Source organism: Macaca nemestrina, chromosome 7 (assembly GCF_043159975.1).
Source record: "Macaca nemestrina isolate mMacNem1 chromosome 7, mMacNem.hap1, whole genome shotgun sequence".
In the NCBI taxonomy this organism is placed as follows: Eukaryota; Metazoa; Chordata; class Mammalia; order Primates; family Cercopithecidae; genus Macaca; species Macaca nemestrina.
In genome coordinates, this window is record NC_092131.1 from 160,966,412 (window position 1) to 161,226,333 (window position 259,922).

The 259,922-nt window shown below is 47.2% G+C and overlaps 5 protein-coding genes and 4 long non-coding RNA genes across 10 annotated transcripts; 3 read left to right on the plus strand and 6 right to left on the minus strand.

The window, feature by feature from the left end:
- Positions 1-624: 624 nt before the first annotated feature.
- On the plus strand, positions 625-139,027 carry LOC105492045 (INO80 complex ATPase subunit). Of its 2 annotated transcripts, none has more exons than XM_011758894.3 (36): positions 625-956; positions 20,267-20,452; positions 20,694-20,863; positions 21,010-21,077; positions 24,788-24,943; positions 29,320-29,440; positions 31,720-31,934; positions 36,064-36,117; positions 37,246-37,449; positions 43,163-43,358; positions 44,220-44,287; positions 45,611-45,820; positions 47,112-47,192; positions 47,982-48,077; positions 58,712-58,771; positions 59,831-59,973; positions 62,227-62,311; positions 63,588-63,705; positions 64,918-65,003; positions 68,541-68,708; positions 69,230-69,363; positions 70,378-70,442; positions 71,148-71,241; positions 74,187-74,358; positions 91,393-91,533; positions 97,956-98,181; positions 102,855-102,982; positions 113,578-113,672; positions 122,494-122,566; positions 129,279-129,437; positions 130,077-130,179; positions 132,143-132,231; positions 133,254-133,409; positions 133,685-133,844; positions 134,513-134,728; positions 137,455-139,027. In XM_011758894.3, exons 2-36 carry the CDS (start codon positions 20,310-20,312, stop codon positions 137,670-137,672), a joined length of 4,671 nt encoding a protein of 1,556 aa, XP_011757196.2. In that variant the 5' UTR covers positions 625-956; positions 20,267-20,309; the 3' UTR covers positions 137,673-139,027. The 2 variants fall into 2 exon arrangements, with proteins under 2 accessions (XP_011757196.2, XP_024651731.2); XM_024795963.2 differs by having other exon boundaries at positions 814-956; positions 133,257-133,409; positions 137,455-137,672.
- On the minus strand, positions 132,109-137,459 carry LOC139355460 (uncharacterized). Its single transcript, XR_011606139.1, has 2 exons — positions 136,355-137,459; positions 132,109-133,541 (listed from the first exon to the last, which is right to left on the minus strand). It is a non-coding gene; the product is annotated as an uncharacterized lncRNA (long non-coding RNA).
- A 10,339-nt stretch (positions 139,028-149,366) lies between the features above and the next one.
- LOC105492051 (uncharacterized) lies at positions 149,367-157,867 on the minus strand. The gene is made up of 3 exons (XR_011606140.1): positions 155,207-157,867; positions 154,785-154,852; positions 149,367-154,226 (listed from the first exon to the last, which is right to left on the minus strand). It is a non-coding gene; the product is annotated as an uncharacterized lncRNA (long non-coding RNA).
- A 2,997-nt stretch (positions 157,868-160,864) lies between these two features.
- Positions 160,865-163,972, minus strand: LOC105492056 (ChaC glutathione specific gamma-glutamylcyclotransferase 1). The gene is made up of 3 exons (XM_011758915.3): positions 163,595-163,972; positions 163,150-163,185; positions 160,865-161,997 (listed from the first exon to the last, which is right to left on the minus strand). The coding sequence occupies exons 1-3, from the start codon at positions 163,949-163,951 to the stop codon at positions 161,596-161,598; spliced, it is 795 nt and encodes a 264-aa protein (XP_011757217.2). The 5' UTR covers positions 163,952-163,972; the 3' UTR covers positions 160,865-161,595.
- A 14,475-nt stretch (positions 163,973-178,447) lies between these two features.
- Positions 178,448-188,676, minus strand: LOC105492061 (delta like canonical Notch ligand 4). The gene is made up of 11 exons (XM_011758926.3): positions 188,273-188,676; positions 187,891-188,160; positions 187,320-187,377; positions 186,236-186,499; positions 185,761-185,821; positions 185,545-185,675; positions 183,241-183,410; positions 182,843-183,062; positions 181,031-181,733; positions 180,424-180,532; positions 178,448-179,886 (listed from the first exon to the last, which is right to left on the minus strand). The coding sequence occupies exons 1-11, from the start codon at positions 188,336-188,338 to the stop codon at positions 179,881-179,883; spliced, it is 2,058 nt and encodes a 685-aa protein (XP_011757228.1). The 5' UTR covers positions 188,339-188,676; the 3' UTR covers positions 178,448-179,880.
- Positions 188,677-194,030: 5,354 nt separating this feature from the next.
- LOC105492067 (uncharacterized) lies at positions 194,031-201,768 on the plus strand. The gene is made up of 3 exons (XR_011625428.1): positions 194,031-195,437; positions 196,883-196,956; positions 201,183-201,768. It is a non-coding gene; the product is annotated as an uncharacterized lncRNA (long non-coding RNA).
- Positions 201,769-209,460: 7,692 nt separating this feature from the next.
- Positions 209,461-211,249, minus strand: LOC139355461 (uncharacterized). Its single transcript, XR_011606141.1, has 2 exons — positions 210,295-211,249; positions 209,461-209,568 (listed from the first exon to the last, which is right to left on the minus strand). It is a non-coding gene; the product is annotated as an uncharacterized lncRNA (long non-coding RNA).
- A 2,733-nt stretch (positions 211,250-213,982) lies between these two features.
- On the minus strand, positions 213,983-223,065 carry LOC105492070 (VPS18 core subunit of CORVET and HOPS complexes). The gene is made up of 5 exons (XM_011758947.2): positions 222,649-223,065; positions 221,430-221,571; positions 218,988-219,079; positions 216,972-218,842; positions 213,983-215,334 (listed from the first exon to the last, which is right to left on the minus strand). The coding sequence occupies exons 1-5, from the start codon at positions 222,737-222,739 to the stop codon at positions 214,609-214,611; spliced, it is 2,922 nt and encodes a 973-aa protein (XP_011757249.1). The 5' UTR covers positions 222,740-223,065; the 3' UTR covers positions 213,983-214,608.
- Positions 223,066-243,253: 20,188 nt separating this feature from the next.
- On the plus strand, positions 243,254-245,538 carry LOC105492074 (ras homolog family member V). The gene is made up of 3 exons (XM_011758959.3): positions 243,254-243,799; positions 243,988-244,046; positions 244,235-245,538. Exons 1-3 carry the CDS (start codon positions 243,592-243,594, stop codon positions 244,676-244,678), a joined length of 711 nt encoding a protein of 236 aa, XP_011757261.1. The 5' UTR covers positions 243,254-243,591; the 3' UTR covers positions 244,679-245,538.
- Positions 245,539-259,922: the final 14,384 nt, after the last annotated feature.

Below are 259,922 nucleotides of genomic sequence, written 5' to 3' on the forward strand. Positions count from 1 at the left end.
TATCCTACAACCTTCACATAGACATCTAACTATGCTGTCTTACCTAACCTCTAGGGCTCTTGGTCCCAGAGTCTAAATGGGAGCCCCAAACTAATCACTGTATGGTAGTCGAACTTCCCGGCACTTCCCCGACAATCTACAACCCCATCCAAAGGGGTCAGAAACTGGTAATAAAATACCAGCTATGAGCTTCTCCTTCCCCTCAAGAGATCTACCAATTCGGCTGCACCTTCCCACCTCTAGCCTGCGGGAACAAATATCCCAGGATCCCGGGCGGTTTCGATTGACGTTACTTCCGGGAAAAGTAACCTTGCTTCGGCGGTTGCGGGCCTGAAAAGCTCTCGCGACATTTCCTCCCGCGAGATCTGCTTGCTCACTGTAGCGATGACATCCTCCTCCTCCTCCCCGCCGCCTTTCGGCAATCTTCGCCAGTCCCAGCCCCGACCAATCTGTACTCAGATGGCATGGATCAGGGTCTCCCCTCGAACCCCGGTTCGCACGGGGCGTCAGGTGGCAGCGGCGGGGTGCGAGCTGCGCGAGGCCGACGGCAGCGGCACTGCGGGTGGCCACGGGCAGGCGACGAGCAGTGAGTGTGGGCGGGGCGGGGGTAAGCCACCCGTGTAGCGGCTCGATTGTTCTGGCCTGGCTATGGCGCCTCTCCTCCCCCCCGCCATGGCTCCCCGTGTCCCTGCTCCGCTCCTCTCAGTGAGTGAAAGTGGCCGCCGCCGCCGCCGGCCCAGCGCCCGCAGCCGCCTCAGCGCCGCCGCCATCTTGGGGTCCCAGGAGCCGCGGAGGGAGCGAGCTAGGAGCGTCCACGCCCAACGCAGTCACCGTCCCACGGCCTCAGAGAGCGAACCGCGGCTCCACCGTCGGCGGGGCGACCCCCCCCTCCGGACCCCGCCCGCACCCCGCCCCCCCTCCGCCGCCGTCGCGGCGGCGGGGCCAGGCGGCCCGAGGTGAGGCGACTAGACGTGGGCGGGCGAACGGAGAGGGGGTTGTGTAGGTCTTGTTGCGCCCCTCTCTGCGGGCGACAACTGGGCCGCGTCTTAAAGGGGCCGTCGCCCCCGGCCCTTGCATTTGTTGGGGTTAGTATGGAGGATGGGTGTGGACACTCCCCGCAGGGTTGGGACCTCGGTGACTAGGGCCTCGTCCTTCCCGTCTCATATCTCTGGAGACCGGGGGTCATGCGGTGACCTCAGCTACCTGAGGAAGCCCGTGGGGCGCCCACACGTGGGGAGTGTGTTAGACCAGGTGCACGTGGGACCCGGTGGGGCGGTGTCGGGCTAACACGTGTGTAGGTTTGGGGGTGGGCAGGGGCAGGGCGGAGGCTGGAAGGCCTTGAGTGGGAACCCCGTGAGGGTTGTATATCTGTCATTTTAAACAAATGAGATCTAAGGACTTGTTAGTGTAAGTGTCAATTTGTAAGGGGCAAGTTAAGATGTGGTTGAATGGTGCACGCTGCTGGCTGGTGTTGGGTTAGGGCAGGCTGACACCTGCATAGACTTAGGAGTGTCTAGATGACACCCCTTCTGGTTTTTTAGGTTTTTGCAGAGCGACTAGGAAAGTGTCATCCTATTTTGACACTTCTTTTTGAGCTTGCTAATGAAAAGTACTACTTCCGTAATCTCCGAGGCTGGAAGCCCCCTACAGTTTAGGAGTGACAGAGCCTAGGAAGCCACTTACTATTCTAGTTAACAGCCAACTGTGCCTGGAATTCTTTGATTCACACACTGTCTCTAGTTTGATGTACTTGTTAGAAATGGGGGAAGGAATTTGGAGGTTGACCTGGCTAACGTCACAGGTTAGTTTTCCAGTCAGTGACTTTCATTATTTCCTTCACAAAATTATTGTGGCTTTTCACTGGCAATTTAAATTAAATAATAGCTTTATTGAAATATGATTCAAATACCAAAAGATTCAGGTTTCTAAAGTGTATAATTCAGTGATTTTCTAAAACTATATTTATTAAGTTCTGTATCTATCAACCACTATTTTAATCACCCTAAAATTAATCACCCTAAAAAAGAATCTCTGGAAGCCATTTAGCAGTCACTCCCCATTCCCTCTCTCTCCAGCCTCAGGTAACCACTAATATATTTTCTGCCTAGATTGCCTAAAAAAAGAAACATACAACATCTATCTTTCTTTGCCTGGTTTGTTTCACTTAACATGGTGTTTTCAGGGTTCATCCATGTTGTAGCATATATCGGGACTTAATTCTTTTTTTTTTTTTTTTTTTTTTTTGAGAATGAGTCTCACTCTGTTGCCCAGGCTGAAGTGCGATGGGGCAGTCCCGACTCACTGCAACCTCTGCCTCCCAGGTTCAAGCGCTTCTCGTGCGTCAGCCGAGTAGCTGGGATTACAGGCGGCCACCACCACACCCGGCCAATTTTTGTATTTTTAGAAGAGACGTGGTTTCACCATGTTGACCAGACCTGTCTCGAACTCCTGACCTCAAGTGATCGGCCTGCCTTGGCCTCCCAGAGTGCTGGGATTACAGGCATGAGCCACCGCACATGGCCTCATTCGCTTTTAATGCCTAATAATATTCTGTTGCAGTTGCATTTTATGTTTGAAATTTCCAAGCTGCTCCTCCTGTAAAACAATTTGAAATCATTATGTGTGGTAAAAGTTGCATACCTTCTAGACTTTAAAATGAATTTTGTTTTTAAGGGATTAAATTCCATCGTTTTTGTTTACTGTGTTCTTTTCCTCTACATTTTATTTCAGTAGAAACTGAATCAATTTTTGAAAGTCTGTAAATTGTGATAGGAAATAATTGTAGTGAGCACAAATGTGATTAGAAAAGTTTATGACTAATAAAAACATTTTGAGTACATCAAGGTGGAAATGTGATTAAGCCAAAGCAACAAATCAAGAGCTATGATGCTGGGTATGGTGTCTCAAGCCTGTAGTCCGTTACTCAGGAGGCAAGAGGATCACTTGAGTCCCTTGTGAGCTATGATTGTGCCAGTGCACTCAAGCCTGGGCGGAGAGCGAGACCCTGTCTCTAGAAACAAAACAAAACAAATTAAAAGCTGTGGTATTAGAAGTTCACTTAATGAAAGTTTGTTGGCTGGGTGCGGTGGCTCATGCCTGTAATCCCTGCACTTTGGGAGACTGAGGCGGGTGGATCACCTGAGGTCAGGAGTTCGAAAACAGCCTGGCCAACATGATGAAACTCTGTCTCTACCAAAAATACAAAAAATTAGCTGGGCGTGGTGGCACACACCTGTAATCCCAGCTAGTCAGGAGGCTGAGGCAGGAGAATCGCTTAAACCTGGGAGGTGGCGGTTGCAGTGAGCCGAGATCACACCACTGCACTCCAGCCTGGGCAACAAGAGCAAACTCCATCTCGACAAAACAAAACAAAACAAACAAACAAAAAAACTGGCTAGGGGATTTTATATGTCAGCCTACAAATTCACATTAAATAGGCTAGGCTTGGTGGCTCACACCTGTAATCCCAGCACTTTGGGAGGCCCAGGCAGGCGGATTGCTTGAGCTCAGGAGTTTGAAATCAGCATGGACAACATGGCAAAATCCTGTCTCTACAGAAAGTACAAAAATTAGCTAAGCATGGTGATGTGCACCTGTAGTCCCAACTACTTGGGAGGCTGAGGTGGGAGGATGGCTTGAGCCCAGGAGGTGGAGATTGCAGTGAGCCGAGATCGAGCCACTGCACTCCAGCCTGGACGACAAGAGCCCAAGCTGGCTCGACAACAACAACGACAAAATACACATGAAATGTAAATGCTAGGACGCAGTGGATTTTAGAGTGGACAGAGTGGGTTAGTGTTAATAGGAGACCGAGTTTTTGTAGGAAAACAGTTGAAAAGTTTCTATTTTTTTTTTTGAGATGGAGTCTCGCCCTGTCACCAGGCTAGAGTGCAGTCGCACGATCTAGGCTCACTGCGGCCTCTGCCTCCTGGGTTCGAGAAATTCTCCTGCTTCTGTCTCCCAAGCAGCATATGCCACCACGCCTGGCTAATTTTTGTATTTTTAATAGAGACGGGGTTTCACTGTGTTGGCCAGGCTGGTCTCGATGTCTTGATCTTATGATCTTCCTGCCTCGGCCTCCCAAAGTGCTGGTATTACAGGTGTGAGCCACTGTGCCCGGCCAACAGTTGAAAAGTTTTAAAGTTGGATCTTAAGTATCAAAATCTTGATATGATAGGCTATAGCATGTAGAGAATGAGAAGGGCATACTAATATCAGACAATACTAATATCAGATACTGATATCAGATAATATCAATACTAGTATCACATACTAATATCAGATACTAATATCAGACAACTTTTGTGACTCAGTATGGTAGATACCTTATATATTATCATTTTAGTTCTCATGAAACTTGCTGGTAGTTATCCTCATTTTACAGATGAGAAAATTGAAACCAACTTAAATCACATAGCCAGTAAATGACAGAATCAGTATTCTGTTTTTGTTACAGTCCTTCTGCCTTCCCCATAAATATTTTGAAGAGTATTTTCGGCCAGGCCTAGTGGTTTACACCTGTAATTCCAGCACTTTGGGAGGCAGAGGAGGGAGGATTACATGAGTTTGAGGAGCTTGAGACCAGCCTGGTCAACATAGTGAGACCTCATCTCTACAGAAAATAAAATTTTTGGACTAGGGTGATGTGTACCTGTAGTTCAACTACTTGGAAAGCTGAGATGGGAGGTTTGCTTGAGCCCGGGAAGTTGAGGCTACAGTGAACCCTGATTGTGCCACTGCACTCCAGCCTGGGCAACAGAGCTATTCTCCAGCCTGGGCAACAGAGCTATTCCCTCCAGAGCAGGGTTCTTAACATTTTTTAATGTATCTTGGACCCCTTTGTAGTCTGAAGACACCTATTCTGTTGGGCAAGAGGTATTTTTTCCCCCTCCCGGCGAAGAGGTTTTTTTTTTTTTTTTGAGACAGAGTTTTGCTCTTGTAGCTCAGGCTGGAGTGCAGTGGTGTGATTTCGGCTTACTGCAACCTCCACCTCCCAGGTTCAAGGGATTCTCCTGCCTCAGCCTCCCGAGTAGCTAGGATTTTGCACCACCACACCCGGCTAATTTTTGTATTTTTGGTAGAAACGGGGTTTCACCATGTTAGCTAGGCTGGTCTCAAACTCCTGACGTCATGATCGATCCACCCACCTTGACCTCCCAAAGTGCTGGGATTATAGATGTGAACCACTGTGCCTGGCCTGTTTTTGAAACTTCTTAGTGAATAAGATTGTTAAGGCTTAAGAACAGGCCAGACCATTTAAAAAAAAATCATTTTTTTTGAGGCGGAGTCTCGCTCTTTTGCCAGGCTGGAGTGCAGTGGTGCGATCTTGGCTCACTGCAACCTCTGCCTCCCGGGTTCAAGCAATTCTCCTGCCTCAGCCTCCTGAGTAGCTGGGACTACAGGCATGTGCCATCATGCCCAGCTAATTTTTGTATGCTTAGTAGAGATGGGGTTTCACCATATTGACCAGGCTGGTCTGGAACTCCTGACCTCAGGTGATCTGCCTGCCTCTACCTCCCAAAGTGCTAGGATTATAGGCGTGAACCACTGTGGCTGGTCTATTTTATTTTTTAAGCGTTAACTGTTCCTTATTTGATATTACACATAAACCACACCCTAAAGTGCTTTTCAGTAAGTAAAAGGAACCATTTTAGTTACAAGGAATTCTAATTAGCTTGGCATAGTTAAGGCCAAAAGTGTAGACATGGTTGCCTTATCATCAGCCCTTTCCTCTAAGAGGCAAATAAAAACAAAACACAGGTGAATTGTGCTTGGTTCTGAGACAATGAAGGAATTTTGCCAGTGTTTACGTGTGCTAATGTAACCAGTTATATAAATCTAAATATAAAGCCAATCTTCTGTAGGTTTTAAGATGGCATTCACCATCTTGATGAAAAGTTGAACATTACTAATGAAGTTCAGTCATATCTTTAGAAGGGGAAAACAGTGGTATCATTTACTTAATTGGAATTACTGTTAAAATAAAAACCAAGACCTTCACGGTAGCTCACACCTGTAATCTCAGCACTTTGGGAGACCGAGGCAGGCAAATCACTTGAGTCTAGGAGTTTGAGACCAGCCTGGGCAATATGCCAAAACCCCATCTCCAGAAAAAAATTAGCTGGGCATGGTGGTGCATGCCTGTAGTCCCAGCTACTCTGGAGGCTGGCTAAAATGGGAGGATCACCTGAGCTCAGCAGGTCAAGGCTACAGTGAGCTGTGATCCTGCCACTGCATTCCAGCCTGGATGACAAGCGAGACCCTGTCTAAAAAATAAAAGAGGCCGGGTGCTGTGGCTTAAATTTGTAATCTCAGCACTTTTGGAGGCCGAGGCGGGTGTATCATGAGGTCAAGCGATCGAGACCATCCTGGCCAACATGGTGAAATCTCATCTTTACTAAAAACACAAAAATTAGCTGGGCGTGCTGGCGCGTGCCTGTAGTCCCAGCTACTTGGGAGGCTGAGGCAGTAGAATCGCTTGAACCCTGGAGGTGGAGGTTGCAGTGAGCCAAGATTGCGTCCCTGCACTCCAGCCTGGCGACAGAGGGAAACTCCGTCTCAAAATAAAAATAAAAATAAAATCCAAAAAACCAACTATATTCGTTTAACCACAGCCAGTTTTCTTTTTTTTCTTCTTTTTTTTTTTTTTTTGAGACGGAGTTTTGCTTGTCGCCTAGGTTGGTGTGCAGTAGCATGATCTCAGCTCACTGCAACCTCTGCCTCCCAGATTCAAGCAATTCTCCTGCCTCAGCCTCCCCAGTAGCTGGGATTACAGGCACTCGCCACCATGCCTGGCCATTTTTTTTTTCTTTTTGAGATGGAGTCTCACTCTGTTGTCCAGGCTGGAGTGCAGTGGTACTATCTCGGTTCACTGCAACCTCCACCCCTAGGTTCAAGTGATTCTTCTGCCTCAGCCTCCTACGTAGCTAGGACTACAGGTGCTTGCCACCACACCTGGCTAATTTTTGTATTTTTAGTAGAGATGGGGTTTTAGCATGTAGACCAGGCTGATCTCAAACTCCTGACCTCAGGTGATCCATCCGCCTCAGCCTCCCAAAGTGCTGGGATTATAGGTATGAGCCACTGTGCCTGGCGTAATTTTTGTATTTTTAGTAGAGACGGGGTTTCACCATGTGGCCAAGCTGATCTTGAACTCTTGACCTTAGGTGATCCACCTGCCTCAGCCTCCCAAAGTGCTAGGGTTACAGCCATGAGCCACTGTGCCTGGCCAGACATTTCTATTTTGTAATAAATATGGCAGTGATCAATTACTCATTAGTACATTTTTTTTTTTTTTTTTTGAGGTGTCTTACTCTTTCACCCAGGCTATAGTGCAGTGGGGCAATCTCGGCTCACTGCAACCTCTGCCTCCCGGGTTCAAACAGTTCTCCTGCCTCAGCCTCCCTAGTAGCTGGAATTACAGGTGCCCACCACCATGCCAAGCTAATTTTTGTATTTTTAGTAGAGATGGGGTTTCACCATGTTGGCCAGGCTGGTCTCGAGCTCCTGACCTCAAGTGATCTGCCCGCCTCGGCCTCCCAAAGTGCTGGGATTACAGGCGTGAGCCACTGTGCCTAGCCATTAGTAGCTTTTTTGAGGTAAGCTGTCAGATCTGTCCTTTTCTGCCTTATTAATGCTGGCAAAGATCATTTTTGTTCCAGGAATGTACTTCTTAGGATTCTCCAAATACTATATCAGTGTATCCTCCTCCTAGGCGATGCTTTTTTTCTTACTGGCATCTGTGTAAGTGAATCCAATAGCCTGACCTGTCTTCTTTCCAAAGAGACTGTGGAGATTTGGCCCAGTCTTTTGCTGGCCTCCCTTTTCCATGGTGTGGCACTGGGTGTGCTTCTGATCCCACATATTCTTGCGTTTTTCAACATCACCCTTATTTAATTTTCTGTTTTGTACAAAGGTTCCTGTTCTGAGGGTGGATGTCCTGCTGTCTCAGTGTCTACTTAATAGTGTTGTTAGATATAAATGAGGCAATCCATGTGATGTGCTTAGCACCATTGCTGATACATAATGTTTAATAAATGCTATATATTGTTAGTTGAATTGAACCCCCATTTAACAGTGGAACTATTGAGACCCAGAGTGGGTAGCTGCCAGTCCTCGTCGATTTGTGGCTTTTCAATGGATTCACCTCACAGCTCTTGACTTAATCATCTTTCTTCCTTACCATGCTGTTTCCACTGAAAGTTGTATTGTTTAATTCAGTTAAAATTACTGCTTGATAAAAGTATTCTGTTTGATACTGTAATGGTAGACACGTGGCATTATGCATTTGTCATAACCCATAGAACTTTACAGCACAAAGAGTAAAGCTTGTTTGTTTATTTATTTATTTATTTTTTGAGACACAGTCTTGCTCTGTTGCCAAGGCTGGAGTGCAGTGATGCGATCTTGGCTCACCACGACCTCTGCCTCCTGAGTTCAAGCGATTTTCCTGCCTCAGCCTCCCTAGTAGCTGGGATTACAGGCGTGCACCACCATGCCCAGCTAATTTTTGTATTTTTAGTAGGGACAGGGTTTCACCACGTTGATCAGGCTGGTCTCACACTTCTGACCTCGTGATCCACACGCCTCGGCCTCCCAAAGTGCTGGGATTACAGGCATGAGCCACCATGCCCGGCCTATTATTTATTTATTGAGACATAGTCTCGCTCTGTTGCCCAGACTGGAGTGCAGTGGCACGATCTCAGCTCACTGCCACCTCTGTTTTCCAGGCTCAAGCGATTCTCCTGTCTCAGCCTCCTGAGTAGCTGGGATTACAGGTGCCCACCAGGGCACCCAGCTAATTTTTGTACTTTTAGTAGTGACGGGGTTTCACCATGTTGGCCAGGCTGGCCTCGAACTCCTGACCTTAAATGATCCACCCGCCTTGGCCTCCCAAAGTGCCGGGATTATAGGCATGAGCCACCACGCCCGGCCTAGGTAGTTATTTTTTAATGACAGAGTCTTCTACTGTCACCCATACTGGAGTGCAGTGTCACGATCATGGCTCACTGCAACCTTCACCTCCTGGGTTCAAGCAATTCTCCTGCCTCAGCCTCCGAAGTAGCTGGGATTACAGGTGTGTGCCACAATGCCTGGCTAATTTTTGTATTTTTAGTAGAGATAGGGTTTCACCGTGTTGGCCAGGCTGGTCTCAAACTCCTGGTCTTGAACTCCTGGCCTCAAGTGATCGCCTGCCTTGGCCTCCTGAAGTGCTAGGATTACAGGTGTGATCTGCTGTTCTGGGCTAAGAGTAAGCTTCAATGTATGCAAGTTAAAAAAATTTCTTTTAGAGGTCAAGGCCTCTGAGGCATGCAAACCTTGGCAGGAGAAACTATCACAAATGTGTGAAACAATCTTGCTAATTGGGAGGAAGGTGCTGTTTTAAGTAACTTGGGAAATGAGTGGACTCTGTAAGACAAAAGGAACTGTACATAAGCCTTGTACTTTAATTGATAAAGTTACATCCCAAAGGGGTAGAGGTTAACAATTCTGATACTGGTTTAAATGAAAATGTGTTACTGATTATGTATGTAACTACAATTGAACAGTTAAGTAAATGGATGGCAGGAGGCAGGCTTTTCACTGTTGGAGTGGAATTTACAGATAAGCAAGGTGAGGAGGCTAGAATAATCTTTGTGGTAATGGATTCAAATTGGAGATACCAGTGCAAAATAGTTCCATGTTTATATGTAGAAATATTTGTAGATATATGTACATACTTGAGTTAATATACACAGATATATTTCCATTCTTTGTCAGCTGAGAAAGTTGAAAGAAACAACACCTAGGAGTGCACCTAGTGCCCAGATCTTGGTTTCTTTTCTTCCTTGAGACATGGATCTTGACCTGTCACCCAGGCTGGAGTGCAGTGGCATGCTCACTGCAACCATGACCTTCCAGACTCAAGCTATCCTCCCACCTCAGCCTCCCAAATAGCTGGGGCTGGGACCACAGGTGTATGCCACTATGCCCAGCTAATCTAATTTTTTTCTTTTTTTATTTCCTTTTTTTTTTTTTTTTTTGAGACAGGGTCTGGCCCTTTCACCCAGGCTGGGTTTTGGTGGTGCAATCTCAGTTTACAGCAACCTCTGTCTCTCGGGCTTAAGCCATCCTCGCATCCCAGCCTCCCAGGTAGCTGGGATTATAGGTGCTTGCCACCACGTGTGGCTAATTTTTGTATTTTTCATAGAGATGGGATTTTGCTATGTTGCCCAGACTGGTCTCAAACTCCAGAGCTCAAGTGATCGGCCTCCCAAAATGCTGGTATTACAGGCGTGAGTCACTATGATCAGTCAAAGTTTTCTATTTTTATAGAGAGGTGGGTCTCCCTATGTTACCCAGGCTGGTCTTGAACTGGTGGGCTCAAGCAGTCCTCCTGCCTCATCCTCCCAAATCGTTGGGATTACAGGTGTGAGCCAGCACACCTGGCCCCGGATCTTAGTTTCTAATACTATTCTCCAGTAAAAGAAACTAGGGCTCCTTGGAGAAATGGTTGATTCTGTGATTGGGGCAGGAAATATATATAAGATGAACCTTGAGTATCTTGTGCCAAAAAATAAGAAGGTGCTCTAAAAACAACAAAATTTCACATTAATGGGGTTATGTCAAAGGAGCAAAGGAACCAACTGAAAGTTTCCGGTGACCAAAGCTGGAACAATTTGAGTAGCAAAATCAAAGTAGAATTGGATTATGACCCATATTATAAAATAAAGTTTTATATTGATATAAACAGATGATTGAATGATTGAATAAATTAAAATACTCTTTGAAATACTCCAGTGGCATAGTTTTATGTCCTGGGAGCCTCTAATTTGCTGCAAGTACTTCAGACTTGGAGTACTTAATCTTGTGGGGCTTTGAAGTCACACTTCTTGGATTCCCATCTTGGCGCACTTCTGTTTGTATGATCTTGGGTGAGTTAGTTAAGCTCAGTTTCTTTGTAAAATGATGGTTGTAATAATGTCGACATCATATAAGGTTTAAATGAAAATGCAAACACATATGAAACATTTGGCACATGAATCTCAGTAGAATGGGTGTGTATGTAGCCTCCTTACTAAGTATTTGAGAAAATAGAGAATTTTGGATCCCCACTTGGAATTCTTTATAATGGAGGTACTCCCCAACCCCCAAGCTTCTTGCATAAAGGAAAATGTCTAACATTTGAAGAAATATTTATCAACCACCTGGTTTGATGTAAACATATCTCCTTGTTGATTGTTAGACCACATAGTTAATAGAGTGAAAGTAATAACATTTACTCTTTATATAATCATCACAGATATGACTGACTGAAATATCTACAGTTTGAAAAGCAGGATCCAGTTAGTGTACAGTTCAACTCATGCTTATTTGCAGATGGTTTGTCTTTGGGATGAATTACCTTGACTTTGATTTTCAGTCTTCTTTGAGGAACACAGTTCTGCGTAACTTCTCTGTTACTACCCAGACTGGTTAAGTGTGTCCACTCCCATAATGAACACTGACTTTTAGCGTAATAAAATTAAGTATAAAAGTGAATTTTGTACAGAATATGTAATTCTGTACAATATAAATACTGATAAGAAGTTGGCCGGGTATGGTAGCTCATACCTGTAATCCCAGCACTTTGGGAGGCCGAGGCAGACAAATCACTTGAGGTCAGGAGTTTGAGACCAGCCTGGCCAACGTGGTGAAACCTCATCTCTACTAAAATACAAAAAAAATTAGCTGGGCGTGGTGGCTCACGCCTGTAATCCCAGCTACTCAGAAGGCTGAGGCAGGAGAATCCCTTGAATCTGGGAGGCGGAGGTTGCAGTGAGCCGAGATTGGACCGCTGCACTCCAGACTGGGAGAAAGAGCAAGACTCCCCATTAAAAAAAAAAAAGAAAAGATAAGATAAGAAATAAGGGCCTAGTAGTAACTAGAGAGTATGAAGCAATCAGCCCAGAATTACTCATGAACACAGCTCAGGAAGTCTGATATATGAGAGTATGATTCTGAAGCATACAGTTTACCATTAACATGAAGCTGTTGGCAGGGCAGCCGAAGTATGATCAGAGTTCGCATTCAGGATAATGAAGAGCCAGAGTTCAGGGTGTGGAACAGGCCATTCAGTGATGAATTGTTCCGAAAACATACTGAATAGTTCTTTCATCCTTAGCAATACAGTATGAGCGTGTGGTCAGATGAATTTTATTTTACTTTATTACTTTTTTTTTTTTTTTTTTTGAGACGGAGTTTTGTTCTTACTGCCCAGATTGGAGTGCAGTGGCCACAACCTCCGCCTCTCGGGTTCAAGCGATTCTACTGCCTCCACCTCCCAAGTAGGTGGGATTACAGGCATGCGCCACCATGCCTAGCTAATTTTGTTGTGTTTTTAGTAGAGACGAGGTTTCTCCATGTTGGTCAGGCTGGTCTCGAAACTCCTGACCTCAGGTGATCAGCCTGCCTTGGCCTCCCAAAATGCTGGAATTATAGGTGTGAGCCAGCATGCCTGGCGGTGAGATGAATTTTAAAGAGCCTTTTTGCTCGAAGTGAGACAGGTCTAATAGGAAGTTAAGAGACATTTTAAAGGAACTCTTAATTTGGCTGGAATGTGGGGAAGTCGTAAAAGATTAAATTGAAAAAGTAACTCAAAACCAGATGATAAAGGTCTTTAAATTTCAGGCTGAAGAATTTAGATTTTATTGAGTTTTGGAAAACTATTGAGGAACTAATGACATAATCAGAATGATGAATTTGGGCTGGGTGCGGTAGCTTACACCTGTAATCCCAGTGCTTTGGGAGGCTGAGGCAGGTGGATCACTTGAGGTCAAGAGTTTGAGATCAGCCTGACCAACATGGTGAAACCCCTTCTCTACTGAAAATAGGAAAAATTAGCCGGGCGTAGTGATGGGCACCTGTAATCCCAGCTACCTGCGAGGCTGAGGCAGGAAAATTGCTTGAGCCAGGGAGATGGAGGTTGCAGTGAGCTGAGATCGCGCCACTGGACTCCAGCTGGGGTGACAAAGCGAGACTGTGTCTCAAAAAAATATAAAACAAGAGTGATGATTTGGGAATACTGATCTGGAAGTATCTGTGAGGATGAATTAGAGTGATAAGAACCTGGAGGTGGGAAACTCAAATTAGGAAGCAGTAGTCTAGGTGTGAGGCTAAGAAGCTAAATGAAAACACTGATAATAGGAAGAAACTGACATATTCCAGACATTATTCCCAAAGAGGAATTAACTACACATTGGGGCTCAGTGTATGTCAGGAGAGAAGTAGAAGGGGGTGTAAAAAATGATTCATAGATTTTGAGTCTGAATAATTGTTATATAAATAGGAAAGACAGATGAACTAGCTTCTGTGGAGCCATATGAGTAGTTTGGGTTTGTAGGGACTAGAAAGCATCTAGAAAGCATTTCTAGAAGCATCTAGAAATGTGGATTGTATGCTGTGCAAGTTGAGAGCTAGAGGGTCAGTCATACAACAGTGTTAATTGAATTCCTGGTAGAAGATGAGATTTTCTAAGGGGTAGGAATAGATGACAGAACTTTGGTGTACTCCACATTTAGAATAAAGTTTCAGTCAAGGAGTTAAAGAAGGAATAGTCCAAGTTTTCAAAGATTATACAGTAGAGTATCCAAAAGCAAGAGTCGCTCAGCAATATTGACTTCATTCGTTCTGATAAACAGTGGTTATCAGAGAGCATGGTTCTCAACTGTATCAGACCCAACTCTCCTTTTTTATTACAAATATTTTATAATACACCCCCCCTTTTTTTTTCCTTTGAGACGGAGTCTCGATCTGTTTCCCAGGCTGGAGTACAGTGGCATGATCTTGGCTCACTGTAACCTCCACCTCCTGAGTTCAAGCAATTCTCCTGCCTCAGCCTCCCAAGTAGCTGGGACTACAAGCACCCACCACCATGCCCAGCTAATTTTTGTATTTTTAGTAGAGATGGGGTTTCACCATATTGGTTAGGCTGGTCTCAAACTCCTGACCTCAGGTGATCCGCCTGCCTCGGCCTCCCAAAGAGCTAGGATTACAGACGTGAGCCACCGCGCCTGGCCTAATATGCCCTTTTTAAAATCCTAAAATGAAATCTATAGGTAATATAACATGTAATTTTAAAAAGCAGTATGGTGCCCTAATTGTAATATATTGGGGAAACATAAATAAAGTAACTTACAGTTACACAGTATGTATTTTAAAATGCAAATGCATGGGCACAAACCCATAATAGGTGACATAAGAAATAGTCATATCTTCTTTTTTGAGGTGTAGTCTTGCTCTGTCACCCAGGCTGGAGTTCAGTGACACAATCTTGGCTCACTGCAACCTCCACCTCCCGGGTTCAAATAATTCTCCTGCCTCAGCCTCCTGAGTAGCTGGGACTACAGGTGCATGCCACCAAGCCCAGCTAATTTTTTGTAATTTTTTTTCTTTTTTTCTTTTTCTTTTTTTTTTTTTTTTGAGACGGAGTCTCGCTCTGTCGCCCAGGCTGGAGTGCAGTGGCGCAATCTTGGCTCACTGCAAGCTCCGCCTCCTGGGTTCATGCCATTCTCCTGCCTCAGCCTCCCGAGTAGCTGGGACTACAGGCTCCTGTCACTATGCCCGGCTAATTTTTTGTATTTTTAGTAGAGATGGGTTTTCACCGTGTTTGCCAGGATGGTCTTGCTCTCCTGACCTCATGATCCGCCCGCCTTGGCCTCCCAAAGTGCTGAGATTACAGGCGTTAGCCACCGTGCCCGGCCAATTTTTTGTATTTTTAGTAAAGACAGGATTTCACCGTGTTAGCCAGGTTGGTCTCAAACTCCTGACCTTGTGATCTGTCCGCCTCAGCCTCCCAGAGTGCTGGGATTACAGACACGAGCCACTGTGCCCGGCAAGAAATAGGCATATCTTTTGTACGAGTATGGAGAATCACCTTGACTAAGAGTTACAAATAAAGTTTATTTGTGTTGGTGACTCAAATAACACAACAAGTAAGAGGAAACTATTGAGCTAAGGTGAAATAAAAGAGGATGGAATGATTTGTTTCTCAGGCTCTTCCAAGATAAGTGGGGAATGACTTCAGAATTTTGAGGAAGAGGGAAAAAAGATTTGAAGTAATCTTGGTAGAGAATGAGAAACAATTGATAGAAGGTGGGTAAAAGGGTTATTGAGAATTATCAAGTGTTTTGCTGAAGCTGGACAGTAACAGATGGGTCAGGGTGATGGCCATGCAGTTTTCTTGTAGGGAATGAGAGACAAATAGAGGAGATGAAAGTGGTTATTATAGCAGCAGCTTTTAACATGCTAATCAAGACTAGGCTGAATTGGGAGGCCAGCAATCTTAAAAGGTGACTAAAAAATAATTGTCAGCCCAGTGGGTGGCTGATGCCTATAATCTCAGTACTTTGGGAGGCTGAGGTGGGTGGATCACTTGAGGCCAGGAGTTTGAGACCAGCCTGGCCAACATGGTAAAACTCCATCTCTACTAGAAATACAAAAATTAGCCAGGCGTGGTGGCATGTGCCTATAGTCCCAGCTACTTGGGAGGCTGGAGGTGAGAGAATTACTTGAACCCAGGAGGCGGAGATTGTGGTGAGCCAAGATAGCCCCATTGTGCTCCAGCCTGGGCGACAGAGGGAGACTCTGTCTCAAAAAAAAAAAAAGAAAAAAAAAAAAAAGAAAAAATTGCGGATGGTAGGTAGTAATGGTTGTACAACAATGTGAAAGTATATAATGCCACTGAAGTGTACACTTAAAAATGGTTAAAGTGGTAAGTTTTAATGTTATGTATATTTTGCCACCATAAAGAAAAAAATTGAACACTTAAAAAATGATATAACTTGGTTCTCCAGATGTCATCATAAGACTACTTGTGGAGATATGTGGAGAATTTCGTGCTTGCAGCACCTTTTTTTCGTGGTATTGTGGACATAAGGGATTGCATTGTACCTGTCATTTCAGCCATCAGTGGTGATGTGCTGCAAAGATGATTTCTGGGATGAATCAATTGATAGGATTGATGTATACGGGGCGTCAAAAGGGAGTGTATATTGAGCATTGTAAGACTAGAAGTAACTGTGGTCTTTCTTCAACAAATTGTTTTTGATTTCATATTCACATAGGTACTGAGGAATAAGTTTTGAAAATATTCCATTCCTTTTGAATCACTCAGTATTACTTGGTAGTCATACCTCCTTAATTAGTGTCATTTTTGTTATCAGGTAAAATAAGTAGAGCATGGATTAATTGTTCCGTAATAAAAGCTTGGGGTGGAGCCAAGCAGAGTACTTTTACTGATTTATACATGCATCAAGATAAATTATTTGCTGTTCTCTAATTAAGGGAATTTTGTTGTATTTTTTTTTTTTTTGAGACGGAGTCTCACTCTGTCGCCGGGCCTGGAGTACAGTGGCCGGATCTCAGCTCACTGCAAGCTCCGCCTCCCGGGTTTACGCCATTCTCCTGCCTCAGCCTCCCGAGTAGCTGGGACTACAGGCGCCCGCCACCTCGCCCGGCTAGTTTTTTGTATTTTTTTAGTAGAGACGGGGTTTCACTGTGTTAGCCAGGATGGTCTCGATCTCCTGGCCTCGTAATCCGCCCGTCTCGGCCTCCCAAAGTGCTGGGATTACAGGCTTGAGCCACCGCGCCCGGCCAATTTTGTTGTATTTTAAAAACCGACGTCTTTGAAATCTTCTGGAGTGGGTATGTTAGGTCTCACTTTGAAAAGGTGAAATTTAAAGGTTTTTTTTTTTTTTTTTTTTTTTTTTTGGATAGTCTCACTCTGTTACACAGGCTAGAGTACAGTGGTGCATTCATGACTTACTGAGGTCTCAGCCAAGAGGCATCAAACCATCCTCCCTCCTCAGCCTCCTGAATAGCTGGGATTACAGGTGCATGCCACCACACTCAGCTAATTTTTAAATTTATTTTGTAGAAACAAGGTCTTGCTATGTTACTCAGGCTGGTCTTGAACTCTTGGACTCAAGCTGTCCTCCTGCCTTACCTCCCAAAGTGCTGGGATTACAAGCTTCAGCCACTGTACCTGGCCAAAATTATTTTTTAGCATTCTTTTTTCTTCATGTTACCAAGACTGACAATTTACATACTATGAAATTCACATAATTTAAATAAAATACACAGTTCAGCATATTTTGAATATATTTTTGGTAGATTTGCAGAATTGTGCAACTGTCGCCACAATGGGAGTTTGGAACATTTTTTTTTTTTCTTTTCTTGTTCTTTCCCTTTCTCTCACTCTCTTGTGTGGTTTTTTTTTGAGACAGGGTCTTACTCCAGGCTAGAGTGCAGTGGCACAATGATAGCTTACTGCAGCCTGGACTTCCTGGGCTCAAGCAATCCTCTTGACTCAGCCTCTTGAGTAGCTGGCACTACAGGTATGCATCACCATACTTGGCTAATTTTAAAATTTTTTGTAGAGACAGGGTCCTGCTATGTTGCCCAGGCGGGTCTCAAACTCCTGGGCTCAGTGGATCCACCCACTTCAGCCTCCTAAATGTTGGGATTATAGGTGTGAGCCACTGTGTCTAGCCTATCTTTTTTATTATTCTAGTGGGTATAAAGTAGTATGTTGCTGTAATTTTATTTTTAATTTATTGATATTCAGCATTTTTTCATGTATCCATTAGGTAGTCATACATCTTTGCTGGTAAAATGTCTGTTCAAAATCGTTTGCCCATTTTTAAATTGGGTTATTTATCTTATAGAGTTGTAAGTTTTATGTGTACACACTGACAAACAACTGTGTAAAAAAAGGAGTTGTTCATGTGAATACAAGACCTTTATCAGATAGATGACTTGCAAATATCTTCTAGTCTGTGGCTTGTCTTCATTTTCTTTTTTCTTTTTCTTTTTTTTTCTTTTTGTGTCACCCAGGCTGGAGTGCAGTTGCAAGATCATGGCTCACTGTAGCCTCAGCCTCCTGGGCTGTAAATGATCCTCCCACTTCAGCCTCCCTAATAGTTTGTCCAGAGGCGTGTGCCACCATGCCCAGCTAATTTTAAATTCTTTTGAAGAGATGGGATCTCACTGTGTTGCCCAGGTTGATCTTGTCTTCCTGGGCTCAAGTGATCCTTCCGCTTCAGTCTCCCAGAGTGTTGGGATTACAGGCATGGGCTGCTGTGCCTAGTTTGTCTTCATTTTCTTGATGTATTTTAAAGTGTAAACATTTTTAATTTGCGTGGTCTCATTTTTGATCTTTCTTGCTTTTGATTGCGTATCTAGAACTTTTTATGGTCAGTCATGAAGATTTTCTCCTGGTTTTTCTAGAAGTTATACTGTTTTAGATAGAAAGGTTATATTAGAAAACTGTAAAAAAAAAAAAAAAAAAAAGAAGACAACTCAAAGATATATGATTGCCTTTAAAGCTTGTCACTTAGTTGGCCAGGTGTGGGGGCCCACGCCTGTAATCCCAGCACTTTGGGAGGCCGAGGCAGGCAGATCACAAGGTCAGAAGACCATGCTGGCTAACACGGTGAAACTCCATCTCTACTAAAAATACAAAGAAACAACAAAAAAACTTATCACTTAGTTTTTTTGTTTTTGTTTTTTGAGATGGGGTTTTGCTGTCATTGCCCAGGCTGGAGTGCAATGGCACAGTCTCGGCTCACTGCAACTTCTGCCTCCCAGGTTCAAGTGATTCTCCTGCCTCAGTCTCCTGAGTAGATGGGATTACAGGTGCCCGCCACCACACCCAGCTAATTTTTGTATTTTTAGTAGAGACGGGGTTTTACCATGTTGGCTATGCTGGTCTCAAACTCCTGACTTCTAATGATCCACCCACCTCAGCCTCCCAAAGTGCTGGGATTACAGGCGTGAGCCACCGTGCCCAGCCTCACTTAGTTTGTTTTAGGAACTTTTAATAAAATAATTTATGGGACGGGGCGCAGTGGCTCATGCCTGTAATCCTAGCACTTTGGAAGGCTGGGATGGGTGGATCACCTGAGGTCAGGAGTTCGAGACCAGCCCGGCCAACATGGTGAAACCCTGTCTGTACTGAAAATACAAAAAATTAACCGGGCGTGGTGGCGGACACCTGCAATCCCAGCTACTTGGGAGCCTGAGGCAGGAGAATCCCTTGAACCTATGAGGCAGAGGTTGCCCTGAGCTGACATCACCGCACTGCAAGAGTGAAACTCTGTCTGAAAGAAATAATAATCTATGGCTTATTGAGTATTTACGTCATTTGGTGGGCTTATTAGTCTAAATTAAGTCATTATTTAATCCTACCGTAACCGTTTAAGTATTTAGAGATAACCAGGTATAAGGCAGAAGTTACTGTTTGAAAGTGGTGGGAGAAGGCTGGGCGCAGTGGCTCACGCCTGTAATCCCAACACTGTGGGAGGCTGAGGTGGGTGGATTGCTTGAGATCAGGAGTTCAAGACCAGCCTGACCAACGTGGTGAAACCCCATCTCCACTAAAAATGCAAAAATTAGCTGGGCGTGGTGATGGGCTCCTGTAGTCCCAGCTAGTCGGGAGGCTGAGGCAGGAGAATTGCTTGAACTCCAGCCTGGGCGACAGAGTGAGACTCCATCTCAAAAAACAAAAAAACAAACAAGAAAGTGGTGGGAGAAAAGTTGTTATACTGATTGTGTGATTATGTCTCTAGTGAAGATGTTCTGACCCTAACGTTGTCTTTAACATTGTAAGGTAGCAAAGACAATGCTTAGGCTATACCTGTGTTTCTCACCCTCACTTTTATTCTTTTTGCTCCAATTTTCTAAATCATTTCTAAATTTTACTCATTACAGCATTTTTACAAAGGATAGTAAAATACTCTGCCAATACATCTATTCCCTTATAAATAAGATACCTTACATATACGTACGAATATGAATTCAAAATGAAGAGGGGGGCACCCATTTGAAGGTAATGCTGAGAACAAGTGCTCCTCTAGTACTTTCCTTTCTGAGGTGCACAACAGTGAGCTTGGGGTGTAGATTTGGATAGTTGTTTATTCATAGTTTTGGGCAATTTTTTATTGAAAGGGATAAAGGAAGTGGGTATACATTTTAAGATACTATTTTGAAAAAGTATAATATGAATTTTCATTGTGAAATGTAACCGTGTTGCTTTATTTTTATATTCTTCATATCCTTTTAACTTCTGCCTTTGCTTTAGGAGGCAGTGTCTAACAAGAGCTTTATCATGATCTTTCTGCACACTCCTATCTTCTTAGTGTCTTGTGTTCTAGAAGGTCTGATTTCTCTTCATATTGGGAGCAAGCAGGCAAGAGAAGGGGAGAATGGATAGTAATTTCACCTTTCACTTCTTATCTCTGTTCTGCAGCCGTGCAGTCGGAGGTCCTTGTGCATGAAGACAGATTTGTTCTATGGCCTCGGAGTTGGGTGCCAGGGATGATGGCGGCTGCACCGAGCTGGCAAAGCCCCTCTATCTTCAGTACTTGGAGAGGGCCCTCCGGTTGGACCATTTCCTGCGACAAACGTCAGCCATCTTCAATAGAAATATTTCTAGGTATGTTATCTTTGCAATATATTTTACCAAATTCCTGATTTCCATCATCCTTATAGATTTTATAGGATTAAAGTATCTTATGATTTTTATATTTGATATTTTCTTTTGCCTCTTTCAAATAAAAACAGTCAATTTATTTCAGAGGATCAGTTTCTTCTGTAAAGTGTCCAGTTCTACTAACTTTAAATTATCATGTTTTATTGAGTCAGCTGTAATTGTGGATTCATTCTTCAATTTATAGTGATGACAGTGAAGATGGACTGGATGACAGTAATCCCTTATTGCCCCAGTCTGGGGATCCCTTAATACAAGTTAAGGAAGAACCTCCAAATTCATTGCTTGGAGAAACTTCTGGAGCAGGCAGTTCTGGAATGTTGAACACATATTCTCTGAATGGAGTTCTACAGTCAGGTCAGTGTGGTGTGACATCCCCGTTTGGACTATCAGTTATCTTGAGGCAGTCATCCTCAGTGTGGTGTGACATCCCCCTTTGGACTATCAGTTATCTTGAGGCAGTCATCCTTTAATTTTTTTATTCTTTGTGTTTCTTTGTACAGAATCAAAATGTGATAAGGGGAATTTATATAATTTCTCTAAGCTGAAGAAAAGCAGAAAGTGGCTAAAGGTAAGAGATAAAGCAGAATGTTTACAATGCATATAGTCTACTAAAGTTACTAATAGATGGGAAAGTTATCAACTCATTTTGGCAGATTGACAGAGTTTTTCAAATATGAGTCCTTTATACTGGATGTGTTTTTTTGAAGAGATTATTGAGAAAATCTGGAGGATTCAATGAAGTCATTTAGCAAACATGAATTGAGTACAGGTTGAGTATTGCTAATCTGAAATGTTTGAGACCAGACGTGTTTCAGATTTTGTTTGTTTCTTTGTTTTTGAGTTGGCGTGTCGCTCTTGTTGCCCAAGCTTGAGTGCAATGGCGTGATCTCAGCTCACTGCAACCTCCGCCTCCCGGGTTCAAGCAATTCTTCTGCCTCACCCTCCCGAGTAGCTGGGATTACAGGCACGCATCACCATGCCCGGCTAATTTTTTTGTATTTTTAGTAGAAACAGGGTTTCACCATGTTAGCTAGGTTGGTCTTGAACTCCTGACCTCAGGTGATCCGCCCACCTCGGCCTCCCATAGTGCTGGGATTATAGGCATGAGCCACCACACCCAGCCTCAGATTTTTTTTTTTTTTTTTTAATATTTGCAATACGAAATGAGATATCTTGGAGATGGGACCCAAGTTAATAAACACGAAATTCATTTATGTTTTATATACACATTATACACATTGCCTGATGGTATATTTTTCCCTTGGGGATGCTGAATAAACTCTGTGTTGTATACCTGTGTTTTTACTGTGACTTGTCACATGAGGTCAGGTGTGGAATTTTCCCCTTGTGGCATCTTATTGGTGCCCAAAACCTTTGAGATTTTGGGGTGTTTTGGGTTTTTGGAATAGGGATGCTCAACCTGTTATAATGTACTGAGGGGAAAGAGGAAGTACAAAAATTTATCAGATGAAGTCCTTGCATTCATTGGGTCACATAATCAGGAATATTAATTCTATAACTTTCATAAGTTCCTGAGTAGCTTATTCATTGAACAGATGTTGATTTAGTGCATCCATGTGCATGTGCCAGGTACTGTTATGGTTGCGCAAGTTTCCTGCCCAGTAGTGCTTACATTCTAAAGGAGGCAAGCAGTTAGTAAGCCTGTAAACAAGTAAATAAACATGGCTTCTTTAAAGTGGTAACATTTCAACTGATTCTGAACGATCACAGAGAACCATCTTGTATCTAGGGTAACAGCATTTCAGTCAGAAGGAACAACCATAAAAGTCCTGAGAAAAGAAACAGCTTAGTATGCTTGGCGGAAGAAGTAGTCTAGTATGGCTAGAGCACAGTGAATGAGGAGGATGGTGGAAGATGAAGTTACAAGGCTATGATCACATAGGCCTTGTATACTATGTTAAGGAATTTGTGTTTTACTGTTGTTGTAGTCTTAAGCCATTGGAGTGTTTACAAGCAGAGAGGTTGTTAATCTCATTTACACTCTTACAAGATTACTGTCAGTGGCCAAACTGAATTAAGGATAGTATTTCTTTTTTTTTTTTGAGACGGAGTCTCGCTCTGTCCCCCAGGCTGGAGTGCAGTGGTGTGATCTGGGCTCACTGCAAGCTCTGTTTCCTGGGTTCATGCCATTCTCCTGCCTCAGCCTCCTGAGTAGCTGGGACTACAGGCGCCCGCCACCGCGCCCGGCTAATTTTTTTTTGTATTTTTAGTAGAGATGGGGTTTCACCGTGGTCTCAATCTCCTGACCTTGTGATCCGCCCACCTCGGCCTCCCAAAGTGCTGGGATTACAGGCGTGAGCCACCGCGCCCGGCCAAGGATAGTACTTCTTTTACTGAAACTAATTATTTCTCTTTTCTACTTTTCCTATGAAGTACTCAAAAGCAATTAAAAGCCTTCAGTATTATCACTAGGTCCTTCAAAAGGCTCATATGTAAAAGGTCCAATTTCGTCAATATCAGTGACGCTTTAGGCTGTTGGAAATGCAGAAATTATTATGCTTAGCTGTCATATTTTGAAAAATTGAGTTATAATTCATTGCCATAAAATTCACCTTTTCATTTTATTTTATTTTTATTTATTTATTTTTGAGACAGGGTCTCACTTTTTCACCCTGGAGGGAGTGCAGTGGTGCAATCTCAGCTTAGTGCAGCTTCGACCTCCTGGGCTCTAGTGATCCTCCAGTCTCACACCTGTGAAGTAGGACTACAGGCCCGCACCACCACGTTCAGCTAATTTTTGGGGGTTTCGCCATGTTGCCCAGGCTGGTCTCGAACTCCTGAGCTCAAGCAATCTGCCTGCCTCAGCCTCTCAAAGTGCTGGGATTACAGGTGTGAGCCACCGTGCCTGGCCAAATTCACCCTTTTAAAGGTTAAAATTTAGTAGTTTTTCATGTATTTACAAAGTTGTATACCCATGATTACAATGTAATCTTAGAAAATTTTTAACATTCTAAAATGAACCTTGTACCCGTTAGCAGTCACTCTCCATTTTCTTTTTTCTTTTTTTTTTGAGATGGAGTCTTTCTCTGTCGCCCAGGCTGTAGTGCAGTGGTGCGATCTCAGCTCACTGCAGCCTCTGCCTCCTGGGTTCAAGCGATTCTCCTGCCTCCACCTCCCAAGTAGCTGGAACTACAGGCACTCGCCACCACGCCCAGCTAATTTTTGTATTTTTAGGAGAGACAGGGTTTCACCATGTTGGCCAGACTGTTCTCAAACTCCTGACCTTGTGATCCCTCTGCCTCGGCCTCCCAAAGTGCTGGGATTACAGATGTGAGCCACTGCGCCCGGCCAGCAGTCACTCTCCATTTTCTATTTCCTCTCTCCCTTGGCAGCTGCTAGTCTGCTTTTTGTCTGTATTGATGTGCCTCTTCTGGAATTTTTGGTTTTGTTTTTGTTTTCTTTTTAAGAGATAGGCTCTTGCTCTGTTTCCTAGGTTGGAGTGCAGTGGTGCAGCCATAGCTCACTGCACCCTCAAACTTCTGGGGTCAAGCAGTCCTCCCTCCTCTGTCTCCCAAGTAGCTGGGACTATAGGCACATGCCTTTTTCTGTACAGAAGAGATCTGATTAGGTTGCCCAAGTTGGTCTCGAACTCTTGGCCTCAAGCAATCCTCCTGCCTGGGCCTGCCAAAGTGTTGGGATTACGGGTGTGAGCCACCACTCCCAGGCTAGACATTTCGTATAAATTGAATCCTATGGTAACATGTGACCTTTTATGACTGGCTTCTTTAATTTAGCATAATATTTTCAAGATTCTTCATATTGTAGCACCTACTAATGTGTTATTCCTTTTCATGGCTGAATTACATCTCATCTGGATATTCCACATTTTATATATCCATTTATCAATAAATGGATATTTGGGATATTTCTCCTTTTGGGCCATTACAGATTGCTTTCTGTATTTCTTTATACCCTATAGGTAGTTGTGTTTTTTGCCTTCGTGTTTGGCATGTATGTATAGTTTGTATGTATAGGATAGTTATGTATTGTTTCTACTTTTGTAAGTATTCAGAGGAATTTTTAGCCTTGTTGCTGATAGCATGTCCCATGTTTTATTGCATTTTAATTTGTATTCCCTAAGTTTAATTAGTATCCTTAATGTTTTTCAGTTGAATTTGTAAAGCATATCATAAGGGGAACTGGAGTGACTGTCTTCCTGCTGTTTTTGTCATTGTTTTGTATCTGGGAAAAAATGCTTGGATTATTAATGGAATTGCTTCACAGCAAAAGATACATTTCTATTTTCATCCTTTTCAGAGCATTTTGCTAAGTGATGAATCCAGCGAGGCTGATTCTCAGAGTGAAGACGATGATGAAGAAGAACTCAATCTCAGCAGAGAAGAACTTCACAACATGCTTCGGCTACACAAATATAAGAAACTTCACCAAAATAAGTATAGTAAAGACAAGGAGGTAAGAGTTTCAGGAGAAACACTTCAGACTGAGTATTCACCCTCTGCTTTATAGTCATTAAAGATACATCATTTTGGCTGGGCGTGGTGGTTCACACCTGTAATCCCAGTACTTTGGGAGGCTGAGGCAGGCGGATCACGAGGTCGAGAGATTGAAAGCATCCCGCCCAACATGGTGAAACCCCCTCTCTACTGAAAATACAAAAATTAGCTGGGTGTGGTGGCATGCGCCTGTACCAGCTACTCAGGAGGCTGAGGCTGGAGAATTGCTTGAACCCAGAGGCGGAGGTTGCAGTGAGCCGGGATCACACCACTGCATTCCAGCCTGGTGACAGAGCAAGACTCCATATCAAGATACATCATTTTATGGAGCTGGAAATTATCCTCAGCAGTAAGTGTAAGTGGGAGCTGAACAGTGAGAACACGTGGACACAAGGAGGGGAACAAGACACACTGGGGCCTGGGCAGGTGGGTGCAGGAGGAGGGAGAGCATCAGGAAAAATAGGTAATGCATACTGGGCTCAATACTTAGGTGATGGGTTGATAGGTGCAGCAGACCACATGGCACATGTTTACCCGTGTAACAAACATGCACATCTTGCACATGTACCCCGGAACTTAAAGAAAATTCCTGACTGGGTGCGGTGGCTCACGCCTGTAATCCCAGCACTTTGGGAGGCTGAAGGGGGCTGATCACTTGAGGTCAGGAGTTTGAGACCAACCCAGCCAACTTGGTGAAACTACATCTCTACTAAAAATACGAAAACTTGGCTGGGCGCGGCGACTCAACGCCTGTGATCCCAGCACTTTGGGAGGCCCAGGCAGGTGAATCACCTGAGGTCTGGAGTTCGAGACCAGCCTGACCAGCATGGAGAAACCCTGTCTCTACTATAAATACAAAATTAGCTGGGCATGGTGGCGCATGCCTGTAATCCCAGCTACTCAGGAGGCTGAGGCAGGAGAATCGCTGGAACCCAGGAGGTGGAGGTTGCAGTGTGCTGAGATCATGCCACTGCACTCCTGCCTGGGTAACAGAGCGAGACTTCATCTCAAAAAAAGAAATTTTTTTTTTCTAAAATTCCCTGATATCAATGAAATTAAACTACTAATACTTCAAATGTACTGGACTAAAAGATATGTTCTTCAAAAAAAGAGATACGTCATTTTTTTTTTTTTTTGAGACGGAGTCTCGCTGTGTCTCCCAGGCTGGAATGCAGTGGCGTGATCTCGGCTCACTGCAAGCTCCGCCTCCCGGGTTCACGCCATTCTCCCGCCTCAGCCTCCCAAGTAGCTGAGACTACAGGCGCCCGCCACCACGCCCAGCTAGTTTTTTGTATTTTTAGTAGAGACGGGGTTTCACCATGTTAGCCAGGATAGTCTCGATCTCCTGACCTCGTGATCCACCCGCCTCGGCCTCCCGAAGTGCTGGGATTACAGGCTTGAGCCACCGCGCCCGGCCGAGATACGTCATTTTAACTTTATGTTTAGGTAGTGATAGAGCAGCTTTATTGAGATGTGATTCATATAACAAAACTTTAGCCTTATGTAGTGTGCAATTCAGTATTTTTTTAATATATTCATAGAGTTGTGTTACTATCATTACTGCCTATTTCCAGAATATTTACATCACCTCATAAAGAAACTGCGTGCCCCTTAGCTATTGCCCCTCATTTTATCTATCCCTCAGCCCAGACAACCACCAATCCACTCTATTCTCTTTTTTTTTTTTTTTTTTTGAGACAGTCTCGCTCTGTTGCCCAGGCTGGAGTGCAGTGGCACGATCTTGGCTCACTGCAACCTCTGCCTCCCAGGTTCAAGTGAGTCTCCTGCTCAGCCTACCGAGTAGCTGGGATTACAAGCGTGCGCCACCACGCCTGGCTTATTTTTTCATTTTCAGTAAAGACAAGTTTTCACCATGTTGGCCAGGTTGGTCTCTTGGTCTCGAACTCCTGACTCCAGGTGATCCTCCTGCCTTGGCCTCCCAAAGTGCTGGGATTATAGGCGTGAGCCACCATCCCCAGCCCAATCCACTCTGTTTCTATAAATGTGCCTATTCTAGACATTTTATACAAATGGAATCATGCAACATGTGGCTGTGTCCAGCTTCTCTCACTTAGTGTCATATTTTCAAGATTGATTAATGTTGTAGCATGTATCAGCATTTTATTTCTTTTTATTGCAAATATTTGTTGTATTTATACCTTACTTTATATATGCATTGTCCAGTTCATGAACTATGGTTAACATATTTCTACTTTTTGGCTATTTTGAATAATGCTGCTATGAAAATTTGTGTACAGGTTTTATGTGGATGTGTTTTCATTTCTCTTCATTATGTACTTAACAGAGAAATTGCTGGGTCGTATGGAAACTCCTTGCTTAGCCTTTTGAGGAATTACTGGAATGCTTACATTCTAGTGTTGCTTATTCATGCACTTGCTCTTTGGGAGTAGTGTTTCTCTCTTGGAAAGCTCTTCATACACTAACATTAAAATGATGATAGTTTTGAGTGACAGCTATTTGAACGTTGTTACCAAAGCCTTCTAACTCTTTTCTTTTCTTTCTTTCTTTCTTTTTTCTCTTTCTTTCTTTTTCTCTCTCTTTCTTTCTTTCTTCCTTTCTTTCTTTTCTCTTTCTTTCTGTCCCTCCCTCCCTCCCTCCCTCCCTCCCTCCCTTCCTTCCTTCCTTCTCCTTCTCCTTCTCCTTCTCCCTCCTTCTCTTTCTCTTTCTCCTTCTCCTTCTCTTTCTTTCTCTTTCTTTCTTTCATTTTGCTGTTGTTGCCCAGGCTCGAGCGCAATGGCGTGATACTTGCTCACTGCCACCTCTACCTTCTGGGTAAAAGCGATACTCCTGCTTCAGTCACCTGAGTAGCTGGGGTTACAGGCATGCGCCACCATGCCCAGCTAATTTTGTATTTTTAGTAGAGACAGGGTTTTTCAGTGTTCGTCAGGCTGGTCTCAAACTCAGGTGATTCGCCTGCCTCAGCCTCTCAAAGTGCTGGGATTACAGGGGTGAGCCATCCTGCCTGGCCGGGTTCTGAGTATTTCTACAAGTGTGGAACATTGTACATAATGAGCAATAGTATATTTGAAGACCTAAGAATTTTCTAGCAATTAGTTAAGGTCCAAAATTAGTTCAGAGAGATTGGAATAATATTCTGAACCTTATAAACCTGTAGAAGTGGTAAACAGAATATCTGACCAATTTGATGTAAAAAGTTCCTTCCTTCTTAAACTCCAGCACTAAGGGACTTGGCGCTCCATGCTAATTTAATTTTGATTTTTAACAGAGGACATTGTATTAGTTCCCCATGTTAATCTTTCAGTCTTATTTCAATCCTTGGACAATTTATTTGGCTATAATCCAGGAAAGAGATTTAACAGTGGGCTACCTAATTTTAATTTATATTTATGCATTAGTAATATGTAAGACAAAATTAATATGAGATTTGGGGATTAAGTGAAATATTTAAAAGCGTTTACTTATCACTTCCTGGATGGAAAGAATTACGTTATTCGTATGTTAGAATTCTGGCAATGTAGGCACTATCTAAATGATAGCAGACTCTCTTAGTGGGAGATGAAGAGAGAAAAGACTTGAAAGATTCAAGAATTGGGATGACTGGTGACTATTTGAAGCAGACATATGACTAATAGAAAAGCAAGCATGAAGGGCCAGTTGCAGTGGCTCACACTTGTAATCCCAGCACTTTGGGAGGCTGAGGTGGACTGACGCCGAGATGGGCTGACCACGAGGTCAGGAGATCAAGATCATCCTGGCCAACGTGGTAAAACCGCATCTCTACTAAAAGTACAAAAATCAGCTGGGTATAGTGGTGTGTGCTTGTAATCCTAGCTACTTGGGAGGCTGAGGCATGAGAATCGCTTGAACCAAGGGGTGGAGGTTGCAGTGAGCCAAGATCACACCACTGCACTCCAGCCTGGCAACAGAGCAAGACTCTGTCTCAAAAAAAAAAGAAAAAAAAGGAAAGCAAGCAGCATTAGGAACCTTAGTAAAGCTGAGGACCTGCTGGTAATAGAAATATGGTTTATTTCTTGGTGGTGAGTTTCCAAGGGGAGACATTTCTGCAAGGAATTAATTTCATATCTCAGTATATGTCAGGTTTAAGTAAGTATTCTGGTAGAAATTCAGAAGCATGAAGAGTTTTGCTTTCTTACATTATTTTCAGTGACCTGTTACATGTATAGGAGCTGAACTCATTTGAAGTTAAGGAAGTGATTCTCTTTGATATACTAAATGTTACTGATCTCTTTGTGGGAAGAATACTGTATTTAGAAGCTATGATTTCCTCTGGCTTAGTTTTCTGTAGTAAAGATAATTAGAAAACAGGCCCATCATGGTCTCTGCCTGCTTCAGTTGCAGCAATATCAGTACTACAGTGCAGGCCTGCTCTCCACATACGACCCTTTCTATGAGCAGCAACGGCACCTACTTGGACCCAAGAAAAAGAAATTTAAGGAGGAAAAGAAACTTAAAGGTGAGCATGTTGAACTGCCTTCCACATATATTCATTCTTAGTTTCAGAATTGCATGTGGCCTACTGGTGCATTTGGACTTTATATATAGTCCATATGGTAGAAATTTGCTGGCCGGGCGCGGTGGCTCACGCCTGTAATCCTAGCACTTTGGGAGGCTGAGGCGGGCGGATCACAAGGTCAGGAGATTGAGACCACGGTGAAACCCCGTCTCTACTAAAAATACAAAAAATTAGCCGGGCGCGGTTGTGGGTGCCTGTAGTCCCAGCTACTCGGGAGGCTGAGGCAGGAGAATGGCGTGAACCCGGGAGGCGGAGCTTGCAGTGAGCCGAGATCGCGCCACTGCACTCCAGCCTGGGCGACAGAGCGAGACTCCGTCTCAAAAAAAAAAAAAAAAGAAATTTGCTTTATTTGAAAAACTCTCTTTCTATTTAGTAGCAAGTACAATTTTCCCCTTGGTATCCATGGGTGATTGGATTCTGGACCCCCAGCAGATACCAAAATCCAGAGATGCTCAAGTTCTTTATATAAAATGGTATAGTATTTGCATATGAGCTGTGCACATCCTCTCATATACTTTAAGTCATCTCTGGATTACTTATAATACCTAATGCAATGTAAATGCTATATAAATACTTGTAATCCTATATTGTTTAGGGAATAACAATCAAAAAAAGTTTGTACGTATTCAGTACAGCTGCTGCAACCATTCTCTTTTTTTTTTCCCCTGAATATTTTTGATCCTCAGTTGGTTGAATCCATGATGTAGAACCCACAGATAGGAAGGGTAGACTATATTATTAACCTTTATTCGTATTTGGCTTGTAGTCTTTAGTTCTACAATTGGAAAGACGGATTCCTAGCTAAAGGTTTAGGCAAAATTAGTTTATTCCATTTTTCTTATACACACTCTGCAAATATTGCAAATGTTCTGGGATAGGAAGTTGGTTATGCACAGAGAAGTAAGAAAAGTAACCCAAAGTGTTTGGAATAAGTTATCATTGTTGCTGTCTGAGGTGATTTAAAATAGATCACCTCCTGATGATCTTCTGTAGTGTTTGTTTGCATGTTTGACAGGAAGTGTCCTTTCCTCTCTTATTGAGCTCTCAGCAGCTGGATGTCAGGAAGGAAACTGAAAGAGAAAGTTTTAAACTATCTTTGTAAGGCAAATTTTATTCCTGTGAAAGTATTAATTCTTTTTTTTTTTTGAGATGGAGTCTTGCTGTGTCACCCAGGCTGGAGTGCAGTGGCACTATCTCAGCTCACTGCAACCTCCACTTCCTGAGTTCAAGCAGTTCTCATGCGTCAGCCTCCCGAGTAGCTGGGATTACAGGTGCACGCCACTACACCTGGCTAATTTTTGTATTTTTAGTAGAGATGGAGTGTCACCATGTTGGCCAGGCTGGTCTCAAACTCCTAAACTCAGGTGATCCGCCTGTCTTGGCCTCTCAAAAGTGCTGGGATTACGGGTGTGAGCCACCGCACCAGGCTTGACGGTATGAATTCTACTCAAAAAGGCTCCTTTTAGCCTTCCCTTCTTTTTCCATCATCTTGATTAGTGTTTTCTCACCCTCCACACCCTTTCTCCAACCTGAATTAAGGTTTTGTTTCATGTATTTTTGTCTTGCAAGTCTTAGTGACATATTAGTGTGTTTTTTTCTTCTCTTTTATTTTTCTTTATCCGCCTTATAGGTATACTTTTTTCTTATTTTCCCCACACTGCATAGATGTATAGCCACCTTATATTGCCACCAAGTAGAAATAAGTTTCCTTCCTTTGACTATTCGTTGAATCTGTGATACCTCAGACACTTGCTTACCTATTAGGTTCAAAATAAATTTGGTTCTTGCCATGCGCCTGTAGTCCCAGCTACTCAGGAGGCTGAGGCGGAAGAATCACTTGAACCTGGGAAACAGAGGTTGCAGTGAGCCGAGATTGCGCCATTGCACTCCTGCCTGGGCGACAGGGTGAGACTCTGTCTCTGGGGAAAAAAAAAAAGAAAGAAATTTGGTTCTCGGGTTTTATTCTGTATTTCACTTTCATGTAAACAGAGTGAGTATCCAGTGTTCTTTTCCAGGTTAGTGAGATATCAATCAGTATGTTTCTTCTTCTCTTATTTTTCTTCCTCTAGGAATATTCATGGGTCTGAGTAGATAAAGGGATATATGTTGTCAGTGTCAAGTGGAATAAGGAAAGAACCTTGCATTCTTTAAGTTGTGAGGTTGCTTTGTGACCATCTTTTGTGGAAGTGCAACCCTGTTAGCTTCTGTTTCTTTTGCAGCTAAGTTGAAAAAAGTGAAGAAAAAAAGACGAAGAGATGAAGAACTTTCCTCTGAAGAATCCCCTCGTCGCCATCACCACCAGACCAAAGTCTTTGCCAAGTTTTCTCATGATGCACCTCCCCCTGGCACTAAGAAAAAGCACTTATCCATTGAGCAGTTGAATGCTCGTCGCAGGAAAGTATGGCTCAGCATTGTGAAAAAGGAACTACCAAAGGTAAGTGAATGCCTCCAGGACATGGAGATTGGGAGAATGTATTCTCTTCCCACCCACTAAAGAGGAACTCTGAGAGCTAGATACTTTCACAGATAGGAGTTCCGCAAGGAAATTAATCTGTTGGAATCAAGGGAATGCTGAGTAGTACTCTTCAGTTAACAGTTTCTTCTAGAATGTGGTCAGAATTCACAGGACAATTAGTTATTGTGTCATGCTCCTTGGTCAAAAAATTCGAGAGCAACTTCTTCGAGGAAAGAATGTAGTTTTCTTAAATATAGCGGTAGATACTTGACAGCTAACTTATAGGTGATATTAGAAAAAATTAAAAAGAGGCCAGGCATGGTAGGTCACACCTGTAATCCCAGCACTTTGGGCGGCTGAGGTGGGTGGATCGCTTGAACCCAGGAGTTTGAGACCAGTCTGGACAACATGGGGAAACCCCATCTCTACAAAAACGAGCTGGGTGTAGTGGCACATGTTTGTAGCCCTACCTATGCAAGTGGCTGAGGCAGGAGGATAGTTTAAGCCCAGGAGGTTGAGGCTGCAGCGAGCTGAGATCGCACCACTGCATGCTAGCTTGTGTAACAGAATGTGTAACATAATAAATATTTATTTTATCTCAAAAATTAAAATAAAAAGGAGTTGATATGTTTCTTAGAGAATTTACAAATGTTTGAATGTTGCTGGATAATCACAGGCACTAGAATAAGATGTGAACGATTTAAAAGAAACATGTATAAGCATTTTTCCTCTCTTAATTCATTTGGTTTTGATAACATTTTATTTTATTATTATTATTTTTGAGACGGAGTCTTTCTCTGTCACCTGGGCTGGATTGCAGTGTCATGATCTCGGCTCACTGCAAACTCTACTTCCCAGGTTCAAACAATTCTCTTGCCTTAGCCTTCCAAGTAGCTAGGGCTACAGGCAGATGCCACCACCCCTGGCTAATTTTTGTATTTTAGTAGAGATGGGGTTTCACCATGTTGGCCAGGCTGGTCTCGAACTCCTGACCCCAGATGATCTGCCTGGCTCGGCCTCATACAGTGCTGGGATTACAGGCGTGAGCCACCGTGCCCAGCCAATAACATGTTATTTTGATATAATTTCAAAATTAACAGTTGCAAGCCAGATGCCATATGCAGCGGTTTTTTTTGTTTTTGTTTTTAAAGAAGTTGCAATTATAGTCCAAGGAATGTCTATTTACCCTTAAGTGAGATGCGCCAGTTGTTAACATACTGCTCTTAAGGATGAATTGAGTGCAGTCCTAATAGAAACAGGATATTTCATTATAAATTGGATTTTTTTTAGAAACAGGGTATTTTATGAATTGAGAAAAGTTGATACTAAGTCAGAATGTAGGAGTAGCTAGGGAAGAATTGGAAAATCCCTACTAAACATTAGAACACACTACAAAACCTCTACAGTTAAAAAAGTGTGGTACTGGCACATGAATAGGCAAATAGACAAGTAGAATAAACCAGTGAACTTATAAATTAGTAATACTGGGACAACTGGGTAGCAATTTTGAAAAAGATAAAACTAGATCTGCATCTTACTGCAACCTCTGCCTCCTGGGTTCAAGCAGTTCTCCCACTTCAGCCTCCCAAGTAGCTGAGTAGCTGGGACTACAGGTGTGCGCCATCACGCCCAGCTAATTTTTGTATTTTTAGTAGAGATGAGGTTTTTCCATGTCAGCCGGGCTGGTCTTGAACACCTGACCTCAAGTGATCTGCTCACCTCGGCTTTCCAAAGTGCTGGAATTATAGGCGTGAGCCACCATGCCCAGCCTGTTTTAATGTTTTGAGGATATTGCATTTGATCCCTTGGTATGGTGGTGTTTTGCTACTGTAAAATAAAAATTTTTTTTTCTATAGCAGTTAATAAGTATTTCTGGAGACATAGTTTATGCTTGAGCATTCTTTTTTTGTTGAGACGGAGTCTCGCTCTGTTGCCCAGGCTGGAGTGCAGTGGTGCAATCAGTGCTGTGATCTCGACTCACTGCAACCTCCACCTCCCAGGTTCACACCATTCTCCTGCCTCAGCCTCCTGAGTAGCTGGGACTACAGGCGCCTGCCAGGACACCCGGCTAATTTTTTTTGTGTTTTTAGTAGATACAGGGTTTTACCGTGTTAGCCAGGCTGGTCTCGATCTTCTCACCTCATGATCTGCCCGTCTCGGCCTCCCAAAGTGCTGGGATTACAGACGTGAACCACCACACCTGGCCTATGCTTGAGCATTCTTGATGGGAAAGTTATGGGAAAACCTGCTTAGTACCTGATGAAGAGGCCTCACATGGTGCCCTTTCAATGAAAGAAATGAGTTTTCGTTTTTTTGAGATGGGGTCTTGTTCTCTTGCCCAGGCTGGAGTGCAGTGGACTGATCTTGTTTCACTTCACCGTTGATCTCCCAGGCTTAAGTAATCTCACCTCAGGCTCCTGAGTACCTGGGGCTATAGGTGTGTGCTACCATGCTGAGCTAATTCTGTTTATTTTATTTAATTTTAATTTTTTTTTTGGAGACGGAGTTTCGCTTTTGTCACCCAGGTTGGAGTACCATGGCACGATCTCGACTCACTGCAATCCCCACCTCCCGGGTTCAAGCGATTCTCCTGCCTCAGCCTCCCGAGTAGCTGTGATTACAGATGCCTGTCACCACAGTCAGCTAATTTTTGTATTTTTAGTATAGACAGGATTTCACCAGGTTGACCAGGCTGATCTTGAAGTCCTGACCTCAGGGGAACCAACCACCTCGGCCTCCCAAAGTGCTGGGATTACAGGCATGAGCCACCATGTCCGGCCCAATTCTGTTTATTTTTTCTAGAGACGAGGTCTCACTATGTTGCCCAGGCTAGTCTCGAACTCCTGGACTCAAGTGATCCTCCTGCCTCAGCCTCCACCAAATACCGGGATTGCAGGTGTAAGCTGCTGTGCGTGGCCAAGAAATGGCTTTTTTTTTTTTTAATTTTTTTGAGACGGAGTTTCGCTCGTGTCTCCCAGGCTGGAGTGTAGTGGTGCGATCTCGGCTTACTGCAGCCTCCACCTCCTGAGTTCAAGTGATTCTTCTGCCTCAACCTCCCAAGTAGCTAGGATTACAGGCATGTGCCACCATGCCCGGCTAAGTTTTCTATTTTTAGTAGAGATGGGATTTCACCATGTTGGCCACTCTGGTCTCAAACTCATGACCTCAAGTGGTCCACCTGCCTCGGCCTCCCAAAGTGCTGGGATTACAGGCGTGAACCACCACACCTGGCCAAGAAATGACTTTTTAGTGGGAATATTTGAGGTTCCTGGCTTCAGAGTGACAATAGCTCTTTAATTAGTAAGAGTTTTTTATATTCCTTTAAATTTGCTGTCTTATATGCAAACTTTAGAGAAATGGCTTTTAGACCTTCTTTGTCACTTTGAACCCATTGTTTCTTTAGCATCAAGGAGAGTGCTCTTCAGTAATGAAAGAGCCACCCAGCTCTGCCTCTTCAGTGTGTTCTTCCATGTCAGATAGACATCGTGGGGAGTCAGATGTCTACTGACTTTTTTCCCCCCTTGGCTAGAGTGGAAAACACAAATAGCTGGATACTGGGTTGTGGGCTGCTGGGTCATTTTGTGTTAGGTCTTCCTTGGAGTTTAGTTTTAGAGAAGATTAGGCTTATGTGGTGGCAGAAACTGAGTAGTAGTGACATCAGGTTTGCCTAGGCTGGAGGTGGGGCTAGAATCACAACTTGGGAGACTAGTTTATCGTTTTCCTAATGATTCCTGTATCTGGGTGCCCTGTTCTCTCAGCTTTGCAGATTGGCCCTGGTAAGCAACATGTTTTTAATCAGGATGGTACTAAGGTTTAGGTATTTTAACATTTTGCTAGTCCACTTCAAGCCTTACATATAACTTAATGTCTTCCTAAAAGTATACAGAAGACTATTTAAGGCATCCACAACACTGATTCTTCTTGATGCTTTTTTAATAGTTTTATGTATGGTGTTGGACAGTACATCTGGATGACTTACAGAAGTAATGTATCTTGCTCGGCTTGACATTTTCTGATCCTCTAGGAATTGATTAAAAGACTGTTCATTCTACATAGTCTTAGTTCAAAAATGAATCCTAAATGAAATACTGTTTTTTAAATATTTTAGGCAAATAAGCAGAAAGCTTCAGCTCGTAACCTGTTTCTCACCAATAGCCGAAAGGTAAAATTGTAGTTTTGTATTTTCCATTTCATGTTTTGCTGGAATATATTCTTCTTCTTTGGGTCCATCTTGCTGCTCTTGTCTGTTGTAACCTGTTGATCATGAATCTAATAGTTCCTAAGAGTTTCTGAATGTTCTCAATCTGTTTATTTATTTATTTTTTGAGACGAAGTCTCAGCCGCCCAGGCTGGAGTGCAGTGGTGTGATCTCGGCTCACTACAACCACTGTCTCCCCAGTTCAAGCAATTCTCCCATCTCACCCTCCCAAGTAGCTGGGATTACAGGCACCCACCGTCATGCCCTATAATTTTTGTATTTTAGTAGAGACAGGGTTTCACCATGTTGGCCAGGCTGGTCTTGAACTCCTGACCTCAGGTGATCTGCCCGCCTCGGCCTCCCAAAGTGCTAGGATTACAGGCATGAGCCACCGTGCCTGGCCTCAATCTGTTTATTAAATAAAATTATTCTTCCTCACATTTCTGGTATTTGAACCTTTTTGGATAAGACCATAGCCCACCCTGATTGCTTGAGCAGATCATGGAATCTTCCTGTCTTCAGTCTCGTCGTCTAAGAAATAATGATGTGAATACCTTCCCTTAGAGGAAACTAAAACAACTTCCTTTCAGAATTGTGAGGATCAGATTGGGCCATGTTATTAGTTATGTTTCTCTGGGGTAGTCATTCAACTTCTCTGTTTCCTCATTTATAAGGTGGATGATGGTAAATGAGGGTGATGCTAATGCCAATTTCGTAGGATTTGAAGAGTAGATTAGTTTAATATATTTTTCAGTGGTGCTAAAGATATAATAAGCAGTGATAGCTGTTATTAATGTGTGTGATAACATTTTGTAACTTCCAAGCACATCCCAGGTCCTTCTTAGTCATTATAATTTTTCATCTTCTAAGTTGATAGAAATCAGATAGATTTCTTATCCCTGATATTACCACGGGATCTGGACCTATGTTACAGTACTATACAAGGACATTAATCAAGTTGCAGGAGAAAGAGATGTGGTCAAGGATGACAGTTTGTATTCAACAGATTGAGGAATGATGTGGTTTAGAATCCAGGAAGAACCAGCCTCTGGTATGGGGTCCTTTCTGCTGTAATGCTGTTGTTGTTTTCAGCTTGCTCACCAGTGCATGAAGGAGGTGCGTCGTGCTGCCTTGCAGGCCCAGAAGAACTGTAAGGAAACCTTGCCTCGTGCCCGCCGCCTCACCAAGGAGATGCTCCTGTACTGGAAGAAATATGAGAAAGTGGAGAAGGAGCACCGCAAGAGAGCAGAGAAGGAAGCTTTGGAGCAGCGGAAGTTGGATGAGGAAATGCGGGAGGTAGGGCAAAAGCATACCATTTTGAAAACCCTAATTATTACAGCCATTTGAAGAGATCGGTTTGCATTTTGAAAATTGTACGTCTAACCAATGACACTGTCAGTTATTTTTTTTTTTTTTGGTAGAGATGCAGTTTCGCCATGTTGCCCAGGCTGGTCTCAAACTCCTGAGCTTCGAGTGATCCGCTTGCCTTGGTCTCCCACAGTCAGAAATATTTTTTTTTTTTTTTTTTTTTGAGGCGGAGTCTCGCTCTGTCGCCCAGGCTGGAGTGCAGTAGCCCAATCTTGGCTCACTGCAAGCTCCGCCTCCTGGGTTTACGCCATTCTCCTGCCTCAGCCTCCCGAGTAGCTGGGACTATAGGCGCCCGCCACCATGCCCAGCTAATTTTTTTTATTTTTAGTAGAGACAGGGTTTCACCGTGTTCGCCAGGATGGTCTTGATCTCCTGACCTCGTGATCCGCCTGCCTCGGCCTCCCAATGTGTTGGGATTACGGGCGTGAGCCACCGTGCCCGGCCCAGAAATTTTTTTAAAGACTTAATTTTGAGGATGGTGATTTTAGACTAGTAAACCAATTCTGCTTTTAGTCTTTTGGTATGGCCCTCCTCAGGCCTTTTTCTCATTTTCAAAAAAAAACGAATGAGCAAAAGAGAAAGAAAGTAGCTTTTAATTCATCTTGGTTTGTTTGTAGGTGCTGACTGCAGTTTTGCTTTTTTTGGACAATAAGAAATAGGTGCCAAATTCAGGGCCAGTTAGGGACAGTGGACAATGAGCCCAGTTTTCTAAGACTTACCCTTCACCCACTGTACTGTTTTATTTATTTAGTTTTTTTTTTTGTTGTTTTTTTTTTTTTTTTTTTTTTTTTGAGACGGAGTCTCGCTCTGTCGCCCAGCCCAGGCTGGAGTGCAGTGGCGCGATCTCGGCTCACTGCAAGCTCCGCCTCCCGGGTTCACGCCATTCTCCTGCCTCAGCCTCCCGAGTAGCTGGGACTACAGGCGCCCACAACCGCGCCTGGCTAATTTTTTGTAATTTTTAGTAGAGACGGGGTTTCACCGTGGTCTCGATCTCCTGACCTTGTGATCCGCCCGCCTCGGCCTCCCAAAGTGCTGGGATTACAGGCGTGAGCCACCGCGCCCGGCCATTTATTTAGTTTTTGAGATGAAGTTTCACTGTTGTCGCCCAGGCTGGAGTGCAGTAATCTTGGTTCATTGCAACCTCTGCCTCCCAGATTCAAGCAATTCTTCTGCCTCAGCCTTCCGAGTAGCTGGGACTATAGGCACCCACCACCACGCCCGGCTAAGTTTTTGTATTTTTAGTAGAGATGGGGTTTCACTGTGTTGGCCAGGCTGGTTTCAAATTCCTGAGCTCAGATGATATGCCTTCCTCGGCCTCCCAAAGTGCTGAGATTACAGGCATGAACCACCATGCCCAGCCTACTTATATTGTTTTAACTTGCAGCAAGTACTGTTGTTAAACTTGATGCCAGCTGTTGTAGGCTGTGTATATTGCTGAGGGAAGCAAGAGGTGAGAATAAGAAGGCAAAGTCATTGTATTGCCATTGATAAACCAACTGAGATGAATGGAAGGAGAGTTGAGATTTGAAGAAAGAAGGGAATTAGTGGATTGGATGATGTTTTCTTTCGGGTATATGTAGTAACTCATGTCAAAGTGAAGCTTTGGAGCCTCTTCTGAGCTCTTGATCTTCCCTCATTTTATCATGACTTCGAGAATGAAGATGGATTTTGCTCAGTTCTCTTTAGTCTCCTGGTTAATTTGCATATTTGTGTATTTGCATGCAAGGTAATCATATTATCAAGTTAGTAAACATTTGATGCTTTTGGGAATTCTTAACTCACAGAATTTAAAGTCATTTGAGAGTTAGCCACAGATCTTGAAGTTTTGCAGGCAACTTGGCCTGTATTCTGGATTTGTGAGACCTAGATTCTTAGTTATGTTGATAGCTAACTGATGCTTATGCTGACTTATGCATCTTTTCCTTTGAACTTTTGAAATAAATCTTTGATGTATCCTTTCTGTTTTCTTAATCTACTTTGTTCATTTAATCATGTGGTAGTTAACTTCTTTAAAGTTAAAGATGTTATTCTTGGCCGGGTGCGGTGGCTCACGTCTATAAACTTAGCACTTTGGGAGGCAGAGGCGGAGGCGGGTGGATCATGAGGTCAGGAGTTCAAGACCAGCCTGGCCAACATGGTGAAACCCCGTCTCTACTAAACATACAAAAATTAGCCGGGCGTGGTGGCGGGTGCCTGTAATCCCAGGTACTCGGGAGACTGAGGCAGAGAATTGCCTGAACCCGGGAGGTGGAAGTTGTAGTGAGCCGAGATCATACCACTACACTCCAACCTGGGTGACAGAGGAAGAATCCATCACACACACACAGACACACTATATATATATATATATATATATATATATGTTATTCTTTTTCTTAATTGTTTTACTTTGGGAAGTTTTCCTTAGGCTGAGTGTATTGGCTCATGTCCGTAATCCCAGCAGAAAGGCAGAGGCAGGAGGATCTCTGGAATCCAGGAGTTCAAGACCAGTCTGGGCAACATAGTGATACTTCGTATCCATAAACAGTACAAAAATCAGACAGGTGTAGTGGCAAGTGCCTATAGTCCCAGTTACTCTGGAGGCTGAGGTGGGAGTATTGCTTGAATCTGGGATGTTGAGGCTGCAGTGAGCTGTGTTCTTGCCACTGCCTCCAGCCTGGGTGACAGAGTGAGATACCATCTCTTCAGAAGAAAACAAAGATTTTCGTGATAGCACTTTAGGTTTGAAACATGAACATTCATTATGACAGAGACTTAATTTTCTCTCACTCTCTTTCTCAAGTGTTCTTCTATTTTGGATCTTGCTCAGGTGCTATAATGCTTTAAAGAGATAGGATAATTTTACATAGATTACTGCTTTATAAAATATACTTTCAACCTTTTGGATTTTTTTTTTTCTGTATTCCTTATTTTATTGTTTTCCTTTTGGGAGAGTGGATCAAGGATAAAGTATATTTTATGAATTTTGTTACGAAATAATTCAAAATAATGACTCTTGGACCAATAATGCTCTTTTTTGGGGAAAAAAAAATAAAGCAAACAAGGCTGGCTCACGCTGTGAGCTCACGCCTGTAATCCCAGCACTTTGAGAGGCTGAGGTGGGCAGATCAAGAGGTCGGTAGATCAAGACCATCCTGGCTAACATGGTGAAACCCCGTCTACTAAAGATACAAAAAATCAGCTGGGTGTGGTAGCATATGCCTGTAGTCCCAGCTACTCAGGAGGCTGAGACAGGAGAATCGCTTGAACTGGGGAAGTGGAGGTTGCAGTGAGCCGAGATTGCACCACTGCACTCCAGCCAGGGCGACAGAGTGAGACTCCATCTCAAAACAAAACAAAACAAAACAAATGGCTCTTTAATATGCTACTTATACTGTATTCTGTGTTCCATATAATTTAGTATTTTGGATTATGTTTTCATTTTATTATTTATCTTAGGAATGATTTTATTTATTGACACATTGATTATTTTTCTTACCTGGTTGTTTTAGAGTAGAGGCACTTAAAAAAAAAAAAAAAAGGGGTATCTTACTCTGTCACCCGGGCTGGAGTGCAGTGGCATGATCTTGGCTCAGCGCAGTGTCTATCTCTTGGGCTTAAGCAATCCTTCCGCCTCAACCTTCAGTGTAGCTGGGACTGCAGGTACATGCCACCATGCCTGGCAAATTTTTGTATTTTTTGTAGAAACAAGATTTTGCCATGTCTAGTCTCAAACTCCTGAGGTCAAGCAGTCCACCTGAAAGGCACTTTTAGCCTTCTCACATTAAAAAATACATGTATGTTTGCATGTGTGCGTGTATTCAGTCTATATTCGTTTTTTGTAGCTATTATTATCACAAATGAAGTACAGATTGTTGGGTTTTGTTTCATTTTGTTTGAGGTAGAGTCTTGCTCTGTCACCCAGTCTGAAGTGCAGTGGCACGACCTTGGCTCACTGCAACCTTTCCTCCTGGGTTCAAGTGATTCTCCTGCCTCAGCCTCCAGAGTAGCTGGGATTACAGGCGCCCGCCACCACACCCAGCTAATTTTTGTATTTTTTATCAGAGACAGGGTTTCTCCATGTTGACCAGGCTGATCTCAAACTCCTGGCCTCCAGTGATCCGCCAGCCTTGGCCTCCCAAAATGCCGGGATTACAGGCATGAGCCACCATGCCTGGCCAAAAAATACAGATTGTGTTGGGGAGTATTTTGTTCCTTCCTATAGATCGTTTTGGGGAGTATTTTCTTCCTTCCATTAGCCTTTTAATTTCATATACCTATTGTATTGGCTTTCAGAATAACTTATAGCTTTTTGTCAGTTATTTTGACTTTTGGTGGTAAAGAAGAGTTTTGGGACCGGTGTGGTGGCTGACCGGGCGCACTGGTCACGCTTGTAATCCCAGCACTTTGTGAGGCTGAAAGTGGGCCGATCACCTGAGGTCAGCAGTTTGAGACCAGCCTGGTCAATATGGTGAAACCTGTCTCTACTAAAAAAATACAAAAATACATGCCAGGCGCAGTGGCTTACACCTTTAATCCCAGCACTTTGGGAGGCCGAGGCAGGCGGATCACGAGGTCAGGAGATTGAGACCATTCTGGCTAACGCAGTGGAACCCTATCTCTACTAAAAATACAAAAAATCAGCCGGGTGTGGTGGCGGGCGCCTGTAGTCCCAGCTACTCTGTAGGCTGAGGCAGGAGAATGACATGAACCCAGGAGGCAGAGCTTGCAGTGAGCCAAGATTACGCCACTGCACTCCAGCCTGGGCAACAGAGGGAGACTCTGTCCCAAGAAAAAAAAAAAAAAAATTAGCCAGGCATCGTGGTGTATGCCTGTAATCCCAGTTACTTGGGAGGCTGAGGCAGTAGAATCACTTGAACCTGGGAGGCAGAGGTTGTGGTGAGGCTGCTATCGTGCCATTGCACTCCAGCCTGGCCAACACAGTTAGACTCTTGTCTCAAAAAAAAAAAAAAAAGTTTCTGACCTGTACATTTTCAAAACTAATAAAGCTATATAGACATGTATCCACCATCCAGGTTGTAAAATGGAATATATTGTTTGAATTTAGTTGTCTCAGTACTACCATAGAAAAGTCATGTAAGAAAGAAACATTTTAGTCAGAAGCCTAATGGAGAAAAGATTCACAGTATAAAGAAGAGCAAAACACTCGTTACTAGTAGATTATGAATGAAAGTTATTCATTGTGGCTCACACCTTAATCCTAACACTTTGAGATGCTGAGGCTGGTGGATTGCCTGAGTTCGAGACCAGCCTGGCCAACATGGTGAAACCCTGTCTTTACTAGTAATACAAAAATTAGCCGAGGTTAGTGGTGCTCACCTGTAATCCCAGCTACTCTGGAGGCTGAGGTACGAGACTAGCTTGAACCTGGGAGGTGGAGGTTGCAGTGAACCGAGATTGCGCCACTGTACTCCAGGCCATGCGACCAATTGAGACTTTGTCTGAAAAAGGAAAATAAATTCATTCATTGCTTTTAGTGCCACTGACTTGGCTAAAATAAAATTGTTTATCAGCAATGTTTACATTTTTAAAAGTAAAGAATTGGTAAAGGATTTGAATGCAAATATAAGTGGCGAATTCTCCACTACTTCTTGGATATCATTAATAATTGGGCTCTGTTTTCACCTTTTTCCCTCTTTAGGCCAAGAGGCAACAGCGAAAACTCAACTTCTTAATTACCCAGACAGAGTTGTATGCCCATTTCATGAGTCGCAAACGAGACATGGGTCATGATGGTATCCAGGAAGAAATCCTAAGGAAACTGGAAGACAGTTCTACCCAGAGACAAATCGATATAGGTGGAGGAGTGGTAGTTAACATCACACAGGAGGATTATGGTGAGTCTTCAATCAGGACTTAGAGGAAGGCTACCTCTTAATTTTTATATCTAAAGGTTATATACATTAATTCCTGCAAATTTTTTTATTGATTCATAGGTAATTTACCAGAAAAGAGAGATTTATTGTACTGGAGTAGGGAAAGTGTGTTTGTAATACAGAAGTATAAGACCATTTATTAAAGAATTTGAATAGGAAAGATTGTGGTTATATGATCTTGCAAGTTTGGGAATATTTTTGTTGTGATTTGTTAGTAGAAATAACCGGTATTGTAATCAGAGTTCAAAGAACTGAACTGCGTTTCAGGAGAGGAAAACATCTCTCACATAATAAGATTCTTGGTTATTTAAGCACGAGAAAGCAGCTGTTCAGTTGTCTTTGTGTGATCACAAGGAGAGGGAGGAATTGGGATGAAGTTTGAGAGGAATTTCACAGAGAATACTGATTAAGATTGTGTTGAGCTAGAAATAGTAGAGATTGTAACTGCTTTATCATATTTTGGGGATTACATATGTCGTATTTCTCTAGCATAAATATATTAAAATTTTGAATCCTGGTTGTCTTGATTGTTGTAGCTTGGTATCATTTGGTAGAAGAAACCCTAATACTGAGAGGCGGTGGATGCCAGTGCCGTGGTTTTTGTGAGCTTTCTTTGGCTACTGGAGACCGAGGCAGCCCTCCACCTCCATTGCATTTCCAGCTTCTTACCTCTGAGAATTTAGCCTTTCTCTTCCGCCACCCTCTGTGAACCCAGGGATAAGTAGAATGAGGGAATCAGGGATCCACATATATTGGTGTTAATTGCATCATAGAACAAGATCAGTTGATAAAGTGTGATAATCCATAAATTTTCCTTTTCAGATAGTAACCACTTTAAAGCCCAGGCCCTGAAGAATGCTGAAAATGCTTACCATATTCACCAAGCTCGGGTGAGTCTTCAGATAGAAAGGTTTACTGTAATTGGCCCTGGAAATACCCTACAAGGTTTTACTTAGGTGGTCTTCCTTTAGTCTTAATCACATTTTCGATTAAAAGCATAGACTAGCTTGTGTATATGTGTGTGAGTAATTGTGTGTAGGGTGGGGGGCTGGGTCTCTTTCACTTTAGCATAGTAGGGATACTAGAGGAAAGGCAGAAAAACAAATATTCAGTTTTTTAGCTTTAGCAGTGTTTTAATTTCAAATTAGAACAGTTTGTGTGTTTTTTTTTTTCTTTCTGAGTAATCATGGGCAATATAGTATGAAATGCATCATAGATGTTTAATGGAAAAAAACATACTCTTGGCTTGTTAAGAGAGCCATATCATAGTTTCAAAAAACTGCTACATTATTTAACGCCTTCTTTCACCTAAGTAATAACTTGCTCTTTGTTATTTATTTTATTTTATTTTATTTTTGAGACAGAGTTTCGCTCTGTCGCCCAGGCTGGAGTGCAGTGGCGTGATCTTGGCTTACTGCAAGCTCCGCCTCCCGGGTTCACACCATTCTCCTGCCTCAGCCTCCTAAGTAGCTGGGACTACAGGTGCCCGCCACCACGCCCAGCTAATTTTTTGTATTTTTAGTAGAGATGGGGTTTCACTGTGTTCGCCAGGATGGTCTTGATCTCCTGACCTCGTGATCCACCCACCTCAGCCTCCCAAAGTGCTGGGATTACAGGCATGAGCTACCGTGCCCGGCCCTTTTTTTTTTTTTTTTTTTTTTTTTTGAGATGGAGTCTTGCTTTGTCAGCCTCCCGAGTAGCTGGGACTACAGGTGCACAACACCATGCCCAGCTAATTTTTTTTATTTTAGTAGAGATTGGGTTTTACCATGTTGGCCAGGATGGTCTCTATCTCCTGACCTCGTGATCCACCCGCCTTGGCCTCCCAAAGTCCTGGGATTATAGGCATGAGCCACTGCGCCCGGCCAAAGCTCTTTGTTATTTATGATATAGTGATGTTTGACAACATCAGAAAGAAATTATAATCAAGTTGAATTAAGTAAAAAACTTGCTGTTTTTAATATACTGCATAGGAGCCTCTATTTAACATTGACAGAGCGGAAGTCAAGGATAGACGAATGTGACCTTCCCCAATTTCTAATATAATTGTTACATTAAATAATATCATATACTACATTATATTATCAGATTATGAGAAATCTTGTTCCAATTATTTTTCTTAGCACAGGGTAGATATATTGTTATCTTGAGTTTTATTTGCATTTAATATTTTTCCTATTTTTTTTTCTAATTTTTTTTTTTTAACTTTCCAGACAAGGTCATTTGATGAAGATGCAAAAGAAAGTCGAGCAGCTGCCCTGCGGGCAGCAAACAAGTCTGGCACTGGGTTTGGGGAGAGTTATAGCCTGGCTAACCCATCTATCCGGGCTGGTGAGGATATTCCACAGCCCACAATTTTTAATGGCAAATTGAAAGGTTATCAACTGAAAGGCATGAATTGGTTGGCCAATCTCTATGAACAGGTGAATTTTAGAACTCTTTTCTAAAATTCTCTTTTATTAACTCTTTTCCTAAAGTCATTTGTTCAGTGTGATTGTGAAATGAGTACAAGATCTGGCTGGGCGCGATGGCTCACGCCTGTAATTCCAGCACTTTGGGAGGCTGAGGCAGGCGGATCACCTGAGGTCAGGAGTTTGAGACCAGCCTGACCAACATGGTGAAACCCCGTCTCTACTAAAAAAATAAAAATAAAAAATTAGCCGGGCGTGGTAGCACATGCCTGTGATCCCAGCTACTTGGAAGGCTGAAGCAGGAGAATCACTTGAACCTGGGAGGCAGAGATTGCGTTGAGCCAAGATGGCGTCATTGCGCTCCAGCCTGGGCAACAAGAGCAGAACTCTGTCTCAAAAAATAAATAAATAAGTACAAGATCATGTTTTAGAATTCACACTTTTGAAAAGCTGTATCCTGGGGAGGGATTGCATTAGGAGAAATACCTAATGTAAATGACTAGTTAATGGGTGCAGCACACCAACATGGCACATGTATACATATGTAACAAACCTGCACGTTGTGCACATGTACCCTAGAACTTAAAGTATAATAAAAAAAAAATGTAGATTTATAAAAAAAATAAAAAGCTATATCCTTTGACAAGAGGCAGAAAGTTGTCTCTGTTTCTCTTTGTTTTTGAGACAGGATCTTACTCTGTCACCCAGTCTGAAGTGCAGTGGTGTGTTTATGGCTCACTGTAGCCTTAAACTCCTGGACTCAAGTGATCCTCCTGCCTCAGCCCCCAGAATAGCTGGGACTACAGACACATGCCACCATGCCTGGCTAATTTTTGTATTTTTTGTAGAAATGGGGTGTCTCTGGGTTGCCCAAGCTGGTCTCAAACTCCCAGGCTCATGCGATGTGCCTGACTTGGCCTCCCAAAGTGCCAAGACAGGCGTGAGCCACTGCACCCAGCTGATGTCTTTTTTTTTTTTTTTCTAACCTGGAGAGCCTACTAGAGAATATTTGTATATTTCTTATGGTTTGTCTTATATGGACTTGGTAAATCTAATTGTTGTTGTGTCTGGGTTGTATTAGCTAACAAACTGGCCTTGCCCTGTCTTGTGTACCATGGTTCATAGTTGTAGCTGTAGCATTGGCAAAAGCAATTACTATAGCAGTGGATAAAAGTGTTGAGGCTGAGTATCTCTAGTCACTTCTCTTTAAACAAGCCTGTTATCTTGGTCATTTTTTTTGGTAATAGGTCAAACTTTATTTGATGAAATGTATGAGGTGTTGACCATGTATTTTTTCCCCCAGGGTATTAATGGCATTCTTGCTGATGAAATGGGCCTTGGTAAAACAGTACAGAGCATTGCCCTTCTGGCCCATCTGGCTGAGGTGGGTAGATATAATCTTTCTATCTTAATTTCTCTAGAATTTAGAGTAATTTCTGTTGAAAATCAGCCACTTAAAAGCACTATGCTAAGCTCTGTAGCATTCCAAGATAGGGGGACTTGATTCTTGCCTGCGAGCTTTATAAGGGGACAGTATTGTGTAACTTTTTGGTTTTTAAGAGGTCTAGGACAGTTTTTGAGCATGTGATTTTGAGACATTCCCTTCCACTCTGCATTGATTACCACCAGTGTAGTGGCAAGGGCAATATAGTTAGATCAGAACACCTTGCCTAACATTTCAACTCTACTCTTATTACCAGTGTAAACATGGGCAATTTAGCCTCTTTTCAACTTAAGTCTCTGAGGCTTAGTTTCCTCTTCTATGGAGACATCATCTACTTTATGGGAATTTTATAAGAATTAAATTTTAAAAATGTGTAAAAATACTGGAAAAAAAGCAGAAGCTGTATACCTATTAAATAACTATAAGATTGTCATGATGACTAGTATAGTAGAAAACAATACATACAAGTCAGTGTGTCATAAGTGCTCTGTGGCTGCGACCTATAAGAGGTCAGAAGAGGGAATAATTGCTTGCCACTTTTTTCTCAAGGTGTGTCTTTATGTTCTTATTATTAACATAGGATATTATTTTTGAATGTGCAGATTTGGGATTTACTCAGTATTTCTCTTGTTGTTTCCTATTCTTAGATTGTTCTTGTCATTAATTATAATTTTGAATTAAATACCTTCCCTTTTCCTATAGTTGGCTGACTGGGTTTTTCTGTTGCAGAGAGAGAACATTTGGGGACCTTTCTTAATAATTTCACCTGCATCTACACTTAACAATTGGCACCAGGAGTTTACTAGATTTGTTCCTAAATTTAAGGTAAATATCAGTCCAAGCAAAACATTTATTGCTTTTGATTCTCCTTTTCTTGTCTTATTTAATTACTCATAATAGTTTTAAATTTTGTCCAGGCTTGGTGGCTCATGCTTGTAATCCCAGCATTTTGGGAGATCGAGGTGGGTGGATCACAAGGTCAGAAGGTCAAGACCATCCTGGCTAACATGGTGAAACCCTGTCTCTACTAAAAATACAAAAAATAAAAATAAAAATAAAAATTAGCCAGGTGTGGTGCCATGCGCCTGTAGTCCCAGCTACTCAGGAGGCTGAGGCAGGAGAATCGCTTGAACGGGGCGGAGCGGGAGTGGGGGAGGTTGCAGTGAGCCAAGAACACGCTGCTGCACTGCAGCCTGGGCGACAGAACAAGACTCCTTCCGTCTCAAAAACAAAAATATCTCATACATTGTTCCAGAATAACTTGCATACAATCACTATAAAACTTACTGCTGGGAACAATGAGTGCATATTGCATTTAGCCTGATGATTGATACTCCTCGTCAAACTGCCATAATAGAAAACATCTACTTTGTTTGGTTTAACATAGATTTTGACAAATCATACGGTTAGTACACATCCTGTCATTTATGGCATTGCTCTTTTCATTCAAATCTATTGTAAATAATTTGTATCTTTTTTTAAATACATGTCTTGCTTTTGTTTTTGTTTTTGTTTTGAGACGGAGTCTCGCTCCATTGCCCAGGCTAGAGTGCAGTGGTGTGATCTTGGCTCACTGCAACCTCCGCCTCCCAGGTTCAAGCAATTCTCCTGCCTCAGCCTGCTGAGTAAGTGGGATTACAGGTGTCTGCCACCTTGCCCAGCTAATTGTTTTGTATTTTTAGTAGCGACTGGGTTTCACCACATTGGCCAGACTGGTCTCAAACTCTTGACCTCAGGTAATCCACGTGCCTCAGCCTCCAAAAGTGCTGGGATTACAGGCGTGAGCCACCGCACCCAGCCGGTTTTTTTTTTTTTTTTTTTGAGTCAGAGTTTTGCTTTTGTTGCCCAGTCTGGAGTGCAATGGTGCGGTCTCTGCTCACTGCAACCTTTGCCTCCAGGGTTGAAGCGATTCTCCTGCCCCAGCCTCCCGAGTAGCTGGGATTACAGGCATAGGCCACCATGCCCAGCTAATTTTGTATTTTTAGTAGAGATGGGGTTTCTCCATGTTGGTCAGGCAAGTCTCAAACTCCAGACCTCAGGTGATCCGCCCGCCTCAGCCTCCTGAAGTGCTGGTATTACAGGCATGAGCCACTGCGCCCAGCCCATTTTGCTTTTTTAATAGAGGCAGATTTCACTATGTTGCCCAGGCTGGTCTTGAACTCCTGGCCTCCAGTGATCCTTCCACCTCAGCCTCCCAAAGTCTTGAAATTACAGGCATGAGCCACCAAACCCAGCCAGTTCATTTTCTTAATACTCTGAAGTCTGATCTCTAGTCTTAGTCCAGCTTGTAATGTCTAAGGTAGATAATGTGAACATTGATTTAATTAATTCAGAGGAAAAGAATTCAGGTTGAGGTAGGAGGTGATCAGCAGGGAGGTATTTGGCATTCATTGGGTAAGACATTGATTAGATTTAAGCAGCTGCTTAGTTATGAAAAGTTGGAGGAATTTAAGAAAGAATGAGTAGGGGCCGGGCGCGGTGGCTCAAGCCTGTAATCCCAGCACTTTGGGAGGCCGAGACGGGCGGATCACGAGGTCAGGAGATCGAGACCATCCTGGCTAACACGGTGAAACCCCGTCTCTACTAAAAAATACAAAAAACTAGCCGGGCGAGGTGGCGAGCGCCTGTAGTCCCAGCTACTCGGGAGGCTGAGGCAGGAGAATGGCGTAAACCCGGGAGGCGGAGCTTGCAGTGAGCTGAGATTCGGCCACTGCACTCCAGCCTGGGCGGCAGAGCGAGACTCCGTCTCAAAAAAAAAAAAAAAAAAAAAAAAAGAAAGAATGAGTAGGATTTATTATGTTGTTTGCAATTTAAAAGGATTGAAAATGAGTAAACTGTGTTCTGACCCCAGGAATATGATAATGAAGTTGCACAGTTAGGATAGTATTTTGGAGGTTATATATCAAAATATGTTGACATGATCTCTGTGATTTTTGGTCTCTGTAGTAGTGATGGGTTTCATGTAGTTTGAGGAGCATGGGATAGGGTGGAAATGTGAGGCAGGTGTTTTTCTGGCCTATGCTTTGTATGGAATAGGAAATTGTCTGGGATTTCCCACTTTGAGGCAGCTTTATGGCTGTGGTCCCATTTTGTGGCTAAATTGTAGATACAGAAACCGTACAAGGAGTATTAGGATATATAGCTTTTAACTTGACTGACTCATTTTCATCTTTCTGAGATGATGATGAGATCATTCTTATGCAATTTGTTGAGTATTGTCTCTTGAATTATTTGTCTTGTGGAATGGTGATCACCATCTTTTTCTGCCTTTTTTTTTTTTCATGTAATGTTCCATATATATTGAACAATGCAGATGTTGAAAAATAAAAGGTCTAGGCCAGGCACGGTGGCTCACGCCTGTAAAACCAGCACTTTGGGAGGCCAAGGCGGGTGGATCACGAGGTCAGGAGTTCAAGACCAGCCTGGCCAAGATGGTGAAACCGTCTCTACTAAAAATACAAAAATTAGCCGGGTGTTGTGGTGGGGGCCTGTAATCCCAGCTACTTGGGAGGTTGAGGCAGGAGAATCGCTTGAACCCGGGGTGGGGCAGAGGTTGCAGTGAGCCAAGATCGTGCCACTGTACTCCAGCCTGGGCGACAGAGTGAGAATCCGTCTCAGAAAAAAACAAAACAAAACAGAAAAGGTCTTAAAATTTTTTCACCAAACCACTTAAGTTTTCAATAGCTCTTCCACTGGCTGATAGATGGCCATGTGATATTACTAATGTCATTGATACCTTTCCTTTGACTTTATAAGTATGCCTGAAACAGACCTATCATTTGCATGTTGAACTTTCTGTTGATATTCTAATTTAGGGTAATATGCCCGTGGGTGTTGCCACCTCTTTTGATTTTTTTTCTTTGCTTTTTTTTTTTTTTCTTAGATACATTTTCTCCTTCTGTCTTCCAAGGTGGAGTGCAGAGTTGTGATCATAGCTCACTGCAGCTCTGAACTCCGTCTCAAGCCATTTTCCCACATCAGCCTCCCAAGTAGCTAGGACTACAGGCATGCACCACAACACCCAGCTGATTTTTAAAAAATTTTTTGTGGAGACGAGGTCTTGTTATGTTGCCAAGGCTGATGTCTAACTCATGTTCACACAATCATCCCACCTCGGCCTCTTAAAATGCTGGGATTATAGACATGAGCCACTGCATTTGGCCTGATTTTGTTTTTTTCCTAGTGCCCCAATATATGTTTTATTGTGACAAAATACTAGAGCATAGTATTTACCATTTTAACTATTAAAAATGGACTGGTAGGCCGGGCGCGGTGGCTCAAGCCTGTAATCCCAGCACTTTGGGAGGCCGAGACGGGCGGATCACGAGGTCAGGAGATCGAGACCATCCTGGCTAACACGGTGAAACCCCGTCTCTACTAAAAAATACAAAAAACTAGCCAGGCGCGGTGGCGGGCGCCTGTAGTCCCAACTACTCAGGAGGCTGAGGCAGGAGAATGGTGTGAACCCGGGAGGCGGAGCTTGCAGTGAGCTGAGATCCGGCCACTGCACTCCAGCCTGGGCGGCAGAGCGAGACTCCGTCTCAAAAAAAAAAAAAAAATGGACTGGGCCTGGTGGGTTATGCCTGTAATCCCAGTACTTTAGGAGGTTGAGGTGGGAAGATCACTTGAGTCCAGGAGTTCAAGAATAGCCTTGCCAACACAGACCTTATCTCTACAAAAAATTTAAAAATTAGTTGGACATGGTAGCGCATGCCTACAGACCAAGCATATGAAAAAATTGGCTGGGTGTGGTGGCTCACGCCTGTAATCCCAGCACTTCGGGAGGCTGAGACGGGTGGATCACCTGAGGTCGGGAGTTCAAAACCAGCCTAACCAACAGGAGAAACCCCATCTCTAGTAAAAATAAAAAATTAGCTGGGTGTGGTGGCACATGCCTGTAATCCCAGCTGCTCGGGAGGCTGAGGTGGGAGAATCACTTGAACCCGGGAGGCAGAGGTTGTGGTGAGCCGAGATTGTGCCATTGCACTCCAGCCTGGGGAACAAGAGTGAAACTCTGTCTCAAAAAAAAAAAAAAAAAAAAAGTACGATGTAGTAGCATTAGGTACATTCACAGTGTTGTGTAACCATCACTGCTATCTAGTTTCATAACTTTTTCATCACCCCAAACAGAAGGCCCTTACCCACTAGGCAATCACTTTCTATTCACCTTGTGCTATAGCCTCTGGCAACCACAAATTCGCCTCCTGTGGCTGGATTTGCTTATTCTGAACACTTCGTGAATGCCGTTTCTGTCTGGCTTCTTTTACTGAGTATAAAGTTTTCAAGCTTCATCCCTATTATATCATGTATCAGTGCTTTATTCCTTTATATGGCTGACTAATATTCCATTGTGTATATATATCACATTGTGGTCATCCATTCATCGTTGATGAATATTTGGGTTGTTTCCACCTTTTGGCTGTTGTGAACAGTACTGCTGTGAACATTCCTGTGCAGGTTTTTGTTTGAACACTTTTACTGTTTTCACTTCTTTTGGGTATATACCTATGAGTAGAATTGTTAGGTCATATGGTAATTCTCCTTATTAAGGAATCTACCACCTGGTTTTTTTTGTTTGTTTTTTTTTTGACACAGAGTCTTGCTTTGTTGCCCAGGCTGGAGTGCAGTGGTGCGATCTTGGCTCACTGCAACTTCCACCTCCCACGTTCAAGCAATTCTGCTGCCTCAGCCTCCCAAGTAGCTGCAACTACAGGGGTGTACCACCACACCCAGCTAATTTTTGTATTTTTGGTAGAGACGGGGTTTCACCATATTAGCCGGTCTGGTCTTGAACTCCTGACCTCAGGTGATCTGCCTGCCTCGGCCTCCCAGAGTGCTAGGATTACAGGCATGAGTCACTGCGCCTGACCTGCCACCTGTTTTTGAATGACTGTAAGCTAAGAATAGTTTTTACATTTTAAAATTACTGATAAAAAAAAACTTTCATAGAATGTGACATATGAAATTTAAAGTCATACATATTGGAACATAGCCCCACACTGCACTCTTTGTCTACTTTTTTTTTTTGAGGCAGTGTCTCGCTCTGTTTCCCAGGCTGGAGTGCAGTGACATGATCTTGGCTCACTGCAACCTCTGCCTCCCCCGGGTTCAAGCGATTCTCCTGCCTCAAGCTCCCGAGGAACTGGAGCAGGAACAGGAGCCTGCCACCATGCCCAGCGAATTTTTGTATTTTTAGTAGAGGCTGAGTTTCCCCATGTTGGCCAGGCTGGTCTCGAATTCCTGAGCTCAAGCGATGCTCCTTGGTCTCTCAAACTGCTGGAATTACAGATGTTAGCTGCCCCCGGCCAGCTTTTTTCTTTATCTGATGTCTTGAGATGGAGCTTAGAGTATTCATTTTCAGCTTCTAATATATGTACATTTAAGGATATTCATTGCTTTCTGAGCATGACTTTAGCCATCCAAAGGTTTGATGTGTCATATATACATTATCTTTGAGTTCATCATAATCTCTTAACTTCCATTGCAAGTTCATTTTTGATCCATGGGTTATTTAAAAGTGTATTTCTAGGTGGGATGATAACTTGAGCCCTGGAGTTCAAGGCTACAGTGAGCTATGATCACACCACTGTACTCCAGCCTAGGCAACAGGGTGAGACCCTATCTCTTTTAAAAAATAAGAAGTGTAGGCCGGGCGCGGTGGCTCAAGCCTGTAATCCCAGCACTTTGGGAGGCCGAGACGGTCGGATCACGAGGTCAGGAGATCGAGACCATCCTGGCTAACACGGTGAAACCCCGTCTCTACTAAAAAATACAAAAAACTAGCCGGGCGAGGTGGCGGGCGCCTGTAGTCCCAGCTACTCGGGAGGCTGAGGCAGGAGAATGGCGTAAACCCGGGAGGCGGAGCTTGCAGTGAGCTGAGATCGCGCCACTGCACTCCAGCCTGGGTGACAGAGCCAGACTCCGTCTCAAAAAAAAAAAAAAAAAAAAAAGAAGTGTAATTTATAATTTTCAAACAGTAGAGGATTGTCTAGATGTCTTGTTTTTTATTAATTGATACCTTAAATTCACACTGGTAAAATAAACTTTTTATGACTTCAATGCTTTGAAATTTGAATCCTCGTTTTTATGGCTCAGCATATTGTCAGTTTTTATATGTCCTCTGTGTATTGGAAAATTATAGGTGTTCTGCCTTTATTCATTGCAGTGTTGCATATATGTTGATTTAGGTCAAAGTTTGTTAACTTGTCCAGCTCTTTCATGTCTTTGCTGATTTGCCTGCCTATTCTGTCACTGACTGAGAGGGGTATATTAAAATATACCATGATTATGGATTTGTCCATTTCTCTTCTGTCCATTTTTGCTTTATATATTTTGAGGCTGTAAGACATATACAAATTTATAATTTTATCTTTCTGGTGAACTGAACCTTTTATTATGAAATTTTCCTTTTAAAGACTTTTTGACTGAAAGTCTGTATTTTCTGATACCTGTTTTTCTTTGGTTAATTTTTTTCTGAATACAGGATATGAGAACATCTTTGCTTAATTTTTACATGGCATTTTTTCTTCCTTTTATTTTTAATCATTTTACATCATTTATGGTGTAATTCTTTTTTTGAGTCGGAGTCTTCGTCTGTCACCAGGCTGGAGTGCAGTGGCACGATCTCAGCTTACTGCAACCTCCGTCTCCAGGGTTCAAACAGTTCTCCTGTCTCAGCCTCCCTAGTAGCTGGGATTACAGGCGCATGCCACCATGCGCAGCTAATTTTTGTATTTTTAGTAGAGATGGAGTTTCACCATGTTGGCCAGACTGGTCTCTAACTCCTGACCTCAAGTGATTCGCCCGCCTCAGCTTCCCAAAGTGCTGGGATTATAGGCGTGAGCCACCGTACCTGACCTTAGGTGTATTTCTTGCCTCTTATTGGGAATATTTGTGCTGTTAATGTAAATGCTGATAAATACTGAGTTTAAGTCTGCCATACTAATTGTTTTTCTACTTGTGGCACCTGTTTAATTTTTCTTTTTTCCGTATTTTTAAATTAAAAAAAAAATTTTTTTTTTTTTGAAATGGAGTCTGGCTTTGTCGCCCAGGCTGGAGTGCAGTGGCGTGATCTCAGCTCACTCTGCCTCCCAGGTTCAAGCAATTCTCCTGCCTCAGCCTCCTGAGTAGCTAGAATAACAGGCGCCCACCACCACGCCCAGCTAATTTTGGTATTTTTAGTAGACACAGGGTTTTCACCATGTTGGCCAGGCTGATCTTGAACTCCTGACCTCAGGTCATCTGCCCACCTTGGCTTCCCAAAGTGCTGGGATTACAGGCATGAGCCACCATGCCCTAATTTAAAAACAGTTTTTGGCCCATGACAGCACTCAGGAGATCCTGAGAAATATGTCCCAGTTTTTCGGTTCTCTCCTTTCTTACGTCCTTTTGGACTGATTAAATGTTATTGCTCTCCCTCCCTGTCTTAGCTTATTATTTGTCTTAGTTTGTTTTGCGCTGCTATAACAAAACACAGAAAACTGGGTAATTTATAAAGAAAAGAGATTTATTTCTTACAATTCCAGAGGGCCTGAGAAGTTAAAAAGTGAGGAGTCCTCATCTCACAAGGGCCTTCTTGTTACATCACCCCAGATTGGAAAGCAGAGGAGCAGAAGAGCCCAGGGGTGAGGGGAACTCCTGTGATAATGGCATTAATTCATTCATGTGGGCAAAGCCCCCATGATCCCCCTGAAAGGTCCCACCTCTCACTATTGTTGCATTGAGGATTAAGTTTCCAATACATAAACCTCCAGAGAGATGTTCAAACCACAGCACTAGTCATGTATTTATTCTTTTTGGTTTTTTATTGGAGACAAACTCTCGCTCTGTCCCCCACATTTCAGTGCAGTGGTGTGATCTCCACTCACTGCACCCTCTGTGCCCAGCTAATTTTTGTATTTTTACTAGAGACAGAGTTGGCCCGGCTGGTCTTGAACTCTTGGCCTCAAGTGATCCATCTGCCTCAGCCTCCCAAAGTGCTGAGATTGCAGGCATGAGCCACCACACTTGGCCTATTTTATTCTCTAGTAGATAATCTGGGGGAGAAACTTGCTTTCTTGACTTAAGAAATACATATAAATTAAGAGTTACTACTTTCTGGATAATATAAAGACTTCGGTATACTTGAACTACCTCCCTTGTGTCTAGACTTACATGCTCTAGGTTTTATATACTTTTAGTATTTTAAACCCCATGAGACATTTTATTATTGCTTATATATTTTATGTTTAGATATTTTCATATTATATATTCAGTTTTTATTAATCTTCATTTCTTCCTGCATACTTCTGCTTCCATTTGGCTGAAATTTTTCAAAACAATAAAAAATAGCAGTCTGCAGATTAAAGAAGCCCTATGAGGTCCAGGGATAAAGAGAAAGAAAACCACATCTAGAAACATCACAGAAAAAGTGCTGAATCTTGCATTCTTTGGTTTCTTTGTGCTTTAATCTGGATATTATCTTCTGACTTGTCATCTAGTTCACTAATTTTCTCTTCAGCTGCATCTAATCTGTCATTAGATCCATCCATTAATTTCTAGATTTTAGTTTTATTTTTCAGTTCTAAAAATTCACTTTGATTATTTTATAATTTACAGCATACCACTGAAATTCTGTCTTGTTTTTCATTAACAAATTAGCATTTTTAAAAGTATTTTTTATTTTTATTTTTAAATTTTTAAATTTTATTTGGTTTTTTGAGACACAGTCTCACTCTGTCACCCAGGCTGGAGTGTGGTAACATGATCTCAGCTCACTGCAACTTCCACCTCCCAGGTTCAAGCGATTCTCCTGCCTCAGCCTCCCGTATAGTTGGGACTACAGGTGCATGCCACCACTCCCAGCTAATTTATTTTTTTTATTTATTTTTTAATTTTTAGTAGAGACGGTGTTTCACCGTGTTGGCCAGGATGGTCTCGATCTCCTGAGCTCGTGATCCACCCGCTTTGGCCTCCCAAAGTGTTAGGATTACAGGTGTGAGCCACCACGCCTGGCCTAAACTTTTATTTATTTATTTATTTTTTTTTGAGGCAAAGTCTTGCTCTGTTGCCCAGGCTGTAGTACAGTGGCACAATCTTGGCTCACTGCAACCTCTCCCAGGCTCAAGCAATTCTGCCTTAGACTCATGAGTTCCTGGGACTGCAGGCGCGTGTCACCACACCTAGCTAACTTTTGTATTTTTTGTAGAAGCAGGGTTTCACCACGTTGCCCAGGCTGGTCTGAAACTCCCGAGCTCAGGTGATCTGCCAGCCTCAGTCACCCAAAATGCTGGGATTACAGACATGAGCCACCACACCCAGCCAAAAGTCTGTTTTTAACATTTTTATTATTTTAATTTCCTCTGTATACATTATCTTTCTTTCATGTAGGCTTTCAGTCGTGTGGTATGGTCTTTCTATATGTCTGATTATTTTCTAATGCTATGCCAGACATTGTATAGGAAAAACTATAGAGATAAGTGTGGGCTCTCACTACTGTTTCCTTCTAGAGAGGATTTATATGTTAGAGAGGATTTATATGTTTTTCTGCCACTAGTAGTTTTTTGGGGGTTGGTAGGGATGCAAATTATTCAAATCCTTCTTAATCTGGTCAGGAATTCAGATGTTCTGAGGCTGGGAGTTGGTATCTATTCAGGCAAGTCTATGTATGGTTTACTATAACTACTACCTTGTAGCCTTTGAATTCCAATTTAAAGCCAGGGATGTGGCTGGTTGCAAGAGTCTTTTTCCTTGAACTACAATTTTTGTTCTCTATGTCTTACATCTTTTTTTTTTTTTTTTTTTTTTTTTTTTTAAAACAAAGCCTTGCTCTTGTCCCCCCTGCCTGGAGTGCAATGGCATCATTTCTGTTCACTGCAACTGCCTCCCAGGTTCAAGCGATTCTCCTGCCTCAGCCTCCCTAGTAGCTGGGATTACAGGCACATGCCACCACACCTGGCTGATTTTTGTATTTTTAGTAGAGACGGGGTCTGACCGTGTTGGCCAGGCTAGTCTCCAACTCCTGACCTCAGGTGATCCACCCGCCTCGACCTTCCAAAGTGCTGGGATTATAGGCGTGAGCCACCATGCCCAGCCTGTCTTACATCTCTTTAGAAAATGTGTCCTCAGTTTCTTACCCTCTCAACTAGAACTTTTGTATTGCAATGGTACCATCAGTGAGAAAGTATGCCACATACTAGGCTGACCTCTCTGGGCTTCCATTCTTTTCTTATTTGGGCCTCTGTAATTGCCCACTATCTCAGTAGCTGTATTATGCCTTCAGACAAATGAATTGTGTGTGTGTGTGTGTGTGTTTATTTGGACAACAGGGTTGGTTAAACCACTTATTCCACCATTGGCAGGAGAGGACTTCCTATACTCATTTTATTAGTTTCTTTTTAAATCGTTCCGAATTATATATTTGTTGTGATACTTTTAAGATCATCAATAGAAAGTAATGTATATATCGGCCCTTTTTCTAGGTGCTACCATATTGGGGAAATCCTCATGATAGAAAAGTCATCAGAAGGTTCTGGAGTCAGGTAACATTCTACTTAAACTGCATACATACATACCGTGCATGCAGTCATTATTTCTCTAATCGATGTGGATAATTTCTTTTAGACAAAATCTTATTTATTATATATTTCTGGACACTGATCAAGTTTCCATTTTTCTCATACAGTACTTTTCCTATTGTAGGCAGTCAACTGGACTTGATTTCCAGGATTAATTAAGAATCTTTTTTTTTTGAGACAAGGTCTTACTCTGTTGCCCAGGCTGGAGTGCAGTGGCATGATCACAGTTCACTGTAGCCGTGACACCCTGGCTCAAGCAATCCTCCCACCTCAACCTCCCGAACTACAAGCAGGAGACAGCACACCCTATGGGCTTGCTACACCACGCCTGGCTGATTTTTGTATTTTTTGTAGAGATGTGGTTTCAACCTGTTGCACAAAGTGGTCTCAAACTCCTGGGCTTAAGTGATCCTCCTGCCTCAGCCTCCCAAAGTGCTGGGATTACAGGTGTGAGCCACCACACCTGGCCAGAACTTTTTTCTTTAATAAACTGAAGACTAGTTTTCAGCCTAGTTTGTGGTAAACGTGACTGCCTTAAAAACAGTAGTGACCGGGAATGGTGGCTCTTGCTTGTAATCCCAGTATTTTGGGAGGCTGAGGCAGGAGGATCACTTGAGTCCAGGAGTTTGAGACCAGCCTGGGTAACATAGTGAGACCCCATCTCTACGTAAAATAAAATAAAATAAATTAGCCAGGCATGGTGGTGCATGCCTGTAGTCCCAGCTATTTGGGAGACTAAGGCAGGAGGATCACTAGAGCCCAGGAGGTTATGTTTGCAGTGAACCATGTTCACACTGCTGTACTCTAACGTGGGTAATGGAGTGAGACCCTATCTTAACAATAGTAAAACAAACGAAACCCCACAGTATGGTTCACTTCACTGCACATCTCCCTACCATATGGGAGAAGCACATCTTCAGGGCTATCTTAAACATTTCGGCACTAGAAAACCAGTCCATACATCAGTTCCTTATTATGAATTATTAGGTTTCTCTTTTCACCCTTCCCCTTTTATATTTACAGAAGACCCTCTACACTCAGGATGCCCCCTTCCATGTGGTTATTACCAGCTATCAGCTGGTGGTGCAGGATGTAAAGTATTTCCAGCGGGTCAAGTGGCAATACATGGTACTGGATGAGGCTCAGGCGCTCAAGAGTAGTTCCAGGTAACATGAGTAGCAGAAACCAAACTCAATGCATTGGGTTAAGTATACACACACACATAGACACAGACACAGACACACACACACACACACACACACACACACAGACTTGTGTATATGAATGAAGATATGAGAAGTTTTATTTTATTTTTTTTGTAGAGACAAGGTCTCGCTTTGCTGCCCAGGCTAGTCTTGAACTCCTGGCTTCAAGCGATCCTCTTGCATCGGCCTCTCCAAGTGTTGGGATTACAGGGATGAGCCACCCGTCTAATATATGAGAGGTTTTAAATCAGACGTGACATGATCTCTGCATCAGTCATGTACCTGATCAGAAGACAGAAATTCCCTTTTTTTATTTTTTCATGGAGCACAAATGTTAATGCCAAGAATACGAAGACTTTTCTCAACTTTTATCTCCCTATTCAAGAAGGTGACATTTTTACAGGTCATCTCTTCAGGGAAAATTTCTGTAGAGGAGGGAGTCTCTGCCCTTGCTTTAAGGTATTATTTTAGACAGGAGTTCTAAGTAGGAAGTAGAATGTTAGGTTATGTGGATTGGATGCTCTGTTTGTTTTATGTAGATTATCTGAGTCCCTGGATGGTTTTCAGATCTCCCAGAATCCTTTTATTTTAAGTCATGTGTTTAAAATATTCCAATACCTTTGAAGTCCCAAAGTAAAAAAAAAAGTGTTATTTGGTGATATTAAACCTTGGCTTTGATGTATTTTTTATTAACTCTTGGTGAGTCCTTAGAACTTTATTAGAGGTCTGTGTTAACTGGCTGGATGATATTTTCTGCAGAACTTTCTTTTTTCTTTTCTTTCTTTCTTTTTTTTTTTTTGAGACGTAGTTTCGCTCTTGTTACCCACACTGGAGTGCAGTGGCGCAGTCTCGGCTCACTGCAACCTCCACCTCCCAGATTCAAGCAATTCTCCTGCCCCAGCCTCCTGAGTAGCTGGGATTACAAGTGCTTGCCACCATGCTCTGCTAATTTTTGTTATTTTTAGTAGAGACGGGGTTTTGCCATTTTGGGTCTCGAACTCCTGACCTCAGGTTATCCACCTGCCTCTGCCTCCCAAAGTGCTGGGATTACAGGCATGAGCCACTGTACCTGCCCTTCTGTGGAACTTTCTATCCTTGGAAAGGTGTTACTTCCTACAGCAATCTTTTTTTTTTTTTTTTTGAGACAGGGAACAGGGTCTTGCTCTGTTGCCCAGGATGGAGTGGTACAATGGCACAGTTGGGGCTCACTGCAGCTTCGACCTCCCTGTCTCAAATGATCCTCTCATCTCAGTCTCAGGGCTGGGACTATAGGCGGGTGCCACCATGCTGAGCTGATTTTTTGTATTTATAGTAGAGACGGGGTTTATCCATGCTGCACAGGTTGGTCTTGAACTTCTGGACCCAAGCCTCCCAAAGTGCTGGGAGTACAGACATGAGCTGCCATGCCTGGCATACCGCAGTTGTTTGAAGGAGCATATGCCTTTGGCCATGAGCAACGAAGACTCATTTTATGTTTTCTTCTCTTTTTTTTTTTTTTTTGAGACGGAGTCTTGCTCTGTCGCCCAAGCTGGAGTGCAGTGGCCGGATCTCAGCTCACTGCAAGCTCCGCCTCCCGGGTTCACGCCATTCTCCTGCCTCAGCCTCCTGAGTAGCTGGGACTACAGGCGCCCGCCACCTCGCCCGGCTAGTTTTTTGTATTTTTTAGTGGAGATGGGGTTTCACCATGTTAGCCCATGTTGGGATGGTCTCGATCTCCTGACCTCGTGATCCACCCGTCTCGGCCTCCCAAAGTGCTGGGATTACAGGCTTGAGCCACCGCGCCCGGCCCCATTTTCTTCTCACACAACACTCCTCATAACTGCTCCCTCCAAACTCATACTGGAAGTGTACAGATTAATAATTTTAACACTTTATACTACAGATATGTACTTTCTAATTAGATGACTTATATCAGCAAAACTGACTAAAGATAATGGAAGAGTTTATAAAGCCAGAAATGATCCAACTCTGCCTATTTGAGGCTATTTTTTCTGAATCCAAATACCATGTTTTCAGTAGAGAGGAGTCATTTCCCTTGGAAGTTTCCTGTTTTCAGCTTTGTTGAATGATGTTTTTCAGTTGAATACATGATAAGAGTACTTGATTCTGAATGTTAGTTTTTTGGAAGGCATTTTTGTCAATATGGGGTCTCAGTAGGATAATTAAAGAATGATTTGTTGCTAACATGAATTTGTAACTTATTTTATTAAACAGCGTTCGTTGGAAGATCCTCTTACAGTTCCAGTGTCGGAATCGTCTTTTGCTAACCGGGACCCCAATTCAGAACACCATGGCAGAGGTAGGCACTAGTCCAGGTCCCAGGTTTTATATCTTCATAAAACAGAAGGATTCCAGCAGAGCATAGAATTCTTTACCCATTCCCCTGCAGTGCTACTGCTTTGTGTAAATTATAGTCCCCACATAAAAGACTTGCCCCAACTCATCTTTCAGGCATAGGCATCATTCCAGTTTTCTTATTCTCTGGCATAAGGCCAATGAGTTACTGTATTCTTTTGCATTTATGTAAGGAATACTGACCACATTAGAAAATGTAAACATTTAACGCAGAGACGTGTTTTTGCTAGAGTTGAAATGTAGTATTTGTTGACGCAGAGGGGAGCTAAAATTTTTGGGGGGAGTTAATTGATCATCTAGAATAAGGGTCAGAAATCTTTATAGAGGCTGAGTGCAGTGGCTCATGCCGGTAATCCTAACAACTTGGGAGGTCGAAGTGGGAGGATGCCTTGAACCCAGCAGTTCAAGACCAGCCTGGGCAACATGGGGAAACCCCGACTCTACAAAAAAAAAAATCAAAAAATTGGCCAAGCATAGTGGTGCACACCTGTAGTCCCAGCTACTTAGGAGGCTGAGTTGGGGTGATTGCTTGAATCCTCAGGTCGAAGTTGCAATGAGCCAAGATCATGCCACCGTACTCCAGCCTGAGCAACAGAGTGAGACTCCATCTCAAAAAAAACAAAAACAAAAAAAAGAAGAAAACTTCATAGAAACTGGCAGATAGTACATGTTTTATAGAGTTTGCAGGCCATACAACCGTGGTTGCAGCTACTCAACTTTGCTTGTTTAGTATAGTAGCCATATACAATACATACAAGTGAATGGCCATGGCTATGTTTCAATAAAACTTGATTTAAAATAGTGGTAGACCAGACTTGGCCCAACAGGCCATGTTTTTCTAACCCCTAATCTAGGATTATTAGTAGCAAGTTATCATACCTTAGGTTGTGTTGAATTATGGGATAGATTTTTATAAGAAGATCGTTAAAACTATTCCATTGCAAAATCTGAGCATGACTTTCACTTTCAAACTTTTAGTTTGAAATTAATTGAAAAATAATCACACTTTGCTACAGCACCTAATAAAATTAGGGTTGGTTGATGAGGCAAGCATGTAGTTGAATTCATTCATTCTCTGTCTTTCACTCACATATACACATGGATCTAGGCACTTACACACGAATACACCTGCAGTTATCTCTTTCTGTCTACCCTAATACATCCTTACACACTGTCATTTTGTTGCTTTATAGCTATTTCATTTGTGTCTTTGTTTACAGCTTTGGGCTCTGCTGCATTTCATTATGCCAACATTATTTGATTCACATGAAGAATTTAATGAATGGTTTTCCAAGGACATTGAGAGCCATGCCGAAAACAAATCCGCTATTGATGAGAGTGAGTACTATTATGAACTGGCTTTCTTTCTGTCTACCTATCAGTATAGGCAACCACATAATTGCATATTTTATTTTATTTGAAGAATTTTTCTTTCAGTATACATAGACAAATCAGGGAAACAAAACCACATATTTTGCTTATAAAATGCTTACATTTTTTGTATGTATTTAACAGTCAAAAAAGAATTAATTTAGATGATTACTACTACAGTCTTGTCTAATCAAGGCAGATCAGGCTTGATTCATAAAGTACTATATTTTAGCTTGCAGAATTCACGTTTCCCATTTAGATCTTGGAAAATTCATATTGGCCAGGCATGGTGGCTCACACCAGTAATCCCAGCACTTTGGGAGGCTGAGGTGGGCAGATCACCTTAGGTCAGGAGTTTAAAACCAGCCCGGCCAACATGGTAAAACCCTATCTCTACAAAAATACAAAAATTAGCCGGGCATGATGATGGCAGGTGCCTGTAATCCCAGCTACACGGGAGGCTGAGGTAGGTGAATCGCTTGAACCTGGGAGCGGTGGAGGTTGCAGTGAGCCGAGATTGCATCATTGCACTCCAGCCTGGGTGACAGAGCAAGACTCCATCTCAAAAGAAAAATTCGTATTTAATTGTTTGTGTAATGGGTCAAGGCTTTTTTCCTATGATAAAAACAGCAAATATTAGAAGGGTCATTTTGTTATTTTTCTCTCTGTCTTAGAATTTGTTTCCGTTGTGAGTATTTTTAGCCTTATCAATACTTTTGATCTTGTTGAATAATATCTCTCTGATTTTAAGAGCATTCTGGAGTGTTTATTACACAGACATGAGCTTGCTCACTATTAGAAAAGTCCTTATGTGGTTTTACACTACAAGTTGTTAATTTACTGACATCTCTTGGAAGGTAATTTTTGGGGAACACTGACAGTCCCAGGTAATTTTTATTATACTTATAACCCTGTTATTGGTAAAGTGTCCCTAAAACGTAAAAATGAATTCTAATGAAAATAGAGCCTAATACATTTACCCTGTTGACTATAGCAAGATGGTACAGAAAGTTAAAATTCCTTGCTTTCCTACTTGGGGAAAAGTTTCAGTCTACTTTTAGAGAATCATTGAGCCAAAGGATTTTTGAAGAGTTCAGTGAGAGATGAATGTGGTATTTGTTCCTGTTGTTTTTGTGAAATCAGTATAATGTATTATTTGGGGGCCTCCTGGCATTTCAGATCAACTTTCTCGCTTACACATGATTTTGAAGCCATTTATGCTGAGGAGAATCAAGAAAGATGTGGAAAATGAATTATCTGACAAGGTGAGTGAAGAAGACCTCATGTGTCTAAGCATCATTAGGCACCAACTTAAGATTCCAGGGGAGAAATTTGTTGGTATATGTTTAGTTGGAAAGTTTGCTTGAAGGAAGAGGTTTAAATTTGCATGGATCAAAGAGAACTTAAAATGAGGCAAATAATTGAGGAAAATAACATCTTTTTTTCTTTTTCTTTTAATGCTTTTTACTAGAGAATTTGAAACATTACAAAAGTAGAAAGATAGTGTAATGAATCCCCTTGACCCATTGTTCCATTACAATAATCATTAACTCTACCTCTCTCTTATTCAAAAGCAAATCCCGGATGTTTTATAAATGATTATTTGTTTATAAAGTGTTTTCATGTGTATTTCTAAAAGATTCAGTTTTTTAAAATACTGCCTAACTGCATGCCATTATCACACCCATTTCAAAAGACCAATTCCATGATAGCATCACATATCTAGTCAGTGTTCAGATATCTCCAGTTGTCTTTGTGTGTCTGTCTCTCTTCTTCAAAGAATTAATTTTGTAGCCAGGTGCAGTGGCTCACGCCTGTAATCCCAGCACTTTGGGAGGCCGAGGAGGGCGGATCATGAGGTCAGGAAATCGAGACCATCCTGGTTAACATGGTGAAACCCTGTCTCTACTAAAAATACAAAAAATTAGCCAGTCGTGGTGGCAGGAGCTTGTAGTCTCAGCTTCTCGAGAGGCTGAGACAGGAGAATGGCATGAACCCAGGAGGCGGAGCTTGCAGTGAGCCAAAATCACGCCACTGCACTCCAGCCTGTGCGACAGAACGAGACTCTATCTTTAAAAAAAAAAAAAAAAAAGAATTTGTCAGAATAAGGATACAAGCAAGGTCCACACATAGCATTTGGATGGTCTGTCTCTCAGTATCTGGTTTGTTGTTTCTTTTGAGGCACGGTCTTACTCCTTCACCCACACTGGAGTGCAGTGGCACAATCTTGGTTTACTGTTGCCTTGACCACCTGGGCTCCAGTGATCCTCCCCTGTCAGCCTCCCAGGTAGCTGGGACTACAGGTGTGTGCCACAACACCTGGCTAATTTTTGTATTTTTTTAAATTTTTTGTAGTGACCAGTTTTGTCATGTTGCCCATGCTGGTCTCAAACTCCTGAGTTCAAGGGATTCACCTGCCTGGGCCTCTGAAAGTGCTGGGATTATAGGTGTGAGCTACTGTGCCCGACCTCTTAGTATCTTTTAATCCCTCCCTTCTTTTTTCCCCCTTGTAATTTTTTTTTTTTTTTGTAAGACAAGGGCTCGCTCTGTCACCCATGGTGGACTGCAGTGGTGCAATCATGGCTCACTTCAGCCTTGACCTCCTTGGCTCAAGCAATCCTCCCACCTCAGCCTCCCTAGTAGCTGGGTCTACAGGTGTACACCACCACACCTGGCTAATTTTTCATTTTTTTATAGAGACAGGATCTTGCTATGTTGCCTAAGCTAGTCTGGACTCCAGCAATCCTCCCACCTCAACCTCCCAGAGTGCTAGGACTATAAGCATGAGCCACCGTGCTGGACTTAAAAAATCAGGGATTGTATGTATATACACTTCAAAGAGAGGAGTGGAACTGTACCTTTTCAGCCTCCCTAGTAGATGGTACTATAGGTACACACCACCATGCCTGGCTAATTATTTATTTATTTATTAGTTTTTTGAGACTGAGTCTTGCTCTGTCAACCAGGCTGGAGTGCAGTGGCACGATCTCGGCTCACTGCAACCTCCGTCTGCCTGGTTCAAGCAACTCTCCTGCCTCAGCCTCCCAAGTAGCTGGGACTACAGGTGTGCACCACTGTGCCCAGCTAATTTTTGTATTTTTGGTGGAGATGGTGTTTCACCATGTTGGTTGGCCAGGATGGTCTCGATCTCTTGACCTCATGATCCACCCGCCTCCGCCTCCCGAAGTGCTGGGATTATAGGCATGAACCACCACATCCGGCCCTGATTTTTTATTTTTCAATTTTTGTAGAGTCAGGGTCTTCACTGTGTTGCCCAGGCTGGTCTCAGAACTCCTTGGCTCAAGTGATTCTCCTGCCTTGGCCTCCCAAAGTGCTGGGATTACAGGTGTGAGTCACTGCACCCAGCTAGTTCATAATTGTTGTTTAGTGCTACATAGGGAGGTGATCTGAAGATCTAGTATGGTGCTTAACCACTGTGTATAGTATGTGTTTCTTCAACATCATTTAGTGTTTTCTATCTTCTTATAGTTTTGTTAGGGAAAGTTAGAGAGGGCATTAAAGCAAAGATGACATGTGAGCCAAGTTTCAAATGATGAGTTGGCATTTACTAGGAAAATATGGTGGGAATGGGGGGCTAGGCAACAAGGGCAGCATGAGCAAAGATAGAGTAACATTCAAATATGCAGCCTGTTTTGGCTAACTTTCAGATAATTGTGGTTAAGTGACTAAGTGGTATGTGAGGAGGTTATGATGACGAGAAACTCAGACAGTAAGGTAGGTAGGTTAGATTATGGGAGAACTTTCTTTTTTTTTTTTTTGGAGATGGAGCCTCGCTCTGTTGCCCAGGCTGGAGTGCAATGGTGCAATCTTGGCTCACTGCAACCTCTGCCTCCCGGGTTCAAGTGATTCTCCTGCCTCAGCCTCCTGGGTAGCTAGGATTACAGGCTCATGCTACCACACCCGACTAATTTTTGTATTTAGTAGAGACAGAGTTTCACTGTGTTGGCCAGGCTGGTCTTGAACTCCTAACCTGTGATCTGCCCACCTCAGCCTCCCAAAGTGCTGGGATTACAGGTGTGAGCCACTGCACCCGGCCTGATTATTGGCGGCTTTCTTTGCCGAGATGAGAAGTTTCAACATTTTACTATAGGCAGAAATGCACATTGAAGATTTTTTAGCAGTTGAATTCCTTTATGAGCTATATGTGGAATGTATATCACAACCAGAAGAAACTGGAGGCAGGAAGACCGCAAAATATTATCAGTCTATACTATATCAGATGAGGGCCAGCAGCAGGCAATGGGTGTGATTAGAAAGGGTGGTAGATTTCCAAGCTGAATTGAAGGATTTAGGAAATACTAGAACACGGGGTGTCAGAGAGCATTCAGAAGTGAATTAAGTTTGTGTTTCCCAACTGATGGAATGGTAATGCTATTCACCAATTTAGTAAATTGTGGAAAAAAGAACTGTTTTTCTGACACATCACGTGTGCAATTGCTGCAGACTGAGTGGTACTCTTAGAGTTAGTAGTTGCAGGTACTGCCTGGGTATGTTTGGGAATATATTTTTGTATGTTACTGTGATGACTGCTAGTTGGCACTGTTAGAAGTGGAAGAAATTGCCCAGGGAAAGCAAATGGAATGAGTGGTGAAGAGAAGAGGGCTGAGGAATATACATGTTTTCTGAATGGTTGTCCAATTCACAGGTTTATAGAGATACTGAGTTCACATATGTTTATTCTCAATCATAATAATGGTTTGTGTGTGTTTTCAACTTTAAGCTGATGCTGAATTTTCTTAGAAACTACTTTTCCAAATATAAATGTTCTTATTGATTTTTAGATTGAGATTCTAATGTATTGCCAACTGACCAGCCGACAGAAACTGTTATATCAGGCATTAAAGAACAAAATTTCCATTGAGGATTTATTGCAGTCTTCTATGGGCTCTACCCAACAAGCACAGAACACCACCAGCAGCCTCATGAATCTGGTCATGCAGTTTAGGAAGGTAAGAGCTTAGGTCAGTTGCCTTGAAAAGGTTTTGTTTTTTTGTTTTTTGGGGTTTTTTGAGATAGAGTCGTCTAGCTCTGTCGCCCAGGCTGGAGTGCAATGGCACGATCTTGGCTCACTGCAACCTCTGGCTCCCAGGTTCAGGTGATTCTTCTGCCTCAGCCTCCCAAGGAGCTGAAACTATAGGAGCCTGCCACCATGCCTGGCTAATTTTTGTATTTTTAGTAGAGATGAGGCTTCCCCATGTTGGTCTCAAACTCTTGGCCTCAAGTGATCCACCCACCTCGGCCTCTCGAAGTGCTGGGTGAGCCACTGCGCCTGGCCTTGAAGTTGTCTTTATAACCCACTTCAAGAAAAACAGTCTATCCTTGATGTCAGATAAACAAAGGCTGTTAATGAGATGAAAATGGGAAAGTATCCATTCCCAAAGGTAAACATTTGGGATTTGGGATCCCCTATCATTACGTATAAAGATGTCTGCATGTGGTAATATTGTCTTACCATTTACCTTCCTTTTAGGTGTGTAATCACCCAGAGTTATTTGAACGACAAGAAACTTGGTCTCCATTTCATATTTCCCTAAAGCCATACCACATTTCAAAGTTTATCTACCGTCATGGACAGATCAGGGTCTTCAATCATTCACGAGACAGGTAGGGAAGTATTACTATCTGTTCGCTCTTAGTGTTTTATAATTTACAGTTTTATTGCTTAGCAGATAAATATAATGGAGAGTATATGAGATCTCCAACAATGAGGCATTTAAGTAAAGGGTGGACAACTATTTGTTGAGGGATCTTATGGAAGGAATTTGAGCACTGTTAAATCTTCAACTAGGTAGCCTTAAAGGCACTAGTCACTTCTGGTTCTTCTTTGAATCAGGAATGTGCACGGATTTGTAAATAATATACTTGCAGCCAGCATGCATATCTATGCCCCATTGCTGAAATTGGTTTGTGATGGCTTACTTTACATTTGGAATTGCACTTGTGGGTGAACTGATTGTATTGTAAGTTAATCATATTTACCTTTTTCTCAGAGTCGGCAATGATAAATTTAATAAAGTTTAAAGTGGTTGTTAAGGTGATACACTAGAGACGACTTCCATTCGGAAAATAGATGTGTGGTCCATTCCACACCTGTGAGTTATTATGGCCCTGGCTTCTGAATTTTTAAACAAGTTCCCAGTGTTTTTTTCTGCATATCAACATTTGAGAACCATGGATTTAGAAAGCTCTTTTGTAGAGAAACTCATCACCAGTATTTAGTTTAATGAAACTGAAATTGAAACATATTTCTTGGATTTTACTTTATGAGTTATTTGTAGCTCCAGGTTAATATTTAACTTGAGCAGGGGGAAACAGGCCAGAGCTATATTGCTTTTTTGTTTAATATAGTATACGATGCATTAGGGCACTAGAATTGTGATTCTCTGAAATAAATTGAGACTACTTTTAACTTGTATTATCTTCTTACACTGTCGTTAAATACTTTGTATTTTTTGACATGTATGCTATGATTTTTGCTTGGTAATGTTGCAAGAAACTTCTTAAAAGTGAAAATAATTCCAAAACTAAAAGGTTTTACTTGGTATGGAGCCTCTAGTCTAGTTAACTTTCCATTATTTATATTTGGGTTTGGCTTTATTTTATTTACTTACTTTGCAGGTGGTTAAGGGTTCTTTCTCCATTTGCACCAGACTATATCCAACAGTCTCTCTTTCATAGAAAAGGTACGTGTTTTGATCTTTGGGAAAGGAGGTTTGTCAGGGTTTTACCAGGATGCTCTTTGTTTTGCTGAGAGACTGATTTAGAACGAGTATTAGTTTTGCCTATATGGTAGGCCTTTATTTATAAAATCTTGGTAAGATTTAATTAAGGAAATTAGTTATCTTTATAGGCTCTCTGATTTGTAGCTATGAGAGGAAGAAGTAGAAAATAGTATTATTGACTTTCTGTCTTTATTTTATACCTGCCTTTCAAGAATTTCTTGCCCTTGAAACTTGACAAAGTCAGTGCTGGAGTCTCTCATTAATGAGACTTCCATCCGTCTTAGCCTAAGGAAAAGAAGCTACTCAACTTTGCGCGTTGTCCAAAATATTAAGGCCAAGGTTCAGGACCTTTCACCTCTGTCCTGTCCTTATCTTTTTCCTGGCGTTGGACAAAGAGAAGCCATTTAGGCAAGCATCCAAAAATCCCAAAGGTAACGTAGGAGCCATCTCTAGTCTGGTCCATATATGCCGTATCTCATAGGCCTGCCTCCCTTATCTATAATTGTAGTATAAAGGTGTGGCACCCTAACTTCCACCAAAGTGGCTAGATCAGAACCTTTAGAATAGTGTTTTATTCTTAAGTCAGAACTCAGCAGTTGAGCAGGCTTTAACTGAGCATCGTCTCTTGGTTTGCTGTTGGGTTTCAAATTGTCTTTTCTATTTCAGGTATTAATGAAGAAAGCTGTTTCTCTTTCCTTCGCTTTATTGATATATCTCCGGCAGAAATGGCAAACCTTATGCTTCAGGGACTTTTGGCCAGGTGAGAGGTTTGCTTATTGTTTGATAAGAGAGCAGTTAGGAATAAATGGGATAGATATTGAATACTGTGGAATTAAATATTTAATATTAAATCATCTTAGGGAACTTGTCGTTAATTTTCTTTTGTTAAGAATGAAGTTTGGGCCGGGCGCGGTGGCTCAAGCCTGTAATCCCAGCACTTTGGGAGGCCGAGACAGGCGGATCACAAGGTCAGGAGATCGAGACCATCCTGGCTAACATGGTGAAACCCCGTCTCTACTAAAAATACAAAAAACTAGCCGGGCGAGGTGGCGGGCGCCTGTAGTCCCAGCTACTCCGGAGGCTGAGGCAGGAGAATGGCGTGAACCCGGGAGGCGGAGCTTGCAGTGAGCTGAGACCCGGCCACTGCACTCCAGCCTGGGCGACAGAGCGAGACTCCGTCTCAAAAAAAAAAAAAAAAAAAAGAATGAAGTTTGTAGGCCAGGCACGGTGGCTCATGCCTGTAATCCCAGCCCTTTGGGAGACCGAGGTGGTTGGATCACCCGAGGTTGGCAGTTCGAGACCAGCCTGACCAACATGGAGAAACCCCATCTCTAAAAAATACAAAATTAACTGGACATGGTGGTGCATATCTGTAATCCCAGCTACTCAGGAGGCTGAGGCAGGAGAATTGCTTGAACCTGGGAGGTAGAGGTTGCCGTGAGCTGAGATTGTACCATTGCACTCCAGCCTGGATCAGTTGAGGCCAGCCAGGATCAGTTGAGGCAACAAGAGCAAAATTCCGTATAAAAAAAAAAGAATAAAGTTTGTTCGCCAGGCCCAGGTGCAGTGGCTCACACTTGTAATCCCAGCACTTTGGGGGGCCAAGGCGGGTGGATCACTTAAGGTCAGGAGTTCAAGACTAGCCTGGCTAACATGGTGAAACCCCATCTCTACCAAAAATACAAAAATTAGCTGGGTGTGGTCGTACACCCTTGTAGTCCCAGCTACTCGGGAGGCTGAGGCAAGAGAATTGCTTGAACCCGGGAGGCGAAGGTTGCAGTGAGTCAAGATCGCTCCACTGCACTCCAGCCTGGACAACAGAGCGAGACTCCATCTCAGAACAAAGCAAAACAAACAAACAGACTAATTTGTTATTCATAAGTGAATTGTACCTTTCTTTTGCTCATTTAATAATTGTATGATGCTTCATAATATACCTTAAATAGGCCAGGCGCAGTGGTCATGCCTGTAATCCAGCACTATGGGAGGCTGAGGCAGGTGGTTTGAGAGCAGCCTGGCCAACATGGTGAAACCCTGTCTGTAATAAAAATATAAAAATTAGCCAGTCATGGTGCCAATGGCCTGTTCTAGCTACTCAGGAGGCTGAGGGGGGAGAATCGCTTGAACCCAGGAAGCGGAGGTTGCGGTGAGCCTAAATCATGCCACTGCACCCCAGCCCAGGCAACAGAATGAGAATACACACACACACACACACACACATATACACCACACACCACACACATATGTATACACACACACACACACACCCCTTAAATATAAACTGTTTAGGCTTTTCTCCCGTAATTTCTAGTAAGTCTTGTTTTACTTATTTCTACAGGGCGAATGGAAGCTGGTGATTCATTTAGTTAGTGGTGATTGCAGCATAGCCTGCCTCAAGTGTTATGGGAAGTTTAATTCTCTGTTCTTTGGTATAATGGTTCTCACTGATTTTATTACTTTTGATTTATGTAATTAGAAATGGTTATCTCCTTAATATGAAGGGTTTTTTTTTCTTTTTTGGAGACGAAGTCTCGCTCAGTTGCCTAGGCTGGAGTGCAGTGACTCAATTTTGGCTCACTGCAACCTCCACTTCCTGGGTTCAAGTTACTCTCCTGCCTCAGCCTCCCAAGTAGCTGGGATTATAGGTGTGCACAACCATGCCTGGCTAATTTTTGTATTCTTAGTAGAGATGGTGTTTTGCCATGTTGGCCAGGCCAGTCTCGAACTCCTGACCTCAGTTGATCCACCCACTTCGGCCCGCCAAAGTGCTGGGATTACAGACCTGAGCCACTGTGCCTGGCTGAAGACATTTTTATGATACGACTTTTTGTGCTAGAGGTGAATGTTTCTTTTTTCTTTTTCTTTTCTTTCATTTTGGAGACAGGATCTCACTGTGTTACCCAGGCTGGAGTGCAGTGGCGCGATCTCGGCTCACTGAAACTTTTACCTTTGAGGTTCAAGTGATTCTCCTGCTTCAGCCTCCCAAGTAGCTGCACCACCTCTACTTTTGTAGAGGTGAGGTTTCACCATGTTGGCCAGGCTGTTCCCAAATTCCTGGCCTCAATTGATCTACCTGTCTCATTCTCCCAAAATGCTGGGATTAAAGGCGTGAGCCACCGCACTCGGCCAAGGTGAATTTGTTTTTGTTTGTTTGTTTTTGTTTGTTTGAGACAGAGTCTTGCTCTGTTGCCCAGGCCGGAGTGCAATGGGGCGATCTCAGCTCACTACAATCTCCACCTCCCGGGTTCAAGCGATTCTCATGCCTCAGCCTCCCAAGTAGCTGGGGTTACAGGCACGCACCACCATGCCCAGCTAATTTTTTTTTTTTTTTTTTTTTTTTTAAGTGGAGACCGGGTTTTGCCATGTTGGTCAGCCTGGTCTCAAACTCCTGACCTGAGATAATCCACCTGCCTTGGCCTCCCAAAGTGTTTGAATTACAGGCATGAGCCACTGCACCTGGCAAATTTTTTTTAATATTGATAGGAGCTTTGCGGAGGATTTTAGTTTTCATGGTAGCAAACCATGTAATGTGAAAGAATTTATCTGAAAGTAGGAAAGTAGGAAAGAACTGTTTCTAAAATGATAAAGATTTACAAAAGAGTTATGTTAATGAGAGACAATCCTTGGATCATTCCTTGCTGCTATGAACGACCCTCAAACCTCCATGGAGCACTGAATAAGTGTGTCTGCTGTGGTTTGTTTCAGATGGTTAGCTCTTTTCCTGTCTCTGAAAGCCTCCTACAGGCTCTATCAGCTACGCTCCTGGGGAGAGCCAGAAGGGGAGAGCCATCAGAGATACCTGAGAAACAAGGATTTCCTTCTTGGGGTTAATTTTCCACTCTCCTTTCCAAACCTTTGCAGCTGCCCTTTGTTAAAGGTAAGCACTTATTTGAGCGTACATTACCTCCTTAGTATCTTCTTTCCTTTTCCTTGAATCAGTAAAAATAATAGTAAAGTAAATGAAGGCCTGACAGAACCAAAAAGTTCCCAGAGGAGTGGGTGGTGCAGCGTATTGAGTTCTAACTTAATTTACACTTTGTATATATATTTTTGAGTGCATTTATATTTTCAAAATGTTTATTTTTTACATTACTGTGAAGTACACAGATCTTAAGTGTACAGCTCTGTGAATTTATATATGTGTATACTCTTGTGTAACAACCATCTAGGTTAATATATAGAACACTTCCAACTCCCTCATGCTCCTTTCTGTTTAATACCTCTAGTTTAGAAAAGACAAACCAACAATTAAAGGTAATTGCCATTCTACTTCTGTCACCATAGATTATTTTTGCTTGTTTTGGAACTTTATATAAATGGAATTATCTTGTATGTACACTTTTGTAACTGGGATTTTTCACTCAGTATTATTTACGAGTTTTGTCCATGTCATATATAGCATTATTTTTTTATGGCTATGAAGTATTACATTGTCTGAATGGACTACAATTTATTAGTCTGTTCTACTGTGGTAGATATTTTGGTTGTTTCCAGTTCTAGGTTATTATGAATGAAACCCCTATGCACATTTGTGTACATGTTATTTGATGAATGCAAACATTATTTTCTTTGGTGTTTACATCCAGGAATGGAATTGCTATACTGTCAAGTATAACTCTGTTTAGGTTTAGTAGCTTTTGCCAAACGTTTTTCCAAAATGGTTTTATAAATTTACATTTGCACCTACGGTATGTTATTCAGCATTCTCCACTACACCTGGGAATGGCAATCTGTTTTATTTTGTTTTGTTGTGTGACTCCTTATGAATAATCATTCCTTACAGTTATAATTATTTTAAGTAATTATTTTGAGTATTATATTTAAATATTAATTATTATGTAGTGGCATCTCATTGTAATCTTAAATTGTATTTCCATGGAAAGTAATGATGATGTGTACAGTTTCATACAATTCTTGGCCCTTACAGAGTAGTAGGTGACAAAGAAGGTGAAATAAGGTGACAGGAACTGAAGTTATAGATGTAGGTCCAGATCATATGCAACCTCATAAGAATTGCCAAGGGTTTGGAATTTATTCTGAGTGAAATGAGTAATACTAGAGAGTTTTGAGAAGAGGAGTGACAGTTCGTTTGTTAAAGTCCTTCAGCTAGATTGAAGTTTAGAAACTAGGTCATTTTCCTTGTATTCTATAGAAAATGTTATGGGGTAGTTTGACAGTTACTGTTGTGGAATGAAGGACATTCTTTGGCTAGGTCGTCCAGTATTTGTACCCTGTACACTGAAAAGCTCACATGATTTCCTTCTCTTCTGTTTTCCCAGTTGGTTTCTTAAGCATTGCTCCATGTAATTTTTGGACTTTGGAGAGGGAGTCAGTAATGCAAATTAATGTAACTGGATTCCAGCCTTTTTGGAATAATGCAGTCAGTGGTGGCAGGGTGATTTCCTGCTGGTGAAATATTCCTAGTACGTCTACTGGGAACACTGGTATGTCTGAAGAGTTGCTTAACCTTCTGTAAAAGATTAATTCCTTCTCTCAACCCCTAAATTTGGTAATATATGTTACTACTGTAATACATTTTTATCAATTCTGCTTTTTATACAAAAAGCACCATTCTTCCAAGAGATTGTTGTTCCCTGTTATGTAGACACCTGCATTTTTCTTAACACTAGAGATATGCATCATTCATTTGTATTCTCTGTTTTCTGAAAATATTATAGTATGTTCCAGAGCGTCTGCTTAGTGAGGTCCTTATGTCAGTTAGAATTGCCTGAGAAAGGCAGATGTGGGTAGTATGCTTTATGGGAAACTGGTCATAAAATATGTTTACCCAATTGAAAGATTCACTTATATTTACTCATTTTAATTTTATCCCATGTTGTGGATAGACATTTGCTCTTGTAGTGGTTTAGAGTATATACTGAATTAATGAGCTAATGGGCCACGGGGAACTGAAAGCTTATCATATATGTGTGGAGACACTGTTCTGCTTTCAGTCTCATCCTTATCTCCAACATATGTATGTATATTGAAATACCAACCAAGTAGTGTATTTTGCTAGAGCTTATTGTTCTCATAATTAATGATAAGACTGTCAGCCGGGTGTAGTGGCTCACACCTGTAATCCCAGCACTTTTTGAGGCTGAGGCAGGAGTTCAAGACCAGCCTGGCCAAAGTAGTGAAACCACCGCATCTACTAAAAATACAAAAATTAGCTGGGTATGGTATGGTGGCACGTGCCTGTAATCCCAGCTACTTGGGAGGCTGAGGCACGAGAATTGCTTAAACATGGGAGGCTGAGGTTACAGTTAGCAGAGATCACACCACTGCACTCCAGCCTGGGCGAGAGAGCAAGACTCTGTCTCAAAAAAAAAAAAAAAAAAAAAAAAAAAAAATTAAAAATTAGCCAAGCATGGTGGTGGGTGCCTGTAGTCCTAGCTACTCAGTAGTCTGAGGCAGGAGAATCCCTTGAACCCAGGATGTCAAGGCTGCAGCGAACCCTGATTACACCACTGTACTCCAGCCTCGGTGACAGAGCGGGACCCTGTCTCAAAAAAAAAAAAAAAAAAAACTCAAAAAAGAAATCTTTGTTTTTCAGCCAAGCAAAATGATCATTAGATATTACCCACTCTTAAAGGTTAGCCTAGGTTCTGAATATAGAACCAGAAGCCAGCTGGGTGTGGTGGCTCATGCCTGTTAATCCCAGTACTTTGGGAGGCCGAGGCAGGTGGATCACCTGAGGTCAGCAGTTCAAGACCAGCCTGGCCAACATAGTGAAACCCCGTCTCTACTAAAAAAAAAAATACAAAAATTAGCCAGGCATGGTGGTGGGCGCCTGTAATCCCAGCTACTAGGGAGGATGAGGCAGGAGAATCACTTGAATCCGGGAGGTGGAGGTTGCAATGAGTCAAGATCGTGCCATTGCACTCCAGCCTGCGGAACAGGAGCAAAACTCCGTCTCAAAAAAAAAAAAAAAAAGAACTAGGAGCTCCAGATGTAACAATTAACAACAATGTAGAGGCTAGGCATGGTGGCTCATGCCTGTAATTCCATAATTCCAGCACTTTGGGAGGCTGAGGCGGGATGATCGCTTGAGCCCAGGAGTTAGAGACCAGCCAGGCCAACATGACAAAACCCCGTCTCTACCAAAAGAATACAAAAATTAACCAAACCTGATGCCATGTACCTGTAGTTCCACCTACTTGGGAGGCTGAGGTGGGAGGTTCGCCTGAACCCAGGAGGTTGAGGCTAAAATAAACAGTGATCTCACCACTGCACTCTGGGCCTCTGAGGGTGACAGAGTGAGGCGCTCTACGTCTTTGCAAGAATGTGGTATTGTCTGTCTCTTCATTTAAACTTTGTTGGGTAGTGGTGTCTTATTGTGTCTTTAGTTAAATTTCTCTTGTGAAAATGATATTGAATACCTTTTCTGGTGTTTATTGGCCATTTGGATAATTGCCTTTATGAAATGTTTGTTCAAAACTCTTGCTTATTTTTCTATTGGGCTGACTATTTTTCTTATGATTTGTAGTTCTTTGTGTATTATAAATATCTTCTTCTCTGTAACTTTCTCATTTTCAGTGGTACCCTCCCCTGCCGACCCTTTTTTTTGAAACAGGGTCTGGCTTGTTCTATTTCCCAGGCTGGAGTACACTGATGCAGTCATAGCTCAGGATTAGAGTTAGGTTAGGGTTAGGTTTACTGTGTTGTTCAGGCTGGCCTTGAACTCTGGCCTCAAACAATTCTCCAGCCTCAGCCTCCCAAAGCCCTGGAACTTAAGCGTGACCTATTGCACCCAGCCTCAGTGTTGTCTTCTGACGAATAGTTAATAATTTTTGTGTCCTGCTGAAGAATTCTTTGCCTCCAACAAATTCGTGAAGATAATTCTGTTTCTCTCCATATCCCATCTGTTGAAAAGACCATTCTTACTGGACTGTAGCATCACTTGTCAAGCAGGTGTCCATATATGTGTTGGTCAGTTTCTGAACTCTGTTCTCTTCCATGAACCCATTTGACTATCCTTGAACCAGTGCTACTCTATCTTAATAAGTACAGCTTCACAGTAAGTCTTGATAACTGGTGCACAGGTCCTCTGACTTTGCATTTCTTCTGTATTGTGTTGGCTGTTCTTAGCCCTTTGTGTATTCATGTAAATTTTAGAATTGGCATATAAATCTTATTTTATCATATCCTCTTTCCTTTTTTTTGGTAGCAGCAGGGTCTCACTATGTTGTATCCAGGCTAGTCTTGAACTCCTAGGCTTAAGCAGTTCTTCCACCTTGGCCTCCCAAGGTGCTGGGTTTACAGTTGTGAGCCCATGTGCTCAGCTAAATCTTTAATCTCACCTCTTTTTAGCAGTCTAGGTAGTATAGGTCAGAAGTCCCCAAATGTTTTGATTATGTACCCCTGTAATAACAACATTCTTAATCTGTTTCTCCAATGTCTGTATGCTATTTTGTTTTAAATTGTGTACATGTACTAACATATTAATATTTACGTTGTGAAGTTTGCGTGTGCCTACTTTGGAAACCACTGATGGGAACATTTTATTTGAATAGGGAATGGTGGTAGAGGGGAGACTCAGTGTTTACTATAGAAGATATTCCTGTGTTTTACATGCTGTACATTGTTTTTCAAACTATTTTAAATTATTTGACCTCAAAGGTCCATGGGGGGCATTGATTGGTATATCGTAAGTGCCTATCGATTGAATGAATATCCAGTGTAGAATGTGATCTTTGGGAATTGTCTGGTGCTGCTTTTTTCATTGCTCTAGGCTACCTTCAGAACAGCCTCTTCCCAGTGTTAGTCCAGTCCAGCAAGGAGAAACATGTAATTAATGTTGTTTACAAACGTATTATTGCATACCACAGTAGGCAAAGTGTGTTCACAGTCATTATCCCTGTGCTGTATTTGGAAGAGTCACTCGTGCACATATTGAAAATATACACTCACGCTTTAAAAAACACACACACACTTAATGTGGTCCAAGATAAGACTTTAAATACGGCCGGGCGCGGTGGCTCAAGCCTGTAATCCCAGCACTTTGGGAGGCCGAGACGGGCGGATCACGAGGTCAGGAGATCGAGACCATCCTGGCGAACACGGTGAAACCCCGTCTCTACTAAAAAAATACAAAAAACTAGCCGGGCGAGGTGGCGGGCGCCTGTAGTCCCAGCTACACAGGAGGCTGAGGCAGGAGAATGGCGTAAACCCGGGAGGCGGAGCTTGCAGTGAGCTGAGATCCGGCCACTGCACTCCAGCCCCGGCGACAGAGCGAGACTCCGTCTCAAAAAAAAAAAAAAAAAAAAGACTTTAAATACTACACAATTAACTGCCTGATTAATGGTAGAGTTCAGAATGGGAGAAGATTACTTGATAGAAATAGTATTGTGAAGTTGCATGTAGGCTGGGTGTGGTGTTGGCTCGTGCCTTTAATCCCAGTACTTTAGGAGGCTGAGGTGGGAGGATTGCTTGGAGCCAGGAGGCAAGACCAGCCTGGACAACATAGTGAGACTGTGTCTCTAATTTTGAAAAAGTTAGATTTTGAGTGGTAGAGATTTGGATAGGCGGAACATAATTCCAAGTTAAGGATTTGAGCCAAAATAAAGGACAGTAATGACAGAACAGTCTAGAAGGGTAAGTTTGGAAAGTCTTTGAATGCCAGCCTATGTGGGTTTAGATAATAAGCCTGTTGTCCCAGCCCTATTTGTCTTACTTTCTTCAACAAATACTAACAGTTGTATTCCTGGGGTCAAAGTGTTGGTAGCCGCTGTGAAGCCATGAGGAGGAGTATTCTGGTAGCGAGTTCAAGTGAGGCTGCTAAATCACCAGTGTCATTATATCAAACCAGTTGGGGATCTTTGTTATTTGTATTTTATGAAAATTAACCTCAGAGTGTGATATTAGGAAGAATGGAGGCAGCAATCCATGTTAAGGAAGATCTTAAGCAAAAGTTTGAAGTGTCAGGTACTAAAGACCCGATAGCAATGGTTGTAACAGAAAGATTATAGAAAAGGGATCAAGGGACTTTGATCGGTTTGGATATGGATGGGCACTGGAGATGGGAAAATTACTTCGAAAAGCCAGAGTTCAAGAGAGGATCCAGAGGGAATCTTAAGTTCCATATCAAGTTTAAAGCAAAAATGAAAGAGTGAGATTAAGAACTCTTTGTGAGTACAGATAGAAAAGAGAAGGCAGAACCCCGGTTGTAAGGATTTATAGGGAGAAAGATCCTGGTTAGGAGGGGGTAGATAATGAGTATTGAAGCGTGACAGTTAAAAAGAAAAAGTAAGGTATTTCAGGAGGGGAGTTTGGTTTAAGTGAAAGTTGACTTTTTTTTTTTTTTTTTTTTTTTTTGAGACGGGGTCTTGCTCTGTCGCCCAGGCTGGAGTGCAGTGGCCGGATCTCAGCTCACTGCAAGCTCCGCCTCCCGGGTTCACGCCATTCTCCTGCCTCAGCCTCCCGAGTAGCTGGGACTACAGGCGCCCGCCACCTCGCCCGGCTAGTTTTTTGTATTTTTTAGTAGAGATGGGGTTTCACCGTGTTTGCCAGGATGGTCTCGATCTCCTGACCTTGTGATCTGCCCGTCTCGGCCTCCCAAAGTGCTGGGATTACAGGCTTGAGCCACCGCGCCCGGCTACTTTTTTTTTTTTTTTTTAAGAGAAAAGAGCCTTGCAGATTTCACAATGAAAAGGAAAGAAGAGGTCGGGTGCAGTAGCTCACGCCTGTAATCCCAGCACTTTGAGAGGCTGAGGTGGGCGGATCACCTGAGGTCAGGAGTTGGAGACCAGCCTGGCAAACATGGCGAAACCCTGTCTACTAAATATAAAAAAAACTAGCCAGGCGTAGTGGCCTGTACCTGTAATCCCAGCTACAGGAGAATCACTTGAAAACGGGAGACAAAGTTTGCGGTGAGCTGAGATCATGCCATTGCATTCCAGCCTGGGCAACAAAGCAAGACTCCATCGCCAAAAAAAAAAAAAAAAAAAGGGAAGAGGAAGACAGTAAAGAGGGCAATTGAACGTGCAACAGAGACATTTTGTGGGGGTGCACAAGTAGGTTATCTATACTTTTTTTTTGAGACGGAGTCTTACTCTGTCACCCAGGCTAGAGTACAGTGGCACAACCTTGGCTTACTGCATCCTCTGCCTCCTAGGTACAAGTGATTCTCCTGCCTCGGCCTCCCAAGTAGCTGGGACTACAGGCATGCACCACCAGTCCGGGCTATTTTTTGTATTTTTAGTAGAAGGGGGGTTTCGCCACGTGGGCCAGGCTGGTCTTGAACTCCTGGTCTCGAGTGATCCTCTCGCTTCGGCCTTGCAAAGTACTGGGATTATAGGCGTGAGCCACCGCACCTGGCCCAACTATACTTTTTAATAGGATGAAAAACTCTTGTGAATACTGGCAGGCTGTATGATTAACAGAAAGATACTTCTCTGCCACAAAGAGTGTTTTACAATGTCCAGAACAACTAACACTAAGCTTAACATTATATTATTTTATTTTATTTTATTTTTTTGAGATGGAGTCTTGCTCCGTTGCCCAGGCTGGAGTGCGGTGGCACAATATTGGCTCACTGCAACCTCTGCCTCCTGGGTTCAAACTATTCTCCTGCCTCAGCCTCCCAAGTAGTTGAGACTACAGACATGTGCCACCACGCCCAGCTAATTTTTGTATTTTTAGTAGAGATGGGGTTTCACCATGTTAGCCAGGCTGGTCTCGAACTCCTGACCTCAGGCAGTTTCGCCCGCCTGAGCTTCCCAGAGTGCTGGGATTATAGGCTTGAGCCACCGTTCCCGGCCTTAAGCTTAACATTAAAAAAAAAAAAAAAAAAAAAAAAAAAAAGTCCTATTAAGTGGTTCTCTTTCTCTCTCTTTTTTGTTCTTTTTCCTTCAAGGTAGAAATCAATCTATTTTTAGGTTTGTTTTTTTTTTTTTGAGACAGTCTTGCTCTGTCACCCAGGCTGGAGTGCAGCGGAGTGACCTCAGCTCACTGCAACCTCCACCTCCCAGGTTTAAGCGATTCTCTTGCCTCAGCCTCCCGAGTAGCTGGGATTACAGGCTCCTGCCACCACACCTGGCTAATTTTTGTATTTTTAGTAGAGAGGTGGGGTTTTGCCATGTGGGCTAGACTGATCTCAAACTCCTGACCTAAAGTAACCTGCCTGCCTCAGCCTCCCAAAGTTCTGGGACTACAGTCGTGAGCCACCATGCCTGGCTAAAATCAATTTAAATGTTTGGACATTTTATATAATTCATCTTGCCTGTGTGGTCTGGTTATTTTGGGCACTTTTAAGGTTAAATAAGTGTTTGCTGAATGACCTAGTGAATAATGGCACATTATGTTAATGAACCAATATTAATATTAATACCAATATTGGTGCATTGGTACTAATCTTTGGAACATGGTATGTATTAATCTGAGGGAATGTCTTCTAGCCTAAAATTACAAGTACAATTTTACTCTTAATATTTTAAATAGAATTTTGTGAAGAGCACTAACTTCTCCTAGGGGTTTAGGGAAAGTGGGCAGGATAGGTAATCTGATCATTCATTGATCTTATTGCACTTAGTTATTTTTGCCCTGCATTTGATCTGAGAACTAGAGGTGACATTCTTTGGGCAGTAAGGAACACCAGAGAGAAGTGAATCTATAGAAACTTGCAATAGAGGTTGCTAATGAGCTCAACTATGGATTTTAGCCCCTGTAGTAGTACTTATATAACATATTATCTTAAAACCTAGAGATTAAAACAATAAACACTTGATATCTCACACTGTTTCCATTGGCTGGGAACTTTGGAGCAGCTTAGCTAGGTGGTTCTTTTTTTTTTTTTTTGAGAGAGAGTTGCACTCTGTTGCCAGGCTGGATCGCACCATGGTGCGATCTCGGCTCCCTGCAACCTCCGCCTCCCGGGTTCATGCCATTCTCCTACCTCAGCCTCCTGAGTAGCTAGGACTACAGGTACCCGCCACCATGCCCATCTTATTTTTTGTATTTTTAGTAGAGACGGGGTTTCATCGTGTTAATCAGGATGGTCTTAGCTCCTGACCTCGTGATCCACCTGCCTCGGCCTCTCAGAGTGTTGGGATTACAGGCGTGAGCCACCGCGCCCGGCCTTTTTTTTTTTTTTTTTTTTTTAAAGAGATATAGTCTTGCTTTGTCACCCAGGAAAGAGCGTAGTGGTATAGTCATGGCTCACTGCAATCTCCACCTTCAGGGCTCGAGCAATCCTCCCACCTCAGCCTCTCAAGTAGCTAGGACTACAGGCACATGCCACCACACCCAATTAATTTTTGGATTTTGGTCTCAAGGGATCCCCCTGCCTCAGCCTCCCAGAGTGCTGGGATTAGGTGTGAGCCATCGCACCTGGCCAAGGAATTTGTGGCCATATAAAACTACCACAGCCCCTTATTTCCAGGCTAATCCCATTGTATCAGATATTTCATTATGAAATTTCTTTTGGATTTCCTGTTCTGAGATTCTGGCTTAGACTGTAGATGGGTTCTGACTGTAGTACTAGTTCTCAACCAGTTTTTCAACTAGAAAGGATTTTGGACTCTCTCTTTGTGCTCTGTTACCCGTGTTTCTTCACAGCAAACGTTAGCTGGGAAAAATAGTAACTATAGTATAATAATGAGGTTTTATTTTCAGCAGGGATTCTTTACTCATAAACTCTAACTCCTTGTGAGCATTTTTTTTCTTTTCATTGCAAACTCTGTATTTTCATTTAATTTGCCACATTAGTTCTGATTATGTAACTTTAATTATTTGGAAACATAACACAGAAGAGAAGCCATTCTCCAATGAAGACAAATTATGTTTCAAGGTTTTAATGGAAGAATATGCAAGTTGAGCCCAAATTCCATGTTCCAGATCAGTCTTAAAAAGTTTGGGGTTGGCCGGGCGCGGTGGCTCACGCCTGTAATCCCAGCACTTTGGGAGGCCGAGACAGGCAGATCACGAGGTCAGGAGATCGAGACCATCCTGGCTAACACGGTGAAACCCCGTCTCTACTAAAAAATACAAAAAACTAGCCGGGCGAGGTGGTGGGCGCCTATAGTCCCAGCTACTCGGGAGGCTGAGGCAGGAGAATGGCGTGAACCCGGGGGATGGAGCTTGCAGTGAGCTGAGATCCGGCCACTGCACTTCAGCCTAGGTGACAGAGCGAGACTCCGTCTCAAAAAAAAAAAAAAAAAAAAAAAAAAAAAAAAAGTTTGGGGTTATTCTTCAGCCAACAGACCTGAGAAGAGACATGGGGAAATGTAAAAGTTGGAAGGGGTCTCATCATTCTTTCTCTTACGAAATTCAAATAATATTTTAGACTAAAGCTCCTTTGGAGCTAACACACTAGTTTTGAATTAATTTCCCCATTTTTAGCTTTGTCTCTTAAGGCAGACAATTTTTCATTCTGTTTCCTTCTATGCCTTTATTTGTTTTATAAAGAGAGATATACTGTTCCTGTAGCCTGTCTCCTAAATACAGCTTCCTGTCATCAGATCAAGGTAAAGGCTTTGTTTTTCTCCTCTGGTGGAGACAGATGAGTGTTCACTTAGCTACATGTTATCATATTGGTCTTACTAAGCTGTGTGAGGTCACATACTACCTGAGCCATATTCAGCAGTCTAACCCAGTCTTCCCCTTCTTCTCTTACTCCCCAGGGAAAGGAATGAATCCAAACAGCGAGAAACTCTCCTCTCCCCACCTCCCCCAACCCCATAATGTGCCTCTAAAACCCTTGCCCTCACCCACCCTACGGTAAAGACAAAATATGAATTTTTTTTGTTACAGAATCCAAAGAAGTACCATTTTTGTATTATTAGCTTCAGGATGATACATAAATATCAAGAAACTAAGAACTAGGCTACAGACACAGATCAGTTGATACTTAGGGATGTTTTGGATAAAGTTTTGGGTTTTTTTAAAAATCTCTTAATTGATGTGAATGCTTTTCAGATACTTTCTTCTCTTACGTTTGTAGAACAAAAACTAGCATGGCTCCCTGTATTCTACTTAATTTTCTTGTGTTCTACCCTGCTTTGCTGTTAAGAATTTCAAGAAGGAATAGATTTGGGTCAAAACTTTCACACACCTTCCCTGCACTATGGTACCTTGGCCAGAGTTATTTTCTTACACTGTTTTGCAGTAAAGAGTGTGATTTTGTTTGTTTGTTTGTTTGTTTGTTTGTTTTGAGACAATGTCTCACTCTGTCTCTCTACTCAAGGAGGCTGAGGTGGGAGGATCACTTGAGTCCAGGAATTTGAGATTACAGTGAGCTATGATCACACCACTGCACCCCAGCCTGGGTAACGAGATCGTGTCTCAAAAAAAAAAAAAAAAATCTTATTCAGGCAGCAGAGATAGAAAAGAAAATCTTACTTTGCTTAGAAGAATAAAGACAAAAAAGAGAGGCTGTCATAAATACACCATTTAGTTATCTTTCTTAGGGTAGAACAGATTTGAGTCTATTCCAATTAAATGTCATGTTAAAAATTAAAAATGATGGTTGGCAGACACAGAGTACAGTACCAGTATTGATTCTGTCTCCTGTCTGTCTCATTGAAACTGTTGTCATGGTAATGGTCTACTTATGCATAGTATGTGTTGAACGTTTTTTTTTTTTTTTTTTTTTTTTTTGAGACAGAGTCTCTGTCAACCAGGCTGGAGTGCAATGGCATGATCTCGGCTCACTGCAACCTCCGCCTCCCGGGTTCAAGCGATTCTTCCGCCTCAGCCTCCTGAGTAACTGGAACTATAGACACATGCCACCACACCTGGCTAATTTTTGTATTTTTAGTAGAGACGGAGTTTCATTATGTTGGCCAGGCTGGTCTCAAACTCCTGACCTCGTGATCCGCCCTCCTCGGCCACCGAGTGCTGGGATTACAGGCATGAGCCACCACGCCCGGTTGAACGTTTTGTATACTCTACAGCTCTAGTGAGTCAAACGACTTATAAAAATTGGGGACATTTCAGATTTTGCAATTTAAAATACACAAAGGTTCTAAATATAGAGTTGTTTTGAAAAGAGTGGCATGTGTTAAGTTTTAAACACTATTCTGTATTAAATCCTTAGAGTTTTTTTGACAGGCTATTGATGAAGATTCACCCAAACAGGAAGTTTTCAAAAACTCTTCCACTAAATGTTAATTTTCAGCTATAGTATCTGTATCTATCATCATTTCCTAAGATTGTAAGTGCTACAGATGCCCCTTATGGAAAACTCTGGGAAACTATTGTGTTTGTCTGCATTAATTTTCCCCCTTTTTGTTTGGATGCTTAAAGTATCCATGAAAGTAGAATCAGTGTAATCTAAGAGCTGATTTATTGACACTACTATTTCATTTAAAGTGAAACTTTTTCCTCTGTATCTAAATTTGACATATTCTTTAAGAAAAGATGTAGAAAGCTAATTTTGAGTAATGGAGACCTAAATTTTTAACATAAGCATTTTTAATTTTAAACAAAACATGTAGCACAAAGCATGGCCTTTTATTAAATGAGTAAGTCTAGGTCTGAGGGAAAAAATCTGTGTGTTTTCTGTGCTGTGCTGTGGCAAGGAGTATGCAGCTGTGGAGCCTGTCATCCTGGCCTGCTTATTTTCACTTGAGACTTTTGTGTGGTGCGAAAAGAGTCTTTAGAAAAGCCTAACTTCACTACTGTGTGCATATTATAGTCTTGGCGGCAAGACGCACACAGCTGCCAGTGCTTCCAGGGTAATGAGACATTCAAGAGCATGAGAAAGGGACAAAAGAATAGCAAGAGCTGTGACCATGTGAAAACCAAGTCAGATTCCCCATAGTATGGCATTCTTCCTCCCTCCCTCCCTTCTTCCGTCCTTCCTTCCCCTTCCTTCCTTCTCCTTCCTCCTCTCCCTCTCTCCTTCCCTCCCTCCTTCCCTCTCTCTTTTCCTTCCCCTCCTTTCCTTCTTTCTTTCTCCCTCTTCCCTTCTCTATGTCTTTTCTTCTTTCTTTCATGGCTAAGGTAGATTAAAGAAGTAATGAACAAACTTTCTTTTCTATCCACAATATTGCTTAAGGTATTCTTTGTATTCTTCCATGTCAGGCATACATTTTTCATTATCTAGCAGTGTCTAGCAGTTCATGTTGCTACGTGAAGGGAAATTGGATAGTGTGTTGGTACCAAGGTTCACATATACTAAACCAGATTTGATGGAACTAATGTTAAGAGAAAAGAATCTAGAAAAGTATATATTGGGTAAAACATTCTAGGAGTAGTCAGGGTTTCTCTAAAGCTGAGGCTATATGTTGAGCATTTTGAACATTGTTACTACTTTTTAAAACCTGGAATCAGAAAGCTATACATCACCTTGACTTAGCAACTTCAATGAGAATACTGTTTTAACCCAGCTCATAAAAAATAAGTGAATGAGCCGGGTGCAGTGGCTCACGCCTGTAATTCCAGCACTTTGAGAGGCCAAGGTGGACAGATCATGAGGTCAGGAGTTTGAGACCATCTTGGCCAACATGGTGAAACCCTGTCTCTACTAAAAATACAAAAATTAGCCAGGTGTGGTGGCACACACCTGTAATCCCAGCTACTCAGTAGGCTAAGGCAGGAGAATTACTTGAACCGTGGAGGCGGAGGTTGCAGTGAGATAAGATCACACCACTGCACTCCATTCTGGGCTACAGAGCGAGACTCAGTCTCCAAAAAAAATGAAATAAAATAAGTGAATGTTGGCCGGGCATGGTGGCTCATGCCTATAATCCCAGCACTTTGGGAGGCTGAGGAGAGGGGATCACTTGTGGCCAGGAGTTTGAGACCAGCCTGACCAACATGGCGAAACCCCATCGCTACTAAGAATACAAAAATTAAAGGCATGGTGGTGCACACCTGTAGGCCCAGCTTCTCAGGAGGCTGAGGTAGGAGACTGCTTGAACCTGGGAAGGCGGAGGTTGCAGTGAGCTGAGATCGTGCCACTGCATTCCAGCCTGGTTGACAGAGAGAGGCTCTGTCCCAAAAATAAAAATAAATGAATGTGTTCTAATTTGGGAATGACCACCCTTGGGAATAGAATGTTGCTAGTCAGACTTTTTCCAGAAAGGTGATAACAAATAATGTGCTTTGTTAAAAGAACTCCCTGTGGTGAGTTGTATTCTTTTCTTACTAATAACTACAGTGCTGAAGAGAAGATAATTGGAGGAAATGTTCATTCTTTTATTTTCTACCTTTATATTATTGGAACAAAGTAAGAAACAGGTTTCTGTTGAATTTTGCCATTTTAGAGTACTCAAAATGAAGATGATTTCATGTGATCCCTGACAGAGACATTATTTAGTTGCTGGTCTGCAGAAGTTAGTAAGAATTCAGAAGTCTTTAGGTCAGCTACTGCTGCTACCTCAGCCATCTGCCCAGGAATGGTCTGATTGACAGTGGATGTCCCAACTGGCAGCCCTGGACTACTACTTAGCTGGCCGTAATGAGCAAGTTGCTAGACTTGCCATCTCTCCAACCTAATGAGGGAGCAAGATGGGCTATTGCTGATGTCACTTTCAGGAAACAAACAAAACACATGGCTACATCTTTTTACCTTTTTCCTCCTAGTTATTCAATATTAGAAGAACAGTCTGACACCTAGCCTACTAATCTTTGTAATGATCCTCATGTTAGACATTCAGGTGATAATGGGCATAACCATGTAGAGAGATAATGAACTTCAATGGAGATGCTACCCAAAATCAAGATGGGAACATAGATGTTATTAAAAGACTGTCAGAAGGTTAAAATTCTTCTTTGGGTAATGACAGGGACCTCAACATTTAGAGAAAAGGCCAAACATATCATAGCTACATGGGCCTAGCAGTATGTCAAATGTTATAAACACTTCTGTAGTCTGTTTTTGTTTTTTTGTTTTTTTGGTTTTTTTTGAGACGGAGTCTCGCTGTGTTGCCCAGGCTGGGGTGCAGTGGCGTGATCTCGGCTCACTGCAAGCTCCGCCTCCTGGCTTCACGCCATTCTCCTGCCTCAGCCTCCCGAGTAGCTGGGACTACAGGCGCCCGCCACCACGCCTGGCTAGTTTTTTGTATTTTTAGTAGAGACGGGGTTTCACCATGTTAACCAGGGACGGTCTCGATCTCCTGACCTCGTGATTCACCCGCCTCGGCCTCCCAAAGTGCTGGGATTACAGGCTTGAGCCACCGCGCCCGGCCACTTCTGTAGTCTGTAGTTAGAAACCACCTAAAGACAGCCAAGCTATCCTGGAAAATAGCTATAGTCTTCAAATTGTTTGTGACAGTTATTTAGAAGATGCTGATTGGTTCATGGAAACAGGTAACAATGCATATGTCATACTAGACAACTTGAGATCACTCCTTTCAAACTGTGAGCCTTAAGAGATTTCCTTACAGAGATTTAAGCCCTGTGGAAAATAAAGCTGTATAAGTGGAAGAGCAGGATATGAGCTGAACATATTGTCCTCAGAGTGATTTGGTACTGGTATTATAACTATTCTCTTACGGAGGATCCAGGTTGCTGTTCTGATCTTGGAATTTGTATTCTTGACCTTATAACAATGTATAAATTAGACTGCCTTGTATGTTATCTTCATCTACATGGTTATTTTGGTCATCAACCTCCCTTACTGAGATATCAGTAAAACAAATAAGAATGCAGATCCAAAGATAAAATGTATAACATACTGAAGAAGGAACTTCTGTATCTCTGATATAGAACACCATGTCCCACTGAGGACTTATTTGTATGTGAACATTTCATACATAAAATCTTTCATATGACTAGCTGTAACCTGACGCTTTAACATGAGTTATGAAGTCTGTTAAAATCCTTTTTTTTTTTTTTTTTGAGACTGGATTTCACTCTTTCACCTAGCTGGAGTGCAATGGCATGATCTCGGCTCACTGCAGCCTCCGCCTCCTGGGTTCAAACAGTTCTCCTGCCTCAGCCTCCTGAGTAGCTGGGATTATAGGCACCTGCCACCACGCTGGCTAATTTCTGTATTTTTAGTAGAGATAGGGTTTCACCATGTTGGCCAGGCTAGTCTCAAACTCCTGACCTCAGGTGATCCACCTAAAGGGGATCCTGGCCTAAAATACATTTTTGATAGAGCAACATAAGTTGACAATAAATATATTTTAAATGGTTGTCAGAGGCACTAAAGAGATACGATTTCCTGTCATTGACCACTTGTATTGATTACTCTGAATAAATTAATAAGAAAACAAATGATGTTAAACTGCCTTAAAGAAAAATTTAGAAGGAAATTGCCAGGTGCAGTGGCTCACGCCTATAATCCCAGCACTTTGGGAGGCCGAGGCGGGTGGATCACCCGAGGTCAGGAGTTCAAGACCAGCCTGGCCAACATGGTGAAACCCCGTCTGTACCAAAAATGCAAAAATTTGCCAGGTGTGGTGATGAATGCCTGTAGTCCCAGCTACTTGGGAGGCTGAGGCTTGAGAATAGCTTGAAGCTGGGAGGTGGAGGTTGCAGTGAGCTGAGATCATGCCACTGTGCTCCAGCCTGAGTGACAGAGCAAGACTCTGTCTCAAAAAAAAAAAAAAAAGAAAAATTTAGAAGGAAATTGTGTTGGTCATCATTGTTTTCAACACAAGACATGAGTTTGCATCCACAGTACAACAGATGAACCAAACTTCCCCTGACATTCCCATACAAGTGTTCTGTCTAATGAAGTTTTGCTGTGCCTGTTTTTGATTAACAATATCTCTTCCAGAAAAAGGTAGACTTATAAATGACAGTTGTTTAAGGTGTATTAATAAAACCACATTTTGAAATTAACATAGGCTTCAACTGTATTATATACTTGGATCTAATTAGTGGTTGTTTATTAGAATTAATAGTATTTCAGGGAAGAAAGCTCTTAAAGTTAGATGTTTAATATGTGACTTTTTTTTCATTTTGCTTACATTAAACATAATTATAATTGGCACTCATTTGCATTTTTATTTTGCAGTCTCTTGTTTTCAGCAGCCACTGTAAAGCAGTGAGTGGCTACTCAGACCAGGTCGTCCATCAGCGGAGATCAGCTACTTCCTCTCTGCGTCACTGCCTGCTCACTGAGCTGCCATCTTTTTTGTGTGTGGCCAGTCCACGAGTAAGTGCTCCAGGAGGGAAGAGATTAAATAGATGGTAATAGGAGAAATAAACCAGTTTTTAAGGGATTTATTTCTTAAAAAGAATTGTTTTAAACTATTTGGACTTTAAGAAACATATAAAATCTAGTATTTTAAAAGGTGGGCATTTGTGGTTCTGGCTTTCCCCAGACAACACTTATACTCACTTTCATTTGTTGATTTAAGAGTAGTTTATGGTAGATAGCTTCTTTTTATTTAGTCAGGGGCTCTAAACTATGGTGGGAATAAGCCATCTGTCAGGTAGAATATATATCACGCAACAGCAGGGTCAGGGGCGAGGGAGCCATTTGTCACCTGTGTTGAGGTTTTTGAGGGTTTTCATGGGAGGGGGTCAGATTGGTAAAGATGGGGGGAGATCTGATCATATCACCTCAGTACAGTCTCCAAATAACAAAAGGAAACATAACACTTCAGCGTCAAGAACCTTCTCAGTGTTGTGTTTTCTTGCTTTCCGAAGCAGCCTCGCTTGGACTATCATTCACATGTCTGTTCCATCTGAAAAGTGACTGTTGTATCTTCTTTGCTATTCACCTTTTATCCACTGTTATTTGCAGATTAGGGTTAGTTTCTATTGTGGTTTCAAGTTTGAGCAGTTGTCTGCATCCTTCCTAATACCCTGTTTATCAAAATAGAGCACTCTTACCATTGCTGACACGCATTGCTGCAAAGGCTTTAATTGGCACATTGGGGTTGTTTACTTTGCCTACATCTTCCATCCTCTTTTTTATCCCTGTTGATCAGAGCCAGACGAAAGATCTACGAAGAAGGGAAATAATCCAACTGTGGCCACGTTCTGTGGTTAGAGCCAAGAATGAATTTCTGTCTTCCCAGTTTGTTTCTTTTTGCTCCAAGAGGCAACTTTCAGTTAGCCAGGAAGCTCTAAGAGGTTGACATTTCTTACCCTTCTATGTTTTTCTCTTGTTTATCCACTCATCTTAACAAGTGTACTGTTTTTACAGTTTTTTTTTTTTTTTTTTTTTTTTAATGTTTTTGAGGCAGGGTCACACTGTGTCACCCAGCCTAGAGTGAAGTGGCATGATTTCAGCTCATTGCAACCTCGACCTCCTGGGCTCAAGTGATCCTCCCACCTCAGCCTCCCAAGTAGCTGGGACTACAGGTGCACACCACCACTCCTGGCTACTTTTAAAATCTTTCGTAAAGAAGAGGTTTTGTCATGTCGCCCAGGCTGTTCTCGAACTCCTGAGTTTAAGCGATCTGCCTGCCTTGACCTCCCAAAGTACTGGGATCACAGGTGTGAGCCACCGTGCCCGGCCTATTTTCACAGTTCTATTCAAAGAAGAAGGAGCCTTTTCTATCTTCCTTGTTAATATTTTTCTACCATTATTTTTTATCAGCTTGCGTTCTTTATTTAGTTTATCAAAAGACAGAATCTGCCAGGGGACCCCTAGAAAGATGAATCCTGTTGACTCCTGCCTGCCTAGATTTCTCTCTGCTGCTCCTGTGCTATATGAGTTTAATAACCCTTGTCACGATCAACTTTGTTTGGTTTATACTGGTTATCCAGAAAGCATTTGGGTTTTGTACATACCCAACATGTTCTTCCAAAGTATTCTTGGTCTTAGAAGCTTAAGTTGATGCAGGGAAATGCACTTTTTCTAGGAAGCATTTAAAGCCAAGTGCTTCCATAGAAGGCAGTCTTCGGTCTTTCATGGTTGTATGGTTGGTCTTGTTCTCTTAGTATGATAGGTGTATATACCAAGAGACCTAATAAGAGGAAGTTTAGATTTCTGAGAGAGGCACATCAAGTCTTTTTTAACTTCTCCTGTTCCCAGTGTTTTGTTTTTTGTTTTTTGGTTGTTGGTTTTTTGTTGGTTTTTTGAGATGGAGCCTTACTCTGTCACCCTGGCTGGAGTGCAGTGACACAATTTTGGTTGAATGCAGCCTTCGCCTCCGAGGTTCAAGCAATTCTCGTGCCTCAGCCCCCCAAGTAGCTGGAATTACAGGCGCATGCCATCACACCCAGCTAATTTTTGTACTTTTAATAGAGACAGGGTTTCACCTTGTTGGCCAGGCTGAGCTCAAACTCCTGACCTCATGTGATCCCCCTGCCTAAGCCTCCCAAAGTGCTAGGATTACAGGCCTGAGCCACTGCGCCCAGCCTGTTTCCAGTGTGTAAGGAGCCAATAAAGATGAACTATCTTGGCCTGTAATTGTATTTATTTGTTTACCTGAAAGTTCTTCATTTGTTACCAGTTGAATCTCCCCAAATATCTATAGCCCACCACTCTCAAGAACAGCCCCACTCTCTCACACATGCATGTCCCATCTGTACTACTTCAGTATTGTTTTTAGAGGAGCCAGAAATCCCAGCTACCATGCCTGCTGCTGCTGTTTCTCTCAAGAAAAGTAAATGTAGCTTGAGGAAAACTCTTAATTACTGTGAACATGTGTTGGCAAGCAGGGAGCAGGAGAAAGCTTTTATCGTTTGGCTGAAAGGCTGCTCCTTTCCCACTTGGCCCCTCCCATGTTTGTAGAGTTTCTTTACATAGCTAAACCTGAAAATGGGAGTAATTACACCATGATTAGGAGGACAGGAAGAAGAGTTTAGGTATCTCTGAATATTTCATACACAGATATACAACTTTTACCTTTCAGATCAGTCCTAGGGATTCAAATCAGTGAATAAGGCAAAATGTCATGAGATACCCTAATTATCTTATATTGACTTCTAACCTATCTGTATTGGGGGGAGAGAAACTGAAGTCCTTTGAAGCCAACCCTGGCCTTGAATTAGGCAAATTAATTTCTCTGACACATGCTATGAAAACTTCAGGGTCAGTTCAGGAAGAATTGTGCCACTATGGAAGGAATTATAGGAGTTGTTTTATCATTAGCTGAGGAATTAATTCTGCAGGGTTAATAAATTAAGGCCCTAGGAATTCTTACCAACATACTGCAGCGCTTGGAGCGGTTACGCTTCCTTCACCTAGAGCAGGAACATACATGTCCTCAGGAAGGACGCGCTGAACGCTTAAGGAGGCAGCCCCTGAAGGTACTGTAGTTTCAGAAGTTAATGAAGCAAGAAAGGGGTTAGCTTCTGTAGGACAAGAGGGAGTATACATTTTTTGTGGGGAGGGAAGAATGGTACGTCATGCTTCATCTTCCCTTCTTCTGATCAAATCAGAAGGTCACTTGGGGTTAGCAGAATAGGGGGAGGCTGTCTGGGATACAGCTGACTTAGAAAGCAGGATTTATTCTAAGTAGATTGTACATTTTTGCCCTCATTTGGACCTCATAAGTACATTGCTTACATACTTACAACATGACATTGTATGATTCTGCATATATTAATATCTTGATCCCGGGCTCCTGGCCAAAGAAGCCTGTCAAAACATGGAAAAATATTTCACTAAGAACAGTGTCTTATAAACCTCTCAGCCTTCAATCCTGGACCTGGAAGGGTATCATCAAACTGTAAATTGAAAAATAGATGAAAGTTTATAAGTGGAAAAAGTTGTTTTGTTTTTAAACTATAAGAGTGCCTAGAAATGAATCCCAGGCAGAAAAACCATTCTTCTTGTGTGTCTGTTCTTTCATGCTGAGATTCTGGCTTTTGGCTTTTCGTCTCGAGAATATGAGCACAGAGTCTTTATGTAAAAAAATTTTTTTTAATCAAAACGGTTATCTGTGAATATAAAATTGGTCTGTATGAATCTTTTTTTTTTTTTTTTTCCGAGACAGAGTCTCGCTGTGTCACGCAGGCTGGAGTGCAGTGGCGCAATCTCATCTCACTGCTGCAACCTCCACCTGTTGGATTCAAGTGATTCTATCACCTCAGCCTCCCGAGTAGCTGCAATTATAAGCAGGCACTACCATGCCCGGCTAATTTTTGTATTTTTAGTAGAGGCAGGTTTCACCATGTTGGCCAGGCCGGTCTCGAACTCCTGACCTCAGGTGATTCACCCACCTCGGCCTCCCAAAGTGCTGGGATTACAGGTGTGAGCCACCGTGCCCGGCGGTGTGAGTCTTACTAGAGAAGACTAAATATGCTTTACTCATCTAAGAGTATGCATGCTGTTCAAGATACATAGAACTGGTCATATTTCTGTAGTGTACACTATTACTTTTTAAACTTTTTATAGAGGTATAGCTGCTATTAATTTTGCAGGTCTGCAACACATCCTACAGGGGAGATGTCTGCTCTGACCCAGAATCTGCTGGGATACTGCCATGTCAAGTCATAGAAGGGAAAGAGACCCAATTTTCATCCATCTGCTTTGTATTCCCATGTTTATTTGCTTTCATTTGGTCCATATTTATTTGCCCATGCTCATTTATTCATGGGGAAAAATGAATAAGTTGGAAGCAAGAAAACAAGCTCCTTTTTTTACCTTTTTTTTTTTTTTTTTTTTTTTTGGGAGACAGTCTCTCACCCTATCGCCCAGGCTGGAGTACAGTGGCACAGTCTTGGCTCATTGCAACATCTGCCTCCTAGGTTCAAGCCATTCTTGTGCCTCAGTCTCCCAACTATCTGGGATTACAGGTGCACGCCACCATGCCAGGCTAATTTTTGTATTTTTTGTAGAGATAGGGTTTTGCCATGTTGGCCAGGCTAGTCTCGAACTCCTGACCTTAAGCGATCTGCCACCTCAACCTTCCAAAGTGCTGGGATTACAGGTGTGAGCCACCACGCCCAGCCAAAAACAAGTTCCTTCTGGAGAGGATAAAGGTGTTACGAGTTTCTGATACTGTTTGGATAAACTATTTTTGTTGTGAACTGGTTTTGGAACTCCAGGCCCAGTTTGCTGTGACCCTCTGTAGTTTTGCATCTGGACTATAGATGGCACTGCTCCCTAGCAAACTCAGTTCTTCTTCATCTGCAAGCCAGAGTATTCTCTGGTTATTGGTAAACGATGCTCTTTCTGTCACATTGGTACCCTCCAGAGGCACCTGCAGCCCCATGGTCAGCTGTTTATATGCCTCAAGGCAGTATTTCTCAAGGTTCAGCTTGGGATGCTGGGGTGCTGGGGTGCTTGTCAAAAACATAGATCTGTTGGCCCCTCCTTCATTTCTTCTGTATTGAAATCTACACTTTTGATCCGCTTCAAAGGAGGTCCTTATGCATACCAAAACTTGACAGCCATTTCCCTAAAGCTTGATCAACATGAAAATAGAAAAGTTAATAGCAAGATCAAGTTCCCTCGGTGCCTAACTTCCATGAAATAATAGAACTACCTAACTAGATACAGCCAGTGTTTTATGTTCTGATCTCTCCTATGCTGTGGCCCTTGCTCCTCATACCCTGTTTCTCCCCATGTCTTAGTCTAGCTCTAGAGTTCTTCTGAGCAATTCTGCGTATGCAGATTGAGTATCTCATCCAAAAATCCCAAACCCAAAATGCTCCAATGAGCATTTCCTTGGTGCATCATGTAGGCACTCAAAGTTTTAGATTTTGGAGCATTTTGGATTTTAGATTTTCAGATTAGGGATATTCAACCTGAAATGGGCTTTGAGCGTTTTTGTCAGCGTGGGCTTGACGGATAATCACAGCCTCCACATTTTAACAAAAGCTAGCCTTGTCATCTTCAACAAGTTCCTTACCAATTGACTTCACAGGTATCCAAATACTGCCTGTTAGAGTAAGAATAAACCCAGATAGCCAAAGAAGGATAAAATCTGTATTTCTGAATTGGCGGGAGCCCTCTACTCCATTGAGTGAGCAGCAGCTGAGTATTGTTTGGTTACACCTTGTATTGAGATAAGAATTTGTGTATAGCCTTTGGCCAAGCCAGGAAATGAATCTGCTACTCTCTGGCAATTGCTTCCCTACTCAGTTCCCTGCCCTCCCCACTCCCCCTTCTCCAGTTTACCGCCTGAAGGAAAGTTTCTCTTTCATTAGGTTTGTCAGTCAGCAACCTGGTCAGGGAAGAGGAGAAAGCTGTCGATAAATTTGGGAGCTTTGCCACAAAAGCATTAAAGATGACTTCAAATATGCCAGGCCAATATTCTTTAGTTTTTAAATGATGTCTGACTAGCTGCAGCTCCCTTTCTGTCATCACCATCATGCGTATGGCTAAGAGAACTGCCAAGAACAGTATCTAGCAGTGAAGGAGGTGGGAAAATGATCAGATATATATGCATGTAATAGAGTTATTGTTGACTGGTGTCCTGGTTTATCTGCAAACTCCAGCTGTCTTTGGATCTTTAGTTTGTTTGCAGGTTTCATGTTATAAGAGGTTGGCTTTTTATCTGGAAAAGCTCACTAAGTCATTAGGGACAGCTTAGTGTGCCAGAATAGGTATTTAAAACCACTAGTCTAAGAACTATCCACATTAGTCTGATTTCAAAGTTGAGGTTCCCAAAAGGCATAGTGTGTATAGACAATGTGAAAGAGCCATCTCATGTGAATCTTTAACTGCAGGTTACCGCAGTACCATTGGATTCTTACTGCAATGACCGAAGTGCAGAATATGAAAGGCGAGTTCTAAAGGAAGGAGGGAGTCTGGCAGCCAAGCAGTGTTTGTTGAATGGGGCCCCTGAACTAGCTGCAGACTGGCTAAATCGACGATCACAGTTCTTCCCAGAGCCAGCTGGAGGTCTGTGGAGCATCAGGCCTCAGAATGGCTGGTCTTTCATCAGGATTCCAGGTGAGTTCTCAGTTCTCTTGGAATATGTTCCTCACTTTGGCAAGGGGAGAACCAGGGTTCTCTCCATGTGGTCCTTTCAGATATTTGGAGTTTACTGTTCTTGAGGTTTCTACTTCCTTTTTTGCCCTTAGTAGTTTATAGGTAAGAACATTAGTAATTTATGATGAGTGGAGAGAGAAATATTTTTAGATTTCTGCTTAAATACACTCCTTTGACATGCTTACAGCTGAGAAAGAAATGCCACTCTTAAAAGGTAGAAATAAACTTAGTAGGATAGGCTGTAGGTCGAATGAGTACGGTTGTCTTGTGCCATTGCCAGTGGAATGAATGAGAATGTCGTCACTCACAGAAAGCCTAGTTTAAATAGCATAAACAGTGTTCTACATGAAGCACTAGAGATATGAATGATAACAAGAGAAAAACAGTGCATTCTATGCCAAAATACTAGCGGATTCCCAGATCCCCTAGGGTCAAAGTCGAGGGTTGAAAGGAAACTAGGTTTTCATCTTTGCTTTAGTGAGACTACTTTTAAGGAAACTGAACACAGAGAATTCATAGGCTCACGTTCTTTGCTTACACCTGTAGGCAAACTGGAGTGGTAGCTTGGAGCTATAGTGTTAGTTTTGGTTGTCCAGATTCTCTGACATTTTGACTATATTCTGGTTTTGTTTGTTTGTTTGTTTGTTTTGAGACGGAGTCTTACTCTGTCGCCCAGGCTGGAATGATCTCGGCTCACTGCAAGCCCTGCCTCAACCTCCCAAGTAGCTGGGACTACAGGCACCCACCACCATGCCCAGCTAATTTTTTGTATTTTTAGTAGAGACAGGGTTTCACCATGTCAGCCAGGATGGTCTTGATCTCCTGACCTTGTGATCTGCCTGCCTCGGCCTCCCAAAGTGCTGGGATTACAGGCGTGAACCACGCGCCTGGCCGACTATATCCCTTTTACTGGCATGTAATGGAAATAAACTAGAGCTAAGCATTGAACAGAGGTCTTCTTCTGTCTCTAAGAGATAACTGGATTCCAGTGTGCAAGGCCTGGTTTTTCAATTTTATTTTGTCAAGTGTCAAGGGGTTTGCACCAGCCTGTTAGTAGCTTGGAAGTGCTTTGAGAACTCCAAGATGTCTTTCTGAGTGTCTGAAAGCAGTATTACACATGGCCTTGTAACTGACTTAAAGCACATGAAAGCAGTGAGTGGAAATAATATTGTTTGAAAATCAGGGGGGCAACCTAAGTGTAAAGCAAGCTGATAAGGAAACCACAGAATCCCAGGCAAGAGATGAGCACCGTTATTGAAAGAAGCAAGATAGCACCTTACTTCTTTTTTCTCCCTTCTTCATTCTGGCTCCTAAGTTCCCATTATAGGAGTAGATGGCTTATTGCTGGCGTTGTGGGAATCTCTTGTGGCTTTTCCTGTTCTTTGAAAGAAAAATGGACCTTGTTTAAATAGCAGGAAGCGTCTGAGTTCTTTTTGCATCGATAAAAAGCACCAGCCTCACTGGCTGTTTACTGTGAGAACCAACCAGCTCCTCACCCCATTGTGCTCTGTAGACTAGCTGGGACAGGGCGGGGGTTGGGGGTGTCTCACTGGAACCCTTATTTCATCTCTTTCCTTTATACTTTTATATTTTCTCTTTCCCTGAGAAGGGTTGCTTCCATATTCCTTGAGAGACTAACCAAAATCTTCAGGGTTTCACACCTTTTCTTCTCCATGTTTCACCAGAAAGATGTACAATCCCTTCAAAAAGTCCCCTTTCCTGGGAAAAAGGAGATGTTATTTAATCTTCTGCCCTAATTTTACTGCCATAGGATACATTCTTTTTATTGCTGAACAGGATTTTACACTGTGGATGGTAAAAACCTATATCTAAATGAAAGTGCTATAAGATTATACCATAGGATTGTAGGAAAGTTTGTAAGAGAGTATGATAGGTTTGTTCATTTCAACATTTTTTAAGCTCCTGTTTTATTTATTTTTAGCACCCAAGGATCCAGAAAGCTCCTGTTTTAAAGAAGGGGTTGGACACAGGTTTGACTTAGCAGAATCAGCTGAATTTCTAGAGAATTGTGTTCCTTATGTCTCTGTATCCTGCTTAACAACAGGTGGAGCTCTTGTCCAGTGCAACTTAAGTGACTTCTTAAAACTTGGCTAACAAATGCCAGCCCCAGAAGTCACTCTAGTGTGTTCAGAGAAAGAAACCTGTTTTTCCTGCATATCTTATTTCCTCCATTTAGCATGCTTACCAGCAAATCAGAGATAGTGTTCATTGCTTAAGTGTTTTAAGGCTGTTGCTGAAGTGTTTCTTCTTAGTCCTTTTCCTTCAGGGCAGTACAAAGAAATCCAGTCCATCCACTTCTCCCTTCCCCACCTACACAATAACTAGATAACAAGCTGACAGCAGGTACCACTTCATGCTTCCTTTAGTCGTAGCAGAGTTCTGTCTTTATCAGTATATGCACATCTTCATTTCTGAGCTTTTCTAATCCTAGGAACAGTTCATTCTGATTAGTAAAGTAAAGTAGATGTGGGAAGCAGGACTGTTTGAAAACCATTGAATCATGATTTAGTTTCTCAAAATTCAGACGTAAAACAAATTTGTATATGCATTAACATTTGTGCTGAGAGAGTATATCTAAATGGAGAAAGAAGATAAGCAGGCTACAGAAATCTTAGGAACTTAGCTTGCCCACTCTCACTCAAGGGCTGAAAAATATATTGTCTTTTTTTTTTCACCTTGTGCTTTTAATGAGAACAGAGAGAAGTATAATATCTAAAGCTGATTGGTAGCTCTGTGGTGAATGTTTAGGAGCTATCAAAATTGAGAGACCTCAGGGAATTCAGTTACTGGAGAAGGGTAATTGTGGTAAGAATAAAACCTTAAAAGTTGTTATGAAAGCTTTGCTGCCTGCTCAGACTTGGAATTTATACAGTACTCCTTGTCTGGTGCCAGGGAGAGGGCTTAGCAGTCAGTTCTGTCCCAGCTGCCGTCATTTGATTGTGTTGGTAAGGAGACCAACAAAAAGAAGAGCATTTCAATAGTCTAAACAGGACCAAACAAAGAGACTGAACAAAGGTGTGTGCCACAGTGTCAGGGAGGGGATGGTGAAAGGAGACATGGCCTGGCAGCATTCCGAAGGTGGGAAATGGCAGGCTGCAGTGCAGAGGGAGTAAACAGCCAGGACCTGTGGCTTTGTAGCAAAAACAGAGTGGCCAATGATTTGTTATGGTGCTGTCAGCATATCCGTTCTTATTCTTTGTATTCAATAATTGTGCATTTGGCAAATTGTGGCAAGAACAGAGAATGACTGTTGAGAACTTTTGGATTGCTGTCAACAGTCAGACTCTGTCATTCTGAAGAAATGCCATAGGTTCAAACCCAGAAACTGAGGAGGTACTTTGTGTTTTTCTTAACAGTTTTTCTCTTTTAAGTGTTAGTTGTCTACATAATATCTCTGTCCTTTCTCCCTTTTTGTGTCCTATGGCCACTTCCACATATACTCTTACCCAACCCCTTAAGCCTATACTCTTCCCCTCTTAATAGCAGCAATTGTTCAGGGCATGTTTATGGACCAGTCTGCAAACAGGAAACTCTACTTCCTGAATATGATGGGAGCTAAATGATACTAACTGAATAAGATGAAAATTTGTGAGTTAAGTGTTCTTTAAAGATCTGTTGCTAAAATGCTTTTCTTGTGAGAAGAGGAAGGAGAGCGCACAAGTTAGTGAGCGAGAGGAGCTTCATTGCGGAGAAACTCAAAGTCAGTCTTTCTGAAAAGACCTGCTGTCTTTATTGAATTAACATACAACTAGGGTTAATGACATTTACCTGCCAACCGATTTGCAGTCCTCCCAGAGAGCTAGTTTTGGGTTTTAAAAAAAAAAAAAAAAGGTAGGGGGCTGGGTACCATGGCTCAGCACTTTAGGAGGCCAAGGCGGGAGCATCCCTTGAGCCCAGGAGTTCAAGACCAACCTAGGCAATATGGCAATACCCTGCTTCTACAAAAAACAGAGACAGAATTAACTGGGTATAATAGCTCACCTGTAGTCCAAGCTGCTCAGGAGGCTGAGATGGGAGGATCACTTGAGCCCAAGAGGTCAAGGCTGCAATGAGCTGTTATCGTGCCACTGCATTCCAGCCTGGGTGAAGAGTGGGACCCTGTCTTGAAAAAGGGGAAAAAGAGAGGTTATAAATCTCTTTGTTTGCTGTTCTCCAAAGGCAGGTAGGATACATTCTCAGTGCTTTCGAGATGTAGACAGTCACAGAACTAGCAGAAACAGATATCTAGAGATAGGATGAACAAAGGAAAAACAAAATTTTCAGGTCACTTAACAGCAGATTGATGTAGATGTCACCCATAGGTGTCAGTGTATACCTGGTGTCCTCTGAGTAAGGATGTGGAGCAGGGATGCTTTTAAGTGCCTTAAGAGCACATGTCTGATTGAGAGTCATCAGGGAATTTACACTTCCCCCTTTTGGGATATCTTTTCCCAGGGCACTCTTGGAGTCGTGATCTTTTCAGGGCTTTGCATTCTCCCTTTAGAGCACTTTTCTGATCTCATGATGACAAGCATCTTGGTTATAGTGTTTGTGGTTGCATACAGCTTTGCATTGAGTGATTTTGTCACTTCAATTAAATACAGTTCCCCCCCACCCCCTTTTCTTCTCCCCAGGCAAGGAGAGCCTCATCACTGACAGTGGAAAGCTGTATGCCCTTGATGTCCTGCTGACTCGGCTCAAGTCTCAAGGGCATAGGGTCCTTATCTACTCCCAGATGACCAGGATGATAGACCTGCTGGAGGTAGGAGAAGGAATCTTGGGGACCTAGGATACCTTGACATTTAATTTGTAGTAATCAGATGTCCATGACTAATGTTAGTCCTGCTTAATGGGAACCCCAAAACTCCCTTTTTTCTTTTTTCTTTTTCCTCTTTTTTTTGAGACATAGTCTCACTCTGTCACCCAGGCTGGAGTGCAGTTACACGATCTCAGCTCTGCAACCTCTGCCTTTCGGGTTCAAGCAGTTCTTCTGCTCCAGTCTCCCGAGTAACTGGGATTACAGGTGTGCACCACCACACCCCACTTTTTTTTTTTTTTTTTTTTTTGTATTTTTAATAGAGATGGTGTTTCGCCATGTTAGCTGGGCTGGTCTTGAACTCCTGCCCTCAAGTGATCCACCCACCTCAGCCTCTCAAAGTGTTGGGATTACAGGCGTAAGCCACCACACCCAGCCCCCAAAACTCCTTATTTTGATTTTATAATCTATAAAGGGAGCAGAGTTAGATCCTGGCATGGGGAGTATGTGAAGGACTTGCGCCCCCTTCCCTATACCAGTGAAATAGAACACCCCTTACATCTTTCTTTTACTAGGGAAGACATTTCTTAATTTTAAAGTAGGTCACAGCATAGGAATCTAAAATTATGTATGGAAAACAAGATTTAGGATTAGTTCTGTGTGTAAAAAAGCAGAGAACAGCTATTCAACCTGAGTTAATGTAGTGATTCTCAACTTGACTACTTACTGCAATTACCTGAGAAGCTTTTAAAAAATGTGGATGTCTAGTCCCATTCCTAGAGATTCTTTCTTACTACGTTTGAAATGAGGTCTGGGCATCAGGATATTTAAAAGGTCCTGGGGTGATTCTAATATGCAACCAGGCTTGACAGCTACTAAGTTAGTGGAAAAGATATAACTGTGCAAAGCAGCTTTTGTTTCTTTAATTGCTTCTTTGTTGAGGTTTTTCTCTTTCTTGTCTGAGTGGTGACTTATTTTTTAAGGGACAGGAGGTCACAGACCTTGAAACAGGAGAGTGAAAATGAGAACAGATAATCACAAACTGGTAGAATAAGTCTTTATATAAATAAAGTTTGAGAGGCAAAAGCACCTGGTTGTCAGAAATACATGAATATTCTCATGTTTTTATATATGTAAGGCTTCATACCCTCGCCCTGTTACACCAGGGAATAGTAATAAGTAAGTGGAAATTGTACTGTTGTTATCATTACCTAGGAATAAAGCAATAGGGACCGTATCAGTAGAGAAGGAATGAAGGCTAGCCTTAAGGAGGGTTTTTAGGCTTTTTGGAAGCCAGGATTGGCTTGTTGAATTTTGCAATGAATTTATCTGAAATCAGTGGGAGGTTTCTTTTAATAATCTGGTAACTTCTTTTAGCCAGAGACATAAATGATTTTTGGGGTCAGTTTCAGCACCAAGTCTTAGGTTTCATAGCCCCTTGAATGATGTTGACAGGCTAAACTCTCTGGTTTGTATTATGAGTAGGCCACTTATTCCTAAATGATGAAAGTGCCTATGAGTGAATGTAAATCACCATAAGAGAGGTGATTAAGCTGTTGCGTTTGATGTATATGTTAACTATGTTAAATGTCCTAACAGCAGTAATCCAAAATAGAAGGACCGCCTGCATGTCTAGTGTTCCGTTCAAACATGTTCCCAACAGCCAAAACAACATGAGTAACTTTTCCTGCAGTGGGGCTCTTTTTAGGTAAAGTGCACTTTCCTTGTCCTCAAGAGGCAGGGAAAGTATAGCTAAAGTAGTGATCTTCAGCTGCTAACAATTAAAGAAAAAGCAGTATGCTAAGGATACTAGTAAGGGACATAATGGTATTTCTTTTCCAAGACTGTTGTATTACATGTTGATTCATATTAAAGGGAAGTTCTAAGGGAATGTGAATGAGCAATCAAAAAATAAACTAGCTTTGATAAGTAAAGGTGAGTGTAGGTGGTTTAAGTTTGATACAGCCTCTATTTTAGTCCTTCCCTCGGTGTATTGCACACTTCTAGGTTCTCATTAAATATTACAGAGTATGGTAAGTTCGTTCAGGATAAGTGCTGTAAATTCTACCCACCAGGATCACTTCCTCTCTATCTGTAATCCAACAGTTATTTTTGGGTTGTGGACCTAGTGAGTAGGTTTTGCAAATAAGCAGCTTGAGAGCCTCTCTAAACATAGATGTATTTCTAAGGGGAATTCCAAATTAGGGAAATGCAAATTCAAAGCCTGAATTTCACAACTGCTGACATTCCTTAGCCATATGTATAACATGCATCTTGGATGCTGAAACTAGAAAATGTTGCAACTATTTGTATGTTTTAAAAGCTAAAATGAAACTCTTGTCTGGTTTCCTTAATACTACACTAGTGGTTCTTCATTTATTTTCTTAAAGTTATTCATTTTTAATTTATTTTAATATTATCCACTCAAATGAACCACATTCTGTATTCCAGGAGATTAGTACTGAAATATAATTTAATTTATGAGCACAGAATTACAGTGCCCACAGTGTTTACCGTATATCTAATCATTGATTGAAATATAAACATATTGTGCATCTTGAGATAGTGCAGCACTAGGCCTGCATTTTTTAATCTTTGAAAGAGTGTTTTTCAGTCACTTTCATAATAGAAACTCTATGAGTACTAACATTCATTAAAGCCATGTTTCAGCATTAAAGCATGACCTGGCACGTGGTCTTGCACTAGGACCTTCTGAATAGATGCTGTCCATTGAGTGTTCTTGACCTTAAGAAAAAACATAAACTTAAGTCTCAAAATGTTGGTTGTTTTGTTATTTCAGGATTTTCCTTTTTCTCTTGAAATCGTATACCCTCTTCAAAGAGAGAAAGAAATGCTTCCAATAGAGTAAGAGTTAGAAACTCACACTGCGGGTATCAAAGCTCTGTGTTGCTGTGGAGTATGTCAGCAGCTCTCTTTCATCCAACAGGCTTTTTGGGGTTTTGTTGTTGTTGTTATGTGCCTTAGCCATGCCTGTCTGTCTCTCTGTTTCTGGGGCTTGGCAGAACTAGAAGACATTAAGAATTCACATACTTCTCTATGGCCAGGTTTCCATTCTGTGAGAAATACTAGTTTTGGACATTACTATTTGCACAGTATTTTTTAAAGTCATTGATCGCTTCCTTTTTTCCTTGGGTAAAAATCTGGCTTTAAATTTCTTGTGTGTATATCAGATCTTCTTCCAAATAGAATATATTCAGAAATGTTTTATTTCATATGGCATCTAAATAGTAGTATTTCCAGATAGGGGATTTTTAAAAGGAGAGTGCTTTTGCTGTAACAAATGGGCACTAAGAAAAACCAAAATAGTGAAGAGGAGACTGCTTAATTTCCAGGGCCAGGAGTTTTTAGTTTGCCACTGGCAGAAGTCAAGGACATAAATAGGTGAGGGAATCATAGATCAATAAATGTCATTATGAGTTTATTTTATATTTACTGAACCACCAATAGGATCTTTTTTGTTGTTTTGTTGTTATTGTTGTTTTGTTTTAGACGGAGTCTCGCTCTGTCACCCAGGCTGGAGTGCAGTGGTGAGATCTTGGCTCACTGCAACCTCCACCTGCTGAGTTCAAGCAGTTCTTCCTCAGCCTCTGGAACAGCTGGAATTACAGGCACGCATCACCATGCCTGGCTAATTTTTGTATTTTTGTAGAGATGGGGTTTCGCTATGTTGGCCAGGCTGGTCTCGAACTCCTGACCTTAAGTAATCCTCCCATCTTGGCCTCCCAAAGTGTTGGGATTACAGGCGTGAGCCACGGCACCTGGCCACCTATAGGATCTTGGCTGTTGGGCATACTAGGGGAACACATGATCCCTGTGCATTTGGGATGGTGGTATCCAGCTGGATGTCAGGCAGAACTTTTCCTGCCACCACCAGTTTTACCATGGTTAGGGACTATTCTCTGTATTCTAGTAGCAAAGAACTTTTAACTTACTACAAATGACTTATCTCTGGGTCTTCTCTTTTGAGTTTCATTCCTCTTGCCTCAAGCAACTGAGTTTGTAGTTTAAGGAAATAAGCCACTTGATACTTTCCTATGCAATAAAGAGTACTTGGAAAGAGTTAATCATTTTTTGCTATATGTAGTGTAATTGTTAAATACTGAAATCCAGACAAATCTTGAACTGCACCAATATGTGATAATAGTGCAATATAGAATTAAATCCAGATAATCCATACATAATGACATTTGAGACCCTGAGTTGTGTAACTTGCTCAGTCAGCTATCCAAGTGCAGTTGCTCACTGGGGGAAGATTTATCCTGAGTAGACATTCTGTCATTTATGAGTTGGCCTCTCTTAGAAATGCAGGTTACCTTTGGAAGCTGTGATTCTGAAGATACTGTAAAGCTGGGTATTCTGAAAATGCCCCATGGAATGAAAAGCAAATTGGGTTGGCACATCTGATATCTTAAGTTGCCTGCTTGGCCTTCTTCCAAGTGTACTCTACTTCCTTTCAAAAAAAAGAAAAAGAAAGAAAATTGGGGCTACTGTTAACTAGAGTTCTTATTAGGTCTTAGGAATTATAGAAGAAAAATTGTCAGCTTACAGCCATGCTGTGTATAGTCTTTTTAATTCTTTTTTTCCTCCATGCTACCTTTGAGCAAAGCATTAATGCTAGGCAGATGCAAATATTAGTTAAACATGGTGTTTGACTTTAAGGAATGTATCTAGTGGAGGAGACATATACATATACAAGTAACTGTCAGTGAACCCTGATACTAATGTCAAAATGTGTGAATAGAGCTGAGGATAGCAAGAAGGATACGTTTATTTCTAACTGAGTCACTCTTAAGGAAGGCATCACAAAGACAGTGACATCTGAACTTAAGAACAAATAGAATTTCAACCATCAGGGAGAAAGGAATTTGAGACTAAGGAAGCCAGATGTAAAAAGAGAGATGGAAAGGTACAAGAGTAGTCCACTGTGACTGGAACATATGGCATAGAAGAAAGGGAGATAACAGGAGTAGGTTGAAGTCAGATTATTTTGGGCCCATGATTGCCTTTTGCTTGTCTTGCTCCAAAGGGCTCTGTATTAGATAAGGGAATTGTGGTTGTCAACTTAACTCGCTTGGTTCAATTTACTTGGACTGCAGAAAAATTGTAATAGAGAGAGTAGCCTTTTTGCTAATTATATACCCCAAAGATGGAAAACAGCATGTCCAAGAAAATAAAATTACATCATATCTGCAGGTTTGTGGACCATACTGAGTCCTTTCCCAAAATTGTTTTATCAAAATGAAATCTGGTTAAAATGAAATCAGAGCCAGCTTTGGAATTGAAGTTTCAGAATGAAAGGTTGGTAATAGGATATATAAAACATTTGCCTTTATTTTTTCAGGTGTCTGATTATCCTTTCTTTATGTTGGTGGTGGATCAGATTATGGATAGGATATATTAAAAACCATAGGGTTAATGGGGCTCCCTTTTATTTCATGTTAGTAGTGCTGATCATCCCTTCCATCTGAGAAATAGTAGGAGGGTTAAGCCAAGGACTCGGGAACCAATCTGCTTGAGTTTCAATCCTAGGTCTGCCACCGACTGCCTGTGTCACATGAGGGACCTTAACATCTGTAAAATAGGAGGGACAATAATAAACCTACCCTTAATATACACCCATGAAAATTAAAAATCTTAAAAAAAAAAAGGTAAGAAGGAGGTGATTGGAAGCTGTTGCAGAGCAGATCATGAAGATTTTGATCGTGATCTCTGATCCTGGGGGAAAAAGTTAAAAGAGAAATTTAAAAATATATTAAATAGCACCTACCTTAAAGGTTGCCATAATGATTAGATGAACATAACCAGGTAAAATAGGATAGTGACTGGCAGTTAGTGAATGCTCAGTAAAACTATCTTGCGTTATGCTGGCAGCTCTGTTTGCATGCCACTGATGTGGCATGTGGATGTGATCCGAAGTCCTACCTTTTAATCAGTGGCATGCAAACAGAGCATTGTCTTCCCAACTTGTATAGTAAAACAGTGGTTTTCAAACTGATGAGATGTGTTAGAGGACCGGTAGATATTAAGCAGAGATGGCCACTCTTTATCAGTCAGGATAGCAATGCTTTTATCTATTATCTATATTAGAGGGGTTCCATATAAGAGTTTGCTTGAAGAAAGTGTTCCAATGCTTTAAAAACAGTGTATGTTTGGCCAGGCACCGTGGCTTACACCTGTAATCCTAGCACTTTGGAAGGCTAAGGGAGGAGGATCACTTGAACCCAGGAGTTCAAGACCAGCCTGGACAACATAGCAAGACCCCCATCTCTATAAAAATTTTAAATTTAAATTAAAAAATTAGCTGGGCATAATAGTGCATGCCTGTAGTTCCAGCTACTTGGGAGGCTGAGGTGAGAGGATCACTTGAGCCCAGGAGGTCGAGGCTGCAGTGATCCAAGAAAACTATACTTCAGCCTGTGCAATAGAGCAAGACCCTGCCTCAAAAACAAAACAAAACCAAAAAAACTGCATATGTCTACCATAGTGCTTCTCAAAATTAATGCTTTCGAATCAAATGTTATTAAAATGCACATTTTAATGGTGTGCTGGACATCGTGGCTGACGCCTGTAATCCCAGCACTTTGGGAAGCCAAGGTGGATGTATCACCTGAGGTCAGGAGTTTGAGATCAGCCCTACCAACATGGTGAAACCCCATCTCCACTGAAAATACAAACTTAGCCAGGCATGGTGGCGCATGCCTATAATCCAGCTACCTGGGAGGCTGAGGCACAAGAATCACTTAAACCCCGGAAGTGGAAGTTGCAGTGAGCCAAGATCACGCCATTGCACTCCAGCCTGGGCAACAGAGCAAGACTGCATCTCAAAAAAATAAAAATAAAATGCAGATTACGACTTACTGGGTAAGAGGTGTGTCCCTCAATTCTGCATTTCTAACAGACCTCAGGTGGTACAAGTGCTGCCCATCTAAGGGCCATGCTGAATGGCAAGGTTCAAAGGGAAACTGCCCTGCATTCCCTTTCTAGTGGTTGTTCTCAGCTGCCAATATAGGCTATCAGAATAATCTTTGAAGTTTTTTCCAGCTACAGCTTTACTGATGTATGCTTGATAAATAAAAATTGTATATATTTGAGGTAGATCATGTGATATTGTCTCTCTTAGAAGATTTCACATATACGATACAATATTATTAACTGTAGTCACCATAATGGTTAGATCTCCAGGATTTTTTTGATTTTGCATAACTAAATCTTTGTACCCTTTGACCAACATCTCCCCATTTCCCCTAGCCCCTGGCAACCCCCCTTCTACTCTCTACTTTTATGAGTTTAACTTTTTAAGCTTGCACATATAAGTTGAACCATGCAGTACTTGTCTTTTCCATATCTGGCGTATTTCATTTAACATAATCAGGTTTACTCATGTTGATTTCCTTCTTTTTAAGGCTGAATAATATTCCAGTATATATTTATATATATACACCACATTTTCTTTATCCATTCACCTGTTTTGTTTGTTTTGAGACAGTCACCCTGTTGCCCAGGCTGCAGTGCTGTGGCATGATCTTGGCTCACTGCAGCCTCAAACTCCCTGGGCTCGGGTGATCTTCCCATCTCAGCCTCCTGAGTAGCTGGTACTACAGGCACATACCAGCACACCCAGCTAATTTTTGTATTTTCAGTAGAGATGGGGTTTCGCCATGTTGGCCAGGCTGGTCTTGAACTCGTGACTTCAAGTAATCCACCTGCCTCGACCTTCCGAAGTGCTGGGATTACAGGCGTAAGCCACTTCCCCCGGCCAACCACCACACCTGGCCCCAATCTTTGTCTTTTAGGTGTTTTCCTATAGTATGAGGATGTAGATGTTGCTGTATTCAGACTTTTAACAGATCTTTTCATGTCCATTTTCTTGTTTTCTGTTTTTTTAAGCTATTTACTGAAATAGACTCTAAATTTACCAAAGCCTGAAATCCCACTGCTCATCTTAGTTCAGGAGCTAAGACTTGAAGCTGTGGAAGGGAATAATTCACTTCTGTTGCCTCAGTAACAGGTTCTCTATAATGAGGGTTGGTTTGATTATGGTCTAGGAATAATATCCCTGGGGTTGTGCTGGCCTTGATATATAAATATATAAACAGCATCATTTACTAGAAGATTCATTCATCAGTGCTTTTATGTGGCTAGAAGTTCAGTTTAAAAGGCAAAAAAGATGCAGTGGCTCACGCCTGTAATCCCAACACTTTGGGAGGCCAAGGCAGGCAAATCACCTGAGGTTAGGAGTTTGAGACCAGCCGGGCCAGCATGGTGAAACCCCGTCTCTACTAAAAATAGAAAAATTAGCCAGGTGTGGTGACGGTTGCCTGTAATCCCAGCTGTTCAGGAGGCTGAGGCAGGACAATCGCTTGAGGAGACTGCAGTGAGCCACGATTGCGCCACTGCACTCCAGCCTAGGTGACAAGAGCAAGACTGTGTCTCAAAAAAAAAAAAAGGCAATATGTAACAAACCTGCATGTTGTGCACATGTACCCTAGAACTTAAAGTATAATAAAAAATAAATAAATAAATAAGGCTAAAATTATAATCTGTGTTATGGGTGACTGTAAACTATCTTGGTATTGTCTAGTTATTTTGTTGTTCTGATTGCAACATTCTCTGATTGGATTAGCTGCAAAAGGTATAGCAAGCCTCTAAGGACCGTCATCTTGCTATCATTTTATACCTTCTTTCCTGAAGTCCTTTTTATCCAAAACACCCCCTACCCTTCTGCCATTAGCTCAGTCCTACAATGTAGCAATGCCAGCAAGTGTGAACTTGAAGCTCACTTTGAGTATTTTATGCTCCTCTTTGATTATCACAGCTCTTAAGGAACCACTTCGAGACAGAAAGAAATAGCAAAAAATTAAATTAAAATTAAACCAAACATAAAACACAATGAAGATGCGTATGTCAGTGAGCTTGTCTACTTTGTTGACCAGCTTTGCTTCACATGTACCCTAGCCAGAGACCTCTGCCAAGTTCTTGGCACTCACTCCATCTAAGAATAGGCTGTCACATACGCTGCACCAGATATACCAAACTACACCAACCTTGTGTGCTAAAATGCCCCACCAAGTATAAGAGTTACATATGAAAATATAGCAATATAAGAACATTTGATCACAGAAAACTAATTAACACAAACATTTCCCAAATGTAGAAATGATTAGTCTTTTTCAATAGAAAAGTTATTTTAGAACCAAAGTAACTATTTTATGCTGTTTCTTATAAATAGGCCGCTGTGTTGAGTTTTTGATACCAGTTCTTCTACAAGTGGACTTTTTGTAGTGTAATCAGAGATAACAAAAGAGGAAATAAATGTTCATTTGGACATAACTATAAGAAGAATTGCAACTTCTTTTTTTTTTTTTTTTTTTTGAGACGGAGCCTCGCTCGGTCGCCCAGGCTGGAGTGCAGTGGCCGGATCTCAGCTCACTGCAAGCTCCGCCTCCCGGGTTTACGCCATTCTCCTGCCTCAGCCTCCCGAATAGCTGGGACTACAGGCGCCCGCCACCTCGCCCGGCTAGTTTTTTGTATATTTTAGTAGAGACGGGGTTTCACTGTGTTAGCCAGGATGGTCTCGATCTCCTGACCTCGTGATCCGCCCATCTTGGCCTCCCAAAGTGCTGGGATTACAGGCTTGAGCCACCGCGCCCGGCCAAGAATTGCAACTTCTAAGAATGGAGAGGCAGTCTCTCCATTGTATCTTTTGACGTCTTAAAAGTTGTAATTCCTCTTGATAATGTTAAGAACATTCTCTGCCATAGAAAATTACCTTGTCTTTTGTTTCACTCTGGTACTTAGGCCTCCCCTAGCAGTGATGCATGCTCTGATGGGAGAAGGAAGCTTAGGCTGTAAATGTAAGCATTTTAATCAGTAAAGATTTGCTCTGGGGAAACACATTCATTTCAGTGAATGTTATTCACTGAAAAAAAAAGTAGGTATTGCCGGGCGCGGTGGCCTGTAATCCCAGCACTTTGGGAGGCCGAGGCGGGCGGATCACAAGGTCAGGAGATCGAGACCACGGTGAAACCCCGTCTCTACTAAAAATACAAAAAATTAGCCGGGCGCGGTTGTGGGCGCCTGTAGTCCCAGCTACTCGGGAGGCTGAGGCGGGAGAATGGCGTGAACCCGGGAGGCGGAGCTTGCAGTGAGCCGAGATCGCGCCACTGCACTCCAGCCTGGGCGACAGAGCGAGACTCCGTCTCAAAAAAAAAAAAAAAAAAAAAAAAAAGTAGGTATTTTCATAGCTGTGAAAGATATCTGGTTGATGACTGAAAAACTATTTTGGTTTGTGGAATTTTTTTTTTTTTAAATGAAACCTATAGGAATTTACAGAAATAAGATTAGGTTCCAAACTGAAATTGAGAGTGATTATAATCTTCAGATTGCCCTGGATTTTCACACATTGGCAGTAAACTCATTTACAAGTAAACTTCCTGTACTCTTGAGGTTGCGCTCTCCCCATTCTGGATATAATGGCTTGCCTCCAATGTGGACAAGGTAGAAGACGGGTAGATGCTTATGGAAATCAGAATACAGTAATTTGCATCAGACTTACTATGTCCTTTCATCCCGGTTGGCAGGAATACATGGTTTACAGGAAGCATACTTACATGAGGCTTGATGGCTCATCCAAGATCTCGGAGAGGCGAGACATGGTTGCTGATTTTCAGAACAGGTAATGTTCATGGGAATTACAAAAATTATCTTTTTCATTTCCCTCTAGTGCTTGAAATGGTAAGTTTTTTTTTTTTTAATGCCAGGGCATCTGAGATTGTTAAGGAATCAAGATGTAATTCCTGCCATTTTAAGAAGTTACTAAATCTGCTTATCATAATTCAGATCTATGTGTCTGGGAGAGAAAAAGAGAATATACCTGATAGTTTGTATGTTTGAAGTATGCTTTCTTATGACACCAGCGCCTATTTCTTTGGATAACAAAAGAAATCGTTTCTAAGTATGAACCAAGATCCTCCTCAATAGATAATAGGTATGTAGAAAAAAATCCACCAGCGTATATTCCTCATTGCTTACAGTAGCCGTTTCTTTTTTTTTTTTTTTTTTGTGAGACAGTCTTTCCCTGTCACCCAGTCTGGAGTGCAGTGGCACGATCTCGGCTCACTGCAGCTTCCGCCTCCCTGTTTCAAACAATTCTTGTGCCTCAGCCTCCCAAGTAGCTGGGATTACAGACATGCGCCACCACACACAACTATTTTTTGTATTTTTAGTAGGGACAGGATTTCACTATGTTGGCCAGACTGGTCTCGAAATCCTGGCCTCAAGTGATCCACCCACCTCCCCCTCCCAAAGTGCTAGGATTATAGGCATGAACCAATGTTCCCGGCTGCTAACAGTAGCAATTTCTGAGTGTTGACTTAAAGTTATTAGTTTGTTTCTGTGTTTCATTTTGTATAAGAAAAAGTACCTTTTATTTTCCTGCTTTCCTTTCAACATAGTAGCAGCACAGTGCAGTATGACAAATTGCAATACTGTACAATCTATTCAGCTGGCAGCTCTCATCCACAGTACCTCTCCCACCTACTAATGAGCCTATGAAATTTCAGTTACCGCCTGCTGAATGCTGATGGTTTACAGAGCCATAATTATCCTGAGTGCAGTTTCTCATTGTAATAGGTAGAGTCTGGTTTACTGCTCTCTCCAAGGAGAAAGCCAGGCCTCACTAGTGACGGTCTGCTGAACTTCATCTTCAGTTTTCCTCCTTAGACCTGGAGAGCTGAGGAATAAAGCAGATCTTAATATCAGTAAATCAGAACAGCTTTGACTTTGGCTTTTAATTGCATGGCCTCTTAATATTTCACTTTTGAATTCTTGTGAAGAAAATTAAGCACATAGCCATTTTATTTAGATTATAATTTTTAATTTCATTCAATTCTAAAGCATGGTTTAATTCAGACATAAAATAATTTGGCATAAAACACATCTACAATTCAACATAGAATGTCCTCTGTTTAAGGGTTTTTCCTAAGTTAAAACTACACACCAGAATTCCAGGTGCCCGTTTGACCAACAATAAGGAGAAGATCTGCTTCAAACCTATTTCCATTTGTTACCCTGGCACTGCTGTGTGGATAGCCTGACCTAACTTCTCACCTAGCAGAAGCTACCAGTAGATTCTAAAACCAATTATTTGAAACATGAGTAATCATTGTGGCTCCTTAGCCCACCACATTGTTTTGGCAAAAAGAGGAAAAAAAAATTACTGGGCAATCTTCATCTTTTCTTAATTCTAAAATCAGTGATACATATCTTATCATGTCATGTCCTTACCTACTCCAGCCTCAGAGCTACAACTTGACAAGAATCTTATGTGCAAGATCTATAGACTGTATGTTTCCTCAGAGTGCCTGTATTTTCTCCAGTCATGCCAGTGTATCTGTGATGTGGGTACACTGATATGGGGTGGCATGCTTTGTAATGAGAAAAGCCATTAAGTAATAGGTATTTCACCTGATACTGTTTGTGTTTATTTTCCACTAGTATATTTAATATTGTACATTTAAGGATCTTTTTAACAATAATGTTTTGTTTTTCTTCAGTAACAGTTGGGGCCTTTATATATTGTAATGAAATGCCTATTGAGAAAAATTTGAAAAATATTTCAAGATGAAAATAAAGGCCAGGTGTGGTGGCTCACGCCTGTAATCCCAGCACTTTGGGAGGCCAAGGTGGGCTAATCATCTGAGGTCAGGAGTTCGAGACCAGCTCAGCCACCATGGTGAAACCCCATCTCTACTAAAAATACAAAAATTAGCCTGGGTGACAGAGTGAGAATCTGTCTCAAAAAAAATAAATAGGCCGGGCGCGGTGGCTCAAGCCTGTAATCCCAGCACTTTGGGAGGCCAAGGTGGGCTTATCATCTGAGGTCAGGAGTTCGAGACCAGCTCAGCCACCATGGTGAAACCCCATCTCTACTAAAAATACAAAAATTAGCTGGGCGTGGTGGTGGGTGCCTATAATCCCAGCTACTCAGGGGGGTGAGGCTGAGGCAGGAGAATCACTTGAATTCGGGAGTTGGAGGTTGGAGTGAGCAGAGATCTGCCACTGCACTCCAGCCTGGGTGACAGAGTGAGACTCCATCTCAAAAAAAAAAGAAAAAAAGAAAAGAAAAATCACCCACAATCCCACTACTGTTAACATTTTGGTATATCCTCTAGACGTATGTATAGGGTTGTATTTATACTGTTACCATATTATAGGTGGGATTTTGTATCCTGATTTCTTCTACTTAATGTTCTATTATAACCATTTTCATGTATCATTAAAAAGTCTTTGCCGACAACCTTTATTTTATTTATTTATTTATTTATTTATTTTTTTTTTTTTTTTTTTGAGACGGAGTCTGGCTCTGTCACCCAGGCTGGAGTGCAGTGGCCGGATCTCAGCTCACTGCAAGCTCCGCCTCCCGGGTTCACACCATTCTCCTGCCTCAGCCTCCCGAGTAGCTGGGACTACAGGCGCCCGCCACCTCGCCCGGCTAGTTTTTTTGTATTTTTTTTTTAGTAGAGACGGGGTTTCACCGTGATAGCCAGGATGGTCTCGATCTCCTGACCTCGTGATCCGCCCATCTCGGCCTCCCAAAGTGCTGGGATTACAGGCTTGAGCCACCGCGCCCGGCCTATTTTTTTTTTTTTTTTTTTTTTTTTTTTTTTTTTTTGAGACGGAGTCTCGCTCTGTCACCCAGGCTGGAGTGTGGTGACGCGATCTCAGCTCACTGCAACCTCCGCCTCCCAGGTTCACGCGATTCTCCTGCCTCAGCCTCCCGAGTAGCTGGGACTACAGGCACCTGCCACCACGCCTGGCTAAGTTTTTGTATTTTTAGTAGAGATGGGGTTTCACCATGTTAGCCAGGATGGTCTCAATCTCCTGATCTCGTGATCCGCCCGCCTCGGCCTCCTAAAATGCTGGGATTACAGGCATGAGCCACTGTGTCCAGCCTTGCCAACAACATTTTTAATGATCACTGTTCTGTTACACTGGGTATATATACCACTTTTCTATTGTTGAATAGAAATATCTACTAGAAATGTTGAGTGAATATTTTTGTGTATAAAGCTTTGTCACTATTTTAGATTACTGTCTTAGCATAGATTCAAACATGAGAAATTACTGAGTGAAAGGATAAGAACATTTAAGACTATGTATATTTCTTTGTAGAAAATTCTACTGATACAGACCCCAACCAGAGCTGTAGTATGTTGACTTCTAGTGATTTGGGCTTCTGAGTAGTAGAGCCGCAGTCGTTCTCCTGGCTTACCCAATTATTAGAAAATGGGGCTGTGAGACCCAGGGCTCAGTATATTTTGCAGTACCTTTGTAGTGGAAAAAAATCAGGAGGTATATAATTTATTATCTCTGAAATCTCTTACTTTACTTGGGAAGCAGAATTACTTGGGCAATCCCAGTAGTAGTGCACAATAATTTTGAAAAGTTTAGCTCTAAAATAATGGCATTTTCACCATTAAATTTTACTTGGATCTACTTAGTAAAAAATGTAATTTTTCACAGCTTTTATTAGGAAATCTTGCTTGAGCCTTCAGACTCTACAGCTGAGAATTACTTAGGTAACAGTGAATGTTATTTAGAGTCAACATTTGGGTAACCATCGTTTTAACACCCTCTATCTAATATTAGGCAAAATGGAAAAAGAGACTGAAGTCTCCTTCTGATCCTTGCATACATTACAAACTGGATGCTTAGAGTTGGGATTATGGCAAAGAAGTAATCTATTTCTCATGTGTAGAATCTGGACTGTGCATATACTGACCCCTCTAAAGGGGGGAAAATGCTCAACTTACAAATTTGAGTGACTGCAATCGCCTGATACAGAGAAAAAGACAGGTGTGTTTGGACACAAGCACTCCTTGCCAAATAATTTAATTAGTATTAATGAAAGATATCCAAAGAAAAGATTGTAGTTTCAACTGGAAAGCCTTGTGGCTCAAAGGTCAGCCAGAGTAAACAACAACGCCTATAAAAAGCCATTTACATTCCCTTCATACAAGATTTATTTATGAGGGATCCTTCCAGGAAAAAGTCTGACTGAGACTAAAGACTGTTTGGCCAGGATGTCCTGACTGGGCAACATTCAGAGCATGTGACCAGTGCGTGATCCTAGAAGCCATTCACAAGGTCTTTGCTCTGTGGCGCCTTGGCCTTTGCTTCCCTTCCTCCTAACCCATGACCTTTACCAAATGGATCCTCGCCCCATTATCTGACCACTCAGTGTGACTCTTTGGAAAACATGAGGGAAAAGTGACTGTAGCATGGATTTTTTTCTTTGTGAGTGTCGTAGAGATTCACAGTTGTCTTTCATTATGGTTCCTTTTCAGTCATTCAGCAAGCCTTTACTGCAGTCAGCTATGTGCCTGGCACTATTTGGGTATGTTGGTGCAAAGTCACCTCAGTGGGTTATTAAAGAAGAGTGAGAGTGAGACCTACACATGTCTTTGCTGTGTGGTTTTATAGGCCCCTTAACAGACCAGCCAGATGGCTGGTCTTTAAGGTCTGTTCCAAGTGACCCTGAGTTGAGATGCCTTTTCAGCTTCCTAGAGAGGGCACCCAGACCACCATGTTGCCTTCTGGGATTTTGTTTTCTCCTGTTTAGTCAGAGCCCCTAAAACATTAATTCACATTATCAATACTGTTATAGCGTTATTCGTTAGAAAGGAACTTCTTAGTAGTTTGATTTAGATATTTTTGGTTTTTACAGCAGTATAGTCCATGATTAGAACTAATTTATTTGATTATAAGAACCCAAGGTTTCTGCAATTCTTATTTTTTCATTACAGTATGATAAAATTACGTTGAATTCATCATCTACCTCATCATCACAAGGCATCTTTTCAGTACATAATTGATATCCAGAAGAAACCATTGTATTTCTAAGTTTTTCTACTAATTTATTTTTACCTACATTTCTTTCACTAGTGTTCTTCTGTATATAGCCCCTATTTGTAAGTGATTACATCTGAACTAAACTCTGACTGTACAGACTATGGAAATTACCCATCTTTTTCTTTCTTTTTTTTTTTTTTTTTTTTTTGAGACAGGGTGTCACTCTGTCACCCAGGCTCTGGAGTGCAGTAGAACACAGTAGAGCGATTACAGCTCACTGCATCCTTGACTTCCCAGGCTCTACTGACTCTCCTACCTCAGCCTCCCAAGTAGCTGAGACTACAGGCTTGTACCACCACACCCAGCTAATTTTGTATTTTGTAGAGACAGGGTTTTGCCCTGTTGCCAAGGCTGGTCTTGAACTCCTGACCTCAAGTGATCCACTCACTTCAGCCTCTCAAAGTGTTGGGATTACAGGCGTGAGCCACCGCACCTGGCCAGAAATTACTTATCTTTTTGCTTCTAATACTTCCTTTTGTTGTACTGCTCAAATGCCTTGTCTTTTCCCACCAGTCCCCCATACCGCCACCCTGTACCCATTCCCTGACACCCCATGCTCTTATTTTGGGTCTTCTCAAGAATTATCAAAGAAAAGTCCTAGCCATTGAATGACTCCATCACCTCTCACACAGGTATCAGAGGAGCCTTTGATTCCTTGCCTCTGTACCCACCAAAGCAGGAGAGGAATGGAGCAAGAGCAGTCTTCTCAGTGCCAAAGTGGGAAGGACTGCTTATCCTTTCTAAGAGATAGAATCTCACTCTGTTGCTTAGGCTGGAGTGCACTGGTGTGATGTGTAGCTCACTGCATCCTTGAACTCCTGGGCTTAAATGATCCTCTTGCTTCAGTGTCCCAGATAGCTGGGTTTACAGGTATGTACCACCAAGCCTGGCTAATTTTCTTTTTTTAAGATTTTTGTGTAGATGCAGGGTCTTGCTGTATTGCCCAAGCTGATCTCGAACTCCTAGCCTCAAGTTATCCTCGCACCTCAGCCTTCCAGAGATTAGTACGACCCTAAAAAGCTCAATCAGTTTTTATTTGAAGCCTTATTGTGGTTAAATATTCTTCTTTGGGCCTGTGAGGTACCATGCCTCCTTCCATTTACATCATCCCATATCTGTGGGAAAATGTGCTTATAAACTGGCAGATGCCCTTCAGCCTTTTGGTTTACACTACATGATTTACTCATAAAGATGGCATTTTATGAATCAAATAAAATTATGAAATATTAACTTTTGTGATAAAATTCAAGGATAAACTAGTAGAACTTTCATCGGAGCACGAAGCATTTGGAATCACTAACTGAGAGACCGCCACCCGTGGTCTGTTATCCATGCCTCTCTAGGAAAGTTGTGTTTAATTCAGTGCAAATAATGGGCAGATTTCTACAGGACATACCTACCTTAGTGATTAACCAGGATGTTTATTTCAAAATAGTTCTTTCACTGATACTTATGTTTAACATTGATATGTCATCAGTTAGTCACTTCAGCAGTATTTATAGCATCTTCATTTTATAGTCCAGGAAACAGACTGTCAGCAGTCAAGTGACTTTACCAAGGAAGAATAGCCTGAAGGGATGAGAGCATCCTGATGTCAGTATATTTGTTTCTGATGTTTTTTTTGTTGTTGTTGTTTTGTTGTTTTTTGTTTTTGTTTTTGGTTTTGTGGGGTTTGTTTTTTGTTTTTTTTTTTTTCCTTACTGGAATCCACAACATAAAAAATTCATTTTACACTGTGATTTTAGTACCTTTATTCTGCATTTGAAACTTCACAAAACATTACTTACCCTTATGACTTGTAATGCATTAGAATATTTTCTAATCTCTTTTTTCTTTCTTTAATGCTGTCTAAAGCACCAAACTGATGTCATGACCAATGACAGGTGTGACCTGCACTTCGAATAACACTAATCTAAATGAATTTCCAGTTGGATTCTCCACTACAAACATGAAAAAAAAAGGGGGGGATTAACAGCTTGACTTAAAAGGACCGTCTTGTTTGCTCACCAGTGTAATGCAATCTATTTTCCTTAGAGATATTCTAGAAAATAGCCTGAGGTGTCAGGAATATGAAGATGCAAGATAATCTTAAGATATATTTATGCAATCTATATGAACTGGGCTAAAACCGAGCCCTTATTTGTGTGTGTGTGTGTGTGTGTGTGTGTGTGTGTGTGTGTGTGTGTAGATAAATCTTAGAGTCAAAAGCCTGTTCTGGGCACAGTAGCTCATGCCTGTAATCCCAGCACTTTGGGAGGCTGAGGCACGTGGATCACCTGAGGTAGGAGACCAACCTGGTCAACATAGTGAAGTCCCGTCTCTACTAAAAATACAAAAATTAGCCAGGCATGGTGGCAGGCGCCTGTAATCCCGTAATCCCAGCTACTCGGGAGGCTGAGGCAGGAGAATTGCTTTAACCAAGGAGGTAGAGGTTGCAGTGAGCCGAGATCACGCCCCTACACTCCAGCCCGGGTGTCAGAGCTAGACTCCATCTCCAAAAAAAAGAAAAAAGAAAAAGAGCCTGTTCTTTTTGATCTGGTATGGGCTTGTTCCCAGAAGACATTCAGTAAATATTTGCTGCTCAAGTGAGTGACAGTGGTACCTACTGGTTTGTAATTCAGTGTTTCTTTGAAAGAACATAGGAAGTAGAAGGAAACTGAGAAAACCATATTTAATCATTTCTATGTAAGGGGTGTGTTGGCATTCATCCAAAAGTGCTTAGTTCCAGCCTGTCTTCATGGACTGATCCTAAATTCAAGTTAGCACATAAAAGTCATGGCCTGGGTCTTAGTTCTTTGAGTCATTTTTCAGGGACTCAACTTTCTTCATCTTAAAAATGAGTGTTTTGACGCTGGACAGGGTGGCTCGCATCTGTAATTCCAGCAATTTGGGAGGCCGAGATGGGCGAATCACAAGGTCAAGAGTTCAAGACCAGCCTGGCCAATATGGTGAAACCCCATCTCTACTAAAAATATAAAAAATTAGGCGGGTGTGGTGGCGAGCGCCTGTAGTCCCAGCTACTCGGGAGGCTGAGGCAGGAGCTTGTACCCAGGAGACAGAGGTTGCAGTGAGCTGAGATCACACCACTGCACCCCAGCCTGGGTGACAGAGTGAGACTCCATCCAGAAAAAAAAAAAAAATGGGTGCTTTGGAATAATAACATTAGTCCCCAAACTATTACAAGTCATGATTCTTAGAGAAAACCAGGAAGTACTAATTTACTTGACCCCTCTATATGAACTAGGAATGGTTTGATTTAAAAATGTGACACAGAGGTCTGTACATCTGTGGTAACATATTTTTCTGTTATATTTGCTACATGTTTATACTTGTGTTGCCTATCAATCATTTATTAGTGGGCAGCAAAAGTTTATCTTCAGATTGGAAGATGACCTCCATGTTTGATTGTAAGAACAGAGCAACATTGTATAATGCTTTACAGAAATATCAATCAGGCCTAGGTAACCACCAAAACTCTTTTTAGTCCTAGACTCTATGTTCTATATTCAGAGATCTCTCTCTTTTGATACATGCCATTTTTTCTTTTCAGTTTTTCCTTTAACGTATCTCTCCCTTTTGTGCAGGAATGACATCTTTGTGTTCCTGTTAAGCACACGAGCTGGAGGACTAGGTATCAATCTCACTGCTGCAGACACAGTAAGTAATGAGAGTACAATCAACTAGATATGCAGGTTTTCTACTATGAAACCTACTGTGCAGGTTTTTCTACTATGGCATTCAGTTTGTGTTACCCTTTGCTTTTGTATCACAGACTTGCAAACTTTGTATTTCTTTGCCTCTTGTATTAAAAGACTCTAGTTGCTCTTTGACTGGAACTAGAGTATTTTAGCTTTCCTTACGGACTTTACTATTCATTTTCTTTGAATAAGTTTGTTTTTGTTTTTGTTTTTGAGGCAGGGCCTCACTCTGTCACCCAGGCTGGCATGCAGTGGCATGATCATGGGTCACTGTAGCTTCTTCAACCTCCCCAGTCTCAGGTGATCCACCCACCTCACCCTCCCAAGTAGCTGGGACTACAGGCATGCGCCACCACGCCCAGCTAATTTTTGTATTTTTTGTAGAGATGGGGTTTCGCCATGTTGCCCAGGCTGGTCTTGAACTCCGAAGCTCAAGTGATCCACCTGCCTCCACCTCCCGAAGTGCTGGGATTACAGGCGTGAGCCACTGTGCCTCACCTGAATAAGTTTCTTACACATTCATTCGACAGCTATTTCACGAATGCCTACTATGTGTCTAATACTGTTCGAGACACTTAGGGTACATCAGAGAAAACAGACTGGAAGAAAATCAGTCCATCCAGATTTGTTTTAGGAGCTATAATTGAACACATCAGAAAGGATTGTTTTGTTACTCTTATGCATTATTCCATTAATGGAAAAACCCATTTTTTGTATCCTGAACTTTAAAAGGTGGTTGGAGAGCAATGAAAAGGGTAATTTCAAAAATAAGATTGAAAAGACATTCCAACAAAGTATCCACTCTTTCCTACCCAGTCTCCTTGCAGGAATGCTTCAGTGTTTAAAAGGGGGAAGAAAAGAGGATTCCTGGCTGGGTTTGGTGGCTCACGCCTGTAATCCCAGCACTTTGGGAGGCCAAGGAGGGTGAATCACGAGGTCAGAAGATCAAGACCATCCTGGGCCAACATGATGAAGCTGTGTCACTACTAAAAATACAAATAAGTAAATAAATAAGCTGGCGTGGTGACACGTGCCTATAGTCCCAGCTACTCAGGAGGTGAGGCTGGGGAGTCCCTTGAACCCGGGAGGCAGAGGCTGCAGTGAGCCAAGATCACACCACAACACTCCAGCCTGGGTGACAGAGCGAGACTCTGTCTCAAAAAAAGAAAACAGAAAAGAGGATTCTTTTTGAATCTCAAAATTATTCCTAAGATTCAAATATATTTAATAAAAATTTTAGTAACTTTGAGATTTTAAAATACATAAATAGGAAATTGTTTTATAAAAGGCATGACTCTAAAAATGGCACATAATATAACTATCATGGTGCCTCTCTGAAATACAGAACGTCAGAATCCCCACAACTATGAGGAGAAAGCAAACTCATGAGGGTAATGGAGAAATGAGGTACAGGAGTGTAGAGGCTTGAATAGATTCATAGTAGCAGGGGGAATCTCTCTCTCTCTCTCTGTCTCTCTCTCTCTCTCTCTCTCCATCTAAACTTTCAGTCAGTTAACCAGGTACAGCAAGACATCAGCGCCCGAGGGCCACTGGAGGCATTGCTGGGTAGAAATCATCTCAGCATCTGTCATCCTATGAGAGGGCTGTCAGTGTAGTGTGTGGTGTTCTGTGGGTTCTCTGATGTGGTGGCTCACTTGAGCCATATCACATAGTTTCTACCGTATCAGATAGTAGAAACTTGCCTTTCTCCTTGTTATCTCTTGGTTCTCTGCCCTCTGTATCTTTTAAGAATTTCAGGCCGGGCACGGTGGCTCACGCCTGTAATCCTAGCACTTTGGGAGGCGGAGGCGGGTGGATCACGAGGTCAGGAGATCGAGACCACAGTGAAACCCCGTCTCTACTAAAAATACAAAAAATTGGCTGGGCGCGGTGGCTCAAGCCTGTAATCCCAGCACTTTGGGAGGCCGAGACGGGCGGATCACGAGGTCAGGAGATCGAGACTATCCTGGCTAACATGGTGAAACATCGTCTCTACTAAAAAAATACAAAAAAAAAAAAAAAAAAAAGAATTTCAACATAGTCATACTCTCAATGTGAGTACAAGATTCATCACTTTGTCCAAGCTGGTCTTTTGGACTCCACTCTCAGTTCCCAGCTTCATACCTGGTGATCCAAATCCATTCTTTGCTATGCTGGTACTCTGTTAATTTCTCTATATCCTTTATTAATCATGCCACTCCTTTGATTAAAACTCTTCAGGAATTCTCCATCAATTATAAAATAAAGTATAAGGCTCTTCATTTGTGTCCTTTATCTACCTTTACAGCCTAATTATCAGACCACTTTCCCTTCCAAATTTTATATTCCAGAAATAATGATTGGCTTGTAGTTTCCTGAACACACCATGCCATATCACACTGTTGGATAAAGTGTTCCCTCAGCCTAAGTCATCCTCCCATGAGTCTCCTCTTCCACCTGGTGAACTTCTGTTTGTTCTTTAAAACCCCATTCAGGTGTCAATATTCCTTCCCCAGCCCCTCCCTTTATTCAAGTTAATCAAAATGCATTGTAAGTAATTATTTTACATACTAGACTTTGGCCTCAACAATGGAAGGAAGTCAAAAGTCTGCATTTCTAGGCTGAGCACGGTGGCTCACACTCGTAATCCCAGCACTTTGGGAGGCCAGGGTGGGCAAATGGCTTGTAAGACCAGCCTGGCCAACATGGTGAAACCCCATCTCTACTAAATATACAAAAATTAGCTGATGTGCTGGCGCATGGTTGTGGTCCCAGCTACTCGGGAGGCTGAGGCAGGAGAATCACTTGAACCCAGGAGGCAGAGGTTGCAGTGAGCCAAGATCGCACCACTGCACTCCATCCTGGGCAATAGAGTGAGACTCCATCTCAAAAAAAAAAAAAAAAAAGTCTGTATTTCTAGTACCTGGAACAGTTTCATTTGTTCATTCATTCATTCATTCATTCATTAGACTAACGTTTAATGAGCATCCACCAAGGGCCCAGCATTGTTTTAGGCACTAGGAATTCAGCATGCAACAAAACAAACTTCCATTTCTATCTTCTTAGTTACTGTAAATTACATTTCTAGTGGCAGGAGAGGAGACAAAGCATAAAGAAATGGAAAAAAAAACTAATAATATGGGGCCAGGTGCAGTGGCTCACACCTGTAATCCCAGCACTTTGGGAGGCGGAAGCAGGCGGATCACAGGGTCAGGAGTTCAACACCAGCCTGGCCAATATGGTGAAACCCTCTCTCTAATAAAAATACAAAAAAATTAGCTTGGCATGGTGGTGGGCGCCTGCAGTCCCAGCTACTCGGGAGGCTCAGGCAGGAGAATTGCTTGAACTCAGGAGGCAGAGGTTGCAGTGAGCCAAGATCACGCCACTGTACTCCAGCCTGGGTGACAGAGCAAGACTCCATCTCAAAAACAAACAAAAAACTGATAATATGAATGCTATGAAGAAAAATTCATCAGGTAAGGAGTGATAGCATGAGAATGATCAGGGGTTGCTGTTTTATATGGATTGGTAAGGCATCTCTGATAAGGTGACATTTGAGCCAAGATCTGAAGAAAGTAAGGAGGTAACCTAAGCATATACCTGGCAGAAGGAAGAGCATTCCAGGCAGAGGAGATAAGTGAAAAGCCCTAAGGTGAGAACATGCTTGGCATAATCAAGCAAAAGGAAGGAGCCCAGAGCAGGTAGAACAGAATCAACTATGGGGAGAGTAGTATGAGATGGCTATTGCAGAAGCAGATCATACAGGGTTTAGTAGCCATGGTAAGAACTTTGAGATGGAGAGCAATTGCAAGAGTTTGAACAGAGGAGTCACATGATCTGGTTTGCATTTTAAATGCGTCCTTCTGGCTTCTGTTTAGAGTGGGAGGAAAAAATGAAACACTACAAGGAGACATAAGCAGGAGGAGTATCAGACATTAAGTGGCAGTGTCACCCAGGCAGCAGAGTCTGAAGTTCAGAAGAAAGATTAGGGTTAAAGCTGTATTTTCTTTTCTTTCCGTTTTTTGTTTTTGTTTTTGTTTTTTTGGAGACAGAGTCTTGCTCTGTCATTCAGGCTAGAGTGCAGTGGCTTGATCTCAGCTCACTTGAACCTCCACCTCTCAGGTTCAAGTGATTCTCCCACCTCAGCCTCCCAAGTAGCTGGCACTACAGGCGCACACCACCATTACCAGCTAATTTTTATGTTTTTAGTAGAGACGGGGTTTCACCATATTGGCCATGCTGGTCTCGAACTCCTGACCTCAGGTGATCTGCCTGCCTCGGCCTCCCAAAGTGCTGGGATTACAGGCATCAGCCACCTGGCTTTAAAGCTGTATTTTCAAATCATGAGGCTGTAGATGATATTTAAGACCATGAGGCTGTATGAGGTCACCTGGGAAGGTCTAGCATAAGTTCATTTTATTAAAATATGTTTCTGTTCTTCTCAGCTTGCCTGTCTCAGGTTTAGTCTGTGGTTTCTTAAGGAATAGTTTCTCTGGTTGTTCATTTAAATGGTTAAAAAAAAAAAAAAAAAAAAGGCAGGTTTAAAAGGAGAGATCTACATCTTGCTTCCAAGGTTCACATAGTTTGCCCTGTAGGAGTAAAGAGCATCCTGCCAGCCACAAAGAAGCAAAGTAGACTAGGCCCCTGATCCAAAAGTAGAGGAATAAGAGTAGGAATTCTTTTTTCATCTTGAAGGCCAGAGAGGGGCTCTAGGCTGGGCATGGTGGCTCATGCCTGTAATCCCTGCAGTTTGGGAGGCCAGAGGTGGGCGGATTGCTTGAGGGCAGATGTTTGAAACCAGCCTGGGCAACATAGCGAGACACCATCTGTACAAAAAGTTTTTAAAATTAGCCAGGCATGGCGGCACATGCCTGTGGTCTGAGCTCCTCGGGAGGCTGAGGTGGGAGGTTTGCTTGGGCCCAGACTGCAGTCAAGACTGCAGTGAGCTGTGATTGTGCCACTGCACTCCAACATGGGCAACACTGAGCCCCTGTCTCAAAAAAAAAAAAAAAAAGAGGCTCTGAATACTCTGATTTCTGAATTCTGAAATAATTTACATTTTAATTTTGGGGGAAGGGCTTGGGGATTCACTTGTAAATTAGAAACTCCTGGAATAGTTCTTAGAAAAATGAGACATCAAGATTGAAATTAATTCCGAGGAAATAATAATACTATTAATTCCGAGGATAAACTGTACGGTTAGCTGCTTTCTGGCATTTTTCCTTTGCCCTGAGATTTATTTAGCTTTGGGATTTCCCGAGAACCATTTATGGACATTTTGTTGTTAATTTGTTTGTTGCTCAACAAACTAGAAGTCACTTCCAGAGACCTCTTTAAACATTCCATCCTAGGAATTCATGGGCTAGTAAATGACTGTTGATGAGAGCCTGAGAATTCTAGGGAAAGCCATGCCTGTTTCCAAGATGGCCCCAGTGTTTTGTTTTATTTTGTTTTGTTTTGTTTTGAGACAGAGTTGCTCTCTTGTCGCCCAGGCTGGAGTGCAATGGCATGATCTCAGCTCACTGCAACCTCCGCCTCCTGGGTTCAAGCGATTCTCCTGCCTTAGCCTCCCGAGTAGCTGGATTCACAGGTGCCTGCCGCCACACCTGGCTAATTTTTTTTTTTTTTTTTTTTTTTTTTTTTGAGACGGAGGCTCACTCTGTCACCCAGTCTCGAGTGCAGTGGTGCATTGTCGGCTCACTGCAACCTCCGCCTCCCAGGTTCAAGCAGTTCCCCTGCCTTAGCCTCTCAGGTAGCTGGAATTGCAGGTGCACACCACCACGCCCAGCTAATTTTTGTATTTTTAATAGAGACGGGGTTTCACCATGTTAGCCGGGCTAGTCTCAAACTCCTGGCCTCAAGTAATCTACCTGCCTTGGCCTCCCAAAGTGATGGGATTACAGGCGTGAGCCATCATGCCTGGTTAGTTTTTGTATTTTTAGTAGAGACGGGGTTTCACCATGTTGGCCAGGCTGGTCTCTAACTCCTGACCTCAGGTGATCCACCTACCTTGGCTTCTCAAAGTGCTGGGATTACAGGTGTGAGTCACCACACCTGACCTGTTTTGTTTTGTTTTTGAGACGGGGTATCGCTCTGTCACCCAGGCTGGAGTGCAGTGGTGCAATCTCGGCTCACCTCAACCTCTGCCTCCCAGGCTCAAGCAGTCCTCCCACCTCAGTCTTGTGAATAGTTGGGAGCAGTGGTGCTTACTTAGGCAATGTGATTTTGGATAAATGGTCTAGCTCATTTGTGCCTCATTCTCCTAAACTACAAAATATGTGAGTCTTAACAGTATTTAAATCATGATCATTATCGGATTTTTTTTTTTCTCAGCACAAATAACAGTGATAATTCTGGGATTTAAATGAGTTAATGCACTTAGAACAATGCACTATAAGTGTTAACCGTTAATGTTGTTAATGTACTAAGCACTACATTTTAACTATTAATATTATTGCTACTCTTTTTAAGTGAAAACTGAAAAAAATAAAACAGGAGCATGTATCTTTTGCTCAGGGCATGTGAAGGAATGGCTTTGTATCTTTTAAGAAGATGTATCTTAGCTCAGTATCATAGAAAGGAATCAGACCCTACTGACACCAAACTATTGCAAACAGACGATTGGCTGGGTTGCTCTCAGAATTTCTGGTCCTTCCCCAAGAGTGCTTCAGTTTTTGCTATATTCTATGCAGGTGATTTTCTATGATAGCGACTGGAACCCCACTGTGGACCAGCAGGCCATGGACAGGGCCCACCGCTTGGGGCAGACAAAGCAGGTTACCGTGTACCGGCTCATCTGTAAAGGCACCATTGAAGAACGCATTCTGCAAAGAGCCAAGGAGAAGAGTGAGGTAAGCACAAGGGAAAGAAATTCCTGCCCTGATGGAGCAAACAGAAAGTCTGACCACATCGACTGGATTGAGACTATTTAAAACTCTCTTGCCTTTCATTGGTCCTGATGAAACTACAATTTCTTCTGAATAGAAAATAAAATCAGGTCCCATGCAATAGCAATCTTGACTTCCCTGGCCATGCCTCATTCCCTTTCCCCCAGAATGGTTTCCATAGCCTGGATCCAGCTGTTGTTCATGTGGAGACTGACACCAGTAATGGCCTCTCGCATTCAAAGGAAGAAGGATTGACATTTTTGAGCTCTTATCCTAATACTCTCAGCTTATCTGCCTCTGAATTGTATGCCAAATTTGTTAGTTTCCAAAGAAATTATTATTTTTTGGTTTTTTCCATCCTGATTCAGTACTATTAGATTTTCTAGTTAGCAGTTACAAGCAAAGAAGTTATCATTTTCCTTCTGTCAGACAAATAATCTGGATGAGCCAATCAAATGAACTGAAATGAAAAGGGGAAAGACGAAATAGGAAACCAGAGGCCTCACTTGAGGAGTGGGTTGAGAACGATGTGTGTCTTTTTCTGGATATTTGCCATAAGGGAATGGATGCCTGGAGGTGACATTTTGATCTGCTTTGGTGTAGATTCAGCGGATGGTGATTTCAGGTGGGAACTTCAAACCAGATACCTTGAAACCCAAAGAGGTGGTTAGTCTTCTTCTAGACGACGAAGAGTTGGAGAAGAAACGTATGTACTCTAAACTTCTAGACACTCCCCTCACGTATCTGAGAATGGAAGAGGTACTTGGCTGTGTGCCAAGGGTAGGCAAAGCCAAAGGCTATATTTAGAGAAAATATTTTTGTGCTCCTATTTTATATAAAAACCCAAACAAGATTGTGTTCTGGGCCGGGCATGGTGGCTCATGCCTATAATCCCAGCACTTTGGGAGGCCAAGGTGGGCAGATCACCTGAGGTCAGGAGTTTGAGACCAGCCTGGCCAACATTGTGAAATCCTGCCTCCACTAAAAATACAAAAAATTAGTTGGGCATGGTGGTGGGCGCCTATAATCCCAGCACTTTGGGAGGCCAAGGCAGGAGAATTACTTGAACCCAGGAGGCGGAGGTTGCAGTGAGCCAAGATCGTGCCATTGCACTCCAGCCTGGGCAACAAGAGCAAAACTCCGCCTTAAAAAAAAAAAAAAAAAAAAAAAAGGCAAGGTGGCTCACACCTGTAATCCCAGCACTTTGGGAGGCCGAGGCGGGTGGATCACGAGGTCAGGAGTTCCAAGACTAGCCTGGCCAACCTGGCGAAACCCCGTCTCTACTAAAAATACAAACATTAGGCAGTCGTGGTGGTGGGCACCTGTAATCCCAGCTACTCGGGAAGCTGAGGCAGGAGAATCTCTTGAAGCTTGGAGGCGGAGGTTGCAGTGAGCCAAGATCGTGCCATTGCACTCCAGCCTGGGCAACAAGAGCAAGATTCCATCTCGAAGAAAAAAGAATGCGTTGTGGAGTAGAGGGCAAAATTTGTGTGTATTTTAAAGGTAAATGTGGCTTCAAATAATGTAGCTTGCACAAGGAAGGCACCTGACTTCTTAGCAGTAATGAATTTGCTCTTCTGCCCAGAAAAATGTTTTTATGGAAAAGTTGGAGAAGCACGCAGCTCTAACCATACAAACCCTCCTCCCATGTGTTTTCTGGCTTTTGAGAGCATTGGGTTTCAGATTAATCCTGTGAGAATTTGAAGCCTTCCACAGCATTACAGCAGAAAATAAGTTCACATTTGCCAGCACCTTCTAAAACCTTTCAGAACTCTACAGCCATGCTCAATCTGTGCAAAGCAGAGATATTAAAAGGCTGAAATGAAAAAGGGAAAAAGAGCCGGGCGCGGTGGCTCAAGCCTGTAATCCCAGCACTTTGGGAGGCCGAGGCGGGCGGATCACAAGGTCAGGAGATCGAGACCACAGTGAAACCCCTTCTCTACTAAAAAAAATACAAAAAATTAGCCGGGCGCGGTGGCGGGCGCCTGTAGTCCCAGCTACTCAGGAGGCTGAGGTAGGAGAATGGCGGGAACCCGGGAGGCGGAGCTTGCAGTGAGCCGAGATCGCGCCACTGCACTCCAGCCTGGGCAACAGCGTGAGACTCCGTCTCAAAAAAAAAAAAAAAAAAAAGAAAAAGGGAAAAAGAATAATGTGAGGAAAGGCCTATAATAATTTTTTTTTTTCAAGACAGAGTTTTGTGTGTTGCCCAGGCTGGAGTGCAGTGGTGCAATCTTGGCTCACCACAACCTCCACTTCCTGGGCTCAGGCAATCCTCCCGACTCAGCCTCTGGGGTAGCTGAGACCCACACACATACCACTGTGCCTGGCTAATTTTTGTATTTTTATAGAGATGGGATTTTACCATGTTGGCCAGGCTGGTCTCAAACTCCTGGGCTTGAGCAGTCACCCCGCCCCAGCCTCCCAAAGTGCTAGCTAGGATTACAGACATGAGTCACCACACTGAGCCAGCCCATAATACTTAAATACAGTGTGATTTAAACCCAAAGCTGAGAATCCAAGTTAGAAAACCACTGGTTATCTGCCTTAAACAGATAGAAGTGATACCTTGGAAAATAAACATCAGGGGATATGGCCACCTTAATTTTAAGAAAGTGAGGCTTATGATTACTACAGGTACTTCATCAGGTCTTCATTTATCTTCTTGATAGTGAGGCTGCGGCAGGAAGAGAAACGGCAACAGGAGGAAACCAACCGAGTGAAAGAGCGCAAGCGGAAGCGGGAAAAGTATGCAGAGAAGGTATCTCCAGCCTGGAATGGTGGATAGGGGCTAATGGGGCCTAGGGTGCTTACCAAAAAGGCTTTGGGGTACATAGCTTCTCATCTTGGTTACTGGTTGGTATCCAGTTTCAGCTGTGTATGATCAGCCACATTTCTGGGCTGACTCATGTTTTACTCAGGAGAAATGTGGCCTTGGTAGATCTGTAGTCCCCACACAAACTCACACTTACAGTGGTCACAGTTTAATTATGGAAACCATTTGTCAGGGCTATTAGAAAGCGTGTAAGGCTAAAAGGTGACTAAGATCAGCATTACTTACTTATATTATTAGGCTCCGTAGAATCTTAGAAAGGGCCTAAGAGGTCATGAGATCCATAACCTACCAGAATTCTGCTTGTGTACCACTCAGTGTCATCTGTCACTAGAAAAATAAACACCCGGCTTAGAAATAAGAAATAAGAAACAAGAATAAGAAATGTCCATTCATCTCTTTTTCTCCAGTTCACACCAAGGATTTGAACTGTCTTAAAAATTGTTCTTAAAAAGAAAAACAGATATGTAGAAACTACATTGAAAACATTGGTCCTCTCTTTTGTGAGACTGCATTCAGTCAGCCCCAATAAGTGCTGGATGTGCCAGCGGCTGGTGAGGCTCTTCGTGCCATGAGGATCAGGGTTGGTGTGGCTCTGGTTCAGTGTGACTGCCCCAACTTTAAACTCTATTATTATGGCAGATATTCATAAGCTTTTTTTTTTTTTTCTTTTGAGCCGGGGTCCAGTTTCTGGGCTCAAGCAATCCTCCCACCTCAGCCTCCTAAGTAGCTGGAATTAATAGGCATGTGCCACAGTACTCGCCTGAAATACACATAGACTCCTATTAAACCATCCCTTCTTCCTTATGCAGTTTTTCTTCCTTAAAAGTATGCTGATTGAGAAGTTATAAACTAAAGAAGAAAAGCTCTATTACCCTTTTCATCCCAAATCCTGCTTTTCTTTTGGGGTGCATCCTCACACGTTTTCCATATTTATCTGTGGTTCCCAGAAGAAAAAGGAAGATGAATTGGATGGGAAAAGGAGAAAAGAGGGTGTGAACCTGGTGATCCCATTTGTTCCCTCGGCTGATAACTCCAACCTCTCTGCTGACGGAGATGACTCCTTCATTAGCGTGGACTCAGCCATGCCAAGCCCTTTCAGTGAGGTGAGGCTCCTTTTAGATGCCTGCATCACAGCAGTAAGGAGTGTCCTGACCGTGTAGCAGGGACACACTGCTGGGCAGTCTTTGCTTCTCCTGGAGTTCTCCAGCCTTGTTGAAGTAGGTTGCACATGAGTTCTGTAAGGAGAAAAACAAATGAGGACAGGTTGGTTTCTCAGAAGCCAAAGCAGCCTCAGCTGTGAAGCATGTTCCTAGCTGGGTGCAAGGCCCTGGGCAGTGAGCACAGGGAGTAGTAATGATCTTAACCCTTCCTTTTCTAGATCTCCATCAGCAGTGAGCTGCACACTGGCTCCATTCCTTTGGACGAGAGCAGCAGTGACATGCTGGTCATTGTGGATGACCCAGCCTCCTCAGCCCCTCAGTCTCGAGCTACCAACTCTCCCGCATCCATAACAGGCTCCGTCTCAGACACCGTGAATGGTAATGCTGCTGTCTTGTACAGCTTGGGTCTGGTCCATTGCCCAGCACTGGTTTGGTTGTGGGTAAGGTCCTGATTCCTTCTAAGATAATGGTATTTTTATTCTTTCAATTGCTTTGTCAAGTAAAACGAAGAAACAAAAGGTTTAGGGAAAGCAAAATAAGAACTTTATAAAGATTTAAAACTTGTTTTTTTTTAGTCATCCCTGTCTTTCAGATTCACCATTATTTTTGCTAGTTTTTAATTAATGTTAGCTTTTCTGGGCCTTTCCTCACTTTATTGTGTGGGGCCCAGTGTTGCTGCCATTTCTTGGGGAGCTCTGGGTTCAAAACTCGAGGGTAAAATTTGACTCTCCAAGGCAGATGAGTCCCAGGTAGCAAGTCGCTTCCCTTTGTAATGGACAAATTTAAAGAGGAAACTCACAAATAATGTAACTACTCTTCAGCGTGAAAAGCAGCTTGAGGAGTTAGGATGTTTTCATTGTTTAGAATTCTTAGTATTCTGTGTGACTCTGATCTAGCCATTATTAATTGGAGATATAGACCTCCTCATGGGTCCTAAAACAAACACCCCAAGAGCCCGCTTTCCCTGTCAGGAGAAGATTATGTTAACATCTTGGAGAGATTCACTTTTTTTTTTTTTTTCCCTTTTGGCCCATTTGTTCCCACAGGAATTTCCATTCAGGAAATGCCAGCTGCAGGACGTGGTCACTCAGCCCGAAGCCGAGGCCGCCCCAAAGGTTCAGGAAGCACAGCCAAAGGAGCAGGGAAGGGCCGGAGCCGAAAGTCCACAGCAGGCAGCGCTGCTGCAATGGCAGGAGCCAAAGCCGGGGCTGCAGCGGCCTCTGCGGCTGCCTATGCTGCATACGGGTACAGTGTGTCTAAAGGTACAGAAGCCCAGGGTGGCTGCAGATTTGTTCTGTTCAGAGACAGTCTAGACATTCTGTCAGGTAGAACATGTAGGAAACCCCCAGGCCGGGAGCCTTCTTCCTAGAGCCCCAAGTGGGGTTCTGCTTCTTTGTAATAAGCACTGTTGACTCACCCCTTGCCCTCCTGATGGTACAGGGCTGCCTTTGGATTGGAAGTAGCTGTAGAAAGAGAGAACTGAATTGTGGACTGTACTACTTTAAACATTCTGAATTTTTCTTGATTTGGGGAACTGATTTGTTTTCTTCCTAGGCTTTTATTTCTGAGATCCACACTTTAGTGATCCAAATTAGCATAGTTAACATTCATTCAGCTATGTGATTTATCACCTAGATATGAGGCACCTGCTGTGTGCATAGGCGTATACCACATGGGCCGTGCACAGTGGCTCACGCCTGTAATCCCAGCACTTTGGGAGACTGAGACAGGCAGATCACTTGAGGCCAGAAGTTCGAGACCAACCTGGCCAACATGATGAAACCCTGTCTCTACCAAAAAAACACAAAAAATTAGCTGGGTATGGTGGCCTGTAGTCCCAGCTACTTGGGAGGCTGAGGCACGAGAATTGACTGAACCCTGGAGGCGGAGGTTGCAGTGAGCCAAGATCACGTCACTGCACTCCAACCTGGGTGATAGAGCAAGACTCTCAAAAAAAAAAAAATGTAAAAAGGAGTATTCCACATGGACCTTGCTTCTGAGTGTATAATGGCAATGAGAAGGGGAAGCCATACACGCAATATGCTTAATAGCAATCCACAGCCAAATACAGGTGAATGAAAAGAGGAAAGCAGCCATGGTGGTTGTAGGTCAGGAGAGGGAACCGTGGACCTGCTGATAAGTTGCCTGTCTGTATTCAAAAGGGAGGAGAAGAATGAAGGATTTGGACTGGTGACCGAGAGCTGGCAGTGGCCAAGGCATATTGGGGGGTCACTGAGCAGGTTAGGTTCCACTGAAGAGGAGCAGTGGGAGTCAAGTTTGGAAACACATGGTGAGGCCTGCTGGGCAGGAGCTTAGCAGATGTGTGACAAGGGGCTGCAGACAGTTTGAGAAAACAAGTGGCTGTTGTGACCGTGTTATGTGAAGGATGATTGTAGCTATAAAGTACAGGACATTTGAGTGTGGTGAGAAAGAGAGAGCCACTTACAGACCTTTCTTCCCATTCAATACATGGGCTTAGTATTAGCTCATAGGATTGTTGTGGCAAGTAAAGGCATACTTGTATAGAAAGCGCTTGGAGGCCGGGCGCGGTGGCTCAAGCCTGTAATCCCAGCACTTTGGGAGGCCGAGACGGGTGGATCACGACGTCAGGAGATCGAGACCATCCTGGCTAACACGGTGAAACCCCATCTCTACTAAAAAATACAAAAAACTAGCCGGGCGAGGTGGCGGGCGCCTGTAGTCCCAGCTACTCGGGAGGCTGAGGCAGGAGAATGGCGTGAACCCGGGAGGCGGAGCTTGCAGTGAGCTGAGATCCGGCCACTGCACTGCAGCCTGGGTGACAGAGCGAGACTCCGTCTCAAAAAAAAAAAAAAAAAAAGAAAGTGCTTGGAGTGTAGTAATTGCTCAGTAATTGTTAGTTTACTTGCCTTTTCTCCTACTGCAGGAATCTCAGCTTTCATTTATTGGTTCTTCCAGGAAATATGAAGTATGATAGAGGAAATATGAAGTATAATAGCCTCGCCCAGTGTTTCTTAACCCTTGCCAACGTATCACGTCCTTGGAAAACAACAATCATGCCAGTAGTCAAGGCTCCCGTGGCAGGGTCTCACCCATGGCTGGGGCATTGCATATGTTCATAGGGTTTCTCCTCAGAACCTGCACAGAGCAGAGGGCAGGAAGGGTAAGGGAGATAGAGGGGGTAGAGCAGCACAAGAAAAACCAACAGTGCTTGGCAACTGGAAATGGAAATCAAGCGAAAGGAGTGGTTCAGACAGTGCCTGCAGTTCCACTGTGGATGAGGAGAGAGATATGTCTGCCCATGAAGCACTTAGAATTCTTTTTTGGAAAGTAAAACCAGTACATATGAAACAATTGAAGAATCATATTAGACAGTGTGTTATCACATATAAGTGGATTTGGCTCATATAGGAAAAAGGGAAGTTCACTGTTACCCAGGGAGTCATCACTGGAGATGGGGGATTTGAGCTGTGCCCTTGAAGTGACACAGGCCTTGGAGAGCAGGGGTGGCCATTGCCAGCGCAAGGAGAACTGTATGAGTATAGACACAGGATAGAGAGTGGGCAGCCTTGTACCCTCTGGCCCAACTTACTAGAGAGTAAGAGGAGCATGAAATTGAGAAGGAAACATCTTATCACACGTGGTGTCCCAAGAAAGAAGAAAAGAAAAACCTGTTTGTGCCATTACAGCTCTCATCCTGTAACCTTGGTGTTTCAGACTGTAAAATGTGTGCTCTATCTAGAGTGTCATGATGAACATTTTACCATCTGTGGATGAAGTAGTATGGAGAGGGTTGAGTAGTGTCATTTTCTCTTAAAAATCTATCCCTCTTACCGAAAAGACAGTTGGCAGGAAGAGCAAGCAAACATGCAAGAAGCAGTTAGCAAGGAGTTGCAGGGAGGAATTGCCACCACTTCTCCAGCTCAGACTCGTAACCAAGGCCACAGGCTCCAAGGAAGCTCACATGGGACTGGTGCTTACGTTCTTGTCTCTCTCTCCCCCCGCACAGGAATCTCCGCCAGCAGTCCTCTGCAGACATCCCTTGTTCGACCTGCTGGCCTTGCTGATTTTGGACCTTCAAGCGCCTCCTCTCCTTTGAGTTCCCCTTTGAGCAAGGGAAATAATGTTCCTGGGACTCCCAAGAACTTCCACATGACCAGCAGCCTAGCCCCAGACTCTCTGGTCCGGAAACAGGGCAAAGGCACCAACCCCTCTGGAGGACGGTAACCATCTGGGCCCTCCAGCTTCCTTCAACCAAACCAGGGCTAGAGTCCTGACCTGCCAGTGGTCTTTGGATGGCTTGCCCCATGCAGCATCTTCCATCCTGAGTCAGAAGCGGAAGTGTCCAGCAAGGGAAGAACAGGCAGGTGGATGGTGTGAGCACTTTTATCATCTGTGTCTCATCAGGAGCATCTGGGGTGCCTATAGAAGGAAGGCACAGGGCAGGGATCAGCTCCACTGCATCTCAAGTGAACTGCATAGCCAAGTCTTAAACCTCTCATGGGGCAAGCCTGACATAGACCCCCTTTAGATGCTCAGGCACACTGTTTCCATCCCCATTCCACTCTTCGGCTCTGACACGTCCCTTGCAAAGTCTCCGCAGGTGCTGTGAAGAGCCTTCCATGGTGGAGATTTCTCTTACAATTGTGATTTCTCATAGGGCTAGTAAGGGAGGAGATTGTGTACCTGTTGTCCACAGTCTTCAGGCAGCTCCCCAGGTCTCTGAACCCCATTTGCCAGAGTGTCATCATTAAAGAGAGCAGTGACTGCAAGAGATGGTGGAGGCTGCTAAGCATGACAGAGGCTAGAGAAAGTATCCACAGGCAGTTGTGTTCCCAGCAGTTCCTCCCCTGTCCTGCATGGTTCACACCAAGAGAACCTTCAGATCCCACCAGCAACAGTAGCACCTTCCACCCAGGGGACTCACAGAAGCCAGTAAAGAGACCAGGAGCCACCTCAATCAGCAGGACAGCCTCACTGCCCCTCTTGCAGACTCCCCTTTGCCTGTCCTGAATGCACAGTCTCCCTGCTCATCCCCTTCAGCCCCCTGCTTGGCTGTATGCACTGTCTATATTGCACTGAGAGAGGAAGGGACAGCAGGAATGAGGTGGAGAGGGCGGAGGGAGGGGGCAGGCTCGGCACCGGCCCTCGCAGCCCCAGCCCGGCCAGCCTGAGCTTGCTGCCCTCGGCAGAGACAGAGGCAGCGTTTGCATGGGAGGTGTTTCTGCCTGCCCTGCCTGATGTCCCTGGTGGAGCAGGTGCCTCCGGGCGGGCAAGCCTCTAATTTGCACACCTGAAAATCGCGGAATTGAGTTTAGATAGATTGATTTTTAAAACTTTTTTTTGGAGTAGGGGCATAGGGGAATCATTTAATTTAAATCATTAAGATTCCCCTGCTCAAAGCCAGACTCCTGTGTACAGATGCTATTTAGAGGGAATCAGAAAAATGCCAAGCCTTTTTTCTCTTTGAATGTGCTGTCTATTTTTATAACTGAACTTGTACATATGTATAAAGAGAGACACATCTTCCTTTTACTAACTGGATAAAAAAATCTTAAATAAAATGGAGTGAGATAATTTTATGTAAATGTTGGTGTCTGTGGTCTTTGCAGCTGCCTCTCCTCAGAAGCAAACTAGAGCCCTTGGTGGATGTGGCAGGATACAGGGAAGGCAGAGCCCTCGCCTGTGATCAGAAAGGACGGGGGTTGCTGGGACAAGGAGTGGACCGTGGGTGTTTCCTCAGGAGCAGAATTGATGGGGCTTCTGAATTTGCCTCTGGCCATCAGAAAGGAGGCTTGACCAAGTATCTGACATGCAGTGGTCAGGACCCTTGTCTCCATGGTGGGCTCTTTATGACTCAGGACCTAGACCCCAGGACTGAGGTGTGGGCGGCTTGGTCTGGGCGCCATCAAGTAGAGCTACTAGTGGTCATCTTAATAGTGACAGTGTTCTCAAAGTTAGCTGTACTCTTAAGAATCATGAAAGAAAATGGTGAAATACATTCCTAAGGATGCCAAAGACATCCAGGCTGTGCAAACTTAGCTCAGTGATAGTTGGAAAAAGAGCACTAGTTCCCAGCCTGGCCCGGCAGCCAGTATTTCTCAGACTGGGTAGAACACTGATACGCTCTTGTATCACCCGTGGGCAGGGTTCATGCGGTTCCCCAGTGCGCTGGCTGTGCGGCCTCCCTAGCCTTGCTCGCCCTGCACGCTGTTGGTCAGGGTGGGCTGGGTCCTGGGCAGCTGATGCCCACCACAGTCACGGGGATCAGCCTTTCTTCATTGGTATCAAGTAGCATTAGTAGATACTGTGGATCTTGTTTATCTTGCTGGTGAACTTGACCAAGGCCTCACACAGAATAAACCAACATCTGAACCAAGCAGTTCTGCCTTTACATGCTATGTAAAGATTTTTCATAACTACGTAAAGATTTTTCATAACTGCGTAAAGATTTTTCATAAGTAGTAATTTGACACCTGAATCGTCCCTTAAGGCAACGCTTCTCCAGTGTTAATGTGCATACAAATCACCTTGAGATTGTAAAATGCAAGTTCTGTTTCTGAAGGTCTAGGTTGAGGCTTGAGACTGAGTTTCTTATCAAGATCCCAGGTGATGGCCATGCTGCTAGTCCTTGGACTACCCGTGGAATAACAAGGCCCTAGGGTGCCTTCCAGCCCTGCCAAGCAGAAAATCTCTGCTCTTTGCTTATATGCCCACACCCCAGCCAGGAAGCCCTGTGCAGGAAATACTGGTTTATTTTTCCTCTTACCCAACTTAATTCACCTGATGACAGAAAATGAAATCCTAGCATTCCTACAAAAATTCAGTGCCTTATGTTTTCTCCAATTTTTTTGTTGTTGTTTTGTTTTTTCATTTTAAAACTGTCTGTTCATAATTTGCTCCATCACCTCCTGAGTAGCACCTCTTGGGCATGTTCGGTGTGAGAGAAGGCCTCACATTTACTACTGTCCCTCCCCCGTGTGGCCTTCACCAAGATGCAACATGTCATGGAGAGTGACCCCTGGACTCAGTGTTTCCTGTGCCCTGTGCCCTGTGTCCTTTGATTGTGACCACCAGACTCCTGGATCAGTCATCTTTCTCAGCTAATTCCTAAGCCTCTCTTAGGGGGCATGGAGACCGTTTGGCTGCTCTCCCACGCTTCTCTGAGACTGCCAGAGTCGCGAAATCCCGCAATCGGGGAGCAGCGTGTTTACCGTGGGTGCCCAGTTCAGCCAAGCTCATGGTGCACATTCAGGCCACTTAGACGGTGGGGTAGGAAGGAGAAGGCAGGCTGTGTTCTAGAGAAAGCAGAGACTTCTGGCTGTCACGACGTTGTGTGTCCAAGTACTAAGAAGGCCCACTGCCTGCCTCATCAAAGGACCCTGAAGAAGCTGGGTGCCTCCCTTATCTGGCCTCTGGCCTCTTCCTGCGCCCTCATTTCTTTCTTGCTTCAGGTCCTGGGACTTAGCTGGCTTCCCTTTCCTCTTCAAAACTGCCACCACCCACTCTTTCACTCCAGTTTCCCCCCCAACCCCCACCCCGCTGGCAAGCTGCTGGGGGATGGACTCCTGGTTCTCTCCTAGCTGCTGCCAGAAATGAGCATCTTGCTTTTTTTTTTTTTTTTTAAATTAAGGATTTTCTTGCTCATCAAAACAAGGACACCAGGCAAAAACAATACTGTACATGGAGAATTGCAAAGCTTAAGAAATACTTCACAGTCCTCACAGAGTCCCTGCCTACAGTTCCTGGCACCTTCGGTGAGAAACAAGGATTCCTGAGGGAGAGGTTCCCTGACTCTTGCCTCCTTCCTAGAGAGCTGAGTTCTTTCTTCCAGAAAGGCAGATGGAGTGTGCGTCTGTGAGTGCCCGCAAGGCCTCTGCCTCTGCTCTCCTGCCACTTGGGTTTTCATTGTTCACATAAATCTCAAAAATGAGTATGTGGCCCAAGGGTTGGGGAGACCCCTCTGGGTCTGACTTGGCAGCAGCCTCAGGGGAAGAAGGAAGGGAGCACAGAGGTTCAGAGTTGCAGGAGGGGGCAGTTTTCTAAGCTTGCCCAGCTGATGCCCCCCTAAAGCAGCTCTGGGAGATAATGCCCAGCCTCAGCTCAGAATGTTCCACCCTCCTACCACCACCAGCGTATCACCACAAACCCCACCCTGAACCAGAGGCCCGCCCCGCAAGCTGTTCCTGGCTGCCAGAGAAGAAAGGAGCTCCCCTCCCATTTCCCAGGTGAGAGGTCCCGGAAGACCTATGCAGCTCCATCGCTGCACCCTTGAAGAGATGGTGCCAGTTACCTGGGGATGTCTGAGCAGAGTGGTAGGGAGGGTTCAAGTCCAATGGATTGGCAGTGCAGCTCAGCTTCAGCAGTCTTAGTTTGCCTTCAGCCCAATGGAATTGGGAAGAGCAGCATAAGCTCACCTAGAATTTTTCTGAATAGCCAAGTCTTTCAGAGGGCTCACATTTTAACCCGGTATTTTAAGCACCAGAATTGGCTTGGTTAGAACTCTCTTTAAAGGATACTGTGTCGCTGCATGGTTAAACAGAACATAGGGAACATACCTTAACTTTTCCTAAGGGCTTGGGTTCATGTGGGCATCTGGTGCCTTCAGGCCCACTGGGATGTACTACTGTTTCCCCCGGATTAAATCATACTAAGAGCTACATGGCCACAAATCTTTGTGTGTGTGTGTGTGTGTGTGTGTGTGTGTGTGTGTGTGTGAGAGAGAGAGAGAGAGAGAGAGAGAGAGAGAGAGAGAGAGAGAGAGACAGGATTTTGCTCTGTCACTCAGGCTGGAGTGCAGTGGTGCAATGACAGCTCAGGCTCAAGCGATCCTCCCTGATCAGCCTCTACCATAGTGCTGGGATTCTAGCCACAGTTCTTTTTTTTTTTTTTTTTTTTTTTTTTTTTTTTTTGAGACGGAGTCTCGCTCTGTCACCCAGGCTGGAGTGCAGTGGCCGGATCTCTGCTCACTGCAAGCTCCGCCTCCCGGGTTTACGCCATTCTCCTGCCTCAGCCTCCCGAGTAGCTGGGACTACAGGCGCTCGCCACCTCGCCCGGCTAGTTTTTTGTACTTTTTAGTAGAGACGGGGTTTCACCATGTTAGCCAGGATGGTCTCGATCTCCTGACCTTGTGATCCGCCCGTCTCGGCCTCCCAAAGTGCTGGGATTACAGGCTTGAGCCACCGCGCCCGGCCTAGCCACAGTTCTTAAGTCCTGAGCAGTACCTGTGCCAGCTGCCTCAGTGTTTTTGTGCTTATATGATGAGGTAGCTTCTACCCTTAAAAAATAAAAAAATCTTTTTTTCTTTTTTCCCCCCAAACACTGCAGACTTTAACACCCCTTCTTCTAATGTACCTTTTCTAAATTGTTGGGGGCTTGGAAATCATTTAACCTAACTCAGAACTTCTGAGCTAACAAAAAGAACTTCAAAGGAGGATCATAGAGTGTCCTAGGAATGAAGTAACTGAGCTTCAGCGCGTGCTTTCCATGGATGCCTGTGGCCCTCTGCTGGGTCGCAGTGCCGCAGTTCTGGATAAGTAACGTGTTCTAGATAGGGGTGTTCCGGTTTGAACCAGTTCAATAAAGTTTGTTGATTTTATTTTACTCCTTTTTTTCATTCTTAAAAAAAAAGTATAGATCACCTTGCACAACGAGGAAAAGTTCTGCCAAGGGGTCTAGGCAGTAGACTGGTGCATGCGCTCCCTCTTGGACGCCATCTGCAGGCAGTGTACGTCAGTGGCGTCCATCACAGGATTTTAGTGGGAGCTGTGAAAATGAAATGGGCAAGCCCAAAAGCCAGTGTTGTTGCACTTCATCTCCACTACCCATGCCTCATCTTTACTGGGCTAGGCTGGTCGTCCCTAGGGAGTAATTGCAGTGTCTGTCCACTGGTTGGGCCATAAACCCTCTGACCAGTCAATCTCATTGTTCATATCGGTTAAGGTAACACACGATGCCGTAACAGACCCCAAAATGCAATAGCTTAAATAAGATATAAATTCTTACTTCTCACACAGAAGAGTTTGAATTTGGATTTGCTCTACACGATCATTGACTGTCCCAGATTCTTTCCATCTTGTTTCTCTGCTATTTCCATGCTTTTGTCCTCATTGGCATGGTCATTGCTGGTTTATAGAAATGTCCTATGGGGCCAGACACAGTGGCTCACACCTGTAATCCCAGCACTTTGGGAGGCCAAGGCGGGCAGATCACTTGAGTTCAGGAGTTTGAGTCCAGCCTGGCCAACATGGTGAAACCCCGTCTCTACTAAAAATACAAAAACTTAGCTGGATATGGTGGCAGGCGCCTGTAATCCCAGCTACTAGGAGGCTGAGGCAGGAGCATCGCTTAAATGCAGAAGGTGGAGGTTGCAGTGAGCCAAGATTGTGCCACTGCACTCTAGCCTGGGTGACACAGCGAGACTCCATCTCAAAAAAAAAAAGAAAAGAAAAGAAAAAGAAATGTTCTATGGGAGGGGAAGACTGGGGAGGGGATTCACCTACTGTACTGTCTTAAGACTTAGACTCTTAAGTGGCTCACACACTATCAGAGAGAACTTTAGACCTAAGGACCTATCTAACTCCAAAGGAGGCTGCCATGTAATTACAGAAGAAAAGAACAGATTTGGATGGACAGCCGAGAGTTCGGACACAACGCTCCAATGGAAAGTGGGCAAAAACACTTACTAAGGATTTATTTTTTAAAACACTTTCTTTGTGCCAAGCACTGTACATAAATAGAAAATATACACACATGCAAATGGGTAATAGCCATGGGAAATGATCAGCCATATTAGGGCTCTACAGAGAGACAACCAATAGGATATAGATATATGAGAGGGGATATATTGGGGGAATAGGCTCACATGGAAAGTCCCATGACAGGCGGTCTGCAAATTGGAGAACCAGGGAAGCTGGCAGCGTGGTTCATCCAAGTCTGAACGCCTTAGTAACAGGGAAGCCAGTGCTGTAACTGTCAGTCTGAACCTGAAGACCTGAAAACCTAGGGAGCCTCTGGTGCAAGTCCCAGAGTCCAAATCCCAGAGAACCCGGAGCCCTGATGTCCAGGAGCCGGAGAAGAAGGGTGTCCCCACTTTAGAAGAGAGGGAGTTTGCCTTTCCTCTGCCTTTGTGTTCTACGTGGGCCCCATACCATAATCCAGTCAAGGTGACACCTAAAATTAACCATCACGTCAACCTCATTGATAAATGCAAAATAAAACGAGAATCCTAGCATGTCCTGTCATATTGGGTGAAATTTGTTTCCACATAACAATTGCCAGAGTTGGCTAAGCTATAATAAATGAAACATTGTAGTTTAAGCTTCAAAACTCATGTGTGTGCCCTCTGCATATGTGGCATGAAGCATGGCTCCAGCCTGGGGGACCCCCTCTGCCTTGGAAGAGGTGGTCCTAGGGCTGTCCCTTTATTTCCAGTGACACCTGCCCCTGGTGGGCCTCATCCAACATCCAGACCTCAAAGTTGACCTCAAGGAGAATGATCTGGACAAAATGCTGTTCCACCATAACCGCAACTTCATCACCAATGAACCCCTCAAGGATTGGCATGGTGGGAGCTGAGGGCCAGGAGCAATGAGGACCTGGCTGGCTGGACCACACCTGCAGAGATCAATGAGTGAGGCCCAGCCTGGACAAGCATCTGCAAGCAAGTTACAGAGATGGCTATGGAAAATGTTCCAAAACTATCAATAAACATTTTATATCCATGTACTAAAACACAGGACTACATTTTCTTCCTATTATTTTTATAGAAAGTGGTATTGCAATATCGTTATCGCTCAAAACGGCAAAGAATGTGTAGCTCTTCAGAAAAAGACAATAACGGCCGGGCGCGGTGGCTCATGCCTGTAATCCCGGCACTTTGGGAGGCCGAGACGGGTGGATCACGAGATCAGGAGATTGAGACCATCCCGGCTAACATGGTGAAACCCTATCTCTACTAAAAATACAAAAAAATTAGCCAGGCACGGTGGCAGCGCCTGTAGTCCCAGCTACTCGGGAGGCTGAGGCAGGAGAATGGTGTGAACCCGGGAGGCGGAGCTTGCAGTGAGCTGAGATCATGGTACTGCACTCCAGCCTGGGGGACACACCCAGACTCTGTCTCAAAAAAAACAAAAACAAAAAAAACAATAACAAGTGATGAGGATACAGAGAAATTAGAGTCATTCATTGTTGGCAGGGACATAAAACAGTGCATGTACTTTGGAAACAGTTTGGCAACTCAAAAAGTTAAATGTATTGTTACTAAGATTTTATCTACTTGGCTGGGTCACACAGTATGCAGATATTTAGTCAAACATTCTGGGTGTGTCTGTAAGCATGTTCTTGGACGAGATTAACATTTACAACTGTAGGCCAAGTAAGTGAATTGCTCTCCCTAATGTGGGCAGGCCTCATCCCATCAGTTGAAGACCTGAATAGAACAAAAAGGCTGCCCTTCCCCTAGTGAGAGAGAACTGCTCCTACCTGACTGAGACGTTGGCTTCTTCCTGCCTTCGGACTTGCACTGAAACATTGGCTCTTTCTGGATTTCAAGTCTCCTGGCGTCTGGACTAGAACTGCACCATCAGCTCTCCTGGATCTCCAGCTTGCTCGTTATAAGAAGTCTCTACTTCATGTCTACATCCTATTGGTTTTGTTTCTCTGGAGAACTTTTATTAAGAGGGTTTGTCATGTGACCCAGGAATTCCATTCCTAGGTACATACCCAAGAGAAATAGATATGAAAAAACATCCACACATAAACTCGTACACAGGCCGGGCGCGGTGGCTCACACCTGTAATCCCAGCACTTTGGGAGGCCGAGGCAGGCGGATCATCTGAGGTCAGGAGTTTGAGACCAGCCTGGTCAACATGGTAAAATCCCATCTGTACTAAAAATACAAAGATTAGCCGGGCATGGTGGTGGATGCCTATAATCCCAACTACTCGGGAGGCCGAGGCAGGAGAATCACTTGAACCCAGGAGGCAGAGATTGCAGTGAGCTGAGATCGCGCCACTGCACTCCAACCTGGGCGACAGAGCGAGACTCCGTCTCAAAAAAAAAAAAAAAAAAAAAAACAAAGAAAAAGAAAGAAACCTGTACACAAATGTTCACAGCAGCATTATTCACAATAGTTAAAAAAAATAGAAACAACTGAATATCCATTAACTGATGAATGGATAAAATGTGATATGTCCATACAATGCAATAGTATTTAGCAATAGAAAGGAATGAACTTGATATATGCTATGATGTGAATGAAGCTTGAAAACAATTTCTGCCAGATCTCAGAAAAAATAGTAATAATAAGTGAAAGAATTCAGGCATAAACGACCACAATTGTATGATTATGAAATGTCCAGAACAGGAAAATACATAGAAACAGAAAATATATTCGTGGTTACCTAGGGATGAGGGGACTGAGTGGTATCAGCAAAGGGGAATAGGGTTTATTTTTGGTCTGATGAAACAAAATGTCCTAAAATTGATAGTAATCAAAGCTGCATAGTTCTGTGAATATACAGTAAAAGCCATTGAATTGTACACTTTAATGGCTAAATTGTATGGTAGGGTAATTGCATTTCAATAAAGTTGCTAAGGAAAAGAAAATGCAGCCAGAAATGTAGTGAAAAAATAGGTTGAACAACGTGGAATTGCTCTCTCACCATACGACTATTTTTACTTACAAATAACACATTTTCAAATGTTTCAACCTATTGATAATTAAAACCAATGATGTTATTTTATGATTTTTGAGGCATCTTTTTTTTTTTTTTTTTTTTTTTTTTTTTTTTGAGACAGGGTCTCGCTCTGTCACCCAGGCTGTAGTGCAATGGTATGATCAGGGCTCACTGCAGCCTCGACTTTCAGGGTTCAAGTGATCCTCCTACCTCAGCCCCCCAAGCCGCTGGGACTGCAGGTGTGCACCACTATGCCCGGCTAATTTTTTTTTTTAACTTTGGTAGAGACAGAGTCTCACTGTGTTGCTCAGGCTGGTCTCAACTCCGGAGCTCAAGCAGTCATCCCACCTCGCCCTCCCAAAGTGCTGAGATTACAGGCGTGAGCAACCATGCCTGGCCAAGGTATCCTTAAATTTTCTGTTATTCTAAATATTCACTTTTGTACTTAATTGTTTATTCTTTTTCTTAAAAAGGGCTTCCCCAAGTTGCATGAGTTTTAGGCCTCAAACACCCAGATCCCAGGGTGGGAATGTGAAGAGACAGAACCTTTTATAGAACAATTTGACAATGTGTATTAAGAATTTTCAGGCTGGCCGGGCACAGTGGCTCACGCCTGTAATCCCAGCACTTTGGGCAGCTGAGGCGGGCGGATCACAAGGTCAGGAGATGGAGACCATCCTGGTTAATACGGTGAAACCCCGTCTCTACTAAAAATACAAAACATTAGCCAGGCGAGGTGGCAGGCACCTGTAGTCCCAGCTACTCGGGAGGCTGAGGCAGGAGAATTGCTTGAACCCGGGAGACGGAGTTTGCAGCGAACTGAGATCCCGCCATTGCACTCCAGCCTGGGAAACAAGAGCGAAACTCCATCTCAAAAAAAAAATAATAATAATAATAATAATAATTTTTAAAACATCCATGCTGTTGATCCAGCCATTCTATTTTCAGGGATCCCTACACAAGGGTGCCAGAGGGCAGGGCTTCTCAACTTCAATGTGAGAACTGCCTCCTGGAAGTCTTATGAAAATGCAGACTGATCTGCTAGGTCTGGGAGTCATGTCCAGTAAGTTCCCAGGTGATGCGGAGGCTGCTGGTCTACAGGCCCTCTCTGAGTAGCCAGAGGATGTTCTTTGGTTATGTCCTCAGCATTTCCCCCCATTCCCCTACATCGTGCAACAGCCACCCTCACATGTCTTGCCACAGTTGCCCGCTCAAGGACGGACTGGGAACCCAGACCCAAGACACTCAGGGTTATAGATTCCCTCCCTCATCCCTAGCCTTTCATCAGGTGGCCCAGTCAGCGCAAAACAGGCCACTCCCATGGTCACGAACAGAAAAGTTTCTCACCCAAGGGCTGCAGAGGAGCCAGCCTGAGGGCACCACTGCCAACAGAGAAGGGCAAACCCTGAAGAACTCCAGGGAAATGGAGCAGGATCCCTGACTGAGCCTTGCCCAAAGCTTCTTTCCTCTTCACTGCTGAGTTTCGCCACTGACTCCTGTTTGCTTCCTGCTTGTTTGAACTAGGTTTTCTGTTACATCCAACTTGGACGAAAAGTCCATGGCAGCGTAATTGAACCTAGCAAAAACTTGAGACAACCCGAATGCCTCACAACACAGGACTGGCCAAATACATGTTTGCATATCTATATGATAGAATGATTAGGTGGCCAGTAAAAATCATATTCTCAAGAATATTTGATATCATGGGAAAATGCTCAGAATATACTCTTAGGAGAAAAGTAGGACACAAAGAGGGAACACTAGAAGGAAGTCAGCTTTCCTGGATGGTGGAATTATGAATGATTTCTAAATTCTTTTTTTTATTGTCATTTTATTTCTGCATTTCTAGCATATCCTACTTCTCATATTCCTTTCTATTTCCAGTACATATGAACAGTCTATTCCACGACACCTTTTATCTCATTTTTAAATTTCTCCAAGCATAATGGATACCTCTTATTGTGATCCAATCTACAGCTCAAGTGTTGTCTTTTATTTTGAGACAGGGGTGTCACCCTGTCACCCAGGCTGAAGTGCAGTGACATGATCACAACTCACGGTAACCTTGACCTCCCGAGGCTCAAGAGATCCTCCTACCTTAGCCTCTTGAGTAGCTGGAACTACAAGGGTGCACCATCATACCTGGCTAATTAAAAAACTTTTTTTTTGTAGAGATAGGATCTCACTATGTTGCCCAGGCTGATCTTGAACTTGTGGGTTCAAGCGATCCTCCTGCCTCAGCCTCTCAAAATGCTGGAACTACAGGTGTGAGCCACTGTGCCTGGCCCAGCTCAAGTGTTCTTTTAAAACCCTGTCACTGAGCCAGGCACAGTGGCTCATCCCTGTAATCCCAGCTACTTTGGGGGCTGAGGTGGGAGCATTGCTTGAGGCCAGGAGTTCAGGACCAGCCTGGACAACAATAGCAGATCCCGCATGTAAACAAACAAAAAACACTTCTGTCCCTGTTCTGCTTCCAAGTCCTTAGTGGTTTCCTGCTGGGCTCAACAAAGGCTGCAGAGCTAATGGGGTCCTCAGGCCTTGCAACTTTAGCCTGCAACACCGCTGTCTAGCTCACATCATTTTTTTTTTCCTTTTTTCTCTTGGAATGTGTCAGGCTCTCTGCTCCCTCCGGGATGTGATGTACATGGTTCGATTTTTAAATTCTTTTCTTTTCTTTTTTTTTGAGAGAGAGGATTTCACTCTCAAGTGATCCTCTCACCTCAGACACCTAAGTAACTGGGACCACAGATGTATGCCACCATGCCCAGCTGATTTTAATTTATTTAGAGACGGGGTTTTGCCATGTTGCCCAAGCTGGTCTTGAACTCCTGGACTCAAGTCATCCTCCTACCTCTGCCTCCCAAAGTACACGAATTATAGGCGTGAGCCACCAAGCCTGATTTTTAAATTCTTTATAACATTCTGTATTTTCCAAATTTGCTACTTGATCATGTGCTATTTTATAATCAGTGCTATTAGGAGAAAGTTTATATTTGTATGGGAAATTAAGAATAAACTCAAAAACAAGAAATGAATCAAAACTTTCTTTTTAAAAAAGAATTTTTTTTTGTAGAGCTAAGGTCTCACTATATTGCCCAAACTGGTCTCAAACTCACAGGCTCAAGTGATCCTCCTACCTTGGCCTCCCAAAGTGCTGGGATTACAGGAGCAAGACACCATGCCCAGTCCCAATGAAAACTTTCTCACAGTGTGTCTCCCTATTTCATTTCAGTCCATGTGATAAAATAACATGGCCAGGCGCGGGCTCATGCCTGTAACCCCAGCACTTTGGGAGGCCAAGGTGGGCTGATCACCTGAGGTCAGGAGTTCGAGACCAGCCTGCCCAAAATGGCGAAATCCAGTCTCTACTAAAAATACAAAAAATTAGCCGGGCGTGGCATCAAGCGCCTGTAATCCCAGGTACTCAGGAGGCTCAGGCAGGAGAATAGCTTGAACCCAGGAGGCAGAGATTGCAATGAGCTGAGATCATGCCACTGCACTCCAGCCTGGGCCAGAGAGCAAGACTCCATCTCAAAAAATAATATAAAACTAAACATAAAAATAACATGGTAACACCCGCTGCCCCTGAATGTTTGCAAGGAGACTTTGGAGAAGCTGTACTTCAGACTAAGGAACAACTCCAAAGGCTGCAATTTCAGGTGCCGTGGGGAAATATTTTAAGGCAGGTATGTCTTTGTTACGCCTCGGATGCTGAGCTTTGATAATCACTTGCACCGGTTTGTAAGGCGGACGTTTTGGTTTATCTGGGCATAAGGCCAGCTTTTCTCTCAGTAGAGAAGGGAGCCTCTCTTCACCGCCCATCACCCACATGAGTACTCTCTACCTCTGCGTGTTATTTCTGGCCCCTCTCTTTTTGTGCATAAAAGCGTTTTCTTTGTCAGATCTGTATTTTATTTTATTTTTTTACTTATCTGCTTATGAATACATAATAAACTTGCACAGTTCAAAATTAAAAGCATACAAAAGGGCATAAAAAGAAAAAGTCTCCCCCATCTCATCCCCTAGAGCCCAGTTCTCCTCCTGGGAGGCAAACTCCGTTGACAGTTTCTTGCGATTCCTTCCAGACATATTTATATGCTTTTTAAAAAACAGGATTATACTCACGTTATGTATCTAATTTTGTATGCTTTTTGTACCACTTAACACTAGAGTAATAACATTAATAGAGAGTTATGTAAAGAGACTAAAATGTTTCTTTTTTTTTTTTTTTTTTTGAGACGGAGTCTCGCTCTGCCGCCCAGGCTGGAGTGCAGTGGCCGGATCTCAGCTCACTGCAAGCTCCGCCTCCCGGGTTCACGCCATTCTCCTGCCTCAGCCTCCGGAGTAGCTGGGACTACAGGCGCCCGCCACCTCGCCCGGCTAGTTTTTTGTATTTTTAGTAGAGACGGGGTTTCACCATGTTAGCCAGGATGGTCTCGATCTCCTGACCTTGTGATCTGCCCGTCTCGGCCTCCCAAAGTGCTGGGATTACAGGCTTGAGCCACCGCGCCCGGCCTAAAATGTTTCTTAACATTAGCAGACACTCTTCATAAACATTCATAATGACTGCAAATATGCCGTCCAAGGGAGATTAGCTATTTTATTGTTTACTGCTGGACAAATAGAGTTTTCCCCCTTAAATCCTCCGATTCTGTCCAAGATGAAACTATCTACATGAGTTCAACTAGAGACTGCAGTTTATTTCAGACCCGGATCAGCCATTTGCTCCCTGGGGACGCAAGGCTCTGGGGTCAGGAGGAGGCCCAGCGCCAAGCCAGAAGGATGAGCGGGTGGTCCCTGGTCTACGTGGCCTGCAGGGGCTGGCTGTGTGGTCCAGGCCGGTAGAGGAGATATATTTAACTGGGTCAGATGCTGCTGACTGTGTCATGGCCCAGGAGGATTGTGCTGTTGGTAAACAAACCAGAATGTCCTGGCTGCAGCCAGCCCTCCTTCCTCCGCCCTCTCCTCAGCTGGCTGACCTGGCAGGGGGTGTGAAAAGCAGAGGAGAGCATGTCCAGAGAGAGAGGGCTCAGATGCAGGGGCCCCTGCAAGGCGCCTCGCCCAGGCAGGATTGGGAAGTGGCCTTGCCTCACTGCCCTTAGTTGTTTTTTTCCCTATTTCCCTCCTGCCTCTACCAACGCAGCACAGCCTGGGCGGCCCAGGAGGCATTTCTGCTCCCTGCCTCCTGCCACGCTTCCCTCTCTCCCTCCAGCCCAGTCAATCTTATTTGCCCTGCTAAGTAAGTGGAGTTCATTCATTCGTGTATTCATTCCATTCAACTCATTTAGCCATTTATTTATTGAGCAAAATTCTTTCAAGGACCTAAGATAAGCCAGGCTTCGAGCTGGCCACCAAGAATACAACAGGAGGCCGGGCGCAGTGGCTCACACCTGTAATACAACAGGAGGCCGGGCGCAGTGGCCCACACCTATAATACAACAGGAGGCCAGGCGTAGTAGCTCATGCCTGTAATACAATAGGAGGCCAGGTGTAGTAGCTTACGCCTGTAATACAACAGGAGGCCAGGTGCAATGGCTCACGCCTGTAATGCAACAGGAGGCCAGGTGTAGTAGCTTACGCCTGTAATACAACAGGAGGCCAGGTGCAATGGCTCACGCCTGTAATACAACAGGAGGCCAGGTGCAATGGCTCACGCCTGTAATACAACAGGAGGCCAGGTGCGGTAGCTCACGCCTGTAATACAACAGGAGGCCAGGTGCAATGGCTTACGCCTGTAATACAACAGGAGGCCAGGTGCAATGGCTCACACCTGTCATCCCAGCACTTTGGGAGACTGAGGCGGGCGGATCACCTGAGTCCAGGAGTTTGAGATCAGCGTGGCCAACGTGGTGAAACCCCGTCTCTACTACAAATACAAAAAGTAGCTGGGCATGGTGGCAGGCACCTGTAATCCCAGCTACTTGGGAGGCTGAGGCAGGAGAATCGCTTGAACCCAGGAGGCGGAGTTTGCAGTGAGCCGAGGTTGTGTCACTGCACTTCAGCCTGCCTGGGCAACAGAGAGAGACTCCGTCTCAAAAAAACAAAACAAAATAAAACAAAACAAAAAACCAAAACCAAACCAAAACAAAACAGGAACATGCCAGCTCCTGCCTTCCTGGAGCTTAGCTCTAGTGAGATGAGAGATCATCAAATAACTAATTAGGTATTGGTGAAAAATAATGCTATCAAGAGCAATAACAACCAGGCTGGGTGGGTGGCTCCTGCCTATAAACCCAGTATTTTGGAAGGCCAAGATGGGAGGATCATTTGAGCCCAGGGTTTTGAGGCTAGCCTAGGCAACATAGGGAGACCCTGTTGCTAAGTAAATAATAATTAATTAATTAGTTAAATAGAAAAGAAAAAATAACCACAATAATAGTCAGCAGTCACATAGTGCCTTAAAGTGTATGGAGCGTTTTCACCCGAAAGCATATCTAATCCCAAGAATCTGAGAGGTAGCTAATAGTTGTCAGTCCCGCTCTACAGGTGAGAAAATTGCAGCTTTGGGAGATTAAGTAACCTGGCCAAGGACTTACATCTGGTAAATGGAGCCCCAGCTCTTGAACCCAGTTCCTCTGACTCCAAGCCCACGTCCTTCGTGCAAAAGAGGAGATATTGGAACTGGATGGAACAAGTTTCCGGTCCAGCTCTTCATTTTGCATTTGAGGAGACAGAAGTCCAGAGAGAGTAAAAGTGCCTTGACTAAAACACACTGCTGAAAACAGAGACTGGAACCTCCAGACTCCCAGCCCAGGACTCTTTCTTTGCATCTAAACAGCAGTCCAGTGCCCTGACCCAGTGGCAAGCCCTGGTGCACGTGGAGGTGCGGGGTGGCCATGGGAGGTCAGCCGCCTCCCTCGGCTGCATCCCCAGCCAGCCCGCCCCACTCTGCATAGTTCCTCTTCTGAGGTAACAGTCCAGAGCACCCCTGTGAGGTCCCCTCATCACTGCCTGCCTCTTGCTGGGTGACAGGGCTTTCAGCCAACCAACACGACCTAAGTACCTCCTATGTGCAGGCTCTGCTGGGATACATGACCTTGGTCCCTGCCCTCTTGGGCTCACAGAATGAAGAAGAATTGACGAGGACATGGTGCAATAGAAGCTGCAAGAGAAACAGTACGAGTGGCAGAGATGCATGGCAGGGCCCCAAAGCCAGACCTAGGTGGTCAAGGGTAGGGAAGGTTCAGGGAAGGCTTCCTAGAGGAGGTGACATCTCAGCTGAGCCCTGGAGCCTGAGTGACAAATTAGCTAGGGTAGAGCTGGTAGGGATGAGATTTTTAGGATGAGGAAATGGAGAAGGGTACAAGCCCCAAGGTGAGAAGGTCCTTGTCTATGGCAGGGATGTCCCAGGTTTCTGCCCCACCAGCCCCCACCTGTCAGTGCACATCACACTGTACGGCTGCAGGTGGCCTGGGAGAAGGAACCGGGTCTCCCTCTGGAAACCCCATAGGCACGGGCCTGCTCCTATGGAAGGCATCCCATGTGAGCAGCTTGTCATCAGCTTTCACCACCCATGGACTCCCCGTCCCTCCTGCCAGAGCCCCTCCCCTTCTCCTGCCACCCTCTTTGCCTGGCACAGGACATGACTGGGCCCCATGAGGGGCTGTGCCTGGCTGGACATGACTGGCTGGGGGAAGCCACAGGTGGGTACGTTACTCACCCGAGTCCCCTTCCTACCCCGGTTACCAACACCGTTAGGCTGTGCCCAGGAAAAGCCAAGCTCCTTTCCTGTCGGGACAGGAGAGAGATGGTGGGTGTGGGGACACCACTCCATGAAAGACGCAAATGCCCCTCTAGCTTAGCACCCCAGGTGGGGGAACTAGCAAGAGGCAGCCCCTTCCCCTGGTATGCATTTGGGGCCCTGGCCTCTCACAGACAGATCAAGGAAGAAAGAAACGAACCCAGCCAAGATGGAGGTGGGGGCCAGCAGCGTGGTCTGTGCTGCCGCAATCAGGTACCCGCCAGGGCCGCCATGCCTGGCTGGTCTGCCCTTGCCCATGTGGCTTCCAGCCCCACATTCCTGCACCTTGCACATAATCCTTCAGATTGAATAATAGCCTGGGGAGGCAGGCTGGCACTTACCCTTGAATATGATTAAGGTTTTTATCGGGTCTTTCCCTCCAAGGTGACACGTGACGTTGCATTCAGGGAGTCATTGCCCATAGGAAACACATTTCCCACAGGTCCTCTGAGCTCCTCCTGGGGCCCTGGAACTGTGCTCTATGCTGAGGTAAACCGTTCCTGCCCTCGGGGGTGTTCAAGTTGGTGAGGACAGACCTGCAAGTAGATCAAGCCAATAATACGGGCTGGGCACAGAACAGATCTGGGCAGAAGCGGCAGGGGCGGCGCTGTGGAGGGTACCAGGTGGCTGGGAGGCGGCAGCGTGAAGCCAGGGCAGGTGCTGAGGGGTGAGAGAGGGTGGGCAAGGTGGTTAGAAGGACGTCTCAGTCGGGACAGCAGCAGGAGCAAAGGCTGAGTGGCCACAGGTAGCATGAGGCAGGAGGGGTCGCAGGTGGCTGGGGTCTGGGGAGAGCAGGACCCAGGTTGTCCGTGTGGAGGGGACCTGGCCAGACCTGCATTTTAAATTATGTAGAAAATGAATATACAGGGCACAGAACAGGATGGTAGATGCATTTGGAAAGAGTGGGGTGACAGTGGTGGAAGTAGGGCAGGTACTGTAAATTCTATGGGCAGGTGAGATGGGCAGAACTTTTGAGGGTTGAGGAGGGAGCCCGGACCCAGGTTCCTGGCTCAGCTGGGAGGTGTCAGGGCTGGGGTGGGCTTGTGGGCATGGGCACCCCAGGGCTGAAGCTTCCTGGGGAGCGGATGGTCCGGGCAGAGGCCTGGCGAGGGGCAGGAGCCAGGATGGAGCCAAAATGGGGACAGCAGTGCCAGGCGGAGGAACAGAGGCACAGGGGGTGAGAGCCAGGAGTGCATAGCGCAGTCCCAGGCAGGGAGGAGAGGCAGGAAGGCTCAGCTAGGGCTGGGGGGTGGGGCAGGGGTACAGAAAATTGAGTTCCCTGGGGTAAAGATGGTGCCACCAGGAAAGGCTGAGGACCTGGTTGAACCTTCAGGGTGTGTCGAGCTCTCCTCATGCCCAAAGAAATGCCTGGGGCAAGGGTGAGGCCAGGGCAAGCTGAGGAGGAAGGACAGGGCTGCAGGGGACTCTCCACAGGCAGCAAGAGGAAGGATAGAGGACAGCGGTCCTCCCTGGCCGCCACCCCAGGCTTTGTGCCCTGAGCGGGGCCCCAGTCACTGGGCTGGCGGTGAAGGGTAGAGGACAGGCTCCTGCAGGCTTTGGCCAAGCCTGTCTGACAGCCACCAGCTCCATTAATAAAGTGACCCTGCTGTGTCCCCGTTCTCTACAGCCACCATGTAATTTAGTGTCCAAACTGGGACACTTTTGAGAGTCAAAGTCATAATTACTGCAGAACAACAGAATAAACTAGGGCTGACCTGGCCATGCCGGGATCCACGGTCGCCCTACCCTCACGGAGCGGCGGGGCCCTCTGCTCACACTCCGGCCATCTGGGACACGCCCTGTGATCACTGCCTCCCCTCTCCTGGCCTTGGCCCTGGAGCATCCGACACCTCTTCAGATCCAGGCCTGGGGAACGGGGGAGTCTCACCCATTTGTGGTCCTTCTTCCCACACCTTCTGCTTCTCCAACTAACATTTCCCTCTTCAAGGGCATGACAGCCCTCAGAGGAATGCGGTCCTTCCTGTAGCCCAGTGGGGGACAACCTGGAGAGACCCCCACCAGCCCTAGAAAGGTACACGAAGGCCACATCCTCCTGCACAGTCCCTGTTCCCTGCTGATGAGAGACCCCACCCTCTTGGCAAAATCCTGGGATCCCCAATCTCCTCCCTCCTGCTTGCTTCAATTTCCAGCGGGCTGCCAGGAGGCAGATCCACCACCGTCCCAGCTCCTGCCTTTCCTCCAGGCCTCGCCAGCACCTGCCTAGAACATCTCAGCAGCCTCCCGCCACGTCTTGTGCACGGCAACCCATCTTTCTCTGGCTACAAGCACAAGCCTCCGGGCCTGAACGACACACGAGTCTACCTTAAAGCAGACAAAACAAAGAAAAATAACAAAACAAACAAGAGACCCTTCGGTGGGAAGGAAAACGTGAAAAAAACACAAACATCACCACAGAAGTCAACTTCTCTACAAGAGAATGTCCTCTACATTTGTCCTCTAACACTTCCTCTACCATCCGACCCCAGAGCAGCTTCCTGCCTCCTCCCCAGTGCCCCAGAGCATCAGCCACTCAGCGTGGCCCTTTCTCCTTTGCTGGAATGCCCCTTCTACCTGCTGGATTTCTACTGCTTCTCTGAGGCCCCCAGAGCCAGCCAGCCTTGCCCATCCCTGAGCTCCCGTTACCCTTCCCAGGCCAGGTGCGAGAGTGGTTGTGTTTGTCTGCTGCCCACAGCAGTGGGAGGCCAATGGGCCTGGACTGTTGTAGGCTCAATAAAAAGCAATGAATGGGCTGATCCTTCCCAGCGACTCCTGGCTCTCCAGGAGGATGTCCTAGAGGCACGGATGGGATGATTCTGTAGCCCCTGCTAACTCTGACATTCCCTAATGCTGCGGCCTAAGGTTGGGCACCCAAACATCACCCTGCTCAAGTCTCTCCCAACTAAAGAGGAAAAGAAACAATCAGAAAACTTTTTTTTTTTTAGATGGAGTCTTGCTCTGTTGCCCAGGCTGGAGTGCAGTGGCACGATCTTGGCTCACTGCAACCTCCGCCTCCCAGGTTCAAGTGATTCCCCTGCCTCAGCCTCCCAAGTAGCTGGTACTACAGGTGCCCACCACCACCCCTGGCTTACTTTTGTATTTTTCAGTAGAGACGGGGTTTCACCATGTTGTTCAGGCTGATCTTGAACTCCTGACCTCAAGTGATCTGCCTGCCTTTGGCCTCCCAAAGTGCTGGGATTACAGGCGTGAGCCACCACACTACTACAGTAAATGTTAATAACTATATCCCACATAAACAAAAGCTCTTGGGGTCCTCTACAATTTTTCATTTGTGAAGGGGTCCTGAGAGCCCTGCACCTACCGTTTCCTCAGTTATCCCTGTTTCTCTCTCTTCTTAGCAACCATGTTTCCTGAAAGCTGCTTCCCCTCCCACTGGCTCCTCGGCCCTGCCCTGTGGCTTCCCATACTGTTCCTGAAATTGCTCTCACTGAAGCCACAAGGGACCCCCCTGGCATTTCATCCAGTGGACACTCTTCCGTCCTCCTTTCCCTTGACATCTTGGCAGCGTGACCACGTCGTGCGCCTCCGAGAGACACCTTCCACCCTGGCTCTCCGCACACTGCCTTTTCCTGGTTCTCCGCCTACCTCTCCAGCACCTGTTCCTAACACCTCTTCTTGCTTTGCTCAGACCACCGGGGCTGGGGTCCTCAGGGCCTGGCCCGGCCCTGTTCTCTCCTCCCCTTACCAGAGGTTTAAGCCTCGTCTCCACATGTGTGGTTCCCAAGTCTCTAACTCCAGCCCAGCTTTCTCTCCTGACTCCCACACCAATATATCCAGCTGCCCTGAACATCCCCGTGGAAGGCCCTCCTCCCCGCACACGCACCCCTAACTTAAACGCAAGGCTATTTCCTCCAACCCTTTCCAGATCTGCCACCGCCCCAGGAGCCCCAGCCCTACTGTCCCTACCCTCCCTTCACTCTGCTTATCGAACCAGCCACCAAATGCTGTCAACCTCACCCCTAAACGATTCTGCAGTCCCTCCCCTGTCCATTCGCATTGGCATGCCTCGGCTTGGGCACCCTTCACCTCCCTCTGGCCTCTCTCCTCCAATGTGACTTCAGCCAGTGTTCTCTCTTAAGCACATCTCTGCCCTGCTCAGAATCCACCAGAGGCCCCCACTGGCCCAGGAGGAATGCGACCCCGCAGCATGGCACAGCACAGATCACCAGGCCGGCAGTCCTGCCACCTGTCTGGCCCGTGTCTCCTGTCCGAGCCACTCTGTTCCTGCTGGTCTGAGCTTGCCTCCCCTCAGGCACGTGCTGTTTCCTTACTCTCTGTTCCTGAGAGGCCCCTTCTCAGGTTCCCTCTCCAAGGAAGCCAAGGCAGCCTGCCCTGACCGCCCTGCTCACATCAGAAGCCCTTTCTGGGTGCGCAAGGCCCTCTTCTCCTCCTGTTCCACGCTGAATGGTCACCATCAGTTTCTAGACTCCAAGTTCCTTCAGGAGGAGTTCTTTACCGCTGTATCCCCAGAGCCTGGAATGGTGCGTGGTACACAGCGGGAGCTTAAGGAAATACTTGCTGATTGAACGGCTTGATGGATGCAAGCCCCCTACGTGCAGCTGGCAAGCAGCCCTCCCCACCATCAACTCCCAGGGTAGAGCAGGGCTCTGCTCTGGCTGGCTGGCAAGAGGCCCAGGAAGCGCAGGAGGCAGCTGTCCAGGGCTCCCTGCCACCTGCTGCCTCCTCCTTTTGTGTTGCCCTCACCAGGCTCCCAGAAGAACCTGGCTGGACTCCACACTCTTCCTATCAATGGCCAAGACACAACGCCGCCAAGACAGGAGCACACGGCCCAGGCATGGCACCTCCCCAGTCACAACGGCTGCCCAATTTGATCGGAGTTGACCCTGCCAGGGACACCAAGACCAATCCAGGACACCGGCCGCAAGAACAGCAGCTACACATACTACCCAGCCTGCCCCATACATCATCCCACAGCATCATCCCCTCACAGAGACTGAACTCATGCCAAGAGGGCTGAAGGCTTTTCCCGAGGTGACTGGGCAATGAGGAGGAGGCTGGGTTGGACTCTCAAGGCACTTTTTTTTTTTTAATTTCCTTTGTATTTTTTATAGAGATGGGGTCTCACTATGTTGTCCAGGCTGGTCTCGAATTCCTGGGCTCAAGTGATTCTCCCACCTTGGCCTCCCAAAGTGCTGGGATTACAGGCATGAGCCACCATGCCCAGCCCTTGACCTCAAGCTATTCTACTGCTAAAGCCTGTCATTTTGGCTCTGCCCCATTCTGCAAGTCCAGCGGTTGAGTAGCACTAAGAGGCCACTCCTGATGAGAAGCTCAGGACCAGGCTGAGATCCCGGAGCTGTGATCTGTCCCCAAGAGCTAGACAAGAACATCTGGGGACAGGCAGAGGGCAAACTTGGGGCCCACAGTCCAGTGTGGGTGAGCCGGGGCAGGGGATGGCAATGCGGAAAGCACAGGCAACGCCACATCCCGGAGGCAACAGTGAGCACTCAGACTCTGAGAGCAAAAGAGACACCAGGTCCTCCAGGCTACAGGCACCTGCCGTCAGCCTTGCCTCAGAAGTTGTCATCACCCTACCCTAACCTACAGGCTCCTTTGGCAGGACCCCAGGGTTCTGGCCCAGCTGTTAGGAAGAGGCAGCCGCTGGCCCTGCAGCTGGAGGAAGAGCTGGTCTGAGCTCCAAGCCTGCCAGGCTCCTTGGGGCAGCTGGGCAGGATGAGACAGAGTCCAGGTCGGTGGCAAGGACACTGCTCACAGCGCTGCCAAGTAGAGCATGAGCTGAATTCTGCACAACTCAGGGGGCACTATTTGCATGTGTAAGGCATGAACTGTACCCGTGAGAGTGATGTCACCTGCTAATTCTGCCTGCCCAGCTGCCCCTCCCTGGGAGAGAGGGAAGAAGAGGAAGAGGGAGCCCTTTCCCTTCTTAGGAGCCTTCCAGGGCATCACCACCTCGCTTGCCCCAAACCCCCACCTGAGAAAGAACCACATTCCAGCCCAGCACAGATAAAGAGATAGTTTTATGGATAACAATATGGGACAGACTGGGAAGCTGTCAGGGCCAGTAGTAATGAGCTTCCCAGGAATAGACCAACACACAGGCAGGAGTGGCCCAGACAAGTAGATAGACAGACAGAGGGACAAGGAAACCACCAAATGAGTAAGAGGCCCAGGCCAGGCTCAGCAGCTGTGTCCAGGCATCAGCTCCAGCTCTACCCTGGGGAACCAGTGGAGGAGAAGGGCTGGCCGGGGCCTCAGTCCTTGCAGAGCTCCTTCTCTTCATGCCCTACTATCCCTCGTCCAGCCTGCTGGGATCCTTGGCAGGTGGAATTCCCAGGGCTATGGATGGCTGGGCTGAGTGAGCAGAGGATCGAGCCTCTTGGAGACTCCCTGGGGAGGTGGAGGCCTGGGTGGTGTGGGGTTAGCAGCAGCACTTGGGGGAATCTGGTCAAGTTCCAGGATGAGGCCACTGCTCAGCAGGGCCCCCTGTGTCCAGGGCAGGTCCTCCGCCTGCCCACCACACCAACATGGTGCAATAAATAAAGTTTCAAGTAGTAAGTTTAAAGCAGGAGAGCTGGAGGCTGGCAGACTGGCAGGGGCTGAGAAAGAGAAGCCTCCAGCCACCCACCATGTCTGCTCAGTGGGCTCAAGCGGTCGCAAGTCTGTCTTGTGCACTGGAGTGGGGGTCTGGCCTTGATGTCCACATGGGCACTCCCCGCAGGGGCTCAGCCCCTCACACCAGTGCCAGAGCCTGCTCAGTGGGGCAGAAGCAGGGCAACATGGTGCCCACAGCGTCCACGATGGCTGCCAGGTGCTCATCCTGCGCCTGAGGCCCACAGAGCTGCATGAAGTCTGCCAGACGCAGCAAGTATTCAAGGTTGTGGCCGGAAAAGCCCCGGCAGGCCAGGATCTGCGTGGCGATGGCCTCTTCAGGCGCAGGGCCCAGGTAGCCAGGGTTCTGTGGGGTGGCCACATAGGCCAATGCCTTCAGTGGCTGGTCAGGAGCATCTTGGGGATAGAAGGTGACCTCCTTGGTATCGTAGCCACCAAGCACTGCCTCTCGCACATTTAGGTACTTCAGGGCTTCGCTTACCTGCTCCCCTTGCACTTGATATGCCACGCCCCAAGTGCAGCCCTGGGAAGAAATAAGGACACCCAAGGTCAGTTATGACAGCTCCTTGCTGTTCCCTCTCCTATGCTAGCATGCCACCCCCACCCAGGACTATGCTCTATAAGGGAGGCTGTGGTAGGCTGATGAGCCATCTGGGGGCAGTCCTCAAGCCATTGTTCCCTCTTTCTTAAGAACAGCTGAAAGGTCTCAAGCCATTGTTCCCTCCTTCTTAAGAACAGTTGAAAGGCCAGGTGCGGTGGCTCATGTTTATAATCCCAACACTTTGGGAGGCCAAGGCAGGTGGATCACTTCAGGTCAGGTGGTCGAGACCAGCCTGGCCAACATGGTGAAACCCCATCTCTACTAAAAATACAAAAATTAGCCAGGCATGGTGGTGCACACCTGTAATCCCAGCTACTTGGGAGGGTGAGGCAGTAGAATCATTTGAACCCGGGAGGTGGAGGTTGCAGTGACTTCAGCCTGGGTGACAAGAGCAAGACTCTGTCTTTAAAAAAAAAAAAAAAAGAAAGAAAGAAATAGTTGAGGCCAGATGCAGTAGCTCACGCCTGTAATCCCAGCACTTTGGGAGGCTGAGGTGGGCAGATCACTTGAGGTCAGGAGTTCCAGACCAGTCTGGCCAATATGGTGAAACTCTGTCTCTACTAAAAATACAAAAACTAGCTGAGTGTGGTGGTGCATGCCTGTAATCCCGGCTACTCAGGAGGCTAAAGTGGGAGAATCGTTTGAACCTGGAAGGCAGAGGTTGCAGTGAGCCAAGATCGCATCACTGCACTCCAGCCTGGGCAACAGAGCGAGACTCTGTCTCAAAAACAGACAAACAAAACAAAACAACAACAACAAAAAACAGTTGGCAAAGTGGTCTAGTACCAGGGAAGACAGGATTCCTCCTCAAAGTGTGGTCCAGGATGCGGTGGCATCGCCTGTAAGCTTGTTAGGAATGCTGTGTCCCAGGACCCACTGTCATGCTACTGAACTAAGATCTGCATTCTAACAAGATCCTCACGTGATTCGATGAGAAGCACTGAGCTAGAACACGTTTCTACTCTGCCAGAGAAGCATCACACAGAGCTAGCCTGCAGCCAAGAGCCTATGAGCTCTATCTGCCGGTCCCCCTTCACCCTGGGCCAGGGTCCCCTTCATGATTCAGGCACTTACCTCATGATCTTCAAGGAGCGTCACCACACGGCCAGGCTAGGGAGGGAAGAAAGATTTTGAAACAGACAAGTTAGAAATCAGCTCTGCCATCAGCAAGGAAACCTTTATCAATCTCGCTGGCCTGCGCCTCAGAGTGCCCTGCTCTGCACGCTCAGAGTCCCATTCATGCAGGGGAAGGTGGGGGAGTGATGCACGGATGTAGGAGAAACAGTAAGACAGATGTCAGTGGTCCCAACTGGTGATCAATACAGGGATCCACAGGTTCACAGACTCCAGCCATCACAGTGATGCACTGGACACATACATTTAAATAAGCCACAAACCCCAGACACAGGTTTACACATTTCTTTCTATTAGCCCAGAAAACCCCGGACATTCCAGGGCACTGGCGCCCAGTATCCCGCCCCCAACCCCCTCACTCCCCTGGGCACGGATGGATGCTCACCATCTTGTCGCTGCCCCGATGGAAGGTGTCTCCCTGCCAGAAACGGCGGCTGTAACCGCGCACGAAGCCCACACGGCTGTCGCTGTAGGCGAAATCGGGCCTCCACACCAGGGAGCCGTACCCGAAAATCCACAGAGCTTGAGGGTCGCCGTCGTTTCGGGGGAACTGAGCGGACGGTGTAGGGGACTGCGAGGCGGGCGGGGTGTTTGAGGCTGCAGACTCCTGCTTCATGGTGCCGGGCACAGGGATAGGCCCAGGCGGCCTCCGGGGCTGGTCTCCGGCGTGGGCACGGAAAGACCGACGGACGCACACACCTGGCCTGGCACCGCTCGGTTGCTCCAGCTGAGCGCCCCCCATGGAGGCGCCCTTTAAACCCTCTTGCCGGGAGACCACGCCCACCACGGCCAGCTGCCGCGGTGATTGGGGCGGGGCAAATCCCCTTTTGGCCAATCAACTTCGGATTGTGCTTCTCACTTAACCCCGCCCCGGGCCCAGCGCGCCCGCTGATTGGTTCGGCTCCACCTCTGTGGCAAACCTGGCAGGAGTGATGCAACGGCAGGGGAGGTTTCTCTAGCGCCGGCATGCAGCAAGGGCGCCTCGGATTGCGTCAGGCGGCGGGCAGGGGGAACCCACCGGGCACAGGGCGGGCACCGGGAGTCTCCCCAGCCGCCCCCTCATGGCCTGGGCCCCTTGGAGGTACGGCGAGCGAGTCCCAGGCGGTGTCTGACCAGCCTTGCCGCTCGTCCACCTGGCCGAGTCCCTGCCAATCTAGGTGGCACAGACTCAGTCCCAAGTCGAGTCCAGGGCACGTCCAGAAGGAGCGCTCTGGGCGTCGTAAAATTCCGTCTCTGGGGCCCCTCCTGAGATCATGCACTGCGGGAAAGCTGTCGGAGGCACCGTCCGCATTCCACTCAGGTGCCTCACGCCGTTGGCCAGTGTGAGCAAACGGAGAAATTGGGTCGCGGGGGGCGGCAGGGGGTTCTGCAGAGACTGCGGGACTGAGTTAGGTAGGCCAGGCGCCTGAAACTTACAGACCTCACATGAGGGCTACGACCAGGTGTGGGACCCCTGACCAGGTGTGGGACCCCTTGAGCCCGGGTAGGCTCGAGGAAGAGCCTGTTAGAGCGCTTGGATGGGCCGGCAGTCACTTGGGCTATAAAGGGTATAAAGATGCAAAAGCCAGGCTAGTCTTGCCCCCAAGGCGATGGGTTTAGTTCTTCCTGGACGTGAGATTTTGCAGCAATGATTAATCCTTAGGCACAAGGTCCCAGGAGCAGCGGGCAAGGAGGGCCCAGTGAGGTCCTCACAAGGCTATGGCCAGCTACTGATCTTCGCCCTTGGCTTCTAGCCTCCCAGCCGAGTCCACAGGCCTACTGGGGTTGACCCCCTAAACAGCAGCAAGGGACTGCCCTCTGGGGATGTCGCTGACTGTAAAAGGAAAACAGAGACAGCTGAAGGCCTTCTCTCCGAACTGACCAGGAGATGGCTGGCAGGGGAAATGTGCAACATGGCTTCTCATTCGATTCTAATTCAATATTTAAACTAAACGTGATCTGCACACTTCACATATTCATTCCCAAGGTGTCGCAGACGTAAGAGGGAAAGTTGCACAGCAGTGTGTATAGTACGAAGCTATTTCTTTAAAACAAAAAGTATTCGTGTAAGAAATAATCTGGAAGAATATATCTAAACTGTTAGCAGAGGCTGGCACCAGAGGAGGACTTTCAGTATCAAACTTAAACATTAATGAAAAAGTCTGGATTTTTTTTTTCCTTTGAGATGGAGTCTCACTCTGTTGCCCAGGCTGGAATGCAGTGGCCCAATCTCAGCTCACTGCAAGCTCTGCCTCTCCGGTTCACACCATTCTCCTGCCTCAGCCTCCCGAGTAGCTAGGACTACAGGGGTCCACCAACATGCCCAGCTAAGTTTTTGTATTTTTAGTAGAGATGGGGTTTCACTGTGTTACCCAGGATGGTCTCGATCTCCTGACCTCGTGATCTGATTACAGGTGTGAGCCACCGCGCCCTGCCAAAAGTCTGGATTTTTACAAGGAGCATGAATTACTTTTCCAACCAGGAAAAAAAAAAAAAAAAAAAAAAAAAATATATATATATATATATATATATATATATATAGAGAGAGAGAGAGAGAGAGAGAGAGAGGCACATGGTCCTTTCTGGTTATTCCTTTTTTTTCACTTTCTCTCCATTCCCCACATTCACTCTCCCTCTTCTCTTCTATCCTGTCCACTTTAGTTCATGTGAGCACCTCCTTTGTTGGTAGCTTCTTAGAAGAATGTCCTCTTCTCCATTCACCAGCTATGGGTTGTAGGCCGGGAAGTGGGAAACTGATATCCACACATTGTTGAAGTATCTTTCACAAACAACCCTTTGAGAAAGCAGCTTGGTGATACAAATCAAGAATCATAAAATATCCCTGCCCTTTGACCCAATACTCCTTCAGGAAATTATTCAAAATATGGGAAAAGACATATGCCTGAATATTTTCAATGCATTGTTACTTTTTTTTTTTTGAGGCAGAGTCTCCCTCTGTTGCCCAGGCTGGAGTGCAGTGGCACAATCTCAGCTCACTGCAACCTCCGCTTCCCAGGTTCAAGCGATTCTCTTGCCTCAGCCTCCTGAGTACCTGGAACTACAGGCACCTGCCACCACGCCCGGGTAATTTTTGTATTTTTAGTAGACACGGGGTTTCGCCATATTGGCCAGGCTGATCTCAAACTCCTGGCTGTGATCTGCCCACCTCGGCCTGCCAAAGTGCTGGGATTACAGACGTGAGCCACCACTCCCGGCCATTACTTATTATAGCAAAAACAAGAAAAAAACTACTTAAATATCCAAAATTAGCTAAATGTTTAAGGAAATTATGTCAATTTACCATTCATATGACGGAAAAATGTACATGCGCACACACACACACACACAAACAACCTAAATACCCAGCAATAATTAGTTGCATAAATATGATATAGTCCATTGAATTTGTGCAGACATTAGAAACAATTATGTATGTCGGGCCGGGTGCAGTGGCTCACGCCTGTAATCTTAACACTGTGGGAGGCCAAGGTGGGCAGAATGCCTGAGCTCAGGAGTTCGAGACCAGCCTGGGCAACACGGTGAAACCCCGTCCCTACTAAAAATACAAAAAAAATTAGCCGGGCACGGTGGCGGGTGCCTGAAATCCCAGTTACTCGGGAGGCTGAGGCAGGAGAATTGCTTCAACCCAGGAGGCGGAGGTTGCAGTGAGCCAAGATTGCACCATTGCAGTCCAGCCTGGGCAACAGAGCAAGACTTCGTCTCAGGAAAAAAACAAACAATGTAGTAAAAATGTGTATGAGTGCATATTAAGGCAAAAATGCAAAATATAAATTTTCATATGTACTATTGTTAAAAACAGTAACAATAAAGATAGGGAGGCAGCAAATACCAGTGTGTTGGGATTGTGAGCAGTTCTCTCCTTTGTTTTCCAAGTTTTATGGAAAGTAATGTTTAAATAATAATAAGTTAATTTTTGCTGGGCGTGGTGGTTCACACCTATAATCCCAGCACTTTGGGAGGCCAAGCAGGAAGATCGCTTGAGCTCAGGAGTTTGAGACCAACCTGGAAAACATAATGAAACCTCATCTCTACAAAAAATTTTTAAAAATTAGCCCGGCTTAGCGACATGCACCTGTGGTCCCAGCTGCTCAGGAGGCTGAGGCAGGAGGGCTGCTTGAGCCCAGGAGGTCAAGGCTGCAGTGAGCTGTGATTGTGCCACTGCTCTCCAACCTGGGCAACAGAGCAAGATCCTGTCTATAAAAAAAAAAAAAGTTACTTTTATAGAGTCATTAGTGGTTTTCTGGTGGGGGAGGGATAGATAGCATACCTGAAACATTTAGGGAACAGTCTCATGATGCCCGTTCTCAGACCTCCTCCCACCCTGACCAAAGTCCCAGTGTTTCATAACTCATTTGGCAATGTCTTCAATAACCTGATCTTGCTCCTGGCAGAGTCAGACATTCCCTCTTCTATGTTCCCACAACACTTTACGCCACTGCAGTTTACTGATCTGCCCCTTCCAACTTGTGCTTACAACAGAAACACTCATTTATTACGTGCATACCATGTGCCAGGCAATTGCTAAACGCCTTTACATCATCCATTCTAATTACACGTTTCTTCACTACTTTGTGAGGTAAATATCATTTCACAGATGAGCATGCAGGAAAGCTAGGTAAGCCCTGTTGGTGACGTACCAGAAAGTAGTGGAGCCTGGGTCTGAAGGCAGCTGGGCCAGCTCCAGAGCCTCCTGGCTGGGAATCATTTGTGTCCTGCCTGTCACTCACCTGAGCGCTTCCCGAGACCATGGTTCATCGCTGAAGGCCCAAGAGAACCAACACAAGTCAGGCACGCGGAAGATTCTCCACAAATATAGGTAGAATAAGTGAGGCTGTTGCTTGGAAAAGGCCAGGGCTATATCCCATGTCCCACATAACACAAGTTCAACCTCGACCCTCAAAACAGGAATCTCCACAGAAGTTGGCCCAGGGGATCTGCAACACCTTCCTGGGAACATGTCTTGGCTGTCCCCATTCCTTGCTTATTCTTGCCAACAACATCTGTGTCTTTTCCTCCCCGCGGGACACTCCCAGGCAGCAAACCACTCGCTTAGCTGGTTCCTCTCTGTAACTTCAACAGCACACCCTTCCCGTCTTTCCTTCTAACGCCCCCCAGGAGGGGGCTGCTGATGTCATGCCCACAGAGGTGCCAGCTCATGAGAGGCTATGGGCCCAGGCATCACCTCCACCTTGCAGAGTGGCACGTGATGTGCACGTGATGTGCACGTGGTGGTTTCCTTTTTTAGATATTTCCCAAATTAACTGTTTCCTTATTGTTCCCCTCCGGGTGGCTACCTCTCATCTCCTGAGGATCTGTTCCTTCTGTCTTCTCTTACCAGAGATTGGCATCACCTCCTGGTGTTAGTCAGCATGTTTATCTGAAACAAGGGAAGGCTGTTTTAGGTGCTAGGGAATGATGCTAATTTATACGCTAAAGGATGAAGTTGCCTTATAATGCTACTGATTCCTGAAGGATGAAAAACCTTCCCAGAGGCCTGAGTGCGCCGTGTGCCAGAACTGGTGGCATCAATGGGCCTGCTGTGTCCAAAGAAGAGGCTGAGGCTGCCGAGCTCAGGCCTGAAGCACCTGGGTACCCGGATGACAAAGACGTTGGCTTCCTTAGTCCGGAGGACTGTCCGGGCTGTGAGCAACAGGAAGCTGCAGCCCACGAGGGCCACCCGCAGTCTGACACCTTCCGCAGTAAACAAGATAAAATAACTTCTTCAAGATAAGCCTGAGCATTAGGTGTAAAAGTTGGTGTCTGAACCAGGGCCTGTAATGACCTTTCTTATATTCTAGAATAAACGAAGACAAAGGAGATTTCAATGAAGAAGTTACTCAAGATGGAGTCAGAGTGTTAATCAAAAAGAAAGCACAACGGGCCGGGCGCGGTGGCTCAAGCCTGTAATCCTAGCACTTTGGGAGGCCGAGACTGGCGGATCACTAGGTCAGGAGATTGAGACCATCCTGGCTAACACGGCGAAACCCCGTCTCTACTAAAAACACAAAAAATTAGCCGGCTTGAGCCACCGCGCCCGGCCTAACGAACACTTTTAGGAACAGAAATAGTCTATGCTGAAGACAAATTATCCAGTGAGTTTGTGTTCAATAACCCAAACATCAAAGGAACATGTGGCCATGGAGAAAGCTTTACTATTTGAAATCTCAGGACGCCTCTGACCATAAGCTCCAAGAAAGCTCCTGGAAGCCCTGGGGCTCACAAATAATTCATATGACTGTCACATGCTTAATGTGTGCCTGCCTCATGAGGAAAATATAATTGATGCATTTTGGAAATGTATTAGATTCCAGAAGAAATGATATTTGTAGTCTCTGTAAGGGACAGAAAATGAGAAGCCATCACTCTCTTTGGATCATTTGACTCTCTTGCATCCTTTGTTTTGAACCAGTTTCATTAAAGTTGTCTTCCTGGGCCCCTGTTTCTCCATATCCTGAGCAGTGTGCACTCATCAGGTCTCTGTTGGATGGCCTGAACATGCACCTCCCTCAGCATTTCTCCCAACCAGACTGGGGGCTCCTACAATTCAGAGACAGGACGTCCTGACTGCTGGTAGTAACATGGTGGTGCATTGTTTTTCCACCCAAACTTAGCATAGCCTGTTTACATTTTTATCAAAACTTGCTTTTTGTTGTTGTTTTTTCTTTTTATAAAAAATGTCATTGTCAGATGCCTCATTGCGTACCCTTTAATAGTACCAGGCAAAGATTTCCTTGAACTATAATACAGAATACTTCTGAGTGATGGTATCGAAAGGTGAGAAAGACTTCATCCATCTGTTTTTTAATGCATTTCTTTGGCCACCCTATATGTCTGCTCAAAGAAGGGATCTCAAGCTGACTTTCAGTTGAGGGGTCTCTTAAAAGCCATCTAGCCCACCTCCCTCAATTCTGTACACAAGGAAGCAAAACCCCACAGAAGCCAAAGGGCTCCTGTCTGCCCCTACTCCACAGGCGTGGGGAGAGCGGGAACTCTACCCCCATCTCCCCTTCCTTGTAGATGACACATGTGCTCTGCCCTCCAAGGCATTTAGTGAAGGCAAATGGTCTGGCTTGTCTGGTCAACATTTTGATATAATCTCTTTATAATTTTATGGAGATCAGCTGGGCGCGGTGGCTCACACCTGTCATCCCAGCACTTTGGGAGGCCGAGGCAGGTGATCACTTGAGGCCAGGAGTTTGAGACCAGCCTGGCCAACATGGTGAAACCCTGTCTCTACTAAAAATACAAAAAAACAAAAATTAGCTAGGTGTGGTGGCGCACACCTGTAATCCCAGCTACTGAAGAGGCTGAGACACAAGAATTGCTTGAACCCGGGAGGTGCAGACTGCAATGAGCTGAGATCACTCTACTGCACTCCGGCCTGGACAACAGAGTGAGACTCCATCTCAAAATAAATAAATAAATAATATATATATACACACACATATAGATATACACATACACACACACGCACGCATGCACATATGTATATATACATACATATACATATAAGTAAAATTTTATGGAGATCATATATTTTTATTTTATTTTGAATAGGAAAAATATTTTAAAACACTTTTATGTGAATTACCTTCTTGTTTCTTTAACCTTTGAAACAATGGTTTGTAGCAGAGAAGACACTGTAGCAACCTAGAATTATGCTTTTGGAATGTGGTCCTAATTGTGAAAGAGAACATGGGGCCTTTTCTTAAAACCCACTATGCATACACTTTCCGCATGCTTTTTTGAAAGCTGGTTCTCATGGATTCAAGTAGCTGAGTTCATTATGTTTGTTTTACCTACTAAAGTAGCTGGCACAAAAATGCACCAAAACCGCTGGGTGTGGTGGCTCACGCCTGTAATCCCAGCACTTTGGGAGGCCGAGGCAGGCCGATCACTGAGGTCAGGAGTTTGAGACCAGCCTGGCCAATATGTTGAAATCCCGTCTCTACTAAAAATACAAAAATTAGCTGGGCATGGTGGCAGGCACCTGTAATCCCAGCTAGCTAATCAGGAGGCCTAGGCAGAAGAATCACTTGAACCTGGGAGGCGGAAGTTGCAGTGAGCCGAGATCGTGCCATTGCACTCCAGCCTGGGCAGCAGAGCGAAACTCCATCTCAAAAAAAAAAAAAAAAGAGAGAGAGAGAGAGAGAGAAAATGCACCAAAACCTAGAGCAGCAGTTTTATGTAAACTTTCATGAGTCTGCATCATTGATATGATTGTTGAGCCACTTATAATGTGGGCAAAACTGTATGTATTTAGAGATTCAGTTGTCAGTTTTTAAAATGTGGCCTCTCTGTGATCATAACAAAAAAAAAAAAAGAAGAAGAAGAAGAAAGGAAAAGCTTTCCCAGACACGGCCTCTAAGTTCAGCTTGCTCATATTTGAGCTCAGTTCCACCATGTACCAGCTGAGTGACGCTAGGCATGGTGTCTTTAGTTCTTGGTTTTCTCAACTGTAAAGAGGGAATAAGTAATAGCATTGACCTTGCAGGGCCTGAAAAGGATTGAAAGAAATAATACCATAGGCAGTACCTGTCACACAGAAACACTCAACAAATGGTGACTTCTTATTGTCTTTACTTCAGACAATTTCACTTTCCATTTCATCCAGGGCAGAGCCATAGTGAACCTCTCATTCTGAAATAGCGCAGAAGAACGAAGTGGGTCAGGAGGAAGTGATCAAGGTAAGCATTTTAGGATCAGTAGAGGACATCTCCAGCTATCTCACTCTCCATCCTTGCCATGCAATTCACAGACTGTTCTGGCAAGTAGGGTGCCAAAGGAATGTGGGGTGTTTTTTTTGAGACAGGGTCTCGCTGTGTCATCCAGGCAAGTGAAGTGTCTCAATCTCGGCTCACTGCAGCCTCGACCTCCCAGGCTCAAGTGATTCTCCCATCTCAGCCTCCTGAGTAGCTGGGACTACAGGCACCTGCCACTGTCCAGCTAATTTTTTGTTGTTGTTGTTGTTTTGTCATGTTTCCCAGGCTGGTCTCAAACTCCTGAGTTCAAGCGATCCGTCCACCTTGGCCTCCCAAAGTGATGGGATTACAGGTGTGAGCCACTGCACTGGCCGTGTTTTTTGTTTGTTCGAGACAGGGTCTCACTCTGTCCTCCAGGTCGGAGTGTAGTGGCATGATCATGGCTCACTGCGCCTTGACCTCCTGGGTTCAACTGATCCTCCCACTTCAGCCTCCCAAGTGGCTGAGACCTGCAGGTATGCACCACCATGCCCAGCTAATTTTTTTGTTTGTTTTTGAGACAGGATCTAGCTCTGTCACCCAGGCTGGAGTGCAATGGCATAATCTCAGCTCACTGCAGCCTCCGCCACCCAGGCTCAAGCACTCCTCTCACCTCAGCCTACCGAGTAGCTGGGACTACAGGTGCATCCCACAACACCCAGCTAATTGTTTTGCATTTTTGTAGAGACGGGGTCTCCCCATGTTACCCAGGCTGGTCTTGAACTCCTGGGTTCAAGCGATCCATCTGCCTTGGCCTCCCAAAGTGCTGGGATTATAGGTGTGAGCCATCGTGCCCAGCCAAGGCATGTTTCTAAAAGACAGAATGGGTAATGGTCTCACCCAAGCACACTATTAGCAGAACAAACATCCTATTGACAGAACAAACAGTTGCTTGAGCCAAGAGAGATTTTCTGTGTATGCATGGAGTGAAGGTGCTAAAATAAATAAATTAGTAAATAATCCAGCATCTATGAGGAACCATAACCTCCCACGGACCTCTGAAAGGTAAGTGTGTCCGCAGGTCTTCAGGTCTTGTGCAAAGAGGACCTAGGTCCCACCGACATTCTGGCCAAAGGAGGGGCAGATGAAGTAGAGGATCCCTGCATACAGTCCACCTCAGAAGAGGGAGAGATAGTCCCAGGCAGCTGTTCTGCAGGGTGTGCCAACCAAACCCATGGCCAAGCGGGGAAGGCTGCTTGGCCCTTGGTCCACGAAAGCAGGGACTGTAGAGATTCACTCATATCCTGGCAAAAGGGTGCCTGGGATGGTGGAAAAACCTGGCTTCCTGCCCATTTTCTAGCCTCCAAGGAGGTGGAGAGGTCCGGCTGACCGGGCACCTGTGGGGTGGCTGGTGTTCCAGTTATCCAGAGCTCAGTCCTCATCTACCTGGAAGGAAAGAAGCTGAGGTTCCAATAGAGGACTGGTGGGTGGTGCTCCCAATTCCAAGGAGAGAGAAAAGTACAATTTGTGGGGACAGGAAGCAACCAGTTGCAGGGCTGAGGAGAAGCTGTAGTGCGGAGCATTTCAGTGGGGTGCCAGGGCTGCAAAGATCCACAGGGTTGGGGTGAGCCTCAGATCTCATGGAAATGCTGTGGTGTGGTGGGACCTGGCTCTAGAAGAAAAGCCTCAGAAAACCGGCCATGTGGAGAAGTCAGGGTGCTCACAAGGGGCCTGGCTGGTGCTGTACATTCTGTGGCCCACAGGGAGCCAAGGCAGTGAAGCCCTTTCAATGAAAGAGAGCAGCTGGGATTCCTTCTTCCCCAGGGCCCACTGCTAATAGAATGGAGAATGTCCAGGACCTTTCAGATCTCTTCTACCAGAGACAGAAAAGGAAGCGCTGAGGAAGGGAGTTGCTGGTAGAGGAGTGAAACTGAACAGACTGGGCTTAGTACCATGAGCCTTGCCCCAACACCTGCCACTGTGGGAAAGGGACAGCAATCCTCCAACAAGTCAAATGGCCAGTGCCGATGTGCAAAACCCCAAGCCCCACCAGGAGGAGGGGTCACTAGAGACAGACAGGCTAGCCATGCCTGGCAGGGCTGTGGCTCTGCCCTACAGGGGGTGCCATGACACAGGGCGCTTCTGGGCCAGAGCCGACCTGTTGCTAAATCCGGATTCCTGTGATGCTAGTTACCATCATGAGGGTCTGGCTGTAGACTCACTTGGATTCTTGGGCCCTGTGCCCTGGCCTCAGAGAAACTTTGTGGATGAAGTAAGTAAGTTGAGCCCACTCTTGACCAGAGTGTTAAGGGGTACCATGTCCCAGAGGCCAGGGAAAGGTGGCAAAAAGTCACTTGTGGCAGATTTCCAAAGGGAAGGTGACTCTTGAGGACCTGGGGGTCCTGCTGTCCCTTCCCACAGCAAGGGCCTCCCTTCTACCCCTACCTACATCAGAGGAGGTTGACCTAGATTAGTGATGCTCCTGGAAGGCAGGGGCACACGGAAGCGATGGTGACAGAAACCTGTGATCTCAGCTGCTTTACTTGGTCCTAGGGCTACTGCTGGTGTCACAGTAGGTAGACAGGCATGAGCAGCACAGGAGAGGACGCTCGACCCCCACCAGGAATCTCAGGCAACCATCAGGTGATGGTCAGGTGGCTGTTACCCTGTCTCTCTAAAATAACAATTGTTGCAGCCCGCACCAGGGAAAGGCAGTCTCTCAATAGAGAGAAATACCTGAAACTGATCAGCAGCTTCCCGATAAGATCTCAGGAGTAGGGCAAGTGGGTTCAAGGGAGTACACTAGGAGGCAAAATGGCGGAGCTCAACTGGTATCTGACCTTCCTCTAGGAATCCTCGAGCAGTGAGGGAAAAATGCCTCAAGTGAGCATGTGCACAATCCAGTAAGCACACTGCACACGCGACCCCTCCCAAGAGCTGGCAGGCCTCGGGCACGCGGACCGCCCATCCTCAGGGAAGAGTCAGGGAGAAGGGATGCAAGGCTCCGGAAGCACGCCAACATAGAAAACCCCAAGTCAGAGGTCAAACGCGCACTTGAATCTCTCAAGTCGCCCACTTGACCCTCTTCCAAGTGTACTTTACTTCCTTTTGTTCCTGCTCTAATACTCTGTAATACACTTTCACTCCTGCTCTAAAATTTGCCTCAGTCTCTCCTTCTGCCTTATGCCCGTCGGTGCAATTCTTTCTTCTGAGGAGGCAAGAACTGAGGTTGCTGCAGACCCCCACGGACTGGCCGCTGCTAACACTGGGACTATCCTGCCAGACCCCAACCTCCCTAGGTCCCACCCTGCTGATGAGGGCCGGGGCAGGGGGAGCGCAGAAAGTGGCTCACTTAGAGATACTTGAGGAGGATGAACCCACCAGCAGAGGTTAACAACACTGCTCACAAATGCTTCCATACATCCTCATTTCAACCCCCTAGCAACGCCTAACAGGCATTACCCGCAGAGAGGTTAAGGATAAGCAGCTAGATGGTTAGCGGCCCTGAGCAGACAGCAAGTCCTGCTTCCAGTGCTAATCAGTGCTGAAGGAATGAAGTAGATGGACTTGTCCCAGAGCACCCGGTAATGAGGGGTGGCGCTGGAAGGGAGCTCCAGCCCCATAACCGAAACCGGTGACTGGTCCTGCTCGACGCCATTCCCTTCCCTTGAGGATGTCTCTGGACCAGGATGGCCGGAGGCCTGTGGGGTTGCGAGGGGGGCTGGCTGCTGCGACGGCGGGGCCAGGGGAAAGGGCTTGCTCCCCTGGACACTGTGAGAATATTTGGGGAAAAGCCCGGCACTGGGTTCTCCCCAGGTTACCCGTTCAGTTTAGGGGCTCGGAGCCCGGAGGGAGCTCGGGCGTCTGGCCGCCCCCTGCCGCCTTAGTCTCATCGGCCCCGGACGGAGAAGGGGGGCCCCAGAGAGCCTCCCGGGGTCGACGGCCCCTCCCGCCCGCAGCCCCGACAGGCGCGCAGCGCCCTCTAGTGCCGGGAAGCAGCGCCCTCGCGGTCCAGCCCGCCTGCCCGCCTGCTGGCCCGCGGCTCCGCTTCCCGCGGCCGCGGCCCGGCGCGGGCTCCCAGGCCCGGGCGAGATTGGGGAGGCAGGAGGCGGAGCCGAGCGGGCGGGGGAGCCTCCGAGAAGCTCGCGGCCTTCGGCGGCTTCCCGGCCCGGGAAGTGAGCCGGGTCGGCTGCCGCAAACAGGAAGTCGGGCTGTAACAAAGAGCGCGGGGGGCGGGGAGCCGCGGGAGCTGCGGGGCGCGGCGGCGGCAGGTGGAGGGCTGACCCAGGCGGCCAGGCGCACCTGCCCCTTCCGCCGCCGCGCGGGGCTCGGGGTGCCCTAGGCGCGAGAGACGGCGCAGCCGCCCAGGGAAGGCCACTGGAACCTCGCAGGCGCATCCCCGCCCGAGGAAGGGACAGTCACAGTTCCCCCAGTGAATCACTTCCACCCCTTTCCCGGAATGCAGCAGGCCACGTGGGGCGGAGGGCTGGGGCTGCTGATCCTGTGGACCCACGGGGAGAGGCTGGGAGAGCTGCGGCGAGGGGACCTACAGAGAGCTCTGTGGGTCCTAGTCAAGAGATGGAGCATCCACACCACCTTGGTTTAGTCTGGTGGCCTTTTCTAGCCTGGGAATGGGGAGGTGGGAGCCACTGTCCTTTTTTCCCTACCTCCTGACCAGGCTGACCCTGGCCGTGAGGTCGGAGAGGGGACCCTGGCTGAGCAAGCAGAATAAAGTCATTTCTCCCTCTGCACAACCCCTCCCTGACTCTATCAGCCGGGGGCCCTGGAAAAGCAGCTGTCCTCAGGTCACCGTGGGGTCAAATTGATTCTCCAGGCGGGGCACTGGCTCCAGGCTGTTAAGGAACTACTAAACTCTGAATTCCCTGGTGAAATACCCATGCAAATTAAAGGTGGGCATTTGCTAACCTGTGGAAGGCACCTCACAAGTGAGTCTAGAACTATTATCTGGCCTCCTTTCTGCCAAGCCTAGGAGATCTCCTGTATCCCAGGACACTCAAGTGATCAGGAAAGTCTTGGGTGCCTCACCTATCAGAAGGGGCTGGACTCTCAGGAAATCCTGGGGAGAAGGGGCTTCCTCCGCCGAGGCCTGTTTACACCCCAAGTGCCTGCCCAGCTTCTGGCATGTTGTTGAAGATGGAGCCTGGCATGAGCTGCAGGTCGGAGCTGCGCAGACCAAGTTCCCCACGGGTCCCCACTTTCCCCAGAAAGCCAGCTTTTTTGGTGGGCTCTCCAGCTCCCCATCTAGCCCATCAGAGCAGCTGTGAGCTTTGCCAGTCAACTCTTCTCCGGGGCTCTTCTCTGCGAGTCTGGCAGCCAGTGCAGCCCGTCACAGCCTGGTGTTGTGGACGTGCAGGCCTGCGGGTGTCCTACCTGTCCCCCACATGGGAGCCTCGTCATCTTGCCTTCGTGTCCCAGCCCAGTTTCCCCCTCCCGCACCCCCCTAGGGCCTGGGAGCTGCTTTCCTGTTTCATTTTGGGCAGGAAGAGTGAGGTCGTGTTGTTCTTCCCCCTGCTGCCGGCTCAGGCTGTGGGAACGGTTCCCTGAATGCTTTCCTGTTTGATACCCTGTGTGTACAGTGGAGGGAACAGGGAGCGATGAGTGAGGCATGGAGCGTGTGCATGCTCCCGTGTCTCTAGCATAAGCACCCAGGTCTGGGGTGGGCATGGTGTGTCTGTGTCAAGGAGAGAGGAAAAAAGGGAGGGTAAGTAGCACTCCAAACCCTTGAACTCCATTGGGAGCAGGGCATCTGGTGGGTCTATTTTGCTTTACTGTGGACAGGCTGAGAGCTGGGAGCATCTGCTCAGCTTTTTGTCAGTGGCTCATTTTTTCATAATTTGCTCTCCATGGAGCATATTTTCGGCTATAGAGAGGGCTGTGGCACCCTAGGGACTATCCTGCGCCTTAGAGGAAGCTAGGCATGAAACTCCTAGTGAGACTGGAAACTCCCTCATTAGTGCCTCAGCAAGAGAAACCTGGACTCAGGGAAGGCTACCTCCTTTCTCCCTGTCTTTGCAGTCTTCAATAAATTCTAGCAGCCCTGGGCAGACAAGGTTCTCAGACTGTCAGCGCTCTTGTCTGCTACAAAGAGGAAAAACAAGGCAAACCTCCCTCCTGCCCTGTCTCCCAAGACCTGTGCCCTGCTGGGGCTAAGAAAAGAGCGAGGCACCCTGCAACAGCAGGAGGAAGGACACAGATGTCACCAGGGTGCAGAGGCCCCATCCCATCTTCCAACAAGAGAATGCTTTTTTTTTTTTTTGAGATGGAGTCTCGCTCTGTCGCCCAGGCTGGAGTGCAGTGGCACGATCTCAGCTCACTGCAAGCTCCGCCTCCCGGGTTCACACCATTGTCCTGCCTCAGCCTCCTGAGTAGCTGGGAGTACAGGTGCCCACCACCACGCCCGGCTAATTTTTTGTATTTTTAGTAGAGATGGGGTTTCACCGTGTTAGCCAGGATGGTCTCGATCTCTTGACCTCGTGATCTGCCCGCCTCGGCCTCCCAAAGTGCTGGGATTACAGGCGTGAGCCACCGCGCCCGGCCAAGAGAATCCTTTTGAGTATGAGAAAAACAGGCAGAACTAGGGAGTCCCATAAGCTTTTTCAGGCTTGAAGAGAGGAAGGAAGAAGTGATTCAGGTCAGGAGGAACATGCCTCAAGGAATAGTGAGGGCATAAAGAGGGAAGGGGGTGCTGTGCCAACTCAAAGTCAGCAGGCAGGGAAGGCTGGCTGAGGCTGGGGACTAGATGGGTGAGGCTCGGCTCCTCAAGGAATGGAAGAAGACAAGGGCCTGGGGTATGACATGCCAAATCCAAGTGTCTGCAGAGGTCCCAGGGGTTCTGGCGGGGCACGAGGCAGCAGTAGAGGAAGGGAGTTTAGAGTTTTTTGGGTGAGAGGGCAGGGGTGCCATCACAAAGACAGGACCCAATAAGTAATAAACTCCTGTACACATCTGTTTCATATTATAAATACACATTATATACAAAATAATGTTATAAAATGTAGAAAGGTCAGTGCTTCTGATTCTTAAATTATTGAAATACTAGACTCCAAAATAAACTACAAAAAAAAAACAAACAAAATAAAAACTCATATTATTGATTTCTGAAGACCAGCTTTGAGGGTGGTCTGGGGCAGTAGTGGACCAGAGCCCAGGCTCGAGGTCATGGAGGTGGGCTTGAGGGAGGAAAGGGCGCAGGCAGTCGCAGCACCTGATTTCCCCCTCAATGGAGTTTCCAACATACTGCCCTGAGTGCCCCAGTTAGGCCTGGCACCCTTGGCTGGTGGGAGGGGCAGGCCCTCTGCCTGTCTGCTTACAGGAGCCCAGGGCCAGAGGGTGATAGAAGCCGAGTAGACCGACATTCTTGCCCAAAGGACCTAGACCAGAGAGCCAGGCCCGCATGTGGTAGTTGGAGGCATGGGGCAAAAAGTACTCCCCTCCCTCAAGCACTCACCTCACCTGCAGGGCAAACGCCGCCAAGAGAGGCACCCAGTGGTTTTCCAGCCCACAGGAGGCCCTGCCCTCACTGGCCCCCTCTCTCCTTTCTGATTTGGGCCCAACTGTCGCCATGGAGCCTGGGCCAAAGGCACTTTTGGAAACACGGATGCCAGTGGAGGCCACAGCAGCTCCAGGCCCCATGGGGCTACTGCCACTCTCTCTGGAAAACAGGCCGGAGCCCCAGAAGGAGCCCCCCAAAGGCCACTGCTGGCAGGGCAGGTCCCAGTGGCATCTCTCCTCTCCTCTGTTCCCCTGGCTGGTGCAGCTGCCAATCTGATGCCAGACAGACACCCAAAGGTGTGGAAGGGTATTGCATCTCTTGGCAAGTTCACAGTCTGTCCGGTTCCTGCCATTCCCTCCTCCTCCTGAGAGCAGCACGTTGCATATGAAAAACGTCCCATCCAGGATGCAATGTAAACAATGCAGAAGGAAGGTCCAGCCGCAGGGCTGAGCAGGGATATCCAGGTAGGCTCCTGCCTTATACCTGGGAGCAAGCAGAAGGCAGGGAAACAGGTTACCCTGGGCATGCGCACTCCCTCCAGGCCCTCCCTGGGCCTCCCTGGGAGAAGCTGACGGGGCAGGCAGGGGCCAAGAGCAGGTGGGGCAGTTCTCCCCAGTCTTCAGCCCAACACACACACGGGCTTGGGAGCTTGTGCTCATGAGGTCAATAGAGGAAGCCAGTGGGAAGGGGCAGGAGGGGCACAAGGGATGAGGGGCTCCCTCATCCATCAGAGGCTGGCAAGCAGTGCCATATGGCTGCCCAGCCCAGCACCAATACAGCAGGAAAGGACCAGACCAGGCTTGCCACCATGGTTTCTGTTTCATGCCCTTTGTGGCAATGAGGCCAGTAGGGACCCAAGGCAATGAGACCAGCAGGGACCAAATGGATCAGGGATCCACTGAACTTGGCCTGCCAAGGCAGGGTTCCAACCTACCCTTCAGGAAGGGCCCATGGGTCAAGAGGGACCAGGCCACTTTCCCACCCACAAAAGCCAGGAGGGAAGGCGAGCCCGGCACTCACCTCCGTGGCAATGACACATTCGTTCCTCTCCTCTGATATCAAACACACAGACTGGTACATGGAGTCCCTGGGGGAGCATATCGCTGATATCCGACACTCTGGCTTTTCACTGAGGGAACATAAGACAGGTGTGGGAGGGCAGGACGGGGAGAGGCTCACGGGGAGGGAGGACCCTGAAGAGCCAAAGGGCACCTGCAGGCTGGTTCTTAAGGAAGACACAGGGGCTGGAAGTGCCCAATGCTGGGCTGCTGCGGGGGGGGCGGGGGAGGGACACTTAGGAACAGGCCCCTAAGAGAGCCACAGGCCTCCCAACCTCACCAGAAGGTTCTGAGCCCTGCAAAAAGCCAGCGTTGCCACTAGAGGCAAGCCACACTATGGAAAGATGGAAGTCACAAGAGACACCCTAGGGACACTTGACATGTGTGAATGAACAAATGAATGAATGGGAGGGAAGGACAAAGGACCCCTGGCAGAAATCCTACTGGAGGATCTTCCTGTCAGTAGCAAAACCCCAGCTGCTTAACTGCTTCCCTCCTGGCCTAGGAGGAGCCCAGGCAGAACCATGTCAGGCCGGTGGTCAGGCCCTGGGCTTCCGGGCGCCACTCACCTGTGTAACCGCAGTGGCGCCTTCTCCCCTAAGCTCTTGTCACTGTGGGGAAACTTTCCTGGCATGGTCCCCCGCCCCAGGGGTCCTGGGGCCAGATTATAGTCCAATGTGTGGTTTTGCTGTTTGCCACAGTTGGACTTGTCCAGGCCACAGTCCACTTCCAGCTCCTTCTTCTGGTTTGTGTTTTTAAGCTGGGCGGCAGGAATCAGGTTGTCCTTCTGGAAGTCCGACAAGTTGTTCATGGCCTCCCTGCTGCCGTCGTCTGGCCGTCGAAGCCGCAGCTGCCGCACAGCCACTGCCACCATGCCCAGCAGCACCAGCAGCACCGCCAGCCCCACGCCCAGGGAGACGGCCACCCAGGGGAAGCTGGGCGGCAAGCCCACGGGGAACTCGCAGCGGCTGCCCACAAAGCCATAAGGGCAGTTGCACACGAAGGTGTCTGTGGAGAGGTCAGTGTAGCAGGTGGCCCTGTTGAAGCAGGGACTTGAGGCACAGGCATCGATGGATGTCCGCACCTCACAGCGCCGGCCAGAGAAGCCGGCAGGGCAGGTGCACATAAGCCCACTCTCCAGGTCATGGCAAGTGCCACCATGGGCGCAAGGGTTACGGGCACAGTCACTGACGTGGCGTTCACAGTAGGTCCCCGTGAATCCAGGACGGCAGCGGCACATGCGGCTTGGACCTCGGTTTAAGCACTGTCCCCCTGTGAGGATGCAAGAGACACAAGTCAGTGATAGCCTGGGAGCCCCCTGGGGCATGGGGTGGGAGCCCCACTCCAGGAACATGCTCGGGCCCTTCTACCTCCACGTGCAGAGCCCACTACAAAGAGAACTGCACAGAGTCAGGAGACCTGGAGTTTAGCATGACCCTGATTCTCTAGGCCTCAGTGGGCTCATGTATTAAAATGACTAGCATCTTACAGAGCTTTAATGTAGACTCAGACAGATAGGCTTGAGTTTGGACCTCAGCTGTCTCTCTGGCCTGAGATCTGGTGCTTGCTGCTTAACCGTGTCCCTAAGCCTCAGTTTCCCCATTTGTTAGACTGGAGTAGAATGCTAGCCCCTTCATAGGATAGCTAGGAAGGTGCATGAAGTCAAGAGCCCATGCTTGGTATACAGTTAATGCTCAGATAAGTACAATCGTGATTGTTTTACTTCATCTTCACAACCACATGAAGGACAGAGGACAGGTGTTATAGTTTCCATTCAGTGATGAAGAAACGGCAGTGCCAGAGGCTTCAGTGAGAGAGCAGACTCCCTCTCAGCCTTTCCCACCCCTCTCCAGCTCCTAAGCGCTGCCTGCCTGCCTGCCTCACAGAGGGTCACCTGGGAGCCAGATAGACAAGGATTACCAACAGGCTTTGTGCCTCGGAAGGTGCGAACATTCAAGACGCCTCATGCTACCTCATGCTCTACCTGGGCACGGGGCAAGATGAGGCCTCCAGGAGCAGGGCTCTGACTGAATCACTGCCTCCTTTGAGGAGAAACACGAAGCCTCCAACATCCCTCTCTCCAGCTCAGGACTTCCTGGGGAGGGTCAGAGGCCACCCCAGCCAGGACAGCGTTCTGACATGGGAATAGGAATGGAAGCTGTGCAGGGTGCACACCACCCCTGCTCCTAAGGCCTGCGTGCTACTAACCAGCTCCGCTTCCACAGCCCCTCCCAGCTGATCAAGCAAGCTCTTCGCCCTCCGGAGCAGATGGGGGGCCACAGTGGCAGACGATGCCTCGCTCCTCTCCTGACCCTCCCTCACCAGAAGTCTCTCTCAGCCCCAGTACCAGTCCACCAGGTTAGAAGGGCAGCAGGACGTACCGTTGGCACACGGGTTGCTGGTGCATCTGTCCACTTTCTTCTCGCAGTTGGAGCCGGTGAAGTTGGGGGGGCATTCACAAGCATAGCTGGCCCCCTGGTTGCGCTCCCGGCAGGAGCCCCCATTGAAGCAGGGGGAGTCAGCGCAGCTCAAGGTGCTATGTTCACAATGCAGGCCATAGTAGCCTGGGGGACACAGGCAGTGGTAGCCATCCTCCTGGTCCTGGAGAGACCATAAAGGAACCAAAGTCAGACCCTGGGGGGCAGGGATGCATGACTGAAGGCTGGGCCCCACCTGCCCACAATGCCTGTCCATGGCTGTACATCCACTGGCTGCCTAGGTTAAGGATGCCCAGACACCACCTGACACCTCTGTCTTCCTGAGCTGGTCTGGGCCTCACCTTACAGCTGCCTCCATTGCGACAGGGGTTGCTGTCACACTCGCTGAGCTCCAGCTCACAGTCCACACCAGTGTAGCCTGGGCGACAGGTGCAGGTGTAGCTTCGCTGCCCACTGTTGGAGCACGTTGCCCCATTCTTGCACGGGGAGTGGTGGGTGCAGTAGTTGAGATCTGCAGAAACAGGAACCAAGCAGGTGAGCAGGGCCAGGGAAGGCACTCACCTCTAGGCTCCTTGCAGTCCATGTTTGCCCCCATGTTTGGCTCAAAGATGCCTCAACTCAAAGTCTCCCAGGCCCAAACATCCTTCCTCCACTACCGATAAAATCTTTTCTTTCTTTTTTTTTTTTTGAGACAGAGTTTCGCTCTTTTTGCCCAGGCTGGAGTGCAATGGCTCGCTCTCGGCTCACCGCAACCTCCGCCTCCCGGGTTCAAGCGATTCTCCTGCCTCAGCCTCCCGAGTAGCTGGGATTACACGCATGTGCCACCACCCCAGCTAATTTTGTATTTTTAGTAGAGACGGGGTTTCTCCATGTTGGTCAGGCTGGTCTTGAACTCCCGACCTCAGGTGATCCACCTGCCTCGGCCTCCCAAAGTGCTGGGATTACAAGCGTGAGCCACCGCGCCCGGCCTTTTTTCTTTCTTTCTTTCTTTTTTTTTTTTTTTAACAGAGTCTCGCTCTGTCGCCCAGGCTGGAGTGTAGTGATGTGATATAGGCTCACTACAACCTTTGCCTTCCAGGTTCAAGCAATTCTCATGCCTCAACCTCCTAAGTAGCTGGGATTATAGGCATGCGCCACTGTGCCCGATTAATATTTGTATTTTTATGGGTTTCATCAGGATGGCCAGGCTGGTCTCGAACTCCTGACTTCAAGTGATCCACCCGCCTCGACCTCCCAAAGTGCTAGGATTACAGGCCATTGCACCCGGCCTAAAATCATGTTTCTTAAAGCACCTTGAATCACATATGACCAGTGCAGTCAACCAAAGTGAAACAACACAACTGGAACTGGAAGACGTCCGTCCTGCCAGGGAAACTCACAAACTGCCAACCCAAGTAGGAGGAACATAAGGAAGAAGAGCGGAGGGCAAGGCCACATGTTGGGGAGGAAGTCAGAAAAGGCGTCATGGAGGAGGGGCAGCTGAGATAAGCCTGGAAGTAGGGATAAAATTTCAACAGGTAGAAATGGTAGAGGAGTGATGTGAGCCACCATAGGCAGTGATCGGGCACTTTTTAAATGAAGAGGTGTTACAAGGGCATTTTGAAATATAAGTATTTGTTTTTTTATTTGGGAAGGACAGGGAGGGAGAACCAGACAGAGTAAATATAGGGCCTGCAAGTGCTGTGTTTGCATACAATGAGTATATGACTGTGTCACCTGGGAGCAAATACGGTGGAGAGGGAAGGGAATGAGCAGGAACCAGATGCGTGAGTGTTGAGGTGGGGATGGTAGTAGAGGGACAGACACACACACACACACACACACACAGAACACAGGGACTGAATCTCAAGACCCTTGTTGACAGTAAGTCAAGCCTAGGCAATTTATTTCCATCCTGGCAAGCCCTCCGCCCACCCTACCCAGGGCTGCGCTGGTGTCTCTGGGCAGCAGGTGCACCCATTTGATCCTGAAAATGGGAGGCACAGGCTGCAGCTGGCTAGCGGGATGCAAGAAAAAAGGCTTCCTCCTCCCCTAAGGTTGAGACTGAAAGGCCCCTGTAGAGCCAGAGAGTGACTACCCCTAAACACCAGGTAGAGACTGCATGGGTTCAGGCAGGTGGTAAGTAGCTAAGAGCAGGGGAGGCCGTTTGTGCCCACACCAAAAAGTCGGTTAGATGCCACTCCGCCCAGAGGCCCAGCTCACCCACAGCCTCAGGTGGCCAGTGGGCACACCCCACCAGACAGCTGTTTAGGGGAGAGCTGCTCAAACAGCCCTGGAAGGTAAGCAAACACTCAGGGGGTTAATAGGTAACTACGAGGTAGAAAGAGGAACTGAAACTGGCATCCTCTCTCTTTGGCCTTGCTAGGATTTCTGAGTGCAACCTCCAGGCTGCCGACCTTGTCATCCTCCTGGGTTCTTCAGTCACCCTGGCTCCACCACCCCCTGCCTCCGCACCTGGGGAAGGACCCACTGCCTCATTCTAGGCAAGTTGTAAAGATCCTTAAAAGACCCTAGATCCTTGGAAGATCATGGGAAAGCCAAGTCTGCAGTCACCAAGTAAGAAGGATCCAGGCAACAAATCGGATTTCCACCCCCCAGCTCCATCTCTCCCACCCACTCTGCATCCTCTCTTCACCCTGACTCACCTTGGTCACAAAACAGGCCTCCCCAGCCCTCATCACAAGTACATTGCCAGGGAGTGCTGCAGGTGCCGTGGCGACAGCCATTGTGGGGGATGCATTCGTTACACAGCCGGCCCTGCCAGCCTGGGCGGCAGCTGGGGAACAAGAGAGAGGCAGAGTGAGGTGAGAGGCCTTGGCCAAGGGAGGGCTCCCACTCACCACTTCCTGTCCCCTACTCACAGGCACTCTGCTGGCTTGCTGCAGTAGCCATTCTGTTCATGACAGCCCGAAAGACAGATAGCTAAGGGAAGAACACAGAGCTGGGTGAGGCTGGGATGCCAAGGACTCTTAAGCTCCATTCTCCCCTGCTGGCCCTGGGGGCCCCCTAACTCTCCTGGGCCCACTTCCTACTCCTGGCCTCCCAGAGGAGTCCTGGGTATCTTAAAGTGAAATGATGGCACAGGGAAGGAGAAGTCAAGTTGAATGGAATGTCATCATGGGCTTCTTGTGGGCTTTGGCATGATGGGAGGAGCACTGGGAAGAGAGAGGAGGTCTGAGGCTAAGCCCACCCTCAGCATCCCTAGGTGTCCCTGAGGCCCAGCTAGTAGGAGGCCCAGACCCGCTCTTCAAGGGAGACAAGCCGTGACCAAGAAGCTTCACTGTGTTTGCTCAGGGGACCCTCCCCTTCCACACAGGTGGGAGCTTGGCTGCTTACGCTGTTGGCAGTACTCCCCAGTCCAACCCGGCAGGCAGGACAAGTTGCCATCTGGCTGGCACACATAGTGGCCGAAGTGGTCATTGCGCTTCTTGCACAGGCGGGAGCAGTTGTCTCCATAGTAGTTGTCACTGCAGATGACCCGGTAAGAGTAGCGCAGCCTTGTGAGGGTGCTGGTTTGCTCATCCAATAACCAGTTCTGACCCACAGCTAGGGAGCCCTGGATGGCGATCTTGCTGATGAGTGCATCTGGTGGCAAGGCCTCTGAGGGGGCAGAGGGTCGGGTCAGGGAAGGGTCGCCAGTCCCCAGGGGTGCCAGTGACGGCTGGCCAATGTCCTTCTTGGCTGTGATGATGGTGATCAGCCAACAAATCAGCCCAGTTATCCAGATGACCCCCACCTGCCAGCAAGAACAGGCCAGAGAGACCCAAAGCCCCGCTCTGTAGCTGCCCTATGTGTGTGCATGTGCAGGGGGCCTGATAGTATTCAAAAAGGGGACAATAGAAGGATGTTAAGATATCCCAGGGTCTTGGAGGCAGATAGGGAGGGGAAAGAGGAAAAGAGGTCAAAATGGACAAAAGAAAAAAAGAGAGAAAAGCTCCCCAGGCTAGGGAGGGCCCTGGGAGCAGGGGGTCCTTTGGTGCCCATTCAGGGGTTCTGCCTCCAGAGGTGGGTAATGGTTTTCTTTTTTCCTTTTCAAAGTGAGAATTGTTGTGCTGCTGAAATATCCTTTTCCTCTGTGTCAGAACAACATCCCAAAGCCATTATTCCCTTTCCAAAGGAGCGGAATTCGCGAAAGGTGTAAAATACAGGAAGGGGCCCGTCAGCGGCGCTGGCAGCTTCAGCCTTTCTCACCGCCGTACTCCCCGCGTTCCCACGCCAAAAATAACCCGCAGGAAACGCAATTGTGCTCTGAGTCCAGGCAGCGAGCGGAATCCGAGCGTCCAGCGCGGGGCGCAGCTCCAGGCCCAGCTAAGCGTCCTGCCTCCCACCCCCAAGCCCGCACTTCCCCCGCCTAGAACAGATTAACTCTTTCGGCGCTGCGCCGTGTCGCCCCCGTGTGGTGGCGGAGCGAGCTACTCACCTGGCCGCAGGTCGTCTCCTGGTGCGTGCCAAGCTTCGATGATGAGTGAGAAGGTACCCTGGGAAAGGGGGTGGGGGGACGGAGAGATGGCGAGATGAGCAAGCCGGGAGAGGTGGGGGTGCCTTGCGGCAGCCTGTCTAATTAATCTAATTGCAGGATTCAGTTACTGCGCCCGGGTCAACATAACCGGGCTGCGCACAGTGTAGCGCTTGAGCAGGGAAGGCGAGAGGAGAACCCCCGGTAGAGAGAGGGTTGAGGGACGGGAGAGTGTGTAAGCGAGAGCCATTGAAGGAGGGGGTGGTGGGGTACCGCACCAGAGTGGTAGGTAATGAAAGTCGTGTCCCAAGAGCTGGGGACGGGAGGACATAAACTGGGAAGAGGCAGACTGGTGACAGCCTTCTCTGGGATCAGGTCCCAAGAGAGAGTTGGGAAGAAAGAGCCAAGAGAGAATGCATCCTGGGCTTTTTGGGGGTGGGGGGGTGTGCAAGGAAATCTGGGGAGGGGGCTTTGGTCCCAGGGCGCCTCCTCTCTCGGCTTCTGCGACCTCCCAATGCGCCCAGGCTGTGCTCACCGGCCAGGTGAAATTGAAGGGCAGTTGGAGAGGGTTGCGTCCCCCGCCGCTACTGTCGTCCCGGACAGCGAAGGAGTTGGTGCCCAATACCGGCGTGGAGACGCTCCCAAAGGTGCAGGGTCCGGGCGAGACGACCGCCTGGAAGTGCTTAAGGCAGACGCGGAAGAAAGTCCGGCAGCCGGGCTCGCAAGGCCGCCCACTGGCCAGTACGCCGCGCTCGTTGACGAACTCCTGCAGCTGCAGCTGGAAGACGCCGGAGCCGGCCGCGCGCTATTGCACAGGGACCGAGGGAAGGAGGGAGGGGACTGGTCAGCTCAGCTGGTGCCCGGGGCTCAGGCCCAGAGCGCGGCAGAGGGGACGGAGAGGGCGCGGGACGTGTTACCTGCTGCCAAAGTGCCACCAGCAGCAGTAGCGCCCAGCCAGAGGCGCTCCAGGACGCTGCCGCCATCCCCTGGGGCGTCGCTCTCTCCACCCGTGGGCCCTGAATCTGGCTCTGTTCGCGACGTCGCTTTCCCGCGCGTCCGCCAGCCGGCGGGGTCCCTGAAAAGAGGCGCTCCTCTCGGTACGCTGCTCCCCCTTGGCCTTCTCGCTAGCTCCGCTGCAGCTGCCGCGGTAGGTAATCCAGGTGACTGCGGCTGGGCGGCGACAGCGCAGAGGACGTGTCTTCCGTCTAATCCTGGGGTTGCAAGCGGGCTAGAGCCTGGGTACGCTGCACCAAGGCGGCTGGGGCTGCGGCTCTTGGCCTCGTGTTCCCGGCCTGCGCGCAGCGCCGCTACTGAAACCTGCGCGCTGGGAGCCTTCCTTATATATATTGGCTCCTCTCCTCGCCGCCTGTCACTCAGACTCATGGTCATTCTCCCCTCCCCTCCCGGCCTCTAGCAGCTACAGTCCCAGCGCCGCCCGGAGGGGGCCTCCGCCCCCGCCGCTCCCCCCTCCCCGTCAGCCAGTCGGGCGCAGGTTCCCGCCCCTCCGTGCAGCTCGCAACCTCTAGGTTCTCCAGCTCTGCGCGTGCCGAGGTGACCAGTCCTCCGCGATGGCGGGGTTAAGGGCTGAGACCCTTGCCTCCGTAGGATAGAGGGGTTGGCCGGTAATGGGGCAGGAGGTGAGCGGGTGGTTCGGGGATGGTCTTGGGGGCGGAGCCACTAGGTAGTCGCTGTAGGCTGTACGTCCGCAGCAGGCACTAGTTACCTAGTGTTCTAAAGCAGGTAAAAAGAACTTAAACCTGGAATGCGAAAACCAGCGCTAGGGAAATCAGATCTCGTTTTCCTTCCTGGACCTTCGGGACCCCTTGTCTCATCGGCCCCCAACCTATGAGTGCCCACCCCACCACGCGTCCCCAGCGCAGCAGGGAAGCCAGCAGAAGCGTTAACCTCTCCGTGGCCACTCTGAGCAAGGCTAGGGGCTAAGGGTCTAAGGCTCCGGGCCCTTTCTGTGCACCTGTTGGGCGTCTCCCTCTCTAGCTGCGGGGGTGTGCCCAGCGCGTGCCTTCTCCCTTCTGCCCCCTGCCAGGGCTTGGCGCGTGCCAGAGACCCAGACGCGTGGTCCCTGAGGTGGGGGAGGGCGGGGCGTGGTCCCGGAGGTAGGAGGGGGGCGCGTCCTCAGCTGTATGGTAATGAGGTTCTGGCCCCGCCTCCAGCGCGTCCCCTCACCTGGGTCCCGCTTTAGTTCCTGCGCCCACTGCCTCCCCCCACCCCAGCAGCCCCAAGCCCCCGGCCGCGCCCTGTCGCTCCGCTGGGGCAAGAAGGAACTCTCCTGACGCCAGAGTTGGCTCAGGCCACTGGAGAATCAAGGTGAGGGACTGAGGCCGGGTCGGCCCGGGTCCTCGCCTCCTAAGGCGGGATGTGGGGTGGAACTGGAGGTGTGCGGAGCTGTTTGAGTTTCAGGTGGCTTCACAAGTCTCGCCCGCGAGGGTCCCCCGGGTGGCCCCACTCCTCCAAGCGACAGCAGCGCAGCTGCTTTCTCGGAACCCGGCGTGATCCCCGGAGGCCGCAGACCGGGGAGGGCCGGCTTCTCCCAGTCTGGGGGGTGCCGGGGAGCTCTCTCTTTGCGACGCTGAGGACGGCGGGGGCCCTGTGTCTTCAGCTGTCAGCCCGCCGGCGAGGTGATGGCTGTAGTCGGGCGATAAGATCAGCGCGGGGGGGAGCCGGGACGCTGCGCGAACCCGGGGGAGGCGGTAAGGGTGGGGGAGCGGCGAGGAGCCCAACAGCTGCCAATGCCGAGCATGGTCTGATTTTTTTTTTTGACTTGGGTGGTGGTGGTGGAGGACTCGGGGGCGGGTGGGGGGGGGAAGGATGAGAAACAAGAGGTTGGGAGCGTGGGTTGGGGGAGGGGCGAGGTGAGGAGACGGGCTCCGGGGTCCCCCACGCACGGCCACCCCTCCCAGTCACCATCTGGCGCGAGCGGGTTGGCGTGGGGAACCGAGGTGGGGCGGGGCGGCAGATGGGCCCAGGCTGCGCTCGGGAGTTAATGTAGGTTATGGGCAGGCGGAGTCCCAGGCCCGAGGGAGGGGGAGTCCGGGGCGTGCCTCCCGGCGCTCCTGGCAAGTGGGCTCCCAGATCTTCTCTCCGCCTATACCCTATGGATCCCTGGACTTGCCTCTCTAAGATGCCAGCGGGTGCTGCTTGCTCTCCTCCAAGCTGGCATCTAGCCCTACCTAGCCCTGTCCTCTCTCAACTCCAAATCCTGGCCCAGGAGTTAATAAAAACACCCTCCTTTTCTGGCGCTGGCCCTGCTTACCTGACCCTCAAGGGAGACTTCTAGTCCCACACAAGGCATCTCTCCCAATACTGGAAAATCTGGAACACTCTCTTCCCTCATACACGCCCAGACTAATGTGCCCAAATGTACTTTGCAAATTATCAAGGACCTAACAAAAGTTGGGATTATCATCTTCAGAGAGGCGGAACCCAGGGGATCCCAGAGATCTAGAAAGGCTCTGACCAGAAGAGGAAAGGGTTAAATTCTCAGCATCAAAAGACATTCATGAAACACCTATTTGCGGAGGCGCTGTCCCAGAAGCTCATTCCTGGGCTAGGACACTGCCACCCTTGGCCCTGAGTACCTACGAGCGCTCCCACACGCTGCGGTCGAGCTTTGCCCACATTTGCTGAGCAGGAGAGGGTCACGCTGCGGGTGGGAAGCCCAATGCGAAGGCCGCAAGTGTTTCTCTCCGCCCCGCAGCTGGGGCTGCTTTTCCCTTCTTCTCCCACTCGGGACTTTAGGACTGGCGGGCGGAAGAACGCTACACGCGTCATCCTGGGGGCTCACTGGAGCAGAAGGCTGAGAGGCGATGGGAGGCCACGGATCACCGTGGGGCTGGACCCCCGTCGAAGTCGGCTGCCCCCGCCCCTGACGCAGACCCTTCACAACACCGTGGAGAGGGTGCACAGGTAGACCCAGAGTCGGAACGACCACTGACCCTCCGCAGGCCCAGAGTTCCTCAATCCGACCGCACCCTCAACACTCCCCAACGTCGGAAGCGGGTGCAGGGTCGAGGCCTGGCTTCACGAAAAGCCCACCGCCTCTGCCCCTAGAGGCCTTCTGCTTCTGCTGTCCCCCTACGCTTAGCCATTGCGCACTGTCCCCCAGCCGGAAGAACCGGCACTGAGGACCGGGAAACGCCAAGGTCGCCTTCCAGCCGTGTCCCCAAGCTGACCCCGGGTTATTGGGGTTCAACGGGAGCCGCGTAGAGCCTCGGGACTCCTTCCCGGCAGCGTAGCCTCCGTGCCCTCCCCAGGGCCGCAGGCGCAGCTCGGAGACCTTCAGCGCGGTTTGCCTCTCCTCTCCCCAACCCCCTCCCAGGGGACGGCGCTCTTCGCGGGGCACACTGCACCCGGGTAGGAACTTGGTGGGGGCCGGGCCACCGTGCCCGCTGGGCAGACCAGGGGCGGCGAAGCAGGCCTGGCTTGGGCGGGGCGCTTAAGCCTTGAGGGGCGCCGCCGCGGTCGCTGCGGAGAAGGGGCCACGTGTAGGGAGCGGCGGCCGGGGAGCTGCACAGAAGGCGTGGAGATTTGCAAACTGTTGCTGCCACATGGCTGCTCCATTCGATCCATTCACATTGAAATGAGGCCGGCGCGTGCCTCATCTGCCGCAGGGCGCTGCCACGCGTCAGCCCGGCCCGCCGCGTGCCAACTGGGGCAGTGGGACTGGCAGAGCCTGGCAGCCGTGGGGGCGCAGCCCGGGGCCTGAGGCCAGGAGGGTGTGGGGGGAGGGAGTCGAGCTACCCTAGCCACTCAGGCGCCGCAGTTTCGAGGACCTTGGCCCTACAATTGGGAGTGAGCTGGCGAGAAAGGCCCAGGACCGACGGGTTTCAGAGGGGGGCCGGGATCGATGCCGCCGCTCCCCGCAGATGCGCCCCGGCAGGGCTACTCTCCATCTGCCGCTGCTCGCACCTGCCGGTCAATAAATCGATTTTACAATTTAATGCAGCAGCTTCCCGCCCGCCTGGGACAGATGCCGCAGCAGAACCACCTCCGCCCTCGCCCCTCCCCTCGAGGGGCGCCAGCGGTTAGGGACGGGATTCCCGCTCAGCGGGCGGTGCCCCGCGTGGCCTCCTTCACCTCTCTCTGGAGCCCCCACAAGGAACCGCCTGCTGCGGGTTTTTCCCGCGGGACAGAGTGGGTTCCCCATAGAACAGGCCTGACACTGGCCGAGGAGAGAGGAAGGTGATGACTTGCTGGTGGCCTTGAGAACTCATCTGGGGGCTTCAAGGGAGGAACAGAATGCAGTGACTGATGATAAGAAGGGTCCCGGTTAGAAGGAAGGGTAGGGCATGGGCGCTGAGGGAGGTCAAACTCTGAAGAATCTCCCTCAGGGGGACTGAGCAGAGATGGGGAGGAGGCAAGTGGAACGGGTCCCTCCCCACTCCCCAGGTGAGTCTGGTGAATAAGCCTAACATGGACCTGCTTCTTGGCACTTCCTAACCATGTGGTCTTGGGCTTGTAACTTAACTCTAGCTCTACACTCAGTTTTCTCATCTGTGCAATGGGATAATAATAATAGGGATGGCCGGGTGTAGTGGCTCATGTCTGTAAGCCCAGCACTTCGGGAGGCTGAGAAGGGCGGATCACTTGAGGTCAGGAGTTCAAGACCAGCCTGGCCAACATGGTGAAACTCCGTCTCTACCAAAAAAAAAAATACAAAAATTAGCCAGGCATGGTGGTGTTCACCTGTAATCCCAGCTACTCAAGAGGCTGAGGGAGGAGAATTGCTTGAAGCTGGGAGGCAGAGGTTGCAGTGAGCAGAGATCATGCCACTGCACTCCAGCCTGGGTGACAGAACGAGACTCTGTCTCAAATAATAATAGTAATAGTAATAATAACAATAATAACAACCTTGGAGCCCTGGAGAGTGGCTGAGGGACTGTATCAGATTATGCATTCATGCAACCCAATAAACAGTCATTTCCTTTCCCCCAGGTGACATCCAGGCAGCCAGGGGCAGACTTGGAGTGGAGGGGAGCTCCCTGACTGCAAATAAGTTCCAGAAGGAAATGAAGGAAAAAGGAGAACCAAAGACAAACGCTCTTAAGGGATGAGGCATGAGGAGCAGAGGGTGGGGAAAAAGAGGAAAGTTAGGTAAGGCTCAGAAGGGATCCAGACCCTGTGGAAAAAGCCAACTGTTTGAGGTCCTTTTTGTGGCGAAAGGGTGTGACAAAGTTCTTGACTAGAGGGAGAAGACTAGAGCTTTGAGAATGGGTTTGGGGAAGATATGAAGGTTTGGAGGAACTAACCGCTCACAGTCTTGGCCTTTGGAAACCAAGACGGCACTCCTGCCAGGGCCAAGTGTAGGTTTTAAATTGGAATCCCCCCTCCTTCATGGTGGCAGTTCAGAGCCGAGGCCTGTGGCAAGAAAGAGGGGCATATTCTGCCCTGGTCCTTGGAGGTCCTGGCAGATCAGCCCTCTCTGTGTCACCAAGAGAGCAAACTGACCGGGCTGGACGGTCCACTGGCGGATGGCTCATGACACAAATGTGCCAAAGAAGGGATATCCAAGTGGATGGGACCCTTGGCAGGAGACAGAGTCCCTGCTCTTGCTTCTCACAAGACCAGGAGGGCCTCCCGTCTCCTCCTCCCAGGTTCCCCAGGAGCCCGAGGGCCTAGGCTAGTTGCAGACTCCCTTGCCTTCTCAGAAGCTCCACTGCAGGAGCTGCCTGGCACTGGGGTAACTGGTATAGACTGGGCCGTCTTCTTCTGGAGAAGAACAGCTTGGGTCTGCAGAGACAATGGGCCCAAGAGAGGAGAAGCTGATGGTCCTCCACATGAGAAGCATCTTCTAACCATGACTCATGGCCGGTAGACATTCTCTCCAGGCCTCCTGGGTGCTGGTCAGCAGGAGAGAAAGAAGAGGGGGCAGGGTGAAGACCTGCCGGCCGGAGAAGCCTAGATAGGCCTTGCTGCAAGGGCTTGAGTTATGGTGACCCGGCAGCTGCCCCAGCTTCATTTGCCAAACCCAGGGAATGCCTGGAAAGCTAGGGCCAGGAGCCACGCAGTGGGTATTTCCAGCCATGGAGCAGGCCAGGGTTTAGGGCAGCCTCCGCAGCAACTTTCCCAGAGCCCCCAGCTTCCCCTTCCCTAGCTCCTTCCTGTCCCTACCCTAGCCAGCAAGCAGGGAGGCTCAGGGAAAGGGAGGGAAGGCTCAGGGCAGCCTCTGCATGAAGACCCCTAGGTGGGAGACCTGGCCTGGGCCTGTCGTTGCCTCCCCACCTGGATCCTATAGGGCTCAGAGGCCTCTGAGAGGTCTTGTAGGGTCAGAGAATGGAGGGCACAGGGCAAAGCATTGCTGGGAGTCACTGGGGCAAAAGAGAACTTGTGCTGAAGGACATGGTGGGGTGGGGGAGCAGAGCCTGACCTGAAAGCAGGGGTTCAGCCACCTCTTGGACCTGCCTCCCTACCCTGAGGTTTTGCCTCCCCTGTAAAAGCTTCCTTACCTGCTCATCCTCCACCCTGGCTGTGCTCACCTCACTGTCCTCTCCTCTTGCCCCCTCTCAGGATACTGGTTGCCCATCCCTGAAACCTATTTCCTCTGTGACCTTTGCCAGCTGGGAAGCTCTCCCAGCCCCACCTTCCCCTGCAGCTTCACACCCCTCCTCTGGCTCTGGCCTTCCATTAGCATCCAGGCCCATGACTGCCCCAATCTCTTGGTGTCCCCAGGTCCTTGCGTGTCCTCCGCCTTCACCCCACTGAGTGACAATTCATCTCCTGGAAGAAACCCTGACCTTTCCTCATTTTTCCACATAGCCTCTGATCTCTGATCCCAGCTGCCACCCAGGACTTGAAGCAAGCATAAGGCGGGGATGGGGCCACACCTCACTCTCTCCCATTGGGGCATCCTGGGAGTGGGCTGTACTTAGATCGGCCCTGCTCCCCAGCAGACTCCCTGGAAAGAAGGGTCAAGCCTGAACCAGGAAGTCATGTTTCAAATACTCTCAGACACAGAGAAAGAAACGGGGAGAGTCGGGGGACAGATGCCAACTGTGAACAACGGCCTGAGCAGGCAGGCCACTGTTTCCGGAGAAGGCTGAGGAGGAATCCCACTGCCATGGTCAAGTAGGTGATGGGTCTTAAGCAGAGGATGATGACCGGCTGTCTCCTTCTCCCACCACAGTCAGAATGAGAGGAAACAGGCTTCAATTGTGGCAGGAAGGATTTAGGTTAGACGTATGGGAGAACTTCCTATGACAGAGTGTCTATACAGTGGATCCCAGTTGTTAATCCAGGTTGAACTCTCCCCTGAACTGATGAGAATTGCACGTTGATGCTTGCTAATGAGTAACTCGCCTTGCCTGTGATTAGCAAAGAAACCCCAGCCCAGAGAATTCTCCTTGTGTCTAGACTTTCCCCAGGGAAGAAGTCCAGAGAGACCTGGAGGCACCAGGAGCTAGGCTCCCTGGGAGCCCCAAGCAGTTTTCCGGACAACGTTTAGACCACTGTGAGCCAAGCTCACTTTGCCTCTCCTGCCGCCATCCCTCTGGGTGCAGCTCTCAGAAAATCAAGCCCAGTGGAGCTGTCCAGCCACACAAATTTTGCAGCAAAGGGGCAGGCTGGATTTTAGATCTGGGAGCTCATAGAGAATTTCCCAAGCGACAGTGTAGTTAGGGTGTTTAGCACCAGGGGTTTCAGTAACAGCCTCCACCAACTCTGTATGTTTAGAAATAGACAGGTATCAATCAGGCACAGTGGCTGACGCCTGTAATCCCAGCACTTTGGGAGGCTGAGGCAGATGGATCTGAGGTCAGGACTTCAAGACCAGCCTGGTCAACATGGTGAAACCTCATCTCTACTAAAAATACAAAAATTAGCCGGGCGTGGTGGCAGGTGCCGGTAATCCCAGCTACTTGGGAGGCTGAGGCAGGACAATCGCTTGAACCTGGGAGGCAGAGGTTGCAGTGAGTCAAGATCAAGCCATTGCACTCTAACCTGGGTGACAAGAGCAAAACTCTGTCCCAAAACCATAAAAATAAAAGTAAATAAAATAAATAAATAGACATCAACCAGGCACAGTAGCTCATACCTGTGATCCCAGCACAGGAGGCCAAGGTGGGCAAATCATTGGGCCCAGGAGTTTGAAGACCAGCCTAGCCAACATGCCAAAACCCCATCTGTACTAAAAATAGTAATTAAAAAAATTTAGCTGGGTGTGGTGGTGGGTGCCTATAATCCCAGCTACTTAGGAGACTGAGGCAGGATAATCCCTTGAACCATTGAGGTAGAGGTTGCAGTGAGCCAAGATCATGTCACTTCATTCTAGCCTGGGCAACAGAGCAAGATTCTGTCTCAAAAAGAAAAAGAAAAGAAAAGATATAGGTATCCACACTTGAGCCCACTTGCCCCAGTCTCATGAGTCCTGCTTGGGCAGCGTGAACACTGCTATTGTTGGAGCCATTGTGGCTGCTGAGATCCCTGTGCTTCCCCATGGCTGACTCCCTTCTCCTGCCTCCCCTCCTCTCCTCCTGTGGCTTAACCCCCATCCCCTTACTACACTCTTTCTCCAGGTAAGGAGGAAGCTGGGGAGACCTGGGACAAGTCTATCAAAACCACCACCAAGAGAAAAGAAGACATGCCAAAGGTACATTCTATCTGGGGCATGGCCCTATAGGCCCCATGGTTAGTGTTCCCAGGACCCTGTGTGTGTGTGATGTGCATATGCAGAGTTTGGGTCCATCAGCCACTCAGTTGTGGATGAGGTCTACCACATGCCTAGCACTGGGCTCGGGTTAGTAAGGCCACAGAGGAACATAAAATTCAGCCCTTGTTGTTCACAGCAGCTGGAAATGAGATAGAAGCACATGAAAAGGAGTGTGATAACCTGTGGAACAGGCTTCAGAGAGGAACTGGGGCCCCGAGGGTTACAGGAGGCTTTGTAGGGGAGGAGGGATTACACTGGGCCTGGAAAAAGAATAGAATTTAGATAAAGAGAAGGGGGTAGGGGCGTGGGTGCGGTGGCTCACACCTGTAATCCTAGCACTTTGGGAGGCTGAGACGGGCGGATTGCCTGAGCTCAAGACCAGCCTGGGCAACATGGTGAAACCCTGTCTCTACTAAAACTACAAAAATTAGCCAGGTGTGGTGGCGGGCGCCTGTAATCCCAGTTACTCGGGAGGCAGAGGCAGGAGAATTGCTTGAACCTGGGAGGCAGAGGTTACAGTGAGCCGAGATCATGCCATTGCACTCCAGCCTGGGTGAGAAAGCGAGACTCCATCCCCCCCCCAAAAAAAAAAAAAAAAAGACAAGAGGGGCATTCCTGGTGGGGGAATGAAGAGAGGCAAAGGATCTGGGTGCAAATGAAACAAGTATGGCTTCATTTGGCTTCATATGGCAGAGACTTTGCCTGTGGAGGGGGGGACATGAAGTTACATAGCTGTGGCATGGAAACCCAGCAGGCAGATGAATTTGGATTTGATTGATAGGTGCTAGGGAGCCTGTGGGTTCTTGACAGAGGAGAGTGCCCTCTGCATGCTCTCTAGCACTAGTATGCAGGGTAGTCTGGAGCAGGGAGGTACAGAAAGAAGCCCAGAGGCAGCTAGGAACATTTCTTATCTGTGGCTGGTGACCAGGTGAGCACTTATTTCTGAGTCCTATCCCTGAGTTGGTGGCTCCTATGCACCTGAGAATGCCAGAGGCCTGATGACTGGCTGAGATAGACTCCACATTTTCCCTGAAGGCAGCTTCTCTCTCCTCTCACCCTCTGCTTTCCAGACAGGCCCCTGCAAACATGAGACTGGCATCAGGGCTTCCCTGGCAACCATACTGAAAGTAGGGGCAGCTTTGGCCATGCTGCTGTCCTGGTCAGCCCTCTCCCCTGCCTCCTTTTCCCCTTAGAGGCCCGAGGCCCTTCCTGGCAGCCCAGACTGCCTGGAAGAGGAGAAAGGTTGGCTCAAGCCTGGAACGCAAAAAGGGAGTCCAGAGGTACCTTGGGGGAATGATTTGGGGCCCTATGTTAGAAGCTCAGGGTGAGGTGAGCTCTGAAGGGCACTTGGACCAACACCACATTCAATAACTAATGACTTGAATACCTCTGGGGATAGGACTCTCACCCCCTCTCCAGGGTGCTCCATGCTCTTTAGATAGTCCTGGTTACAGAAAGTGCAGCCTCTTGTGGATCTGAAAGTCCCGACACATGCTTGGCACTGGGCTGATGGTTTGGGAGGGCTTTGGCCTAGGCCTTGCGGAGGGAATTCCAGAATGGCACTGCAAGAGGGAGGGTCCACTAGCCCCTTGGGCCTGGGATGGCTCTGCTGGGTCCTGTGGACAGCCTGCTGTACCTGCTTGGCCCCCTAGGCTGGGCCACGAGAAGCTTCCAGCTCGAGCTGGGGGTGGAGCAGCCAGGGTGAGGCCGCCAGGTCAGCCCTTCTCACCCTCACCAGGGAGGCCAGACCTAGGTCAGACTCAGGTCTCCCAGGCTGAGATCATCACCCTCCAGCCTCCGTGGCAGCTCCCACCCCTAGCTGAGTTCACTGCTCTGGCCGGCTGGGGGACATTGTTGTCTCCTGGGCCCCTCCCTGGGCTCAATGAGCTGTTTGTTGGCAACGTCCGGCGAGGGTAAGGGGAGGGTGGGCACAAGGCGCCCGCACACAATGGGGATTCCGTCCATTCTGAGATGGCTGCGGGAACCAGGCTGGCTTTGTCCCGTGGACCCTCATTCCCACCATTTAGCAGAGCCGGAACTTCAGGCGGAAGGCCCCGTATAAGAACAACAATGTCGTCACCCTGTCTGGGGGGGAGGGTGCTGCAGGCCAGGCATACTAGGGGCCCAGGGGACTCACAGCCTGGGGCAGCCTGAGAGGCACTTGGGATAGGTCCTGGGGCAGAGGCTGTGCCCCAAATAGGAGGCAGACACAGGCGGGCAAATGAGTGCCCTCCTGCCCTGCCAGTCCATTGAGGAAGTGGGCTCAGCCACGCTCAGCTCCTCTGCATGCACAGAAGAGCCCTAAGGTGCAGAGGGGACCAGCACAGCCCATGGACCTTGCTGGGTGGTGTGTAACAGTGGGGCTAGGTGGGGGGCAGCCTGACCTTCCTGCATCCAGCCTGGGCAAAGATCTCTGCCCAACGTTGGGCTCGGGCCTGTTTCTGGGCCCTTAGGCTCACCAGCCTGCCCCTCTGGAAGTGGTGCTGCCCGCTCAGACAACAAGTGTTTATTTTCCAGTGGGGAGGCAGGACATCACAGCGTTTCCCTCCTGCCTGGGGCTGCAGCGGTTCTCACAGTCTGGGCACTGGTGACATCACCAGCCTTTCCTCCTCAGCCCTGGCCTCCTTGCCTCCCCCTCCCCACCCCATGCCCTGGCCAGGCTACGCAACTCTGAAGCTCCTGCTTCCGGCACGGGCACTTCTGAGCGGGTACTCACAGAGGCGTGGGAGCAGCGAATTGGACCAGCCCCTCATCCGTTCACTGCCCCTGGCATTCAAGCCAAATCCGGGGATAGCCCCTCTGTGCTTACCCCCACCAGAGGAGTTGGTGTCCCACCCAGATCACACTCTCAGTTCCATGCTGGCCCTTTAAGGGTCTTGGGAAGCCAGAACAACAGGAAATCCAAACGGCCTCATTAGGCAGCTCGGAGCTCAGCACAGTAATTAGTGCCCTGAAAACAAAACAAGGAAAAGCAGGTGGTGGTGCCCCCCTCAATCTATTTGCCCCCCCGACCCCGCCCCAGCATGGCCTGTTAGTACCCACAGCTAGGCAGCTGGGACTGGACCCCCTCCCTCATAAGCCCCCTCACTCCAAGCTCCTGAAGCTGCTGCCCACTGCCCAGGCCAAGGGTCAGAGCCTAAGCTCGTGAGGAGCAGCCGCAGCTTGAGAGAAGCCGCAGGGACGTGCACTGGGCTTCCCCTCTCCCGCAGCCAGGTGGCTACTGGGCCACAGCATCCTCCACCTGTTTGGAAAATACCTCAGTGGGGGAAAGGGCTGTGTTGGGCTCCTCCGGAGGGAAAGGAGAGACCCCTGGGAATCCTAGAGCAAGAAGCCCCCCGTAAGAGGAGAAAAAAGCCTGCTCTGTGGTCCTGCTTCTCAGGCTTTGGTGAACCTCCAGGTGGGCAAGACCACTTGAGCAGAGGCCCTCTAGACAGACCCCAGGGACTTGCAAGCCCCCTCAGCTAGTAACAGCCCGGCCAGGAACCAAAAGGGATCTTAGTGAGTGCTCCTCTATGGTGAGCTTGCAGTTCCGGGTTCATTCCATCCTCTGCCTCTTCCAACATGGCTATATATATATATATATTTATATAAATTCTGTCACCCATGCTAGAGTGCAGTGGCAGGATCGCAGGCCACTGTAGCCTCCACCTCCCAGGCTTAGGTGATCGTCCCACCTCAGACTCCCAGGTAGCTGGGACTATAGGTGCCCACCACCTCACTCAGCTAATTTTTTGTATTTTTAGTAGAGATGGGGTTTTACCAAGTTGCTCAGGTTGGTCTTGAACTCCCAGGCTCAAGCAGTCTGCCCCCATCGGCATTCCAAAGTGCTGGGCTTACACGTGTAAGCCACCGCGACTGGCCTTCTCCAACATTTGATGCAATTGAAACTCATTCTGTCCCTGACCCCTGAGATGTCTCCCTCTATCTGTAATGCCAGAGAAGGGACATTCTATGCTCTACTTAAGTAACAAATATTCACTTAACATATTTCACTTAATAATATTCCCTATGCCATGCCAGTGGGGAGTTCCTGGAAAGGTTGCGGGGAATAGAAATGGTACTACCTTGTGGTAGCTCATTACTGTAAGCACTGTGCTTCCCTCTGCCTTGAAAAGGCCTTGGAGAGCAGGAACTATGACTTTCTCCCTCTGCATATCCCCCCACAGACCCAGTGCTTAGTAGGTGACTGGTACATGCTTGTAACCAATCAAAAATGGACCAGAAATCACCTCTCTGACTTCAAGGATTTTACTGTGTCAGCCCACGATTCAGCAAGCAACAGCGTCAGCACCCTGCCAGGGCCCCCCGTGCTTGGGTAAGGTCCCAGCTTCTGTGTTCAGAGCCCAGGCCTCCCTCTGCACCTCCCCAAGGGCCTTGTGCAGAGCAAGGGCTGAGGCACTGGGCGGGAAGGAGTACCGGGTCCTCCTGAGAACAAAGCTGGCATGACCCTGGGACGTGGGGAGGAACTGCGCCAGGCTGGCCTAGCTACAGGCTGAATGAGGACCGTGGCCAGCCTATGGCCACTGAGTGGGACTGTAATTAAACTGCGGGTAGGTTTCTGGTCACACTCCTGTTGGCTGAGAACAAAGGCCCCAGCATCATTGCCCAGGGGGAAAGAGAAGGAGCAGAGGGAGGGAGTGGGGGTAACCCAGAACCTGCTATTGGATTGGACAACTGGCCTCCAACTGGGGCAGGGAACTCTGTGGGCACCTCGGGCAGCCACCGGCTAGGTGGGCATCTCTGAGGGGCTCCAATCTGAAACGGAGGGGCCAGTTCTGCTGGCAGAGGTGGAAGGGGCCAGCCAGAAATCGACCAAAGGGTTACAGGGCTGTGGAGCAGGAGTTCTCTTCCCTGGCCATGCAACAGGATCACCTGAGTAGCTCCTGTGGGCACCCTGATAGAACTGTTCTGAGATGAGGCCTTGGAGGCACTGGTATTTTCCAAAAGCTCTCCAGTGACCCAGTGTGCAGCTAGGGTTGAGGGGTACTGCTACCTGGAAGCACAGGGCCTCCTGTTCCTCCTCCTGTCCCTTCGCTGAGGCCCACAGTGCTCAGAGGCCACGCCCACTGGACCCAACAGCCCAGTGTCCCCGCATCCACGGCTAGGCAGTTGGGATTGGAGCCCCTCCCTCATAAGCACCCCCATGGCAAGCTCCTAGAACCGCTGCCCACTGCCACAGTCTCCTGGTAGAGGTGGAGGGGACCAGAGTCTCCAGGCCTTTGGAGAGGTCCTCATCTTCTTGACCCCCTCCCTTAGTGGAAAGTTACCCAGGGAAGCAGTTGTGGGCAGACAAAGCAAGATGCCCCGGGGGGGCGGGAGGGGGCGTGGGTTGCCTATGGGGCACCTGTGGCCTCAGCTACCACCTCCGCTACTGCCTCACTCTCCAGGCCTCCAGGCCGGGAGTAGCACCTGGGAGAGCAGGCTGGGGACTGGGAGGGAAAAAAGGTAGACCCGGAGCACCTGAGCCAATGGGGCCTGGCCCCAGGCAGGGACGTGCTCTGCTCCTGAATCATTTCCCGGATATAGCTCAACAGCCCAGACTTCAAGGTTTTGGGGGGAAATCTTTTTTCCGAGTTCCTCGATCTGTCATGCCCCTCCCCCTGGCCGGATAGGACTGGACCAGTGTCCTCTCTCAGCTCCCCCTTGGCCTCCCGGCTCGGGCCTTCTCCACTGAGCTCTCCACTGGACATTGTTTCCCGCCTCAGGAAGTCTCTGATGCCCTGCGCTAGATTTTGTTTTCCTTGTTATCGGGACAACTAATATTTTTTCCTGTGCAGAAAAAAAAAGAGATTTTCCCAAGCAGATTACAGCTGTCAGCGAGGGGGGGAGGGGCTGGAGAGGTTGAGCCCTTCACCCTCCCGCCCTGCCACCCTCAGAGGGCCGAGCTTTTGAGTGAAGGAGGAAGCCCTGGCCCCAGATCCAGTCAGGCGAGCTGGAGCCAGGGGCAACTCTGGCCTTAGCAGAAAAGTCAGGCCTCTCTCCTCTACCAGCAGGGACCCTGCTCCTGCGGAGACTGTTATCCACCGGCCCACATGTCTCAGGACAGGGAGAGGGTCCTGGGCTTGCCTTCTCTCTAGTGGGGCAGGAAGGGCAGGCTGCCCTGCAGCTACAGGAGAAAGGTCCCAGGGTCCTTGGGAACTGATTCTTCCCAGGCCAGAATTCTGAACTGTCAAGCAGCCCTGTGGGACCAGGATGGCAGAACATGAGAAAAGACACCTAGGAAGGGTGTGAGCACACGCGAGACCCAGCTCCACCAGATGGTGTCACTTTGGGCAATTTCCCGAACCTCTCTGTGCCGTGGGCGCCCCCTGCCCGCCACCATGGACAAATTGATGCCTGCCTCACCTACCTAAACAGCCATGATGTGGTGAGGATGTAGACGAGAGAAAGATTCTAGTTCAATGTCAGGGGTTCCTATGACTCCATCAGATGGGTTAATGCAGGTGTCTCAGTACCTGTGTGACACAAGTGAGGCTTCCCAGACGAGCAGACCAGAAAGCAGAGGCCATCACCGGGCAGGTTCTGTTAGAGTGACACACTCTGGGCCAGCACGTGCACGCACACATACACATGTGCACACACACTCACACTCACACACACACAAACAGGCTGGGTGTTCTTCCTTGATAAACTCTCACTTTCTACATTGGGTGCTGTGGTCCTAGGATGGGACAGGCTGCCTGGGCCTTTGGGGTAGGAACTGGCAGCACAACTACCACCACAGCAACAGGGCCTTGCCTAAGATGACCAAGTTTCATTTCAAGTTAACAACAACAAATAGAACGGCTTCAGATGTGGGTTACTCAATGTGGTTGGCAATGGATTAAGAAAATCAGTCGCTCTCTCGTGCCCTGGATCCTCTTGTAGGGTGATGGTCTGCTCCGAGAGGCTCTCTGTCTTCCTCTATCCACATGGTGGGCTCCACAGTGGCCTGTATGGGGCCAGTGAGGCATTTGTTGGGGGGATGGGAGGAAATATGATTTCTATTTTGATTTATTTTTTAGTTAAAAAACAATCTGGGAGACTGAAGCAGGTGAATCACCTGAATTCAGGAGTTCGAGACCAGCCGGTCCAGCCTGGCCAACATGGTGAAACCCCGTCTGTACTAAAAATACAAAAAATTAGCTGGGCATGGTGGCGGGCGCCTGTAATCCCAGTTACTTGGGAGACTGAAGCAGGAGAAATGCTTGAACCTGGGAGGCGGAGGTTGCAGTGAGCTGAGACCGTGCCACTGCACTCTAGCCTGGGCAACAAAAGCAAAATTCGGTCTCCAAAAATGTATATAAATAAATAAAACTTTAATAATATTTAATATGTGTTTTTACTGTAGTGTATGCATAAATATTCACAATAAAAAAAGTTTGGGAGGCCAGACACAGTGGCTCACGCCTGTAATCTCCACTTTGGGAGGCCAAGGCAGGAGAATTACTCGAGGCCCCAAGTTCAAGACCAGCCTGGGCAACATAGTGAGACCCCCATTTGTTTTTTTAAAAAAAAAAAGTCTGGAGACCACCATCCTGGAAGATCAGTGAGGGCTTTCCATCCTATTGGAAGCCAGTTTCAGGCTGGGTGTTGGGGTGGGGAAAGGGAGTGTGGAGGAAGGGCTGGTGAGCTCCAGGTACAGAACCACGCAGCAGTCTGGACATTCCTGGCCACCACTAGTCCACATGGCCTCCTTCTCCCTGTTCCCCCTTTAGGTCTGCTGCCAAGCTCCCTGCAAGGGAGAGAGTGGTCCTGTGTGACCGACATACTCCCCTGCCCCTCAGGCTGGTCGATGTGTGGCTCAGTGAGGCTGGGGTCCCTGCAGCTGCACTGCATTCCATGTCATCCCCAGGAGAAAAGTCCCTGGCGGGAGGCGGCCCTCTGCCGGGAGGCTGTTTCCTCAAGCGGCCAAGGTAAGAAGTGGGGAATTTCCAGCCCAACCCGCGGGGCTGACTTCAGTACTGGGGGCTCCTCTCCTTTCTCATGCAGCCAGGCTGGGATGAGCACACAAACGCTGGAGTTAGGCCTGGTTGTGGGCAAGACCATGTGGGGGCAGTGGAGTTAGCTAGGCCTGAAAGCCGCCAGCCGCCACGCCCTGCTCAAGAGAACCCCAGGGCTGTACCTGCAACCAACAGAGACCCAGCCCTGGAAGACCCCAACAGGGATCTCAGGGAGGGGACAGGGGTCTGGAAATCCAGCACCATACTTACTCATGGGCTTGTGGGGAATGACTCAAATCGATGAATGCCCCTGCTTAACCCCAGGTTCTGCCCCAGGGCTGCTGGGCGGGCCTGGTGGTAAGAAAAATGGCAGGTCTAAATCTCATCTCACAAGGCAGCGTTAATTAGCCAGCACTTCCAAGGATGCTGGTGAGTCAAGGGAGCCAACTTGGACCCATCAGGAGCTGCGAGCCAGGAGCCTCACATCCCAGACCATCTTGCCCTGAAAGCTTGGCCCGCAGGAAAGGGGAGCTATCCCATAGAGCGTTCCCTGTATCCCTGCACTGTGCTCCACTGGGCAGGGAGGGTGGGCGCAATCCTGGACACCAAGTGGAGGAAGAGGGAGGAAGTCAATAGTGCCCTGGTGATGGTGGCACACATGGGTGTCCCAGCTCAGGCCTGTGGAAGGGCTTAGGAAACAGACTCTTCCTCTGCTCTCATTGAGTCTCCTGTGCCTCAGATACACTTGTGAGTTTTCATTTCATTACCCAGCTCATATGTTTGCTGTGTACACATGTATATGTGTTTTGTGCACATGTATGTGCAGCCTTGTGTGATTGAGACAAGCCAGGTCAAGGAACAGGCAGGGATTTATGCAAAGTTGCTGAGCAGAAGGAGAGGACCTGAAAAGTGAAATAATAGTCCAGCCACCATCATTGTAGGCTAGCAATGTGTCAAGACCTGAGCCAGGGGTTTTACCTGCATTATTACCAATCTGCCCAGCCGCCAACCCTCTGAGGGAGGTATTATTGTCTCCATTTTACAAATCGATAAATTGAATGAAGCTTAGAGAAGTTAAGTGACCAGCCTGAGGTCATGCGGTGAGCAAATCTAGGCCAGGATTTGAACCCGGGTCAGTCTAAGGCCAAGCCAGAGATGTCTCCACCAAACTCTCTTGGTGTGGTCCTTCTCCATTACGCCCCATCTGTTCCTTGTCTCTGAGGCCCTGGCTGCCCTGGTCTGAGGTAACAGGCCCCTCCGCTCCTCCTCTCCCCTCCCAGCCAGGCAAGGTGGAAACACAGAGTTTGTCTGAGGCCTTGTGGAGCCCAGGAAGCAGTGTGCAGACCTTCACACCAGGCCAGGCCGGGTTCAGAGAGGGTCTGGCTGGCCCTGGGTGTGGGGGGATCAGCTAGGGCTGAGCTGGGGCAGCTGTTTACAGTAAACAGAAAGCTCTTGAGGAAGGAAGGAGGGGAGGGGCTGGGGTCGTCATGGAGACAGGGACGAGCAGCCAGGACTCAGCACTGATCCACAATGACTGGTAACGCATCCTTGCCTTCCAGAGCAGAGGAGGCCCAGGGAAGGTCCGGACAAGGCAGGCAGAGCAGGAGAGGCAGTGGCAGACAGGTCTGGCTCAGGGCAGACTCGTGAGAACACACTCCCACCTCTCTGTGCCTTTCTACTTATTGTTAACAATCACAACGCCTGCTTCTTGAGCTTTCACGGTACGTCTGGTGCGAGGCCCTTGAGAATATGTTTTCTTATTTAATCCCAACAATAGCCAGGTGGTAGGTACAATAATAGTCTCTAATTTATAGATGAGGAAATTGAGGTTCAGAAAGGTTAAGCAATTTGTCAAGGTCAAGCAGCTGGTAAGTGACATAGCAGAAATTCCAGATCAAAAACTCTTTCCACCAAGGCAGGTAGGAGATGAGCTAGCTGGTGAAACTCTGAGCCCCTCAGATGGTGGGGAAACTGAGTCCCTTAGGTGTTAAGGGGACTTTCCCAGGCTTCTGGTGTTAGTCAAAGAGATTGCCAGGAACAGAACCCATCTGTTCTAGCCCTAACCACTAGACCACACGGCTTCTCCATGGCTTGAGCTGGGAAGGTCCAAAGAGAAACTCCCTTTCTAGCCCCAGTGTGGAGTGTAGACTCTTCCCCAGCTAACACGGTTGTCCCTGTGGAGGCCAGGCTGGGCCAGGGTGCAGTGGGGGATGCTGGGGGGTTTCTGCCCACACATATGGTTTCCAGATTCCAGGGGATGAAAAGGAGGCCCTTAGGGGCGGAAATGGGGGATGTGTGATGACAAATTTAGACTGATTGCTTAAAAAAAAAAAAAAAGAAGCCAAGAAACCCTATAAAATAAAAGCAAAAATTCCACTAGAAAACCAGAGGGAGTTATTTGATTGTGAAACTGAGTGCCACGAGGCGTGCATAGTTTAATGTGGAACAATATCTAGGGTTCTTCCAACTTCGGCTGTTCAGAGGATGCCGGGGAGGGAAGGAGGCTCTGTCTGCTGTTCCTGCTTCACCTGCTGGGGCCTGGGACAGGGAGGTAGTCGGGCAGGGCACCTGTGAGGATGTCTGGAATCGGGGTACTTGCATGTGTCCTGCTGGCTGTGGCCAAGGATCCACACTGGCTCACGTGGAGAGCAGCCCAGTGGAGGCTCCAGCTGGTCCGTGCTGAGAGCTTGGGGAAGGATGAGCTGGAAGGTGGGGGGTTGAGGTATCTCTGAGTTCCAGCCTCAGAGGGAAAGACCAGGAACAGAAGGTAAAAGAGAGAACATCTGCCTCATACTCTGGTCTGGTCGGCAGCAGGCCCAAGGGGTCAAAGGTCAAGGGGAGGACAAGGGGGACTTCCTGAAGCTCCCGGGAGAGTGCCAGCCAGGCCGACTGTTGTGCAAGTTCTGGGCTGGCCTGCGAGGGCAGGCTGGCAGAGGAGTCATGCCTGATCAGCGGCCAGCATGGTGTCTGCCCAGCCCCCTCGGCCTGTCCTATGAGATTCCTGGCGCTGGAGTAGTGCCCTGTCTCCTTTCCTTCAGGGAACCAAGCCCCCCATCCCAAGGAAGCACTCTTGTCCCACCTGTGGCCATATTCTACATGCCTGTGGGCTTCCTCTCATTCTCATCCTGAACCTCTTTTCATTAGAATTGCCATTCATCAAGAAACCAGAAAAACCTACTCAAGCAAGCTTCTTTCTTCCAATCCCACGCAGATATCTGAAGAAGTCAGAGGGCCTTGTGAGGGAAGGGCTGGGACAGGTCTCAGGGTCCCACGCCTACAGAAAGGAGGCACAGAGTAAAAAGGAAGAGGGCAAGTGCCTGGGGCTGCTTGGGCGCCAGGCCCCGGGCTACCTTGACAGATGGGCGGCACCGCTCTCATTTCAGCCTCGCGAGAGCCTTTCCAGGTCTGGAACAGTTATTCCCATTTTACAGGAGAAGAAATTGAGGTTCTAAGGGCTTGATTAGCCTGATGGCTGGTAGGGGCAGAGCAGAGACTTGCACTTGCCTTTCTACAGAGTATGTCCTTGTTCCTCAGTTCAACCCATTTTGGCTGGAGATGGAAAACGAGTATAAAGAAGGACCTAGGATGATGCCCTGCTCACAACCAGCATGGGAACACCGTTAATCAAGGCTGAATCTCATGGACAGGGGCAGGATCCAGGATGGAGCCTCCTGTTAGCTACCAATTTGTCTTCTGCAATTCAGCAGCTGTAAAGTCAGGAGGTGGGATCAGCAGCACGGTGTCTGTCAAACTGGGTTCCTGGGCATCCTGGCATCTTATAGCTATTGGGATAGGGGGCCAGGCACAGTGGCTCAGGCCTGTAATCCCAACACTCTAGGAGGCTGAGGTGGGAGGACTGCTTGAAGTCAGGAGTTCAAGACCAGCCTGGGCAACCTAGCAAGACCCCCGTCACTACAAAAAATAAAAATAAAAATTAGCCAGGTGTGGCGTCTATAGTCCTTGCTACTCAGGAGCCTGGGGCGGGAGGATCACTTGAGCCCAGGAATTAAAGGCTGCAGTGAGCTATGTTCGCGCCACTGTACACCAGCCTAGGCAATACAGCAAGGTGTTGTTTCTATTTAAAAAAAAAAAAAGCCGGGCGCGGTGGCTCAAGCCTGTAATCCCAGCACTTTGGGAGGCCGAGACGGGTGGATCACGAGGTCAGGAGATCGAGACCATCCTGGCTAACACGGTGAAACCCCGTCTCTACTAAAAAATACAAAAAACTAGCCGGGCGAGGTGGCGGGCGCCTGTAGTCCCAGCTACTCGGGAGGCTGAGGCAGGAGAATGGCGTGAACCCGGGAGGCGGATCTTGCAGTGAGCCGCGATCCAGCCACTGCACTCCAGCCTGGGCGACAGAGCGAGACTCCGTCTCAAAAAAACAAAAAACAAAAAACAAAAAAAAACAGAGAGAGAGAGATTGAGCTAGGAGAGGAGAACAGGCTCAGTGAACAGGGGTGTGTGTGCCTCCAGCCCAGTTTCCATTGGAGAATCTCAGCATATCAATTTCAAGTACTGGACATTCATGAACGTTTTTATTTGAACAAGGCTTCCACAGCACTTTACAGTCTCTATCTGAGGTCTCTGCAGCTCTGGCCTGCTGGGAGTTGTGAACAGTTTAGGTCCTGGCCTGGGAAGAGAAACCAGAGGACCTGGTGAGGGAAGTGGGGTTCACCTTCCAGCCCTATGGGGATGCCGGTAGGGAGCAGGTCAAGGGTCAGAACTGGGAGATCATGCCATGGAGGGAAGGGGAGCTGCAGGCACCTGCCTCTGCACCTGGCAAACACAAACAGACCTTTGGTCACAGCAGCCTGGGAACCAGAAGCAGCAACCACCTTCCTGGGGGCCAGACCAGTGCCCCTTTCCCTTTTCTCTGCCCAAGCTTATTCTCAGTGGACATGGGTTGCTGGCCACCAAACTAAGGCCGTGCAACCTCTCCTGACCTCACAGTATGGTTTCTGACTGCTCAGTAAGGGCTGGTTCAAGGTGAAAGCTGAGCCACGGTAAAGCTGCTCAGGGAGAGGAAAGCACCCAATTACCAGGCATCTGGAGAGGGGCCAATCCCCTTGAAATGACAACCTTATTTTGTGGCCCTTTTATTGTTCATCCTAGACCAAAGTTTGCCCCTCTGCCTCAGTTTTCCTTTTGGGAATCCAGGCATGAGAATGGTGGCCTCTCCTGGTGGCTTCAGCATGCATGGCTCCCTGAATATCATCTCCATGCTCCAGGCGGAGGAAAAAGCTGAGGGCTCCAGCTGCCCCAACACCAGAACTTTCTAGCATCCTGTCCCACTGCCTGCCCCAGGCCTGCCTCTGACCACCATTCACCCTCAACCTGCTACAGGGCCCAGTCTCACCCCACATAAGCAAAGCTGCCAGCAGGGTCCTTTGTGGTGCTGCTCCCGTGTGGCACTGCCTAGGGGCCCCACCATGGGGCAACAGATGGACCTATGGTCTCTCTAGAACAATGGTGGGGGAGGGGCCCTGGCATCGCCCGCCCCAAACAGGAAGCACTGCGTGAGCTTCAAAGGGCTGGCAGGGCCAAGGGGCTGAGTGAGGGAGCCAGTGCCAGGACTGGCGGCTGCCTGAAGAGATGCCTGCCAGCCTCGGGATGCCCAGCCTGGTGGTGGAGGTGGGGTTGCGGTGGCCAGGGCAGCTGGCTCTTGAGCAGATGTCTGGCACCCTGAGGACAGCAGCCTGTAACCTGGGAGCAGGTTAAGGAAAGGGGGCATGGACATTGCTGTTTCCCGGTTCAACTGTCACTCGCCAGCGGGGCTGCAGGTTCTTTCCCAGGCCGCGGCTGGCCTGGCCCTCCGGCAACTAAGCATGAGGGGCAGGGCTGGCACCAAGCCCGCCGCCCACTCCCTGCCTCCTGCTCCCAGCTGCTCCGCTCAGAGCCTTTTCCTCTCCACTTCCTGTTCACACAGGGGGGGCGGGAAGTGGAGGGAGGAAGTTGGGGGGAGGCGTGTAGGGGGGACCCATTGAATAAAAGGAATTAACCGTTTCCCTCCTCTGACCTCTGGGAATTTCCGCCTGTGAAAGTGTCTCGAAGAATCAGTACGGCTGGGAGAGTGGAGGGGAACTGCGCCCCCTCTTGTCCCCCTTCCCCCACCCGGTGGGGATGGGGCCAGATAACTCCCTCTGGGCCCCTAACCTTTGTTTCCCTGGCGCCAGGGGGCAGAGCCAACGGAGGCCTGGAGCCTGATGGCCTCGGAGCCCCCTCCCAACCTTTGGGGTGGGTGCCAGGCCCCAGCCTGCGACCCGAGCCTTTGGGGGAGGGGCAGGAACTAGAACTGGTGGTCTCGGGGAATGAGCTCATACCCGAGCTGGCCAGGCTGAGCCCTGAGCCCTCTCCAGGGCTGGTGCCCTTGGCCAGTCGGCTGCGGTGACAGAAGGGAGGGAGAGGCCGGGCCAGCAGGGCCTGGGACGCTGGGCCGGCACACCCTCCGGCGGCCACACCCCCGGGAGCCAGGGTAGGGAGCGGTGGGCTCTGGAAGCCGGTAGACGGCGCCTCCTAGCGCCTGCTGCAGACTCGGCGGGGCGGCCCCCAGGGCCCTCTCCAGGGCGGGCCTCAGGAAGCACCTGCTCCCCAGGACCAGTGACCGCCCTGCGTCTCCCCCAGGTGGCTTCCTTGTTTACAGGCCTCCTGCCCTGGTCCCAGCGTCACTGCCTGTGGCCACTCCTCCTATTTCCAGTGACCGCTCCAGGAGTAGCTCATTCATCTTGGCCCCTGCCCACACAGCTGCTCCCCCACCCCACCCCCCTCTGGCCCTCCCCCAGGCTTAGGGCCAAAGTCCTGAGGGCCTCCGCTCCGCTCTCCATTCCAGGTCTTGCTTGGCTTCCAGGGATCTAAGAGCTGTGGCTTCCCGTTGCCCTGACTCACCGGAACCCTATTCTGTCCCTGCCAGGGAAGCCTGGGGCCTTTTCCCAGGAAAGAGGAAGCAGCCTAGGACCAGATGGGCTGGCTTGGGAGAAGACAGAAGGGGCAGGGGTGTCCCAGGCTGCTTCAGCCAAGCCTTCTGGGAGCAGGGAGCAATAGGGCAGTGTTTGTTTAACTAACATGTATTAGGCGCTCATTATGTGCAAAGACAGAGGCCGCAGTCTGTTTTCTCTAAGTAAGAAAGTGACCCCTTCAGAGGCAAGCTAAGCTTTATACTCACAGTCGGGGGACAAAGACCCTGGGCCCTCAGCTGACTATGGTAGGTGTAAGGGGAGCCTAGGCCACATGGGGAGAAGGAAGCAGGAGCCCTCCAAACCTCCTGGGACAGTGCGAAGAACAGAATTAGGATGCACTCTACTCAACGGGACCCCTCCCCCACATCTGCTTTTGGAGGAGGACGGGAGTCTGAGGGGTCATCAAAAATGGGCAGCTTCCCATTAGCCCTCTCAGCTAATAGAGGCCATGAAGAGATCCTCTTGTTCTAGTAGTTAGGGAATTCTGCAGCAAAGTTCAACCTATACTGCAGGAGATAAAATTCTTTAAAAAAACAAAACAAAAAAAGAGGGTTCTGGCTGGGTACAGTGGCTCATGCCTGTAATACAAACAGTTTGGGAGGGTGAGGTGGGCGGATCACTTGAGGTCAGGAGTTCGAGACCAGCCTGGCCAACATGGTGAAACCCATCTCTACTAAAAATACAAAAATTAGCCAGGCGTGGTGATGTGCACCTGTAATCCCAGCTACTCAGGAGGCTGAGGCAGCAGAATCCTTGAACCTGGAAGGCGGAGGTTGCAGTGAGCCAAAACTGCACCACTGCACTCCAGCCTGGGTGACAGAGCAAGACTTCGTCTCGAAAAAAAAAAAAAAGAGGGTCCTTGCTCTGTCACCCAGGCTGAAGTGCAGTGGCACATTCATAATTCATTGCAGCTTCACCTCTTGGGCTCAAGCCATCCTCCTTCCTCAGCCTCCCAAGTAGCTAAGACTACAAGTGTGAGACCCCATGCCTGGCTAGGAAGAGGGGAAAGCAGCCTGCAGTGGCCAGTGATGTTGGCCTAACTGCAGGAACTGTTTTGCCAGCTGATAGATCACACCCACAGAGCTGGGCAGTGCACTGTGAACACCAGTCCACGGGGCAAAGGGTGCTTTGCTGATGTCACGGGGAGGCCACACTCCAGGACTCCCTAGGATTTAGCCACAACTAAAGATGTGTAATTTGTGGGGAGGAGCAGCTCACAGGAGCAAGATTAGAAAACATATCTGCCAGATGCCATGGATACAGGCCACAGCAGTTTCACCTTCATGCTGGGCCTCAACATTGTGGTTAAATGGCAGACAGTGGCAGGGCTGTCTTAAAGCCAGGCAGGAGCGGGGAAGGCAGGGATCCAAACTGGCAGAGGGGCAAGCAAAGTCTAGCATGCCTGAGGGCTACTCGAGGGAGGAAGAATGAGGGGCTTCAAGTTATGGTTAGACAGTGGAGACTCCAAGAAAATTCTTTTTTTTTTTTTTTTTTTTGTCGCCCAGGCTGGAGTGCAGTGGCATGATCTTAGCTCACTGCAAACTCCACCTCGCGAGTTCACGCCATTCTCCTGCCTCAGCCTCCCAAGCAGCTGGGACTATAGGCGCCCGCCACCACGCCCGGCTAAATTTTTGTGTTTTTTAGTAGAGATGGGGTTTCACCACGTTAGCCAGGATGGTCTCGATCTCCTGACCTCGTGAGCCGCCCACCTTGGCCTCCCAAAGTCCTGGGATTACAGGCGTGACCCACCACACCCGGCTGACTCCAAGAAAATTCTTGGGACAAGTAGGGAGGAAGCAAGCACTAACAGAGTGACAGAAATCACTGCTCACAGTTGCCCGAAAGCAAAGGATTCTGTGGGGAGCAGCACCATCTGCTGGCCAAAGGGAAGAACTGCCCCTGCTTCCCAATTCAGGCTGGTTGGCTGCAATCCCCAATGAGCCCTGGAGAGGAAGAGGTGGGGGACAAGGTGAAGGACCATGTGCCAAGGCGTGGGGGCACGTAGGGCCTGGCAGCCTCCCTGTGACACTCCAGCCCCGCCTGGAGATCACTCACACACCACTTGGCCCAGCATCGACACAAAGCCACCAGTGCAGTGCAGACAGTTTAATGCTCTCCACCTCCATCGCCACCACCGACCATCCTCCACAAGGCCCTCAGCACCAGGGCACCCTTCACACTGGAGCCCCAGACAGTGTGCACAAAAGCATGCCCCCACTAGCCTCACTTTCTCACCCAATGCCCAGGACTTCGAAGGCTGCCTTCTCACTTCTGGGACATCTACAGGCAGGTGGAAGAGAAGGCTTCTTCTGAGGCAGAAGAGCTGGAGTTCCAGAGGCCACAGAGCGAACAGACAGAAGGTGCTCTCTCTCTCGAGAAGGTGAACAGGATGTGTATGGGGAATGACAGGGACAGAAGAGCTGCTAGAGGCAGGGGTGGAATTGGGTCAGATTTCTGACTTCTCCAGGTAAAGGGCCTCTACCAGGAGGCAGGCTAATGGTCTGGCATAACTGCAGCTCTGAAGAACAGCATGAAAAGCTGGCAGAATACACTCACACCTGACACCTCCTGGCCAACAGCACTACTCTACTCCCGTCAACATGGTCACAGTGTGGCAACTGCAAGATGACTCAGCAGAGCCTAGGAGGCAGCCTTCCCAAGTGGGTTCAAGCCGCTGCTCCCACTGCCCACCCCCATCAAAGGTGACAGACACCCTCCTACAGCCAACTGAGCTGCTCCTCCTCGTAGCGCTGGGGGTCGATGAACGGCCGGTCAATAGAGCGGATCATCAACTCCCCACAGTACACACACTCAGCGGCCACCAACTCATCCAGGTCAGCCTTGAGCTGTTCCCGGCTGGGCCCTGCCGTGGCAGCCCCACCCTCGGCCTCCTTGGCCCGGGCAGAGCCCTTGGCTGGGGGTGGAGCGGCCCCCAGCTTCCTCTGCAGCTCCTCTAGCCGGGCCTGCTTGTAGGCTGGCAGGCCAGGTCGCACAGCCTGCAGCAGGCAGTCAGCATGGAACATATGGCCACAGAGGAAGAGGTAAAAAGGGCGGTTGAGCAGGGGGAAGTCGCAGGTGGCACATTTGTCCTGGGGCTCCACAGTGCCGTAGCGGCCCCGCAGCTCCTGCAGGTCTCGCCGGATGCGCTGGGCACTGGCTGTAGCCTCTTCCATCTCCCGCTGCAGCTCCTGGATGTGGTGGTTGTAGGCCTTAAGTGAGCTGCAGATCGCCTCCTTGAAGTGGTCGATGGTGACGAAATCAGGAAAGAAGGGCAGCACATCCTCAATCTTGAGCAAGGGGCAGCTAGCCAGGCAAGCCATGGCTGTCTGCACATCTTCCTCCTCCTGCACCACGTGCCGTGCGATCTTCAGCCACAGCTTCTTGCGCAATTCCTCATCCTCCTCGGGCAGGTCTGCACACTGCTTGGCCAGGTCCACGTCCACCTGTGGGGAGAGCAGGAGCTTTAGGGCCAAGCCCCTTCCTGCCCAGCATGGAGACTATGGGAGAGAGAGATGGCCGAGGAGAGACCCCGAGGCAGGATTCCCAGCACTCCCGGAAGCAAGGGGGCCTGCCCCTGCCACAGCTATGTAAAAGCTACTTAAGAGTAGTATGGCTCCAATTTTAGTGAAGTTAGAAATCACCTGGGAGGCCAGGCGCAGTGGCTTACGCCTATAATCCCAGCACTTTGGGAGGCCGAGGCAGGCGGATCACAAGGTCGGGAGATCGAGACCATCCTGGCTCACACAGTGAAACCCCATCTCTACTAAAAATACAAAAAAATTAGCCGGGCGTGGTGGCGGGCACCTATAGTCCCAGCTACTCGGGAGGCTGAGCCAGGAAAATGGCGTGAACCTGGGAGGCGGAGCTTGCAGTGAGCCAAGATTGGGCCACTGCACTCCAGTCTGGGCGACAGAGCGAGACTCCATCTCAAAAAAAAGAAAAAAAAAGAGAAAGAAATCACCTAGGAAACATATTCAAAATACAAATTTTTGAGCCCCGCCCCCAGACATTCTGATTCAGTAAGTCCTGAGTTCAGGCCTAGGAATTTGCATGTTAAATAGCACTTCATGTGATGCTAAGGCAGGTGACAATTCATGGTTTGAGAAGTGTAAATCAGCACCTTCCTCTTCTGCTAACGTGTATGTAGCAGGCACTGTTCTAAGTACTTTTCTTTTTTTCTTTTTGAGACAGAATCTCACTCTGTTGCCTGGGCTGGAGTGTGGTGGTACGATTTCGGTTCACTGAAAACTCCTCCTCCCAGGTTCAAGTGATTCTCCTGCCTCAGCCAAGTAGCTGGAATTACAGGTGCGGGTCACCACACCCAGCTAATTTTTGTATTTTTAGTAGAGACAGGGTTTCGCAATGTTGGCCAGGCTGGTCTCGAACTCCTGACCTCAGGTGATCCGCCCACCTTGGCCTCCCAAAGTGCTGGGATTATAGGCATGAGCCACCACACCTGCCCTGAGTACTTTTCTTTTCTTTTCTTTTTTTTTTTTTTTTGAGATGGAGTCTTGCTCTGTCACCCAGGCTGGAGTGCAATGGTGTGATCTCAGCTCACTGCAACCTCCACCTGCCAGGTTTAAGCGACTCTCCTGCCTCAGCCTCCTGAGTAGCTGGGATTACAGGCGTGCACCATAATGCCTGGCTAATTTTTATACTTTTAGTAGAGATGGGGTTTCACCATGTTGGTCAGGCTGGTCTCAAACTCCTGACCCTGTGATCCGCCTGCCTTGGCCTCCCAAAGTGCTGGGATTACAGGCACGAGCCACCACACCCGGCCCTGAGTACTTTTCATACACAGAACTTTATCACCCCTATGAGGTAAATGTACTATAACACTGACCCCCTTTTGTGGCCAAATAATCTGAGCACAGAGAGGTTCAGAAACTAGCCCAAGGTCACACAGCTTAGTAAGTGAAATGGCCAGAATTCAAATCTGACTTAACAGTCCAGCTCTTAACCTTCCTTCTCTGCAAGGGAAGCCAACACCCTCTAGCCACAGCCTCCCAAGCCCTTCCACATCTAAAGCTGCTGCTCTTTGGGTCCCTCTCCCAGCTGGAGTGAAGGCGCACTGGCTTACCTGCAGGGCCAGGTCCACAGCCTCCTCGTACAGCTCTAGGACCTTGTAGACGTGCACACAAGCGCGGTGGTGGCCATGCTCAGCACAGAGCCGCAGCGCATACTTGAGGTCGTAATGCACCCGGTGTGGGCTGGCCCCAGCCTGCTCGAGATAAGCCAGCAGTGAGTCTGGCCGGCCACGGGCGTACAGCGACAGCAGGTAGTTGTGTATGGCCTGCTCAGTCTCCCCCAGCACGTTCACGCAGAATTCCATGTAGCGGATCGCCTGGCTCACCTGCTGGACCTCACCACCCTGACTGTAGTTCACCAGGGCAGGAATGAGTTGCCGAGCATCCAGCCGGCTGCCTAGCTCAATCCAGGCATCTACAAGCTGGCGGGGGATGTGACGGATGAGGATGGGTGAGAACTTGTAGAAGAGCTGGGGGTCGCGGTGGCGGGCGAGCACAGCCAGGGCCTCCTCATAGGCCTCGTGCTGACAGTGGTAAGCTACCACCCGCTCATAGTCCTGCATGATCACTGCAAAGTACACCATGTGCTCTGTGTCCCCATGACTGGCGAGCAGCTCATGGATAGAGGCCCGGCTGGCAAAGAGCCACTCTTTGTGGCGGGGGCTGCTGAGGAAGGTACGAAAGCATTCCTTAGTTTCTCGGTAGAGGGTCAGGGCCTCTGGGTCACCCTGTAGAGCCCCAAGCCGGCTCAGGTAGAGCTCTGTCAGCCAGGTGGTCAGCAGTGTAGCCTGGGTACGCTCGGCTGCCTTCAAACTGGCCAGTTTTCGCTGCAGGAACTCAGCCAGAGCCTCCTCCTGTCGGGCTTCCAGGAACTTGAGGGCAATCTCCTCAAAGTAGCTCTGGGTCAGGGCATAGCAGCGTGCGCTCTCCAGGTAGCGACGCTGGCGAAAGCAGAAATCGGCCTCCCGGGCCAGGACCGTGTCCAGGCAGTCGGGCCGCTCTCGGCAATACTCTTTGGCCAGATCGAAGCGGTTCATGTCCAGATAGGTGCGCCAGACATCTCGGGCCTCCCGTTGCACATGGTAGCGGAAGACAGCCCGCTCAGTGTAGGCCCACAGCTGGCCTGTGGAGGAGTCCTTCACCATGTGCTTCAGCGGCCCAAATTTCTCCAGGAAGTGATCCCGCAGCACCACCTGCCCGGTCAGTGTGCACACTGCCTCCACCCGGTCTGCCAGCAGCAGCAGGAAGTGGAACTGGGTCAAGACGATGGCTAGGGGTGGGCTGGCCCCTGGCCCTACCCCCTCTGGGTACTCCCAGACTCGCTCCTCGCTCAGCAGAGAGTCAGGGCGTCCACAGTCCAATGCCCCATACAGCACACCATCCCCCATCATCCAGGCAAAGGCCCGGGGTGCGGAGCGCAGCTTGGGAGTGTAGAAGGCCAGCTCACTGTAGCCCAGGTTGCTGGGAAACTCACGGAATGGGGGTGGGTGGTCCGTGTAAGCTGCAAAGAGCCCTGAGAAACCCTGGGCCTCAGCCCCCTCTGCTGCTCGGCCTATGAACTGGAAGAGGCGCTGCCGAGTGGTGGCAATAACGAAGCTACGCCCGTCAGGGCCCCGCTCAGCCTCAAGGGAGCACACAGGTGCTGGACCCCCTTCTTCATTGAGCACGTACAATGGGCGGAAGTAGAGATCCGGAGCAGGGCCGAAAAGCCCACCTTCGCTCGCTGAGAGCTCTGCTTCAAAGATGTGGCCTTGGGCAGTCCCGACCAGGATGGGGCCTGTGCTGCTCTCGGTGCCCAGTGCCTTGTTCCAACCCACACTCTCCACCAGCTGCCCCTTCCAGCGTGCTAGTGGCCGTACCTTCTGTCCGTTTCGGTTAACGTAGAGGACCTCCGTGCTGCTCAGGGCAATCAGCAAGTGAGAGCCTGGAGTAGGGAGAGCATGGCACCCCAGTGGATGCTGCCATTCCCACTCTCAGCCTCCTCCTGGCCCCCACACCACCCTCAGAGCCCACCTACCCAGGCAGTGACTGACCAGAGGCCTCCTCCTCGGATTTCCACTGTCACTTACCAGTATGGTCAAGGAACATCTTGTGAACTTTTGCGTCATCTTTACGTCCCAGCTCCACGTGGTTGGGCTCACTTGCCTTGCCCAAGTCAATGCTGTGGGGACAAGCATCACCATCACTCTAGAGAAGGGAAGATCCTTTTTTGGATCATGAACCTCTTTAATAATCTGATAAAAGCCATAGACTTTCTTCCCTGAAATCTACATCTACGCATAAAATGCTGAATACAGGCCAGGTACAGTGGCTCAGGCCTGTAATCCCAGCACTTTGGGAGTCCGAGGCGGGTAGATTGCTTAAGCTTAGGAGTTTGAGGCCAGACTGGGCAACATGGTGAAATCCCATCTCTACAAAAAATACAAAAAAAATTAGCCGGGTGTGGTGGTACACACCTGTGGTCCCAGCTATTCCGGAGGCTGAGGTGGGAGATCATCTGAGCCTGGGAGGCAGAGGTTGCAGTCAGCTGAGACTGCACCACTGCATTCCAACCAACAGAGTGAGACCCTATCTCAAAAAAAAAAAAAAAAAAAAAAATTGCTGAATACAGAAGCTCTGCCTATGGAGTAGCCCTGGGCCCTACTTAAGAACTCTCTTGCCAGGTGCAGTGGCTCACACCTGTTATCTCAGCTTTTAGGGAGGTGAGAGGATAGCTTGAGCCCAGGAGTTTGAGACCTGCCTAGGCAATATAGCAAGACCATGTTCTCCACAAAAAGGGGGGAAAAAAAAAAAAAGACGAACAGGCCAGGCGCGGTGGCTCACACCTGTAATCCCAGCACTCTGGGAGGCTGAGGTGGTCGGATCACGAGGTCAGGAGATCGAGACCATCCTGGCTAACACAGTGAAACTCCGTCTCTACTAAAAATACAAAAAATTAGCCGGGCGCCTGTGGTCCCAGCTACTCGGGAGGCTGAGGCAGGAGAATGGTGTGAACCTGGGAGGCGGAGCTTGCAGTGAGCTGAGATGGCACCACTGCACTGCAGCCTGGGCGACAGCAAGACTCCGTCTCAAAAAAAAAAAACCCAAAAAAACAACAAAAAACCCTCTCAGCTCTGCAAGCTCCCTCACCTTATTTTGAGAAATCACTAAGGAGAAGTTTTTCCTGTCTGCTCAAAAAATCTCCATTGAAGAATCAATCAGCCTTGGGGGAGAAAACCAAAAGATCTCCAGCGCATCTGGGAAGACAGGCAGGGATATCCCAGACCGCTGGGTAAGAAGGGAGCAACGAAGAGCAGCTCATAGTTACTGGCACTTTTGCATACCAAGCCCCATGCCGAAAGCTTCATCAGTCTAGTATTATCTCAGTCCATCCTGACAAAAACCTTGAGGAGTACTCCTGTTTATATTCTCCTTATGAAAGTCTTTCCAAAGTATATGCTTGTTCTAACTAAAGAATCGACGCAAAGATGTGTAAAGAATGACTTAATTTTTTTCTCAAACTCCTGTTATTCCCAACTGAGAAAACTCATGTTAACATCTTTTTTCATATTCATAACACAAATAGGGTGGTTTTGTTACTGTTATTACAAAAATGCCTTCATATTGCATATATGTCTATGTGTCTTAATTTGTAAATTAATGATACTTCATGAACATCCCACTAGTCAATCGATACAGCTCTAACTGGTTTTTTTTCACCCCCAAACCCAGCTTTCCAGGATAACTCTTCTTTTTTTTGAGACAGAGTCTCACTCTTATCACCCAGGCTGGAGTGCAGTGCCATGGTCTCAGCTCACTGCAACCTCTGCCTCCCAGGTTCCAGCAATTCTCCTGCCTCAGCCTCCCCAGTAGCTGAGATTACAGGTGCCTGCCACCATGCCCAGCTAATTTTCATTTTCACATTTTTAGTAGAAACAGGGTTTCACCATGTTGGCCAGGGTGATCTGGAACTCCTGACCTCAGGTGATCCACCCTCCTCAGCCTTCCAAAGTGCTGGAATTACCGGGGTGAGCCACTGCGCCTGGGCTTTTTTTTTTTTTTTTTAAAGAGATAGGACTACAGTGGTGCAAACACAGCTCACTGCAGCCTTGAACTCCTGGGCTCAAGTGATCCTCTTGCCGCGGCCTCCCCGGTAGTTGGGACTGCACCACTACACCTGGCTAATTTTTAAAAATTTGTTTTGGTAGAGATGGATGTCTCACTATTTGGCTCAGGCTAGTTTCAAACTCCTGATCTCATGTGATCCTCTTGTCTGGGCCTCCCAAAGTGCTGAGATTATAGGTGTGAGCCACCATCCCCTGCCAGGCCAGATTCTTGAGCCACCATGCCCTGCCAGGCCAGATTCTCAACCACTACCCTGTATTGGTTCTCTTTGGAAAGGGATAGGATATTTCCTGAAAACTCCAAATTCACTGCTTTACCTGCCTGGAATAGAAGAAAGGCCCCGGGAGTTAACGGTCCCCAAACACCTCTCTAGTCCCTACTCCTAAGTTCTGTGAGCCCTGGATTACCGGAGCAGCGTATCCTTGCCCAGGCTCATGCAGAGCTGATTGCTGGAGACGACAAGACTGGTGATGCGCTCGGAAGGGGTGAAGTCAATGCGCTGCTTTGTGAAGATGGGCACTTCCTTCTCCAGCTGGGCATTCACATACCCTACAGGTAAGGAATGACAAGATTAGCTACGGAAGAGAGAGATGAAGCGTAAGGAGAGGCAGAAAAAACACCACAGTGCTCCTCGCCACTTTCCTGACATATTCCTATCCCCAGGACCTTGGTTAACATATAGTTTGATATCAAGTCGTTTGCTGGTCACCTTTACATTAGAGGTCTGGGGCTCTTTCCACACTCTGACAGCAGTGAGGGGGTGATTCTTTGAACCCTTAAGATGCTGTCACAGCATGATGTACCTGCTCCCAGCGGTAATGGGGCTGGGTGGGGGTGGGATGGGACTGGTGGTCTGGGCATTCTCCCTTATCAGGTCTTTGGCCCAGCAATCCCAGCTTAACTGAAGTAGTATAGCCCCATTCTCTACCCCTCTCCCTGCCCATGCGGTAATGGGCCTCAGTGTAGAGTTGGCAAGTGCTGGGATATTTTGAGCACTGAATGAGGGTAAAGACTAGAGTGAAAGCAGCTGCAATTCGTTAACACTACTCACTGGAACAATTCCCCAGGGCCCCCTGTGCCCTCATTCTCCGGGAGACTCACTACTTTCTACAAAAAACGTCCCCAAACTCCAGGCTGCACCCAGCTATAGCCAAGGTCAAAAAGATTTAATCTCCATTTTCCCCTATTCCGCGACAGAATTCCCTCTGGGACCCTCCCTTCTTCCTCTGCAATATTCCGCCTTCACCAGTTTCTTTGCCCATTCCTTCCCTCCCACCTCCAGAAGAGGCCTGGTGGGAAAAGCATCAGCAGAAGCCGGGAGCCCATTCTAAGTTCTCCCAACAGCCCAACTGCGCCCTATAGGTGCGTACTTCCTTATCTGGGCCCCAATTCCCTCTCAAAAGGACCCTAGCGGTAGAGCCTAGATCACGCCGCTGCTCCCGTTGCTCTTTCAAACTTCGACTATCCACCAGCTGGGGGCCAAGAGAGCCTGAGGAGAATCAGGGGCCTAGACCCGGAAGGCATGGCCCAGGGGATGACCCCGAGCTCTTGGAGCTGCCCTCCCCGCTGCTCCCACGCAAATGCTAGGAGAGCTGAAAGGGGCAGCGGCACCCTCCTCTTCCTTACCCGAGTGGGGGATGCCCACGCTAGGGCAGCCGGGCTGCAAGACGGCCGAGCGGGACAGCGAGTTCTCGTACTCATCCAGGATGGACGCCATGGTGCCCGGCCTCTGGGCCCTTTGGCCGGGGTCTGGGGATTACAAAAGGGCTCCCCCCGGGGGTCCCCGTCGCCCCAGAATGGAAGCTATAACTCCCCAGCCTCTGACAGATCCTGGGAACCTGCAACCTTCGCCTCCTCTTTAAAATCCTGAGGATCCTCTTGCTCTTGCCTTATACAGCGAGATAATCGGGCAGTCCTCGCCCTTGAATCTGGCGCAGTCTTGCACCCTACTCCCCGCCGCCCCACCCCCAACAAAAGATCACAGGCTCCCTTCAGCCGGTCCCAGGTGATCCCAACCTCGCCCCGGCAACTCAGCTGACTCCCGCCCCCGTGACGCGGGCCTAAAACGTAACTTCCGGGTTCTCAGAGCCCCACGTACGCTGGCGCACAGCGTCGCCCGGCCCGCCAGCAGAAAGCGAGACGAGGGCTGCGGGCGGGGCGTATGACGAGTGCTGCCGAACACAAGCCCCAGGACCCTGCTGCAGTTCCAGGCTTCGACACCAGAAGGCAATCCCGGCTTTCTCAGCCCGCCTTCCCCACCGGCCTCGCGCCGCCCAGCCCTGGCTTTCGTGCCCAGGCTGCCCTCCCTCACATGGTCTGTCCAGCCTCCCGGACCAGCTCCCGCTCCCGCCTCTCTAAACAGCCTCGGAGAACCTCCCGTTCCTCAATCCAGTCGCTGGCTCGGTCCCACCGTCACAGGGCACACACAGAGAAGTCCTGGCCACTCTTCTCCCTTACCCAGACGCCCCCCAGCTTCCAGGAGACCGCAGAGCTGGTGGCCAGGCTAGTGGGAAACCCTGTACCAGGAACCGCCCTGACCTGCCCCACAGTGGCTCCTTGGCTGAGGGTTGCTGGGCCGCTTCCATTTACTCATTTACCAAAATGTGATTGAGCACTTACTCTGTGCGGGACTTGGGCTGGGAGCTGGGGTCACAGAGATGAGGACAGACCCTCCCCGCCCTGGAAAAGGCAGCAGAGGCGCTGGACCCATTAAAATAGACCATTCATACTAGAAAAGCAAGTGATAGATTATCCATCAAGGCGTTTGCTCCACGAATGAGCGTCCACAGTGTACCATGCACTGTTCAGGCTCTGGGGACGCGGCCGAGAACCAGACGGAAAATGTCTCTGGCCTGGTGGGGCGTTCCCAGCGACGTGGCCACGGTGCTGTGAGAGCGTGGAGGAGCAGGGAACAAATACCTGCCAAGTCCAGCAAGAACGAGGGACAAGTGGGAGCAAGCGTGAAGGCGGGGACCACCCAGCCTGAGGTGGAGAGGGGAGCCCTCAGTCAGGGACCTGAGAGGGCTGGGGCGCGACTTTGGTTGAGTTTTCCTCTCCCACCTGCTTAGGCGACCCAGATGGAGTCTGTTCCCTTCTGGGGCCCATGGATTCTCCCTTGCTAAAGTGGAAGACTCTGGACTAGGGTCGCCACCGTCCTGGCTTTGCTGGGCGGCCCCCACCTAACAACTAACAGTATCCCTTTGCTCTCAGAAGTTTCCAGGTTTGCACCATACCTTTTGTGGTTGGATTACTCTTGCTCAACTTTCTGGCCACATGCGGAGAACTGTGACTCTCAACAGCCCTACTGAGGGCTCTCTGGCTTGGAGGGGCACTAGCCCTGGGGCAGGTGACAAGTACGCCGTCCAGCCTCATTTCCCTTCGCATCGGGGTCCTGCTTCTCCTGACCAAGCCTGCAGCCTCAATGTGGCCTTCCCACCTGAGGTTGCCAGGTCCCAGGAGGGAAGTGCGGGAGCAGGACAATAGGCAGGAGGCTTCCTCTAAGAAAAGTGATCCCAGATAGGGAGCTGCCCTACTCCATACGTAACACTTCACCCCCAGGTCACCTGCCATTTGCCCTCAGGTCTGGCAGGTGCAGAGGGCTGTCTCTGCCGCATAGAGCCCATCAGCAGCTGGAGGTCAGCATAGGAGTGCTGCCTTAGGGACACAGAGTACTTGCAGCTACGGCCTAAGGGTCCCCAGCACCCCCTTGTTTGGCTTCATTGCTCTTCGGGATGTGTGGGATAGGCCCTGGGTGGATCCTGTTTGTGGCCGACTCAGTACAGTCTCCCTCATGCGTTGATTACCACAGTACATCTCCACCTACTCATTCTTCAGTCCTTAGGTTGGACTTTGGATTCTTTGAGAGCCACAGAATCAGTGTGGCAGTTACAATGAGACAGGTAAGGGATGACTGCTAGGGCATCAAAAGAGAGGATTCCTGTGTGGAAGCAGTTGAATTTGACCCACGACTTGAAGTGCATGTATGATCTCCAAGGGCAAGCTGTATCTCTTATTCCTGCCCAGTCACTTGCTAGCTGTGACACTGCACAGTTGATGCTCTTAGCTTCACTTTCCTCATCTACAGAGACAAATACCTACCTAGTAGGTCCGTGTTGAGAAGTAAATGAGGTGATCCATGTGAAAGCTCACTGCTATAGCATAATGCCCAACATGGAGCATGTGCTTAATAAACTCTAAATGTGACTTTCTTTTTTTTTTTTTTTTTTTGAGACGGAGTCTCGCTCTGTCGCCCAGGCTGGAGTGCAGTGGCGCGATCTCGGCTCACTGCAAGCTCCGCCTCCCGGGTTCACGCCATTCTCCTGCCTCAGCCTCCCGAGTAGCTGGGACTACAGGCGCCCACAACCGCGCCCGGCTAATTTTTTGTATTTTTAGTAGAGACGGGGTTTCACCGTGGTCTCGATCTCCTGACCTTGTGATCCGCCCGTCTCGGCCTCCCAAAGTGCTGGGATTACAGGCGTGAGCCACCGTGCCCGGCTAAATGTGACTTTCATCTGACAGTCTCTCTCAAGTCCTCCTCCTCCCTGAAGCCTCTCTGGATCCCTCAGAACTTTTTTTTAGAGATCTTGCTCTGTCACCCAGGCTGGAGTGCAGTGGTGTGATCATAGCTCATCTAAGCACCTGGGCTCAAGCCATTCTCCTGTCTCAGCCTTCCCAGTAGCTGGGATGACATGTGAGAGCCACTGTGCCCAGCTGGCTTTCCTTATCCTGGCCACTTGGGGGCCCCTAATGATGCAGTGTGGACATTTTACTTTGATAGAAACTGCAGGAAATAACCCAGGGATTTCTGAGCATGAAGATACAGAGGTGTCTTAGGGAACTCGTAGCTAGAGACATATGCACCAGCCTCTAGTCCTCAGAGTCATTGTGGCAGTTGCCATGAGACAGGTAACAGCTGACTGCTAGGCCAGTGAGAGAGAGGATCTGTGTAAGAAAGCAGTTGAATTTGACCTAAGACTTGAAGAGCATGTAGTACCTCTAAGGGCAAAAAGAGAAGGTATCATGCAGTCCTCAAGAAAACCAAGAGCAGGGCTGAGCACAGTAGCTCACACCTGTAATTCCAGCACTTTAGGAGGTTGAGGTGGGAGGATCACTTGAGTCCAGGAGTTTGAGACGAGCCTGGCCAACATGGCAAAACCCTGTCTCTATTAGAAATACAAAAATTAGCCAGGTGTGGTGGTGCATGCTTGTGGTCCCAGCTACTCAGGAGGCTAAGGCAGGAGAATCGCTTGAACCTGGGAAGCAGAGGTTTCAGTGAACCAAGGTTGTGCCACTACACTCCAGCCTGGGCGACAGAGTGAGACTCTGCCTCAAAAAACGAAAGAAAGGGCCGGGCGCGGTGGCTCAAGCCTGTAATCCCAGCACTTTGGGAGGCCGAGACGGGCGGATCACGAGGTCAGGAGTTCGAGACCATCCTGGCTAACACGGTGAAACCCCGTCTCTACTAAAAAAATACAAAAAACTAGCCGGGCGAGGTGGTGGGCGCCTGTAGTCCCGGCTACTCGGGAGGCTGAGGCAGGAGAATGGCGTGAAAACCCGGGAGGCAGAGCTTGCAGTGAGCTGAGATCCGGCCACTGCACTCCAGCCTGGGCGACACAGCGAGACTCCGTCTCAAAAAAAAAAAAAAAAAAAAAAAAAAGAAAGAAAGAAAGAGAGAGTGAGAAAGAGAAAGAAAAAAAGGAAAAAGAAGAAAAGGAAAAAGGAAAGAAAAACAGCAATGACCTGCAAACAGTGTGATTTTGGGGTAAAACACTGGAGTGCTAGGGAGTGGAGGGAATGAGGCAGGCTGTGGCCAGGTTGCAAATGTATTCAATGGGCCATGGGAAGGTTTTGGTTGGAGTTGAGAGAGTATCTGATGTGGGTTCTGGAAAAATGGGTGGTGGCTTAGGTGGAGTTCCCCTCAGAGCAGATGAGACATGAGCAGAGGCAAAGGAGAAGCAGTGAGGACCCAAAGAGGAGAAAGAGCATAGGCTGGGGAGAACTTTCCGAGGAAGGGCCCCCAGGACTTAGTGTCAAGTTAGATTTGAGAGGTGACAGAAGAGTGCAGGATGACTCCTGGGGAAACCTGGCAGATGGTGGCAGTGACGTAATGGTGGGGAGAAGGATTCGGGTGAAGGGGTGGAGGTCACTTGATTGAGCTCAGCCTGGACAGCCGCACATGAGACACCTGCAGGGCACTTCCTGGAGGAGCCCAGACCATGGACAAACTCTTCCAGGACAGTCACTCACTCACTCACTCATAAACAGTTGTTAAACAGTTGCACGAATGAGCCCTCTCATGTCTCAGTTTCTATATTTGTAAGGTGAGTATTGTGAGTATAATAGCATATTATGCAAATCACCCAAAGCTGTGCCTCAATACAAAATGCTCTATACAAGTTAACTACCAGTAGTAATTGTTGACTTAGTTAAGACCAAGATGAAAAGGAATGGTTTAATTGACTTAATTAAAAATAAATTTTCTGGCTAGGTGCAGTGGCTCACACCTATAATCCCAGCAGTTTGGGAGGCTGAGGCAGGAGGATCGCTTGAGTCAAGGAGTTCAAGACCAGCCTGGGCAACATAGTGAGAACTTGTCTCTATTAAAAAAAAAAAAAAATTCAATTTGAAACAATTTAAAATTTACAGAAAAATTGAGAAGATAGTTCAGAGAGTTCCTGTATACCTCATGTGCAGTCTCCTTTATTATGAACATCTTACATTAGTATGGTGCCATCATTAAAATTAATGAACTAATATTGGCATATTATTATTAACTGATGTTCATATTCTATTCAAATTTCCTTAGTGTTTTTTGTTTGTTTGTTTGTTTTTTCTTTTTTTTAGACAGGTGGCTCACTGCAGCCTTTTTTCTTTTCTCTTTTTTTGTTTTTGTTTTTTTGAGACAGAGTCTTGCTCTGTCACACAGCCTAGAGTGCAGTAGTTTGATGTGGCTCACTGCAACTTCCACCTCCTGGGTTCAAGTGATTCTCCTGCCTCAGCCTCCCAAGTAGCTGGGATTACAGACATGCGCCACCATGCCAGACTAATTTTTGTATTTTTAGTAGAGATGGGGTTTCACCATGTTGGCCAGGCTGGTCTTGAGCTCCTGACCTCAGGTGATCCACCCGCCCCGGCCTCCCAAAGTGTTGGGATTACAGGTGTGAGCTGTGAGCCACCAGGCCCGGCCTGACAGCCTTGACCTCCTGGGCTCAAGCGATCCTCTTGCCTCAGCCCCCCAAGTAGCGTGGACTACAGGTGCACACCACCATACCCAGCTAATTTTTGTATTTTTTTTTTTTTTGTAGAGAGAGAGTTTTCCCATGTTGCCCAGGCTGGTCTTGAACTTCTGAGCTCAAGCTACCTGCCTGCTTTGGGCTCCCAAAGTGCTGGGATTACAGGTATGAACCAACATGCCTGGCCCTTAGTTTGAATGCCCTTTTTCTGGAACAAGATCTCATCCAGCATTCCACACTGCATTCTCATCATACTATATGAAGGATGCATATCAGCTTGACTTATCACTATTGATCTTACTGTTGATTACCTGGCTGAAGGAGTGTTCTTCAGGATTCTCAAATGTAGTTTTTTCACCCTTTTTCTGTTTATGTCAGTATAGAATTGTGGACATTTTTTTCTTTTTTTCCCTTTTTTTTTGGAAACTGAGTCTCACTCTTTTGGCCAGGCTGGAGTGCAGTGGTGCAATCTTGGCTCACCGCAACCTCCGCCTCCCGGGTTCAAGCAATTCTCATGTCTCGGCCTCCCGAATAGCTGGGACTACAGGCACGTGCCACCACGCCCGACTAAGTTTTGTATTTTTAGTAGAGACAGGGTTTTACCCAACCAAGCTGGTCTCGAATTCCTGACCTCAGGTGATCCACCCGCCTCGGCCTCCCAAAGTGCTGGGATTACAGGCATGAGCCACTGCCCCAGGTCTATTTTATTTTTTTTATTTTTAACTTCCAGAACCCACCAATACTACTTTCTATTATTGCTCAGATTATTCCTGTTTTGGCCACTGGGGGCTCTTTCTTTTTTCTTTTCTCTTTTTTTTTTTTTTTGAGACAGAATCTGTCTCTGTCACCAGGCTGGAGTGCAGTGGCGCAATCTCGGCTCACTGCAACCTCCACCACCCTGGTTCAAGCGGTTCTCCTGCCTGAGCCTCCTGAATAGCTGGGACTACAGGTGTGTGCCACCACGCCCGGCTAATTTTTGTATTTTTAGTAGAGACAGGTTTCACCATGTTGGCCAGGATGGTCTCCATCTCCCGACCTCAGGATCCTCCCGCCTTGGCCTCCCAAGGTGCTGGGATTACGGGCATCAGCCACTGCACCCTGCTGGAAGCTCTTTCATTGATGCCTGTGTCCCTTTGAAGTACAGAAGTTCCCCCTTATCTGTAGTTTTGCTTTCCAGGCTTTCAGTTGCCTGCAGTCAATGGCAGTCTGAAAATAGGTGTGGATAATACAATAATATATTTTGAGAGAGAGAGACCACATTCACATAACTTTTATTTATTTATTTATTTATTTATTTTTGAGATGGAGTCTTGCTCTGTTGCCCAGGCTAGAGTGCTATGGCATGTTCTCAGCTCACTGCAACCTCCACCTCCTGGGTTCAAGCAATTCTCCTGCCTCAGCCTCCCGAGTAGCTGGGACTACAGGCACCCACCACCATGCCTGGCTAATTTTGGTACTTTTAGTAGACACGGGGTCTCACCATGTTGGCCAGGCTGGTCTCCAACTCATGATCTCAGGTGATCTGGCCGCCTGAGCCTCCCAAAGTGCTGGGATTACAGGTGTGAGCCACCACACCCGGCCTCATAACTTTTATTTTTATTTTATTTTTATTTTTTATTTTTTGGGACGGAATTTCACTCTTGTTGCCCAGGCTGGAGTGCAATGGCACAATCTCTGCTCACCACAACCTCCGCCTCCCGGGTTCAAATGATTCTTCTGCCTCAGCCTCCAGAGTAGCTGGGATTACAGGCATGCGCCACCCTGCCCAGCTAATTTTGTATTTTTAGTAGAGACGGGGTTTCTCCATGTTGGTCAGGCTGGTCTCAAACTCCCAACCTCGGGTGATCTGCCTGCCTCGGCCTCCCAAAGTGCTGGGATTACAGGTGTAAGCCAACTTATCCAGCCTACGTAACTTTTATTACAGTCTGTTGTTATAATTGTCCTATATTATTATTGTTGTTAACCTCACAGTGGACCTAATTTATAAATTAAACTTTATCACAGGTTATGTACAGGGAAAAACAGTTGTCATGTCTCCTTGAACTGCTCTTGACTGGCAGTGTTTAAGTTTTTCAGATGTTCCTTGTTTTGATTACCTTGATAATTTTGAGTACTAGGCAAGTATTTTGTTGAATGCTCTCTGTTGGAATTCATCTAATTTTTTTTTCATGTTTAGAGTAGGGCTATTTATGGCTTTGGGGAGATAAAGAACCATTATCAATACCTGTCTGTTATATCGAGGACACACACTATCAACATGACTTATCACCATTGGTATTGATCACCTGACCAAGATAGTGCTTGTCAGGAATCTTCACTACAGAGTTACTCTTTTCCCTCCTCTCCATGCTGTACTGTTTGGAAGGAAGTCACTACACACCCTGCACTTAAGGGTGGGAGTTTTTGCTTCCTTGAGGGTGAAGTATCTGCATAAATCCTTTGGAATTCTGGCATTCTGGCCAGGCATGGTGGTGCACACCTGTAGTCCCAGCTACTCAGGAGGCTGAGCCTGAAGAATCGCTAAGCAGACGTTGCAGTAAGCTGAGATTGTGCCACTGCACTCCAGCCTGTGTGACAGAGTGAGCCTGCTGTCTCAAAAAAAAAAAAAAAAAAAAAAAGACTAAGAAAGAAAACCTAGCAGTCCTTTGCCCCATCCCCAGTTAAATTCCATCTGTTTTCATTGCTCAGAGCCCCAGTCATGCTGATCTAAGGATGTTTCCAAAATGCACCACACCCATTTGGACATTAGAGTATCTGGTGTTGAGGATTTGCTCCCTCTAGAATGGCTTCCCTGATACTCCTCCCCTTGCCAGGATCAGGCCCCTGCCTTCTCTAATTCTCACCAGACAGGGACAAGTGTCTCTAGCACACCACTTCCTAGCACAGGGCCTGGCACAATTGTTGGCTTTCGCTAAAATATGCTGAAGGAAAGAAGACTCTTGACCTGTTCAGAACAGCTCTCCACTCCCTTCCTTCTTCTCCCTCCTGTTTGGCTCCCTTCCGCATGTGACTAAACCTACCTGAATAGTCCCATTTCTCAAAAAGTATCCCCTCCCCGCCACTGTCATCCCTTCTCTCACTGAGGGAACTTCTAGCCAAGCTGCCCTCTTTCATCCCCCGCTGCCCTCAGGGCTGCAGGCCCAGTGGCCTCACTTGTCTAGGTTGGAAATGAGAGCATCCTTAAGCCAGGGGTCCTCAAACAGGGGTTCACACATCCTTAGGGGAATGCACGGGTGTCCCAAGGGACACAGGGTAGAAATTATTTTAAGTGAATCAGTTTCCAGATCCTCAACTGCGTTGGGTTCTTTCCTAAAGGTGACCAGCAGGTCTAGGTACCTGATAACAAATGGCAGGTCCCCTTGCATTTCTACTTCCCTGCCCCTGCTTTAGGAGAAGCTCACCACACACCACTCCACCACAGGCTCATACCTGGAACCCTAAGGCTTTGGGAGGCTGAGGCAGGAGGATCATTTAAGACCAGGAGTGGCTGGGCATGGTGGCTCACACCTGTAATCCCAGCACTTTGGGAGGCCAAGGCAGGTAGATCACCTGATGTCAGGAGTTTGAGACCAGCCTGGCCAACATGGTGAAACCCCGTCTTTACTAAAAGTACAAAAATTAGTTGGGGTTGGTAGTGGGCACCTGTATACCCAGCTATTCAGGAGGCTGAGGCAGGAGAATCACTTGAAGCCGGGAGGCAGAGGTTGCAGTGAGCAGAGATTGCACCATTGCACTCCAGCCTGGGCGACAAGAGCGAGACTCTGTCTCAAAACAAACAAATAAACAAAGAAAGAAAGAAACCAGGAGTTCCAGACCAGCCTGGGCAACACAGTAAGACCCCATCTCTCCAAAAAAAAAAAAAAAAAGAAAAGAACCAGGCGTGGTGGCACACGCCTGGTCTCAGCTACTCGGGAGGCTGAGGTGGGAGGATGGCTTGAGCCCAGGAGGTCAAGGCTACAGTGAGCTGAGATCACGCCACTGCACTCCAGCCTGGGTAACAGGGCAAAACCCCATCTCAAAGAAAAAAAAAAAGATGAAATGTTTGAGTTGTCAGTTTATAAGCTTCTTTAGGGAGCATGGGAATTGGGGGTCAATGCTTTGTGGCAGCACCACATCTGCCAGGAGCCCCACCCTCACTCCACTGGTTTTTGCTCTCACCACTACCATTCTCCATGCTGTTTCTCCAGTGGCCTCCTTGGCCAAGCTCTTAAGGCCCCTCTTGTTTTCAGATATGAAACCCAACTCAGCCAACGCCATTGAACAAGTCCCGTACCCCTTCTGAGCTACGCTTTTCTCTTCTCAGCTGTAAATTGTGAAGGGGGAACTTAACCATCTCTTACATTCTGTGATTCTCTAAAAGCCAAACCCGGATGGGTGCAGTGGCTCACTCCTGTAATCTCAGCACTTGGGGAGGCCGAGGCGGGTGGATTACCTGAGGTCAGGAGTTCAAGACCAGCCTGACCAACATGGTGAAACCCTGTCTCTACTAACAATACAAAAATTAGCCGGGCATGGTGGTGCACACCTGTAATCCCGGCTACTCAGGGGGTGGAGGTTGCAGTGAGCCAAGATTATGCTATTGCACCCCAGCCTGGGCAACAAGAGCGAAACTCTGTCTTAAAAAAAAAAAAAAGCCAAACCCTTGTTGTGGTCCATTTAGAGATCTCTGTGGTCAGTGCTCAGGAAGTAATGGTTTTCAGAGCACTGCCTCAGACCTGGGTGCTATGCTTCTTACCTATCCTTTAGTCTAGAAGACATTTCAAAAGATGTTGAAGCTAGGGATCCTCATCTGATTAATGTGAAATCTAATAGCCACTTCTCATCCTGCTTCCAGCCCTGACAACCTTTTAGATCGTAAGGTCTGACACACTGTAAGTACTTGGGAAGTGCCTGCTGAATGAATGCAGGACTTGGCATGTTAATGTGCGTCACATGCACACACTATATCACACGTGTATTTATGAGTTAAACTTAACTATATATTCATCCACATGACCTCTTGCAGAGACTGTTTTAAACTCAAAAAAGTAACTGAAATGGAATCTTGCTATATGTCCCAGGCTAGTCTAGAACTCCTGGGTTCAAGCAATCCTCCTGCCTCGGCCTCCCAAAGTGTTGGAATTATAGGCATGAGCCACTGTGCCCAGCCTGTTTTCAAGCTTTTAAAAAATGATGAGATTTAGTATTAAAAGCAACAGCAGGCCTAATAATAATAATAATAATAATAAAAAGCAACAGCAGGCCAGGCATGGTGACTCACACCTGTACTTCCAACAGTTTGGGAGGCCAAGGTGGGAGGATCACGAGGTCAGAAGTTCGAGACCAGCCTGACCAACATGGTGAAACCCCCATCTCTACTAAAAATACAAAAATTAGCCAGGCATGGTGGTGTGCGTCTTTACTACCAGCTACTCAGGAGGCCGAGGCAGGAGAATTGCTTGAACACAGAACATGGAGGTTGCAGTGAGCCGAGATTGTACCACTGCACTGCAGCCTGGGTGACGGAGTGAGACTCAGTCTCAAAAAAACAAATAAAATAAAATAAACAGCAACAATACAACAACAACAAAATCCAAAATTTTTTTAATTAATTTTTTTTTTTTTTTGAGATCTGCCCACCTCAGCCTCCCAAAGTACTGGGATTATAGGCATGAGCCACTGTACCTGGCGCCAAAATATTAAAAACCAACAATACCAAGTGTTGTGATGTTGTGGGGAAATGGAGGTGTCATAAAATGCTGGTGGCAACATAAAATGGTACAACTACTAACAGCCACTTAACATGCATATTTATCTCATGACCCAGCAATTCAACACCTGAGTATTTACCCAAGAGAAATGAAAATAATATGTCCACACAAAGATTTGTACATGAATGTTCATAGCAGCATTATTCGTAGTAGCTGCAACTGGAAACAAGTCAAATGTCGATCAAGAGAATAAACAGGCTGGGTGCGGTGGTGGCTCACAACCATCATCCAAGCACTTTGGGAGGCTGAGGTGGGAAGATCACCTGAGTTCAGGAGTTTGAGACCAGCCTGGCCAACATGGTGAAACCCCCTCTCTACTAAAAATACAAAAATTAACCAGGAGTGGTGGCGTGCACCTGTAATCCCCGCTACACGGGAGGCTGAGGCAGGAGAATCAATTGAACTTGGGAGGCAGAGGTTGCAGTGAGCTGAGATTGCACCATTGGACTCCAGCCTGGGTGACAGAGCCAGACTCTGTCTCAAAAATAAAAATAAAAATAAGAAAAAATAAGGAAGTTAGTAGGGGAATTTTTTTTTTTTTTTTAATTTTTTATTTTTTTGAGACGGAGTCTCGCTCGCTCTGTCGCCCAGGCTGGAGTGCAGTGGTCGGATCTCAGCTCACTGCAAGCTCCGCCTCCTAGGTTTACGCCATTCTCCTGCCTCAGCCTCCCGTGTAGCTGGGACTACAGGCGCCCGCCATCTTGCCCAGCTAGTTTTTTGTATTTTTTAGTAGAGACGGGGTTTCACCGTGTTAGCCAGGATGGTCTCGATCTCCTGACCTCGTGATCCGCCCGTCTCGGCCTCCCAAAGTGCTGGGATTACAGGCTTCAGCCACCGCACCCGGCCGGGAATTTTTTTAGATGAACGTTTTAGGTGGCAACTCTTGCAGGCATTTCAAAAAGCTGGGGCTTGGGTGCAAGGTCTGAGCGGAAAGAGAGGTTGGAGGGGGACAGTAGCAGTAGGATCAGCTGGATGGAGAGGTGGAGAGAAATGAAGGGAGAAGCGGAGGCCAAGGCTGGGTGTGAGGGAGCAGGGAAGACAGGACAGAAGCCCAGGAGCCAGCCTGAGCCCAAGGGTGGTCTAGAGGGTGTGGGGACTGAGGAAATGGAATTGGAGTGTTGACCAGCAGCACCATGGGGCAAACTCAGCGCAGTTGGATAAATTTGCTACAAACTCCCTCCGAGGACAAAAGCACATGGAAATAGAGAAAAATATGTGGTGCTGGGTGTCGTGGCTCACCCCTATAATCTCAGGACTTTGGGAGGCTGAGGCAGGAGGATTGCTTGAGCCCAGGAGTTTGAGAACAACCTGGGAAACATAGGGTGACCCAGCCTCTACAAAAAATTAAAAAGTTAGACAGGTGTGGTAGCATGCACCTGTGGTGCCACATACTGAGGAGGCTGAGGCAGGAGGATGGCTTGAGCTTGGGAGGTTGAGGCTACAGTGAGCCCTGATCACAGAACTGTACTCCAGCCTGGGTGACACAGCAAGACCCTGTCTCAACAAAGAAAATAAATAAAATACATAAAATAAAGAAAAAGGCAGAGAAAAACCTATGGTGGTCCAATTTCCACTGAAAGTTCAGAAAGTGGGTAGTCAAGTTATTATATTATTATTATTGTATCATATCAGTATAAGATATAATTATTATATTGTTATATATAATATATAATTATTATGATCAGTATGTTGGTAAGCAAGTGTTAAATATAAAATTCTTTTTCTTGAATTCTGTTTTTATTTCAAAGTTTTCTGACCCGCCCATCTCAGTCTCTGAGCTCATCTTAGGCAGCAGGCCTGATTTTGGGGGTCTTGGACTGGAGTATGCAGAAGAAACAGAAAAACACCGTGAGAGGCATTCGCTCACAAACAACCTCTCTCCGGATGGAGCTCTTGGAAGAACTTTCCCCCACCTCTGGTGTTCTTTTGTTTTTGTTTTTAATTTTTTTGAGATGGAGTCTTGCTCTGTCTCCCAGGCTGGAGTGCAGTGGCATGATCTCAGCTCACTGTAACCTCTGCCTCCCAGGTTCATGGGATTCTCCTACATCAGCTGCCTGAGTAGCTGGGATTACAGGTGCATGCCACCATGCCCAGCTAATTTTTGTGTTTTTAGTAGAGACGGGGTTTCGCCATGTTGGCCAGGCTGGTCTCGAACTCCTGACTTCAGGTGATCTGCCTGCCTCGGCCTCCAAAGTGCTGGGGATTACAGGTGTGAGCCACCGCACCTGTCCTTGGTGTTCTTTTGTTAATCCCTTATTTGGCAGCAGAATAATTGGTGGTGGGGTGGGGGGGTTGGTTTCTTTTTCTTTTTTTTTTTTTTTTGAAATGGAGTCTCGCTCTGTTGCCCAGGCTGGAGTGTAGTGGCATGATCTCGGCTCACTGCAAGCTCCATGTCCTGGGTTCACGCCATTCTTCTGCCTCAGCCTCCTGAGTAGCTGGGACTACAGGCGCGTGCCACCATGCCCGGCTAATTTTTTGTATTTTTGGTAGAGATGAGGTTTCACCATGTTAGCCAAGCTGGTCTTGATCTCCTGACCTCGTGATCCACCCGCCTGGGCTTCCCAAAGTGCTGGGATTACAGGTGTGAGCCACCGCTCCCGGCCTGGGAGTTGATTTCTTTTGGTTTATTCTTGTCCAGGTTTTTCTGTAGGCATCCCAATGTTTTCAGGAAACTTAAGATATGGGATTAACAAAAATACCTAATAAAACTTGACCACACTGGCCAGGCGCAGTGGCTCATGCCTGTAATCCCAGCACTTTGGGAGGCTGAGGCTGGTGGATCACCTGAGATCAGGAGTTCGAGACCAGCCTGGTCAACATGGTGAAACCTCATCTCTACTAAAAGTACAAAAAGTAGCTGGGCGTGGTGATCCATGCCTGTAATCCTAGCTACTTGGGAGGCTGAGGCAGGAGAATCGCTTGAACCAGGAGGCAGAGGTTGTAGTGAGCCAAGATCTTGCCATTGCGCTCTGGCCTGGCCAACAGAGCTAGACTCTATCTTAAAAAAAAAACAAAAAACAAAAAACTTGACCATGCCTGAGGGTGGACCTGTGGGTTGCTTGTTCACTCTGGAACAGACTGCCACTTACTAGTTTCTTTCATCTTAAGGCAGGTCCCCTGTACTCACTGATAAAATGAGAATAGCCACACACACACACACACACACACACACACACACACACAGCCACCCCTTCTCAGACACACCCCCTCCCAAGCTGTGTCACTTAGTTCTTATGAGATAGGGCAGACTGCAGCACTTTACAAGTCTAAAGCCACATACAGCTGTGATGGACATTTTGGAGGCAAGATATTACTGCTATGATTCAATGTCAGGGCTATGGTTGAGTTTTTTAGTTTTGGGGTTTTTTTTAAATAAACTACTTCTTTTTTGCCTTTTTTTTGTGGGGGGTGGATAGGGGGTGCAGAATCTCACTCTGTCACACAGGCTGAAGTGCAGAGGCTCACTGCAGCCTCAACCTCACAGGCTCAGGTGATCCTCCCACTTCAGCCTCCTGAGTAGCTGGGACTACAGGTGCATGCCACCACGCTCCATTATTTTTTATTTATTTTTTTTTTTTTGAGACTGGGTTTTGCCATGTTGTCCAGGCTGGTCTTGAAATCCTGGATTCAAGCATCCTCCTGCCTTGACCTCCCAAAGTGCTGAGATTGAAGGAATAAGCCACCAGGCCCGGCATGTCTCATTTATTTATGTATTTAATTATTTATTTATATTGGTATAGACTTGCATATTTCCTGCCCCAGTCCTAGAATCTGCTATTTCTCCATGGAGAATGTCAGGGCCAAGTTTTAATCCTAGCAAATGTGTGTCTAGCTGGAAGTTGGGGCAGAAGAGCTGGCAGGCGGCAGCCTACCCTTAGGAGGGGAGTTTCCCAGCAGTAGCAGCCAGAATTGCAAACTTCCCCAGCGAGTCCTTCTCTGAGAAAGAGGTGACTCATCAGCTCCCTAAGTTGTCTCCTCCCTCCCCCTGTTGCTGACAAAACTGTCCCTAAACCAGCTTAGACAGAGGGACCTAGGTTGGAAAGTGTCCCCACCCAAGCGGCCAGAAAATAATGACCTGTCTCAGTCCACGTCAGGGCTTTTACCTGTGCCCAAGCAGACACCTCCCCCAATTTATACCCCTCCTGCCTGTAGAAAGGATGAAACAGGATTACCCTCAATTTACAGCTATAATTAAACTATTATTAAAACCCAGGTAAAAGGACAAGAGTACTGCAAAGAAGAGCGTGTGTGTGTGTGTGTGTGTGTGTGTGTGTGTGTGTGTGTGTGTAGTAATTCTGTCCCAGACACCTGGGCTGGGGCAGCTTCCCTGGGATCCCTGAATCACAGACTGCTAGCACCAGAAGGGCTTTCAGAGATAAACATGTTTCACCTGTCATTTTATAGCACTGAGACAGATGAAGTGATTTTGTAGCCATCACACAGCTAGTGAGCTGAAGAACTGGGAACACTGGGACAGGTCTCCTGATGTCCAAGTCTTTTAAAATGAGACTCCTTTTCCAGGAGAGCAAATACAACAGCTTTTGGGCTTTCTAGAGGAATACAAAGGCAGGACAACAGGTAAGGCCTCTTTCACTTGCTAGATGAATAAACTTATGTGAATGTGTCTGATAAGTTTTTGAGACTTGGGGCTACAATTAGGAATTATTAGCATCCCCAGACATTCAGAGGTATGGCATGTAGGATGAAGACACTGGCATGTAGAAGTGGTTACTGGAGCTCCTATAATTTCCCCATCCCCATAGTCAAGATTTTAATGATTAAGTCAACTTTCTAGCTGTTGTCCTCTCCTTTGGGCTCAAAAAGAGAAAACAAGAAATCTCAGCACTTTGGAAGGCGAGGAAGGCAGATCACTTGAGCTCAGGAGTTCAAGACCAGCCCAGCCAACATGGTGAAACCCTGTCTCTACCAAAAATATAAAAATTAGCCAGATGTGGTGGCATGCACCTGTAGTCCCAGCTACTTGGGAGGCTGAGGCAGGAGAATCGCTTGAACCTGGGAGGTGAAGGTTACAGTGAGCTGAGGTTGAATCTGTTAATCTGGGCCACAGAGCAAGACCCTGGCAACAAGAAAAGAATGGAATGGAATGGAATGGAATGGAATGGAATGGAATGGAATGGAATGGAATGGAATGGAAAGGAAAGGAAAGGAAAGGAAAGGAAAGGAAAGGAAAGGAAAGGAAAGGAAAGGAAAGGAAAGGAAAGGAAAGGAAAGGAAAGGAAAGGAAAGGAAAGGAAAGGAAAAGAAAGGAAAGGAAAGGAAAAGAAAAATCAGGGAACCTGTGACTTTTTCTAAGAGATGTAAAGATTTGATTTGGATTTATGGCTTTATTTATTTATTTTTTTTATTTTTTGAGACTGAGTCTCACTCTATCACCCAGTCTGGAGTGCGGTGGTACGATCTCAGCTCATTGCCACCTCTACCTCCCAGGTTCAAGCGATTCTTGTGCCTCAGCCTCCCAAGTAGCTGGGATTACAGGCGCCCACCACCACACCCGGCTAATTTTTGCATTTTTAGTAGAGATGGAGTTTCACCATGTTGGCCAGGCTGATCTTGAACTTCTCATCTCAAGTGATCCACCCACCTCAGCCTCCCAAAGTGCTGGGATTACAGGTGTGAGCCACTGTCCCCAGACGGATTTATGGCTTTTACACTACCAGCTCTTGGGGAAACAGAATTATCTCTTTTCATATTCACTGCCCCTCCCCCTCCCAACACTCTCCTTTCCCAAAACTCATGAATGGCTGACTCTCTGAAGGTGACGGTGTTTTCTGTGATCTTTGCATAGGCTGAGATGAAAGGGTCAGAGATCAGATAAAGGATTCTGGGCCTGGTGTCCCTTGGTCTGGTTGCAATAAGAGACAAAATTAGCATCAGGCTACACTTCATTTGCTCTCCAGGTGACCTTCCTAGGGCTACCTGGAAGATACTGTCTCAGTCTGCAAACTCCTTCTAGGGCAAGGGCAGTGGGTGGCCCAGAACAGCATCTGCAGATAGGTAATTATTATGTGCTTTTGATGATGATGAAGATAATATTAGGTATCTGAGGATTTATAAAATATTCAAATGGGAAATTGTCCTTGAATATCCTCCCCAGGTAGCTTCTCAGCACCCTGAGTTCCTTTAGCTGAGGGGAGTGAAAGTGTTCAAAGCTTGCCTTCAGGCTGAGTCTAGAGAAAGCTCTCCTCTGAAAAGGAGTACAGTACATTCCTGCCTGCTGTATTCACACTTGAGTTTCTCTGCCTCTCTCATGATCTGTATACAGCTGACCCTTGAACAACATGGGTTTGAACTGTACAGGTCCATTTATAGGCAGAATATTTTCAATAAAAGTTACACTGAGGGCTGGATGTGGTAGGTCATGCCTTTAATCCCAGCACTTTGGGAGGGTGAGGACTGAGGATCGCTTGAAGCCAGGCGTTTAAGACCAGCCTGGGCAAAAAAGCAAGACTGTCTCTACAAAAAAATAATGTAAAAAAATTTAGCCGGGGTCGGGCGCAGTGGCTCACGCCTGTAATCCCAGCACTTTGGGAGTCCCAGACGGGCGGATCACGAGGTCGGGAGATCAAGACCATCCTGGCTAACACGGTGAAACCTCGTCTCTACTAAAAAATACAAAAAACTAGCTGGGCGAGGTGGCAGGTGCCTGTAGTCCCAGCTATTCGGGAGGCTGAGGCAGGAGAATGGCATGAACCCGGGAGGCAGAGCTTGCAATGAGCTGAGATCCGGCCACTGCACTCCAGCCTGGGCGACAGAGCGAGACTCCGTCTCAAAAAAAAAAAAAAAAATTTAGCCGGACCTGGTGGTGCATGCCTGTAATCCCAGCCACTTGGAAGGCTGGGGCGGGATTGCTTGAGGCCAGGAGTTCGGACGCTGCAGTGAGCTGTGCTCACATCATTGCACTCCAGCCTGTGCAACAGATCAAGACCACATCTCTAAAAATAAATAAAAGTTACACCAAGTGTGCCTGCCTTTACTGCCTCCCCTTCCACCTTCTCCACCTCTGCCACCCCTGAGGCAGCAAGACCAACCCCTTTTCCTCCTCCTCAGCCTACCCAACTGAAGACCACAAGGGTGCAGACCTTTATGATGATTTTAACTTTCTGATACAGGTCAGAAGAAAAAAGTTTAAAAATATGATAAGCCTCCTGGGCGTGGTGGCTCATACCTGTAATCCTAGCATTTTGGGAGGCCGAGGTGGGTGGATCACCTGAGGTCAAGAGTTCAAAACCAGCCTGGCCAGCATGGTGAACCCTTGTCTCTACTAAAAATACAAAAATTAGCTGGGATTACAGGTGTGAGCCATGTCGCCTGGCCTTTTTTTTTTTTTTTGACACGGAGTCTTGCTCTGTGCCCCAGGCTGGAGTGCAGTGGCGCGATCTCGGCTCACTGCAAGCTCCGCTCCCCCGGGTTCACGCCATTCTCCTGCCTCAGCCTCCCGAGTAGCTGGGACTACAGGCACCCACCACCTCGCCCGGCTAATTTTCTTGTATTTTTAGTAGAGACGGGGTTTCACCGTGTTAGCCAGGATGGTCTCGATCTCCTGACCTCATGATCCGCCCGTCTCGGCCTCCCAAAGTGCTGGGATTACAGGCTTGAGCCACCGCGCCCGGCCTTTTTTTTTTTTTTGATACAGCATCTTGCTGTGTTGCCCAGACTGGAGTGCAGTGGCACTATCTCGGCTCACTACAAGCTCCGCCTCCTGGGTTCACGCCATTCTCCTGCCTCAGCCTCCCGATTAGCTGGGACTACAGGCATCCGCCACCATGCCCGGCTAATTTTTTGTAATTTTAGTAGAGACGGGGTTTCACCGTGTTAGCCAGGATGGTCTGGATTTCCCGACCTCGTGATCTGCCCACCTTGGCCTCCCAAAATGTTGGGATTACAGGCGTGAGCCACTGCGCCCAGTCTATTTTTTATTTATTTATTTATTTATTTATTTATTTATTTGAGACGAAGTCTGCCTCTGTTGCCCAGGCTGGAGTGCAATGGCATGATCTCAGTTCACTGCAACCTCCGCTTCCCAGGTTCAAGCCATCCTCCCACCTCAGCCTCCTGAGCAGCTGGGATTACAGATGCACACCACCATGCTTGGCTACTTTTTGTTTTTTGGGTTTTTTGTTTTTGTTTTTTATGACAGAGTCTCACTCGGTCACCCAGGCTGGAGTGGAGTGGCCCAATCTTGGCTCACTGCAACCTCCACCTCCCGGGTTCAAGTGATTCTCCTGCTTCAGCCTCCTGAGTAGCTGGGATTAAAGGTATCTGCCACCACACCTGGCTAATTTTTTGGTTTTTTTGTTTTTTTTGTTTTTTTTTTTTGTTTTTTTTTTTGAGACGGAGTCTTGCTCTGTAGCCCAGGCTGGAGTGCAGTGGCCGGATCTCAGCTCACTGCAAGCTCCGCCTCCCGGGTTCACACCATTCTCCTGCCTCAGCCTCCCGAGTAGCTGGGACTACAGGCGCCCGCCACCTCGCCCAGCTATTTTTTTTTTTTTTGTATTTCTTAGTAGAGACGGGGTTTCACCGTGTTAGCCAGGATGGTCTCGATCTCCTGACCTCGTGATCCGCCCATCTCGGCCTCCCAAAGTGCTGGGATTACAGGCTTGAGCCACCGCGCCCGGCCAATTTTTTTGTATTTTTAATAGAGACAGGGTTTCACCATGTTGGCCAGGCTGGCCTCGAACTCCTGACTTCAGGTGATCCACCCACCTCGGCCTCCCAAAGTGCTGGGATTACAGGCGTGAGCCATGGAGTCCGGCAACAGCAGGCTATTAATAGTTAAATTTTGGGGGAGTCAAAAGTTATATAGGGATTTTCGACTGACTGCACAGGGTTTCTCGCCAATAATTCCCACTTGTTCGGGGGTCAACAGGTTTTTTGTTTGTTTGTTTGTTTGTTTTTAGGATCTGTCACACAAGCTGAAGCGCAATGGCATTATGATAGCTCACTGTGACCTTGAACTCCTGGACTCAAGTGATCCTCCTGGCTCAGCCTCCCAGAATGCTGGGATTACAGGCATAAGCCACTGCTCCCAGCCTCTATATTAAAAAAAAATAATTATTTCATTAATAAAATTATCCCAACTTTTTAATACTCATGCAAACATATGTATAGAGTTTTTTTGTTGTAAGTTGAACAAGGTTCAATTTGCACATTTGTTTAACCTGAACATACTCTATTACACGTTCTGCAACTTGCTTCTTCCTCCTGACAATAAATCATGGATGTCTGTCTCTTCTTGGTATTCTCATTTGACGATTCTTTGTCCTTGTACCTACGTGATTCTTGGGGCTCCAGCATTCTGCCTGCCTTTCCTCCTCCCGGGGTTTTCCTCCTCCTCGCCGGGCCTCTTAGGTGCCCGGCCGCGGGAGGTCTTCGCCGGTGGGTGGGGTCCAGGGCCGCCTGAGACATGTAGATGAGGTGGGCGGGGCCCTACACAAACCCGCTGGTAGCGCTGGGCCGACGCGCCCAGCCTGGACCCACTCAGTCAGAGGCAGCCAGCGGGACCTGCTTCACCCTGCGCAGCGAAGCCGAGTCCCGGGCTGGCCCCTCTGCTGCCCCCAGAGCGGGCCATGCCGCCGCGGGAGCTGAGCGAGGCCGAGCCGCCCCCACTCCGGACCCCGACCCCTCCCCCGCGGCGGCGTAGCGCGCCCCAAGAGCTGGGCATCAAGTGCGTGCTGGTGGGCGACGGTGCCGTGGGCAAGAGCAGCCTCATCGTCAGCTACACCTGCAATGGGTACCCCGCGCGCTACCGGCCCACTGCGCTGGACACCTTCTCCGGTACGTACGTTCAATCGCCCAGGCGGCCGCGTGGCTGCGGCGGGGCTGTGCACACGGGAGCTGGGGCGGGCGTCGCGGCGGGAGGCGCAGAGGACCCCGGGGAGGAGACTGGAGCAGGCCCCGAGGTGGCGCTGGTGTGGCCCGGGACGCCCTTCCTAACTCAGGCTCTCCCCGCCCCGCCCCTGCAGTGCAAGTCCTGGTGGATGGAGCCCCGGTGCGCATTGAGCTCTGGGACACAGCCGGACAGGTGAGAAGCTGGGCGCGGCTTCTACTGATCTGCGGGGAGGTGGGCTGGAGGCTGGGAGGACCCCACATGGAGCAAGAATGGAGAAAGCCTTGGGCTCTTGGAATCTCAGGATTCCAGCCCCGGGTGAGAAATGGATTCCCTGTAGCGGGGTGGGGGCTAATCCTTACCACCTGGCCTTCTCACCCCAGGAGGATTTTGACCGACTTCGTTCCCTTTGCTACCCGGATACCGATGTCTTCCTGGCGTGCTTCAGCGTGGTGCAGCCCAGCTCCTTTCAAAACATCACAGAGAAATGGCTGCCCGAGATCCGCACGCACAACCCCCAGGCGCCTGTTCTGCTGGTGGGCACCCAGGCCGACCTGAGGGACGATGTCAACGTACTGATTCAGCTGGACCAGGGGGGCCGGGAGGGCCCCGTGCCCCAACCCCAGGCTCAGGGTCTGGCCGAGAAGATCCGAGCCTGCTGCTACCTGGAGTGCTCAGCCTTGACGCAGAAGAACCTGAAGGAAGTATTTGACTCGGCCATTCTCAGTGCCATAGAGCACAAAGCCCGGCTGGAGAAGAAACTGAATGCCAAAGGTGTGCGCACCCTCTCCCGCTGCCGCTGGAAGAAGTTCTTCTGCTTCGTTTGAGCAGCTATGGCTGCATAGTAAGTGGTAGGCAGGAGGCCAGAGACTTCTGAGACCTGGGGCACCAGGGCCTTTGCGGGAGCTACTGGCAGGGCCTGGCCACCTCATGGGATTCAGTTCCCTTCCGAACACTCGGGGGACATGGGCCTCTAACTGCCCACTCTGATATGCCTGGGTGAGCCTAGGAGGGAAGGCTCTGATTTGGATTTCTCCAGTCAAAGCTCACAGAAAAAAACCTGGCACTTTGATTTTCATGGGATGGTCCTAACAGGGTCAGTCACCTCCGAGTAGTTTGGGATCCAGTTCCCAGTTTCTTGTCCTGGGCCCTCAGGTCAGCCTGGCTGAATTAGGACCCTTCCTTGGCACAGGGGTGAGAAAGAGCTTGGGGAACACCTGGCATTGTGAAGGGCTGGAAGGGGTTCAACCCTGATTTGGAGAGAAGTTTGGGATGGAGTGGGCGAGAGACTGAGAGAGAGAGAGCAGGAAAAAGAGGCCTTGGAGCCTGGAACTGATGGTGGATAAGGGCTGGGCCTGGAAGGAAGATGACAAGGAGGAGGAGAGAGGGAAGTGGAATGGATGAGGAGCAGGCTGACACCTGGGCGGCCCTCAACCCCCAAGGCCAGGGAGGGCGGGGCTGGCCCCTGGGAAGAACTGGGTCTCTGGGCTCCCTAGGCACTGCCCAAACTGGCTGGGCCAGGAGTGGGGCAGGAAGTGAGAGTCAAGGCCCAGCAAAAAGGAGGGGGAGGAGCTGCAAATTAGAGCCTGAAGGAGGACGGGGTTGGGGATCATCCCTTTCCTCAAGGTCACACAGCCTAGAAGCTAGAGCAGTGCAGAGTCTGCAAATAAAACCTGAAGTCTGTGAAGCTGTGCGTTGTCTCTGTCATTTCCTGGAGCCCACTGCTCCCTCATAACCGTCCTCAAGGCCCAACTGCCTGGCTAGAGACAGACTGGGGACCAAAAGACTAAAGCTAGATTGAAGGGTGGGGGCTGGACTGGTGGTGGGGGCAGTGCGATGGGAACTGGACTGTGGGGGTAGGTGTGGGGCTCCCCGCTTGGGGCTCAGCTGGTTCCCAGGAGAGCTAGCGTGGGAAGCGGCCTGGAAACGGGTTTCCCCAGGTGTCAGCGCCAGAGCTGGTTTCCCATGACCTCACCTGGTGGGTGGAGCCCCCCCCCTCCACCCCTCCTTTCTAGAGCACCATGCTCAGCGCTGGGGCTCAAGGTCAGTCCCCAGCCTTCTAACTTTTCTGCTCTGTTCCTTCTGGCAGTTCACAGGGCCCAGGGGCTCAGGTTAGGACCATCCCCCTGACCTCCATTCACAGCCTGAACATAAGCCTAAACCTCAATCACTGGCCAAAGTTCTTAGACTTGGGTTGGACCCAGTCTTCAGCCTTGGCACCTAAGGACCTAGCGAAGGTCAGAGTGCTGGCTGTGAACAATTTAAATAGAGGTTTGGCCCCAAAAATCCTGTGCAAGAGTGGGTTCATTGGGAGAGGACTTGGAGAGGAGCAGGGATCCAGAGAACATTCCCTCATATTGGAGCTTGAACGGACTTTGAAGGACACCCGGGGGAAAATGAAACAAAACAAAAACTTTACCACAAGGAGACTGAGAGCCAGACAGAAAAGGTAGTAGCTTAAATGATATGTATCACCCAGTGACTGTAAGAGCACTTTGCAAACTCTAGAGTTGGGTACAGGATTATGTGTTACTCTGGGAGAGGAATTTGTTTCTTTCTTTTTTTTTTTTCTTTTGAGGCGGAGCCTCGCTCTGTCACCCAGGCTGGAGTGCAGTGGCACGATCTGGGCTCAGTGTAACCTCTGCCTCTCGGGTTCAAGCGAGTCTCCTCCCTCAGCCTCCTGAGTAGCTAGGATTACAGGCGCGCGTCACCACGCCTGGCTCATTTTTGTATTTTTAGTAGAGACGAGGTTTCATCATGTTGGTCAGGCTGGTCTCGACCTCCTGACCTCATGATCTGCCCGCCTTGGCCTTCCAAAGTGCTGGGATTACAGGCGTGAGCCACTGGGCCCGGCTGGGAGAGGAATTTCTAAGGCACACCTGCTAGGCAGCTCCTGGGTCAGGTGAGCACTCATGCCCTGGCCCAGCCCACCTCTGGGCCCAGCTCTCTCCTCAGAAAGCTACAGCTGTGTGTGTATGTGTGTGTGCGTGCGTGTGTGTGTCTGTCTGTCTCTGTGTGTGCCTGTGTGTGTGAAAGAGCATGGCTGAGGGACAGAAATCCTAGCCAAGTGAAACTTCAGATAATCCCCAAGTTTAGTTTTAGCCAAGACCGTCCACTTCCTGCCCCACCAGGGCCTGTCCCCAGAGCTCTGCCACCTGGAGCTCCTTCCGTTCCCTTTACCCCTCAGGTGGAGGTGCTGAGGGTCTCACACCCCAGCAGCATGGCCTGTTGTTACCTCAACCCAGCCTGACACACTTCCCTCTGGGGCAGAAAGCTGAGTTCAAGTTCAGACTCTGACACCAACCATGACCTTAGGCAAATCATTTCCCTTCTCTATGCCTCAGTCTTCATTTGAAAAATGAAGGACTCAGGACTCAGACTGGGTTTCAGTTTCTTAAACTTGTTCTGAGGGGCCTTGGAGGTGCCTGGGAGTGGGGATCATCCCCTGCAAGGGGGTTATCCTTATACCCGCCCCTACCTCCAACTTCTTCCCTAATTCTCTCTTGTGGTACCAGTATATCCGTGTCACCCAGATTGAAACCTTGGTCACCATGCCTCCTCTCTTGCTGGGTCTCCAAGCCTGGTCAGGACTTCTGTCACCCACACCCCAAGGTCCCTGTCACTGCAGCTCCCCAGTCCAATCTGTCCTGTGCTGCTGTGTTCACTCTGGCACCCCCCAACTCAAGACTCAAGACTGTTGTTACTGGCTCTCACTGTTGATGATGAACTTTGAGCGCCTCATTTCAGCATTCAAGGCCCTCTCAAATCTGACAGCACCCTGGACCAGGACAGCTCGCTCCGGTGATCCCCAGCTGTCCCCGACTTCCTGACTCCCAGTCTTGGCTTGTGCCAGATCCCCTAGTTTGGAAAGTGCCCCCTGCCACCTCCCAGATGCCCCGTTTCTCCTCATGACAACCAGCTTTCAATACCTCCCTCCTCCAGAAAGGACACTTAACTGTATCAGTGTGTTCACTGCTCCCTTGGCACACTGAGGACACTGGGCATTCTGTCACTGACTCAGCCTGCATCTTCCCCGCTAAATGAAGCGAGAGAGAGAGAGAGAGAGAGAGAGAGAGAGAGAGAGAGAGCCACATGTAAGTACCTTTTGCTCCCACAAAGTCTGGGGCTCAGGCAATGTTTACTGCTGACCCCGAAATGCTTAGGAATAAAAAGCCAGCCAGTGAGCCCTGGAGAGACTGGGAGGATTAAGTTCACCTCCAGATTTGGAGCCTGAAGACTGAGGTCTAAGGTCAACGGCTTGCTGGAAAGGACCTCTAAGGCTCTGGCCCCAAGCCTGTGCAGGTCAAGAGGGATTCACCTAATCCACTGGTTCTCTTTGGTTCCGTCTGTTCCTCTAGAATATGGTAGCTACTTTTCTGGGGTAGATTTTTTGTTTTTATCTCTCTGTTTCCTTGGTCTCTTTTCCCTTTTCTCTGCTATTTTAAATCTGTATTTAAAGGAATATTTATCATATGAATTGGATAAAATTATATGTTTCTTACATATACATTCTTACATATGTCCTTATCAATGTAAATTGCCTTTAATGTCTGTATAACCCTTAGTTGATTTTTTCAATTTTTTCTTTCTTTTATTTTGAGATGGAGTCTCGCTCTGTGGCCCAGGCTGGTGTACAGTAGTGCTATCTTGGCTCACTGCAAGCTCCACCTGCTGGGTTCACGCCATTCTCCTGCCTCAGCCTCCAGAGTAGCTGGGACTACAGGCGCCCGTCACCATGCCTGGCTAATTTTTTGTATTTTTACTAGAGACGGGGTTTCACCGTGTTAGCCAGGATGATCTCGATCTCCTAATCTTGTTATCCGCCCGCCTCAGCCTCCCAAAGTGCTGGGATTACAGGCGTGAGCCACTGCACCCAGCCCTCTTTTTTTTTTTTTTTTGGAGATGGAGTCCCACTCTGTCACCCAGGCTGTAGTACAGTGGCACAGTCTTGGCTCACTGCAGCCTCCGCCTCCTGGGTTCAAGTGATTCTCCTGCCTCAGCCTCCCAAGTACCTCAGATTACAGGCATCCACCACCACATCCAGGTAATTTTTCTTTTTTTTTTTTTTTTTGAGACAGTGTCTCACTCTGTTGCCCAGGCTGGAGTGCAGTGACGTGATCTTGGCTCACTGCAACCTCCACCTCCCAGGTTCAAGCAAGTCTCCTACCTCAGCCTCCCAAGTAGCTGGGATTAGAGGTGCGCACCACCATGCCCAGCTCATTTTTGTATTTTTAGTAGAGATGAAGCTTCACCATGTTGGCCAGGCTGGTCTCGAACTCCTGACCGCAAGTGATCCGCCATCTTTGGATCATCCGAGCACTTCCCAAAGTGCTCGGATTACAGGCGTGAGCAATGATGCCCAGCCATTTTCCACTTTTTTGAGGCAGGGTCTTGCACTGTCACCCAGGCTGGAGTGCAGTGGTGTGATCATGGCTCACTGCAGCCTTGAACTTCTAGGCTCAAGCAATGCTTCTGTCTCAGTCTCCCAAGTAGCTAGAACTATAGACGTGCACTACCATTAGGTACACACCTAATTCAAAGTTGTTTTTTTTTTGTAGGGATGGGGTGTAGTTATGTTGTTCAGATTAGTCTCAAATTCCTGAGCTCAAGTGATCCTTCTGCCTTGGCCTCCCAAATTGCTGGGATTACAGGTGTGAGCCACCTCACCTGGCTAGATTTTTAAAAAAATAATGTCTTTTTTTTCATAATAAATACTTATAACAATTAGAAAATCCAAAGATTTAGAAGATTAAAAAATCTTAAAAAGTATTCTAGGCCGGGTGCGGTGGCTCATGCCTGTAATCCCAGCACTTTGGGAGGCCGAGGTGGGCGGATCACGAGGTCAGGAGAGCAAGACCAGCCTGACCAACATGGTGAAACCCCGTCTTTACTAAAAATACAAAACTTTGCTGGGTGTGGTGGCACGTGCCTGTTATCCCAGCTACTTGGGAGACTGAGGCAGGAGAATCGCTTGAACCCAGGAGGCAGAGGTTGCAGTGAGCCGAGATTGCGCAACTGCACTCCTGCCTGGCAACAGAGCGAGACTCTGTCTCAAAGCAAAAAAAAAAGTATTCGAAGGTCTTAATTCCCAAAGACAATCAATAATAATATTTGGGTGTAATTCCTTCCAATCTTTTCTTCTATGCTATTTTTTTTTTTTTTTTTTTGACGGAGTCTTGCTCTGTCACCCAGGCTGGTGTGCAATGGCGCAATCTCATCTCACTGCAACCTCTGCCTCCCTAGTTCAAGTGATTCTCCTGCCTCAACCTCTTGAGTAGCTGGGATTACAGGCTTGCACCACCATGTCCAGCTAATTTTTGTATTTTTAGCAGAGACAGGGTTTCACCATATTGGGCATACTGGTCTCGAACGCCTGACCTCAGGTGATCCATCCGTCTCGGCCTCCCAAAGTGCTGGGATTACAGGTGTGGACCACCATTCTTGGCCCTACGCATATTTCTTTACACACTTTTTGTGTTCATGCTGTATAGACAATTTTCTTTAATTTAAAAACTTAACTGTCTATGTTATAAACTCTGACCACGAAGCTGTAACTGTATGTGTACGTTTCCATACTGTTCCACTCTGACCTGAATACCTTTAGCTAGATCCCCATCTGGGGGCATGTAGGTTATTTACCTTTAACCTGTTTTTCTCTATTATAGATGACACTACATCTACAACTGATTGTTTTATCCACCATGGCTCATTGACTATCTGCAGAAAAAAAAGTTCTTCATCTTTGGCTTGGAGACTGGGCCTCCATATAATCCTGAGTGGAACTGATGAGAATGTTTGGGTTTCTGTGTCTATGACTCTGTGTGGGGGTCTCTTTCTACTGGAACACGAGTAACAGATTGTAGGATGTTCAATAAATGCTAAATGCTGACAAGGTGCGTATATATTCGTGTCCATGTACCTTTCCCTGTGTCCCTGGTTTTGCTCTTGTATATTTAAAGTGGGTGTTGTCTTTGTGCAAAAACTCTAAATACAGTAGTTCCATATATGTGCAAGTCTGTGTATCTATGTCTATAAATACAGTGTGTACCTTTGCGCAAGATGTGTATATGCCTGTGTATCCGTATCACACGTGTCATTAGAAATGTGTATTATAAGGCCAAGCGTGGTGGCTCATGCCTGTAATTCCAGCACTTTGGGAGACTGAGGTGCTTGGATCACCTGAGGTCAGGAGTTTGAGACCAACCTGACCAATATAGTGAAAACCCGTCTCTACTAAAAAATACAAAAATTATCTGAGCTTGGTGGCACATGCCTGTAATCCCAGCTACTCAAGAGGCTGGGGCGGGAGAATCACTTGAACCCGGGAGGCGGAGGTTGCAGTGAGCCAAGATTTCGCCACTGCACTTCAGCCTGGGCGACAGAGACTCCATCTCAAAAAAAAAAAGAAAAAAGAAAAAGTGTGTATTATACAGAACTGTATATGCGTATCTATGCCTGTGTGTATACAGCTAGGCTGGACCTCCTTTCTTGGGGCAGTGTGTCTGCAACTGTGTGTACCTGTGCTCATCTCTGTGTGGATCTCTATGTGCATGTTTGTGCTGGGTGTGCACGCTGGGACCGGGCTGGTGTGAGTGTGAGTGTGTGCACACCTGAAGGAACTGTGTCCTTGCTTTCTCCCTGGCAGCAGAGTGGTGCCCAGGGCAGAGGTGACACACCCTCCCTGAGCTCCCCATTCTCCTGGGAACGAGCTACAGAGAGTGAGACCGAGAGCAGACTGCGTCAGGAGCACCGGCCCCTTCTGTAACCAGCCCAGGCCTCAGGCAGTAACTGCGGTTCTCACAGGTCAGACCTGCCCACTGTGTCTCAGCTGCCAGGAAACCCTGTTCCCAGAGCCCTCCTTGGGCCTGGGCCAGATCCCCAGTGAGCAGAACCCAGCCGAGGGGCCACATTAGTCACCCTGTGGCAATAGCAGGGAGTAACTTCCTGGACCTGGGCACCAGTATGCAGTCATGCAGGGGCTGCCTCCCATCCTCCACTCTAATACATCCTTACAACTGAACTCCAAGATGGCCCAGGCAGCAGCTTTCTTTTACTTTTTCTTTCTTTCTTTCTTTCTTTTTTTTTTTTTGAGACAAAGTCTTGCTCTATTGCCCAGGCTGGACTGCAATGGCGTGATCTTGGCTCACTGCAACCTCTGCCCCTGGGTTCAAGTGATTCTCCTGCTTCAGCCTCCCGAGTAGGTGGGATTATAGGCATGTGCCACCACACCTGGCTAATTTTTGTATTTTTAGTAGAGATGGGGTTTCACCATGTTGGCTAGGTTGGTCTCGAACTCTTGACCTCAGGTGATTCGTCTACCTGGGCCTCCCAAAGTGCAGGGATTACAGACATGAGCCACTGCTCCCAGAACTTTTGTTTTGTTTTTGAGACAAGGTCTCACTCTGACCTATAGGCTGGAGCACAGTGTTGTGATTACAGCTCACTGCAGCCTTGACTTCCTGAGCTCAGGGGATTCTCTCATCTCATCCTCCCGAGTACCTGGGACTACAGGCGTGCACCACCATGCCCAGTTAATTTCTGTAGTTTTTGTAGAGACAGGGTTTCACTATGTTGTCTGGGCTGGTCTCGAACTGCTGAGCTCAAGTGATCTGCCCACCTGAGCCTCCCAAAGTGTTGGGATTGTAAGTGTGAACTACCATGCCCGGCCCAGACGGCTTTTATTAGCACCGGTTTTCAGATGAGGGGATGGACTGAGCAACACGACCAAGGTTAAGGCAGAGCTGGGCCTTGGTCCCAGGTTTCCGGACACTGGGTCCAGGCCTCTTCCCGGTGTTCCATATGGGGGTTCTGCTCCCCAGAAATGGTTCCCTTAGAGGGCAACAGTAGGAGGTATGGTTTCTGGGACTCACCAGGTTGTCCTAGGCTAGGAAGTGAGGGAGCAGGAGACAGGACAGTGTAAGCACTGAACAGGCCTGCCCTCCTACTGGAATGTTCTCAAGACTTTCTCTATGAGTAGAGGCTTAAAGTGTTGGTCCCATAACTGGGATGACCATGGAATTCACTATCAGACTCAATGATTTTGTGACTGAACAGGAGCTCTATTAATAACTTGGGTTATGGTCCCCCTACCTGTAACCCCTCTGGAAGGCAGACTCAGTCATTGTCACCAGCTCCATGGTCTCCTTGACCTTCACCTGTGCCAATGTCCCTCTCCCCACCTGGTATCCCAACAACTTCCTGGCTTCTTAGCAGTGAGGGGCAGCAGGGGTGTCTTTGGGTCCCGGGTGGGCATAAGAGTTCCTTGGGGGTAACTTGGAGCTGGCAGAAAAGCAGCACAGACCCCACCCAGGGACACCTGGGACGTCTGCCACATGATCACTTCCTCCCTCAGACCTGTATTCCCTGTGGCTGTGTTCCACTGCTTCTGTCTGTCTTCCCTCAGAGCCCCGCACCAGCAAGCAGAGCCTGTCCCTATAGGTCTCTCTCCAGGGTGGTGAGATTCCTCTCCTTGTGAAACAGTGGACCCTCGATTCCTGGGACTGTGTGCATTTCTCTACCTCCGCTCCCCTCGCCTCCCCTGGCAAACAGGCTCTGCTGACCACCTTCTCACCCACAGGGCCTCAGAGACTCAGCCTCTCGTTTTAGCCCCATCCCGACTCGATGGGTGGCTTTGGCAAATTACCACCTTCATCCTCTTCGGAGTTTCTCCTGGTTGTGAAGTGGGGCCGATACTCTCTGCCCCTCCCTGGCTCCCAGCAGACCTGCAGGGATAAGCAAGATAATAGCCGGGAACTAATGTGGAGGGAGCTATCAAGGGCCAAGTAAGAGGTATCAGTGCTGGCCCGTGTTTACATGGGTGTGGACCTTTGGTTCCCAGCCTACTGGGGCTCGGGACCAGCCCTGACAGCTTCTTGGCTTGTGGCTCCTTTGTCCCACTTCCAGAAAAAGTACAGAAACTGAAGCTAAGAGCCTGGTGTCTGGAGCAGATGAGACTTGCAGAGCCACAGGGTTTGAGGCTCTGGAATGTTGACCTCCTGGCCTGGCTATGGCCCTAGCCACTGGCTGTGTGACCTTGGGCCAGTCACTGCCCCTCTCTGGGCCTCAACCCTTCAGCTCTGACAGCCTCCATCAGGTCTATACTCAGGGGGCACTGCTGGAGGCTGTAATCGGAGGCCATGGTTTGGAGACAGAAAGGATCTTGTTATCTAGTCCAGCTCCTTCATTCTTCATAGACTAAGTAAAGAAAAAAGGGGTCCATGGTGAGACCACAGATTAACTCCATGGTCAGGCTGGTTAACTCAACGCCGTAAACTAGTTGCAAAGGGCATCATGTGGATCATGTGCAGTGGCTCACACCTCTAATCCCAGCACTTTGGAAGGCCGAGGCCGGTGGATCACAAAGTTGGGAGATTGAGACCATCCTGGCTGACACGGTGAAACCCCATCTCTACTAAAAAAATACAAAAAAAAAAAAAAGAAGCCAGGTGTGATGGCGGGCGCCTGTAGTCCCAGCTACTCGGGAGGATGAGGCAGGAGAATGGAGTGAACCTGGGAGGCGGAGCTTGCAGTGAGCTGAGTTCACACCACTGCACTCCAGCCTGGGCAAGAGAGCAAGACTCTGTCTCAAAACAAAACAAAACAAAAACAAACAAACAAACAAAAAAACAAAAAAAACCACTTCTTTCTACTTTATACCCATGTTATTTCATAATTTATAGACTCCTTTAAGCTGTCTTCAGTTCTTCCCCCATAAGGCAAGACATAAGCAAACAAAGGCTAAATGACCGATGACAAAATCAATAAAACCAGTCTCCATCTAGTGCTGGGTGGCCCCTCACCTTCTGCCTGCTTCCCCTAAAACTGCCCCTCCTCTGCTCTTCCCTGTTTCTGTTGGTGGCATTGCCACCAGAGTCTGGAGTGGCTCCCTTCCCCTGGTCTCCAGAAGCTCTGTCTTCTTCTCCATCCCTGTTGTCCCTCCCACATCTCAGAGCTTCATGTTTTGGTGATTTCTTTCTTTCTTAAATATATCTGAGGCCAGGGGTGGTTGCTCAAGTCTGTAATCCCAGAATTTTGGGAGGCCGAGGCGGGCGGATCATTTGAGGTCAGGAGTTGGAGACCAGCCTGGCCAACATGGAGAAACCCCATCTCTACTAAAAATACAAAAATTAGCCGGATGTGGCGGCGGGCACCTGTAGTCCTGGCTACTCGGGAGACTGAGGCTGGAGAATCACCTGAACCCGGGAGATGGAGGTTGCAGTGAGCCAAGATCGCACTACTGCATTCCAGCCTGGGCTACAAGAGCGAGACTCCAAACCACCCCCCCGACCAAAAAAATTATATACATATATGAATACTTTTTCTTATTACAAAAGCAATAGATATTCATTGTAGAAAATTTAGAAAATGCAGGTTGACAAAAAACACAAAAACCGTCTGTAATTGTATCAATGAGAGATAACACTATGGTCATTTGGGTTAATACCCTTTTTTAGTTTTCTTTTTTTTTTTTTCCTAAACATATAGCCTTGAAAAAACAAAACAAAACAAACAAACAAAAAAAACAACTCCACTACAAGGGGTGTCTTTATTTCTTCCCCAGTCTGTTTTCTTAGTCTCCCTGGTTCTGGGCTCCTCTGATACAACCCCAGGAGCCACTGCAGGTGGGGAAGGAGAGGCAAACCCTCAGAGAGCCTGTGGGAAGGCTTAGGAAACCCCCGGACTTCCGGGTTTGGGGCTTCCAGGTGGAGCTATTGACAACAGTCTCTCCCAGAGGGAGCTTAAAAGTACTACCTTCCCAGGCTTTAGTCCTGCTGTGGCTGGGTGGGGAAGGGAGTGGTCTTGTGCAATAGGGCAAACCACTCCTCATTCAGGGCTGTTTATTTTAGTGGGCAGGGATGGGTTTGGGAGAAATAGCCCAGTTTTTGTGAGTGTTTACGAGACAACTACCCAATATAGGGAAGGCAAGATGGGTTGTAAGGCACAAGATGCTGGGGTTTCTAGGCCGGTCGTGGTGGCTCATGCCTGTAATCCCAGCACTTTGGGAGGCCGAGGCAGGCGGATCACCTGAGATCAGGAGTTCGAGACCAGCCTGATCAACATTGATAAACCCTATCTCTACTAAAAAAATACAAAAATTAGCTGGGCGTGGTGGTGCATGCCTGTAATCCCAGCTACTCTGGAGACTGAGGTAGGAGGATTGATAGAACCTGGTAGGCAGAGGTTGCGGTGAACCGAGATTGCACCATTGCACTCCAGCCTGAGGAACGAGAGCAAAACTCGGTCTTAAAAAAAAAAAAAAGGATGGCTAGGGCTTCCAGAGGCAAATGCCTAGAAGTCCCAGGCAAGCACCTAATGCTGGGTGCGGTGGGGGAGGGCTGTGAATGGGTTAGTGCCTGCCCAGCTAAAGAGAACCCTGAACTCTGTGCCTGGATTGCCAGGTTCCCTGAGTTCTCACAAGCAGCTAGCAATATGGATTTTTTTTTTTTTCATTGAAGCCTTCTGACTCTTTAAATGTTGGCAACTAAATTAAAGAAACTAAGCCATTGTTTGAGTGAAAGTATGGTTGCAGGCTGCCGGTGTTCAACCTTCTACTAGCCGTCACCAGAGACCTGCTATGCACTTCACACAGATTCCCTCACCCAATTAACTTGGTGTTGCTTCCTCCCTCTGTCCCTCTCCCTGTGCTGTGACCTCTGGTGATGTAGCCTGCTTATCTGCCCATTCTTTTTTTTTTTTTTTTTGAGATGGAGTCTTGCTCTTTTGCCCAGGTTGGAGTTCAGTGGTGTGATCTCAGCTCACTGAACCTCTGCCTCCCGGGTTCAAGCGATTCTCTCACCTCAGCCTCCCGAGCATGTGCCACCACGCTCAGCTAATTTTGTATTTTTAGTAGAGATGGGGTTTCTCTATGTTGTTCAGGCTGGTCTCGAACTCCCAACCTCTGGTGATCCTCCCACCTTGGCTTCCCAAAGTGCTGGGATTATAGACATGAGCCACCGCACCCGGCCTACTCTTTAAAGTTTAGATCACTCCTTTCCCCTGCTTAAATCCCCTCCACCCACCAAACTCCCAGCTTCCACCTCCCTGCTTCCAAACTGAGCAGCTTGTGGATCCCATACAAAACCCAGGATCTCCACTGCCCAGCTTTTGCTCAGTGTGATTTTGTATGCATGGAACACCCACACCCATCTGCTCATCTCATTTTTTTCCCAATCTTTTTTTACTGTGGTAAAATACATATAATGTAAAATTTACTATCTTAACCGTTTTAAAGTATATGGTTTAGTGGCACTAAGTACATTGACATTGTTGTGCAACAATCACCACCATCCATCTCCTGAGCCTTTTCCTTTTACAAAACTGAAATTCCGTACCCATTAAGCAATAATTCTCTATTTCCCTTTCCCCCGCAACCATCATTCTACTGTCTCTATGATTTTGACTACTCTAAGAATTTCAGATGAGTGGAATCATATTGTCTTTTTGTGACTGGCTTATTTCACTTAGCATAATATAGGTTTCCTCAAGGTTCATCTGTATTGTAGCGTATCTTAGAACGTCCTTTTTAAGGCTGAATAGTATTCCACCATGTAGATTGTGTGCACTCCATTTTGCTTATCCATTCATCTGTTGATAGGCACTTAGGTTGATTCCATGTTTTAGCTATTGTGAATAATGCTGTGTACATACGTGTGCAAGAATCTCTTGGAGACCCCTGTTCACCTAGTTTTTATTTTTTATTTTATTTTGTTTTTTTAAGATGGAGTCTCACTCTGTCACCTGGGCTGGAGTGCAGTGGTGCCATCTTGGTTCACTACAACCTCCACTTCCCGGGTTCAAGCGATTCTCCTGCCTCAACCTCCCAAGTAGCTGGGATTACAGGTGTGTGCCACCACACCCAGCGAATTTTTGTATTTTTAGTAGAGACAGGGTTTCACCATGTTGGCCAGGCTGGTCTCGAACTCCTGACCTCAAATGATCCACCTGCCTCGGCCTCCCAAAGTGCTGGAAATACAGGCGTGAGCCACCGCCCAGGGTCACTCGCCTGATGTTAGACTTTCTCCACGAAGCCACTTATTAACCTTAATCTCCTCCTCTTGACCGGCCTCTGTTTTGTTCCAGCAGTCATTTTTCAGATACCTGGTACCCAGAAGCAGGGCCCAGTTTGGGAGATGCTAGGATAACTAAGACCTGGCCAGTGCCCTGAGGAGTCTTGTCTAGATAAAGGGGGACACACACTAGCTTGGGCTTATGCATGCAGCAGAGCCATGTAGAGCAGGAGTGCGTGGAGAGGGCAGCAATGAACTTTGGCTGGAGAGCCAGAGAAAGCTTTGTGAGCTGGAGCACAGGATAAAGTAGGAGCTTTCCAGGGCTGTGGGGACTTCTGAAGTAGAGGAAACTGCCTGTTCAGGGCATGGAGGTAGGGATCAAAGTTCTGAGTCATGTGGGTGGGCACAGAGCAGAGGATGGCTGGGGTGGTCTCAGGGATAAGGAGAAGTTTGGGGAACAGATTGTTTTGTCACCGTATCTGCAATCCTGTGGCCTGCACGCCAGAGTGTGAGCACCAGGAGAGCAGGAGCTGTGTCTCGGCGTTCATTACTCCACTCCTGTCACCTGCCTGAGGCTGAGCCCTCACATCCTTGCAGGAAGAAGATGGCATCCAGTCATAGTCACAGCGCCCCCTAGTGACCCCCAAGAGCTCCCACCTCCCTCTGCACATGCAAGCAGCTGTTACTGGGGGCGGCACTTTGCCTGGCATCCTCTCACTTGATGTCTATCCCTCCCTGAGAGGGTGTTCACTTCAGGCCAACAAACCCTTATTAAGTTATTTGTTCTGTGTTGATCTCTGTTCTAGATACTAGGGTAGAGTCTGAGAACCAACTGATAATGGGGGTTGTTCGCAGTAGGGATCAAGTCCATTTTGAGCCTCGAAGGATGGATGAGTGTCAGAGTAGGGGGTTAGAAGGGAAAACACTGTGCCCTATGAAATGGAACAATGGGGATGAGCCCCCCCCTGCCACTTACTCAACATTTACTAAACTACCATTTACCAAGGTCACAGAGGAAGCATGGGGTGCCGAGAACCCAAACATAACCGGATGCCATCTGCAGCTCTGGGAGCTCACAACCTGGCAGGAAGACAGATAGTAAAGGAAACAAGAGGTGCTCTGGCTCAGGGTGGTGTTAGCAGACGCAGGGGTGTGAGGCAGGGAGTGTCCACCGCCTGGCGTTCTGTGGCAAGGTTTTGAGATTAGGCTGAGGTGTGCAAAATGGGGAGGTGGTCCAGGCTGAGCAAAACCAGGTGTTACCCATCAAAAGAAGGCCTGTTCCGGCGTGCTAAGAAGGTTCTGCTTCTTGATCTGGGTGCTTGCCTCAGAGGTGTGTGTCATTACGGAAACTCATTGAGCTGTACACGTATAACTTCATATATGTATATTCATGGCAGTTGTACTTGCTTAAAATTTGCTTTTAAGTGACCCCCCACCCCAACCCTGCTACCTCTTTTGTAAGACTAGACTCTGGGGATCCAGTCCCCCAATCCCAGCTCTAGGGCCTTGGGGAGGCAACTTCAATGAACTTTCTTCACCTGTAAAATGGGGACGATTGTATTGTCATCACAAGGGTTGTGTGCAGCGCCAGCAACTCGAGATGCGTAAAGCATTTAAATGGTGCTTCCTCTGTGCCTCTCTCGGAAGTATCAAATTTCTAATGATTGGCAGTGTCTGGCACAGAGGAGCTCAATATAATTCACTGAATAAACAAGGAAATGAGCTCAAAGTTGTTTTTTTTGTTTTGTTTTGTTTTGTTTTTTTTGAGACGGAGTCTTGCTCTGTCGCCCAGGCTGGAGTGCAGGGGCCGGATCTCAGCTCACTGCAAGCTCCGCCTCCCGGGTTTACGCCATTCTCCTGCCTCAGCCTCCCGAGTAGCTGGGACTACAGGCGCCCGCCACCTCGCCCGGCTAGTTTTTTGTATTTTTTAGTAAAGACAGGGTTTCACCGTGTTAGCCAGGATGGTCTCGATCTCCTGACCTCGTGATCCGCCCGTCTCGGCTTCCCAAAGTGCTGGGATTACAGGCGTGAGCCACCGCGCCCGGCTGTTTTTTTTTTTTTTCTT

What these genes read in the sequence shown, in the direction of transcription:
- LOC105492070 (XM_011758947.2), bottom strand. Translation starts at nt 222,739, where the DNA reads ATGGCGTCCATCCTGGATGAGTACGAGAACTCGCTGTCCCGCTCGGCC. An exon ending in CGTGGGCATCCCCCACTCGG is followed by an intron (nt 221,572 to 222,648) that starts GTAAGGAAGAGG and finishes CCTTACCTGTAG; the next exon opens with GGTATGTGAATGCCCAGCTG. An exon ending in CTGTGGACCTGGCCCTGCAG is followed by an intron (nt 215,335 to 216,971) that starts GTAAGCCAGTGC and finishes CTCTCCCCACAG; the next exon opens with GTGGACGTGGACCTGGCCAA.
- LOC105492045 (XM_011758894.3), top strand. Translation starts at nt 20,310, where the DNA reads ATGGCCTCGGAGTTGGGTGCCAGGGATGATGGCGGCTGCACCGAGCTG. An exon ending in CAAATCCGCTATTGATGAGA is followed by an intron (nt 63,706 to 64,917) that starts GTGAGTACTATT and finishes CTGGCATTTCAG; the next exon opens with ATCAACTTTCTCGCTTACAC. An exon ending in TGTGTGTGGCCAGTCCACGA is followed by an intron (nt 91,534 to 97,955) that starts GTAAGTGCTCCA and finishes CTTTAACTGCAG; the next exon opens with GTTACCGCAGTACCATTGGA.
- LOC105492074 (XM_011758959.3), top strand. Translation starts at nt 243,592, where the DNA reads ATGCCGCCGCGGGAGCTGAGCGAGGCCGAGCCGCCCCCACTCCGGACC. An exon ending in TGCGCTGGACACCTTCTCCG is followed by an intron (nt 243,800 to 243,987) that starts GTACGTACGTTC and finishes CCGCCCCTGCAG; the next exon opens with TGCAAGTCCTGGTGGATGGA. An exon ending in TCTGGGACACAGCCGGACAG is followed by an intron (nt 244,047 to 244,234) that starts GTGAGAAGCTGG and finishes TTCTCACCCCAG; the next exon opens with GAGGATTTTGACCGACTTCG.
- LOC105492056 (XM_011758915.3), bottom strand. Translation starts at nt 163,951, where the DNA reads ATGGGGGGCGCTCAGCTGGAGCAACCGAGCGGTGCCAGGCCAGGTGTG. An exon ending in ATCGGGGCAGCGACAAGATG is followed by an intron (nt 163,186 to 163,594) that starts GTGAGCATCCAT and finishes TTCCCTCCCTAG; the next exon opens with CCTGGCCGTGTGGTGACGCT. An exon ending in CGCTCCTTGAAGATCATGAG is followed by an intron (nt 161,998 to 163,149) that starts GTAAGTGCCTGA and finishes ATTTCTTCCCAG; the next exon opens with GGCTGCACTTGGGGCGTGGC.
- LOC105492061 (XM_011758926.3), bottom strand. Translation starts at nt 188,338, where the DNA reads ATGGCGGCAGCGTCCTGGAGCGCCTCTGGCTGGGCGCTACTGCTGCTG. An exon ending in AGGCCTGTTTTGTGACCAAG is followed by an intron (nt 183,411 to 185,544) that starts GTGAGTCAGGGT and finishes CTGTTTCTGCAG; the next exon opens with ATCTCAACTACTGCACCCAC. An exon ending in CAGCAACCCGTGTGCCAACG is followed by an intron (nt 181,734 to 182,842) that starts GTACGTCCTGCT and finishes GCATCCTCACAG; the next exon opens with GGGGACAGTGCTTAAACCGA.